Source organism: Oryx dammah, unplaced genomic scaffold (genome assembly GCF_014754425.2).
Source record: "Oryx dammah isolate SB20612 unplaced genomic scaffold, SCBI_Odam_1.1 HiC_scaffold_11209, whole genome shotgun sequence".
NCBI classification, from domain to species: Eukaryota; Metazoa; Chordata; class Mammalia; order Artiodactyla; family Bovidae; genus Oryx; species Oryx dammah.
In genome coordinates, this window is record NW_024080602.1 from 3,185,471 (window position 1) to 3,473,828 (window position 288,358).

Sequence of the window (288,358 nt, forward strand, 5' to 3'; positions counted from 1 at the left end):
GCCCCTTTCCCCCAGAAAGAACTGTTTCTGCTCAAATAACCCAAAGCAACCTTATTCCTAAAGTAGCTGCCTCAGCTGAGGTGGAGACTAGTGACAGGCTATTGTTCCCTTGGCATCTAATTTTCAAAAACACTTGCCAAATGCAGAATTGATACTTATGCAGCTGCTGACCCCAAATCACATTTTACTTCAAACAGTGCTAGCCGACCTAAGTTTCTCATAGTTACCAAGTTACTAATCAACTATCAGTGTAATGAGATAAAACCCTTCCCAGAAACAAACAAGACCAAAGCTCGCTTTTTCATTGGCTGGTTGAAGTTCACACAGCAAAAAACCTTATGGACTGTGGCCTGTGAGAAAGCAATCCAGGGTAGACGGAAAACAATGTTGTTTCAGAGTTCTTAGGCCAAAATTTTCCCCTTTATCAGTCTAAGGATGGATTTGTTGCCCATTCCTTGAATTATACAGTTACCTAAATTCAAGAAATCAATTTTACCAATGCTTAAGTGCAAAACTCACCCAGGTTTCACATGGTTTGCCCAGGCATTCATCCACCTGGGTCTCTAATTCAAATTTATATGACAATTATTAAGCAATAAATTTTGATTGAATTTGTAATTTATCAAGGAAGATTTATAATCTAAACACAATTCTACCAATAATAAACACAAAATGACAAAAGTGGCTAAAAAAACAGCAATAGCCCAGAGTTCTCAGAGAAGCTGAGATACAGAACTATCATCACCTTTCTTACCTATTTATTTCCCTTTAAAAAAAAAGAAACTTAAGTTTGGGAAGGGTTTTGCTAAACGCATTTTAAAATAATTCTATCAAAAACAAATTAAAAAAAAAAAACAGGCATGTAGGTCACTTGTTTCAAGAATGGTTTTATACAGGTGTTTCACAATACATATTTGGATTTGTTTTACAAGACAGAATTAGATCCTTAGCAATATAGTGAACAATGTACTGCTATAGTACAGTTTAAAAAAAAAAAAATCTCAGTTACCATTAGCAAAATTCATAATCTATCCCACTGTCTTCAAATTCAACTTTGTCAGCATTTCAATCAGCAGTTTTACTCTCTCCAGCATTCAGTCCTCCCTTCTCAAAAACACTGAGTACCATTATATTTCGTTGTCTGAATATGTACAGATAATCATCATTCTCATTTAATAAGTACGTAATACCTAAAATAGTTCTCATCCTGGGTAGCCAAAGGGATGAAATGTTTTATAAAACATGCAACATTATCTGATATTTTAAGTTCTGATGTTTAAAAATCATATGTATTAATAATGGAACCAAGGAAATACCAAGTATCACAGCTATTCCTCAGACTGTCAAGTAAGCAGGCCTTGAAGTCTGAAAAATACAGGGTCTGATCGGAGCTGTGAAAAAGGTGTGATTCACCCACCTGGAGGATGAGCATTTTCTCTTTCAGGCCATGAGAGTTGCCAAGAGCAAGGTACACTAGTTCCTTGATTCACACCAGGAAGATCAAGGCCAGTAATTTTCAAATTAGGGATCAAATACCTCCCTTTAGACCATCCTAAAAACCTTTCTTGTAAAAATCCCAGGTTAGGAAAATAGAAGTAGATCACTATGGCAGAATTCACCATCAAAACATTCCTAACTGAAGCAAGAAGACACGCAAAGTATAACTACAGCAACAGTAAAAGTACCCTGCATTCTTGGGGGAATAGGTTTTTAAAGTCCCCCATCCATTCCCTCCCATCCTTCAGAGTATCTCATTTCATGGGGTATCTCTATTTTATTTAAGGCCCTAGGTGCTGATTTTGGCTTGGTCACTCTCTTTTATACTGATCCAGCTGCAACCTTTTTCTTAGACTTCACAAAGCAATATCTATACATAAAATGTTAACTGAAATCTTGTTGTTTAATTTTATATTTGATGTTGCTACACCATTATAATGCTTTTCATTAAAGAAAAAAAGCTGCAGGTCTTCACTTACAGTACCATGCACTATGAGTAGCTAAGGCATTCATTTGGCACTAGAGAAAAAAATACAGATATAGCTAATTTTACTTATTATTTTTAACATTGAAAGAAATAGGTATGTACCCTTGAATTTCTGTGATGCTTAAAGATAATTACAGAATATTCTTTTATTCTGACAGTCAAAATGTTGTCATTAAAACAAAACCAAAACCATAAAGACCTCTGTAAAACCTGTTGGAATAAGTGACATTTTCTGGTTCCAAAATTTGCTGCCCTCAGACAGAAATAACTTTCAAAATGGCAATGAGAATTATTTTCATCATCAAAAACATTGAATCGATACCACTCTAGTGATTTTTCTACTTCTTATCACAGACCAAATGAAGAAAGTGAAAAAAATATCCCAGTTCCTTTTCACCTGTCATAAAAACCTTAGGGAGGCACAAATAATGCCCTCTGGAAAAGCAGTTTTCAATTTGAAAAGATACCACACAAGAAGAGAGGGAGAGGGGACAAAAACAGAATGTATAACTGTAATGTGACAACTTGTTTCATAGGAGAAAACACAGCAATCATAATTTTTACATGTCTGTGAGCTGAGTCAAATGTTGACTGCTAGAACTTAGATTAATCACATCAAAACAGAGATGTCTATGCATTTTAGAATCCAAGCCCAAAGGCAAATAGTCCATCAATATTCTCTGAAAAGTTGCTTAAGATTACTATTTTGTATGTATCACCAAGCATAATTCAACAATTTCAATGGATTTAACTTTATGAATTATGAATTATTATTGTTAGCACATTTTTCAGATTAATCTGCAGCTATACTTTTAAAAAATCCTCCTGATGTCATAATGTGTTGTATCATTTCACATAAATAATGGAAGAGTGGAAACCACCTATCGCAGTTTGGCATGTGCAGAACATCTGGATATTCCATTACTTTTAATGCTTCTTGTAGTTGTTTTCCTTCATGAAATCCTCAAAACTGCTGCAAAGGGTAACACGCTGACACAGGCCTTAACAGAAATGCTTTTCTAGGCAATTTTGGTAAAACATTTATCAACGTTAAATCAAATGTCCCTTGTTATATAAACAAAATATTTTATATTCCTTAAAAAAAAGAAAAAAAATAGCTAAGTGACCAATATCCAAACACCTTAAGATTATAGTTACACCTAAACAATGTGGCTTTGTTTAAAGTGATTTTGAAATCAATAACCACATGAGACAAGAAGACCAAATACAAAACTAAGGAAGGATAAGTAGGGAGGAAGGGTAGTGGAAAGAAAAGTAGAATTTATGAACACATAATTCTATTGTCTGTGATTAAAGTCCTTTACTTTTTAGCACCACATTAAACGATTTTACATATCCAGTCACTTAATGAAATCCAACAAACTCTTCAAGAGTTCTGGGGATCTGGTCTTGGTAGTTAATGTCATTAGCCCGAACTGCCCGGGCAGCCAGGCACTTGAGACTCATCTTCATTTGAGTTTTAAGTAGTATTTCTGATACCCCAGTTGTACTTTTGTCTAGCGGAGTTTTATTCTGTTTATTTGTCATGTCAGTGTGAGCGCCAGCTTCAACTAGACTGATGATGATAGAGTGCAAGGTCAAAAAATCACTGATGGGCCTGTTGTACTGAACGATAATGTGAAGGGCGCTGTTCCCTTCATTGTCCACAGCATTCACCTCAGCACCACAGTCCAGCAGGAGCTTTGTGACAAGCGCGTTTGGAAAGCTGCAAACGTCATTGGTGTGGAAATCATCAACCGGGGTATTTGAGTTGACAGCTAGATGCAGCAGGGTGAAACCTTCACGAGTTCTGGGGTCAAGGTGAATCAGGTTGTAGATTTGCTTGTTAATTTTGCACTGATCTTCTTCACTGCACTGTGTTTTGGTGGAGATGCACACTAAATACAGAAAGGTATAGAGGTTACATTCATAATTGTCCATAGCACTGTGGACATCAGCATCTGGAATATTTTTTACTCTGTTCATACTCTGTTCTATTTCCAACACACTGCATCTCAAAACACATTCTATGTCTGGGGCCTTCACAGTTTCATTTAAATGTATCATCTGTGAAAAAACTTGGGCAAATCGAAGAAGATCCTTATGGGTATTTCTGTTGCCTTTCTGTCTGAGGTGCAGGGCATGAAGCCACAACTTGATACACTGTTCGAATTCCATGTTATCTGCATAAACAGCTCCCCTGTAAATGATGGGATGGGAAACATCAATGTTGTCGGCACCTAAAATCCGTTCCCGAACGATAAGGCCTTCCATATGAAGAGCATCTCTGTCTTGCCGAATGGATTCCAGTTCCTGAGGATTTCTACATTCAGTTCTATTCCCGTAAGCATGGATTGGTGGGAGAACCTCTTTCTCAAGAATGTTATCACCATCTTGAAACCTCTCCAACATAGCTAAATATAAATAGTGGTATGTCTTCATGATGTCGTAGTTCTCGCGATCATTTGCAAAGGAGGCACCCAAGAGCTCCAAAGCTTCAATCCGACTTCTCCGGTCACAATCAGCATGAGAGAGCAATAGTTCGACAACATCAGCTTTACAGCTTTCAGCAGCTACTTTTAATGGCGTCATCCCATGGCCGTTCACCACTATAGCAGCACGCCATTTTATCAGCTCCTTCACAATATCTATGTGCCCAGCTTCAGCTGCAAAATGCAATGCTGTGGCTCCACAATGTGCTTTAGCATTCGGATCAGCACGTTGTTCTAAAAGATATCTGACCACGTCAGTGTGTCCCTTATAGGCCGCAATCATTAGGCAAGTGTTGTCATACTTGTTGGCAATGCTGATGTTGGCATTATTTTCGACCAAGTATTTCACAATGTCCAATCTGCCATCAAAGCATGCTGCCCGCAGGGGGGTTGAGTTAGTTACTGTGGTGTGGTTCACGTTGGCTCCATGACTGACTAGAAGCTTAACAACTTCAAAATGTCCCGCTCCTGCTGCACACCAAAGAGCAGTGGCACCATCAATGACATACCTGTTCATGAAAAGAACAAACAGTTAGAAAATGGGGGTCACCTGCACTAACATAAATTTAAAGGATGTAATCATTTACACTGACCCCAAACCTCAGTCTACAGAGCATTAGTTAAACATTAGTTTTGGTGAAAATAAAATCAGGTAATTTAAGTAAAGCACTCAGCATAGTACTTGTACCTAGTATGAGCTCAATAAATGTGAGTGATTATTAGTACTTCCACAGTATAAAAACTTAAAGAAAAAATAAAAAGAGTCACTGATTTCCTACTAGCAGAAGTACATAAATTTCAGAAAACAGAGGAAATGTATGAAGTTTTGTAATTTCTTTACCACCAAGCTGATTCCCTGGCTCTTAGAGGAAGGAGCACAGAACGTTCCTCCCTCCCAACACCCTCAGGTACCACAGTTTCTCTCAGTATATCAGTAAGAAAGCCACCACAATCTCTGTATTAATGTTGTTAGACACTGAGTCAAGAAGAAAAGTATTTGAGCAGATAATTTTACCTAGGATTATCTAAACTAGTAAGTATGTACATACTCTACTAAAGCAATGAAAATGAAATAATTACTGCTCCTTACAACATGAATGATACAACACAGGTCAAATTATATATCCTATGAAGTAAAAAAAGTACAATCCACTTGGTAAAAAAAAAAATCATAGTTCAACCCCAACTATCAATACTGTCTATCACTTCTGCTGAAAATAAAAGCCACACTTTATAAACATCCAAGCAATTACTTCTTTAGTTTCAAATAATGAAGCAAAATTTCTATAAGTAAAAGCATTCTCAGTAACAGCTACCTATATGGTTATCTATGGGGGAGAGCGTAGGATTGATTCGGAAGGGGCTTAAAGCTACTAGCCATGTCCTATATTTTGAACTGGGAGTGGCTACATGGGTGGATATTTGGGGGAAAAAAATTCATCAAATTGCATAAGAAAGATCTGTACATTTTACCGTATGGAAAACAGTCCTCAAAATAAATGTGAATACTTCTGAAGTTTCTTTTTAAATTTTCATTTTTAAAATGTCATTTAATTGTTAATTAATTTTTTAAACTAAAGAATGAATCAAGAGGGGGTTCCCTGGTTATCTAGTGGTAAAGAATCCACCTTGCAATGCAGGGGACACCGGTTAGATCCCACAAGGGATCCAGAAGATTCCACAAGCTGCAGAGCAACAAAGCCCGTGTGCCACAACTACTGAGCCTATGCTCTAGAGCCCAAGAGTCGCGACTACTGAGCCCCGGACACAGCGACCAAAGCCCGGGAAGCTTGCCTGGAGCCCACACTCCCGAACAAGAGAAGCCACCGCAATGAGGGGCCCACCCACCACAACTAGAGAAAGCCCACTACAGCCACGAAGACCCACCGGAGCCAAAAGAATAAAAATACACAAACAAATCTTAAAAAAGAATGAATCAAGAGAATAAGACATACATCAGTTGAAATGTTTTGGTGGTTGCCAACTGTAGCTTTTGCAGACAATTTAGTTTAATTAAAATTCACTTATTACATCTTTATTGTCATGATTATAATCACAAAATTCAAAAATGTTTTCTTAAAAAAGAAAAAGTTTTCTTTCAGTCAAAAAAAATACAATTTACAAAAGCACCAGAAAATACCAATGTCTAATAGTAAATGTAATGAAAAATGTACAAGACCTCTACTCTATACTGAAAACTACAAAACATTCCTGAGATAAATCAAAGACTTAAAGAAATGAAGAAATAGTCCATGTTTATTGTTTTGGAGATTCAAGAATGTTAAGATGTCAATTCTCTGCCAAAATAATCTACAGATTCAATGCAATCCAAATAAAAATCCCAGCAGGCATGTGTGTGTGTGTGTGTAGATACTGAAAAGCCAACTCTAAAATGTATAGAGAAATACAAAGGAAGGACCCAGAACAACCAAGATAATCTTGAAAGAAAAATAAAGCTGGAGGACAAAATACAGTAAGATGGTGTGTATACAGGAATACAGATTAATGACAAAAGGTCCACTGAAATTCAGGTATAAAGTATGGTCTTTTTAATAAACAGTGAAGAAGCAGCCACTAGACATCTGTTTGGAAAATAAGTAACCTTGACCCTACTCGCAAAAATTTCAAAGTGGCAAAGACCTATAATATGTGAAACAAAACAATAAAAGCTTCTTAAAAAAAAAAAAAAAAGACTATCTTTATGACCTTGGGGTTGATGATTTCTTAAACATAATGCAAACAAAAACCATAAAAGAAAAAAACTGATTAGACTTCAAAAAATTAAAAAAAATTTTAAAGAAAGTGACCAGCAATCCATTCACTGGAGAATCTACAATCAATTATCTGACAAATCACTAAAAAAGCAAACTACTCCATTTTTTTAAAAAAATGTGAAAAGACTGAACAAGTATACTTCAAAAGTATATATTCAAACAACCGATAAACATATGAAAAGATGTTCAAGATAATTATTCAGCAAGGAAATGCAAATTAAAACCAGGAGTTACCAATACACATTCACTAGAACAGATGAAATTAATAATACTGACATGACAATACCAAGTACTGGCCAGGACGTGAAGTAACTGAAACCCCTCCTGTTGATGGAAATTTTTAGTGGGAATATAATCTGGTTCAACCACTTTGGTGGTTGACTGCTTGAGAAAGTATTAAACATACACCAACCCTATGAGCCAACAGTCCCACCCCTTGGTATATACTTAAGAGAAATGAATGCAAATTCCACCAGAAGACATATACAAACATGTTCATACCAACATAATTTATAATAGTCAAATACTAAAAACAACCAAAATATCTGTCAACAGGATAAACTGCCATACATTCATATAATGTAATATTATAATACATTTTAAAAATACTTATACATGCAACTCAGTGGGTGACTCTCATAGATACTGTGTTAGACAATAAGAAGCCAGACAGAAAAAAAAAAGAGTACACTGTATGATTCCATTTATAGGAAGTTCAAGTATAGGCAGAACTAATTTATAGAGATAGAAGTCAGAATAATCATTGCTTCTGGGAGGGGAAGGGAGAGGAAATAACTGAGAAAGGGCACAAGGGAAACTTTTAAAGTAACATCAATGTTCTGCCTATTGATCTAGAAAGTGATTACATGGATGTAAGCAAATTAAAGTTTTATAACATTTATACACTTAAGATTTATGCACCTTACTTGATATTATACCTTAACTAAAAATAGATACAATTTAAAAACAAAAGAGGCACAAGTCAATTTAAAGAAAGAGTTTAAACACAGAGTTAATAATGCCAATGTGTCAGGCACTGTACTAAGCAATAGAGCACATTTAATTCTCATTATAACCTTCTCCCAAAAATCCTTTGAGGTAGATAACCATTATTAAGCCCATTTTAAAGACATATAACTAAAAGGCTTATATGAGATTAAAAATACAAAAATCTTTAGAAACTATCAGTTCAGTTCAGTTCAGTTGCTCACTCGCGTCCAACTATACAATGCATCAAATGTAAGGAAACAGTACATGTCATTGTTCAAACATGTTTCCATTTAAAAAGCTTTTTTCCCCCAATCTGATTAATGTAATCTACCCAAAAAATTGATACATAGTTAAAAGTTATATTTACATAGTTACAAAAGTTTCCTTGCACTTCTTAAATATAAAAAATTGTTACATGCTAGGAATAGGAAACAAAACTAAATAAAACTCAAGAACTGTCGTACTAAAATAAGCATTCACATGTATTATCTTTTGCAATAACCATACAAGATAAATAGGACCCCCATTTTAAAATGAAAAAAAAAAAGACAAAAAGTGATTAAAATTTTTTTTCTGGCCTCAAATTCCCCAGTACTAATGACATAAGGGAGAAGGAAATGGCAACCCACTCCAGTACTCTTGCCTGGAAAATTCCATGGATGGAGGAGCCTGGTAGGCTACCATCCATGAGGTTGCAAAGAGTCGGACACAACTGAGCGACTTCACTTTCTTTCTTTCTTTCTATAGTTCCTTTTGGAGAAGGAAATGGCAACCCACTCCAGTGTTCTTGCCTGGAGAATCCCATGAACGGAGGGGCCTGGTGGACTACAGTCTATAGGGTTGCAAAGCGTCAGATACAACTAAGCAACTCACACACACACACAATGACATAGGATTAAAAGTTAAACTACAAGTATATACTTCACTTGGGCTTCCCAGGTGGTTCAGTGGTAAAGAATCTGCCTGCAACGCAGGAGACGCAGTTTCCGTCCTTGGGTCAGGAAGATCCCCTGGAGAAGGAAATGGCAACCCATTCCACTATTCTTGCCTGGGAAATCCCATGAACAGAGGAGCCTGGTGGGCTTCAGCCCATGGAGTCGCAAAAGAGTTGAACATGACTTAGCAACTAAACAACAACGTCACTTGGTTTTTATAATCATTTAATACTTTTTCCAATGTAATCTATTAATTTCCATTTTCCTTACAGTGATATGACAGAAGCCTAGAAAAAGTTTCAATTATCTATTTTTATTGAGGCAATAAAAATTTTGAAATACTTAATGACAAAAATATTCACTGCAGAATGTCCTTCAGGAACATTACCCTTAGTAATTTTTAAATTTCTACACCTTAATCAGCATTAAAAAGATTAAAGGGACTAATAATCCTAACACTTATGACATTTTTTGTCCATAAAATACAGCTAAAGTTATAACTGCATACTGTCTCAAAACAAAATACCAAAAATATTTACTTTCTACAAATATTTCTAGAAAGTAAATAAAAACATAATCAAATGCAATATTTACTTAATGAGTATGGGAGAAGCACTATAAAACACTGATCTTTCTGGCCTAAAATTACAAATTTTAGGGGGTCCCTCATAGCTCAGTCGGTAAAGAATCTGCCTACAATGCAGGAGACCCAGGTTCGATTCCTGGGTGGGGATAATCCCCTGGAGAAGGAAATGGCAACCCACTCCAGTATTCTTGCCTGGAGAATCCCATGGACAGAGGAGCCTGGCAGGCTATGGTTTATGGGGTCTCAACCGTCAGACACGACTAAATGACTAAGCACACACACACACGTATTTCATCTGAAAAATCAAGAAACATTAATCTGGCATTAGCCTTTTAAAATAAAATGTATAAAAATAACATTTCTGATCACAAACCTAAACTCATCTATTGTCTGGTTCAAGCATTTGAACTGAAAATAAAAATTCATTCAGTGTAAATGATCAACACTTTATTTTAACCAAAGTCCTAAAATCATTTATTAGATCATATGTACTTCTTTGAAATATACACTGGAAATGACTTTCTAAATGAAGTCAAGTGACACTGTGCCCCTACGCCTTTCCTCTACCTGGACATTTAAGGATTTGTACTAGCACTGACTTTAAAAGAGCACTCGACAAAATTCCCAGAGGTCCTGTTCTCCTTCCTATCCATGTCAGCAAACTTCTAGGACAAGAGTTCCCCACAAACTCTGGCACTGCGTAGTCAGGCCCTCAGAACGCAAACCAGCACAATATTCCAAGATCACGTGATGCCTCTCCTTTGTTCTGGTCCATTTTTGTAACACTCTTAACAGCTTCCCATTCTACAACTAAAGGTTTTTCTTTCATTTCTATTCATGTAACTTTTCTTCTTATCCCCTCATCTATGTCAACTTTAATCTTAACAGAGTAAGCCATAAGTAAAATAATCTCAAATGTTACTCCTAAAAATTAGTACAAGGACTCAAATACCAGGCTTAACCTAGGTGGGTGGCTCTTTCTCCTTTGAGGCTGTATTATGAATTCACTTTAGTTTTCAAGGTTTTATAGATGTTTTTAGGCAGAATATAGACTTTTTAAAAGAAGTTATTGTAATATCTGTGTATGTCTCTCTCACATACACATAAAGGATTGTATCAAACCCATTATCATACAGGTGCTATTGCTGAAGACGAAGCTAAGAAGTGAGATTTTTTTTTTTTTTTGATATTAGGAAAACAACAGGATAAGTGATGAACAATCTGGCAAGCAATTGTGAAGACGATACATAAATTACTAAAAATTAGGAAACACTAAGCTAAAGCCCACAGAGAACCTGTCTGTCCCTATCTGGCCATGGGTCTCAAGTGAAGGGTTGGCCAAGTACCTCTCAAAAACCAGTCCCTGAGGGGTGAGTGAGCTTCATATTAACACCTCATTCAGACTAACATTTTCACAATGTCTGGAATGAGTGTAAAGTGAAATCATGACATTTGCAAATAACACTTTCTTCCTCTACTCTTGAAATGCCTAAATGACTGGAACAAACTGCAAAATAATCTCAGAATGGTGTGAGTGGGCAGAAAGGTGGCCAAGAATTTCAATTCTTCTGTTAATTAATTTGTAAGCTCAAAAGTAGAAACTTTGTATTTTTTTCTGTATCTTCCACAGTATGTGTGGGGCACAGTGCCAGGCCGATCACAGTCATTTAGTAAGTTTTAAAAAAACTAAGCTACCTTGACAGAGCAGCTAATGAATCCATAATTGTAATAATACATAAACATAAAAGACAGATTGAAGAAAGCTCAGACAAAATGTCGAATGACAGAAATGTTTGCCATTCCAGTCTCACCAGTCTCTTGATATTTTACATGACAATCACCAAAATCTGGCCTCCACCTCACTCCAGTCTCCCACAATCTCTTTCTTAATTTCCCAGGCTTGAACCCCTCCCTGCAGCAGCACTGAAACACTTGTCATTGCAAGTGCACCATGTTGCTGCTCCTCTTCTTTACTTTCTTTCTATCCTTTAAGACTGAGCTCAAACAGCACCTCAGCTGTGAAAACTTCCCTGCTTCTCCCAGGCAAACCTGAGCACGTCCTCTTCCTGCATTCCCTCACTAGTCCAAAAGATTCCTGTAACGCTAAATGGCATGGCATCTATTACTCATTTTCACCAATCTTTCCCCTCCCCACTGCACCTTAATCCCTCCCACCCAGGGCCACCTGACTGTCTTCCTGGGAACCGTATGTTACTCAATCTCTGCATACCCAATCCCTACTATAGAGCCTGGCACACAGCAGGTGTTCAAAATATGTTTGCTTACTAAACTTAATTTCACTGGTCAGTGCAAAATATGGGGCAAGATAAGCCACTATGAAGGCTCAGTGCTACATTTCTTATCATTTCAGGTTCTCTTAATTGCCACCTCAAAATACGTCTCTCTTTGACAGTTAAGAAAGATAAGCAAAGCTTTTTCAAATGCTTTAGAAAAAACTATTTTTTCTTGCCACTATTCTCTCCTCATCAAAACAGGCCTCAGCGATCTCCTTAGCAGCAGTGGATCCAGCAGCTGTTACTGCAGAGATTCATAGCTCAGTGGATGCTTGTGCTTATACAACTGGAATGGTGCTCGAAGTTCAGAGGTCATTCTACTTCGCTCCTCCTCTGTGTATAGGAAAGGCTGTGGGAATGCAGAGAGTTACAAAAAGGACACAGAAGCCAGTAAAGGAAAACAAACAAGAATCAGGTTGCCATCTGTGGTTAACATGATAAAGACCAAGGCCTTAATGTCTACAGAGGTGGTACTAGACATTAACCACCACTCATGGGCTATTTCAGTAAAATGTAATACTCTGAAATATTTCCCTCTAATCTGAAACAGAAGAAAAAGCTCTTCTTGTTTCAACTTAAAAAAAAAAAATCAATCAAAATTCAACAATACCCTAGTCAACTCAAAGAAGAATTGTTTCTTTCAATCAAGTTTTATCCAAGCAGTATTCAATTATCAAAACTAAAGATACGTATCTTTATACTTGGATCACATCTATCTCAAAAGAAGAAAATGCTAGAAGAGCTTACCTACTGGCACAAGTCAACAAAAACAAATGCAATCAATGAAGCAAAATCTTTATGAAGTTGTAATCTGTAAAACAGGTTATAACCAGCCACACAGAAAAGATAACGTCAAACCTGACAATTCTGCATTCAACAATATGACACCTCAAAATACGTACAATTCAACCTAAATGGCAAATTTTAACTATGACAATATGCATTTTTGAACTCCCCACGTGGAATAACAGTAAATTATCAAGCTTCCCCAGATGATGGGATAACAGTAATTTTAAATGGCATCATCTTCTCCCACACCAGGTCCTATGCCATTTTCGCAGCCAACATATCTCTTTCCCAGCAATGTGTAAGTCAGAATCATGTCTGGGGATGTCTGGCTGCATGACAATCCCACAAGAGGCTGAAGCTGCTGCTGGTTCTAGGGGCTTATTTTGACATTAAGGTCCCATAAGCCACTAAAGGCTTTATCAGACACTCAGAGCTAAAATTGGGCGGTCAAATAATTCATCGGAGGTTTCCAATATTAATTGCTGACCTTGTTAATTTCTGATTTCGGTTACAAGTCCAGTCCTGACAGAGGGAAAACCTGAAACGCCGCTACGTCCTCCATACTGCTTGTTCATACACTATCTAGAAAAGCATTGGTTTTTGCCTGCGTGCTCAGTCGTGTCCGACTGTTTGCGACCCCATTCACTGAAGCCCGCCAGGCTCCTCTGTCCATGGGATTTCCCAAGCAAGAATACTGGAGAATACCTATTAGATATTAAGACAGAGGGTGTGGCTATTTACCTATAGAGGGAATAAGGGGTAGCGGCGGTAAGGATGGGCAGCAAAACATGGAATGGAGTATCCGCCCTAGAAGATGAAGTGGTTATTAATGCGGCAGGTCAGGAGATACAAAAATGGGAGAAGTGATACCTCCATGAAGTGAAAGAGTGGGACAGGAAGATCCATGAGGTGATAGGTTCGCACGCGTTAGAGGCGGCAGATGCTGGGATGTACCTACCCGTCGAAGCGGACGGTGCCAGTCTGCTGAGTCTGCACCCGGTAATGTTCTAAAAGCAAGCGCACCACCTTAGCGTGCCCATTGCGAGCTGCGATGATGAGGGGCGTGGAGCGCTGCCCTCCCTGCTGGCTGACATAGCCAAGCAAATAGCGGATGTCGCTTTCAGACCGGTTGAGAAGCAAGGCGGCCAGAGTCAGAACCTTGCCCTCGCTGGCCGCCTTGTATACATAGCCAGCCAGGCCCTCCATGGCCGCCGCCAACTCCAACACCCGTTTGGTCGCCACTGCTGCTGCTGCCTTGCGCCCCCGGAGGCCGCGTTCGCCAGCGCTTGAAAACTGGGCTCGCACAGCCCATTCAACAGGGCGCCGCCGCCGCCGCCGCGCCCAGGCAGCAGCGCGGCCCGGGGAGGGCTGAGACGCAGAGGTGGCCGAATGCCGCGGGGGGCAGGTCTGCAATCCAGCCCGGGCAGGGAGGAGGGCGGTCAGGGCCGCCCCCAAGGCCCCAGGCGCCGGCCCTGGGCCGAGGGCATCTCCATGGCGGCCGCCGCCCCGGGCCTCAGGCCGGACCCCTCCTTCCTGCGGGCTGCGACAGGCGCGTGCCCGAGCTACGGATCGCCGGTGAAATCCCAGCAGGGCCGCGCGCGCCCCGGAGCGCGAAGGACGGCCGCGTTTCACCCGACCCGGCCCGGCAGGCCTACGGCCTGAAGCTGCCTCGTCCTCCGCCTCCGCCCTGCGCCCTCCCCAGGAAACCCGCAGGCCCTAGCCCACTGGAGCTCAGAAACGCCAGACGCAGTCGAAGGTTTCCGAGGTCCACGCCTGGGAAGGCCCTCGGAGCGAGGGGGAACGCTGCGGCGCCAGCAGCCCCTGGGCTCGGGACGGGGAGGGAGGCGGGCCTCTGCAGGCTGGGCCGAGAGGGGGAGGGTGCGACCAGGGGACGGTTAAGTGGGGTGTCTCTTCCAAAGCCTGCCGGCTGGAAAACAAGGCCCAATGAAGAAAGGTTCTGCTACGCGAAGGCGGCCCGTACCCAGTTCGGCCCTGATGTCCTCATTGCCCTTGCTGCTCTGAGCTTCCAACTCGTCCCCATTAGGCCCTACGAGTCCCTAGCCTGGGAGTGGTACACAGTGAGACCACTGAACCGTTACTACTGGGGGGTGAGGGGGCGCGACTCGGGGGCTCTTCCCTTTTTGCCATAGACCTTATGGGACCCTTCACCCGACTGGGGCCCGGGGAGGCGAGTACGCGGACCTGGCAGGGTCCACTTTGAGACCAGGGCTGTGTCTCTGAGTCCTAGAAATAAGGGAGGACTTCGGGTGTTGGCACGAGGCTTTGAGAAGGGACTGGAAGTCCGGCCTGTCCTCCCTGGAGAGGAGGATGAAGTGTGTGAGAAGGGAACAAAAAAGGGCTCACCCTGGGACGGAGGGCAAGGCCTGTGTTCGCACAGACCAGGACTCTAATCCTGAGCCTGATGGAGCCTTCCATCAGGAGAAAACTCAGGGAGTTTTCTCCCATATCTCACAAGATTGTTAGGATTTGAAAAGAGCATTCATCCAAGGAATTTTAGAGGTCTGCTGTGTGCCAGGCTCTGCTTGGCTCTAGGGATTCCGTGATAGACCAGATGAACACAGTGCCTCTTCAGGGACTGTGTTGTTGTGGAGAAAACAGACAATAAAGTAAACAAATAATAGGCAAGACTGGTTGAGTTTATATCACTATGATTTTGCTGTGAAGCAAGTGAAATAGAGTGATGGTGGAGTGGTGCTGATTTAGTGCGTGTGGTGGGATAAGACCTCCATGACAGGTAAGGAGAACGGGGTATTTTAGGCAGAGGGAAAGCTAGTACAAAAGCCATGAGAGGGAACAGTCTTGGTGAGTTCAGAAACAAAGGTAAGACTGGCTTCAGCAGAGTAGGCCATAGGAGAGCAACAGGAGATGGAAGCTGAGTGCGGGTCTTGTTAGGGCCCAAATTACCCATGGTAAGTTTAAATTCTTCTCAAATCTGATGGGGGCATTTGAGTAGTTTTAAACAGAACAGTGACAAGATATGGTTTATATTCTTTAAAAGATCAGTCTCTAGTAGGCAAGAGGCAAGGCAGGAAGGCCACTTAAGAGGAAAGGTTTGGGACTGGGATGGTAGGAGTGGAGGTGATGAAGCCGGTGGGGCAGTCACAAAAAGTCCAGGTTCATTATGGAGGTCACTCCCTCCACACACACACAAAGGATAGTATCTACACCACCACCCCTAAAACGCAAAGGACAATATCTAACACAGAGGAAGAGAAAATACATTTATTTCGTCCCAAGGGACCAGGCTGGGCTCAGTTCAGATAAATTATTGCATGTGAACCCCACTATTCCAATCCTGGTTGGAATGCCTCATCTTAGTTGCAGAGCTATTGCTGGGGGTTTGGGCCACTGCTCAAATTTTCTCTTCCACTCTGCAACACAACTTTACCTATTTTCAGATCTCTTTACTTTTTTTTCCCATATTAGACAAAAACAACAGAGCTGAAGATAGGGTTCTACTAGTAAAGTCTCTGAAGTAGCCGGTGGAAAAGAAGAGGAAGCTGGTTGTTCTCATTCTGGGGCTTCAAGATTGGAAAAAATTCCAGTTCTTGACAGGCTGACCCAGGCTTTTTGGCGTCTGGGCCAAATGTGGAGTGTGGGACCTGAGGGCTCCCTTCCAACTGATTTCATTCCCAGGCTCTGTATAGAAATACCAGACTCCTCCTATTCGCACCCCCTCTCTCTGTCTCCCTCCCTTCTTCCCTCTCTGTGTAGCCCTTTTCCCTGCATCATTCTTTTCAAACTCAACTTTTTGAAGGTGATTTAGATTCTTCCCTTTGGTTTCATTTTCTGAAGGAGACATGATTCATCCAACTATATATTCATTGCTGAATCAGAAACTTTCTTCTTCCTCTTCTTGCCTTTTTGAGATGAAGTAGGGTTCTTCCTTGGAAAAGGAAATGGCAACCCACTCCAGTGTTCTTGCCTGGAGAATCCCAGGGACGGGAGAGCCTGGTGGGCTGCCGTCTATGGGGTCACACAGAGTCAGACACGACTGAAGCAACTTAGCAGCGGCAGCAGGGTTCTTCCTGGTGCTAACACCTCACTTTGGTGGTATAACTGGATGAGTGCTAGGAGGGGTGACTAAACCGAGAGTCATGAGAAGGGCTCAGAACTTGCACTTTGGGGCCTCCACCCCGAGATGGGAATATCCTTCTGCTCCGGCAGCCCAAGGTCAGGAGCCTTCTTTGTTTATCACCATTGCCTAGTCTAAAATTCTGGGCTCCCTGGGTTGCCCAATAGCCATTAACTGACTGGAGGCTATTTGGTTGCCTATATTTACCTGGGCTTGGAGAATGATGTTTTTGTGGTCAGGTTGTGCAAACTGGAGAGAAGATGTATAAACACAACAAGGCTGTTTTTCCAAAGGCCAGTGCCCAGAAATAGCTCCTTGTTTTTCTGACCTATTCCCTTCCACTTTGACAGAAAACCACTGAGCAAATGATCAGTAATAAAATATAACTGAAAATAGTTGTATCCAGATGGGAGATTGATTTGCTAATGACAGCAAATTGTAGCCTTCTACCTGGACAGAAGACAGGACCAACCTCCAGCGCTTTGCTTTCTGGGGATTGGAGGTGACCTGTGAGTGGAATTAGCTGTACTTTCCATAGGAACATTCATTTTTCCAAGCCAGGTTGGCCCAGCCTACAGCTCCAAGTCAGTGGTGTTTCTCAGATTTTGTTTAAAGCGCATTCAAAATGTCATTTTTCAAGCACCAGTAAAGATACTTGTTTTAGTCCTATAAGTCTCCCATATACTCTAATGGAAGAGGATAACGTTGGGTATTGAATAGATCTGGGTTGGACTCCCTTCTCTGTACATTAGCCATGGCCTTGGGCAAGTTTCTTCACTGTACAATGGAGGTAATACTTTATTTGTAGGGCTAGTGTGATGCTGATAAGCAAGCTCCTTCACCCATCCTCATCCTGTGAAGTAGCGCCCATCAGTACACGTTTCTCTTCTCCCTAGCTCCCGCCCTGGCCATACTTCTATTGTGCCGTTACCTTGTTCAGGAAAGGACTTCTGGGACTTCCCTGGAAGTCTAGTGGTTTAGACACTGCACTCCCATGACAGCAGGGGGCACAGGGTCCATTCCTGGTCAGGGAGCTAAGATCCTGCATGCTGTGTGGCATGGCCAAAGAGAGAAAAAGGGATTTCCAGCCCATCTGGATTTTTCCTACAGGCATGTGTCTGTGTCTGGACACATGGAGAGCCCATATGCAAGGGGCTAGGGAGAAGGAAATGGCAACCCACTCCAGTGTTCTTGCCTGGAGAATCCCAGGGATGGGGGAACCTGGTGGGCTGCCATCTAAGGGGTCGCACAGAGTTGGACACGACTGAAGCAACTTAGCAGCAGCAGCAGCAGCAGGGAGAGTAATTGACAAGAGGTTGGAAAGTCCAAAAGAACCACCAAAGAAAGATATCAGAAATCAATGACAAGCAAGAAACCACTGATGACCAGTCTCTATTAGCCCATTTTCAGAGGAAAATGTTGACCCACTGGCCTTTGTCTCCTTGTCTTCTCTCTCCCAGGCTTCCCCGATACAATAATTGTCAAAGACCTAATGTGGAGGAGAGAGGGCAGCTGGTCTGTGTCATTTCCCAACCCAGTTCACCCCTGCTGGTGTAAGTTTACCAGGAATGTAGACTGAAATAGAGGCTTCCCTGGTGGCTCAGACGATAAAGAAACTGCCTGCAATGTGAGAGATCCAGGTTCAATCCCTGGGTAAGGAAGATTCCCTGGAAAAGGCAATGGCAACCCACTCTAGTATTCTGGCTAGAAAATTCCCTTGGTAGAGTGAGCTTGGCAGGCTACAGTCCGTGGGGTTGCAAAGAGTAAGACAGTACTGAGAGACTTTACACTACTGCTACAGACTGAAGTAGACACAAGTCTTCTTTCTTCTAACCTCATCCCTCCCTGGAGAGTGGTACCTCCCAGTCATGTACCCTGGGATTATAATAACGGAAATAACAATGGTGAGCTCATGCCACGTGCTTACTGTGTGCCAGGTATCGCAGTAAATGCCGTGTGCAGATTAGCATGTTAAAGTTGTGCAAGCCTCTGAGGGCCAGGCCACTGTTACCATCCTCAATCTTCAGGTGAAGCAACTGAGACTGCGATATTGTGTAACTTGCTCATGGCCTCGTAACTAGAGTGCGGTAGAATGTCAGGATTTGGATGTCAGCTGTTTGATCCCCACCCCCTGACCCTGCTACCAGCCTTCTGTTCCCTCTTTATCCCCACTCTGAGTGGCTCTCATCCCGCCTGTTCTCTGCAGCTAGGATCTCAGCTAGAGGTGCCCAAGGCTCTCTATGGTCCTGATCGCTTTGCCAGAGCCTAGGTGCCAATGAGTTAATCTGATCATCCATTCGTTGCTAATGGGGGAATGAATGCTAGCAGAAACTCTTCCCCACCTGGCCACCCCCCATACACCCTGGACATTCCTCACTCCTGCCAAGAACACAGGTCCATTTCCAAAGCAAGTGCTGTCTCATCCTAGAGACCATCTTTGTTTGCCCTGAGCTCTGTACCACTTTATACCTTTCCTGGGACCCTTATCTCTTTCGAATGATAACTCATGTCTGTCTAGCACTTAATGGTCTACAATACTTTCCAATTTGCCTAGCCCAGCCCCCACTTCCTAGGCTTCTTAACCGTTTTCTATAGCCCATGTGACAAGAGAGCACGCAGTTTAGCATCCAAGGTCCACCACTTGCTAGACAAGTTACTTATTGACTTCTTCACTCCATTTTCTTATTGTGAAATGGGAGAATAATAATGCTTGTTTCTCGTTGTTGTGAGGGTTGAATGAAGTAAACACACAGAGACACATAGAAAAACACACCGACACACATACACACACAGCAAGTAACTCATTAAGTGTTGGCTGTTGTTATCATCATTTCACTGAATCCCCAAACCCTGTGGGGAAAAAATCAAAGGCAATCTGTTCTTGTGACCAGTTTAACTCAGTTCTCTAAGCTCTCTGCTAGCTCTGTCAAGCTCTGATTCTACCGTGAATCACGGTTATTTATGGACACAACTTAGTTCTATGATGTAGCTACCCTGAAGGCCCAGCCCTTATCAGAGGGCCTTGTATATAGGAGGCTGTCCCGCCAGGTTGGGAGTTAGTATGTAACAATAGTCCCTACCTCATCCAGGCTGTGGGAGGAACTAATGAGAAATTTCTGTAATATACTCTTTAGTATAGTGCCTGGCACTAAGTAAGCTCCTAATAAACCAGAATCACTATTGTTCCATCTTACAGTGAGGCTCCCAAACATGTTCCTTAAAAACATAGACTCTGCAACCGTACTGTCTGGGTTCAACTTAGTGCTAATTCTATTAGACTCTAAGTTAATTAACCACCTGGGCCTCAGTTTCCTCATCTGTAAGATGGACATGATAACAGCATGTATCTAAATGAGGTTGTTCCATAGATTAAATGAGTTAATATAATAAACACACTTAGATGTGTGCCTGTCACATGTTGGTATATGTAAGAGCTTTTTGTCACCATTTATAGATGGGGAGACCCAGGCTCAGAGACATCAAGCAGTGGTGGAGCTGGGATCCAAATCTAACTGAGGCTGTCTGAGACCAGAGCCTCACTCTTACTGTTAGGATATGTTGCTGCCCCAGATGATCCATGTGTATTTTAACAGTAGCCTTCTCCTGTGGTGGAGATGTCAAGAGTAGAGGAGAGTAAGCTAGCACCAGAGATCTCTGGGGTAAGGGAGACCACAGGATGCCCTCAAGCCAAGCCATAGGAGTGGCTTTTTCCTCACCTGTGTCTGGCCGTATGATTTTAGCGTTCTACCAAGTCTCAGACCCAGAAGGCCTAAAAATGGCACCACCCATGCAGACCTCTGACCCAGAATCTGCAGCAAAGCTCTCATTATTGCACATTGATGTCACACTCAAAGATGGGCCCCTGATTTTTAACACAAAGAGGCCCTAGCCTTGAGGCATTTTCCATTTCTGAGGCATGATTCAGCCTAGGAGTCAAGACCAGACAGACTTGTTCCAGAGGAAGGAGGCCTGGGTGGCGAATGCAGAGGGAGAAGAAAAACAAACAGGGCTTAGAGCTGAGCAAGTCTCACAGCTGCTGGGCTGCAGGGGGCTGGAGCAGAAGCGAACAGAGGGAGCCTGCCTGCACAGAACGGGGTGCCCACTGACCAATTTATCTTTCCTGAAGCCAAATGTATTGATTTAAATAGGAATCCAGCCCATGCTTCTAAAGCCCCAGAAAAACACTAATAACATTTCACAACTGTGAAGCACAATATGATTGCCAAAGCATTCCACATAAGTAAGCTCAATTTTAGCTGCTTGTTAAAATAATTTGCATCTCTTATTACAAAGCATCAAGTGCTTATTGAGGAATACTATGAAATGTTTTTAAATGTAAATCTTAAAATGTCAAGTATGTATATATTGCACCACTAGTAATAACATTTTCAGTAAATTTCTAACTATTTTTTTTTCCCGAGCCTATGTACATACAGAGGTCATTTAAACAAAATTGAGAAGTACTACAGAGTTGTTTTTCTTTTTTTTTTCAATTTATTCAATCATGCCATGTGGCATGTGGGATCTTACCAGATCTGATCCCACAGACCAGAGATCAAACCCATGCCCCTTGCACTGGAAACACAGTCTTAACCACTGGACTGTCAGGGAAATCTCCAGAAAGCTTTAGATCTTTTCTTTTTCATGTAACATAAAATCACAGGGATTTTCTAATGGTGCCAAATGTTTAGCTGTAACAATTCATAATGACTGCATTTATCAGTATAGATATGCCACAATGCTGTAGCCACACCCTAATTGCTGGACATTCCAGATATTTACAAAAGTTGAACTCTTTAAATAATACTGCTGTGAACATCTTTTTACTTACATTTTTGTCTATATATCTGATTATGTCCTAATAGTAAATTTCTAGTAATGAAATTACTAACTCCAAGGATTTTAATATTTTTGAGTACATATAGCCAAATTACTCTTGAGAAAAATGTATTCAGTTTACCCTCTGACCAGCACCGTGTGACAATTACCTCTCACTCTCTGATTGAGCCAGTGAGTTAGGTAACAAGCATCTCATGTTACAAATGTGGAAGATTGGGATTCATACAACTGAAAGTCAAACTCTAGTGCCCTGGATTTGGTGCCAGGGATCTTCCCACTCTGCCTTCTAGACAAGATGAACTCTGAAAAAGATTTTCCTGAGTAATGGAGTTGTAGAAAATTTTATTTTTATATCCTCATCTATTGGTGAAAATATTTTTTTACATCTTCAGTTTCTTGACCTTATTTGTGCCATGGGCCCCTTTGGCAGCCTAGTTAAACCCCTGGGGCTTCCCTGGCGGTTCACTTCCAATGCAGGGGACATGGGTTTGATCCCTGGTCAAGGAACCAGGATTTCACGTGCCGCAGGGCACAGCCAAAGAGAAACAAAGGAAAAAGCCTACCAGCCCCTTCTGAGAGTAATGTATGTATATGCATTTAACCCAATTATATTAAATATAAAAGCAAAATGATGATGGAGTAATGCTCCTTTATGACAAGGAGCATTAATGACAGGATCTAGAACTACATGGAAGGAGAGGTGGCCCATCAGGCGTCCTGAGTGTTCCTGTACATTCTAGCTGAGCTTGCTCTTGGGATATCAGCAGCTTCAGTAGCAGGACACTTAGGCAACAGAGTAACTTATTCCCTGCTTTCTGGAGAACTGCTGGGCCTTGGTTCTCAGTTCTTCTTACTTAACAGAATTTACTACATGTGCTCCAGTCACCTGGCCCTCTACATTGCCCCGTGGGAATAAGCGCTGAGGGAAACTGCACAGACATGCTGACACCCTCCCTACCCCTTTTAATATGAAGAATGAAGTCTTACATCTGGGATCTACAAGTTTTGTGTCTTCAGTCCTTATCCAGGAAACTCTAGCAAGCTGACTTAGCTTGTAGGGAGGGTAAAGTCTGAATGCCTTCACAATTCTGACCCTACCGTTCATTTCAAAGCAGAGTTGAGTGTAAATGATATGTTGAGGTGTATGCAACAGCTATAATGCAGACCAAGAATACTTGTAGTTTTTACTGGTACAAAAGTCACTGTAGTTTATTGTATACATTCAGCTAAAGGTTTCTGAAAATGTCAGGTTTTTTTTTTTTTTTCCTCATTCAAGTTCACAGATTTTTAGGAGAACTCTTGGCTGCTGCCAACACCTCAAAAGAAGACCAGAAAATCCTGTTGATCAAGCAAAGCAAGTCTAAGTTAATTTGATATTTACTGCAATAAGGGAGAGTAACACCTTGAAAGAGACTTGGTGTAGTTACTAAGAGGATTTCAAGAAAGGGTGTTTACAGGATTTGGAGGCCTGGGCTCAAGTGGTTTAAGGTGGTTTTTCAAAGCAAGAAACTGATGTGGATTGGGCACAGTTGATGACATTTAAGATAGCTTGGGATTCTCAGACACAGAGAAGCAGAGGTCTAGAAGCAAGTCTCCTTAAATAAACTTGGTCATATATGTGAGCTCTTGGCCTGTGTGAGCAGTCTGTGGTCCTGACAGTCATCTGTCCTGTCCTAGATGAGGAAACTATTTGCCCAGATAAATTAACTTCTTGAAGCAAACAATTAATCTACTTATCCTCCTGCATAAGAATTTCCCTAGTGGTCCAGTGGTTAAGCCGCAGTCCTTCCACAGCAGGAGGCACAGGATCAGTCCCTGGTCAGGTAAGCTAAGATTTTGCATACGGTGTAGCACAGCAAAAAAAAAAAAAAAAACACACAAGAATTTCCTGATTTTTGAATTCAGTGATTTTGTAAATCCTTCATGCTGTCTTAGAACTGGAAGAAATATTCCATTTGGCATTAGAATTGGAAGAGGATCATCTAATGGAGAAATCTTGGGCTTTGGAATCAGAAAAGCTTGGCTTTTAATCCTTGATCGATCACTACTGACATTATCATTCTTTTCATCATTTCCTTCATTAAAGAAATATGTATTTACCTCCTATGATGGGTTCTAATAAATTATCTAAGTTCTTGGAAGCTCAGTTTCCTCTTCAGTAAAATAAAGATTAAAGTAAAAAAATAAAAAAGAACTTCCTGGAGCAGTTGGATCATATTGACATGGGTAGTCTCAGTTCTTACTTGATAAATCGTGTCCAACTCTTTACGACCCCATGGATCATACAGTCCATGGAATTCTCCAGGCCAGAATACTGGAGTGGGTAGCCTTTCCCTTCTCCAGAGGATCTTCCCAACCCAGGGATGGAACCCAGGTCTCCCGCATTGCAGGGGGATTCTTTATCAGCTGAGCCACAAGGGAAGCCCTACTGGATAAGACCAGCTTCTTAACTGAAATCCCCTTTCTCATGGAAGTGGAGGCCTATTTTTGCCTGTTTTTGCTGTCTGTCCTTTCCATACTGTGAGTTCACTGTGGGTGGGGGCTAAGTTTTAAACTCCTAGATGTAGGATTCATTTGTTTTCTCTATGTTTACCAAAAAAAAAAAAAAAACCCACTCAAATACCTTTTTTAATACATGGGGGATTTACTTAGTGAGCAGTCCTTGTGCTGTACACTTTTCCATATATGTAAGAACTGAATAATTAAGGGTTTTTGGGTTTTTTTTTTGGTAATACCCTTCTGTTGACCCTTATAGCTGTTGATTTTTTTTTTCCTTTTTACATCAAAATTCAAAAAAAGAGCTATTTGCACTCATTGTTTCTGATTCAGTTCAGTTCAGTTGATCAGTTGTGTCCGACACTTTGGGACCCCATTGACTTTTTTTTAATGAACTTTTTTATTTGGAAAATTTCAAACATAAAAGAGAGAATTGTAGAGTATGAATCATTCAGCGATCATAAGCTCATAATCAATCATGATTTGTCCATACCCCATCCCACACACATTCCCATTGTATTATCTTGAACCAAATTTCAGACATTGTTATCATTTCATCAACAATTATTTTAGTATATGGCTTTAAAATATAAGACTTCTTTAAATCTGAAAAAATTGTCCCATATTATCTAAAATATCATATTCTAAAACAACATAATAGCATAATATCTTAAAATCAACAATTAATTCCTTAACATCATTAAATATCCAATCAGGGTTCACATTCGCAACTGCCTCATAAATGATAGAACATGTTTTTTTCATTTGAAACAGGATCTGAATAGGACCCATATATTGCATTTTGTTGCTATCTACCTTAAATTTAATTTAGAGATTTCCTATCCCTCCCCTCCTTTTTTCCTTTGTCTTTTTTTAACTTATTCATTGAAGAAATTATCACTTTTGCTGTAGAGTTTCCTACAGTCTGAATTTTGCCGGTTGCATCTCCTTGATATGTTAACATATTCTTCCTATCCCTGTATTTTCTGTAACCTGTTGGCAGTTAGATCTGATGACTTGATCAGATTCAGCGTTGAATGTTTAGGCAAGAACAGTTGAGAGGTAGCATGGTGGTCTCCTGTTATAAAGCATAGATGGATGTCTAGTCATCTCTTTCTCATTTATCTCCATTTCTTTGTAACAATTGATGATTGTTGCCTTTCATTTCCTTAGTGCTTGCATGAGAATATTTTTTATAAACAGATACTTCCTCTTGTTCACTAGTTAGCTATCCTGGCATACAGTTTACATAGACAAGGCACGTCATTCTTGATTCTTTCTTTTTGTTTTCATTTGTTGATTTCAAAATAATGAATTGTTTCCCTCAGTTCAGTTCAGTTCAGTTTAGTCGCTCAGTCATGTCCGACTCTTTGTGACCCCATGAATCACAGCACACCAGGTCTCCCTGTCCATCACCATCTCCTGGAGTTCACTCAAATTCACGTCCATCGAGTCGGTGATGCCATCCAGCCATCTCATCCTCTGTCATCCCCTTTTCCTCCTGTCCCCAGTCCCTCCCAGCATCAGAGTCTTTTCCAATGAGTCAATTCTTTGCATGAGGTGGCCAAAGTACTGGAGTTTCAGCTTCAGCATCGTTTCTTCCAAAGAACATCCAGGACTGATCTCCTTTAGGATGGACTGGTTGGATCTCCTTGCAGTCCAAGGGACTCTCAAGAGTCTTCTCCAACACCACAGTTCAAAAGCATCAATTCTTTGGCACTCAGCTTTCTTCACAGTCCAACTCTCACATGACCACTGGAAAAACCATAGCCTTGACTAGACAGACCTTTGTTGGCAAAGTGATGTCTCTGCTTTTGAATATGCTATCTAGGTTGGTCATAACTTTTCTTCCAAGGAGTAAGCGTCTTTTAATTTCATGGCTGCAGTCCCCATCTGCGGTGATTTTGGAGCCCAAAAAAATAAAGTCTGACACTGTTTCCACTGTTCCCCATCTATTTCCCATGAAGTGATGGGACTGGATGCCATGATCTTCGTTTCCTGAATGTTGAGCTTTAAGCCAACCTTTTCACTCTCCTCTTTCACTTTCCTTAAGAGGTTTTTTAGTTCCTCTTCACTTTCTGCATCCTCCAAAAGTAAACATTTTGGGTTTCAGGGGAAGTTTATTGTGTTACTACAAACTCATGGGTTTAAACATTTCACATGTTTCTGTTCATTCTTATTAATGGAAATATTTTCCATCTAGCACATTGTGAAAGATCAAAAATTCTGAAAACATGCAGAGTTGGTGAGGCTGTGAAAAATGGTTCAACATCTGTGGACAGTAATTTAACAATATTTAACAAATCATAAAAGGCACATTTCCTTTGACACAATGATTTTACTTTCAGGAACTTATCCTACAAATGCACTCACAAGTATGCAAAGTGATGTATGTACCAAGTCTAAATAAACAAAAGCAGTCTTGTTTATTTTAGCAAAAACAAAGGTAAAGAGATACTTATGCAAAAAAATTAATAGCAGGATTATTTACAACAGCAAAAAGTGGAAGCAAGCCAAATGCCTATTGCTGGATGAGTGGATAAATAAAATTTGGTATACACATACAATGGAATATTATTTAGTCTTAACAAGGAAGCAAATTTCTGACACGCACTGCAATATGGATATGTTGGTTGCACAGCAATGAACATTCTTGAAGCTACTGAGCTGATTAAAATGATTAAGATGGTAAATTCTGTGTTGGGTATTTTGCCACAATTAAAATTTTTAATTTAAAAATATAAAGTAAATTAAAATTTAAAATTATTATTAACATGGGTTTTACCTTTCACCTTTCTACTGTGCAATGCTAGTTTTAAATACAAATATCATAGTATTCACACACAGAATTACACAATACAGAAATCACACGATTTCTGAGTTATGATTTGCCCCAGGGGTGTCTTGAACTGTCCAGAAGAGGCAAACGCTAGAAAGACAGAGGAAGATTAGAAAGAGGAAAGGAGTCCTCCCAATCCACCCCCAAGCTCAGAGCCGGAGTACGCGGCGCTCCAGGGACAAGCGGACACTCTCTCTCCAGGACGGCCCCGCAGGGCGCATCCCTCCCGCAGGCAGGCAGCGAAGAAGGCCGGCGCCGGGCTGCTGGGTCCAGCTCCTGCCAGCTGCTGACTGCGGCGCCGCGCCCTCGCCGGGCGAAGTCTAGCGACCTCAGGCCAGGTGTCTCTCCTTCCCCAGGGCCCGCCGCGCACATCGGGGCAGACAAGCGACTCCCAACGGTACGGAGACCTTAGCGTCGGTCAAGCTCTCGCCCCTGGACCCGGGTGAGTGGGTGACCCTGAGCAGCCATGCAGGGGAAGGGATGGCCACAGTTACAGCCCCGCCCCGTCTCACAGCCGCGCCCAGAACCCAGCCGGGGTCGGAAGGGGGCAGCAGGGCCAGGGACACGGAGGCCGCGGAAGGCAGGATGGCGCAGGAACCAGGGCTTCTAGCCCCTGGCGCATGCTCCATTGTTCTAGGAGACTTCCTTCTGAAATGTAAATTCTAAGATACAGTTAGAGGGGGGCATCGCAACCCAGTCCAGTATTCTTGTCTAGAGAATGCCAAGGACCCAGAGCTGGCAGGCTACAGGGTCACAAAGGGTCAGAAACGACTGAAGTGACAGCAGGTAAGGTACAATTAAGGTTATCAAGGCAGTGACAGCAGAGCATTAAGTGAAATGCAAGGCACTTCCCAAGATGAGACGCCCCTGTTTGACTGCGCTGGCCACACACCCATGAAGCTGGCCCTGGTAAGTAGGGATCACAAGTATGGTAACATCCAAAGCAGTGTTGTCCAATAGAAATAAAACATGAGCCGCACATGTGAGCCACATTATGTAATTTTAAATGTTCTAGTGTCCAATAAAAAAGGTAAAAAGAAACAGATGAAAGTAATTTTAATAATATATTTTATTTTCCCTAACATATCCAAAATAATACTGAGCAGGGCTCTGTGGGTCTCCTGGGCACAGGACTTTCTGTGTCCTCCATTTCTTTGATTTTAGGAAACAGCCTTCATTCAGCCTCCATGACCTCCCCTGAGTTCCAGTCAGATTCAAGCAGCTGTTATTTAGGGAAGAGAATGGATGCCAGACAGGAAGAAACAGTCAAGAGCACCCTTTGGGCAAGGTCCTAGTTTCCAATCAAGGAATACATACAAACAATTCATATAAAACTTCTCACTGTCTTCCCCAAGTGAGGACACATGGTTTGAGGGCTTTAGCCCACTCTGTCCCCCTTTGCCTGGCAAAACAATAGAGTTATCCTTTTCTGCTTTACCCGAAACTGTATGCAAGATTTGATTTGGCACCAGTGTACAGAGAAGCTGAGCTTTTGGCATCAAAAAGTATTATCATCTCAATAAGTAATCATTATTAAAATTACTGAGGTTTTGTTTTTCATGTGAAGTCCTCAAAATTCATTATATATCTTACACTTAGGGCACATCTCCGTTGTTGTTGCTGCTGCTGCTGCTAAGTCGCTTCAGTTGTGTCTGACTCTGTGCAACCCCATAGACGGCAGCCCACCAGGCTCCCCCGTCCCTGGGATTCTCCAGGCAGGAACACTGGAGTGGGTTGCCATTTCCTTCTCCAATGCATGAAAGTGAAAAGTGAAAGTGAAGCCGCTCAGTTGTGTTGACTCTTCGCAACCCCATGGACTGCAGCCTACCAGGCTCCTCCGTCCATGGGATTTTCCAGGGAAGAGTACTGGAGCAGGGTGCCATCGCCTTCTCCGGCACATCTCGTTACAAGACCTCAATCGCCACATGTGTCTAGTGGCTGATAGAGTGCACAGGGCAGGTCTAGAGCATGAAAAAGGAAGTGGCTGGCTGAAGACTATGTGTAGTTGCCTCTGGGTGGCATAACATTAGCTGCTAAAACAGAAATACCAACTTTTGTCAATCATTTCCTGTGACTGGTGGAATTTGACAGCAGAATTCCTGTGAGTGATTGTGATGACTGCCATGAATACTGAGTCGCTATTTTAACACTGTTCAGTTCAGTTCAGTCGCTCAGTCGTGTCCGACTCTGCGACCCCATGAATCGCAGCACGCCAGGCCTCCCTGTCCATCACCAACTCCCAGAGTTCACTCAGACTCACGTCCATCGAGTCAGTGATGCCATCTAGCCATCTCATCCTCGGTCGTCCCCCTTCTCCTCCTGCCCCCAATCCCTCCCAGCATCAGAGTCTTTTCCAATGAGTCAACTCTTCGCATGAGGTGGCCAAAGTACTGGAGTTTCAGCTTTAGCATCATTCCTTCCAAAGAAATCCCAGGGTTGATCTCCTTCAGAATGGACTGGTTGGATCTCCTTGCAGTCCAAGGGACTCTCAAGAGTCTTCTCCAACACCACAGTTCAAAAGCATCAATTCTTCAGCTGAATTTAAAATATTCCTGTATATAACAGTGTCACCCAGACATTCATTAAAACAGTGGTTCTAATGCTAATGCTACAAAACAACTCCTATTCGATAAATATTAGAAGGGGAAGTTAGATGTGTCAATTACCAAGTTGTCGTTTTAGTCACTAAGTTGTGTCTGACTCTTTTGCGACCCCATGGACTGTAGCCCACCAGGCTCCTCTGTCCATGGGATTGCCCAGGCAAGAATACTGGAACATTGCCATTTTCTTCTCCAGAGGCTCTTCCTAACCCAGGGACTGAACTGCATCTCATGTATTCGCAAGCAGATTCCTTACCACTCAGCCACAAGGGAAGCCCCATTGCCAAGAGGGAAGCCAAATAACCAACCTTATGCTCCATTTGTTAATTTAGGAATGAATACCTTGGGAAATACTGGAAAGTTCTGAGAAGTAAAAATTAACATTTAAGAAGGTACACTTTAAAGTTTGCAAAAATGGCTACACAGACAAAAAGGAAGGAAAAACAAAACCTGGCCACATAGTTGCAAGCTCCAGGTCAAAGTAATGTGCACCTGAGCTGCTCTGGTTGTGCCTGTAAACACTCAGAACAAAAAACCCTGTTTTACATTTTGCATGTGTTTCTATAGAGGAAATTGCGTGCTGTGAAAACTGTGTCGTTAAGTAGGGTTTTATTTTCACTAGCCTTTCGCATTCAGGTAAAGAATCTCCCTGCAATGCAGGAGACCCAGGTTTGATCCCTGGGTGGGCAAGACCCCCTGGAGAAGGGAATGGCTAACCACTCCAGTATTCTTGCCTGGAGAATTCCCCAGACAGAGGAACCTGGTGGGCTATAGTCCATGGAGTTGCAAAGAGTCAGGACACCAGTGAGTGACAAACACTTTCACTTTCCCATTCAGAAGTTACAAAAGTTTACTGGCAGACTGAGCCTGCCATATAGTGGTAAGAATAGGAAACTACAGGCCATGTTAAAAATATTTAATACAAAGTATTTGATATATCGAAATAATAAGTGCAACAGAAAATAAACACCTGGAAATGCACCATCCAACTTAAGAACTAGAACATTACCTATAACGTATCCATCCATCTGTATGCCTTTTTCCTATCTTATCCTGCCTCACCAGAGATAATACTGGCTTGAATTTTATGTTGACCATTTTCTTGGTTTCTTAAAAAGGTTGTTTTATCATTTCTGTATGCATCCCTAAATGAAATATTGTCTAACTTGCTCATTTGAGCTTTATAAAAGTGGCATCATGATTTTACGTAGTTTTCTGCAACTTGCCTTTTTCATACATTCACTTGACCATGTTACATGTATAGCTGGAGTTGAGTCCCTGTGGAAAGAGACAGCTATTTATCCATTTACCCATTCTCCTGTCAATGGACATTTTGTAGCCTCCAATGTTTTGCCATCTTAACAGTACAGCAATGAATATTTTTATGCATTTTTAAGAATTTCTTTGTAAGATGTCTCGTTCAGTTTTACAAAATACATATATATAACCAAAGTGTCTTTCAGAGTTGTACCAATTTACACTCCATTTGTTGTATATAAAATGTTCCACTGATTTTCATCTTCAGCAGTACTTGGTTACTAAATGTCTTAATTGTTGCCGATGGAGTTATTGGCTGTGCTGGATCTTTGTTGCTGTGCAGGCTTTCCTTTAGTTCCCATGAGTGGGGGCTACTCTCTAGTCATGGTTGGGCCTCTCTTGTTGTAGGGCACAGGATCTAGGACACATGGCTTCAGTAGTTGTAGTTCCCAGGTTCTCAGTCGTGGCCCACAGGCTTAGTTGCTCTGTGGCCTGTGGGATCTTCCCAGATCAGGGATCAAACCCATGTCTTCTGCGTTGGCAGGCGGACTCTTCGCCACTGAGCCATCAGGGAAGCCTGGAAAATCAGTTCTTATCATGGCGTTGACTTGTATTTTCCTGGCTGTCAGTGAGGTCAAGCATAGTTTAATTTAAATAGGCGACTTATGTTTCCTTTTTCATAAAGTGCCTATTCACATTTTGCCCATTTTTAACTGGTTTGTCTTTTTCTTATTTTAAGCTTAAGATCTTAATCTGGAAATATATGTATGTGTGTGTATATATCGGAGAAGGTGATGGCACCCTACTCCAATACTCTTGCCTGGAAAATCCCATGGATGGAGGAGCCTGGTGGGCTGCAGTCCATGGGGTCGCGAAAAGTCGGACACGACTGAGTGAATTCACTTTCACTTTTCACTTTCATGCATTGGAGAAGGAAATGGCAACCCACTCCAGTGTTCTTGCCTGGAGAATCCCAGGGATGGGGGAGCCTGGTGGGCTGCTGTCTATGGCGTCACACAGAGTCGGACATGACTGAAGCGACTTAGCAGCAGTAGCAGTAGCAGTATGTGTGTGTATATATATATATGTGTATATATATATATATGTTTCTAGATTTAGCAACTTTGGTGAATTGTATTTAACAAGTTTGGTTTGGTAAACTCTCTGATCAATTGTCATAATTTATCCACAGATTCTTTGAGGGTTTTCTATATTTACAATTATGTTAGCTGCAAATAATGACAGTGTTGTTTCCGTCTTTCTCCTATCTGCCTTGCCCCTGTCTTGTGGAGCAGAAGAGGTGATAACAGACACTTTTGTTTCATTCTGCTCTTAAAGGAATGATGCTTTGAATGATTCAGCATTATAAATGATGACTATTGTCTTCTTTTTCTTCTTCTTTTTTTTGCTTTTTGGCCATACTATGTGGTATGTGGGATCTTAGTTCCCTGCTGCTGCTAAGTCACTTCAGTCGTGTCCGACTCTGTGCGACCCCATAGACGGCAGCCCACCAGGCTCCTCTGTCCCTGGGATTCTCCAGGCAAGAACACTGGAGTGGGTTGCCATTTCCTTCTCCAATGCATCAAAGTGAAAAGTGAAAGTGAAGTCGCTCAGTCGTGCCCGACCCTCAGCGACCCCATGGACTGCAGCCCATCAGGCTCCGCAGTCCATGGGATTTTCCAGGACCAGGGGTCAAACCTGTGTCCCCTGCAGTAGTAGCTTGGAGTCCCAACCACTGGACTGTCAGGGAAGTCCCTCCTGTAGGCTTTTTTTTTTTTTTTTTTAAGATTACATTTTAATGTTAGGAAGTTTCGTTTTATTCCTGCTTTTCTAAGAGTTTTGTTTTTTTTTTAATCAAGAATGGATGTTAACTTTTACTGACTGCCTTTACTACATCTATTTAGATAATTATACAACTTCTCCTTTAACCCATTAATGTGATGAATTAAAGTTATGGCTTTTAATGTTAAATGATCCAAATATTCTTGGGATAAATCCAGCTTAGTTATGATGAATTGCCCTTAATATAAGCTGTTGGACTTGATTTGCTAGTAGTTTGTTTATAATATTTCCATCTATGTTCATGAGGGATTCTGGTCTGAATTTTCTTTTTCATACAGTTCTTGATTGATTTTATTTCAAAGTTTTACTAACCTACATGAGTTGAGGAGCAGTGCTTTATTTTATATTCTTTATGTGAAATTAGAATCATTTGTTCTGTGAAAATCTGCTAGGAATTGCCTGAAAAATGGCAAGGCTTGTTTTTTGTTTTTAAGACATTGAAACTGATTTAATTTCCTTAATACTGTTGGAAACTCAAGCTTTCTTGTAACAGCTTTGATAAGTTGTATCTTTCTAGAAATGTTTCCCTTTTTAATAAGTTTTTAAATTCATTGATGTAATGTCCTTTATAGTATGCTCATTTTATCTGTTTAATCTCTTCTATATTTGCAGCTTTCTTCAGTTCTCTGTTCCTATTATTATTTGTTTATGCATGCTGCTTACTACCCTCTTTTGTAATGAATCTTACCAAAAGTTTGTCTATTTTATCTGGCCTTGGCTTGTTGATCATCTCTATTGTATATTTGTCTCATTTCATAAATTTTTGCTCTTATCTTTATATCTACTCTTAAACTTTCTTTGTGTTTATTCTATTGGGTTTTTTTTTTTTTTCTCTTAGTGCGAAAACTAGCTCATTAATTTTCAGCCTTTTTAATGTAAATATCTAAAGCAATAAATTTCCCTGTAATTACCATTTTTGCTACACCCACCAGTTTTAATACCTACAATTTTCATCATGTACCACATAGTGGTTTCTATACAACTTTTAATTTCTATTATATCTTACTTGACTCATAAATTATATAGAAATATACTTTCTAATTTTCAAAACTTAGAGGATGCTGTCATTTATCTTTCTGTTAAAGACTTTTAATTTAATTGCATAAGCTCTATCCATGATCATAGGTCATAAAATGTGATTTATGTGAATCAAATTCTTTGAAATTTGTTGAAACCGGCTTTATGGCCTTTTATATAGTCAATTTTTGGAAATGTTCCATGTGCACTGGAAAAGAATGTCTATTCCTTGATTGTTGGATGTAGAGTGATTTATAAATATCCACTAAATCAAGCTGGTTGATTGTGTTATTCCAGTCTTTTTTGACCCATTAATAATTGAGAGCTCTGTATTGAAATCTCCCACTATGTTAGTGGATTAGTCAATTTCTATCCATAGTTCTGTACATTTCATTTTGTGTATTTGTATATTATTTTAGTAGGCACCCACAACTTTAGAACCATTATATTTTCCTGATGGATTAAACCTTGTATCATTAAACTGATAAATACATTTTTGCTTTATAGTCTATTTTATCTAATATCAATATAATCACACCAGCTTTCTTTTAATTAGCTTTTGCTTTTGTTCATCATTTTATGTTCATCCTTTCTCTGTCTTTTAATTTTAGGTGTGTCTAGATTCTTAAAAATCTAGATCTGAGCTCTCTTAACTCTTTGTCCCTTTTATACTGGTGGTTCCCCCCCCCCCCAACTTTTTTTTTTTAATTGGCTGCGCTGGGTCTTCGTTGCTGTGCGAGGGCTTTCTCTAGCTGTGGAGAGCAGGGGCTGTTCTATAGTTGCAGTGGGTGGGCTCTCCGTGGCTTCTTCTGTTGCGGAGCACAGGCAGGCTCTAGAGCATGTGGGGTTCAGTAGTTTTGGCTTAAGGGCTCCAGAGCTGGGGGGCAGTAGTTTTGATGCACAGGCTTAGTTGCTTTGGGGGCATGTGGAATCTTCTCTGCGTGGGGATGGAACATTGTTTCTCCTGTGTTAGCAGGCAGATTCCCAACCACTGGACCACCAGAGGAGTGCCATACTTGCGACTACGGAAAATATTTCTACCATCTTAATGTTTATTTTTCACTTGTTCTCCTTTTCTAAATTTCTCCATTTTTCCCCCCAAACTGACTTTGTTTTATTACTCTATTTTGTCCTCTACTGGTGTGGCGGTTATACTATCTCTGTTTTTAGTAATCATTCTTGAACTTTTACCAGGTACGTTTAACAAAGTCTAAAGTGATCAATACCCGAACCTTTCCAAGAAGAACTCCGAGCACTCTTCCTCCTCTTACCAGCCTTACCTCTCTTTCCCCACCTATAAATTATTATTGTCCAGTATTTGTGCCTGTCCTTTTCAACCCCACACATTACATGTCATCACCATCTTTCATTAGCAGTGTTTTGCAGTTATTTTAACTGCTATTTAACTGTTTATTTAAATAAATAGTTTATTTTACTGTTATCTGGGTTAGCAGTTATTTTCTCTCTGTACCTTGAAGATTCCTTTCTGTCTCTTAGATTCACTGTTACTGTTACTGTCTGATTTGTGGTTTCTTTGCAGGCAGTCTTTCTTTTCTCTCTAGCTGCTTTTAACAATGTTGCCTGTAATGCTCTGTGCTTTCTCTACAATATGTCCATGTGTATGTCTTTTTTAAACCTGCTGGATGCATGTTCTTTTTCTCCTGTCCCTGTGTTGGTGTCTTTTATCAGATCTGGAAATTCTTAGCCATTAGCTTTTCAAACATTGCTTCTTCTTTATTCTCTCCTTCTGGGATTCTGATTGGATATATTTTAGACCTTCTCATTCCATCTGTTCTTCCCTTAACCTCTCACTGGTATTTCTCATCTCCTTGACTCTCTGTGCTGCATTCTGGTCATTTTCTCAGATCTATCTTCCAGTTCATTAATTCATCGTCCAGCTATGTATAATCTGTTGTTTAGTCTGTCTATTGAGTTTTTAATCTCAACAACTAAATTGTTACGTTCTATTTGCTCCCTTTTGAGATGTGTCTCGTCCTTTTCAATAGTCTCTTTGCCTTGCTCATTTAAAAAAATAACAACTCTACCGAGATATAATTTGCAAATAGTAAGATTCACCCTTTGAAAGTGTACAATTCACATTCACAGAAGTTGTGAAATAATTACCATGAATTCTTGAAAAATTCTATCACCCTGAAAAGAAACTCTATACTCATTAGCAATAACTGCCAGTTTCCTTCTACCCTTGTCTCCCAAAAAGCACTAATCTATTTTCTTTCTCTTTGGATATGCCTATTGGAGACAATTCACATGAATGGAACCATACAACATATATATAAACCTTCTATAACTGTTTTTTTTCATCTAGCAAAATGTTTCCAATTTTCATCTACAGTTTAGCAAATATCCTTACTTTGTTCCTTCTTGTGGCTGAATAATATTCCATTATATGGGTCTACCATATTGTGTTTATTTATTTACCAGTCGATGGACATTTGGGTTGTTACTACTTTGGGAGTATTATGAATAATGCTGCCATGAACATTTTTGTGTGTTTTTTTTTTTTTTTTAACATTTTTGTGTGTTTTTGTGTGAATATATATTTTCTTTTCTCTTGGTTATATACCTATATATCTAAGTTATGTAATAGCTCTATTTAACAGTGTGAGAAATTGCCAGAAGGTTTTCCCGTGGGGATGCACAATTTTCCAATCCTACTAGCAATGGGATTGTCTATTTTTAGCTCTGCTGGGTCTTGTTGCTTATGTGGGCTCTCTCTAGTTGTGGTGAGCAGGGGCTTCTCTCCACTTGTGGTGCGCCAGCTTCTCATTGTTGTGGAGCATGGGCTCTAGAGCTCACAGGCTTCAGTAGTTGGTGGTGCGTGGCCTTAGTTGCCCTGCAGCATGTGGAATCTTCCCGAACCAGGGATCAAACCCATGTCCCCTACATTGGCAGGTGGATTCTTAACCACCGGACCAGCAAGGAAGTCCCCATCTTTTATTTCTTTAAACACTTCCCTTCTAGTTATTTATATCTTCTTCTATCTGAAAATTGCAGAATCTAAAAACCATAGAGATCTATTGATAAATGTGTTCTATTTTGTCTTCTATTCATGGTAGCATATTTCCTTCTATATTTGAGGATATATTTCTGTGAAAATATAAGGTAGGGTTTTTTCTTCTCTTCATTAGTATATCCCCATCTAGAACAATGACTGATACATAACAGGTGCTCAACAAATCTGTTAAATGAACAAATGAGTCTTAAGGACCTAAGCAGGAAGGTAAACCCCAGAGAAGAATGCATTTGCTTCTGCTTAGTGCCAAGATCAGAGAAGGCGATGGCACCCCACTCCAGTATTCTTGCCTGGAAAGTCCCATGGACGGAGGAGCCTGGTGGGCTGCAGTCTGTGGGGTCACGAAGAGTCAGATACAACTGAGCGACTTCACTTTCACTTTTCACTTTGATGCATTGGAGAAGGAAATGGCAACCCACTCCAGTGTTCTTGCCTGGAGAATCCCAGGGACAGGGGAGTCTGGTGGGCTGCTGTCTCTGGGATTGCACAGAGTCGGACACAATTGAAGCGACTTAGCAGCAGCAGCAGCAGCAGCAGCAGCAGTGCCAAGATGCCTACAGACCCAGGGCTATGGTTAGCCTCTATCAATCAGGCTCTCCTTGGGAAAACAGAAACCAAATACTCTATGTATTCTGAGTGTACCACCTTTGTCCAGTCAGAAAATGGAAACCACACAGTGATTTAAACAGAGTATGTTTAATATCAAGAATTACTAAGCTAAGATAAAAGAGTAACTATAAGATATAAAAATAACTATAATGCAGAGACTCCCCTGGTGGTCCAGTGGAGGACTCCACACTCCCAATGCACAGAGCCCAGGTTCCATCCCTGGTCACGGAACTAAATCCCATAAACCACAACTAACAGTTGGCATGTCACAACTAAAGATCCTGTTGCTGGCCAAAATCTTGGCCTTCTCTGGCCACCAAAGCTGAATAAAAAACATACGGAGAGTTTGGAGGAAATAGAAAGGTGGCTTTAGTTCTCAGCAGGTGGAGAGGGGAACAGCGTAGGCTCAGACCTCAAGAACTGACCCCTCCATGAGGAGTCTAGGGGCTTACATAAGGCAAGGGCTGGCTGTCAGGAGTCAGTGACAAGGAACAAAGATGATAGGATCTTGATTTCTTCCTCTTCCTTTATTTCAAAGACAGTCATAGGCTGGTGTCAGTAACACAGTAATTGAGTCTGGCAGTTCCCTGTCTCTGTGGCCTTCTTTCTGATGCGTAACTACAAGGGGAAGGGTGTTGTAAGGGTAAACACCAGATAGGGAATGTATTTAGCATAGAGTCAAAGCAAAAATTCTTAAAGAGTTGGGAACACCAGAATACCTTACCTGCCTCCTGAGAAACCTGTGTGCAGGTCAAGAAGTAATGGTTAGAATCGACCGTGGAACAACAGACTGGTTCAAAATTGGAAAAGGAGTATGTCAAGGCTGTATATTGTCACTCTGGTTATTTAATTTATGTGAAGAGTACGTCATGCAAACTGTTAGGCTGGATAAAGCACAAGCTGGAATCAAGATTGCTGGGGAAAATATCAGCAACCTTAGATATGCAGATGGCACCACCCTTATGGCAGAAAGCAAAGAGGAACTAAAGAGCCTCTTGATGAATGTGAAAAAGGAAAGTGAAAAAGCTGGTTAAAACTCAACATTCAAAAAACTAAGATCATGGCATCTGGTTCCATCACTTCATGGCAAATAGATGGGAAAACAGTGACAGATTTTATTTTCTTGGGCTCTAAAACCACTGTCGACGGTGACTGCAGTCATGAAATTAAAAGATGCTTACTCATTGGAAGAAAAGCTATGACAAACATAGACACTATTAAAAAGCAGAGGCTTTACTTTTCTGACAAAGGTCCATATAGTCAACGCTATGGTTTTTCCAGGTGTCACGTATGGATGTGAGAGTTGGACCGTAAAGAAGTCTGAGTGTCAAAGAACTGATGCTTTCAAACTGTAGTGTTGGAGAAGACTCTTGAGAAATCAAACCAGTCCATCCTAAAGGAAATCAACCCTGAATATTCATTGGAAGGACTGATGCCAAAGCTGAAGCTCCAATACTTTGGCCACCTGATGCGAAGAACTGACTTGAAAAGACCCTGATTCTGGGAAAGATTGAGGGCAGGAGGAAAAGGGGATGACAGAGGATGAGATGGTCGGATGACATCACTCACTCAATGGACATGAGTTTGAACAAACTGCAGGAGATGGTGAAGGACAGAGAAGCCTGACGTGCTGCAATCAATCCATGGGGTCGCAAAGTCAGACATGACTGAGCGACTGAACAGCAACAAAGGAAAAAATGTGACTTGTAGCTCCTGCAGAGTTAGAGGGCAGAAAAACAAACTTAGTTACAGACATTCAGAGTTAGGAGCAGTTAAAGTGAAAACTAGGAATGTTCAGGCCTGCTCACTGTTCTCTTTATCTTCTTTGTTCTCAGGAAAGGAAAAGAGAAAAACTCATTCCTCTGTTTTCCTTTTGGCTGCAACAATCCCACATGCCATTAACGAAAATCAAAGATCCTGCGTCCCATAACTAAGACCTGGCACAGCGAAATAAATATATAAAATATTAAAAATATATAAGCAAAATAAAACAGGACTATTATTTTTTAAAAAGGGGGGGTGGAATATAGTGCTGAGAGAAAGTACCTAAGGAAGGACAAACTATGAAGGGGAGCTCCCTTCCCAAAGCTGGGGTTCAGACCACACTGAAGATGTGGTTGCAGACCACTGTATGGCATAGAAGTTTGAAAGGTAGCCTGGGCCAGATGGGTAGCCTGTCCTCAATGTCTGAAAAGGCAAGAAGCAACCCAGTGAAGCACAGGTGAGCAGTGCCCAGGGCGCAGGTTGTCAGGCATGCAGGTGTGCAGAGGGAATTTAGCACCACTGTAGGAGGGAGGCCTGCAATCCACTGTCTGTGTCTGAGCGCCGTGGGAGGTGATCACCAGACCAAGCAGGAGCTGGGAGTCACTGAGAGATTGTGTGTTCTTGGTGTGTGTGTGGGCAGCGCACCACCCGAATCGCTCCCATCCATACCACCCTCCAACGTACAGCACCAGTACCAGAAGGAGAAACCTTTCCTCCTCCAGTGTCCTTCCAGTGCCATTACTGAAAACTTAACATCAGGCTCGTCCATGATCACAGAACAGGTATTGAAAAGTAAATTTGGAACAAGAGAGAATAAAGTGATAGTTGGCATGCCAAGCATCTCAGTTTTGGATACAGGAAATCAGAGGTTTATATAACCCTTGGAAGCCTTGGGGAAGCAAAGGTAAGGGAACCTTCAACTGCAACTTCAGTCTGTAGCACCCACGAGGGTGGTTCTCAGGCTTGCCTGAAGGCCACCCTAATCTCAAGAGCCTCTGGGAAGCGCCCCTCACCCCCACCCCTCACCCTCTCAGGGGGCAGCATGTTGCAGGTGAGTCTCAAGAAGCACATCCTGAAGCTACCATGAACTCATGCCTTTTCACGAGTCTACAACTCCCCTGGAGAACTGTGCACCTGCCTTTGGAATCTCTACCAGTGGCCGCTCACGTGCAGCCTCTATTGGAACCCCACAGGGCAGAGGATTCTGGGAAGCAGAGGGTTCTGGGAAATGTCGTTTCCGCTTCTCCTCAGTGAGGCAGAGGAAACCTCCGAGGTGGAAAGTGGAAGTGAAGTCACTCAGTCGTGTCCGACTCCTTTCGACCCCATGGGCTGGGGCCTACCATGCTCCTCCATCCATGGGATTTTCCAGGCAAGAGTACTGAGGTGGGTTGCCATTTCCTTCTCCAGAGAATCTTCCCGACCCAGGGATCGAACGCGGGTCTCCCGCATTGTAGGCAGATGCTTTACCGTCTGAGCCACCAGGGAAATCCATAGAGGTGGAGCCAGTAACAAAAGACGATCCCTTAAACTGAGCTAAGGTGGAATCCTGAGGCAGATCCCTTCTGTTGCCACTGGCCCAAGGGCAGGCTTCCCAGAAGCAGCTACAATGGGCCTTTGCCCTTAGGGCTGCCCAATCTTTGCTTTCTAATCAATGGTTTTTGTTTGTTTAATTTTAGTGGTGAGGAAACGATGACTTCCTTCACTATCTGCAGACCCAGCAATGCATTAAATTTTTTTTTTGCTTTTTCAGGATCCAGTTGTTTTATAGGGAGGGATCCCTTCTAGGAATCAAGCCCATTACACCACCAAGAGGATCCAGGCTACTTTTTATTTTTAAATATGTATTTATTTGACTGCCTCAGGTTTTCGTTGCAGCAAGCAGGGTCTTTCATTGTGACTTGTGGCATGTGGGTGTTAAGTCACTTCAGTCATGTTCGATTCTTTGCAACCCCATGGACTGTAGCCTGCCAAGCTCCTCTCTTCATGGGATTTTCCTGGCAAGAATACTGGAGTGGGTTGCCGTGCCCTTCTCCAGAGGATCTACCCGACCCAGGGGTCGAACCCACATCCCCTGTATTGGAAAGTGATTTCTTCATCACTGGACCACCAGGGAAGTCCCCAGGCTGCTTTTTAAAAGAATGATTCCAACTCAGCAAGGTTCTAAAGTCAGTGGAACAATTTTAATGCCACTGCTCACAATAGAAGAAATACTAAGAAATAAGTGATTCAAATTTGTAGCTCTATCACAGAGGCTTGTGAGGATCTGATGAAAGCTAGAGGCTCCACAATGTATTTGTATCCTCAAAACATGTTGCATACAATTTCAGGTGGTACAAAGTCCTCTGCTGCCCATCTGTGGACCCTGTCCATGGAGACTAAGAACTTGACGAAAGAGAAATAAGATCCGTACAAAATGTTAGTCCAGCTTTTATAAAGAGGGCAAAGCAGTTGGCATTTTTCTCCCAGTGCTGTTCTAAACATTAATAAAAGCATTTCTAACTATACGTTCACTGCTCACCATTTCTAGCATATTAGTTTTAAATCACATTAAAGACATAAAGTTTTTCTTGTTGCACAAGAAAATTTGCAGTGGAAGAGGGCTCCTTGTGTAATTAAGGTCTACAGGCTCTGTGTCTGTTTCATAAGGACTGAGCAGGGTTTTACTAACAAGTTATTATAAAGGTTTGTTTGTAATAACTTTACTTATTTTCATTTTACATTTTCATCATTTAATTTATGTCAGAGCCTTAATCAGGAAGCCAACTCAAACTATGTTTCATGGGGAAAAGGCACTTTTATGCCGTGGTCAATTTTTTTCAGGAATGCCCTGGGGAAAAAATTGGATTGTCTTGTTTCGTGTGTTTTAGCCTCGTCTCCCCACCCCAACCCCAAACCCAACTACCTTATGGGTTACCCAGGGAAGGGAAGGCAAAGCAGGGAGACCTGGAATTCATCCTGGCTTCTGCTGGGTAACCTCACATCACATCTTCAAGTTTCTGTTGAATCATCTGTCAAAAAGTAATGACAGTACCCAGAGTGGGTGGGCAAGAAGTGTAAGGTTGTGAGAAATATTGGTTCCTTGTGCACTATTCCGGTACAGTTCAGCAAATGCTTATTGACTGATTGGGTAACTGAGAATTGGCTCTGGTTAGACATCCAGCTAAGAAAAGGGATCCTGCTTTGTCTGCTGGGTCTGTTCAGCCTTTTGACTTGCCCATTGTTTGATGGAGGATATTGTAGCCAAACTAATGAATAGTTAATTGAAAGCCAGGCAGGTAGGGCTTTTTGCTTTGGGTGGAAACTTAATTCCCAGACAATATATACATTATGTATAGACTGCCTGTACCTACGTCTGCATGTGGTACTCAGGCCAGAGCCCCACACAGGAAGATGATGGAAAGGCAGGGAAAGATGAGACATCGGATGGGGGTGAATGACCCAGTTTAGAACTTCCCTCTCACATCGCAGACGTGAGGAAACTCCAGACCATGGGAGCGAAACGTACAACTTGATTTGTCATCAGGGTGATAATGTCGTGGTTACCTCTGCTGTTGTCCAGAAGGTAGTCTTTTTTGAGGCCTACTGCTGGGCACAGTGGCTTTCCCAGATGGCCAGTTGGTGTAGTGGTGCAAAATCTGCCTGTCAATGTGGGGGCGCAAGAGACAACGGGTTTGATCTCTGGGTCGGGAAGATCCCCTGGAGTAGCAAATGGCAACCCTTTCTAGTATTCTCACCTGGAGAATTCCATGGACAGAGCCTGCAGGGTTACAGTCCAAGGGTTCAAAAAGAGTAGAACATGACTTAGGGACTGAGGATGCATACATGCTGAGCTGAGCATCTGAAGTTTTTTAAGATTAAAGATCATGTGAAATGGTGTTTCAATTTCCAGTTTGCAGTTTTGAAGTTTTTTTTTTTTAATGTGGAACTATTTTCAAAGTCTTTATTGAATTTGCTACAGTATCGCTTCTGTTTTATGTTTTGGTTTCCTAGCTGCCAGGCATGTGGGATCCTAGCTCCCTGACCAGGGATCGAACCCACACCCCCTGCACTGGAAGGCTAGGCCAGTGCTTGACTGCCAGGGAAGACTCTGCTGTTTCTTATAAAGCTAAAGGTACAATTACCATTGGAACGAGCAATCCCATTCCTAGAGAAATAAGATATCAGTCCACACAAAGACTTGTATGTGAATGTTCTTAGCAGCTTTATCACAGTAGCCCCAAAGTGGAAACAACTCAAATGTCCCTCAAGTGGATTAACAAACCATGGTACATCCAGACAATATCATTCTACTTGGTAATAAAAAGAACTGAACTCTTGAAATGTACCAAAATACAAATGAATCTCAAAAGCATCATACTGAGTGGGAAAATCCAGAAAGAAAAAGCTAGATGGTTCCATTTATATGAAATTTAAGAAAATACAAAACTATGGTGACATAAAGATGATCAGTGGTTGTCGGGATTGGTGATGATAGAAAGGAGGGACTGAAACCAGGGCCTAGCCCATACCAACTGTACAATAGATGTTATCAGTAGTTGTTAAGAGTGAAAGAAAAGGACCTGAGTTCCTTTCTGGCATTAAACCCATGGACTCCCAAAGCAGGAAGCACCACATAAATTCTGGTTTTAGAAGCTCACAGTAGCCTTTTCCACCATAGGCTCAAGAGCATGTCCTTAGAAATTCTTTTGAAGGAAGACTTTTGAGCCCACTGACGTGTTTTATAAAATAAGTCTAAGATGAAACTTCAGTAAACTTTACTAATATTCACATAAGAGCCAGGATGTGGACAGTGGCAGGCCCTGGTACCCTCTCAGCTTTGCCCAGCTCTCAGTGGCAGATGTGGGGCGGGGGGGTTGTGTGGCAGTGGGGAGGCTGAGAATAATTCAGCTCTGGGCTCCAACGGGAAGACAGACTTCCAGAGGTTTGAGTTTACAACAAATGTAGAAAAGAATGATCTCTTTTATTAAGGCATGGAAGAGCGCAGACTCTTATTTTAGGGCTTTTGTTGAAGCCCAAGGTAATGAGCCACCCGCTTCTTCCCTGGCCTGTCTGGCCAGAGAGGGGGCAGCTGTGACTCTGGAGCATCTGGCCTCACTGATGGGCCCAGGGGAGGCACCTGCCTCAAGCTGGTCCAACCAGAACCTCCACGAGAGCTCAGCATTGGGCCCAGAAGAGTCCAGGCTGACTCTGCTTGCCTCCTGGATGGAAGCGAGGTGAACTTGGAAGTTGCTGGCTGAGGCCATTTGATGCCGATGCTCCCTAGGGCACAGGGAGAGCCAGTTTCAGAGAGAGAGAAAGGGATGGAACAGAAGCAGAGTTGGAGGGAGATGGCTTCCGGGGTTCTCTGAGTCCAGGTCCTGGTCTCATCTGTTCCCCAAGGCCCAGATGCACCCTGGTACCTAGATTCCATAAGATGCCCATGCCCCTATAATATAGAATTGCTCTTCGCCTTTGACCTGGCCCCCGGTGTTTCTAGCAGTCCCAGCCACACGAATCTTAATGAGATGGCCCTAGCGCCCGTCATGTGTTTGCAGTCTCTCCCCCATGGACGGTAGCCCGCCCAGTTCTTCAGTCAGTGGGATTCTCCAGGCAAAAATACTGGAATGGGTGGCCATTTCCACCCCAGGGGATCTTCCCAACCCAGGAATTGAACCTGCATCTCCCTTCATCTCCTACACTGGCAGGCGGATTCTTTACCACTGAACCACCTGGGAAGCCCATAGAGTTAGTCATACAGAGTGAAGTCAGTCAGAAAGAGAAAAACAGATATTGTATTACTAACACATATATGTGGAATCCAGAAAAATGGTGCAGGTGAAGCCATTTGCAGGGCAGGAACAGAGATGCAGACGTAGGGAGGACAGGTGGACACTGTGAGGGAAGGAGAGAGAGGGACGAAGTGGGAGCTTAGGATCGACATATATGCATTCCCATGTGCAAAATAGGTAACTGGTGGACTTCTGCTATATAGCACAGGAAGCCCAGCTCAGTGACCTGCGATGATCTAGAGGGGTCAGATGAGGGGGTGGGGGAGAGGTCAAGGAGGTGGGGGATATATATGTACATATAGCTGATTCACTTCACTGTACAGCAGAAACTAACCCGAAATTGTAAGGCGATTATATTAAATTTTTTTAATGAAAATAATTGGAGGTCATAACCTCCTTCTGTCTCTTCCCCCAGTGTGGTCACCCTTCAAGCTTCCTTAAGCCTGGAGGAGCGTGTCCTACAGGTGACACCAGCTGGTAGAGAAAGCCAGTCTCCATCTCCTGTGGTCCCTCTTCCCCAGGGTCTGTCCTCGTGCTGTAAGCCCTGTTTCCCACGAGCAGATGTCCCTGAATCGGGCCTTTCCTGACTGCCTTTCCGCCAGCATTACTGCACCTTTCCCGCCCCATTTCCTCTCTGTCTGCCCTCCTGTGTCCCAGCTTCTGAGTTTAAAACTCCGGGTGTCATGCCTCCCAGGTGGTGGCTACAGTCTGACAGGGGACTTCAAAGCCTTCCTGAGAGATGATGAATATTAGCTGAACCTATTGTAATCATTTCATAATATGCTTTAATCAAACCATCATGCTGTGTGCCTGAACTTGCGCAGTGATGTATGTCAGTTATTTCTCAATAAAACCGAGTAGGGGAAGCCTTCGGGGGAGGGGGCAGAGTAGTGTGGGAAGATGTTTTGGGAAAAGAAATATTTTCAGAAGTCCTTATGTAAACTTGATAGAAAGATCCATCTCACCAGATTTGGAGTGAGAAGCCTAGAGTCTAGTCCTGTCTTTGCTTCTAACTCTGTGCGACTTCAGGCTTAGTGTCTTCAGTAGCAGGATGGCAGAATTGAATGAGATCAAAGGCTTTGGGGAGCCTTGTGAGGGTGCCTCGATCATTGCCTTGGAACTGGCAGGGGGAAGAAAAACAGATGACACCTGGGGCCCTGTTTCTCTTCACTTAGAGTGGCCTCACTTCTATCTGTTTTATACACTGAACATCCTTCTCAAGTGTTATCTTATCTCCGGTTTCCAAAGAAGCAGATCTTGAGGCAGAAATGTCTGTGCCAACACTTTATGGGGGAGTGTGATGCTGCAGAAGCAGACCTGAGGGAAAAGCCGGGTGAGAAAGAGAAGTGGGAGAGGCCAGAGGGCTTGGCTGGCCCCCACACATCTCCCCTGATGCTCAATCTTGCGGGACCTTCTTCAAAGAAACTGTGTGAGGCTTAGGACAGTCCACTCAGAAAGAGGAAGAGAAAGGAATTCATCAGCCAACCCTGCCCCGTATTGGCCAAAGGTTCACCCCATGGAGTGTCTGACACTCCTGTACTCTGAGGCCAGAGTTTGGAGGTGGGGCGGGGGTTGCCATCGGCTTGTGCTAGAGTGAAACAAGTGGCAAGACTGGGAAGACAGGTGTGGCTGAGAGGGTCTTAGGTGAGGCATTAACAAGGAGCTCATGGGACTTCCCTGGTGGACTGGTGATTAAGACTTTGTGCTCCCAATGCAGGGGGCACAGGTCCTATCACTGGTTGGGGGAACTGAGATCCCATATGCCGCGCAGCACAGCCCCAGAGTAAAAATAAATAAAAATTAAAAGGAGCTCATACTGCTCTTGTTGGAAAAGAGTGAAAACATCTGCTAAAATAAAAGTTGAATCCACTGGACCATTCCAAAGGACCTCCCCAGCTGCAAAATTCCTTAATGCTCTTCACTGAAATTGCAGCTGAGACCATTTGCCCCTCTGATGGGCAGGAACCATGGCTCCAGAGAGTTGCAGGCAAGATCCCTGGAAATGTGTGCCCCTCAGTGCCCAAGAACTGGTGCCAGCTTTGCTCTATCCCCCGCCCCAGCCCCACTCCCCGTTTCCATGCAATTTGAGAGCTAACGCAGATGGTGTTTTCAGAGTCCTGATGGGACAGGAAAGGGGGAGGGGGCTGATAATCCCCACCAGACTAGGGGAGTTTTCATTATGTTCATTCAGAAAGTCCTGGCCTCTCTGCCAGCTTGGACTCCCCTCCACTCAGGGGCAGCTGTTGGCCCCAGCCAGGAGGCAGATTTGTTGGTATTTAAGGGATTGGAGGATTAAGTGATTCAGAGAGGCCCCCACTGCACAACCTCATCCTCTGATGACTGGCCGCCCACCTCTGGGTATTATTAAATGATAATTACATCACAGGGCACTGTACGTCCCTTCCTTCGGAGCCCAGCAGGCTCAAAAAGGCAGCAGAGAATGAGATTGGGGTCAGAGTGGGAAGCCTCAATCCTTCTTCTCGGGTGTAGGCAAAGAACAATCGGTAGATGGAAGATCAAACTCAAAATTAAATCTGGGATCCAGTCTGAGTGTTGTTGTTGGCTGACCTCAGATATACTGGCTTTCCCTGGTGCAAAGCAAGGACATCCACTGCTTGTTGATGGCATAGTGAGGAGCAAATGAGAGAAAGGGAGCTATAAAGCAGATGTGCCCTTTAGTGAGGCTGGGGTGGGTGTTGGGGTGTGGCCTGTGGGTTGCTGGAGCCCAGGATAGAGTTGATGGGAAGTGGCCCAGATGCACGTCCCAGCCATTGCCAAGATGGGATATTTGGGCTCTCATCAAAGGGATAAGGAATAAACCCAACAAGAGTCTCTCAAGAGAAGAGATAAAAAAGAAAATAGGACAGAAGAAACATCATGGAGGCACACCTTAGGTCCAAAGACAGACTGTTGTACATAGCAAACCCACCAGCGCCAGGCTCTATGTTAAGCGCTTCATGTGCACTGTTTCACTGAATCACCCATGCAGTGGGTGCAACAGGCTTGTTACAGATGGGTAAACTGAGGCCGAGAGAAGTTGAGCAGCTTACCCAAGGGTCATAGCTAGTTAGCAACGACACCAGGATTGAAATCCAGGCAGTCTGCCTTGTAAATTATTCCCCAACCTTTTTTTTTTTTTAATTGAAGTGTATGATGATTTACAATGCTGTGTTAGTTTCTGGTGTACAGCAAAGTGATTCAGTTATGTATATGTGTGTGTATATATAATATATATATATGCAAGCATGTTCAGTCATGTCCGACTCTTTGCGACCATGTTAAACTGTAGGCCTGCCAGACTCCTTTGTCCGTGGAACTTTCCAGGCAAGAATACTGGAGTAGGTTGCTATTTCCTTTTCCAGGGGATCTTCCCGACCCAGTGATTGAACCCATGTCTCTTGTGCCTCATGCACTGCTCTTTATTGCTGAGCCACTGGGAATTTCTCATGCATGTGTGTATACATATATATATATATATTCTTTTTCATATTCTTTTCCATGGTGATTTATTACAAGATGGTTATTCTTTTATATTTTGTGTTCTTTTCTATTTCCTACTATGGTTAATATAGTTCCCTGTGCTGTACAGTAGGTCCTTGTCTGTTCTCAGGCTTTGCCCTCTGTTCTCTTTTCTCACAGGGAAACTGTCTCCCCAGGCAGCTCCTAAGGCTCTAATTGTCATCTATATTCCTGTGACTCACAAGTCTGTCTGCCCAGCTCCCAGGTCTGACCTAAGTTTCAGATCCATGGGTCCATCAGCCTTCCTAACCCACCTCAAGTTTAACGTGTCCAAGGATCAATTCTCATTTAGCCTAAACCTGCTCTAACCCACTTCCCAAGGGGCACCTCCGCCATCCACCCCGCTGCAGAACCTGGCCACTGCCTGAGCTCTTCTCCCCTCAGCCCTGACATCCAAGTCACAGCCTTGGTCCCTGCCACACAACTCTTTCTTCGTGTGTGTCTGCACCAGGTATTAGTTGCAGGATTTCCAGTCTTCATTGTAGCATGCTGGATCTTGAGTTGCAGCGTGGGGATCTAGTTCCCTGACCAGGGGTTGAACCCCAGCCCCCTGCATTGAGGGCACAGAGTCTTAGCTGCTGGACAACCAGGGAGGTTCCCTCCCACACAACTCTTGCTATTATCAATTTTCTCCTTCCACTATGTAACCAGTCCAGGACCCTCACTAGAACAACTGTGCCCCACATGCTCCATCTCCTGGTCTCTAGTCCTGCCTCCTCGCATCCATCTGCCCTGCGTGCTGGGAGGTCTAAAACTCACATATGACGGTGCTCCCCTGCCTCATAGCTCTGAACTGCTGCCCACTGTTCCCAGGATAAAGGCTCTCCTCTTTAATTCTGTTGCCTTTCCCAGGTCAGCTCCTCTTGCTTTTCCTCCCTGCTGTCTGCTGTTTTCACTAAGCTACTTTCTGTTAGTCCAAACATTAGGGTCTCTCTGAATGCCAGGCCTCCAGGTGGGCTATTCCCTCTGCCTGGAACACTCTTCCCTTATGTGTTTGGTAGACTTCTGCTTGGACTTCATTGTTCGTTCAGAAGTTCCAAGTCACAACTAGGATGTCCACCTGAAACCAAGTCCCTCTAAACCGAGTTCATGATTAATATCTCTATCCAAAACTTTATTCCCTTTCTCATCATCTCGGACCTCTGTCCTGTGCTAACTGAACACTAGTAAGCCAAAGTCAGATGACTGAAATTGCTGTTGATAACATTGTTAATGTACTAAAGTTGCTATTAGAGATATCATCATTAACATAAAAACTCATGTTGTTTCTCCAGGGCAAGTTGAGCTAACAGATGTCCCCCGCCCCACCCCCAGCCTTAACTATGGGACCATCTGGTTGAAGAACCATAATCAAAGATACTTTGGCTCCCGAAACAACAATTAACGAATGTCGCAAGACAGTGATTAATCCCAGCCTCTTCATTCCTCCTCTTTAAAAACCCTAACTCATAGACTAAGGTGAAGTAGATCTGAGGTTTGTCTCCCACTCCCTTGCTTAGAACCTGCAATAAATGCTGTGTTTTCCTTCACCAAGTGAACAACAACAAAAATTCTTGCCCACCATCAAGCCATCAGCCACTGCAGCTGCCCTCCATGTACACCCTGAGGGGCACTCCGGATGGAGAGAAACAAGATACTGGCCCTAGATAATTAAGATGAATATCAAAGGTCAATGAGCCCAGACTCTTGCATCTTCCCACACACTAAAATCATTAACTTGAGATGTCTGTTTTTTGTGACTAGCAGTTATCTTCTGATGTTTGACTACATTTTTTGCAGCAAAAACTCCTATGTATCCTGGCTCCTAATGGCAGAAAGTGAAGAGGAACTAAAAAGCCTCTTGATGAAAGTGAAAGAGGACAGTGAAAAAGCTGGCTTTAAAACTCAACATTTAGAAAACTAAGATCATGGCATCTGGTCCTATCATTTCATGGCAAACAGATGGGGAAAGAATGGAAACGGTGGCAGATTTTATTTTCTTGGGCTCCCAAATCACTGCAGCAGTGACGCTTGCCCCTTGGGAAAAGCTATGACAAATCTAGACAGCATTCTCAAAAGAAGAGACATAACTTGGCTGACAAAAGTCTGTACAGTCAAAACTATGGTTTTTCTAGTAGTCATGTATGGATGTGAGAGTTGTGATGTAGGAGATAGATAGGCTGCAGGTTAGATATTTACAGCTGGCCTCCTGTTTGCATTTCATAGGGCACCAAGAAGTAGGCTTCAGGCTGGGTACTTAGAACTGTTAGCATTTTCTGAGACAAGAGATAGGTGGGCTCCAGTTAAGACATTTTCAATCAGACTTCTCTTTGCCCTCTGAAATGCAAGGAACAGCATAAACAGGGTAAATAGGCCAGTGTTTCTCTCTTGTAAGCACCTTCAGGTAATAGTCATGGCAAGGACAAAGAGGAGCAAAACCCTGTTTCAGTAAAGGATTAAGGGATCTCCCTCCCCCCTCTTTTGGGACAAGGGAGACTAAAAAGGCTCAGAAAGGCTCCTTGTGGGCCAAAAGGCAGAGGATAACACCAGGCCATAATGAGTCTTGCTCCTCTCAGAAAATCCATCTTGGCTGAGGGGTGCCTGTGCGCCCAAGGGAGGGTCCCAAGGTAGGTCAGCTGAGGAAAAAGAAACCACATAATTGGCCTGAATGGAAACAAAGACCCGGAAGAACTGAGCTATATAACCTCTTTACTGCATTCCTCCTCACTAGAGTGGACACCCACACCCTTTCTCTCTGGGTGTGCATCTCTGCCTGTCTTCTGTTTTAACTAAACAAACCATTTCTCTGTGTGCTCTCCCACTTGCTATTATGCTGCATTCATAGTTCTTGCCTCTGTGATAAATGCATTTTTTCACCGGGGGCAAAGATCCAGGGAAAAATAGCTTCTAGGCTCTAGCCCTTGCTGGTCTGGTGGGTAGGATTTCTGGTTCTCATCCAGGCCACTCATGTTCAGTTCCTGGGCAGGGAATTAAGATCTCACTTCACACCACACTCACTGCTGCCTCGCCTAAATCAGCTGGACCATAAAGAAGGCTGAGCGCTGAAAAACTGATGCTTTTGAATTGTGGTGCTGCAGAAGACTGTTGAGACTCCCTTGGACAGCAAGAAGATCAAACCAGTCAGTCCTAAAGGAAATCAACCCTGAATATTATTGTAAGGACTGGTGCTGAAGCATCAATATTTTGGCCACCTGATGTGAAGAGCCAACTTATTGGAAAAGACCCTGATGCTGGGAATGATTAAAGGCAAAAGGAGAAGGGGGCAGCAGAGGATAAGATGGTTAGATAGCATTACCAACTCAATGGACATGAATTTGAGCAAACATGGATTGCTGCAGTCCATGGGGTTGCAAAGAGTTGGACCCGACTTAGCAACTGAACAGAACATCCTGGCTTCACCCTTATCTCTTTGGAACAATTTGTCAGAGCTATCTGAGAGGTTGTATACTGGTCTACAGCACTCAGTAATGTCCCCAAATAAAACATAATTCTCAACTTTTAGGTTGTGCTTTTTTTCAGCAACCACAACTCCTCAGTAAATTGGCTGTGCTCCACCTCAGCAAATGGAGTTCAGTTCCCTAAGCTCTCCTCCAGAAGCCTTGTCTGATACCACCCCCTCCAAGTCTCCAACCTCACAGTATTATCTTCCCCACCTCCACCCCTCCACTTAGCAGTCCCCCTATTACTGAAAGGTATGTGGGGGGGGTCTGGTTTCTTGCCAGTCAGAAGCCAATAAACAGGCCAGGTTGGTGGAAAGGAAAGTTTCTTTATTTCAGATGCCGGCAACTGGGGCGGGGAGGGGAGAGGACATTCATCCAAAGGCCGACTCCCCCCACCCCCCACCATAAGCAGGAGGTGAGAGCTTTTATAGACAGAGTGAGGAGGGACACTGCACTTTTGCCGACAAAGGTCCATCGAGTCAAAGCTATGACTTCCGGTAGGCATGTATGGATATGAGAGTTGGACCATAAAGAAAGGTAAGCACTAAAGAAATGATGCTTTTGAACTGTGGTGTTGGAGAAGACTCTTGAGAGTCCCTTGGACTGCAAGGAGATCCAACCAGTCCATCCTAAAGGAAATCAGCCCAGAATTTTCATTGGAAGGACTGATGCCGAAGCTGAAACTCCAATACGTTTGCCATCTTACATGAAGAACTGACTCATTGGAAAAGACCCTGATGCTGGGAAAGATTGAAGATGGAAGGAGACGGGGATAACAGTGGATGAGATGGTTGGATGGCATCGCCGACTCAATGGACATAAGTTTGAGTAAACTCTGGGATTTGGTGATGGACAGGGAGTCCTGGCATGCTGCAGTCCATGGGGTCTCAAAGAGTGGGATATGACTGATTGTCTGAACTGATGACAAGAAGAAATGTTTTTAAAAACAAAAGTATTAGACAGATAGAAAACAAAGATTGAAGAGATTCTTTGCAATTTATAGACCTTCATTGGAAACAAAAGTCACACACTTTCTCTACGAAATGTTTTAGAATTTTATGAAGACTTTTCCCAGTGACTTTATTCTGGTGGCTAGTTCACATCAAGAAGCAGTGTGTTACTGTGGAAGGAGCCAGATCTAAATATTATAAAGTAATTAACCTCCAGTTAAAATAAATAAATTTATATTAAAAAAAAAACCACAAAGCTATGACTTCCGGTAGGCATGTATGGATATGAGAGTTGGACCATAAAGAAAGGTAAGCACTAAAGAAATGATGCTTTTGAACTGTGGTGTTGGAGAAGACTCTTGAGAGTCCCTTGGACTGCAAGGAGATCCAACCAGTCCATCCTAAAGGAAATCAGTCCTGAATATTCATTGGAAGGACTGATGCTGAAGCTGGAGCTCCATTACTTTAGCCACCTGATGCAAAGAGCTGACTCATTGAAAAAGACCCTGATGCTGGGAAAGACTGAAGGCAGGAGAAGGGGATGACAGAGGATGAGACGGACATGAGTTTGAGCAAGCTCCAGGAGTTGGTGATAGACAGGGAAGCTTGGCCTGCTGCAGTTCCTGGGGTCACAAAGAGTCAGACATGACTGAGCGACTGAACTGGCTGACTGAGGAGCAGGGCCTACATGCAGAAACAGCAAAGTCATCTCTGACAGTCATCTTCAAATTGGTCATCAGTGGTCTGACCAGTATCATCTTGATTGTTTTAGGTACAAGTAATCTTCAGTTCCAGGGTCCATTTGTTCCCATTTCTTCGTGGTCAGTTCTCAGAATTGTGGCAGCTCATGTCCTGGGTTCAGCCTGGTCATCACGTAGTTAACCTCTTTACCCGGTGTTTTAGTATCTATAAGACAGCTCACAGAATATGGCTCCAAACATTTTCTATAGCCCTGTAGAAGAAATTAAAGGTCCTTGACTATGCTTAATGAGTACATTATCTGGTCTCTCTTGACGGTTTTCCTTTGTTTCAGCATTTCTCACTTCTGTGATTAAACTCATTTTAGACTCCAGTTTTCCACAGGTCAGAGGCAGGCAGAAGATATGGTGTGTGTGTTGGGGGGGTGGGGGCGGGGGCTGGGGAAGGACCAGGAGAGTCCCGCTCCGTTTCATCCCCACCTAAGTCTTCCTGGGGTACTGGTCATCCAGTCTCGAAGATGAGGGACTGCTCAGGACTTAGTACATGTTTGAATGGAAGAGAATGGAAGTAACTTTTATGAAGCCACAGAGTCCAAGAGAGTGACAAAGCCAGAATGGGAATCTTGAAAAGAATTCGCTCTTTCATGCGTGCTACCCTTATCCCACTGATTTTTAATTCCCAGCGTCAAAGGCCACGGAGCTGACATTTTTAAGGAGCGCTAGCTACTCCAGTGTTCTTGCCTGGAGAATTCCCCGGGACGGGGGAGCCTTGTGGGCTGCCGTCTATGGGGTCGCACAGAGTCAGACACAACTGAAGCGATTTAGCGGCAGCAGCAGCTTCCATCTGAGGAAGGTGGCTAGCACAGCCGGAGGGACATGAGCCCCTCCCCCAAAGCCTTCAGGTCCGCAAGGACAAGGGAAATCCAGTCTCGGCTCCTTCCCAAGGGAGTATTTAGGTCGAACTGGCCTTTCCCCACGTCCCTAGCCCACCCTTGACTACTATACAGGTTTCGGGTAGCCTAGGCAGATTCCTGGCCCCGGCCACACGCGGGAGCCCAGCAGATCCCAGCCCGAGGAGGCCCCACGCCGTGCGCCCTCCCTCCGCCCCTACCCCCCGCCAGGGCCCCGGCCGTGGGCCCCTCCTTCCCCGCCCGGAGCTCGCCCCGCCTCCCTCGCTCCGCGGCGCGTCTCCTGGTCCCGGCCCCCGCCGGCTCCACCCCCGGCCCGCGCCTCAGGGCCGGCGCTCTCCCTCTCGCCCGCCCCAGCCCGCCCCCGCGCTGGATGTTCGCTTTCGCAGCCTTCGGCCAGCGGAACCTGTTTGCAGCTACCGGCAGCGGGGCGAAGGGCCTGGCCGGAAGGTTAGCCATGGAGGCGGCGGCGCGGAGGCGGCACCCGGGAGCGGCGGGCGGCCCCGGCGCGCAGCCGGGCGCCTCCTTCCTGCAGGCCAGGTGGGCGCGCGCCGGCGGGCGGAGCGGAACCGCGGCCCCGCCACGTGATCGGGCGGGCGCGGGGTCCGGGCCGCGGGCCGCGGACCGCGGGTGGGTCTTCCCAGCGCTACGCCTGCAGCTGTTCCCTCGCCCACTCGCTTGAGCCACGCCTCCGCGGCTTCCTGGGGGAGCCCCGGGGCCCAGGGAGTCTCAGCCACGGCGATCAGCGGCCCTCGTGGCCCGGCTGGCTCCGGGACGATCGCTCATCTGGGATCCAAGAAACGGGATGGGGGCGGTGGCGGCGAGCGCAGATGACACTGCTATTCACTAGGGACCCCAAAGCGCCTGCAAGTCCCGGGCACCAACCCAAGTTCTCGGAGTCCTTCTAACCACGACTAGAATTTGGATTCTGGTGTTAACGGGAGGCTCACTCCTTGCCCCGAGGAACCCAGAATGTTGGGAATGCTAATAGAAGAGACAGCGAAGTGTGGAAACTCCCCTCCAGAGAATGAACGAGGAAGGGCTTTACCGACACTGTTGCTGTTCCCTTCTCTCAGCAAGGGGAAGTTACTGATTTATGTATTGATAGTTGAGGCCAGGCGCTTGGGACGGAGGAAAAGGTACAGAAGCCACCTTTTAATCTTCTACTTCACTCTATCTTCATCCCTTTTTACAGTCACAGACATTCAGTGCATAGAGCAGGCATTCATTAAGCATCTCTGGTGTGCCCCAGCGCTGTGCCAGGGGTGGGTAAAGTGAAGCCCGGAGGGCCCCACAGTCCAGTAGGACCCGGGAGGAACAGAGGCCAGGAGTTGAGAGATCCACTTGGAGGGCTTCCTGGAGGAAGTGGCGCTTAAGCTGCATGTCAGAGTACTCGGTAGGTGACACGGGAATAAAGGCTATTTCAGCTCCTGGAAAGCTTGGGAAAGGCAAGCAGTGCAGTTTTGCTGGCACTTTCTGTGTGTACAGTGGCAAGAGGAATATAGACTGTGAAGGGCCTTTAATAGCAGCAGAACTGGGACCAGAGGGAGAGCCTAGAGTGCAAAAAAAATTTAAGGAGAAGCTCACTCTTGGGACACTGGTGCTCAAAAGTCCTCTATGGCCCACCTGTGCCTCCTTAAATATTGGGTCCTACATGTCTCACTTTCCTCACCCTAGTTCCTGTCCTAAATGGCCGGTTAAGGGTGCAGCTTTTGTTCTGTAGGGCACAGGGGAGCCATGGAAGATTTTCCAGCACTAGTGTGCTCGGAGTCAGTTTTAGGAAGTTTGTGGTATGATTTGGGATAAGGGAGGAAATCTGAGAGACTCGGCTGAGAGTAGCTCTTCCTCCTGCTGCTAAAGCACTTCTGGGTTCTGGCTCCCCTACAAGGTGGGAGTCCTTGCCTTGAACTGTGGCAGTCCAGTTAGAGCCTCTGTGAGCATCAGATGTGGTCACCACTTTACTTGCACGGTGTTTCCACATGCAGTGCCTTACTCAGGCTTTTCATATTTTGTTATGTGCAAACCGAGACCTGGAGAGGTTACATCATTTGCTGGCAAGAACCAGGGCTTAAACCTAGGGCTTGTGGTTTCTGTTCTTATTGCTCCACTCTGGCAGCTCAGGGCTGATGTCCCTCTCTACTCCTGCATGAGCTCCCCACCAACCAGGATGCTCCTGGGGATTGCATAAGGGGCTGGCTCTCTTCCAGGGTGTCTCTGCCCACCTCCCCCGCTTATTGCCCCCCTGTTCTCAGTCTCATTGCTGCATAACAGTAGGCAGAATCACCCTGTCCAACTCCTAGGATGCTTGGATTTCCTCTGCTCCATCCATGCTTTGCTTACACACCTCTAGTGACGAAGTGCTCACTCCCTTTTCCAGTTTTCATGTGTTCTGTTAACAGTTTTTTGTATTATAATCAAAGTAGTACATGCCCATGATTAAATAAAATTGCACAGACCGGCTTAGAGTAAAAAGCAGTGGTTCTTTTTCCACCTCTCCCTAGTACCAGAGACGACCATGTTAGCTTCTTTTAGCTGTTTCTATCAGAATTAAATTCATATTTCTAAATAATAGTAACAAATACTACATACATACCACGTTCTGTGGACCAGGCCCTACTCTTAAGTTTCTGCATTGAAAAAGGTTTTTGCGTAATTTGACCACAACTTTTTTTTTCCCAACCACAACTCTTGAAGTAGGATATACTATTATCCCCCATTTTACAGATGAGAACATCGAGGCCCAGGAGGTAACTTGCTCATGATTTGCTTAGTGATAGAGCTGGGATATGAACCCAGGCAGGCACCAGAGTCCACACACAAAAGCTACACTCAACTGCTATTTCTTGGTTTATCAATTTTTAGCCTCTGAAGCTAATGTTGACCTACTAATTATCCTGTTATGATTTGGTTTATTCATACCTCTTCCATCTTCACAAGATAGTTCTTTTTTTTTTTCAAGATAGTTCTTCTTATGACCATTTTTAGTTTTGCTCTTTGTTACCTCTGTAGCCTTAGGAAATATGTAATACCATTATTTCTGTTTTGGTCAACTATAAAGCAGTATCTTTTTTAATAAAGTTTATTTATTTATTGAAGTATAGTTAATTTAAAATAAGGGCAGTATCCTTGATTCCTTCTTAAAAGGATACTGTTAGTCTCCTACCCTTAGTTTTAGCTTTCTTTACTCTTTCCCTAGCTCTTGTCATCTATAGTTTTACTTTCAAGTTGTCAAGGTTGACAGTATTTACCTGCTGTATTTTAACCATAATTTTCTTCCATGTTTTGTTTGTGAATTGACTCTAAACTTTGAAAATCAATATACAATGTTTTTATTCGTTAAGCCATGTAAATATTGTTCCCTACAGAGTCCAGTAAGTTTAAAAGTTACATTTACTTTCTTATACTGTTTTTGTTTTTCCTGGAGTTTCAAATTGCCTTTCCTTTTTTCCTCTTTTTTTTTTTTTTTGCTTTTGTTTTCTCATTTTTTGTTTAAAATTCTCATCATGTCAGGTATTTCACCATTGTGCATATAGAACCAAACTCAGACCCTCTATAGCCCCCACTCATAGGTCCTTGCTTGACGGCACGGTGGCTGAGACACCTTCCTTTTCTGCCAGGCAGTCCTGCAGATACTACTGACTGCTTTGAATATTTCATTTGTATGTTATGCGCTGTATGGTATGTACTCTCCAACTGTCATGGTATCTGTTTTCCCAGATGGTAGGCTTGTAAAGCTGTGGAGGAGAGAAAAGGCCCTCCGTGTCTTGGGTTACCTGCCCTTGTGCTTCCATCGTTCTCAGCAGGAGTTTCTGTTGACTGGGGCCTAGAGCTGGCAGTCTGGGGGCTCCATGTCTGAGGAGTCAGGTACTTGGGTTAGCATGAGGATGCTCATCCCCAGGACAGGGCTGGGGGAGAGGATGCCTTCCCTCTCCGTGATCTGCCTCCTGTGCTCAGAGTCCCAGCAAAGAAAACAGACGCTCACCAGTCTTGATTCCCAAGTTGGGTGTCAGCCTTGCACCTGCCCTTTTTCTTTCTGCTCTGCTCAGCCAGGCTGGACTCATGGCAGGGATCCCTGTTGACTGAGGTGCCTCCTGAGGTGGAGGAGGAAACAGTCATCGAGCCCTGACTACATGCTTGGTATCCAAAGCTTCCAGAGACTCACACTAAGTGCGTCCCAGACTTGCAAAATGCCTTTTATTTTCTCTACTGAACATCATGCTCTGAAGGTTTCCAGAACAGAACACTGAGGACCTTTTTTTTTTTTTTTAATGTTTATCTATTTATTTATTTGGCTGCACGAAGTCTTCATTGAGGCACACTGGATCTTCATCACGGAATGTGGGCTCTTTAGTTGTGGCATATGGGATCTCGTTCTCTGACCAGGAATTGAATCTGGGCCCCCTGCATTGGGAGCTCAGAGTCTTAGCCACTGGCCACCAGGGAAGTCCCAACAGTGAAGACTATTTCCTTCTTCCTCATCTAAGCTCTTCAGGCCTGGAGGTTGTCCCTGCCTGCTTTTCGAGGCCTTGCCTTAATGGTCATGAAGGGGAAGGGCACAGTGGGACTTGTGCACCAGTCACTCATTTCGTACTCATCCAGATTGTCCTCACGGTTAGTCGTCTCTGAGTATCTGCCCAGTCTGAAGGCCCGGCAACCCCTCCCTCTCTTCCTTCCACTAGTAAGCCAGACATCTCAGCTCCCTGCAGTGCCTTTCTCACTCCCACCTCCAGGCCTTTGATGCTGGACTCTTGCTGCTTTTCTGCCAACAGGAATCCACCCATCCATGTTTCCAGGCTCCATTCCTTCCTGCAGGTTTTGCATGCTGCTCCAGGCCACACTAGTCCTTCTGTATCTTGATCTCCTGATATATTCTATAGCTGATAGTAATCAGCAGCAGAGTAGCAAACAACTTAGAGTACAGGTCTTAAATCCATATAGACCCCAGTTTGAATTCTGTGCACTTCAGAACTCCTGGGTTGTGGAGTGACAGAAAGTCAATGTGAACTGCAGCACCCTTAGCAAATGGGAATGTCTTGGCTCTTGTGGGCAAACTGTTGCCTTGGGGATGCCTGGAACTGGGGATGTGAACCCTCTTGGGCCCTTTTCTCCTCTTTTTCCCTGCTCTTCTCTGCAGGGCCGCTTCATTCTCATCTGACTGTCCCTTGAGGCTGGTACTTTGGCCACAGGCAGCCCTGGGCTCTCAGGCTCTCATCTTTAGCACCACAGCACAGAAAGGAGGGTGCTCTTTTCAACTGTAGTTAGGAAAGTCCCACTGGGCCATCCTGGGTTTTTGGCCTTCCCTCTGTCTCAGGGAACATCATCTCTCACCAGAAGGAGGAGGGAATGGGAAATAGTCTGACAGAAGGAATAGTTGATGCAGCTTCTTATTAGGGCAGGCAACATTGGTTAAGCCTCAGTTTCCTCGTTTGTAAAATGGGAGGGTAAGAGTCTCCTGGTATTGCCGTGGGCCTTCGATGAGATGGTGCTGGTGACGCTTCTAGAGCATGGCACACGGTAAGTGGGCACTGAGTAGAGGGGGTGGACAGGAAGACTTAGCTGACCTGGACAAACCCACTCCACCCATCCATTCTGCCACCAGAGGATAATGAGATCCCCGACAGCTTGCCTTCCTGGCTCTGAGTTGCTCTAGCAACCCAGTGCGGACCATTCTTGGAATTGGCTGAAAAGGATCCCAGAAAATTACTGAAGCAATAGCAGTGCTGACAGAGGGAACCCTTCACGGTGCCTCTAAGCTCATGTTTGATTAGCCGCTGAAATGGCCGGGTAGGTGCATGCTAAGTCACTTCAGTCATGTCTGACTCTTTGCCACTTCATGGACTGTACAGTCCACCAGGCTCCTCTGTCCGTGGGATTCTCCAGAATACTGGAGTGGGTTGCCATTTCCTTCTGCAGGGGATCTTCCTCACCTAGGGATCAAACTCACATCTTGTCTTGGCAGGCAGATTCTTTACCACTGAGCCACCAGGGAGACCTATGACTATAAGACTAGAGGTTAACAGCAGAAGCTCTGAAACGTCATCATTTGAGGCAACCCACTCCCGTATTCTTGCCTGGAGAATCCCCATGGACAGAGGAGCCTGGCGGGCTATAATCCATGGGGTCGCTCAGAGTCAGACACAGCTGATTACGCACAGCACAACAGCACTTAACGTCTTGGGCTCAGTTTTTTCACTTGTAAAATGAGGGTAATAGTGTAACCTCAGAGGATTTCTGTGAGGATTAAGAGAGTTAAATGAGATGGTACATGTAAACAGCTGGAGGAGTGCCTGGAATGTAGAAAGTGTTCAGTAAAGCCTAGCTAGCCTCATCCATCGCCATGTTGCATGCCTTTCAGCCACATTTGCATCCTCTGCCCCATCCGATCTCCCCGTCACCTATAGACTTATAGGTGAGAGCCCAACGTGATTGTATCTGTTGAGTATTTTCCTTCTTGAATCCTAGAGAAGCAACTGTCAGGGCAGACAGAGTCCATCTCTGGATCCCTTCCCCCAGGCCCCAGTACTTCGAGCAAAACCTTTTCTTGGAACTTAATCATGTGTTTCCTCCTGCCCACAAATTCCTGTGGCTTGTCCTGGTGGGGAATCTTCCCATGGAGGAGAGGAGGGCTGACTGCTTTCGTTTACTTCTTTCCCAGGCACAGCTCCGTCAAGGCTGACGAGGCTGCTGGCACGGCTCCCTTCCACCTTGACCTCTGGTTCTACTTCACTCTGCAGAACTGGGTTCTGGACTTTGGCCGCCCCATAGCCATGGTGAGTGTGAAGCTGTGGATGGAACCCCCAACCGGCAGTGTGAAGACAGTGTGATCTGAATGAGCAGAGTGACCTCAGATGAGTCCTTGCCACTACCAGTACACTGTGAGAATGCGGTCCCTTAGTTCTGCGGCTGTAACCAGTGTGGCAGCTGCCAGAGAGTGGGGGATCTAAACAGTCATACTGTGACCCCACCACCTGCCCCAGTATCTCACATTCAGGTTTAACCAAAGCACCAATTCAGAATTCAGACAGGGGAGTATGGGAAAGGATCCCACCAGTCTTGCCTGCAGCCTTGGGATAGAATTGTGTTTCCTGGAGGTGAAGAGTATGGGCTGAGTGTGCATGTCATATATGCCTTGAGCCTTGGGTAATTTTTAGTGTCGTCTGGTGAAACCGTCCCCTGCTCTCCAAGGCTACTCCATGCCTCAGTGTACAGTGGTGGCCTCTATGGAGATTAACACTGGAAGAGCACCAAAGCCCCTCACTTGATGAGCAGCTAGACAGCTAGATGGAAAGACAGATAGGTAACAGAAGGTGGGAAAAAATTGAGTGAGGTACCACCATGTACTGAGGTGTTAATTTTTGCATATGGCTGGTAAAAACAACAATATCCAGCACTGAAGCTGACACCTTGTACCTGCTAGTGATATTGCAAAGTAGCAAAGTCCTTTGGGAAAGCAGATGGTCAATGTGATAACTGGTACTTAGATAGTGCCTAGCAAGATATATTCCTGTACTAAAGGAATAACAATAATTACAGTAAGCTAGAAGTAGCAGTTAAGATCTTTATGTGTTTAAACTTCTTTAGTTCTCCCATCAGTGCTATTGTTAATCTCAGTTTTGTAGATGAGAAGACTTTGGACAGAGAGGGTAAATAACTGGCTCGGGGTCACTCAATCAGCAAGTGAAGGGGCCAGCATCTGCCACCCCCACCCAGGCACTCTGGCCCCAGAGGCCACCCCCCACTTTCGTCATGATTATATTCAGAACCTTAATATGTTCATCCCGCCTAGCTCAGTACACCCTTTCCTAGAATCTGCCCTGAAGATGTGATCACAGACGAGAGCCTGTGCCAAAGGTGTGCACTGCAGTGTTGCTTACAAGAGCCAAAACCTGGAAGGGACTTGAGTGTCCATCAGGAGGGACTGGGTAAATGAGCTTTGCTCTATGCAGGATAGAGGATGCTGTCTGGGCAGTGAACAGGAATTGTGGGTACTGTAGAGCATCCTGGAAGCTTTAAGGAGAAAACAGATGCCTGCGTGGCATGCATATGAGCTGCCTGCCAGTCAGTAACGGCCCAAACGATCTTATATACGTGGGATCCAAGACTTCACGGGGATGAAGGAAAGCTTCTGGCAGTGGTTTTGGGGAGGAGGTATGGTGGATGCTGAGTCTCCTTTCTGCAGGCTTTTGGTAAGGTTTACAAGCTGTTTTTTAAATGTAGGTGAAAGAAAAGGGACTGACCCAGGAGTCAGGGCACCCAGTCAGGTTTGTAGATGATTTGGGACAAGTCAGTGTCATCTGGGTTTTGGTTCTCTCATCTGTAAGAAGACTGGTTGGACCAGCTGACCTGAGCCCCCTTGCAGCACGAAGGTTCCAGGGGATAAAGGAGCTGCCCATCAAACGGGTGTTCCAGGGAGAGGGGAGATGAGGCTCTCCTCACTCACTAAGACTCAGCCTCGTCTGGCCTAATAGGGCTCCCCGGTGGGGCAAATCACCTCCCGCCATCCTGCCTAAGAGTCGCTGTGGCCACTGTTAGTAAGCCTAAGTGGGCTCAGGAGGAGCATACATCTGAAAAGGTCTAGTGTATACATGAGCTTTTCAGATGTATACGTGACAGTCTCAAATTTTTAATAACTACAAAATAAAACCTTTTACAAGTTATAAAAGTAGTATGTCATGGTTATATAACAAGTGAGTTCATACCCAGTAATATAAAGAAGTATGAGACTCTCCCTTTGCGGTCCCACTTCTGACTGTTTGGGGCGGATCCTTCCACTCCTTTCTCTGCTCATGCAACACATGTGTACGTCCTTTTTTTTCCCCCTCTAACCAAAATGAGATTTTACTTTATACCTTAGTCTACGACTTGCTTGTTTTACTTTAGACTGTTTCACGGATAGCTCTCAGCACATAGGAGGTGTCATCTCTGTTCGTGGTTGCTTAACTTTCTGTAATAAAGATGTGCTGTAGTATATTCCGGTAGTCCTGTTTGGTTGAAGAGTCGGCCTATTTCTGATTCTTTGCAATCACCGAGTGTTTTGGCCAGCTATATATCTTGCTGTAGATAAAGCTATAGCGATGCCCACACAGCAGGTAAGAAAGAGATTGAGACTCTTGTCTCCGGGGAGATGTATTTCTGCAGGTTGGTTTTATCCAGCACAACATTTTTTAATTAAAAGAGATAAACATTTGAAGTTTTGACTGAAATTTATGATCGTTACAGGTGTTCTCCATCAGTAGATTCTAGAGGTACAGTTTGGCAGGGCAGGGATTGGAAGTGTTGTGCTCTTGTATAGGTATTGTCACACGAACCCTGACAAGGCTGGACTCACTGGGGTAGACCAGTAGGAAGAACAAGGGAAGTCCAGAGGAATGGCCCTGGCCTGTCTCGGGGAAGGTAGGAAAGGAAGCACTGAAGCTGCGTTTAGAACTCACTTTTTTCTCCGTTGTTGCAGAAGGTTTAGTTCCGACCTGATTTGGAAGTGGTCCATCTGCTCAGTGGACAGAGCGTTTTTCACACCTGGGTGGTCAGGATTTCTTGTCATCATTCTAAGGAGCCAGATCACTAAGGGTCCATGTAGACCATCTGGGCCACATTTCGTGTTACAGATGGGGAAACTGAGGCAGGAAGAGGGGAGGAACTTGCCCCGGGGTCACCCAGAAAGTTTTTGGCATGCTTGAGTCCCAAAGGATCTTCCAACTCCCAGGCTGGTGGGTACCAAGGGACCTTTACTTAGTATCCACAGGAAGAGGGACACAGGATCAGACTCTGGGTTTGCACCTGCTATGTGACTGGGGACACGTCTACCTTCTCTGGGACTCAGTTTGTCTGGAAATACCTTCACCCCAGTGCTGCCAGGAGGATTCCAGGAGATCACAGAAAGAGCGCAGCATGTGCAGAGGCAGTTCTGAGGGCCGCATGGGTCAGGCCTTGTAAACTGCATTCTCCACTTGCTCCCCAGCTGGTGTTCCCTCTCGAGTGGTTCCCGCTCAACAAGCCCAGCGTGGGGGACTACTTCCACATGGCCTACAACATCATCACGCCCTTCCTCCTGCTCAAGGTACTATCCCAGGCCCCCTCCTCTCCCTCCCTGCCCTCGTTCCTTTCTCTGCACTGCTGCCCAAGCCCTGGGAGTGTCCTGAATCAAGCTGTTCCCTGCCTGACTCTGGGGGCCCAAGGCTATGACAGAGGGGACGTGTCAAGGGCCTGAGGGCCCCAGGGGAGGCAGGGCTGCCTCTGCCTGGGAGGGATGGAGCAGGCTTCCCCAGGGAGGGGCACGTGATTTGGGCCTCCACCGGATGTGCCTGGGGGTGAGCTGGGAGAGACCTTCAGGCGGGAGTATCTGAAAACAAGGCCGGGCTTGAGGAGCCGTGTTTGGGGAGGCTGAGGCAGAAGGAGTGGCTGGGTTGCTCAGGGAGAGGTCAGGGACCAGTTGGGCAGGCAGGTGGGGGCCGGAGGCAAGGAGGGCAACAATGGAGGGTGAACTCTCTCCTTCGGACCGAGAGCCCTGACTTTGAGACACCACTGGGAACAGAGAGATGTCTCCTAGAGGGCTCTCTGCTCTGCTGGCTTTGCATTTTGCCAAGTAAAAGCTCTTAAAACTACTGCCATTTACTATCCCCATCCTTTTGTTTTTAGAGAGACATTTCCAAACTTCCTTGGTGGCTCAGACGGTAAAGTGTCTGCCTACAATGCGGGAGACCCAGGTTCAGTCCCTGGGTCGGGAAGATCTCCTGGAGGAGGAAATGGCAACCCACTCCAGTATTCTTGCCTGGAAAATCCCATGGATGGAAGAGCCTGGTAGGCTACAGTCCATGGGGTTGTAAAGAGTCGGACACGGCTGAGTGACTTCATTTTCTTTCTTTCAAAGTAGGGAAGGTGTAATCTCTGAATTCGAAGGGGTCTTTAGTTAAATAACAGTTTCAGAAACACCTGCCCCACATTTTTGTTGGCGTGGCTCAGTTGCTCAGAAATGGGAGCAGCCCAGCCTCAACAGTCCAGCCCAGTCACCCTTAAGCAGAACTAGGGGTGGTGGGAGGTCAGGGCCTGGCTTGCCTCTGTGGAAGGCCTGGCTGTCATCTCCAGCAGGGTATATGGGTGTGTTTGACCTTGGGCAATGAGCTGGCCCCTCGGAGTGTGTTTCCTCTTGGGCCGAAGAGGGTGCTCTTCCCAGCACCTGCTGGGTTCACAGGGATCATGTAAGATGATGGAGGCTGGACTGACTCCCCTAAAGGGAACCCGTGTGAGAGGGGCTTTCCAGCTGGTGGCATCCATCCCACTCCGGGTGTGAGGGGAGCAAGCAAAGGGTGTCTCCGGTGGTGATGGCGTTGGGGGTCATGCTGTGGGGCCTCCTTCTGACCTCAGCTCATCGAGCGGTGCCCCCGCACCTTGCCACGCTCCCTAATATACGTTAGCATCATCACCTTCATCATGGGGGCCAGCATCCACCTGGTGGGTGACTCGGTGAACCACCGCCTGATCTTCAGTGGCTACCAGAACCATCTGTCGGTCCGTGAGAACCCCATCATCAAGAATCTCAAACCAGAGACGCTGGTGAGCCCCCACCTCCACTGTGCGGTCTGTCCTAGAGGCCAAAGACATTGCCGACCCATCACAGGTGCCCCAGAGAGAGCACGTCGCCCCCCCCAGCACCCCCCAACCCCCAGCCAGGATGCCCCCACCCAGATCCCCTCCTCCCCACAGGGAGGGACTGGGGGCAGTTGAGGGAGGCATGGGCAGGCAGGGGGAGGGTAGCCGGGGGCTGCGCGGCCCGACACCCTTCCTGAAGCCCCACCCTCTCTGCCCCCCGCCTGGCGTCTGCTGCCCCCTAGATCGACTCCTTTGAGCTGCTCTACTACTACGATGAGTACCTGGGCCACTCCATGTGGTGAGTGATGGGGCCCATGGCCCTGGCCAGCTCTGGCGCTGGCCGTGGTGGCGCTGAACAAGGAGCCCCCGGGGTCTCGAAGTGTCCAGCCCAGCCACTGGAATGGCGTGCTCTTCCCCAGCGGGGGGCGCTGTCGCTCCTCTGGCTCTCGCCTCGCCGCCTTCCGTGCCCACCGGCCCGCAGTGTCCGCGGCGGCCACTAGAGGGCAGCGAGCGCCTGTCCTCCCAGGGCCGGGGCTGCAGCGCTGGTAAACAATTCCCTCCACCCTGGGGAGGAGGATGGGGACCCAGAGGCAGGGAGGGAGCTGAGGAGGGCCGGCTGAACCAGGCTGGGGGCGAGGTGGGAGTAGGGGTGCTCCTAGTGCCGCCTCCTCCTCCGAACTCCCCTTGGAGCTCCTTCCTCCCACCCCTTCACCCCACAGTGGAGGAAACCTCACAAATGTGGGCTCAGCCACAGGAGATGCAGGCCGAGCTGCAGGCAGTCGTCTGTTCCAGAGCCCACTTTATCCCAGGATGAGCTGGGGCCGATGGGAGGGGTTTTGCCCCTGGGCTGACAGCTAGTGCCAGAGCCACCCCTGGACGTGGGTGGCCCCACTCCCGAATGAGGTGGGCTCACTCGTGTCACGCGGGCCCTACATTGTCTTTCTGGGTTCTCTTTTGGGGCCTAGAAAGTCAGGGTGTCCTTGCACAGACAGGCCTCTTGCCAGTTCTCCCTGGCCTGTGCCGGGAGACCCTTCCCATGGAAGGCTGGGGAAGGGAGGAGGAGAGATAAACAGGGGCCTGGAGAAATGAAAGGGCAGGACGCAGAGGGTGTGGGGGCCACTGAGGGGAAGGTGGGGAAGGAGATGAGTTGGGGTGGGAATAGAAAGGGGGTGTTGTGCGAGCTGGCACAGGCGTGTGGGGAACAGCATGTGTTTGTGGAGAGGAGAGAGGGTGGTATTTGGGTGAGCTGTGCGCAGAAGCGGGTGAGGCTGGGGGCCAAGTGTGAGTGAAGGAGCTTCACGGAGCTCCTGGGAGGCCCCCAGCAGTTGCTGTTCCTCCCCTCGCCCCTTTTTTCCCCCAGATTGGGACCTCGGGCCTCTCCCTCCTCAGCCCTGCTGGGTGCACCCTTTCCCAGGGCAGTGAGGGGCTGGGGGCTGCTGGTCTTGGGGTGAGTGTGTAGGGCAGAGAGAGTGAGAGACATGGGCACACATGGGGAGTGAGTGAGGTGGCAGGAGGTCGCCCCCACCCCCCTGCCCATGGCTCAGATCTGCAGGCCTCATCTTCCTTCCTAGACCCCCTGCCCGGGGGAGAGGCTGGGGGTGCCCTCACCCAAATGACTTGAGACCGCACAGGGTGGTGCAGGCAGCCAGTCCTAGGACGGTCGGGGCGGGCTGGCCAGGCGGGCGGCCGCGCAGCTGAGCACCGGCTCCCCTGTTGCAGGTACGTCCCCTTCTTCCTTATCCTCTTCATGTACTTCAGCGGCTGCTTTACTCCCACCAAAGCTGAGAGCTCAATGCCAGGGGCAGCCCTGCTCCTGGTGGTGCCCAGCGGCCTGTACTACTGGTGAGTGGATGGCGGACCTGGAGTGGCAGGGAGGGGGCCCCTTAGCGATCCAGTCAGTGAACATGTTCTTCCGACCGCAGAGCTGCTGTGTGAGCCCTGTGAGACTCCCTGTTGGGGTCCCTGCTCCCTCCTCTTCAGTGGGGACTGGGACAGTGCCTCCTGGCGGCCGCTCCGTGACCAGGAAGGCGGGCCTGAGTGTGGCCTCTACACTCAGAGAGTAACCTCAGGGCCCATAGAATCCACGTCGAAGCATAATTTCTGTGTGTGCTTAGTTGCTGAGTCGTTCCAACTCTTTGTGTGCCCGTGGACTGCAGCCCACCAGGCTCCCCTGTCCGTAGGATTCTCCCAGGCAGGAATACTGGGGTGGGTTGCCATTTCCTTCTCCATGGAATTTTCCCAACCCAGGGATCAAACCTGCATCTCTTGTGTTTTCTGCGTTGCAGGCGGATTCTTCACCCGCTGAGCCAGGGAGGGCTGTAGAGCAGAAGTCTGTAGAGCCTGGCAGGGTGGGAGGGGCGGGGGGCTGAATTTCCCCCTCTGTGAAATGAGGATGATAGCAGGCTGTCTCCCTTTTGGGACATCGTGAGAACCCAGAGGGAGAGAGAGGGGCTCGTAAACCATGAAGCATCACAGAGACGACAAGGATACTTACGGGGGAATTCCATGGTTTCAGGGCTTCCCACCTGGTTTCCTCTTCCCATTCCGGAGGACCAGGCCTCAGCCAGGCTCTTCCCTCTCCTCTGTCACTTCTGCTCTGGAGACAGGCTCCCCAGGGATTGTGGGTGTCCTAGAAAGGGTGGGTGTCCTAGCCCTTTTCTGGGGGGAAGCCTCCAGCCAAATGAAAAAGGCCTCTTCTCCTGGGGCCTTCTCCCCCACCTCCAGGGGCTGCCCCTGGCCAGCAGTAGGGGTTCATGAAGGTGAATCCATATGCCCACTGAGGACAGGATGAGAAAGAATGGGTGACAACCACAGCTGGAGGGAAAGAGGTGAGAAGTGAGAAGAAGCTCAGCCCATTCTTACCCATGGTGTGTCAATGCGGTGGCAGCTACAGGGGGCCATTTACTGAACAATGTGCCTTTACAAGTACAGAGTTCTCATCAGTAACCTCGAGAGCTGGGGCCATTTATGCCCCCTTTATAAGTAAGAAAACAAAGGCTCCAAGATGTCATGTAAATTCCCAAGGTGACCCAGCCACTCAGTTGCAGAGCTGTGCAGTTGCTTGAGTGGGATGGGTCAGCGTGGAGGCAGAGGAGTGGATGAGATAACCTCTGGGAAGCCCTCCAGCAAGTGTCACTGCATTCCTGGCCATATGCCAGGTACTGCCCTGAGAGCTGGAGGGAACCCTGGGGAATGAGACTGTCCCAGCCTTCAAGGAGACAGTCATGACAACCCCATACACTGAAACTGCGTCCCCAAACTCAGATGCCTTTCGGGACTAAACTGGTGATAGAAATGCATCAAGTAGGCATCAAGTGAGGCAGTAGGGAGTGGTGGGGACTGTGGCAAGCTGCGGGACCATGCTGTCTCTGAGCAGCTGCTTTCTCCTCGTCAGTTATTGTCATGTGGGAATACAAACCTAACGTTAGCAGGGAAATCAGAACGCCACGTGGGCAGGTAATCTGTTATTTAAATATTGGCAACAAACTCGACTTTTTGAAAAACAGTAATTCTAGAAGCCAAATCGGAATGCTGTGTACTGACCATGGCTCGGAGTGGAGCCCCTCACTTGACGCGCTCTTCTGACCGGCCGGGAGGGCAGCCTGGTGCTTGGTAGAGGGCAGAACGCTGGGCAGGAGGGGCCCCCACCCCTCACTGCCCGCCTGCCTCCTCAGGTACCTGGTCACCGAGGGCCAGATCTTTGTCCTCTTCATCTTCACCTCCTTTGCCATGCTGGCCCTCGTCCTGCACCAGAAGCGGAAGCGCCTCTTCCTCGACAGCAACGGCCTCTTCCTCTTCCACTCCTTCGCCCTCGCCCTCCTGCTTGTGGCGCTCTGGGTCGCCTGGCTGTGGAATGACCCCGTCCTCAGGAAGAAGTACCCGGGTGTCATCTATGTCCCCGAGCCCTGGGCCTTCTACACCCTCCACGTCAGCAGCCAATACTGAGTCCTGGGCACAGGCCCCTGGTGCTCTGTGGGTGGGAGATGGATGGCTGAGAGTGAGTGTCGGGAGTGTGTGCGTGTGTGCACCCACTGGGGATGGACAGCCGAAGGTGTCTGAGTGTGTGGAGTGTGTGTGTGTGCATCCACTGGGGATGGACGGCCGAAGGTGTCTGAGTGTGAGGAGTGTGTGCATGTGTGCACCCACATGTGTGTAGCCCACAGCTGAGAGTGTGGGTGAGAGTATGCCTGGTGCCTGTGGATAGGGGGTGGGGTGGGGGTGGGGTGTGTGTGTGTGTGTGTGTGGTTAAGTTTCCATTCGGTTTAGCTTTTTTTCGTGATGGGATATAGACCAAGAGCTGGGCCCGGCCTGCCCATGCATGCTGGAGTCGGGCCTTGTCACTCTCACTGCTCAGGGCCGTCTCTTCCTCCTGGGTGTCTCCTGGTAGCCGCAGGGGAGAGGCCTGGGCGGGGCAGAGGTCGGGAGGGAACTTAGCCTGTCCCCTACCACCTGGCTCACCCTCAGACCACCTGACCCTGAGGCCGCAGGGGTTCCCTGAACTTGCTGTGTACTCATTTGCGATGCACCCCTTCCCTGGGCCATGTTTGCAGCAGACAGGCCGACGGGTCCCAAGTCAGCTGTGGGCTGGTTGCCGTCTCCTGTCAGGGCAGCCTTGGGAGGGGTGAATGGTTCCTCCTTGTCCCTGCTTTCTTCAGCCCTGGGAGGGATATGTGCACCCCAGATCCTCACCCCACCGCGGGCTGCGTAGGCTGGGGAGCCAGAGCCAGCCCTCCCCCAACTGCCAGCCTGACCTTGGGGTCTGGCAGTGGCCGTTCCCAGCCACCTTCCTCTCCCGGGAACTCGGTCTCTGTCCCGCCTTCAGGATCGTGGCACCTGCTTCGTTCACCTGCCCAAGGTTTCTGAGCGGCCGCTGAAGGCAGAGTTCTCAGGTACTTGCACTCACTAGAGGCAGACATCGTGGGGCTCTCGTCAGTGTGTCTCAGCCTGAATCGACACCTGCTGCCAGCGGCCCTGCTCCCAGGAAAGGGGACCTTGTTCTGGCAAGACGCCCCGCACCCCAGCACCAGGGCCAGGCACGCAGCCTTGCTTCCTGGCATTGCTGGCCTGCATGCTTGCGAGGGGCTCAGGGGGGCTGCCTTGCCTTCCCTGCCCTCCCCCTCCTCTCCTGTGCTCCCAGGGACTCTGCCTCAAATCCTCCCTTCATGTAGGGGTCCCCCAGCCCCGGTCAGTCCCTGGCAGCTGGCAGCATCAGGGGCGAGCAGTGCGAATAAAGGCAGTGTGGAGCCAAGCCCCACTGGCTGCTGCTGCTTCCTTGGGGTGTGAATTTGGGAGGCAGGAGGAGGAGGGACCCTGGAGCAGGGGAGTGGCTGGTCTGAGGCCTGGCAGGAGCCCTGGGCTCACCCCAAGGGCCTGCTCGGCCCTGTCTGGCTGAAAGCAGGTGCTGCCACTGCCCCCTGGCCATCTGTGCCACTCAGGATCCTGAGTTTGGGGGTCCCAGCTCTCTTTGGAGGAGGCTGAGGGTTGTGGGGCTGGGGCCAGCAGAGTGTCTGCAGATGGAGCCCCCAAGCTGTGCTGCTAGCGCCTTCTAGAAACTGAAGCAGAGAGGGTGTCCTTTGGGCGGAGGTGGGGGCAGGTTTTTGGGGGGCTGACACTTAGCCTTGGGCAAGTCGCATGACCCCTGGAGGCCTCAGCCCTTGATTTTTGAGGGTCTCTGCCTCACCACCCAACCACCAGAGGCTTTATGGTCTCCCGTTCCTAGAACCCACAAGACATCTACACTGGGTAGGAGATGCACAATCGTAGGCTGTACTGTGATGAGAAAAACAGCTTTTAAGGAAAGCAGCTTTGTTCTTCAGAGTTGCTGCTGAGGCATTTTACAGTGTGGTAACCCTCCTCACTGCACAAAAAGACTATACACAAAAGATCTTCATGACCAAGATGACCATGATGGTGTGATCACTCACCTAGAGCCAGACATCCTGGAATGTGAAGTCAAGTGGGCCTTAGAAAGCATCACGATGAACAAAGCTAGTGGAGGTGATGGAATTCCAGTGGAGCTATTTCAAATCCTGAAAGATGATGCTATGAAAGTGCTGCACTCAATATGCCAGCCAATTTGGAAAACTCAGCAGTGGCCACAGGACTAGAAAAGGTCAGTTTTCATTCCAATCCCAAACAAGGGCAATGCCAAAGAATGCTCAAACTACTGCACAGTTGCACTCATCTCACATGCTAGTCAAGTAATGCTCAAAATTCTGCAAGTACGTGAACCGTGAACTTCCAGATGTTCAAGCTGGTTTTAGAAAAGGCAGAGGAACCAGAGATCAAATTGCCAACATCCACTGGATCATCAAAAAAGGAAGAGTTCCAGAAAAACATCTATTTCTGCTTTATTGACTATGCCAAAGCCTTTGACTGTGTCACAATAAACTGTGGAAAATTCTGAAAGAGATGGGAATACCAGGCCACCTGACCTGCCTCTTGAAAAACCTATATGCAGGTCAGGAAGCAACAGTTAGAACTGGACATGGAACAACAGACTGGTTCCAAATAGGGAAAGGAGTATGTCAAGACTGTATATTGTCAACCTGCTTATTTAACTTCTGTGCAGAGTACATCATGAGAAACGCTGGGTGGAAGAAGCACAAGCTGGAATCAGGATTGCCGGGAGGAATATCAATAACCTCAGATACGCAGATGACACCACCCTTATGGCAGAAAGTGAAGAGGAACTAAAAAGCCTCCTGATGAAAGTGAAAGAGGAGAGTGAAAAAGTTGGCTTAAAGCTCAACATTCAGAAAACGAAAATCATGGCATCTGGCCCCATCACTTCATGGGGAATAGATGGGGAAACAGTGGAAACAGTGTCAGACTTTATTTTTGGGGGCTCCAAAATCACTGCAGATTGTGATTGCAGCCATGAAATTAAAAGACACTCCTTGGAAGAAAAGTTATGACCAACCTAGATAGCATATTGAAAAGCAGAGACATTACATTGCCTACAAAGGTCTGTCTAGTCAAGGCTATGGTTTTTCTAGTGGTCACGTATGGATGTGAGAGTTGGACTGTGAAGAAAGCTGAGCGCCAAAGAATTGATGCTTTTGAACTGTGGTGTTGGAGAAGACTCGAGAGAGAGCCAGGGACTGCGAGGAGATCCAACCAGTCCATTCAAAGGAGATCAACCCTGGAATTTCTTTGGAAGGACTGATGCTGAAGCTGAAACTCCAGTACTTTGGCCACCTCATGCGAAGAGTTGACTCATTGGAAAAGACTCTGATGCTGGGAGGGATTGGGGGCAGGAGGAGAAGGGGACGACCCAGGATGAGATGGCTGGATGGCATCACGGACTCGATGGACGTGAGTCTGAGTGAACTCCAGGAGATGGTGATGGCCAGGGTGGCCTGGTGTGCTGCGATTCATGGGGTCGCAAAGAGTCGGACACAACTGAGCAACTGAACTGAACTGAACCCTCTTCACGTCCAGAGTGTAGACGTGAAGACTGGAGTTTAGGATACCTGCCGCAAGTCCCTGCTTTGCTTTTCCCAGGCACCTTTTACACCCATGAGAAGTCAGTGACATCTGCCCCCACCGCCTTGGGAGTAACAGATGCCTGCTGTCCTGCTCAATAGCTCCTGCTCAGGCCCTGGGAGGAGGATGGCCCTTCTCGCTCGCTGGGCCCCCTGGCTTCCGTGATCTGAAATAATGAATTTTGTGATTTCACCTTCTTGGTGGGGATGTATAGAAACTTATTTAGTTGCTAAGTTGTGTCCTACTCTGCAACCCCATGGACTGTATCCTGTCAGGCTCTTCTGTCCACGGGATTTTCTGGGCAAGAATACTGGAGTGGGTAGCCATTTCCTTCTCCAAGGGACCCTCCAGGTGATCTTCCTGACCCAGAGATTGAACCCGCATCTCTTGCGTCTCCTGCATTGGCAAGGAAGCCCAGCCCAACTGCCTTCAATCAGAAGGACTCCATGGGTTCCACTTCCCCAGAGTGGGAGCTGGATGCTGAAGGTGCTGCCTGCCGCCCCCCCTCACTCAGCAGGTCACAATCTGCACAATCTTAATTGAGTAAGCCAGCTCCAGCCTTGGCCTCTCAAAGCACAAGGGCCCCCACCTCCCCAGTAACCTCAGTTCTCCCCTACGTTGATTCCGTGTTTCCTCCAAACCCTGTCCCAGGCCCGTTCTCCATACAAGGACTTAATGGATATCACCTAAGTGGGCGCACATCTGATTGTGGGGTCTGAGGCTTACACAGTTTTGAGTATGCTTGATAAGAAAACTTCTAAAAAATTGAATAAAATTGATAGAATATTTAGAATGGAAAAGATATCAGCTAATTATTGGAGCCTTGGAGATTCCTATCCCTCTTGACTGAGATCTCTTTGGGAAGTTTCCTTAAATGTTTCCCAAGAAATACAGGAGAGGCTGGCCTTGAAAGGCTTGGCACACTGATAGGTGGGTCTGGGGTGATCGCGCTGGTGGACAGCAGTGACTGGCCTGTATCCGACAGCATCTGGATAAATCCAGTGAAACCACAAGAGGGCTTATGGGGAAAGCACTGCAATAGCGACCAAGGAAACCAGTTTATGGGCCATGAGACTCAGGAGCTGGCCTGTAAAAGATGACATAGACACTGGCATTTCCACCAGCCCTACAGCCCTCCTCTCCTGCTGCCGGGCTAAGCGGAGGATGGATGGACTACTTACTTAACTAGCAAGTGAGACAGGAAATCTGCTCTCTGACATGTGAACTAGGAGGCTAACTTGAGCCTTCCACATTATAACTGAATATGCCAGGAGCAATCGACCCAGAGACTACACCATGGTAACCCCAAAGCAACTAGTCAGCACCATCCAAGTCCAGCTGTTTTTGTCCTGACCACAGGATCTACTCCCAGTGGAACACAGTATACCTTGGCCAGAGACTGGCAGGTAAGTTTCTGGTGGTGTGGGTTTACCACTTGGGGAATGGGATTAGAAAGGGTCTTACAGACTTCACCTGTCCTCCACTCAGCTCCATCTGAGACCGCTACTGAGGTCACTGATCCAGGCCTCTACTGGAGAAAGTCACCATTCTATGACCCCTAGGGTCTGTTAGACACCGCCCCCCCGCCCCCGCTCCAGGTTTCAGCGCCAGCTGTGGGGACTGCAGGCTGGGACGCCGACCGCAGGCTGGGGTGGTGTGACCTCAGAGTGCTGTCACTGCTCGTGTGTTGCTTCATGGCCATGATCTCCCCTGTACTGTACCTGTTAAGCGTCTTGTGTTTCTTCCCTAGCCTGAGCAGAGGGAATCTGTTTGGGGACTAGGTGACAGTGCTGGCCTCACCACTTTGTTTATTGGTTTAAGGCTGCGCTGTCTTCGTTGCACGCGGGTTTTCTCTAGTTGCAGAGCGTGGGCTTCCCGCGGCAGTGGCTTCTCTTGGTGTAGAGCGCAGGCTCTAGGCACACGGCTGCAGCCGTTGCAGCACAGGGGCTGATTAGTTGTGACTCCCAGGCTCTGGAGTGTGCAGGCTTTGGTAGTTATGGTGCAGGGCTTAGTTGCTCTGAGACATGTGGGATCTTCTGGGACCAGGGACCAAACTCGCGTCCCCTGCCTTGGCAGGTGGACTTCCCACCATTGAGCCACCAGGGCAGTCCTGGCCTCACCACTGGCGAGTCTGACTGCAGGGCCTCCCTCCTCTGGACTTCCATGAAAAAATTCACCCAAAGTTGGCTCACGTCTCAGGGAATTACTATCTCGCCTTCTTTGTGTCTTACTCTTGATTGGGTGTGCACTCAGTCGTGTCTGACTCTTGGCGACCCCCCTGGACTGTGGCCCGCCAGGCTCCTCTGTCCATGGGATTTCCCAGGCAAGAATACTGGAGTGGGTAGCCACTTCCTGCTGCAGGGGGTCTTCCTGACCCAGGGATCGAACCGGTGTCTCTTGGGTCTTCTGTGTTGGCAGACAGATTCTTTACCACTGCACCACCTGGGAACTCTTGGTATTCTTCTAGCTACTGTTATCATGGGGTTGCGAAAGAATCGAAAACAAGTTAGAGACTAAACAGCAAAAACAACAATCTGTAATTATATTTGTGATCTGTGGTTGCAATGCACCTCTGCATACCTGACCCCAGGGATATCTCAGAAGAGGGGCAGGACCAGGATTATAAGAGTCGTGCAGGATGTGTGGGTGTGTATGGCCAGGCCACTCAAGATGGCTGTTCACTTGCTGTCTGTGTATCTCCTGCTCCACCAGTCCCTACTTCACACACAGGACTGTCCAGTCCTGTTCATCGCAGGCCTTTATCTGTGACTGCCCCCAGCTGGTTTCCCTGGTAACTGATAAGCCTTCTGAAGTCAATGCTCTCTATAACTGGTAGCCGCCTCCTCCTCCAGAGCAGCAGAAGGCACACCGTGTCCTGCCTGCCGTCTGCCGTCCACAGTCGGGTGTTGCTCCAGGATGTGGCTTCAGATCTGTAAGGTCCCCCATCCGATAAGTTGTTGTCTGTCTCTCGGCTCTTTGGTCTCGAGGCTGGGCTACTATACGGCTCGCAGGACCTCGGGGTACTGCCCAACGGTCACGTCTCCCCCAGGAGCCCCTTTCCAAACACAGGGGGATTCCAAGTGAGCCCGGGCCTGGCTCTTCAGGCTTCCCCTCAAGCATCCGCTCTGTGCCCCAGGCCCTGCCAAGGCCCCACCTGATGTCCCCTCTCCTCTTCTTCCTGTAAGTCTCATAGAAGCTCCCCTCCTTTCCTGCTCCCACCAGCCTTTCCTCAGCCCCAACTGGGAGGAGTCAGAAACCTCCAGCTAAAACTTTCTGGGTCTAGAAATGGGTGTGAAGTCGAGGAAAAGAGAACCTTTCACAAGGAAATGGTCAGAGGACAAAAACAGCCCCCCCTGCCCTGATCCATGTAACTTCTACAAATTACCAACAGGTCTCTCTGCACACATGCAGCCCTTTCCAGGCCCCCAGACCAAGAGCCCTAGTGCAGTGCATAACCAGTGTGGCCATACCTGCTGGTCCCGACAGACTCGGTGGGCCCTGGACTCAGGGCCCCAAAGGCAGGGCAGCCACCAGCTGTGGACACAGGATACAACAGGGATCTGGGAGAAGGAGGGGGAGAACCCAGCTGTGCCCAGCGCTGCAGTTCCATCCCCCGTTCACTTCCTCAGTGGGTGTGGGGAGGGGTGGGCTGGGGACAAACCACTGAGAAATGGGGAAAGTCAGCAGCTTCTGCTGGAAGGGGTGGGAAGTGCAGTGGGGAGTGGAGGGGAAGGAAGGAAAGAGGGAGCCTTCCTGACCAGGAAAGTCACTTAAGAGGTCTCCCTCCGAGTCCCCTGAGTTGCCTGTGGTGGGGCCAGAGACCCCAGCATGGGCACCTACCACACCCCCAGAAGAACAGGAGGGAACTGACTCAGGCTGAAAATGGACCATCTGGCCATTAACTCTCAACATAAGGCCAGGATGCTGAGGCACAGAGCTGTGGAATGGGCACCGAGGTCTTCTTCAGAGGGGCCTTTCTTCTCCTGTGTGTGGCATCCAGGGTTCTGGCGGAGGAGGTGGCTGTCACTGGGCTGTGGTGTCACACAGGGTTTCCTTCCCATATTAAAAAGCAGAGACATTACTTTGTCAACAAAGGTTCATCTGGTCAAGGCTATGGCTTTTCCAGTGGTCATGTATGGATGTGAGAGTTGGACTGTGAAGAAAGCTGAGCGCCGAAGAACTGATGCTTTTGAACTGTGGTGTTTGAGAAGACTCTTGAGAGTCCCTTGGACTGCAAGGAGATCCAATCAGTCCACCTTAAAGGAGATCAGTCCTGGGTGTTCATTGGAACGACTGATGTTGAAGCTGAAGCTCCAATACTTTGGCCACCTGATGCAGAGAGCTGACTCATTTGAAAAGACCCTGATGCTGGGAAAGATTGAGGGCAAGAGGAGAAGGGGACAACAGAGGATGAGTTGGTTGGATGGCATCACTGACTCAATGGACATGGGTTTGGGTGGACTCCGGGAGTTGGTGATGGACAGGGAGGCCTGGTGTGCTGTGGTTCATGGGGTCGCAAAGAGTCGGACACGACTGAGCGACTGAACTGAACTAATGTGGTGTGTGATGTGCCTAAAGGGCATGTGCAAAGTGCCCAGCACCTAGGAGGAGACTCTATTTAGCCCCTAATGCAATCCTCAGAGAGAAAGACCCCTGAAGGCAGGCCTGGGGGGACCCAGCGATCCCCTCTCTGGGTGACCCCTTCTTAGTGTCCACAGAGGGCTCCCAGGAAGGAACAGCGGCCCTTGTCCTCTGGCTACAGAATATCAGCTTCCTGGTGCAGGACCAACTGCTGGCGAAGCCCTCGGGCAGCTCCCATCTCTCAAAATCCAGCCTGCCACCACCCCACAGCCAGGCATCCCCAGAGCACAGGAAGCTGGAATCTGACCCCTGGCGGCGGGCCTGGTCTCCATGGCAACCGGGGATTTATTACCGGGGCCTCCACCCGGCTGGGCGGACTTTCGACTTGAAGCCGGGAAGAAGGGGAACAGGAAGGCAGTTCTGGGAGCAGCGAGCCCACGGGTGGCAGTTGGAGGTCCCGCGATGGTGAGTGAGGATCTGTGTGGCCTGGCCAGGCTGCCCTGGGCTGGGGAGGCAGGGGGCTTTCATGGAGTCCCTTCCTGACTGTTCTCTCTCTGCTGCAGGCCAAGTTTCTTTCCCAGGACCAAATTAATGGTAGGTTTGGTTTGTTCTTTCATTAGCAACTCACAGCAAAATATGGGTCTCATTAGGTAATTTGCTCTGCTCATGTTTTGTTGGTGGGAGAGCTGGGCCCACCCACGAGCCAGGGGCCGACTGCTACCAGGAAGGGCCTGGTGGAGGGGTGGGGGATAAGGCTTGGAGGTAAGAACTGTCCTTAGTACACAGTGTGATTTGCAAGAGGGCCTGACAGGAGAGGGGGCACTTCGGTTCTCCTCCAGAACTTGATAGTTGGGGGTGGAGGGGAAGAGGGGCTGGTCGGAGAGACACCAACTGGTTGTGACTGAGGGCCCCAGCTGAAAAGGGGGCTTTGTAACTGGCTGAGAAAGAGAACAGGGCCCAGGGCTGTGCTCTCGGAAAGGGTGCTTTGTTTAGGCTGTGGGCCTCAGTCTCCCCATCTGTAACGGGTGAAGGCCAGTGGAGGTGGCCTCAGAGATCCCTCTGCCCTGACGGCAAGCCTCGTGTTGGCATCTGGAGCACTTTATTCTGTGAATCCCCAAACCTGCCCCAGGCAGCTTCAGTTTCCCACAGTGCCTGGTTCTGTTTCCACGAGGCCAAGAGTTGGGTTACACAGAAGCCAGGGGGAGACCCGGCTGGGGAGGCTCAGCTGAGCTCAAGCAGGGAGATGAACTGAGGGTTGGGTTACCTGGGCAGGACTTGCAGAGTTCTGGCTACCAGCAGCGTCTATAAGGGATAGAGGGTAGGTGGGTTGCAGGCACCTCCCCATAGGCCCCTTGATATTCTTACCCCTCAACGGGGTCCAGAGCAAGGGACTTTTAAAATCCAAGGCCCAGGGTAGGGGCCTCTCCTACCCAGTCTTAAGACAAGGCTTGATGAGTCTCGGGGCTGGAATCCAGCTGTCAGTGTCCCCCCACCAAACCCGGTGCTGGGGCTCACTGACCCTCCCTCTGGGGCCTCTGAATCTCCCAGAAAGGAAGAAGGTACGTTTCCCTTTGTATCTTAGTCTGACACAAAGAAAGGGACCACAAATGTTCAGGAAAGAAAGACTGCTTGAAGGGAAGACCAGGGACCTTGGAGGCAGTGGACCTGGGCTCCAGTCACCTCTGAGCCTCAGTGGTCTCATCTGTGAAGTGGGAATAATGACACTGCCTCATCAGGCTCCTGTGAGCAAGAGAGAGCAGGTGGCAGGCACGCACCTGACTCTGTGCCTGGACGCCACCCAGATGTAAGCCGGGGCCAGCTTGTTCTTGCTAGCGTGAGCTACGTGGTACACTTTTAGGAATTTTGTGAACCATTATTAAATAAAGGAATCTGAAAGAATGTCCCAGTCCCTTCGTCTATACAGGTTTTTTAAAAGATAGCTCTGTTGCAATTAGTAGTGCTGAAGATTTGAAAGACTTCAGTTTAATGGATGTAATTTGCACAAAGGTGAGGAATAGTTTAATAGTAGATCACTCATCAGATGTAGTGACAGTGTAGTCATTGGGAAAATAGTTGCATTCATTGGCCTGCAGCTTACCTCACTTACGGATAAATCAAAATTGTAGGTTGGCAGTGGATACAAGAGCTGGCAGAAACTCATTTGTGATAATCAATTGGCTAGCTGGGATTTATAATCAAAGTATTTTTATTACTTGTTAAGTTGGATGCTATACATCCTTAAGTCTATACCATGTACAGATGTCATCAGAGTCGGTTCCATTCCCAGCACAACTGGTGTTATCCTGGGTCTGGGGAGGATTCTTTCTTGCCTTGGGGCATTTGCATTTTCAAAGGGAAAACTTAAAGGGGATTTTAATCCAGTTTATTTAACCCAATTTGTTCTTTCATTCAACAATTATGAGTCCTTTTTATTGTGCCAGCCCCGTTCTAGGGATTAAAAATACAGCAGTGCACATCGGAGCCCAAAATCCTTGTGCTCACAGGGTTCACCTGTGTGGGGAGGTGGGGACAACAAAGGAAAGGAGTAAACAGGATGTTGGATGGCAGGCAGGTCTGTCAGGAGAAGGGCCTGGCAGGGAGAGCAACGAGGTGTAGAGGTCATGGAGGCGGGGCAGGAGTGGAGAGAAGAGCCCTGCTGTTTCAGGGCTGGCCTCCAAGTCCAGAGGACCCCCCAGATCTTTAAAGCAGGAAGACACATTTTAGGTAACTGGGGAGGAGATGGGCCCCCAATTGACTCTAGCCCTGCTGATACCAGGGGCCACAGGCCCCCAAGAGCAGAGTATGGGGGAGGCAGTTTGCCCCCTGTGGAGTCTGGTCCATTCCCGGTCCCAAGAGTATGCTGTCCCCACCCGGCTACTGTCGGAAGGTGCTCAACTATCATAGGATGGGGTCTCAGGAAGGTAGTGGGCCCACCTCTTGGGCAGAGGCAAACCCAGACAGAAGGTAAGCTGGGGTGGCCAAGACAGGTCCCCTGGAGGTGGGCGGGGAGCTGAGTTCAAGCTCTGTGTGCAGGGTGGGCCCCTGTCCCTGTCCCCACTGGCGCTGGGCCCTCTTAGAGGCCACTCTGGTTCCTGCCGCTGGGTCCTGTTGGTGGTCTGCCCCTCCAAAGCCCAGGTTCTGGAAAGTTCTGAAAGGGCGGGAGGTTCCCCTTCAACCTCTCCACAGGCATAAAAGCAGATAATTGTCTCTAAACCCCACCGCCTGGCCTGCCTTTGATTAGCAATGCCCCTGAAACCCTAGGCTGCTGGGAGTGGCCCTAATGAGGCAGCATCAAGGGGCCCTCGGCCTGGGCGTCCTCTGCCACCTCTCCCGCCCTCTGGTGGAGCTCCAGGGTAGCCTGGGCAGAGCAAGCTGCCCACTGCCCCCACTGCCAGGAGCCCTTGGCTGCTCCAGCCTTCCTTGCTCTTCTGCACCATGGGAACAACTAGGGTCCCTCCCCACAGGGCCACAGTGAGGATGACACAAGGGCCTGGGGGAAAGCGCTAGTAGTGGGAGCTGCTTTTGCTGGTTTTGTTACTATCCGCTCAGAAGCTGCTGCTCCAGGCCTCTGAGGAACCAGCTGGCTCTGGGAAGTGGGAGAGAGCAGGGTGCTAGGGAACAGTGCAGGGCCCGGCATGCTCCCAGTGGGGCTCAAGCTGGAGCTCTACCCCATGGGTCCTGGGGGCTGCAAGAGAGGGGCATTTGGCCATTTCCACCTCTACCCTGTGGTCAGGGCCTCTGTGAGGACCCCTTATTTTCCAAGCTCCTGGCTGGCCTCCCTGTGCCTCCAGGGCTGGGGGTCAGGGCAGATGCAGGTGGGGGCTGGTTCCACTGGGGTGGGGAGCTGTGGATCTGCAGGCCACTTCACCTCCAGAGGGGAGAGAGGGTTCAAGGAGAGTGGTAAGGAAGATCTCCGCGGAGCTGGGAGGACGTCCGGGCAGTGCCTGTTTTAGTCTTGAGTGGGGCCTGGGCCTGTGTGAGAGCACGGCTTGAGAGTTCAGCAGCCCGGAGACCGGCGGCTGCAGCAGTGGACTCAGAAGCTCCCAGTTGTGATACCTGTCACCACGTGTGATGGCCTCTCTGCCAGGCCTTCCCAGAGTGGGTTTCTGGTCCTCCAGCAAGCCCCAAGGCATTATTATTCTGTTTCCCACCTAAGTTGTCATTTGCTGAGATCCCCTAGGAATTTGGTGCCCTGCTGTGGGCTCCTGGTCTCCCTGGGCTGGACCTGGAGCGAGAGCGCGAGCAAGTTTTCCTGTGTGTGCTAAGTTGCCTCAGTCACATCCAACTCTGCCACCCTGTGGACTGCAGCCCACCAGGCTCCTCTGTCCATGGGACTCTCCAGCAAGGGTACTGGAGTGGGTTGCCATGCTCTTCTCCAGGGGATCCTTCCGACCCAGGGATCGAATCCACGTCTCATGTCTGCTGCACTGGCAGGCGGGTTCTTTACCACTGTGGTTCTAGTCAGTTGAGGACAGGAGCAGGGAGGGAGGAGGCAGAAGGGAGGTCAGGAAGGAAAGGGGATGGGGTTGACAGGATGGAAGGCAAGAAATGCAGTTAAACATACATTTCAGATAAACGACAAATACCTTTGTAAGCATGTTGTTGTTAAGTCCTGTCCGACTCTTTGTGACCTCATGGACTGAGGTTTATCTGAAACTCAATTTACTTTGACAGCCCTGGGTTTTTTTTTTTTTTGGCTAGGTCTGGCCACTCTGGGAGGGGAGGAGGACTGGGAAGCAGGCAGAAGGAAGGGGAGGGGCAGAGAGTGGAGAGAGGACTGAGAAGTTGGGCGAGGGTGAAAAAGCCACCCTGATCCTCCTTCTGGGCTGTGGCAGAGTACAAGGAATGCTTCTCCCTGTACGACAAGCAGCAGCGCGGGAAGATTAAAGCCACGGACCTTCTGATGGTGATGCGGTGCCTGGGGGCCAGCCCAACGCCTGGGGAGGTGCAGCGGCACCTGCAGACTCACAGGATAGGTGAGTGGGCCCGGCTGGGCCAGCTGCCACGGAAGGAGTCGTCTGGGTGAGTGGGTGGGCCCTGAGCCCTATAGCTCTTATCCCAGGGACGCAGGCAGGCAGGCAGGTCGGGTGTGACCAGCTCAGAGGTTTGAGAGGTCCGTGTTAGCCAGAGCTCTCTGGCTGGGTGTGGAGGCACCTGGCCAGGTGTGTTCGTAGCAACGAGTGACGCCCCACCCCAGGGGACTGGGGGATCTAGACATTTCACCACAGTTGTCGCAAACCTGCAGTCCAGACGGTGCTAAAACGATCCCAAGGTTGTTTTGATGGAAGTGTCCCTTTACTTAGATGCGTCATGTGCTTAGCTCAGCAACACCATGAAGGAGGCACTATCCTAATCCAAGTTTTACAGATAAAGATCAAGATTCAGAGCCCAGCTGGTAAATTCCGAGCCCTTAAGCCAATGGTGGAATCAGATTGGAACCAGATTGTTCAAAATTGTTCAAATTGTTCAAAATGGGAAGAAAACATAGAGGAAAACCCACCCAAAATGTTACCAAGTTGTCCTCTGCTGATGTGATTATGGGTGATTTTTCATTCTCTTTTTTCCTGTTTTTGACGAAGAAAACATATACTACTTTTACAACCAAAAACGGGTTGCTTTTTGTTGATGGTGACAACTTTTTTTTAAGAAAAAAGATGGAGGAATGTCAGATGCCAGGATGGCTGTTTGCATCGATAGCTGGACACTCAAGAAGGAAAGAGGAAGGGCTCTTGATCACTTGATCAACAGCCCAACTGAACCTCCGTTTCCCCATCTCTCAGTCGGGTTCCCACCCTCTGCTGGGGTTATACCAAGGCCCCATCAGAGGGCGACTGCAGCGGCAATGGGAGCTTGTCCTGAGGCCGGGCTGGGGGTGGCCTCTGAAGGCCCCAAGCCTGGTGATGGGGAGCTCAGCCACCGAGAACCCCTGCTTCCGTCTTCACAGCGTGCTGGTTTCCTTTGGTTTCCGTCTCCTTCAGACAGGAAGCTGTGGGCAGGGGCACTTCCGATTTCCTGCAGCTGGAGCCCGGCCTGGGCTGAGGGCCACAGGCATGCCTGGAGGAGGGTGTGGGCTGGGGTGGAGGCTGCAGTGAAGGGAAGGGCAAGCGAGGGAGGCTTGAGCCCCACCATCCACCTGTCTTTGTAGATGTGTTGCAGCAACTGTCAAAGGGGGAGGATAGACATGTTGGTGCACTTCCTCCAGTTTAGGGCAGGAGAGAAGCATCCAGAAGGGGTACAGGAAGCAGTGCTTCATCCTGGTCTTGTCACTGCTCTGAGCTGCTGTCTCTTTAGTGGGCAAAATGAGATGTCCAGGCACTGAAGGTTGTTGGAAAGATTAAATGAGGCATATCCATGGTGGGAACTCAGCAAGACAGGCTGCAGCCTCTTCCCCGTGAACACAGCCACCACCATGGTGCTTCCTGAATTGGGTGGCTCTTGAGCTGGCCTTGAAGGCTTGGGCAGGAGGCCAGCTGACATTCCCAAGAGAAGCCTTTTGCTCCTTGCTCACTCTGCTCTTTGGGGGTTTCCTAGACAGAAATGGAGAGCTGGATTTCTCTACTTTCCTGACCATCATGCATATGCAAATAAAACAAGAGGACCCAAAAAAGGAAATTCTTTTGGCCATGTTGATGGCGGACAAGGAGAAGAAAGGCTACATCATGGCGTCTGAACTGCGGTCAAAACTCATGCAACTGGGGGAGAAGCTCACCCACAAAGAAGGTAATGGCCTGGGTCCCTATTTCCCAACAGTGGGAGGTGACTAAGGAGTTGGGGGCACACCAAAGTCCAAATCACGCCACCTCAGTTACGTAGGCATTGCACCTGATGGCATTTGGATGTTGGGACTAGATGCTGAGCTTGGCAAAGGTTGGGACTAGATGCTAAGCTTGGTGAACTCTGGACTGGAAACTGGAAAACTAGGGAACTGAGTGGCAGAAGTTAGCCAGGGTGAAGGGACAGTAGGGAAACCCAGTTAGGAGCTACTTGGGCATTACTCTATGTCTTCCAACTTTCACTGTGGGCCTTCATGACTGCGACACCTCTAGGATCACCAGTGTCCCTCTCATACCGATTAAAGAAACAAGTGCAGTGCATGGCCTGTGACGAGCAGAGCTAGGAGCTAGACACAGGGCTATCAGACCCCGGGACCCCCACCCACCGACCTCGCTCAGGCACTCCTCTCACCACAGCTGTCTTCTGAAGTTGCTGCTGCCACCAAGTTTCTAAATTGCGATGTTACTTTGCTCCCTTTTCTCGAGTCAGCCAGCCCTGAGCTCTTCCAGAAGGAATGTCCTGTCTGCCTTCCGTCTTCCTGCCTCCCCTGTCTTCCTGCCTCAGAGCCAGATGAGGGGCTTGGGCCTTCTGGGAAAGCCAGAGTTCACGGTGAGGGTGACCCCAACGCTGAGCCCTTGGCAGATGCCCTCCCAGCTGGCCTGACAGGCCCCTGGGTCCAGCCACAGCGGCCATGCCAGGCTGCCACCCGAGTCCACATCCCCAACTCCAGAGGCTGCAATTTCTAGGCAGGCCGTCGGGCTCACCTGTGATTGGGGCAGGAGGACACGGTTGGTGGAAGAAAAAGGCTCCGGTAATGATGGGCCTTTAGCCTTTGGTGAAATCACAACAGACTTGAATCCTGGCTCCCCCTCCTTCTGGGGGAGCTCAGGTGAGTTTCTTAACCTCTCTCACCCTCCTCAGTTTCCTCGTTGGGAAATGAGGTTACAACAGGCAATCCCTCAGGACCCTGCAAGAGCTAACATTCTATAAAGCAGTCTACTAAGATTTTATCTGCAGTCACAAAGGCACAGTGCAAAGGAAGTAAAAATAGCGCTAGAGAAGGCAGATGGAGCTTCCCCCGCTCTTCCAGGCTGGCAGCTATCACGATCCCATCTTTCATTGTGGCTGTTTTAACATGAACAGGGAATCACAGGCTATGCTTCCCTCCCGGGCTCCAAGGACACTACTCAGCCTTTTACGGATCAGGTGGAGTGTTAGCAGAGAGGTCAGCAGGGGCCTTCATTTTTGCGGTTAATGATCCGTCTAAAACAATACCATGGTCCCCAAACTTAAACATCTCTCTCATTTGTTTAACCAGTAAAGAAACATTTCAAAGAAAGTGGCAGTGTCTGCCAGAGACTGATGTCCTTTTCCTCTGGCTATGGGAGATAGAAAAGGTAATACTGGAAGTAAGACTCCTTTACCTTCAGTGATAGAAAGGAAAGTTGGCTTACTGCAGAAGCATCCTTGGAGCAGCTGAGACGGCTGTGAGAGAGGCCTCCTTTGCAAACCGGTTCTCTGTGGTTTTTCAGGGAACTGCTATTCTAACCAGAAGGTACCATCAGATTCCAGCTGCCCCTCTTCTGGACAGGTGGAGGCTGCAGTGACCGGTACTGGACTTGTCCACTGGGACAGTTTTAACCAAGTGGTTGATGGGTAGACGCTCCTCCATGAAATAAGATAAATTACCGTCTCAATGTTCTAAAAGTACTCAGAAGTACTATCAGCTCAAACGCAGTGCATAGCAATTACGATTTTGAGGAGGATGCTTAAGCAGGAAGTCACAGGATGCTTTTTCACTGTCCAGAGTTGTGTGGGGGCTGTCTGCAGCTGGCAAAGTTGACACAGAGCAGTGAGAGAGTTTTGTAAGACGGTGAGGAGGGTCCTGAGAAGCCACCATTGAAAAGTGTAAACTGAACTGGCTCTTCTTGTCAACTCCTGGGACAAGCTTGTATTTTATCCCAGGAATCCAGAACCAGTAAATGTACGTTTCTTTCTTTTTCTGAGCAACGTTAGAGAACAGTGGCAGTTTTTGTAGGCTTTGAGCTTAGACACAGTTGAATTTATTTTCTCTTGTATTATCCCACCTCCAAAACACTTTCAGAAAGAGGTGATAGTGGCAGATACCATTTGTCACCAAGCCCCCTCTTGGGGTGGGGGGGATGTCATTTTGGAAGGCAGGCCATAGACTGGGCTAGGGGCTCCAGGATGGAGCTGCAGGGGTGTCTGTTATGGAGGGTGTCTGAGAAGGTGGGCGGTAGAAGATAAAATCCATGCCAACACTTTCTGGAAATACTGGCACAGGAGCCAGATATTTTCTGAAGGAAAAAAAAGGTACAAGGTGGTTTCATTGACTGAATCCTTACCAGTACACCCCCTATCCTGGCCCCTGCAGAAAGCCAGATGAACTCAGAATTGATTCCATGGTCTCCAAGGGGGAGGGAGTGGGTTGTCCTTTTCTGTTCACCGGTTACTTCCTCACCTATGGAAGCAGTCAGCTGGAGGTTCAGGCAAGACCTCTGGGGAGGCTCAACCCCCAGCTGGATGCCTTATCGTATGACACTGAAGCCAAACTGAGAAATTACTGTGATTTATCGCAGTGGAGGATCTCTTCAGGGAAGCAGATATCGAACCGAATGGCAAAGTGAAGTACGACGAGTTCATCCAGAAGCTCACCATTCCTGTGCGGGACTACTGAACGAGGAGGCGAGAGAGCCGCCCCTGGGCCTGAGCACTCAGACTGTGGGTTTTGGAAAAGAAAGTGTTTCTTACACTTGCGGGAGATGGCAAACACAGCAAGATGACAAACCTAAGCCCAGCAAGAGGACAAGGAAACAAAATGATTCCAGCCATGGTATTAGCATGTCTTTAATAAAATTTTGTACTGTTTTAACCACTACCATTAGTCTAGCCCTTTACAGCCTGTGGTTTAGAGATGGGCCAGGGGTCTAGTCCCGACACTGCCATTTCCCAGCCAGGTGATTTTTGGCAAATCATTTCACCCCTCAAAGTGAGGGATCCTCACTAAAGTGGATTCTTGCTTCTTACCTCACAGAGCCTGTTGAGAATGGGCTTTGCTTTTGCAAACTGTAGGACACTATGTATTCCTGGGTTGCCATGATTGTGCTTCTCCTAAAAAGGGCAATTTACAGGAAGACCAATATTCTGTATCTGGGTGCTGGAACCATCTTCCACATTCCAAGATAAAGCTAGCTGGGAAACAGCAACAAGCAGAGAGCTCAAACAAACTACGGCAACATTTCTTGCAGCACCATGGGGTCATGTATAAATTCTCATTCCCAGTGCATACTAATGTAGTCCTGGATATTCATTCATGAGCAGAGTATACAGCAGGTTAGAACAAAGCGGCATCAGCTAAATGTTGGGAAGAAGGATCTGACTACAGCCGACCAGAGGGGACCGGGTGTGACGAACTGCAGTCACTGCAGCCTTGCAGACCTCGAGAAGACTCATGATGGTGCTTCTGTCAGCATTTTGAGTTCTTCCCTGGCCCATTATCAGAGGGGTTCATGGGACTAAGATGGGTTTGCATAAGTGAGTCAAATTGATGATGGCTTCAACCTGTTTCCTCAGGACTAGTGGCAAGTAGTAAGGGGATGGAACAGACCACAGCCGTGACACAGCAAGAGCCCTGCAAAACTGTTCCAGGGGTACAGGTCCTGCCAGGAGCTTTTCTAGCACAAGTGGCTTTTTAAATTAGTTATGAGTCAGCACAGTCCTAAAAAGGGCTGGAGTCACACATCAGCATGTTGAGAGGGGAGCCAGGCAGAACTCAAAGTACAGAGATTTTCATCCTTATATGTATCAAAATTGGGCTCTCTGGGCTGTGGCTTTTTCTAATGGTGCCTTGGTGGCTAACGCAAAAGAAAACCAAATTAAGAGGGAGGTGTGTCTTTGGGGAGGTTTATACAGGACACAACTTTGAGGGCGAGGCACAGGGAAACTTCAGGGGACAAAGCAGTCACAGTCAGTGTAACTATCTCAGTAAGGATGGGTGGCTTCAGACCAAATGGAGGTCCTGAGAGAGAGTCACTTTTGTTTCCCCAACAGTGTTAACTGCCCATTAAGTGATAAGGGATTCCTAGGAGCTGGAGAGAAGGGTTATGTGGGGGCAGGCAGTTATGTGCCCCCCACCCACCCACCCTAAACACCAAGTAGGTGAACTTGTGATTGCCTAGCTGGGGATCTTAGGCTCATACAGCACAAGGGCAGATCCAGGTTTTGTGAGATCTGAGGGTTATACGATTTGGCAGCCTTCCAGAATACGAGAGAAGCACACAATTACTAAAGGCTGCTCCCAGGACGCTGGAAGAGGCCAGAGCAAGTGAGGGGCCCTTGTGCTTAAACTTCATTACCTTCATGGTAAATTCATCTGAGGCTGGTTAGATGCTGGCACACCATGGAGAACAGCTATATTTCACTTTCAGGCAAGGCTCAAGGGTCAAGCTCCACATCAACTGTTAACCCCTCATGGACATGAGGAAGTTAGTCTTGCATAGCCAACCTGGAATACCAAGGATTAGACAGTAGATACCTGGGATTTAGATGGACAGGAAAAGGAAGTTCTGGGCTATAATAGTAAATGAGGGTCCAGTACCTCAAAGCTTGGCCTTTATACGCTACTGGGTGGTACTCATATGGCTTCCAGGCAAGTTTTATGAATCTCATTTGTCTAACAGGAATCTGAAGTATAACTTGCCAAAGACACCTAAGTGGTATGTACTGGCCATTAGAACCTGGGGCTCATGTCCACTGACTGTGTTCTAAGGGTGTTCAGTGGGTAGGATACCAAGATCCTGGGATGTGTTCTAATTTAAAAATATATCCCAGATAAGGCTCTGACAAGGATCCCATGCCTGGGTTTCATGCTCATTCCGACATTGGTTTACCTAGTGCCTAGTATGGTTTGCAAAAAGGCCACAGTGCTCTTAACAGTCAAATTGCAAATTAATTAAACAGATTTAAAACTAAACCAATGCTGTGGTTCATTACAAAGCTAGCCACATTTCAGTAAGAAAGGGGAATGACAGCTGTATATTCATGACTTACCTCAAAGCATGTTGCAAGAGAATAAACTACTTGTCATGCTTTGAAATCTCTGCATCAAAGGGGCTCTGGAAGCACAAAACATTGTCACTTTTTCTCATAGGGCTTGTCCCCTCGTATACCCAGCAGCGTACTTTACAGAAGACAAATTAACTGAAGGTTTTTCTTTTATTACATCTAAAGAGCTCTACATAAACAGGTAACATTCAATAGGTAAACAATTTTTTTTTCCAATGCATGTAATAAATATTTTCACTTGGTACTTTTATACAAACTGACATTGGTCTACTATACATTTTTAAAAGCCATTTTACTGGTTTGGCATGCGGTATGGAAATTCTAAGAGAGAAAGTTTTAAGGCAATGAATCACAGATTTAAGTTCATGGAATTTATGGTAACTTTTATATCTGTTTATATACATTTTTCCCCTTTGTTAATTAAACAGTTAACAGCAGCACACTCTGGAACCACCAGCTAGTCTCCCTCCCTCTTTCTGAAATCTAAGCTTTGTGTTTTCTTTTAACTAAAAAAAACAGAATCCAACATGTATTGAAAAAACAAAATTCTTACTAAAATCTTACTAAAATAATTTCAAATGTGCTTGAAAGTCCTAAAGATCTTGAAGTGTTTTATGTGTTTAAAATTGTTTAAAAACAATGTTCTTTCTACAATTAGTAATTTAAAATTGGGATATATTTCCATTCAGTTTCAGACATCTGACTCAAAGAAATATCTGCCAAGAAATCACATTTCTCAGAAGCTTAAGTATATCTTTTCTAAGTCAGTAATAGAAAATTGTGATAATGTCTAAATTAACAGGAGTAGAAAAATTTTAATGCTCAAAATAAATTAGTCAACCAAGCGTGGCATGGTTAAGGTCCAGATAGTTTTAAAAACGTGTTCAGTAATGCCCACAAAGTAATTAAAAGCCACTTCAACCCTGCTAGTCAAACAGCTATTATACTAAAGGTGTGTGTGCATATACACACACACCCACAGTTCTGTACAGAAACACAGACATATGCACACCTATTATGAGTGACCAAGGCAAGGGGGATGGTGGTAACTCGACTAAAGATTCTGAGAATCGTCATTTGTCCACAGACAGCATGTCAGTGTTAGCACTGTGCCAGGGTAGAGGGTCGGGGGGGTGGGGCGCGGTAGTGATAGTTGGCTAGGGAAAAAAGAAACAACTGTGCTTTTAAAAAAAACAAAACTTAGAAGAGAAAGATGCAGTGCATTTCTCCACTAATAATTACTATGGATCATAAAAGTCTGATTAACATCGGGCATGAGACCAACAGAGTAATAGCTACTACTGCAACATGTGAGAAAGTTAACAACTGAAGGGAACAAACTGCTCAGAGTGGAATGAACTAAAATAAAAAGACAACTGAACGGTTAGTTGCTCCTGTGGAGACGACCAAAGCTACTAGACAGACATTTATTTCTCCCTGTTACCTGTTCTTCCCTTAGACTGGTATAACTCAAGACACTGAGGGAAAATAACTCTCTCCAAAACTGGGCTGAAGAAAGTAGAGGGATGGGTTTTCAACTGGATCATTCAAAGAGTTCGTAATTCAGCATCATACACAAAGTTATTGATCAGAATTCTGAGACCACTAACAACAACAAAAAAAGAAAAAAACAAAACTATTCATTTTATCTTAGGCAGCTGAATTAATAGAAACATTTCCTATTACAATGTGAAATAAGAAGCAACTCCCTACAATTTAAGTAATTTCTATCCCAATCTGAATTAGACACAAATTATAATACTATTAGATATTAGCCTAAGTTAACATGGCAATGAGAGTTCTAAAGTGTTTACTCACCATAACACCAGATTCATTTAAAAACTTAACTATTTCCTGTTTTAACTGACAATGAATTTTTTTTTTTTTTATTGCAAGTTGTTTAGTGACTATAACTCAGCCATGTATGTGTGGAATACACATGCGTAGGGAAGACTATATAACTCACTTGTTACTCACACACACTTGTCTATAAATACATATATACACACACACATATACATATCAATACCAACTTGTTTTTCAAAATTCAAGTCAATAATTTGGTGGCAGAGAGATGCTGTAAAAACAGGTATTTTTAGATGCCACACAGTCATGTGAGCCATTAATTTTATCATACAATTGAAGACATACCCATCTTGAATTCTAACTGGATTAAAGTAGGTCAATTTGTTACCACTGCAAGGTTTAAAATATGACAATTTTATACACAAAGGTGGTCCTTCATCAACTCTGAGAACAACTCTGAGAATATTAACAGTTGTGATATAAAAATCCAGTTTGGAAAACTGGTAATCAGTATGCCCCTTCTTTATCTTTTCTGTTAAATCTGCTAAACCTTTCAATCAGATAAAAAATATTTTCGACACCTTCAGATATTACCTGAAGAACGTTAATACCTTCTCTGACGAGGATTTTGGAACACAAGTAGAATCACTTTTTCCTTCCCTCCAACCCTCACTCATTTCCTGAAAAACAGTTTTCAATATATTTACATGTTCCATTATTAGTAAGGATAGATCAGACTGATCCATGAATTCTTAAAAAAATCTGACTTTCCTATGTCATGCTTGTATTTAAAAAGTGAAGAAAAAAAAATAAACAAGATTACTAGGCTAAAATTAAGTACAGTTAGAACCAGAGAATGAAAATGAATAAGGATTAAGCCCATTTTGAATTTCAATTATTTATCAGATGATAGATTTCTACAGACGGACATGTATGGTGCACTCTATTTTCCGAAGAGAATTTACTTTTAAGGATAATTGACTGTCTTTCTTTTTTGAGGTGATGTAGCCTTACCTCTGTCAGCTGCACATGATACCCAACAGGGCTTTCTATGCTATTTTTACTTCCTACTTTGGTATGACGATCTTACAGGAAAATTTGTTACCCTGTGGCCAAAATAGCAGGTGTTCACAGACTTGGTTTAAATACATAATACTGGCAATCCAAATTTAGAATAAAGAACTAGACTAAGCCTACTCCTTACCCAGACAGCTTTACTCCAATCTCTGAAATATATTCTTGGGGGGCATCTAGCAATTAAGAGAGAATATGTGATGGAGAAGATGCAATTGGGACAGTTGATAAAGACGCTCATATGTGAATTCAAGACCTTCAAAGCACTTTGAAAGAAGCAGGCAACTGGTTTATCAACTGAATGCAAACTCGGGAGAAGGAACAGTAATGACAGAAAAATACACACAGACACACACACTGAACACACACACCTACAAGCTATGTCCTGAAAATACACAGAGAATGCAGAGCGACAGATGAGATTTATAACTTAAGGCTGAATAAAATATGCACACAAAGAGAATCCAAGTCTGTCGTTTTTAGAAAATGGAAATTAAAACTATCCCGCCCCGGCCCCCTCCCCACAACAAAGAAAAGCCCACAATTTAAAACTTCATACATGCAATTCCTTTTCTGTTATTGCAAATAAAATAATGCCATTGAACTAAAATAAAACCAAAACCATAGGACAAACGATGAAAAAAAAATCTTCAGAATCCAGAAAAAATGAACCGAAGGTGGTTTGTGGGTACTTGTTTTTTTTTTTTTTTTTTTTTTTTTTTTTTTTTTTTTTTTTTTTTTTTAAAAAGTTTTTTTTTTTTTTTTTTTCAGACAGGCAGTCTTAGATTTATATACAAAAGTAAAACTGAAAATATAGTTTTGTTCTCTGTACATTTCTTTTAATTTTTTCCCTAAAAAAAGGAAAAAAAACACGCTTGTGTACTTTTCTAAACAGAATAAGGTAAAACATAGCACAAAGTTCTCTTCTTTCTGCCAAGTTCCTTTAATCTGGGGTGGGGATGGGAGCAGCAGGGGCATGGGGATCAGTCCAATGAAATAATGTCTGGTATGATGCCAAAGATGGCTGCCGTGTCCGTGCTGCTCCTATTTGCGACGGGGTGGCCGTGGCTCTCCCTTAGGCTGTTGGAGGATACAAGGCTGCTGTTACTGCCACTACTGCTTCCGTTGGTGGTCGGCAGAGAAGTACTGCCTCCTGCACTTAACTGATCGAGAAACATCTGTGAGGAGGCATATGGGAAAAACCGAGACGAGTGTAAGAGGTCTTGATCATCTGAAACTGCTGCTGCTGCAGCAGCAAGGAGGGAGGTGTTATAATGCTAGGGAGGAGGAAAGAAGACAGAACATAAAGTCAATTATTGTCATAAATTAACAAACTCTCTTCTCTCAACAGAACAAAGTCCTAAATTTAACATATTCTCAGTACCTGGTGTTTCTGAAATATTCAGTAAAACATTTTGCAAAATCAAATGGTGTTATATAATGATCACATCATTGACCTTTTTTATTTTAATTTTTATTAGCACATCACTGAGGCATTTTTGTAGCTGAAACTGGGGACGGGGATCAAAATATTGTTTTTTGTTTTAATCTGTACTGCAAGAAATTCTCATAATGCTATTCCTGAAGAGGCATATGCAGGAAAGAGGACAGGCTACGTCCTCTCCTGGAGATATCTGGCTAAGAAATTTGTCAGTCAATATGACCCACTGCCCTGTTTCTTTATAAAAAGTACTGGGAAACAGACACTGTACTTAATATATTTAGGCACAGTTTTTTATTTAAAATTTTAAAACCTTAAGAATAACGAGTATAACAACTCTGAATTTTCTAAGGGAATTTATGTTCTTTCTCTTGGCTACATATTATACTTTTAAGTATTTTAATGTAGAATTAAAAGAACAATCTTTTTTTCATATAACATACCTGATTGTCTCCTGATAAGAAAGGAAAGAAATCTAACCCTGCAGAAGAAAAAATTATTTTAGTTGGGGGAAAAAAATAAGAGCCTCCCAAATGCCCCAACACTACAAAAATAAAGACAATATCTTAAAAGCGAATTCTAAATTCATTTAGCATTTTATTTAAACATGAGTTGAGCTGAATATTTTAGCCCTCCCATCTCTAGATTATAAAGCCTGGAGTCCAAGTTTCAGCAATGGTGTGCACTCCCGGTGACGCCATCTATGGGACTTGGGCCACTGCTGCCCCATTCAGGTCCAAACACCAACCCCTTAAACTGACTGAGCACTTCGCACCAAACGCTCTCACTGACTCCATGAAGTTACCTTTCAATCTAACCTACTCCACACAAGCACCTCACGAGGTATGTAATTCTATTCGGTCTCATTTTGCGGATGAGAAAGTTTGAAGTTAAAAGACGTTAAGCAAGTTGGAAGACAGATTGTCTTCCTCAAATTCCTTCACTTCCCACTGTCTGTACTGGATTCTAACTCAGAGACTAGTGACACAAGATGGGAAGAGACCCGAGGGAGTGTCTCGCTGGTGTGGAGGACCAACTCTCATCCCTGGCTGCCGGGAAGTCACTGTAAGCTGGCCCCTTCCAATTCACATTCTTGTCCACAGTGCCCAGTGTGTAATGGGATGAAGAGCAAGTAAACCAACGTGAATAAAATCCCTCAGTATGATATCTAAACTTGAAGAAAAGTACAACACACAGATGTAGATAAAAATATGACAATACAAATACTTTGGGGATACCTCCAAAGTATGGCAGGTATCCCACTCCATTATTCTTGCCTGGAAAATCCCATGGACAGAGGAGCCTGGCAGGCTATAGTCCATGGGGTCACAGGAGTCGGACCCGACTTAGTGACTAAACTACCACCACTACCACTATCTACACTAGAACAGATTATACCATACGGATCTGAAAATGTATAGAACTTTGGTTCTTGACAGTGAGTTTGGCAATGGGCAGTGAGAAACAGGGTTACACTGACTAATAGAGTAGCTACTAACCACCTAATGTGGCTATTTAATTTACTAAGATTAAATAAAATGAAAAACTCAGTTCTTTAGTCACACTAGCCACATTTAAATGCTCAGTAACCACATGTAGCTTAGCAGCTACTGTACTGGCCAGACTACATTTCCCTAGTTGCAGAAAGTTCTATTGGACAGAGCTGAAACACGGTTTTCACAACATTCACTAAGAATTCACTCAAATATCTCAGCTCCCAAGAATCCTTGCCAGTGACCCTGAATTTTACTGTAGAGAAGGGATGGAGAGAAACTTCCACTTTGTGCTTTTGTATTATATTTTCTACAATGAGAAAATATGGCTTTCTGTAATTTAAAAATGTTCTTAGATTATATAATATACAAAATTATTAAATTGCAAAGATACATGACAACAGTAATTCTTTTTGATAATGTAAATGACTATTATGAACTCAAAATACATTGTAGAAATGATTATAATGACATTTCAAGTTACTTTCAAAAAGAAGAAACCGGGTTCACCAGAACAAAAATTAAAACTTTCCAATGTTTCAATTCTGCATTGTCTAAAAGATAATACAACATAGCTACCCACAATGTGTGCTGCCTTATAACCAGATTCAGGGAACAAAAATAATTTTCATTAATATAAAAATTCGAAGCAACATAAGCAATATACTGGAAACCATTCAAAAGCCACTTGCAGACTACTCTGAAGTACAAAAAACCTAGAGATCATTCCTTTATTTTTACCACTGGTAGTGAAACACTGGCTACTGATGAAGGTACTAACAGGAAATGGAGTCTGTATTTATTTATGTCCGGAGTATATATTTCTCCCACCTTCCTAGATTCCAACCTCCTCTATCCCTGATCTTTCAATCTTTCTTAAACTTATCCAGAAGAAGACTATATAGATCAAAGGCATTTATAATGCTATATGGCAACACAGAAGAATGGGTAACTCACCTTGTAAGTCATAAGGCATGGGTGTCATGTGGAAAGGATGTCTGTAGTCTTGGATGAGGGATGTGTTAATATAGCTTGTGTCTACGGCAGGGAGGCTTGGGGTACGGGACACTGGAGACGCTTGATGTGGAAGACTCAGTATGCTAAAAGAAAAAAAGGTTTGCAAAATTTTCATGAGTCAGTTGAACTTAAGTTTAATAAAAGGGCAGAATCTCACAATGAGTCCCAGTTTTTGTGCTGAAAATAAAAACAAAAGCAAAGCAATACATAATTTAGACTACCATGATTATTAGGAAATAATTTGTATACTTAATAGCAGCTTTCAGAGGCTATAAGGAAAAGAGATGGATGCAATCGTATCCAACATTCATAAATCACATGTTGTCTTTGGAACACCATCAACACTCTTTTAGAATGCAGGCCGAAGGCATAGTTGAGCCACTTCAATGAAATATAAGTGAAAAGTACAGCAGACAAAATTCTAAAACCTTTAAAAAATAAGTACTAGGGTGTTGACAAGTAAAAGAATAGGTAAATCCTTGCAAAGAAAACACATCTAACAAGACTAGGGGAATGAAGCAATCTGAGCAGTGAAGAGTTAACAGCTGGCCTTCAGACTTGTAAGATTTATGAGAATAAAAACTAGGTACTGTTTATCTTGGAATACCTAATGCCCAGCACAGTCAGGAGGAATGCTGTTTGCATAAAAGGTCTGCTGAATGAACGAAGGCAGCAAGACAAGGAGTAGAGATCCTCCAAAATGAACAGGTGATGGAGCGTTTTTAAAGGGAGGACAGTATAAATGGAAAACAAAAAAAGAACAAAGAGGGATTCGGGGAGAATAGAGGGAAATGTTTAAGTAGCTGAGTAGTTAAATACTTTTTTCTTTACCAAAAATTAATGAAAAGCAAAAAGGGGGATGTAATAAAGGAAAATGAAAAGGGAGAATTAAAATGATTTTGAAAAGAAAAAGGATTCTCATAGTCCTGTGTGAAATCATAAGGGCCATATGCTATCCCAAACATATAAGAGGCCAACAGATATGTTATAGAAAACAGAGAGACAGACAGAGGCTGTCTTTTGCATTTAAAAGTTCATGTAAAGTGTGGGGGTATGGAGATGCAATTTCAATGGTAGAGAATATCTCTAAAAATGCCAAGCAAGGCTGGATTTCCAGGAATAGCGTTCTAGTTATGATGTGCTACCTTGTTTTTATGAATGGGATATGAAGTATAAAATATACTCTCATCCATCTCATAAAATTGTTTTGTCTAATGGAAACTTAATTAAACTTCTTACATCTACAGAAAGTACCATTTTCCATTAGCTATTTCCTCTGACAATACTCAAGGGATTATAAAGGATTACAAGAGAGACAAAAGCAGTTGAAACGCTAGTCTTTGAAAAACATCTTGGTATACCAAAGAGCAAAGGAAATTTCTGGAGGAATACTAAACACTCAGTGGCTGAAGACGGCAAAATATTTTACATTTACTAATGTTTGCCTCTTTCTACTTCCTGGCTGGCTCTTTCTCTTCCAATTTTGTGACTGTATTCTAAAATGATTTCCACCTTCACACTGCCCAATAACAAATTCAATATGCTGGGTTTAGGTTTCTATTTATAGGCTAGTCATTACTGAAAAATGGGTACTGGTATTGAATATGGTGTTATCCTACTAAAAAAAAAATCATAAGCTTTCAGGTAGCTTGTTTTTAAATCTGAAAATAGAGAAAGGTTTGGCATTTGCAAATACTCTATCTGGGTTCAATTAGTCACTGGGAAGCTCAAGAAGTAGTTAATGCATCTAATGTAATTTCCCAAACATAATAAACAAGCTATTTTTGGAGAAACAGCACAGCAAATATTCAAAGAAGAAATATTAGATTTCTAAACACTCAAAAAACATTTCCTTTAAGGAAAAATGTTTACCTATATACGACCACTATCAATATCCTAGAGAGCAGAACTTATGTATATATAATGATGCACTTAACCCATGAAATATTTATACACCCAGATTTACGAAATAAATTTTAATAGTGCTATAATGGCATTTAAAGTAATAAAATAATAACATGTTTTTGGTCATACTGGAGGGCTATGGTCCATGCAGTCGCAGAGAGTCAGATATGACTGAGCAACTAAGCACATGTTAAATATAATATAGTCACACCATTTAAAAATATGTATTTAAGTATAAATTAGCCCACCAGGCTCCTCTGTCCATGGAATTCTCCAGGCAAGAATACTGAGTAGGCTGCCATTCCCTTCTCCAGGGGATCTTCCTGATCAAGGGATTGAACCCTGGTCTCCTGCACTGTAGGCATCTGAGCCATCAGGGAATCAAAATTCGATATTTGTTCTAACTATGCTGCTTTCGGTAATCTGACTCCCCACAACACCCCCAGATTTTAAAAAGAAGCTGGCGTAATAACAAGGTCAGGCTTGTTGGATAACAGCTGTCAAGGTAGGCTGCATCAGAGGTGAATGTTTACAAAGCAGAATATAAAGTAGAATTAGTGTTTAAATACCCATTTCATTTAGAATAATGATACTGCTTTTAGTATCTTTATTCCCATCTGTATGATGAGATAAGCTACTCTAGAGTGAAACATCAACCTGTGTAACATGTTTGGTTGTATTATAAAGATTCCTGAAATAGCCAAAGTCCTTTAACAAGTGAGGAGCTACATTTATCACAATTGCATTCTTTTAATGTTGAAATTTCAACTTTCATGTAACTACAAATATACTCAAATAGAAGATCTTTTTATTTCATCAAACAATATCAAGCCTGAAAATAATCTGACTGCAAGCATCAAAGTACCTGTTCTTGGTCTGGTGTTAACTTTCCCTCTTAAACCTTGAAATCTGTATCAATGCTTTCTGCAGACTTTCCTCCTCTCACTTAAATTCTTCCTTCAGGCACTAGTGTGTTGGAATATTTTCTAAATAGCTCCTATTCAATTACATCAGGCCACATAACTCTCCTGATATATACCTAAAAGGGGTCACATCTATTTCTAGATTTACCTTTTGTGTGCTACAACTGTGCCTCAGCAACACAAGACGTCCTTTGCTGAGAATCTCCGAACTGTCTGAAGAGACCAACAGTCTGTTTAAGAGTATGGCTATAGAGTCCGCTACTTATTTTACCATCCTCTTCAAAATGTTAAACTCTTTAAGGGTGGGACTGTACTAACTCACAGTATTACCACTTATGTTTAGCACAGGGTGTTTTACATAACACAGATAACAATGTTTCATGAAGTGAACTGAGGCATAACCAAGGTACATTATTATTGACGTGAGACTAATGGGAAGTATGGGAAATGAGCCTGCAAAATAGAAAGCACTGTGTACTGCAGTGTAAGTCTTGGACCACTTTCACTGCCAGTCTTGCACATCCTGAGGCAGGTTTAAAGCATTTACCTGGTACTTCTCTGCTTTTTGCTTAACACACTCAATTTAGGGTTAATTTCACAGCATACACTTTCTAGTTTGAGTAAATATTTAAAATCCTATGACCGGCATTAGGATCGCCTGAGAACTCATTAGGGCTCAGATGGTAAAAAAAAATCTGCCTGCAATGCAGGAGACCCAAGATCAATCCCAAACATTTTCTGTTACTATTCCTGAATCAGAAATGGGGGTAGAGAAGAACAATGTGTTTTAATAAGCCCTTCAGGTGATTCTGATGCATACTCAAGTTTGAGAAACACTGTACTAGAACCATCTTTTGGTATGACGAATATCATATCCAAGTGACCCCTTTAATGCATTATTCCAGCCCCTTAAGAAAAGCAAGAGTTTCAGAAAAACATGTATTTCTGCTTTATTGCCTCTGCCAAAGCCTGTGACTGTGTGAATCACAATAAACTGTGGAAAGTTCTGAAAGAGATGGGGATACCAGACCACCTGACCTGCCTCTTGAAAAACCTATATGCAGGTCAGGAAGCAACAGTCAGAACTGGACATGGAACAACAGACTGGTTCCAAATAGGAAAAGGAGTACGTCAAGGCTATATATTGTCGCTCTACTTATTTAGCTTATATGCAGAGTACATCACGAGAAACGCTGGGCTGGAGGAAGCACAAGCTGCAATTAAGATTGCCGGGAGAAATATCAATAACCTCAGATATGCAGATGACACCACCCTTACGGCAGAAAGTGAAGAAAAACTATAAAGAGCCTCTCGATGATAGTGAAAGTGGAGAGTGAAAAAGCTGGCTTAAAGCTCAACATTCAGAAAATGAAGATCATGGCATCCGGTCCCATCACTTCATGGCAAATAGACGGGCAAACAGTGGAAATGGTGGCTATATTTCTGGGATCCAAAATCACTGCAGATGGTGATTGCAGCCATGAAATTAAAAGATGCTTACTCCTTGGAAGGAAAGTTATGACCAACCTAGACAGCGTATTAAAAAACAGAGACATTACTTTGTCAACAAAAGTCCGTCTAGTCAAGGCTATGGTTTTTCCAGTGGTCACGTATGGATGTGAGAGTTGGACTATAAAGAAAGCTGAGCGCGGAAGAATTGATGCTTTTGAACGGTGGTGTTGGAGAACTTGAGAGTCCCCTGGACTGCAAGAATATCCAACCAGTCCATCCTAAAGGAGATCAGTCCTGAGTCTTCATTGGTAGGACTGATGTTGAGGCTAAAACTCCAATACTTTGGCCACCTGATGCGAAGAGCTGACTCATTGGAAAAGACCCCGATGCTGGGAAAGATTGAGGGCAGGAGAAGGGGACGACAGAGGATGAGATGGTTAGGTGGCATCACTGACTCAATGGACATGGGTTTGGGTAGACTCCGGGAGTTGGTGACGGACAGGGAGGCCTGGTGTGCTGCAGTTCATGGGGTCGCAAAGAGTCGGACATGACTTAACGACTGAACTGAACTGAAGAAATAAATACACTGAGAACAATCCAGCTCATTCTCTGTACTGTTTACAATCGTGCATAACCATTTTATTTGGCAGATCTTTTAGTCCTGTTTTCAAAATTAACTATCACAATGACTTTTTCTATAAAAAGATCTCAGCACTTACCCTTTATTATTTAGTGGTGATGTTGGAGATAGGGAAGGACAGGTTCTCTTGGCAGATGGCTCTTCCTCTTCTTCATCTGATGAACTGTCTATAGTGAGATCAATCACCTCTACTTTCTTACTTTTATTTGAGGACTGGTGATGAGAAGCCACTTGGTGCTCTAATGTGGAGCTTAAGCATCCTAGGAGGGAATAATTGAAACACAAGGCAAAAAAAGCCCTGTGATATCTCTTTTTTTTTTTCCTCAGCCTATGGATTAGTCTATCAGTTATAGTTTAGACTTTACCTGTTATAGTTATATTGCTGGGGCCTAAGAAGAAAAAAGCAATAGTGGCTGTGTTCCTCTAAGCTCAAGACTACTAGTATAGATTGTCAAGGATTTTTTTTTTTTTTTAACAATTCTGAGTTAGAAGAATCAAAATGTTACGTCCGCCTCACAATAAAAACAGTCTGAGAGCAAATTCACATATTACACATTTACCTGTACATTACTGGATACACTGAGAAATGTTATGGTAACACTTTAACTTCCTTACAGCAAAAATATACTAGAAGTCAGAGAAAAATGCAAATGAAAAAAGAACATTCACTAACCTATATCAAGTCTGTTAAAAATTTAAAAGGATACCATTTCAAAAGCATGGCTTTACAAAAAAAAAGCTTATTAAGTTATGTTACTCTGAAACTTCATACACAAAAATTTAAAACCTTGCAAAAGGTGAATTTAAAAAGAGCTTCACTACTTCTGAACATTTAATCAATAATTTAATGAGAGTTATTGTGCTATCCATAAATTACTGAATACTAATATTGAAAACCAGGCTTTAAAAGAGCAAGGAGACTGCACCATCCTTTTGGAAAACTAACACTCACCATCAACTCCATTGTAAGAGGCAGAAACTTCCTGTACTTCCTTTTTTGATCTCATAGGTGCCCAAGAGCCGTCCTCCTTAAACTGTATTTCATCACAATCTGTACAGTACTTTAGGATTTCCATAAACAAGCTATAAAAAACAATTTGTCCTTTGAATATCACATTCTAAATTAAGACCTATTAGAATTACTGTTCAAAAAACATTCAGACCTATTTTTTGTACAAGTATAAATGAGAAAGTACAAGGTATTATTTATTCTTAAAATCTAGGGCTAAATAGGAAAATAGTTACTTATTATTATGGTAGGTTTATGCAAGAAAATATTACATAACTGAAAAATGAGGTTTCCAGAGATTTAAAAAAAATAACATGGGGGGGTGTATGTTCACAGCAAGTGGGAAGAGGACAAAGAAAGAAAACTCTGTATTTCAAAAACAAAATTCTGTGTGTGAGTGGTATATAAATAGTGGTTATCTCTGAGAGGTAACATGGAAGATATTTATTCTTTTTCTCTAAACTTTTCAATATAATCCAAATTGCCTACAATAAGCTCATCTTATTTGATAACTGTAGAAATACATGTAAAAATATGTACTGAAAGACAGAATTCCTTGATAAATACCATGCAGATACTAAAAAACGAGATTTGCCAAAATGTGTAACATGAATGATCAAATTCTTAGGTTATAATGTTAAATGAAACCAAAGGATAAAAAATGCTGATATTGTATAATCACAATTATGGGAAAATAAAAATCAAAATAATACATCTTTTTGTTTTTCCCATTTTTCTTTAGGAGTGTGTGTGTATGTGTGGATATTATAATAAGAAAGAAAAACCCCAATTGATGGGGGCATCTAAAGTTATGTAACACACAGAATTGGTAAAATATTATTCAATTTATTAGTGATCACTGATGTCTCTGAAAAATTTAACATAAAACATTTAAGTTACACATTTACTTTCCCTCATATGATTGGTTTGGCATCTTTCAAGCTCTGGGTTACACCTGTATTGCTAAATATATTCCATTCCTTATGTTATACCTTCTGGCTCCTTTGTTTCCTCAAATACTATAGATAAAAGATACATTAAGCATTTTGCTAGAGCACACAGGAAATATCAAGAATATATTTTTTTCTTTTCACAATTTATTTTTGTTCAGAGGGAAAAAGGGAAAAAAAAAAGGCTAGAGAATAGGAGAAAATTTAAAAAGACATTTGAAGATGTGTGGAAGGACAGATAAAACACTGGAATGTCAGGGAAAAAAAATAACTGTTGTGATACTGTAGATGGAGAAGAAAGACAAAGAGAAGTATTTTAGGGGAAACAGAAACAAAGAGAGCTGCTGTTCAGTGTGTTGATCACTTTTAGGAGCCCACACAGCAGGGGGTGGGCCCATATAGTAAATGAAGCACCAGAAAATCTTCAAAAACAGCCCAACTTTTGGTCAGCTTAGGTGAACCAGAGTTTCACAATTCTTTCATTCTTCCTCTAGAAAGGTCTGCATGTCTAGGGACAGATGGATTCATGTTAGGAAAAGATGTAAGCTACACCCTGCTCAGAACCACTGGTCCTTTAAAATGGTAAATGTCAGGAGGCACTGACAGTGAGGCATGTACTTTTAAAACAAGAAGACATAGTTAAAAAGGGAAAATGTTCATAATATTAATTTCTTAGAAAATATAATTTCTACAGTCATGAATATCCTAAAAATATATAACTCAGAAACCACTATCTATAGAATTTTAATCCCAAACCTGATGGGTAACAAAACTGTAATAGATGGTTATTATGAAGTACAAGGAAAAACTTTAAAGTGACATACCCATCAATAATAAGGTGTTCATATGGGGCCTTCTTATCACAGACAGGACAAACCCAAGTTGGTTTTTTCTCATTCATCTGAATATAAAGAGTTGCATCAAAACACTGCAGATGAGAACATGTAAGGGCCCGACATGGAATTGTCAGCCGCATTTTACCAAGCTTTAAAAGAGGGAGACAAAAGTTAAATATTAGACAACTGTTGTTAAAAGTTTTTCCTGAAACAAACACAATGTGCATGTATTCTGATTTAAAGCATATTGTGTCTACTTTCAACACACTTCCTGTGAAACATCTACAGGTTAAAAATTACTATTATTTCTTTGGATATTAAAATACAGAGACTATGGAAAATCTACAACAGAGGTTATTTACCCTCAATTCACAGCTTACAGATCCACTTTTAGGGGAAAGGACCATGAATCCCTTAAAATTACACACAAAATCTTACAAGTGTGTGCATTTTTCCAGAGAATGCTAAGTTGCTTCAGTCGTGTCCAACTCTGTGAGACCCCACAGATGGCAGCCCACCAGGCTCCACTGTCCCTGGGATTCTCCAGGCAAGAACACTGGAGTGGGTTGCCATTTCCTTCTCCAATGCATCAAAGTGAAAAGCGAAAGTGAAGTCGCTCAGTCGTGTCCGACTCTTAGCGACCTCATGGACTGCAGCCTACCAGGCTCCTCTGTCCATGGGATTTTCCAGGCAAGAGTACTGGAGTGGGGTGCCATTGCCTTCTCCTTTCCAGAGAATGCTTTAACCAAATTCTTAGGGTAGTCCTGAATCCAGAAAAGAACCACTTTACTAGGTACTGGGAAAGGAAAAATGAATGCCTTACTAAATGCTCAAGATACAATCAACCTGATCTCTGAATGAGAGTAATTCACAGGTCAAAACAGAATAAGCACTTCCATGTTTGGCATAACTGCCAAATGGCAGCTCTGAGCAAAGCCAGTTGTTCACACTCTCTTCCCTCACTGGGTACCATCACAGGCAATTCAGCAAACACCTCTGGACCTCTAGCATCTCTGTTATGTTATGAGACTTGCTCTTCTTGCCCTGCAAACAGTGCTTCTGCTGACACAGGTCGAGTCTGTCCTATGAACAATGAGATCTGCTTCATCTGGTCTGAACTGCTAGCTTTGGCCCAAAGCAGAAAAGCTGTCCCAAGACCTGCCCAGGGAGCTACCATATCACCACCTCCTTGCATGGAGGACACTTCATACAGTTCAGCCAGATAACCACTGCAGGGTCCCCAGAGCTCATAGTGCCCATATAGTACAGAAGTCACCTACTTTCAATAACCATATTTTTTTTCACTAAATATTAGGAAAAGATTTTCACATATACTTGTGAGCTTGAAAAATATAAAGGTTTGAAAAGTATAAAAGTTAAATAAGAAAAGAAAAAAAGATTATTGGCTTTGAATTTCAGGGAAATGTGCAATTTCCTAGTCTACCAAGGAAACTGTCATTTGGGGTCCTAAATTATTGTTCTGGCACCAGTGACTTACTGTGCCTCTAGGAAAGGCGCTTAACCCTTGCTGGCCCTCTCTTTCTATCTCTGATAGAACATGGTTTCCCCCTTACTTCAACAGGATGTAGTGATAAAGAATAAACAAGGACCCAGAATGTGCCATCATCTTGAGAAAGGAGAAATGCCAGTGTATAGTATCACAAGTATGAACAGGAAGGATACAGAGAAAACTGACAGTTTCCTCCTCTATGATCCCAACTCCACCCTGCATATGATCATGCTATTTATTTATGTTTCTCCTCCAAGAAACACATCTGGCTCATCTCTATCTTCAGCACTAGGAAGTGTACCTGCTACATATACAGCAGGAAGATGGTCCTGTGTACTGATCAGGCTTCAGCTGTGCATGCTGGATAGTTTCTAGGAGGCACCATTCACTTAGGCTGTGCATTTTGGATGTTATTTAGTCTCTCTGAGCCTTAGTTTTATAAAATGGGGATAAAAATAGCATCTATACCATAAGACTGGGGGTCTAAATTATATTCATTGTACAGGGTCTAACACATAGTATGTACTCAATATATGCCCCCCATTATTAATTAAAGTACAGAAACACATTTACTTCAAATCACTTTATGAGCTAGTAGGAGACTCACTCAAACCTCAGCCTAGTCAGTCTTCTCTTCTATGCTCACACAGTATTAAACAATTCCGTTACTTCCCTTCTACACTTCTATTTAATTTTTATGATTTGATTTACCTAAGTACCTGATGAAAAGGCATACACATAAACATAACTAGCTCTCATAACAAAAAAAATCACCTACGCCAAGACATACCACATTAGTCTAGAAATATTTTCCCAAAATGATCTAAATTAAATTTTTATGTCTGAAGTTCAGGCCTTAACTTATCTGGGAGGTGCAAATTTCTACTGAGTAGGTATATTTACCACTGCCTTAAAACTAAGTAGAGAGATCCTAGATGAATACAGTGATCACAGACGTGGTTCAGGTAATTGTATAACTAGTAGGCTACTTCTGACAGTTTATGAAGACAGTGGATAAGAAGATAAGATACAAAGACTGTTTCAGAATCCAAGCAAAGGCTGTAGAACTTATACTCTGAAAAGCAATTATTCTCCAAAGACCATCATCTCACATACCTTTAGCCCTAAATTCCCAGCTGTCAGTTCATCTTTTCATTGGGAGAGCAACTCTCAAGCCCTTATGATCAGCCACACTGACAAGTTTACCTACAGAATTTTTAAGGAACACTGCTACATGAATGGCACAGGAAGGACATGTATAAACAGGTACAAGAAAGAAGTTCAATTTGAAATGCAGTTTATTAGCTGTCATACAAATGTCTTGTTTCAAAGAATTACAGAGTAATTGTTACGTGATAACCCTTATATTCCTGACTTTTAAAAACAATCACTAAATTCTAAATACTTATCTAAGAGTGGACACTGAATTCTCTAACTTCAGAGAGGAAGCTGAGCTTTGAACATTTTCATCTTGTAATTACAAACCCCCTTTCCCCATATGGGATGGGATGGACATTTGCATCATTTGCAAATAAACACTTTGAAAACAACTCCCAAATAAGTTTTCTAAAGCCACTAATCTTATTATAACATAATAGTAATTGAGGATAGTGCAAGAGAAAAAGAAATACCCTACTTAGTTGTAAGTTCAAACCAGCTTATACCAAAAGGACTCTAAAAAACATCAACAATATATGTACTTTTCCCTTGTAAAAAGAAAACAACAGTGTGAAATTGGGACTTTTACAACTTTTTCATCATTATCATAAGTATTTCATGAATAAATCTTCAAAGAGTTTCTTTTTCCTTTTCTTCTATCAACTCCAAGTGATTTGCATTTGAGTTTACAGGTCTAGGGAGTACCTCACAAAGCAGGTTCACAAATATTCTTCCAGTTCTATTTTTAATAAATCAGAACTAAAAAATTCCCAAAGAACAAAAGCATTTTTAATTATTTTCATTGCCTTTAGCTAAACAGCACACAAACAGAAACTCATTTATTTTGAGCTGTGTATATCACAACAGGGCAATTCAAATGCACAGTCAGACATCATATTTACATATTTCAAAGAGAACAAATCTCTTTTATTATTCTATAAATTTGATATATAGATGAGTTGTCATTAAAAAGTTTTACTTTTTAGAGTAAAAACCTACCTAAAATATAAGCATTACTGTTCCAGAATAATTGTAAAGGCATTGTTTCTTAGGTCAAATAGAAATCCATAAAAGTATTATAATTATGGATTATATATAGAGAGAGTTGTTTTTCCCACAATCTGAATTTTGAAAGTGTAAGTCAATTTAAAATGAATTGCTATAGTTGCTGAAAATAAAAAAGGGGATATGGAAAGAAAAACTTAAAGTTGGCCCATTAAATTAAGAGGTACAAGGAGCAAAACATGATTAGCATTTTGTAATAATATAAAGATCACCTGAACTATGAATTCAAAACTAGTTCTATAAATCAGAACATCAAGATTTATATTGTAGTGCTTTTTTATACAAATAAATGCTTCATCTAAATGTTAAACATAAACATCAAAAATATTAGCACAACTGTAAACACTTTTAAAATGAGAATGCAAAAAAACAAGACCCTTTCCAGTGATTTACATGGAAAATGAAGCTTATGCACATTCCTAAATTTCTCATATTTTCTAAACTGGTATTTTATCATGGAACGAGGTAGCAAGAAATCATATCAAAGGGGAGGGTGGATAAATAGGCGTTTGGAAGAAAGAGGGTATGATAGGTATACAACTTAAAAAAACTGTCTTCTTACCCTTCACTAACTTGGACTGTGAACCATTTTTCTAAATGTTAAAAAATACCACATGCCTTTACACCATAGTCTATTATAACGTCTGATTAACTTAAGAATCCATCCCAGGTCCCTCCAGCCAATAACTTTTATTGTACAAAAAAATTTAACATTAAATCTACCATCTTACCCATCTTAAAGTGTACAATTCAATAACACTATGTTCACACTACTGTACGACACATCTCTAGAACTTTTTCATCTAGCACCACTGAAACCCTCCCCTCAGCCCACAGTAACTGTCTTTCTATTTTCTGTTTCCATGATTTTGACTACTTTAGATACTTCATGAGTGGAATCATATGGTATTTATGCTTTTGTGACTAGTTTATTTTGCTTATTGTAATATTATCAAGGTTTATCCACCTTGTAGCATATGACAGGATTTCCTTTTTTTCATGTTGCATACATAATATATCATATTTTATTTGTTCACCTCTTGATGGACATTTGGGTTGCCTCCACCTCTTGGCTACTGTGACTAACGCTGTGATGAATGTGGTTATGCAAATTATTTCTTTGAGATCTTACTTTGAATTCTTTTAGATATATGAATTCATGGATCACATATTCATTTTAACTTTTTGGGGTACCTCCATACTGTTTTCTATAATGGCTACAGCATTTTATATTCCCATCAAGAGTGCACAAGGGTCCCAGTATCTGTGGCACACTTACTGACACTTGTTATCTTCTGTTTTTTTCGATTGGAGCTATCCTGATGGGCATGAAGTGATTATCTCATCTGTGCTTTTGATATGCATTTCCTTAATGATTAGCAGCGTTGAACATCTCTCCCTGTGCTGTTGGCCATCTATGTATCTTCTTTGGAGAAAGGTCTATTCAAGTCCTTTGCTTATTTTTAATCAAGTTTTTTTTTTTTTTTTTGCTGTTGGGTTGCTTGTCAAATTCAACTGAAGCTTTTCCCCCATGTTTCTTTTCGGAATGGAACAATTAAGGGTATTCCAGTTTAGATCTTAAATCCATTGTGAGTTAATTTTGAGGGTTCAATTTTATTATTCTGCATGTGAATATCCAGTTTTCCCAATGCCATTTGTTTAGAGACTTTTTCCTATTGTGCAGTATTGGCATTCCTAGGTATTTGATCATATATGCTATAAGAATTTGTTTTTGGGCCACTGGTCTATATTATCTATTAATATCATTGTGTCAATACTCTACCATCTTAATTACTACTGCTTTCTAGCATGTTTTGAAATTAGGGAATGGAAGAGTTCAAACTCTGTTGCCATTAAAACTGCTTTGGTTACTCAAAGTCCCTTGAGATTCCATAGAAATTTTAGGATTTTTTTTTCTTAATTTCTATAAAACATGCCAATGTGATTTGTAGATCACTTTGGTAGTATGGACATTTTAACAATGTTAAGTTTTCTAGTCCATAATTATAGGATGTCCATTTATTTCTATTTTCTCTGAATTTTTGCAAATGTTTCATAGTTTTCAGTCTCCTTGGTTGAGTTTATTCCTAAATATTTTGCCCTTTTTGATGCTATAGGAAATGGGAGGCTCAGACGGTAAAGCGTCTGCCTACAATGCGGGAGACCCAGGTTTGGCTCCTGGGTTGGGAAGATCCCCTGGAGAAGGAAATGGCACCCCACTCCAGTACTCTTGCCTGGAAAATCCCATGAATGGAAGAGCCTGGTGGGCTACAGTCATGGGGTCACCAACAGTCGGATACGACTGAGCGACCTCACTTTCTTTCTTTGTTTCCTTTTCAGTTTGGTCACCTAGTTCCTTTTCAGAAAGACAATTAACTTTTTAAACTTTTATTGACTTATTTTTGGCTGTGCTGGATCTTTGCTGCTGCATGGGCTTCCTCTAGTCGGGGTGAGTGGGGGCTACTCTCTGCTGCAGCACGTGGGACTTCCACTGCTGTTGCTTCCCTTGTGGAGCACTGGCTCTAGGACGCACAGGCTTCGGTCGTGGGGGCTCCAGGCGCTGGAGCACAGGCTCCACAGCTGTGGCACGCAGGCTGAGCTGCTCTGCAGCACGTAGGACCTTCCTGGATCAGGAATCCAAGCCGTGTCTCCTACACGGGCAGGTGGGTTCTTTCCACTGAGCCGCCAGGGAAGCCCAAAAGGCCACTAACACTTGACTGCTACTTTGTGTTGGTTTTGACTATGACTTTGTTAGTTCTAACAAGTTTTCTGTTTGTTTGAGGAATCTTAAGGGGAGTTTTCTACATAAAAGATCATGTCATCTGAAAACAGAAGTTACTTCACTGTTCCTTTCCAGTCTACCACCAGCCCAATTGTTCTGGCTAGAACTTCCAGTACTATATTGAACAGCAGTGGTGCAAATGGGCCTCCTTGTCTTGTTCTTTACCTTGGAGGAACAGCTTTCAAGAAGTCTTTCCACATTGAGTATAATGCTCATTGTGGGCTTTTCATATGTTGAGGAAGCATCTTTCTATTTCTAGTTTGCTGAGTATTTTTATCATGAAAGGGTGTTAATTTTTTTCTATATTGATTGAGATGTGGTTTTGTTCTCTATTTTGTTAATGTGCTCTATTACAATGATTTATTTTTGTATGCTGAACCAGTCTTACAATTCCAGCTATGAATTCCACTTGGTCTGGTGTATGGTTATTCTAATGCACTGGTGAATTCAGTTTGCTAGAATTTTGTTGAAAGGTTTTGTTTCATCAGGGATACTGGTATGCAGTTTTCTAGTTTGTTTGTTTCCTTTTGTCTTGTCTTGTTGTGTCTTTGTGTGGTTTTGGGGATCGGAAGGAAATGGCAACCCACTCCAGTGTTCTTGCCTGGAGAATCCCAGGGACGGGGGAGCCTGGTGGGCTGCCGTTTAGGGGGTCGCACAGAGTCGGACACGACTGAAGTGACTTAGCAGCAGCAACACTATCCTTAAAGAATGAGTTTGGGAGTGTTCTTTAATTCTTTGTAAGAGTTTGAAAAGGCTTGGTGTTAATTCTTCTTTAAACGTTTGGTAGGATTCTCCACTGAAACAAAGGGGTCCCAGGCTTTTCTTTGTTGGGAGGTTTTTCATTGCTGCTTCAATCTCCTCACTAGTTACAAGTCTGTTCAGATTTCTTATTTCTCCATGATTCAGTCTTGGTAGGTTATATGCTTGCAGGAATTTATCTACTTCTAGGTTATCTAATTTGTTGGCGTAGCAGTCTCATAATCCTTTTAATTTCTGTGACATCTGTTATAATGTCATTCTTTCATTTCTAATTTGAGCTATCTGAATCTTTCCTCTTTTTTCTTAGTTTAGCTAAGGGCTTGTCAATTTTGTTGATCTTTCAAAAACCAACTCAGTCTTGTGATTTTTTTTGGACTGTTTTTCTCGTCTCTATTTCATTTATCTCTTTTCTAATCTTTATTTCTTTCTGTGTGCTGACTTCGGCTTTAGTTTGCTTTTCTAGTTTCTTGAAGTACAAGATCAGAGTTGATTTGAGTTCTTTCTTTTTTAATGTAAGCATTTACTGCTGTAAACTTTCCTCTTCCTACTCTTCTGCTGCATCTTGTAAATTTTGGTATACCGCATTTTTATTTTCGTCTTCAAATATTTTCTAAATTCCCTGTGACCTCTTCTTTTGATTCATCGGTTGAGAATGTATTATTAAATTTCCACGTTTGTGGATTCTCCTGTTTTTTTCCTGTTACTGATTCCTAGTTCCATCACATTGTGATCAAAGAAGATATAGTATATGATTTTAATCTTAGATTTGTTAGGACTTGTTTTGTAGCCTAACCCATGCTCTATCTTAGAGAGTGTTCTGTGTGCCCTTGAGAAGAATGTATATTCTGCTTTGTTGGGTGCAGCATATCTGTTAGGTATACAGTGTTGATTAAGCTCTTTGCTTACTTACTGATCTTCTGTCTGGTTGTTCTATCAATAACCAAAAGTAGGGTATCAAAGTCTACTACTATTAATATTATTGTGTTGCTGTCTATTTCTCCCTTCAGTTCTCTCAACTACTGAATCATATACGTGGGAAAGAATTTAAAATAATTATACAGGGACTTCCCTGGCAGTCCAGGGGTTAAGACTCTGCCTTTTCAGTGCAGGGGGGCACAGGTTTGATCCCTGGTTGGGGAACTAAGATCCCATATGCCAATGTGGCATGGCAAAAAAAAACAACAACAACAAACCAAACCCAAAACCCAAACGAACAAAAAACAAACAGAAAAATCCTGGAGTTAAAATATTTTCCCTATAAAAATGACTGGCCATAGTAAGGGAAAAAAAGATAGGTTATATACAAAATGATAGGTTTGGTGGTTTTTCTTAATTTCACTGTATTTTTTTTTTTTACAGATGCTTAATAGTGAAGAGAAGTTCTCTTAACAAAAGTTTTTTTTTTTTTAAGCTATGCAACATATTGTATTATAAACTAATTCTTGAGCTACAGACTTTTTCATTACTTTTTGTGTTGAGGTGTATTTTTCACACTTGTGTTGAGGTTTTATAAATTATAAGAGACTAAGATATAAGACAAATAAAACAATTTTTGTTTAAGAATAAATTAATCTTAGATTAGTAGGATTTCAGTATTAAAAGCCTTCAATATCAGACTTGCCTAAACAATCCCAGCAAATGAGGAAATAGCTGAGTCCTCTTATTTTTCATATTTTCTCCCCAATTTAAATATGATTACAAAAGGCAATCAAAATGTAACTTACTTTTAGTTTTTCACGTATTTTTGTATGAAATCATTCAACTACCATTCCTACTATTGGTGGACCTAACATCAAATTAGTTAAAAAAACAAACCTTATCAACACATTTTTGGAAACATTCACTACCAGTTTTCACTTAGGCATTATATTTATTTTATACAAATGAATGAAACTGATCTCATTTTCTGGTTTAAAAATATGTCTAGTTGATTTTTATATGCATACTAATTCAATTATTCAGTAATAATTCAATAATTATTCAATTATTATTAAACAATAGTTTTAAATTCTTGTTATAGTCATTGCTGACAAAGTGGTTAAGCTAAATGTATGAGTAATCATGGCCAGATTTTTATTCAGAAGCATACTATTTAATAAAATGAAATTTCAATAAATACACTGAAACGATAAACATGCCTCATTTGGAGATTTTACACTTAAGTCTGAGAGACAGTCATCTAATAACCATAATCAATATTTAAATGTAACTAAGAGTAGAAAAATTTTATAGACATAAACTTGTTTAGATTTCAAATCCTAAGACTACATAATATCTTTTACTTTTCATAAACTCTTAACAAGTGGGTATGTTTCAAGGTAACAGAATTTGTTAAATACTAGAAATACTTAATAAAAAAAAGAAAATGTATATTAAACCTCCTGGAGAGCAAATATTAGTTAGCACTTACTGGACATAGTAGAGAAACCCTCAGGCTGGTTGTAGCTATTTCACTGTCTGGGTCCGCAGTCAACTTCTCTTTAACTGACATTCATCAAAGAAAAAACAAACAAAAGTTTATTAAAGATGTATCACTGATGCAACACAAGAAAAAGAATGAGGAACTTTAAAAAATGGCACTAAAGAATAATTTGCTCAATTATTTTCCAATCAACTGAATGAACAAAACGATTTTATAGTTTATAATCTCTACAGTAAGCAAAGGAAGGAAAATGACCGTATACCTATCTATAGACTGACTACACTTCCTGTAAGCTTCCTATTTCTCACCGACAGAATGGAAGCTGCACTGCACTAACATAAAGGGAATTTATGCAAGCAGTTTACCCTAGTCAACTGATGGCAGACCCTTCTTGTGTAACTCTAAGAAACTGGATAAATGTCTTCTTCCTTTTAAACTATGACAATAGTATTTTAAAAGAAACTAATAAAAACTATAAAACATGTATAAATTTTTACAAAGCTCAGATAATAAAAATTTATTATAAACGTATTAATTCTAATTTCATATTGTAAAAAGAAAAAAGTTCAACTGCCTTTTTAAAAACCATATAATTATTTTGAGTTTTATATTTATTTACCCATAACCTGATTAGTTACACTATCTTGGGCAAGTCAATCCTCCTCTCTGAGATTAACTTCTTGGAAAATAACAACCCACACTATATAATCTCTAAGTCTTCTCAGTTCAAATTTCCTGTGGTTCTTAAGAGAGGCAGCACTGGTAATTTTACTTTTAAAGCTATTCTGTTACTCTTGGTCAGTCTAATACAACAAGGATCTTTATACTTCTCATCTGCAAACCAGCAACATTCAGGTTACTTCTGAAAACCCTAGAACTTCAATTAAACTTCAACACAGAAGTGAGCCAGGATATACCTAAATGTAATATTCAAATAATTTTAGAAACTGTTTCACAGTAACTTTAAAGTCTATTTGTGTAAGGGGGACCAAGCGGAGTAGTTGTGGACAGAGTTAGTCACAGAATTTCAGACCTGAGGCACAAGTGATTGTGACCAGACAGTTGACTGATAGATGAGTAGAAGCACAGATATGCATAAATACACAGAGAGAAGAAAAGGGAAAAGTACTTGGATAAAGAAGGATTTCAGAACGGATGTCTACTGAACTAATAGCCATTTATAAGAATTAAGAATCCTGCCTTTATTAAACTTGATGAGCGTATAGTCTGGATTTTTTTTGAAGTGGTCCAAATCTTAGATACTGTATACAACTGTCTCCATAAACTAGTGGATCTCAACTAAGATGCACATCAGAACTACCTACAGAGCTTTCTAATTTATAATTGCCCAATGAATCAAATGGAGAAGAGGGATACAAATGAGTAGTTTTTTAATAAAAAATTCCAGATGTGATTCTGATGACCTACTAAAAAGTAATTTTATGGCCTGGAAATTCTGAAAATTTAATGTCTACTTAACTTGTAGGCTATCACATCTAAAAAGGCATACAATCCATGGATTTTGTCTGGAAAATAGTTATCACATCACTTATGCTAATTAATTATATAAGTAAATTATGAAAAACATGCTTTTGCCATTATAGACCCAATCTTAATCCTTTCTTAAGATACATTTAATGAATAGTATCTGCTTAAAGGTGACAACTGCCATATGATAAATGTGATTACTAACCATTTTACAACCACCCCTCTCAATACCCACACAGCAAGACAAACAGCAATGGGAACAGTAACTGACTTTAGGTTTTGTCTATATGAAGTTCAGTGTTAGTACTCTGAAAAGAAATGAAAAAGGAGGGGCAACCTGAGGCAGTGGTTCAGAGCAAAAGAATCTAGAGCCAGCCTAGGTTATAATTCAGCCTTAGCCACTTTCCTGTGCCTCAGTTTCATCATGTTGTACATGAGAACAATACTAATAGCCCACAGCATTGTTTAAGAATTAAAGAGTTAATACAAACAAATTGTGTGGAATGGGGAGGGAGGTGGGAGGGAGGTTAAAAATATTAGCTATTGCAACAAAAATATGATTTGCATGTTCATTTTCTTTCAGAGCTGAAAGATTTTTCTGAAATTATTTTAGAATCAGTTTGTCACTTTCTTTTAAGAAAAGCTTTGCTTTTTCACCTTTGCCATTATAGATTCAATCAATCCTTTCATGTAAAGATACTTTTTGAGGATCTTGATTGAATTGAATTTAACCTATAGATCAAACTGGAGAGAACTGACATCTCTCCAGTAACAATACTGAGTGTTCTGATCCATTAACATGATCTATCTCTCTGATATTCAGGTCCTATTTTAGTTACTCTTACCAGTATTTTATAGTTTTCAGCATACAAATCTTGCATGTATTTTGCATAATATATCCCTAAGTACTTCATTTTTTTGATGTTACAATGTTTATAAACTGACCATATAAATTCACACATTAGCTTAAGTAGCTTTTTTTTGGGTAGATTCTTTGGGATTTTTTTCCCTACACAATGATGTCATCTTCAAATAAAGACAGTAATTATTATTCATTTCTAATCGGTTTCTTTTTTCTTGCATTATTGTGCTGGCTAGGATCTCAAGGGCAACGCTGAACAGACGTATTAAGAAAGATATTCTTGCCTTATTTTTAATCTTAGGGATGAAGTTTTTACCATTTAATATGATATTAGCTAAAGGCTTCTTATAAAATACCCTTTCATACATTAAACAACCCCCTTGTCTCTACTTTGCTGAATTTAATCATGAATGGATATTGAAAAAGTGACCAAAGCTTTTACTGAATCTATGGTGATGATCATATGATTTGTTTTTTGTTTAGTTTGCTGAGGTGAATTATAATGACAGATTTAAAAAAATATTTAATGACCCTAATATTCCTGTATAAACTATTTGATCACTATCCATTACCTTTTTATATACTATATTTAGTCAAAACAATTCTGAAAAAGAAAAAGGTAGAGGACTACCTGATTTCAAGAATTACTATCAAGCTTTAATTAGTAAGACTGTGCTATTGGTATAAAGATAGACAAATAGGTCAATGGAAGATAATGAGGGAGTCCAGAAATAAATTTATATACCTATCATCAATTGGTTTTTGACAAAGGTGCCAAGGTAATTAAATGGAGGAAAAATTAGTATTTTTGACAAATGTTATGGAACAACTGGGTATCTATATGGGAAGAAAATGAACCTATAAGTTTACCTTAATTTCTGATAAAGTGTAGGGACTTCCCTGGTGATCTAGTGGTTAAGAATCCACCTGCTAATGCAGGGGGCCTGGGTCTGATCCCTGGTCTGGGAAGAGCCCACATGCCCGTGGAGGAACTAAGCCTGTGTGCCATGAGTCTGTGCTCTACAACAAGAGAAGCCACTGCAATGAGAAGCTCATGCACTGCAACTTGAGAGTAGCCCCTGCTCACTGCACCTACAAAAAGCCTGCATGCAGCAACAAAGACCCAGCACAGCCAAAAATACTGTAAAACAAATTGCAGACCTAAACTAAAACAATAAAACTTCTAGAAGTAAAATGTTTGTGATCTTGGATTTGGCAAAGATTTCATAGTATACAAAAAGCATAAACTATAAAAGAAATGGGAAAAATTTGAAGAGACATTTCATCAAAGAAGCTGGAAGGATGGCAAATAGGCACATGAAAAGATGTTTAACATCATTAGTCATTAGAAAAGCGCAAATTAAAACCACAAATGACATTATCACCTACACCGTAATCAGAACAGCAAAATCAAAGCAGCCTGACCATACCTACTGCTAGTGAGAATGGGGAAAAACTAAAAATTTCAAATCTTACTGGACAGAATGCAAAAATGGAACATGCACTTCATAAGAAACTGCCAATCTCTTTTCCATACATTTTGTGACCCAGCAATCCTAGTCCTGCGTACTTACCCAACAGAAATGAAAACATATGTTCACAAAACTGAGATAGTCATATGCAAAATGTAAATGTTTCCAGCCACTTTGTTCATACGAAAAACTGGAAACGATCTAAATGTCCATCAACTGACAAATGGATAAAGAAACCACAGTACCAATTAAATGGAACATTACTCAGTAATAAAGAGCTCAAACTACACAAACGAACCTAAAAGGATTATACTACGTGAAAGAAATCAGAAATGAAAGGCAGGGGGTGGGATGAATTGGGATTAACATATATATACTATTGATATTATATATAAAATAGAGAACTAATGAGAATCAATTGCATAGCTCAGGGAATTCTACTCAATGCTCTGTGATGATTTAAATAGGAAGGAAATTTAAAACAAAAGGGGGGATGTATGTATATGTATAGTTGTTTTACTTTGTTGTACACTAGAAACTAATTCAACACTGTAAAGCAATTATACTTCAATAAAGTGTGTGTGTGTTAGGCACTCAGTCGTGTCCGACTCTTTGCGACCCCATGGAGTGTAGCCCACCAGGCTCCTCTGCCCCTGGGATTCTCCAAGAAAGAATACTGGAGTGGGTTGCCATTCCCTTTTCCAGGGGATCTTCCCAACCCAGGGACTGAACCCAGGTCTCTCACATAGCAGGCAGATTCTTTACCATCTGAGCAACCAGGGGAGCCTTCAATAAAAAATAATTTTTAAAAAAAGGCTATATGTTGTGGGATTTCAAATATCTGAAATTCTGGAAAGGGAAAAACTACAGAGACAGAAATCATATTAATGGTTATGGGAAGTAGGGGAGAAGAAATGAGAGGAACTGTGAAGGTCCACAGAGGAACTTTTGGGGGTGAAGAATGTTACATGTTTTCATTTTAACATGTGGTTCATGATTGCATATACCTGTCAAACTCAGAATGTACACTTTAAAAGGTTAATTTTTACTGCTTGTAAACTTTGATAAATACAACCAAAATACTGAAGCAGAAAGATAGGGGATGGGAATCACTATGTTAAATTTCAGAAGAAAGTATGGAGGAAAGACAAAGTAAATAAAGTATTCATCGTTTGTGGACATGGGAGTGAAAGATAAAAATAAGACATGATATTTATCCTGCTGCATCAACCAACATGTGATAAGTCTTCCAGGAGTTCAAGTTTTCTTATGTCATTGTGAGCTGCAGCAGTAACAGTATTTCCTTTAATAATAATAATAATAAAGTTACAGTTAGCTACATTAAAAATTAATCTTTGAAAATCCCTGTTGTCTTGTGCTGAGAGTTGGCCACTAGTCACATGTGGTTATATTTAAATTTAACCAAATGTACAATTCAGCTCCTCAGCTGCAGTACCACATTTCAAGTGCTCAGCCCAGACATGGTGCTCCTGGCTACCACATGGGGCAGGACAGTGCTGATGCAGAGCATTTCCATCGTCACAGATGGTTCTATGAGTGCTGTTCTAGGTTTAAAAAAAAATTCTATCCTTTTTAGACTTTTAAAGCTGGAAACAACTGAACATATTAACTAAGTCCAACACATTCATTTTATAAACAAGAAAACAAGAGGCACAGAGGTGTGACCTTTCACTCACAATCTCTTCTCATCAGTTTACTTACCAGAAGTCTTAGGGTCTACTGTGTGCCAGACCCTGAGCTGAGCATTAGGAATTCAAAGAGAGATAAGATTAAATTCCTGCCTAAAGGAATTCATAGTCTAGATGGGAGCAAAGATACTTAGTTGAGAGCATCTCTAATGCACTGTAATGGAAACTAGCTGAAATTCAATGCATCAACTCTGGGGGTTCTGAGATGCCTCCGGGAAAAAGTGAAACATGCAGGATAACTAGAATCAGGTAAAGGAGGTAACAGGGAAGTTTGAGTCATGGAGAACAATACTGACAGCACTGAGGAAAAGAAAGAATTCATTATTTCTGGAATATAAGGAATGATAGAGGAGTGAATACACATGACAACCGAAAGTAATAAACAGATGCCACACCAAGGAAAGCTATACGTTTACGTCATCCTAACAAAGTTAGTTGTTTTTAATTTTTATTTTTTAAATTTCTATTTATTCTTGGCTGTGCTGAGTCTTTGTTGCTGCACTGGCTTTTCTTTGCTTGTGGTGTATGGGCTCTTGTTGAGGAGCACAGGCTCTAGGTGTGCAGGCTTTAGTGGTTGTGGCGTCCAGGCTTAGCTGACCCACGGCATGTGGGATCCTCCCACATGGGATCAGGCTTTGAACCCATGTCTCCTGCATTGGCAGGTGGATTCTTTACCACTGAGCCAGGAGGGAAGCCCTCAAAGTTAGTTTTTATCCCATTGGTGTTCGCAAGCCATGGATTGCAAAAAAATAGGTAAGGCTGCTGCTGCTGCTGCTGCTAAGTCGCTTCAGTTGTGTCCGACTCTGGGCGACTCCATAGACAGCAGCCCACCAGGCTCCGCTGTCCCTGGGATTCTCCAGGCAAGAACACTGGAGTGGGTTGCCATTTCCTTCTTCAATGCATCAAAGTGAAGTCGCTCAGTTGTGTCCAACTCTTCGCGACCCCATGGACTGCAGCCCACCAGGCTCCTCCGTCCATGGGATTTTCCAGGCAAGAGTGCTGGAGTAGGGTGCCATTGCCTTCTCCAGGTAAGGTTAAGTCATATTAATCATTTAGATTGCTATCAGAAGAGAGATAGGAAAAGGGGGCACCAAGAAAGAAAAGGAATAAATAATTCAAGAATAGGTTTTTGAAATAAACTTAGGATATAAGAGCTTAAATGAGGTCAGGATGGTAGGGAGAGAAAATTTGACAAGAGTTGAGAAATATTTAGGGTTTATGTCTGATAGAACTTGTGAGTTTTCACTCCTTGAATTACAGGAAACAGTGGTATGTTTCAGTGAAGACAGCTACATGTATCTACACTTGAAATTCAGGGGAAGGTCTGGAATGAAAATATTTGTTTGGGAGTTGGTGCTAACTTAAACCACAAAGGTGAATGTGATAATCTCTAGCAAAAAGTATGTAGAGAAGTGGACCAAGGACAAAAACCCAGGGAAAACAAACATTTAGGATGCTTCCCTTAAGAGAATCCATTGAAAGCAAGTGACTGAGAAGAGAGACAAGAATTTCAAGCAGAAAGTTGTTAGCATGAAATGTAGCAAAAATACCTAAGTTATAAATTGAAAAAACAAACTTTAAATTCTGCAATCAGATTGTCACTTGTGATATCTCCAAGAGTAGTTTCAGTGGAATGATGGGAGTTAAAAGTTCACAATGGTTTGCAGTGAGGAGGTAGAAAGGGAAGTGTCGACTACTCTTTGAGGAAACTAGGATGAGAATAGGAGGAACACAGGTTCCTAGAGAGTACCTTGCCTTTGTATTATTTAAAGGATGAAAAAGACTTGACAGTGAAGGTTGACAGAAAGATCCGGTGGAGAGGAAGGAACTGAAAACACAGGACAGAGAGCAGTCAAGCGAGCAGAAGGGCCTCATAATACTGTTTGTGAGCATCTCCATCTGAATGCATCATAGGTATCTAAAATGCCCACAGTCCAAGGATGGACTCTGACCTTGCTCCTGCAACCTGATCTTTTCAACACTGTTTTCTATCTGAGTAAATGGCACTGCCATGTAAGCTGGTGTCTAGTAAGAAACCCAGAACTCCTTCATTTCTTGTTCTTCGCTCCCCACACATAATCACCATTCTCCCCTTCAACATCTCTCAAAACATCAACTTCTATTTTCATCATTATTGCTCCAGTTCAAAACAACATCTCTGTTCAACTGGGTTTCTAACCGGCTCACTTACATCAGCTTAGCCCCCCTTCAGTTCAGTCTAAGTGATCTATTCATTGCCCATATCCGGTCATACTGCTGTGCTTAAAAATCCTTTACGGGTTTTGTCATTACCTTTATATCACCTATAAGAACTCACTCCATGGCTATCTCTCTGGCCACTTTCCTCCTTTGCTCTCTCCACTCCAACCCCACTAGCCTTGTCTCTTGATATATTCTCCTCCTATCTTGGGGTTTAATTTCTCCTCATCCTTATAATCTTGCCTTAAACATCACAGCACCAGAAGACTATGTTATCCTGCTGTTACCTCCAGAGTTCCTTGTCTTTCTTCTTTAAGACACATGTCACAACTGTAATTCATTAGTGATTTGTGCAATCATTTAATTTTGTCTTTCCCATCAGACTGCAAACTTCTCAAGGATGCAGAAACAGCATATGTTTTGCTTAATACCATGTTCTCCTGTGCCTGGGACACAGTAGACTCTTAAACAATTTCTTGAATGAGATGAATGAATCAATAGATTAATACTGGGCAGGAAAAGGGACATTTCCTCCTGAGACTGAAGAGAATAAATAAGGATGAGTACGAATGAAGTCATGGTGACATTAAGGAAGAAATGGACAATTTAGAGAAGTCATATAGCACCAGTTTTCTTACAATGACAGTGTGTTGAAAGAGAGGGAATATTGTTTAAGTATGGCCAAGGTTTGAAATGTCTGCTCAGGAGAAAAAGAAGCGGAGACAGGAGCCTGACCAAGAATTAGTAAAGGACTCTTGTGATAGTTATGATGGGAAAACTCTACATGAAGGTGGAAACCACAATACAAAAATCTACTAAATCAAACGAACCAGAGAGTGGATTTCTCTGTGAAAAGCCTAAATACTATTGACTTTATTTCAGGAATAGTGTCTGATTTATTTCTGCCAGTAGAATTGATAAGAATGACTTAAAATGAACATATTTGGAGGTAATTAGAGCCTTCAAAATATCTGAGATATCCACCAACATTTTCTTCTGTCAAGTTGTTTCACAGAATCTTTTAATTACATAATTAATTTGCCAGGAAAGTTACTTCTTTAGAGATAGCATAAAGGCAAACAATCTGTTCTTTAGTCAATCACGACAAACGTTTTATTGGTAGGATCCAATGAATGTTTTGTTGGTTCCCCAGGCCAATTAAGGTAAGACACAAAGTGTGACAAAAATTCTGCCCAATCTCCTACTATTCCCCACTTCCAGGATGCATCAGAGATGAAATGAGCAGCTTTTGAGTTAAGTAGCTTTTCCTGCTTAACAATGGCTAACAGTGGTTTGTGCCGGTAAAGAAAGTAACTCTAGGCTCACCTTTCCACTCCCCCTCCAGATGGTGCTACAGCTACAAGTGGAGAAGAGTTTACGCTTGAACAAAGACAGCTTGCCGCCTTATTACTGTTGTGCCACTTAATAGCTTCATCAGCTTTTAGCTTTATTTCCTGGTCTGACCTTTTCCACACAGGCTCCCATAATTTTTAATAATACTTTCTGACTAAATGAGAGTCTAATACTATGTGGCAAAATACCAAGATTCTCAAGAGAATGACCAGGAATGGAGTGTGAAAAAAGAAAAATTTTTCTCTTCATGTTCCTTCAAAGCAGGTGTCGGTCCCTTCTCTACTTTTAGGGTCCCTACTATCTCCTTGGCCTTGGCAAATGGTGCTTCCACTCCCTTAGACATCAACCAGACCACTAGCTCTCCACTGTCTATCAAGGAATGCCAACAGAGGCATTAGCTACCAGTGTGCTCCTCCTGACTCAGAATATTTGCATTTTTAAAAGAGCCTCTTTAAAGTAGAAAAATCCTTCAATGAACTCTGAAGGGTATACTGATATTCAGAGGTAGTGGGATCTTTTACTCTGGTATGAAAACAGGTTAGAACAAAAATAAAAGCTATCCACAAAGGGAAGCAAGAGGAAAGGTGGTCTTACTGCTTTAGTTTTTTTCTATCAGAATGTTCCTAACTACAAATCTGATAAGGGCTCCATTAATCAACTCACATCAAGAATGTCCTTAAAGGGTAGCCATCTAACCTTCATCTGTAAAAGTTTTGTTTTCCAAGTGCCCATCTCCAGATACCCGCAAATTCATTTATGAAGAATCTACCTCTTATAATGAAGAGAATAAAGGAAGAACTTAGTTTATTTCTTTGGAAAGGCCATCAACCTCTGGGCTTAACCCTCATTGAGGTCAGAATAGTCTAGTTGCACCTTTCTACTCTCTAATTCAACAGAACAAAAGGAACGATCCTTTCCACCAAAGTGCAGATTTTGGAGGAGTGTTAGATTATCACGTGGTATAAACTTCTTGTTACAGGTGAGGAACGAGCAATTCAGAGGAATTCAGAGGAGGAAGACTGACTTTCCAAGGCCACATAGTTGACTAAAAGCAGAACTTATTTCATTATTTTATCTACCACCCCACTGACTTTTTTACTTTGTTAATGAAGGGACGCTGTCATCACATATCCTTGGACGTTTTTCCTGGATAAACCTTAAATACACAATAATTGTTGTAAAATATATGCCAAGATTTTCTTTCCATCTTCTAGAATTCCTGAACATTTATTTTTATGAAGCTTTGGTAAATATTCTGTGTTCATATACTGATGTTATAAAGTTAATTTTAAGATCAATAAAATATAAATTATACAATATAGGTCATGACAAAGATATTAAAACTTTTTTTCTTGGCCACGCCATGCAGTATGTGGGATCTTTGTTCCTCAACCAGGGATAGAACCCATGCCCTCTGTAGTGGAGGCATGCAGTCTTAACCACTGGACTGCCAAGGAATTCCCTAAAACTACTGTTAAGTCTTGAATTACTCTAGCTCACAAAACAAGGTTTTCAGTGTTTTAATCCACTGTGACAAGCTCTAGTGAAAAAAAAAACAAAAAAAACAAAAAAAAACCCCTAAAATTTCTTGAGTTGAGAAAACACTATTCTAACTTTTACCAAAACAGTTCGGCTGCATAAATAAAACAAGATTATCATACGTACTTAAAGCTCTAGAATGATCCGGGTTCCTTATTCCCTTTGCTCGTAACCTCTGAAGAAGAACTGTTGAGGACAACTGTTTTACAAGATACACTGCCATGGAATAGTTCTGGAAAAAAAAAATAAAAATAAAAAACGATGTAGAAAACAAACAACATATGTAAGTAAATAGGTACATCTACTTTAATCCCAAAATGATAGAGAAAGAAAATTAACACCTGTTAAAACACCTACTGTGTGCCAAACACTATCTCAGGTGTTTTCATGAACGGTAATTCATTTAATCTTAACCAAAAAGCTGCTGAGGAAAGTGAAGTGTAGAGAAGTAAAAGAATTTGCCCTAATTTTGCAACTTTCAAGAGATAAAGCCAGATCTGTTATGCTTCTGTATTACCTGACTACCTATGATTGAAGCTAACCATTTTAGGCACTTTTGTAAAAGAACATTGTTAAAAATAAATATAAACCAAGGCCAATAAGATGCCAAAGTCATCAAAAACCATATTTAGTTAACGGTAGCTATTCAAAAAATTAAAAATTAGACTGGTAATTTATACCATTGAATCTCTCTCTATGCTTTAACTAGTTCTTGAAAAGACCCTACTTCGGCTATTACCACAATAAGCAGAGGGAATACTAAATATTCAAAGAGAAGCTGCTGGTTTGGCAAGTGAACAGATGAATATCCATGACCAGCAGAGGGATTACCCAGAGATGGAAGCAGGAAAAAGGGAACAAAGAAAAAGTTGATCAACAAGGCAAAGGAAAGGGTACATGACTGGACAAAAGGAATAAAAGAGGGCTGAAGCTTATGAAGGGTAAGAGAGGTAAATGAGGAGGCCCACTTTCCACTTGGTACTGAAATCAAGAAGGAGATCAAGAAACTGGGAAAGAAGCAAAAGGAAAAATAATTATTGCCATCTTCTATTTATTAGCTATATAGAGCTTTGTATGCACTCTTAATGTATACTATCCACTTCATTTAAACCTCAAAGAAGGCCTGTAAGAGATATGTAGGGCAAGTACTTTTCTAAGTAAAGGATTGATGCAATGGAAGCACACAAAATATTTTTTAATTTGAATTTTAAAAATGTATGTAATCTGCTCATGATCATGCACCTGCTTGGTGACAACGGTGGCACTGGAAATCAAGAGGAAGGAGTAGGGGTATCAAGACAAAGGACTAGTGGCCAAGGCCAGAGTGGCTCTCTATAGATCTTAACTTCATACACCATTTGATTTGACCCTCCTAACCTAGTCCAATGTACATTCCAACTTTCATTTACGTCCACTCTCAGGAAAACACATTCCCTTCTTTTGGCAAGAGGAGAATATATCCTATAATACACTCTGGAAGGTCACATTTTCATTTATAGTTCAGAAACTTACTGGTACTCACATGTTATACATTTTCCAGGGCCAGGGTTGGGGGGAGTACAAAAGAAGCTAATGTGAGAAGGATAAATTAGGAGTCTTGGATTAACATATACACACTTCTGCAATGCAGGAGACCCTGGTTCAATTCCTGGGTTGAGAAGATCCCCTGGAGAAGGGATAGACTACCCACTTCAGTATTCTTGGGCTTTCCTGGTAGCTAAACTATAAAGAATCTGCCTGCAAAGCAGGAGACCTGGGTTCAATCCCTGGGTTGGGAAGATCCCCTAGAGAAGGGCATAGCAAACCACTCCAGTATTCCTGCCTGGAGAATACCCATAGACAGAGAAGCCTGGCAGGCTGCAGTCTATGGGGTCACAGAGTTGGACGTGACTGAGTGACTAAGCACAGCACTTATATAAAATATATAATCAACAAGGACCTACTAAATAGCACAGGGAACTCTGTTCAATACTCTGTAATAACATAAATGGAAAAGAATCTGAAAAAGAATGGATATATGTACATGTAAAACTGAATCACTCTGCTGTACACCTGAAACTAACACAACATTAAAAACAACTATACCTCAATATAAAATAAAAGTTAAATTTAAAAAAATTTAGAGCTAATTTACTTTCATTAGATGTTTCCCTGGTGGCTCAGACAGTAAAGAATCCGCCTGCAATGCAGGAGACCGGGTTCAATCCCTGGGACAGGAAGATCCCCTGGAGAAGGGAATGGCTACTCACTCCAGTATTCTTGGCTGGAGAATTCCAAGGACAGAGGAGTATGGCGGGCTACAGTCCATGGGGTTGCAAAGAGTCAGACATGCCTGAGCGACTAACATAATTAAACACAATTATTTTTAATAGTCTTTCTAAAATTGCACTTATTTATTTATGGCTGTGCTGGGTCTTTGTCCCTGTAAGCAGGCTTTCTCTCTGGTTGAGGCGAGTGGGGGCTACTCTCTGGTTGCAGTGCATGGGCTTCTTGTCAAGGCAGCTTCTCTTATTGCAGAGCATGGCTCCAGGGTGTGTGGGCTTCCACAGTTGTGACTGCCGGGCTCCAGAGCACAGGCTCGATAGCTGTGGCTCACCAGGGATCCCATCCATGTCTCCCGCATTGGCAGGTGGATTCTTTACCACTAAGCCACCAGGCAAGTCCCAAATCTTCTGATTTATTAATGAGGAGCAAATAAAACTTGCCAAAATTTTAGACTGACAACAAACATACCAATCTAATATAAAACTAAAAAGCTTCTTTTGGAAAAAAAAAATCCTACTCATCTTTATTATTTGATTAATGCTTCAAGTATGACAGAAACTGAAGAAATGCTAATTAACACTGTGAAATCATATACTGACAGCTTGAGTATTCAGAATCACCTAAGGTTTTATATAGATTTTTAAGGAGAGATCAAGTAGAAACCTCAGGTACAAGTGAAAATGTATGTTCACTCTAGCTGAAACACATAACAAGCAAAAAAGCAAAAAGATGGTCAGCTGTTAACACACACCACATGTATTGATAATATGTTAACAAACACCACATGCATTGATAACATGGAATTAAATTTTATATCACATGAAAGATTCAGCAGCAACTCCCTACTCAAAACAAAAACAAAAACAAAACACCACCTTCAAAGTGGTATAGTATCTCTTCTAGGTGGATGGTATCATACTATTCCAGCTACCCCTTCAAAATCCATTTCCTTCTCCAATGCATGAATGTGAACAGTGAAAGTGAAGTCGCTCAGTCATGTCCGACTGTTCGCGACCCCATGGACTGCAACCTACCAGGCTCCTCCATCCATGGGATTTTCCAGGCAAGAGTACTGGAGTGGGGTGCCACTGCCTTCTCCATTCAAAGTGCTACCTAACTCCAACTACTGAAATACACTGTACTACACTAACGCTTTTGTCAAATGCTCTTTCAAAGAGTCGTCAAATTGTCTAATGAGTTCATAGGACATTTTCTTCATTATTAAGATATGATACACACATCAAGTATCAGTATTTACACAAGTATCTAAACTTCTCTACAATGACAATTTAACAAATGCTGCTGCTACTGCTGCTAAGTCACTTCAGTCGTGTCTGACTCTGTGTGACCCCATAGACGGCAGCCCACCAGGCTCCCCCGTCCCTGGGATTCTCCAGGCAAGAACACTGGAGTGGGCTGCCATTTCCCTCTCCAATGCATGAAAGTGAAAAGTCAAAGTGAAAAGTCAAAGTGAAGTCACTCAGTCGTGTCCGACCCTCAGCGACCCCATGGACTACAGCCTACCAGGCTCCTCCGTCCACGGGATTTTCCAGGTAGGAGTACTGGAGTGGGGTGCCATTGCCTTCTCCAATAAATGCTAGATGCAGTGATTACTCTGAGGTAGGATAAGAAGTTATAGTTCACTTATTTCCTCCAAGCACTGTAGTAGCTTTTTCTTTTATAATGTTTTAATTGAATTATAACATTGCATAAGTTTTAAAGTGTACAACATGTTGACTGCAAAGAGTTAAAATATATTGGAAGATGGTTACCATCACTATGGGCTCCATCGGTTGCTCAGACAGTAAAGAATCTGCCTTTAATGCAGGAGAGCAGGGTTCAATCCCTGGGTCAGGAAGATCCCCTGGAGAAGGGAATGGCAACCCACTCCAGTATTCTTGCCTGGAGAATTTCATGGATAGAAGAGCCTGGTGGGCTATCGTCCATGGAGTCACAAAGAGTCAGACATGACTGAGTGACTAACATTTCCACTCACCACTCACCACCTCACCACATTTATTTCCTTTGAAGATATAACAGTAACATTTCTCAATAAAAACTAATAATATAGAAATTAATCCCCCAAACAGTAAGAGATCCTACATGTACTATTTAGAGTATCTTCATAAGCTGAGTAAAACTAGTGATCAAAAACCAAACTAAGAAGTTACTATAGTGCTATATTATCAGCAACCACATTTCCCTCCTCTCCCACAGTTTCAGACTTTTTTCACGGTTCATTGTAAACACCCTGGTGTTTATACACTTCCCAGGCAGGTTATACTCTCACACACACAGGCAAACCCAAAATATCTGCAATACCTTCTTTAAAAAGGAGGAAAAAACAAGCAGCCCAAGGTACACCAGAAAAAAAATAATTTTAAAGGACTGAAACATAGTAGTGACATATTGATTAGGTAAAGGAAAGAAGATGACTGTGATAGATATCAAAAAGGATTTTGATAAAATATCAAAATTTACTGGATATTTTTCTCAAAAATATCCAGTAAAAAAAGAGGATCATAGGATTATGTTATTAATGCAATTAAGTTCTATCAAGAATTAATAGTCATTATAATACTTAATGCTGTGACACGTCTTCTCATTAATATAAAGAACAAGTCAAGTATGTCTACTAGTGCTGACATTTTTTAACATTGTTCTGAAGGCTGTAGACAGTACAACAGAACAAGAAGAAGAAATTATGGCATAAGTATCAGGATTATCATTATTTATAAAATGATACTTCTCAGACTTAAGACTGCTGGTCTGGAAACACTAAGGAACCTACTAAAAAGTTATCAGAACGAATACAGGAATAGTAAATATTCAACAATAACTAGCTCTTAAATAAGCCAAAAATAAAATTTCAGAAAATACAATAGAAAAAGAACTATTTACACAAGCAGTAGTAATAATAAACAAGAATCAAAAAATATGAAAGATTTATGAGAAGAAATCTATTAAATTACACAGGAACATGAAAGATAATTCAAATAAATGGAGAAACATAGCTCCTGAAATAAGGACACTGAATATCGTAAATAAGTTAATCCTCTCTAAGTTAACACACACATTTTAAGCAAGATCATTCACTTCCAGAAAGATTTGGGGGAATAATCCAAGGGAATATGTCTTATTCTCTGTAATTACTTTTCCAACATTTCACTCTTCTCAAGGCCCTGATTTCTTCTCTCATTCTCAGCGGCTTCTCTCACTTCCTATTTCACAGACATACCCGAAGTCATCAGATCAGAGCTTAACTCACCTCTCCAGTAATCATCTCTCTCTCTCTCTCTCTCTCTCTCTCTCTCTCTCACACACACACACACACACACACACTTCTTTTTTCCACTAAATAAAGAAGCGGTCCCTCCTAGCTACAATGAGTTACTGTGAAATTTACTACTGATTATTCTTTCTTCCTCTTGTATATTTAAATTCTTCCTCTCAAGACGATACTTGCCATCATCCTTTATACATGTTTAACACTGTCCCATTAAAGCAAACAAACAACTGTCATCTCACATTACCTGTAACTATTTCCAAATCCACACTCTACAACTCACAATCTCCATGGCCTCTCTTGCACCTGGTCACAATCTGGCTTCTCCTCCCACTATCCGCCAGAGCAGCTTATGCTCTATTTTTAATCCAAAAGGTATTTTTTTAGACTTCAAAAAATACTTATTTCTCAACATCTGTTCAATACTGCTTATCGTCTCCTCCTTTTCTGAAATTCTTCCCTTGGTTTCTCATATTCACCCTCAACTCTGTCACATCTCTGTTACTATTTCCCCATGCCCTCTTCAGGTTCATTCTCTTCTACCCAGTATTAAACGTTATCTAGTTCCTCAAGAATAAGTCTTCAATGCTCTCTTCTTCTTACTTGACACATTTTCCCTGAACAAAGTCAGCCTGCTTTTATGGCTCCAATAATCACCAATATGCAGATAATGCTTTTTTTTCTCTCTAGCCAAAACTCTTTTCCGAGCCCATATGTCCACCTATCCATAATATCTTAAAGGCATCTCAAACTCTAGCCATTCTTGCTCCTTTTCAGTTTCTTAAACAAAAAACTGGCTCTGGGGTCAGGCCATTAGAGTAGCTTAGGTGTTTGCCACCCCACTGGAGGTGCTGAGTGCAGGGGGCATGCTCAGCACCCTGCTTTTGCACACAACACCCTGCTTTTGCTCCTGGTTCTTCAGAAGTGGCAGTGGGGTTTTTTTGTTTTTTTCATATCATTTGTCCAGAATTTGCCCCAACTGCACATGTCCAACCCCTGAACACACCCCTACCTTCACCCTGTGTAAGGTACAAGCTTATCTCCCCTCAGGGAGAAAGGAAACAAGGGAACCTGTTGTTTGTTCTTGCTCCTCCTTGCTGCAGCAGGGGACCCAATAAAGTCTTGCCTGAAAAAAAAAAAAAAAAAAAAGAACTAGGCTCACACCTGCCAGTGCGCTACTCTGAAGATCATTTGCTCTGAACCTTTCACCAAACTGATTCCTTCTACCCTTCTCTCAACTCTTAGCTCAGTCATTACATCCTCAGGGAAGCCCTGCCTGACCTCTCTCTAGTTCAAAGTGCCCTAATATACTCTAATATCATCATGCACCTCTTCTTTATATTTCCTGTGACACCGTTCACATTTTCGTGTGTAAACTGGATTCTGGCTCCAAGTCAGGATTTTTTTTTCTCACTATGTTACTGACAGTTTTCAGTATGGTATATGGAATATAGCATAAGTTCTATAAATTTCAAATGAATTTGTGAATACACACAAACTCATATTCTAAAATGGTGCCAGAAAAAGAATGCTAGGCTAAAAAACAATACAGCAAAGTGCAGAAACACACACAGAATAAATAAAAATCAAATATATAACAATGGTTACTTCAGAATTAGCATTTGTCTAGTTAATGGTATTAGAACTGGCTATTTAAAAAATTAAATTTTTATTTCACATGTAAATTTACAATGGATTAAATATGTAAAGACAAAACAAGAAATCTCAGAAGTCAAGAAAAAATATAAACAAATATTTATGTAAGATTGGGAAGGGCAGATAAACTAAATTCAACAGAGGATGAGCGGAAAGACTATGAAGAAACAAAACTATGCAACTAGAGATTATCATACTAAGGGAAGTAAGTCAAAAAGAGAAAGAATTGCCATATGGTATCATTTATATGTGGAATCTAAAATATGACACAAACCAACTTATCTATGAAACAAACAGAATCAAGGACACAGAAAATAAACTGGTGGTTGCCAAGGGGAATGGAGATGGGAGAGGGTAGGAGCAGGAGTTTGGGATTTACAGATGCAAACCAGTATATACAGAACAGACAGACAATAAGATCCTACTGTATAGCACAGTGAACTATATTCAATAACCTGTGATAAGCCACAATGGAAAAGAATATGAATAAGAATGTAAATATATATATCTATATATAACTGAGTCATATATCCTTGATGTATAGCTGTAATTAACACAACACTGTAATTCAAGTATACTTCAATAAAGAATAAATTAAAAGAAAAAAAACAAACTGGTTAAAATTTGGCTCCATAATAATTTAAATCTTCTACACATTAAATAATCACATAAATGAAAAGGCAATAAACTACAAACAAACATTTGCAGCATGTGAAAGAAGGTTAAATCAGAAATGTAAGAACTCATAAACAATAAAAATAAGAAAAACAGCAACGGAGAAACAGATATTGATATATTTTTTAAATGTGAATAATCACAAATGAATTTGTTCAATCTCACTAATAATAAAAAGAGTACTAATTAAAGCAATCTAATACCACTATTTACCTATAAAAATTAGTAGAGATGTCAAAGAAAATAAAACTCAGTGTTATCAGTCAACAGGCATATGAAAAAACACTGAAAGTCAGAGAATAAATTTGTACATCTTTTGGTAAGGCAATCTGCCAGTGAACACAAAATTTCTTTAAATTCTGATGGTCTTTGATTCAGCATTTCCACTTCAGGGAATTTACTCTAAAGAAAGTACTATGTATGTATGCAAAGTTAGAGCTATTAGGATAGTCTGCAAATTGTTCTTTGAAGTAAACAATCAAATTAAATGTTCAACAATAGGGAATAGGCTAAACTATAGATACTTGTATTGAAATATGATGTAGCTGTTTAAAATCATGCAGATGAACATGAAATGACATAGGAAGATGTTTATGAAAATACTTAGTGAAAGTTATCAAGTTATAAAATACTGAATATTACAAGATCCCATTTTTAAAATGGGAACATGTTGAAAATTCATTGTGAGACAAAAATAAATCCTTTGGTAACTCATTTTATGCCCATTTTATTTATATATAAGCTCAAGTAGCCACAGAGCTTAACCCTTCCTTATAAAACAAAAGTCTGGAAGAAACAAAAATTTACTCACTCTTCCAATTTCTGCAGTCCAAGAAACAACAATGGTGTTTGGTACAGTTGTAGACAATCGGACAAGTGAGGTGATATTAATTGGTCGGCTGGGTCGCTTTGGTTCCACACCATTTTTAGTAGGTGGAAGATAACCCTAAGGATGAAATATAACATTTCTATTTATTACTTCCACAACCATTTCAACTTCCATTCCTTAAAAAAAAAAATCCTACAAACTACATATTAGAAAATATGAGTATTTTCATTTAAAAGTGGAGAAGGAAACGTTTGTAAGAGTTTTCTGTACGTTTCTCTAAACTACCCTACAATCTCATTAAAGTAAACCTGAGAAAAATATTGGTGATAGAACTTAAAAATCTCTAAAAATTTAAGAATCATGTTGAATTCATAAACAACTTGGATAAACACATAAGGACTATTTTAAAGGTGAGCAACAATAGCCCCCACTCCTTCATTAAATGCATAGCAGTCTTCAAATCTCCCATCTACCATAAGGTTTCAGACACAAGAATACATCTGAGGTTTTGATGAAACAATCTCTTCATCCCAAAATTAAATAAAATACTAAAAGCTACCACACCCAACTCCAAGTCCTAGACTATGTCTCCATAGCTAATGTCACAGCTGTTAATTGGACATAGTTGGTACAAGTGTTTCACTCAGTCACATGAATATACATCCAAAATAAAGACATTTTCTTAATGAAAAACTATGATTAACAACAGCTGTGATGACTTATTTGCTAACTATGTTGGCAACGCACTGGAAAAACAGCTTTTCAGACTTACTGGAAGGCTGCAAGGTTTTGTATTCACTTTCACACAAAGATTGGGTGGGAAGTGATCTTCTTGTGGACAACTGGTTTCTGATAAACAAAACCTAAACAATAAAGAACAAATTTAATTTCCTTTATTAAAAGATGATCTCATTGATATTTTTGTTCCATAGCTAATCTAAAAAATGGTCAAACTTAACAGCAACAACTATTAAAACTAGACATTTCATATTACCAATAAATACATTTAAATAGGATCAAAATAAATAATTCTGTCAATGTAGAGTTTCAGTAGTTACAACTACCAACCTGTAGTTGTCCTCATAATATTTCCAGTCATTTGTTCAAGCATGCTGGCGGGGGTAGGGGTGCGGGGGTTGAGGGGGGGTGCTCTGGGGTTGAATACATTTAAGAAATTTTGGAGAGTAACATGGAACCTTATATTACCATATGTAAAACAGATAGCCAATGGGAATTTGCTGTATGACTCAGGGAACTCAAATCAGGGCTCTGTAACAACCTAGAGGGGTAGGGTGGGGAGAGGGTTCAGGAGGGAGGGGACAGGTATATGCCTATGGATGATTCATATTGATATTTGGCAGAAAACAATGAAATTCGGTAAAAGCACTCATTCTTCAAAGAAAAAAATTCAATTAAGTGTTCTCTGTACAGAACGTCTCAAAGCTAATAAGGACTGTAAATTTTTAAGAGGGAAATGTATGTGTGTGTGCTCAGTCGTGTCCGACTCTTTGCAACCCTATGGATGGTAGCCCGCCAGGCTCCTCTGTCCATGGGATTCTCCAGGCAAGAATACTGGAGTGGGGTGCCATTTTCTCCTCCAGGGGATCTTCCCAATCCAGAGGTGGAGGCTGAATCTCCTGCATTGGCAGGCAGATTCTTTATCTGTGCCACCTGGGAAGCCCAATATAACATATGGTATTTCCCAAACTTATTTGTCTATAATACATTTTTTTTGGTTCTCAGCAGAATATACTGAAAATGCTAGAAGTCAAGCTCCAGGATCAAGTTTTGTCCACCAAGTTCAAGTATTCCATTAGTTCCTGAAAACTGAGGATGTTGAATAACAACATTATTTGTATTATATCCACGTGTTTAGAATACTATTTAGAAACTCACAAAAACATTTATTTCTAAATTAAATGTGTAATCTTTCAGGAAAAACCAAGACAGCTACATAATTTGTACTCTCAATCTTTTCAGTCTGTATATTTTTTTTAATTTGGCTGCACCAGGTCTTAGTTGTATGTGGGATCTAGTTCCCTGACCAGGTACCGAACTGGGCCCTCTGCATTGGGAGCACAAGGTTTAGCCCCAGGACCACCAGGGAAGATCCTTACTCTATTCATTCTTACATAGATTGAGAAATAGATTAATCTGCTATTTAAGACAACAATTCTCAATTACTTCCTTGTTTGTTCCCAATATAGAGCTAAGGTTCATTCCACCCTTACAGAATGTTCACAGAACTTTTTGAGTTATATGTTAAGTACGCTATCTCTGAATTCTGTGAAATATTCATTGTTTTTACACAAGTTTTACACAAGAAGCACAAGTATCTTCTCTCAATATCTTGATCTGCCTGCCATGGAATCTGTGTGAGGGAAGGTCCACAAATGGGACAATTTTCTATATAAAATTTTATGGGTACATATATGGTCATCTTTAAGCAGGGACCATCTATAGTTTCCATTACATTCTCAAAGAGGTTACAGAGTCATAGAAAGGTTTAGAATTACTAACCTACAAAGATTTTCTCAAAATATACTTAGCACACGGATATCAACACCCACAAGATCATCTCTAACCCCAGCAGAACCTTATATGATAGGCCAGTTCTTCACACAGCAAAAGTCAGAGGAGGCTCCAGTTTCAAATCAATTATACCAACACTGTGGAAATTAGAAACATGGAACTGGCTGCCTGAAGCCACCGAAAACCAAAATCCATGTGACAAGCTGACCCCTATTCAACTAAGTGAAAAGTGAAAATCTACATCATTCTTACAAACCAAAGGTTTTTTAAAAAAGGAACAATAGCAGAAAGTTTCTATACAGATGTTCATGTGGGTGGAGAGGGGAAACAGATAAATGAAAACAGATTAGGAATCTAACAGAGAAAATACTGATCTTAATTCTGACCAAACTGTTTTTCATGTTTTAGATAAAGACTTATAATTAGGATAGTAGAAGGTATATGCTCCAAACTTAATACCCTGGGATTGCTGTGGGGGATGGGCAATGTGGGGATGAAAACAATTTAGCAAAACACAAAGAACCACATAATAATTCCCCAATATAATACAAAATGGTTCTTTTTCCATTAAGTTTGGAGATAATTTGAATTTAAAGTAGCTAAGCCACTCCAGTATTCTTGTGCTTCCCTGGTTGCTCAGACAGTAAAGATTCTGCCTGCAATGCAGGACACCTGGGTTTGATCCCTGGACTGGGAGGATCCCCTGGAGAAGGGAATGGCTACCCACTCCAGTATGCTTGCCTGGAGAATTTTATGGAAAGAGGAGCCTGGCAGGCTACAGTCCATGGGGTCTCAAAGAGTTGGACATGAATGAGCAACTTTCACTTCAGAAGCCATTTTTAACCATCACAATTCCCTTAGAATCTCTGAATTGATCTTAGAAAGAAAGAAAACCTTCCTTTGGAATGAGATCAATACCTCTTGCTGCTTTAAAGAATGCATGTACGGTACTGCTAAGGATAGCAGGTGGATCTTCTGTTCTAGAACTATGGTTTGCAAATTTAGTCTTGGGATATTCTCCTCAAATGAAAACTAACCCAGAAGTCAAACATGTAAAAACAGGTCAAAGCAGCACTACTTTGGTTCAGAGTATGTATGTGTGTGCGTCAGTTAAGAGAGTTGGGGTGGGGGAGAAGGTGGAATGATAGCCAGAGGGTAGACCCCAAATGGTGGCTTCAAGCAACAGTCTGAAAACCACTGTTTTAAAAGACAAAGTCACACACTGGTATGAACGAAATGTAAATTGAGGCAGGAAGTAAAAAATATTACAGCAATATGTAATTATTTATGAAGGCACCAAGTTTTAGCCCTTCATTCAGTCATTATCATCATCTGCCCCGACAGAGGATAAAGCACCTTTCACAGAGAAACACCTTTGTCAGTGCCTTCCAAAACCAAGACCTCGATCTCTCCTTTGCTTTCTCAGTTTTCATCACACTATTTCTAAGTCTAGATCAGAGGTTTTCACATTATTCCATGAAGAACTGAGCTGGTTCTTTAATCTCTTTTCTGATCTCTCAGTATGTTTATAATCTGTACATACAACTTAGTATTTGATTTTGAGACTGGGCTATGTGACTTATCCTTCCTACTTTATAGGGAAAACAGCTTCCGGAGGAAAACAATTGTCTTTATTTTCTCTTCTATCTCTATCGCAACAAGAACAGTGTGGGGCACTTGAGTCTACACTACAATAGTCACTGAGTAAAAGAACAGCATAAGATGGTTTATGTAAGCAATGAGAGAGACATTAACTAAAGATGTCTTAGATACTCTTAGAAGAAATGGGCTAAGAAAAGAAACTGAATATGGGACAGTACCACGTTAGAAAATTTTCATTTTGCTTTTCAAATTTATCAAGAGATGTCTCACACAGAATCTAAATTAGAGAGTATTTAAAAGTTAATGGCTTAAATATAGGACACAGAAAATACCTATTGAAAATTAGAAAGATTTAAAAAAATCTTTAAGAAATATTGACTTTTAAACTTTGAATATATACTGTAGCCAATACTTTACCTTAACTGGACCTGCACTGTGAAGTCACATTTGGTCCCAGAAATATCCCTAGAAAAGACATGGTAAGAACAAAATTATTTTAAAGACACACAGGAAAGCTGATTCAAAGACATGGCTAACTCCAGAACGTATATCAGAAATATTAACAGTTCTTATGATAACTAACACTCTAATAATTTTTTCAGTACTAATGATTGCATGACAATAATACTCACCCCTGAATATACTGTTACAAAAAGTCACTTATTATAGACAAAACTACAAGGTCAAACTACGAGTTATACTCAAAGACAACTTACATGGAACTACTGATCTGCTGCACTTGTTGTGGTGTCAAGGCAAATGCAAAACAGGTTTCTCGAAAGCGCTGACTGTTATCTGATGCTAAAGAAGAAAAGAATTATATTTTTTAATTACCTTCAAAATCATCAATATGGAATACAATAGCAAACAGAACAAAAAACTTTAACCATTCACATGCCTTTAATTAACTAGGATGGATGCTAGCTTTTAGATAACAAGTCAATTATGGCATTTGAAAAGTAAGATATGTGCTACAGGTCTGATCATAGACATCTGCATCTAAAAAGGACATGTATAAAAACATGCTGATATTAATTTTATTTAAAATAATACAAAGTCATTTAAAGATATATGTTTTTTGAGCTAAGTAACAAACATATACATACACCTTGAGATTTGCATAGGTGAGATGACAGTTGGACTTGAAGGCAAATTAAGAATTTTATCACCCCCCACCTAACTATACCACAAAATTTTTATAAAATAAATATATGATTTGTCCTATCCTTAGATGAACAGACCTCAAAATTTGCCTGTGGTTACTATCTCAAAGGAGGAAAGGAGTTAAAAGAAGACGGGAAAGAAGGGAATAGAGAGAAGAGGAAGGAAGGAGAGGTGGGGAAAGAAAAGAATGTATTTTGAAATCAGTGGTAAATATCTTTCTTGTTTGCTATATTTTTGCACAAAGAAGCACTAAATGATTGCTGAATGAAGGAAAGACTGAAAATGAAGGAATAGCAAACTAAATGATGTAAACTGTCCTTTTCCAGGATAATTTTCTAGAACAAATGGATCACTTTTAATACCAAAGAACTCCCAGCCTGTGGGCCACTTAAACTGGTGCAGAAAAAGTAGCTGAAGTTAGCCATTTCTTACCTGCAAGCAACACTTCCTCCAAAACTACCACCAAACACAAATGTCCAAAAAAGCTGTACAAATAAATGAGAAAGGAATCCAAAAGAGTACTGTTGGATCTACAATTTCAAGTCAATGACCAACCTAGACAGCATATTGAAAAGCAGAGACATTACTTTGCCAACAAAGGTCCGTCTAGTCAAGGCTATGGTTTTTCCAGTGGTCATGTACGGATGTGAGGGTTGGACTGTGAAGAAGGCTGAGCGCCGAAGAATTGATGCTTTTGAACTGTGGTGTTGGAGAAGACTCTTGAGAGTCCCTTGGGCGGCAAGGAGGTCCAACCAGTCCATTCTGAAGATCGGTCCTGGGTGTTCTTTGGAAGGAATGATGCTAAGGCTGAAACTCCAGTACTTTGGCCACCTCATGCGAAGAGTTGACTCACTGGAAAAGACTCAGATGCTGGGAGGGATTGGGGCAGGAGGAGAAGGGGACGACAGAGGATGAGGTGGCTGGATGGCATCACTGACTCGATGGACGTGAGTCTGAGTGAACTCTGGGAGTTGGGGATGGACAGGGAGGCCTGGCGTACTGCGATTCATGGGGTTGCAAAAAGTCGGACATGACTGAGCGACTGAACTGAACTGAACTGAACTGATAGGAGTATCTCTTCAAGTCTACATTTGTATTTCTGCTTTCTGTGATCTGGGAAGTTTTTTTTTTCTTAAAAAAATTAATTTAATTATTTTCATCAGAGGCTAATTACTTTAAAATATTGTGGTGGTTTTTGCCATACATTGACATGAATGAGCCATGGGTGTACATGTGTCCTCCATCCTGAACCCCTCTCCCACCTCCCTCCCCATCCCATCCCTCAGGGTCATCCCAGTGCACCGGCCCTGAGAGCCCTGTCTCATGCATTGAATCTGGACTGGTGATCTATTTCACATATGGTAATATACATGTTTCAATGCTATTCTCTCAAATCATTCCCCACTCACCTTCTCCCACAAAGTCCAAAAGTTTGTTCTTTACATTTGTGTCTCTTTTGCTGTTGTGCGTATAGGATCATCGTCACCATCTTTCTAAATTCCATATACATGTGTTAGTATACTGTACTGGTGTTCTTCTGACTTATTTCACTCTGTATAATAGGCTCCAGTTTCATCCACCTCATTAGAACTGATTCAAATGCATTCTTTTTAATAGCTGATTAATACTCCATTGTGTATATGTACCACAGCTTTCTTATCCATTCGTCTGCTGATGGACATCTAGGTTGCTTCCATGTCCTGGCGATTATAAACAGTGCTGCGATGAACACTGGGGTACACGTGTCTCTTTCACTTCTGGTTTCCTCGGTGTGTATGCCCAGCAGTGGTATTGCTGGGTTGTATGGCAGTTCTGTTTCCAGTTTTTTAAGTAATCTCCACACTGTTCTCCATAGTGGCTGTACTAGTTTGTATTCCCAACAAAAGTGTAAGAGGGTTCCCTTTTCGCCACACCCTGTCCAGCATTTATTGCTTGTAGACTTTTGGATCGCAGCCATTCTGACCGGCATGAGATGGCACCTCATTGTGGTTTTGATTTGCATTTATCTGATAATGAGTGATGTTGAGCATCTTTTCAAGTGTTTGTTAGCCATGTATGTCTTCTTTGGAGAAATGTCTCTTTAGTTCTTTGGCCCATTTTTTGATTGGGTTGTTTATTTTTTTGCATGAGCTGCTTGTATATTTTTAACTCTTTGTCCGTTGCTTCATTTGCTATTATTTTCTCCCATTCTGAAGGCTGTCTTTTCACCTTGCTTATAGTTTCCTTTGTTGTGCAAATGCTTTTAAGTTTAATTAGGTCCCATTTGTTTATTTTTTGCTTTTATTTCCATTACTCTGGGAGATGGGTCATAGAGGATCCTGCTGCGATTTATGTCAGGGAGTGTTTTGCCTATGTTGGGAAAGTTTTTTCTTAAAGACTCTATCCCCAAGAAACAGTTAAGATAACCAGAAAGCTATCTTAATTATGAAATATCAACTTGGCAAAAAGCAGATAACCAAGGACCAGAATGTAGAAAAGCAAACAGTTTCCTCTTTCAGGCAATGAAAGTAACTTCTTTGTTTCTGACTTAGGATATGTCTCTCTCAAAATTTTAGTCCAGTAGGCTTAGCCTGATTTAGATTTCTGGCTCTGTTGTAAAACAGAACTAAAATAACTTTCCAAGTATCAAAAATAATATTATTCTCTAGGCAAAATTTCAGATTCTTTTAGAATATATGAGTACAGTAAGTTTTGGACACATACACACACACAGACTTAGAAAAGACAGAACTAAAATAACGAGGTTGCTTTTTGAGCCACACATAGAAATCAGATTTATTTCTTAATAGTAACCCCTTTATATCCTCTTATATACATATTAATAGTAGACTGAACTGTTCACAGATTACTGGTTACCTGGAAAATCATCTTTCATACTATTTGATTTTCAGGTTTAATTTTGTTATGAATGCCAGTGAATTTATAGTTTTGGTCTTAGGTAACAGACCATTCAAAATTTTTTCTAAAAGTTAATTAAGCTATCATTATTCCTTCCAGAAAAATTCAGGCCAAACAGAATCATGGAATCTTATACTGAAAAGTAAGCCTTACCAATCATCCAAAACAATGACCTCCAATGTTGAGGATACACATCTAAGAGATGCATAGATTTTCCATAAAATCTAATTCACAAAAATATCTAAAATTTTATGTCAAATCTCGTATGGCACATGCTAAATTATTTTTCTGAAAGGGTACAAATGATCAAATGAGCTTGCAGACCATTGATCTAAATTCAAATTCAGGAATTCAACATTCCTTTCAATTCTTCCATTTATATACTTTGAAACATTTTAGAGATGAGGGAAGAGTGGTCATTACCTTGTCAGACAGAAGATGACTAGTGATGTACAGTGTAATTATAAGAAAGCTTGCAGCCAAACAGAGTAGCAAGTATAGTGGGAGAGAGATCACACAGACGTGGATTTGAAACAGGTTTTACCACTTATTTGCCATGTGACCTTAGGTACTGTTTTCTCCAATACTTAAACATACACAAACACAAAAACCCTCATAGGATTATTTTAAATATAAACATAAATGAGGTAAGATATTTTAAAAGCCCCAATTTCCTTTTCTGTCTCCCTTTCTCCTTATGACCTTACACTGAATCAAAACATAATGCTCTAACTCCCACCCATTGATGTCATATAGTATAGCCAGTTACAGCCACTCTTCAAATATTTTAGACAGCATTAATGTGCCCCCCTCTCTCCATTAACTATTTCCACTGTATTTCAGGCAAGATTTCAGAATTACTCACCGTTCTGATCTTTCTCCTCCAGACATACACCAGACTATCACACTTTTAAAGTGACAGCACTGAACATACTCTTTGTCATAGCATGTATTATTTTTCCCAAATATTTGCTGCCCCTCTGTACTGACCCCTTCCCCAAAGGAGGATTATGACACAGTGTCACTGTTGCCTTGGTCAATGAAATACGAGTGGAAGTGTACCACTTCAGAGCAGACCTTTAAGACCTGTCCACATCTTTCCTTCTAGTCTACCTTGATTCTAAAGTGGAGAGAACACAGAGCAGAGCCACAATCAATTCACAGATAATAAATAGTGTAAGTGAAAAATAAATCTTAGTTGTTTGCCATTGAAATTTATGATTGCTTTTAAGCTGACTGACTTTATTCCAAATGTCACATGATAAGAACAATATTTCTATCAACAACTGCAATATACTATTATTAATCAACACAACAACCATAAACAAATCTTTTCTCAGATTTAGAAATTGAGGTTCTAAGTAGTTATGTAACTGTCAAGGCCTCATACTAGGTAAGTAGAACCCAAATTAGAACTCAGATCTACACATTTCCAAAGCCCAAGCTCTTCTCATAACATAGGACTATTAGCTTCCCGATCTAAGTGTTGTACTTCTATTAAGTACAGACTAGCATTACATTTGATCACAGAAAACAGGAAAAGAGTTCCCCACTATACCCTCATCATAACTGCTTCTCATTTCTTACCACTTAAATTATACATATAATTTGAAAGCTTGCTTTAAAAAAATTACTCATCACATTTTCAATTATAATCTCTATTACCATATTTAATTATTGCACTGTATTCTATCTATGGGGTATATGAAAATTATAATTACTCCTTTGATTAGCCATTTAGGTTTCTCTAAGTTTTCATTATTTGAAAACAACTCTGTATACAGGATTTATGTGTTTGCTTTTTGGAAAGAGGGATGTAGTTATTATTTTCTTTGGATAAATTCCCAGATGTAGGTTTTCTGGGTCAAAAAGTATTGAGATCTTTTAAAATGAATTTTATCACAAGAGTGGTTTTCAAATGCTTTTAACACTATATATATATATATACACACACACACATATATAAAAGACCATTACCAATTTGTGCATCTACTTATTGCATTTTACTCTGGCCTACCTGGGAGTTGCTGTTAATTTAATGGATAGGTCTCCTTAGTTAAGTTTTATGTAGTCTTATCTGTCAATCATTTCCTTTGTTAATTTGCATTGTTTCCCTCCTTAGGTTCATCTAGTACACACTTCATTTCTTTGGCTTGTTGTTTCCATGTAATTATCGATCCATCTGGAACATATTTTAATATGTGATATTTTTTAAAATATAAAATTTTGTTTCTCCAAATTGCTTAGTTATACTAACACTATTTATTAAATAATCTTTCTTCCTTATGGATATGTGTGCTTCCTTTATCACATATTAAATCCTTATATCCAACATGTTCCATTTCCAGGCTGTTTTCTCATTGGTCTTCTTTATCCTGGTGCTGGCACCCTATTTTTTTAACTGTTACAGTTTCACTATGTTTTGATATCTTCTATTAGGTTTCTCTCCATTTATTCTTTTTTCAGAACTTGAACATCAACTCAAATGTTTTATCAAGATGAACTTCTGAATCCTTTTGTCATGATTCTCAAAGTTCAATGGTATTTTGAGTAAAATTATACCCATGACTTATTTTAAGGGTTGATATCTTTATATCTTTAATCTTTCTATGCTGGAGTACTGTACCTGTGTCCATTTATTCATATCCTTACGGTTTTACCATTTTTATCATCGGATTCCCAGGTAAAGAATCTGCCTGCCAATGCAGGAGATACAGGTTCAACCCCTGGGTCAATAAGATCCCCTGGAGGAGGGATAGCAACCCACTCCAGTATTATCACTGGGAAAATCCCACAGACAGAGAAATCTGGCGGGCTACAGTCCATGGGGCCACAAAGAGTCGGACATGACTGAGCACACATGAATGCATTTTTATCATAAAAATTAGTCACACAGTTTCCATTAAGATAATTCTTACACAAACTATCAATCAATAGGAGAACGACTAGGCATTCATATAACAGAACACTCTGTAACAAAAAAAAGAAAGAGGACAATCAACACCAGAAGCTAGTTTCTTTTGAAGATCAATAAAATTGATAAACCTCTAGCAATACTACTAAGGAAAAGAAGAAAAGACACAAATAAGAATAAGAAACATGAAGTGACATCACTACAGTCTATAGAGAATAAAAACATATAAAAGAATATCACGAACACCTTTCAGACTAGAACTGACAACTTTAAAACTCTTGCCCCTAAATTAAAAAGAGAATATTTCTCAACTCATTCCATGAAGACAGTATTACTACAGTACCAAAACAAGACAAATACACTGAAAGAAAACTACCACTGTTGCTTCTCATGAACATAAATACAAACATTCATGACACAACTTTAGCAAATCCAATCCAATCATATTAAAATTAAAAAATGACTATATGACTATAAAAAAATGACTATACTATATGACTATATTTAAAAAAGGGTAACATATCATAACCAACAGAGACTTATCCCAAGAATGCAGGGTTGGTTCAACATTCAAGTCACTAGGTTAAAAAACTAAAGAAGAAACAACATAATATCATTTCAATAGATACAGAAAAAGCATCTGACAAAAATTCAACATCCTTGATTTTTAAAAAAACTTTCAGCAAACCAGGTATAAAAGTGAACCTTCTCAACCCAATAAATGATTTCTATGAAAAATCTATAGTCAACATTATACTAAAAGATGAAAGACTAAAGAATTAGAAACAAGGCAATGATATCCATTTATCATTTCTATTCAGCAATATACTGGCAATTCTTGTCAGTGTGATAAAGCAAGAAAAAGAAATAAAAAACATCAGGATTGGAAAGAAAGTAAAATCATCTATCCACAGACAATATGATGATCTATGCAGAAAATCTCATAGAACCTACCAAAAGGTATTAGAATAACTGAGTTCAGTAAGGTAACAATAAAATATAAAAATCTGTGTTATTTCTCTAAATTAGCAGCAAACAGTAAGAAATAGAAATTTTAAAAACACATTTATAGTAGCATCCCCTCAAAATGAAATACTTAGGGATAAATCCGACAAAAGAGGCGCTAGACCTGTGCAGTGAAAAATGCTAAATAATGCTCAGAAAAATTAAGGACCAAAATAAATGAAGAGACAGTGTTTATGGATCAGAAGACTCAATTCTGTTAAGATATCAGTTGTTTCAAACTAATCTACAGATTCAATGTAATCTAATCAAAATCCTAGCTAGTTTTTGCTGTTTTCTTTTAAAGAAATTGACAAGGTGCTTCTAAACTTCACATGGAAATGCAAAATACCTAGCAGAGTTAAATCAACTCTGAAAAAGAACAAAGCTAGAGGACTAACCGGAGAAGGCAGTGGCACCCCACTTCAGTACTCTTGCCTGGAAAATCCCGCGGGCGGAGGAGCCTGGTGGGCTGCAGTCCATGGGGTTGCTAAGAGTCGGACATGATTGGGAGACTTCACTTTCTCTTTTCACTTTGATGCACTGGAGAAGGAAATGGCAACCCACTCCAGTGTTCTTGCCTGGAGAATCCCGGGGACGGGGGAGCCTGGTGGGCTGCCGTCTATGGGGTCGCACAGAGTCAGACACGACTGAAGCGACTTAGCAGCAGCAGAAGCAGAGGATTAACACCACTTGATTTCAAAACTTATCATAAAGATACAGTAACTAAGACACTGTGATGCTGGTGTCAAGATAAAAAAAAAACAGATCTATGGAGCAGAGTAGAGAATCTTGAAATATTCCCACATATATATGAACAACTGATTTTTGACAAAGGCACAAAGGCAATTTAGTTGGAAAAGAATAGTCTTGTCAAGGAATGGTGCCAGAACAACTGGAAAACCATATGCAGTGGGGGGAAAAGTGCTTTGAATCATACAGTACACCATATGTAAAAATTAACACAAAGTAGATCATAAGTAACAACAGAGAAAATGGTAGAGTAGGAAGCTCCAGGAGTTACTCCCTCCTCCAAAACAACCATTAAGCTGGAGAAATTTTTTAAAAAGATCAGAATTAATGATTTCAGAACTTTAAACCTGATCAGACACTTCACAGCAACCAGGAGGAATGCTTGATGAAGAGACTGTCGAATATGTTGAGAGGGCTATGTGAGAGATCTAGCAATCATCCTCTATTCCTCAGCCCCACTATAGCTGTAGGGACTGTGACCTGCCATCTATTACAAAACTTAAAGAGGTGTACACACTTAACACACCTTAGGAGGGGGCAGGGTGAGAGGGTTATTGGCTATTTGTAGAAATCTCTGTCAGATCACAGGCTGACTGAAGAGAAATGGCAGAGAAACTTCACAGACCACACAAAAGGAATACAGCTAGCTCCAGCTTATCCCTGAGGGTCACTAAGTTGCTGACAACCTCTTTGAACTCTGCGTCCACCTTATCAAATCCATGAAAATCATCAACAAACTGTGGGAAAAGGTTCTTCCAAACTCCATTCATGATGACAGCTGAAACCTCAGGCCGAGCAAACTCAAAGTTATATATGGCCTTGTAGATGTTATAGTCCTTCCAAAATTGCTGCAAGACTGTTCCTGATTCGTCACTCGCCTTTACTGCCTGATGAAAAGTGTGACACAGAGAGTATTTCTTGAAAGTCGCTATAAGTCCCTGGTCCATGCTGAGACATAGTATTTGGTGGCAGATGTACCTCTTTGACGTTGGCGTGAAAGTCATCCATGAACAGGGCCTGGAGCACTGTTGAGCAGCAAAAGAATTTTGAATGGGACATCCTTCTCCAGGCAATATTTCTCTACCTCCAGGATAAAGTGGTGGAAAAACCAGTCCTGTGGAAAATGGCCTGTGCACCCAGGCTTTGGGGTTACTCTTTCATACAACAGGAAGAGAGTCCTTCGCTATGTTTTTAAGGGTTCTTGGGTTCTCTGTACGATAAACTAAGAAAGGCTTCAGCTTCACATAGCTGCAACCATTGCCACCAAACAAGAGTTAGCCTATCCTTTGCTGCTATATAGCATGGCATCAACTTTTCCTACTTACTGATATAACTTTGGTCTGGATCCTCTTCCAGTATAGTCCTGTCTCATCCACATAAAAAGATCTGCTCAAGTAAATACTTGCCTTCATCAATAATAGCTTTTAGAGTTTCAGAAAATTCCCAGGCAGCTACCGTATCTGCAATGGTTGCCTCGCCACTTACTTTTACACTGTGAAGGCTGGCTCTAGCCTTTAACTGGTGAAATCAGCCATGTTGTTCACCTGGTAAGTCGAGTCCGAATCTTTGCAACCCCATGGACTGCAGCACACCAGGGTTCCCTGTCTTTCCCAGCCATGGATGGCATTAAAAGATGCACCCTCTGACTTGTCACCATGTTTTTACTTCAAGTCTTCATAAAGACTTTGAGCTTTCATTAAGTCAGCATTAAGCTGAGCTGGAACTCAGTGCTGAGGCTGATCTTGGATTCACACACTGAGAAGTTTCTCTATCTCCTCCATTGCTTTTCCATGCTTCTTCAATATTATTGTCAAGATCACCAGCACAGCAGACTTCACATGTTCCATGATCTTCTCCATGTTCTTTAGAATTGGGCCTATGCTTGAATGATTCAATGTTATAGGAACAAGTGATATCTACCATCTTTTCACTTCACTGCACTCAATTATTTTCATTTTTGTTTCCCTTGTTATCACTTAGTACTTCTGAGCAGTATCAGCTACATCACCACTGCTTTTGCACTTGCTTCTGGACATCCTGGACTTGATATAAAGATACGTACTACTGTATTCTACACAGTAAAGTACATAAAAACACAACAATTTGTAGAGGAAGCATGCACTTGACAACGTACGCCAGACACGTGAACTAACTTACGTGACTGGACATGCAAACGTACATTCTCATCTTTGAAAGTTCACAACTTGAGGTTCATATGTAGGGGACTTACTGTACACAAAACCAGAACCACTTCAAACTGACTAGGATGGCTATAATTAAAAACAAAACAGAAAATCACAAGAGCTGGTGAAGATACAGAAAAACTGGAACCCATCATACACTGATGCAGACGCTGTGGACAACAATTTGGCAGCTCCCCCAAGAGTAAACCACAGAATTATCATTAAGATTCAGTAACTCCACTTTTACGTATATACTACAGCAAAGAAATGAAAACAAGGACTCAGACACTCAAATGCCAGTGTCCATGACAGTTTTATTCACAATAGCCATAAGGTAAAACAGTGTCCATCAACAGATGAATGGATAAACAAAATGTTGTTTATCTATACCACAGAATATATTATTCAGCCACTAAAAGGATAAACTTCTGACACATGCTACGACATGGACGAACCTTGAAAATACTAAGTTGAAATAAGGCAGACACAAAAGGGTAAATATTATATGATTCCATGTATATATCTAGATTAGGCAAATTGATAGAGATCCAAAGTAGATTAGGGGTTCCTAGTGGCTGTAGGGAAGGAGGAATGGGAAACTACTGCTCAATGGCTACAAAATTACTGCTCAGGGTGATATAAATTTGGAAATGTAGTTATAATCATTGAACAACATCATAAATATAATGAAACACACTGAATTATATACTTTTTAAAAATGATAAAATGACAAATTTAATTTATATTATATATATTGTGTGTGCTCAGTTGTGTCCAAATCTTGGCGACCCCATGGACTGCAGTCCACCAGCCTCCGTCCATGGAATTCTTCAGGCAAGAATATTGGAATGGGTTGCTATTTCTTATTCCAGGGGATCATCCTGACCCAGGGATCCAACCTGCGTCTCTTGTGTCTCCTGAATCGGCAGGTGGATTTCTTTACCTCTGTACCACCTGGGAAGGCCCTATATTATTACAATAAAAAGATCAACAGGTCCTAGACCTAAACGAAAAACCTAAAACTACAAAATATATAGAAGAACACATAAAAGAAAATTTTTTGTAATCTTGGATTAGGTAAAGGCTTCTATTTTTTAAAATGTATATTATTGTAGTTGATTTACACGTTGTTTTAATTTTGGCTGTACAGCGAAATGATTTAGTTATACATATATGTACATTTTTTTCATATTCTTTTCCCTTATGGTTTATCACAGGACACTTTATTCCCTGTGTTATTCAGTAAGACCTTTTTTTGTAAGCCATTCTATGTATAATAGTTTGCAGCTGCTAATCCCAAACTCCCAGTCCAGGAGTAAGTTGAGAGTACAGATTTCTTTAGAGATACAGTCCCAAAGCACAATGTTTTTTTTAATTGATGAACTGAACTTCATAAAAATTAAGAACTTATGCTCTTGGAAAGACACTGTTAAAAAGAAATGAAAAGAGAAGCCACAGACTGGGAGAAAATATTTAAAACTCACATAACCATTAAGACTTGCAGCCAGAATATATAAAGAACTCTACATAAAGTCACCAACAAAAAAGCAAACAACGTAACAAAATTTACAATGTGAAAAGGTCTGAACAGACGCCTCGCCAAAGAAGATAAATACATGGATGACAAAAAAGCACAGTAAAAGATGTTCAACATCCTTAGTCTGTGGGAAATGCAAATTAAAACCACAATGAGACACACACCTATTAGAATGTCTAAAAATCTTTAAAATGATAACATCAAGTGTTGACAAGGATGGAGAGCAACTGCAAAGTTCATATGCTGTACGTGAGAATATAAAATGAACTAATACTTAAAAAAAAAGTTGAGCAGTTGCTTACTAAGTTAAACCTGTATCCACTAACCCATTCATTCCATTCCTAAGTAATTTATCCAAGAAAAATATAAGCATATAATCATTTGAGCCTAAATTCTGAGCCCAAATTTTTATAGCAGCTTTGTTCTCATCAGCCAAAAATTGGAAACAACTCAAATATCTATCAACGGGTGAATGAATAGTGTTATATCCACACAATGAAATACCACTCAGCAATAAAAAGCAATAAACTATTGATACAACATAGATAAACCTTAGAATATAATCTTGAATAAGAAAAAATCAGACCTCACTACCCACTTCAAAAAAAAAAAAAGATTATATATTTCATGATACCATTTATAAAATTTTAGAAAATGCAAACTGATCTATAGTGACAAAAAAACATCTAATCTAGGAGCTGAGTGGGAATGGAAGGGACAGCAGGGAGGAATTTCTAACAAGATGAGGAAACTTTGGGGAGTGATAGATATGTTCATTATTTTTATTATGGTGGTAATTTCACATAGTTAAAATGTATTATATTGTACCTTTCAAGTATGTGTAGTTTATGGCATGTCAAGGATACCTGGATAAAGTTGTTTAAAAAAATAGTAAGTAAAGCAAAATGATCCACACACACACCCACATGCAAAAAAAGGGCAGATGGTGAGGGGGTAAGAACAACAGAGCCCTGGAGAACCTGTACCAAATTTAAGGCTCAAGTCAAGGAATAAATGCCCAGAAATTCAGAAAGAAAAACAGAAGGAAATGTTGTCCTTGATATCGAAGGAAGACAGGATTTCAAAGTGATAATGTTAAATGCTCAGAAGTCAGGATAAGAATTGAGAATTAGACTTAATAACTAGCAAGTCATAGGTGATCTTGGCTGGACCTGTTTCAGTGGAATGTGACTGCAACAAATTCAGGTATGAATGGTTACTGATTTTAATACTTAAATATGAGATGTTTGTTTTCATAACTGCAATAAGAAATTAATATCTCAGATTTCTGAACTAATTATCATTCTGTTTTGAATTATTATAAGCAATCTTGAAGACCTCCAAAGTTCTATAACTTGAAATTTTGCTAAGAGTGTTTAATATGAGCATTTTCAGGATGTAGGATGAGTGTCCTGGGTAATAACTCAGCCTCTCAATGTGCCTAAATTGTTGTATACTTGTCAGTAGCTCTTGTAGACAGTAAAAAGAGTTATTCAGATTTCCACCTTTTCTATACACCGATTTAGAGAAAGGATGAAATGTTCTAGTGGAGTTACCTACAAAGGTTGTGGAGGATATCTCTTGAGGATATTAAGGGCATACTGTACTCAAAGGAGAAGATTTTCAATCATCTCCCCATAAGTATTAACTTCTGTTTCAGTTGTGAGAAAGAAAAGCATTGCTCATAATAAGCAGAATATAATTATCATTCAATATATAAAATGTGCAGAGAAAAGGTTAAGGTTTTAGAAACTTCATTTTTTAAAACATTGTTCCATAGAGCGATGAACTAAAAACAGAAAGAAGAATCATGTGGCAATTTACATAAACACATGGAAGGTAAAACCTAGATACATAAAATAAACAAAGTTATTGAGATTCTGATGATAGAAACACTGAGCTAATCTAAGTGGTTGTACTTTCAACTGCTCTAAAAATATTCGTTATTCCACCTCACCAGCAGAAAGAAAAGCTAAAAATAGTCATCTTTCTGTTATAGAATATTTCTCACTGTCTTGGGGAAAGTGAAACTTAAGTACCTATCTACAAACATCAGTGATAAAATCTTTAATGAGCATATTGGTTTACTTAAACAAACAAAAACAAAAACCTGGACAACTCGGTAATTTTTTAAAATACACCTGAAATTACATAATTTCATCATTAGGCTGCTAACTACCATTAAAACATAAGATTGCAAAAATCTGTTCCCCAATAAAAGGCATATAACAAATCAACAAACTTACTATCTATCTTTAATATGGGAAATACTTTAAGCAAACAGAATATAAAGATCTAAGAACACACTCATAAAATATTAAGGTAAAAAAGGCAAGATATAAACTCGAAATGTACAGCATAAGTAGAATTTATATATATAGATAAATATATATGCATTGAAAGATCAAAAGAGGCAGCAAAACTGATTACTTTGTAACTTAAAATTTTTTCCATATTGAGTATGTATTGCTTTTATAATAATTTGTTTTATCTTACCTAGAAACCAATATAATATCATACATATGCATTAAACATACAGCTATGATGTTTTATTGCAAGATTTTAAGAATTCTAGGGTGGCAAGCATTTCACAACAAAATTTGACTAAAGTTCTTTAGGGGGGACAACAAAAACAAAAGCTAGACATGAAGTTTTTCACTTATATAGAACAAAAAGTACTAAGAAGTGGGAAAGAACATTGGAACACGCAATTCTAATGGACTCTAGCTGTGTAAAACCCTTTGGTTTCATTTTATCACATCCTAATTGTAGGTTCCTAATAAATTAATTTTAAGTAAGCTTACTATGCTTTTCATCATCTTTCTCCTCTGGAATTTAACTCTACCTGTCCTATTTGTCTTTATAATTTCTCAGTTTACTGAATTAGTTAGCTGGTCTCCTGCAAGACTCAGATCCAATGAGCCTATAGAGACCCCTGAATAACTTTAGAACTTAAAGTATGGTAAATATTATATCTGGCCTATCTATTCTTTCACAGGTGACAGGCCATCAGGCTATTTAAGTCCAATGGGGTTTAAGAAAAAAGACTGGGTCAAACCAAGCCAGTCAGCTATGAACCAAGTTTGATGCTCAATGTTTAAATGCAAAAACAGAAAAAGGAAGAAGACTATAAATTGGAAACGTGGGTTTTTTCTTTTGCAAAAGTTTTTCATTTTCTTCTTTTTCTGATGTTGGGAATATAACCAATCTAATTTAGGAAAGTTTGGCCACCTCATGCGAAGAGTTGACTCATTGGAAAAGACCCTGATGCTGGGAGGGATTGGGGGCAGGAGGAGAAGGGGACGACAGAAGATGAGATGGCTGGATGGCATCACCAACTCGATGGACGTGAGTTTGAGTAAACTCCAGAAGTTGGTGATGGACAGGGAGGCCTGGTGTGCTGCAATTCATGGGGTCGCAAAGAGTTGGACACGACTGAGCAACTGAACTGAACTAAAGTTAGGAAAAAAAACAAAATTCTGCTACTTGATAGCTAAAATACATTTGGAATATATTCTTCCAAGCATTCTGATACTGAATCTGAAGCTCCAATACTTTGGTCACCTGATGCGAACACTTGACTCACTGGAAAAGACCCTGATGCTGGAAAAGACTGAAGGTAGAAGGGGGCAACAGAGGATGAGATGGTTGGATGACATCACTGATTCCATGGACATGAACTTGGGCAAACTCCGGGAGAAGGTGGGGGACAGGGAAGCCTGGCATGCTGCAGTCCATGGGGTCGCGAAGAGTTGCACATGACTTGGTAACTGAATAAGAACAACAAGCATTTCACTGTTGTGTATGTACATTCAAGAGTGCAATATACACAATGTTTTCCAAAAAAATTGTTCTAAATACTTTTTGCAGTTAAAAATGTATAATAAAAATCTTTCCGGGTCAACAAACCTCCTTCTGTCACCATTTTCAGTGGCTGCACGGTATGCCATTACACAGAAATGTGGTAATTTAACCAATCACTCATTGTTAGGATATTTCAGTTGTTTTCAGTTTTCCCCTTCAGGTTGTTTCCAATTTTTTCCTTTTGGAAACTACTCCTTGATGAATCCTTTCCTCTTCCATGGTGAGTGTGTATACACATTTTTGTGATCTTTATTTCCTTAGGACATACTCTCTTAGAAAAGGAAGGGGTGGGTCAAAAGATATATATATTTTTAAAGCTTTTGTACAACTGCCCAAACTGCTTCCAGAAATGCTGTTCACTTGCATAAGTAAGTGGTATATGAGAATTCCCTGCCAACACTGGGCACTAGATGAAAAACATCTTATTGTGTTTAATTTGCATTTCTTTGGCTACTCTAAGCTGACTACTTTTTATACCCTTTTTGGCTTTATGTTATGAGCCACTCTTTCGATGCCTCAAAACCGAGAAATGATTTGCTTTTACTGTCATAATGGTCACTGATGACCTAGATAACTGGTTTCTGTGGCATGGGTTAAGTGAAAATCTACTTGGAAAGGATTCATGACAGAAAAAGGAGGAAAGAAATCAAGAGACAGTGAACTGAAACACTGCTGGCAAGGAATTTTGTGGTTAAGGAAAAGAAAATGGGGGTATAGCAGGAGGGAAATTAGGAGAACAGTAGTTTGTTTTTTAAGATTGGAAAGTTAGCACAAAATTGTATATTAAAGGAATGATCTAGTACATAGGAAAAAAAACACTGATGACATAGGAGAGAGAAGGAAGAATTAATAAGCAATGTCCTTGAATAAGGAAGTGAATGGGATCTAAAGGACAAGTGTTAAGAGTGGTCTTAGTTCAGAGATCAAAGAATTATCACATACACAGCATAGGGGCAGAGATGCAGGTAGCTGTGTATAAGTTACTTGTGATGGTGGGAACTTTTAGAAGTTAATTTTTGACTGGTTCCTTTTTCCCAGTAAAGAAGAAATAAATGAAATCATCAGCAGAGAGGGTGGAAGAATAGCTGTGTGAGAGAAAATAGTGTGTTGTGTGAGAATAAGATTAAACAGTCATCCAGCGTGGATCAACTAGGTAACACTGTCTAATGGCTGGTTAAAATTAAGCACTTCTGTCCACACACAAATTATTTATAACAGTCTTTCATCTATCAAAGATGTATAATATGATCATATGTAGTAAATATTCTCCCTTGGTTTATTTTGCTATTTAATGTAATAAAAAAACAATTGAGTCCTCACAACTAATGCTTTTTTTCCTGAAGAAAAACTCCTTCCTAACTCCAATATTTAAATTTTTTATGCCATGTAATGCATATTTATTCATTTATTTAAATGCAATCTATATTCCTCTCTGACCTCACTACAGTTTCATTTTTAAGCATTTAAACCTTTAAACCATTTTGATATTATTCTGACAAGTTGGAAGGTAGGAATTTTAATTTTAGCAGTTAATTAGGTAATTCTGAACAATTTAATATCCAATTTATGCCACTAATTAGAAAGTTCACTTTTATGTTGTTTTAAAATTATATTTGTACTTCATTAACTACTTATTCAGGCATCAGTTCCACAGCTTTAATTACTATACCTTTGCCATGCCTATAGGCAGTATATTTTTAATGTCATATGCCATATGCCTCTTTTTCAGAATTCCTCTCTTCTTATTTCTTCTAAATTATACCAAACATTTCAGTCATGTTACCTACCACAACCAACTTTCTCTCCTAGCTGAACCTTCCCAGCCCAGGCCTTCTACCAGGAAAGCAGCTTTCGGCTGTCTATACTGGACAGTCATTGACAGCAACAGGGAGCTTAATTTTCCCAGGGGTAGCCTATCCACTGGCAAACCATAAAATGACTATGCCTGAAGGAATTCATCCATTAGCAACATATTAACTAAAATCAATTCAAACTAGCTTCTTTCAGGATTTGCAGTGTGGACACAGAAAGTCTCCAAAAGCTACCTGCAGTGAGAGGCAAACAAAATAGATGCTTAGAAAGAGAAAGAGGTGCCACAGAGGGAGAAAATAAACATAAGCATACAAAGTACATAATCATTAACTTTCTAATTCTGGTTTTAATCCTTACATAGCCTCACAATAAACCTTTCTGAGGTGGCCTGAAGTATTACCCTTTCCTGCAGTCAAAAAAACTACAACACCAAGGAACTCTGAAAGTCATTCTATAAAGCACTCTTTCTCTTCCCTTCACTCCCTTCTCTATTAAATTGGATTTATAAGTACAACTACACTAAATTTATTGAGAACAGACATCTTTCAAAGGACTGTGTTTTTCTATATAAAGTCTTTGTGGAGTCATAAACATTTTTCCTTCTAACAAATCCTGTAAATTTGATGAGTATTCCTTTATATTTTTTTCTTGCTGTTGTTGCATGAGATTTTGCTTCAATTTTCTAACTAGTTTTTTTTTTTCCCTAACTAGTTCTTAGCAAACATAACAGTATTTCTCCTTGTGTGGGCCATGAGAATATACCATGAGCTGTTCTTGAGGGAAAAGGGTTCCATGTTCAAAGAATTTTGGGAATTGTTGCATAAAACATCTTACTTAGAGATCCACAGAGTACATTATTATATTTAAAACCCCAAGAAATTCTGCAATAACAAAGTTTTACAAAATTTAAGTTTCCAAAATTAATGGGAGACAGTCACAGAACGCCATGGAAGTACATGCCACGGAACCAGTATCTAACAACCACATTTTGTAAAACAGTGGTATGAAAGCTAGCAGACATTTCTTGTATTCAGCAGCTTCCATTCCCCCAACAGATATTTTTATTTGTGACTTTCTTCCAGTCTCAGAATGGAGCATATGATCAAAGTCTAGGCTGAAAGTACACTGCATTCCCCTGCAGGGTTGATCGGTCAAGAGTGGGACATGGCATTTAAAGTAGTTAAATCATACTGAACCTCACGACTTTTTCCTGGGAATACTGGGACAAAGACTTTTTCTCTTTTGGGCTAGATTTGAATCTGGAAGGATTCCAGGAACTGCTGGGAACTACATAATGACTAAAAAAAAGGAAACCAACAGCAAGGAAGCAAGAGTCACAAATAACATGAAACAGATTTGTTACACAAACATTCGTTCAACAATATTTATTGAGCATCTAACATGGATAAGACATTATGCTAGGTGCTTGGGATAATTAATGAAGAAGAAACCAAAATCTCTGCCCTTATTGCACTTATATTCTAATAGGAAAAGAAAGATAATAAATGACATCATAATGAAGTATGTCAAAAAGTGGTAAACATTATGAAAACATACGACAGGGTAACAGAGATTAGAAAGAATGAGATGGAATTTTAAATAGGGTAGTCTGGGTAAGTCATTTAAAAATATTAATAACTTGGCTTAAAGGAACTGAAGGAGATAGCCATGTGAGTATCTTGGTAACAGCATTCCAGGTTAAAAAAACACCCATGCCAAGGCCCAGGATAAGAGCATACAGTACATCTGAAGAATAGCAGGAAAGTCACTGTAGTTAGAGCCAAATTAAACAGAATACTAGTAAATGATGATACCATATGGGTAAGAAGAGACATCATAAGGATCCTGGGGTTTACTTCCCTGGTAGTTCAGCTGGTAAAGAATTTACATGCAATGCAGGAGACCCTGGTTCAATTCCTGGGTTGGGACGATCCCCTGGAGAAGGGAAAGGCTACCCACTCCAGTACTCTGGCCTGGAGAATTCCATGGACTGTATAGTCCATGGGGTCACAAAGAGTCGGACACAACTGAATAACTTTCACTTACTTACTTACTTACACTATAATGAAAAACAAGAATCCAGGATGGCTCTAAAGATTTTAGCCTGAGCATCTAGGCAGATTGAAGGTTCCCTTAACCAAGATGACTGTGGATCAAATTTGTTTCAAAAGAAAGAACAAAAAATCATTGCTGGATATATTAAGGTTGAGGTAGACATCTGAATAGTAATTTTATATGGGCAGTTGGATAAGACTCTGGAACTCAGAGAAAACTTGGCTACGGATACAAACTTAGAATCATTTATGTTTAGTTACTATTTAAAGCCTTGAGACTAGATAGAATTATCAAGGAAGTGTAGATAGCAAAGAGGTCTGGGATAAGAAAAGTATAGAAGACATACAGATGGCCAAGAGGCACAAGATGTTCAATATCACTAACTACTGCTGCTGCTGCTACTGCTAAGTCACTTCAGTCGTGTCCGACTGTGTGTGACCTCATAGACAGCAGCCCACCAGGCTCCCCCATCCCTGGGATTCTCCAGGCAAGAAGGGCAAATCAAAACTACACTGAGGCGTCACCTCACACAGGTTAGAATGGCTATCATCAAAAAACAATAAATGCTGGAGAGGATATGGAGAAAAGGAAACCCTCCTACACTGTTGGTGGGAATGTAAATTGGTGCAGCCACTATGCAGAATAGTAGGAAGGTTCCTTAAAAAACTAAAAACAGAGCTACCATACGATCCCTGGTAGATCCTATAGGCTTCCCTGGTGGCTCAGATGATAAAGAGTCCACCTGTAACGCAGGAGATCTGGGTTCAATCCATGGGTTGGGAAGATTCCATGGAGGAGGGCATGGCAACCCAATCCAGTATTCTTGCCTGGAGAATCCCCATGGACAGAAGGGCCTGGTGGGCTACCATCCATGGGATCACAGAGTCGGACACGACTGAGTGACTAAGCACACCATATGGTCCAGCAATCCTACTTATAGGCATATATCCACAGAAAATCCATAATCTGAGAAGATACAGGTACCCCAATGCTCACTGCAGCACTATTTACAACAGCCAAGACATGGAAGCAACCTAAATGCCCATCAACAGAGTACGGATAAAGATGATGTGGTTCAAATACACAATGCAATGTATCTCAGCCATAAAAATGAATCAAATAATGCCACTTGCAACAACATGGATGGAGCTAGAGATTATCATACTAATACGTGAAGACAGGGAGAGACAAATAAATGATGTCGCTTATATGTGGAATCTAAAAAAAAAAAAAAAAAGGTACAAATGAACCTATTTACAAAACGTAAACTGGGTCCCAGGTATAGAAAACAAACTTATGGTTAAAAATGGAAGGGGGAGGGGGAAGAGGGGATAAATTGAGAGATTGGAACTGATATATACACTACTGTAGACAAAAGATGACTAATAACCTACTGTGTAGCACAGAGAACTCTATTTGTTACTCTGTGGTACCTACAGGGGAATGGCATCTAGAAGAGGGTAAATATATGTACATACATATGGCTGATTCACTCTGCTATATAGCAGCAACTAGCAAAACATTGTAAACCAACTATACTCCAGTTAAAAATTTTAAAGAAAAAGAAAACAAGTGTAAGAAATGACCAGCAAGACAAAAGGGAAACCAAGAAACAGAGTTGTGTCGTAGACTGCTCCATTCAGTGCTGCACGCAGGAGAGCTTGATTAACTGAGTCACATGCTGCTAACAGATAAGTAAGCTGGAGACTGAGAATGAACTATGCACGGCTTTGGCATCAAAATCTTTCGGACAAAGAAAGTTTCAATGGAGTGACTGGAACAAAATCATTACTGGAGTGCACTTACAGGAAAATGGAAAAAGAGGAGCTGGAGACAGAGACTACAGAAGACTTGTTCAAGGAATTTTGCCAAAACGAGGAGCAAGGCAATGGGGGTAGAAGCTGACAAGGGAAGTAGAGGGTTAAGAAAAGCATCATGCTGATGGCATTGAGCTGAGCATCAACCCTCTTCTTCTTTGGTTATATAAACTAATGGATTAGTTTTTACGTTTATGCCAGTTTTAGGTGGATTTTTTGTATCACTTGTAGTAAGAATACTGATTTTTTTCACAATAACTTTTTAATTCACTCTCATACTGAACGCTTAACTAGTTCTAACAGCTCCAAACAGGTGATTTTCTACTAGTTTTCCTGTGTAAGAATTCTTGCATATATATTTAAAAAAAAGAGTTCATGCATACAAGTAGCTAGAAGTTTCCAGTTACACTAGAAAGGGAAATTACTTTAATCTTTCAGTAACTATCTGGTAGTACAGACTGAAACACAATGACTGTACACTTAGCTGTTTTCTTAACTGTGTATTTTCTCCAGTAAATATAAGCCTTAAGTATTACCATGAACTGTTTTTCTTGTTTCTAAATGTTAGCCACCTTATTTGTCATCATACATTACTATTCGTTGTATACTGATATTCAGATATAGTTTAACAGTCATTTTCAAAGTCATTCTATACCATCCTTTCATAAATGAAGTAGAAGGGCAAAATGTTAAAATCTGAGTAGCAACCTATATTCATAAGCCCAGAAAAGGTTCCAAAGACTGTAATTATCTAGTGTAAATATTAGACATTTAGTAACATTTACCCGTAACTGATTTTCAGTTCAGTTCAGTTCAGTGCAGTTCAGTCGCTCAGTCGTGTCCGACTCTTTGCGACTCCATGAATCGCAGCACGCCAGGCCTCCCTGTCCATCACCAACTCCTGGAGTCCACCCAGACTCACGTCCATCGAGTCAGTGATGCCATCCAGCCATCTCACCCTCTGTCGTCCCCTTCTCCTCCTGCCCCCAATCCCTCCCAGCATCACAGTCTTTTCCAATGAGTCAACTCTTCACATCAGGTGGCCAAAGTACTGGAGTTTCAGCTTTAGCATCATTCCTTCCAAAGAAATCCCAGGGCTGATCTCCTTCAGATGGATTGGTTGGATCTCCTTGCAGTCCAAGGGACTCTCAAGAGTCTTCTCCAACACCACAGTTCAAAAGCATCAATTCTTCGGCGCTCAGCCTTCTTCACAGTCCAACTCTCACATCCATTATTTACAACAGACAAACTAGAAATACCAGGCATTTGGGTAAATACTGATTTATACTCTTGAAATATATTGCTGGAGAGAACTCAATCTTACAAAGTATTATGTTTACTTTCCTGCAGGAAGAAATGGAATTTCCTTCTGATAAGGATTAAGAGAATTTATGTGGCGAAGGTGGTGGCAAGTGAGCCCAATATCCAAGCATATTTGCCATGAATAGTGATCAGACGGAAACCAGCTATAAGTCATTGGATAATTTCTAACAAATACTTTAACTACAAAAAGCAAACAAGTACATTTCTTTCTGGAGAAGGAATTGGGAACCCACTCCAGTATTCTTGCCTGGAGAGCTCTATGGACAGAGGAGCCTAGTGGGCTACAGTCCATGAGATTGCAAAGAGTCAGACATGACTGAGTAATTAACACAATTAACACTAAACACGTACAAATAGCTGTCACTACCCTGGACTCCCATTCCTAAGCAGAGAACCTATGGGTTCAAACATGGAAATATCATGGTATCAAGATTAATGGAGTTGATTGAGAAGAATGCTCAAACCAAAGTGGGCTTCTTAGATTCAGCTCCTTGCTCAAAAACCACTGCTCTCCTAAGGTGCCAAATAATCAAAAATAATGCCAGAGATTCTGTCTGACTACAGTCCCCAGTTAAGCAGAAGAGTGTTTCCCTAGGTCAGTCTCTACCTCTCCTAACAAGAGCACCTCACTAACCTCATTATGATGCTAATGTTTTAAAGATTCAGTAAAAATTTTTCACAGAACATGACCCAAAACATAAGCCAATTTCATCTCTGTTCAACCAATGAAACAGCAATCTGATCCAATGCTGGAAGAAAGCTTACTGTGCTGTATATCTACTTAAATATGGCACACTATTGTAACAGAGAATTTCATGAACTCTCAGTAGTCAGGCATATAATCCACTGACTTGTAGAATCAATTCCCTTCACTCTGTAGATGAGACTGTTTTCTTATTTTACAGACTTTGGAAAGAAAATGAAGGAGTCTTGTGGAAGTTAATAAGAGGTACATCTGCAGGCCTGGAAAAAATGCCATAGTAAGGAGCTAAAAAGAGTAGACACCCAAGAAGAAGGCAGAAGGAGGTGGGAGAAGCATGAAGAAAGACAAATGGGAAGATGCCAAAAAAAACTTACTTTCCACTGAAATTTGGTCTATGCCAGTTTTGCACATGGGTTAAGAGAATAGTTTCTTCCTGCTCCTCAAGTTGACCTTCCTGTACCTCAAAACCCTCCATTCAGAAAGTCCAGAAGGCCTAGAAGCAAAGGTTATTTTCCTCATGGGCACAGAAACAGGTGTTTAACCATCATTTTTAAGCTTGGAGGAGAAAAGGGGATGCAAATAGTTTAATATTTCTAAAGTAAACATTTTCATTTCTCCTACTCTTTTGAACTCTGGGTGCAAATGAGTGTATTCTCTTACACATATTCTTGTATGCAAATGTCTATGTATGCTAATTAAGAGTATTAAAATAAATCAGCTGGAAAAATAAGTATCACCTTTAATTCAATCAGTATCTAAACTATAGTTTGCTTACAGCAGAAAAAGTATGCTCTGCAATGACCTTCATTTGAAGAACTGAATGAGACTGATAATTATCACTTTTAAAGCGAAAATGGTTAACAGTGTGAATGATATTTTAGGTATCAAAAAAATTAAGTCTCTACCCTGTAATTTTATATAGCAAATCTAATACATGTAGGGCAATAAGAGATATAACAAACTATTATTAAGAACTATAGTTTCATTTTATAAAAGTTAAAACACATCTCAGAAGTTACTCTAAAAGCATAAGGGGGTCAAAAGAGATGCAATGCTAGATTGAGGAGCAAGTAGAAGTAAGCTGCAGACACAGAAAGGCTGATATAGATTACTCATTAGGTAGTAAAAGCTCCAGCACTTTAATTCTAGTCACACCAAGTGTCATTCTCTATTAACAGTCTTTTGATTTAGCAAATCCAGGTCTTATGGTGGGAAGGTAAGAATTAATATGAAAAAAAATCACTTATAGAAATACAATCTTGGTTTTAAATTTACTTCAAAAGCACACCAAAATCTATACAAAGCATAAGAAAATTACACTCGAACACATAAAAGATAAATACAAACACAAGACCTGTTTTACTTTATCAAAAAGTAACCATGGGATGAATTCTAGAGAAATTTCAATCTTAAGCAGAAATACAAGTTATACCATCAAGGCTATTAGTTAAAGAATAATGTGTTATTTCTATTAAAAAGGAAGTTAATTCACATCCTAAGTGAACTTGAAAATAAGAATTTCCTAATCTGCTATGTAGATGAAATTGCAATTTGATATGCTAAATACTGTTATAGCTCACCTCTTTTGGTTGCACTTTAACTCAATTCACAATATATTTTTTAGATTTTTTAGTCCCCAGTCCACCTACTTTGGAGTTGAAAAACTCCTTGTTAGCTTTTAGATTCTATAGAGACCTCTCAAAATAATCTGAAATAAAGCGCTAAAGTGAATGTCTATTTCTCCATTTGACAGCAATTCTTTTATAACCATAATTACTGAATCTATTAAGATTTAGAAGGGGGGTGGGAGGGGGGTTCATGTTTGGGAACGCATGTACACCCGTGGTGGATTCATGTCAATGTATGGCAAAACCAATACAGAATTGTAAAGTAAAATAAAAAATAAATTTAAAAAATAAATAAATAAATAAATAAAAAGATTTAGGAAAATGCTTCTGTCAATGACTGTCATGTAAACTTCAACTGTTAATATAAACTTTGAAGAAATAGCCATCGACATACTTCTGATAAAATAAATCAACGAATAAGTTAACAAAGTGGGGGAAGAAGAAAGACACACTGATTACACTGAAAAATTAACAAAGCTGTTAAGAAAACTTAGATTTAAAAGTGTCTGGTAAACTAAAAGTGGCTTCCCTAGTGGTTCAGTGGTAAAGAATCCACTTGCCAATGCAGGTTCAATCCCTGAGTCAGGAAGATTCCCTGGAGGAGGAAATGGCAGCTCACTCTAGTATTCTTGCCTAGGAAATCCCATGGACAGAGGAGCCTGGCACACTACAGCCCACAAGGGTGCAAAAGGGTCTGACATGACTTAGCAACTAAACAACAACAAAAGCAGAACTTTAAATAGTAACTACTTAACAAAACAAAGATGGCAAAACAAAGACCAAATATAACAGTGTGTGCATGCTAAGTTGCTTCAGTTGTGTATGACTCTTTGCAACCCTAGAGACCACAACCAGCCAGGCTCCTCTTCTATGAGATTCTCTGGGCAAGAATACTGGAGTGGGTCACTATTCCCTTCTCCAGCGGATCTTCCCAACCCAGGAATTGAACGTGCATCTCCTGCACTGGTAGGCAGATTCTTTACCACTGAACCATCTGGGAACCTGCTAAAAAGCCAACTGCTCCTGCTGCTGCTGCTAAGTTGCCTCAGTTGTGTCCGACTCTATGCGACCCCATAGACTGGACTATGCAGCCCACCAGGCTCCGCCGTCCCTGGGATTCTCCAGGCAAGAACACTGGAGTGGGTTGCCATTTCCTTCTCCAATACATGAAAGTGAAAAGTGAAAGTACTTGTTATTTACAAGAGGAAAAATTGCCTCAAGGAGATACCACTAGGTTGGTTATAACCAAAAAGACAATAACAAGTGCTAGCAAGAATGTCGGAGAAGGTGATGGCACTCTACTCCAGTACTCCTGCCTGGAAAATCTCATGGGTGGAGGAGCTTGGTAGGCTGCAGTCGATGGGGTCGCGAAGAGTCGGACACGACTGAGCGACTTCATTTTCACTTTTCACTTTCATGCACTATAGAAGGAAATGGCAACCCACTCGTGTTCTTGCCTGGAAAATCCCAGGGACGGGGGAGCCTGCTGAGCTGCTGTCTATGGGGTCGTACAGAGTCAGACACGACTGAAGTGACTTAGCAGCAGCAGCAAGAATGTGGAGAAACAGGAACCCTCATTATACCACTGGTGAGACTGTAAAATGGTACAACTCCTTTGGAAAACTGTCTCACAGTTATTCAAAGGTTAGACAGAGTCACCCAGTATTTCCACTTCTAAATATATAACCAAGAAAACTGGCAACATATGTCCATATAAAAACATGTATATGAATATTCATAAGCTTTATTCATAATACTGAAAAAACAGAAACAACCCAAATGTCCATCAACTGATGAATTTTAAAAATGTGGTACAATGAAATACTATTTTGCTATAAAAAAGAATCAAGTATTGAAACATGCTATAACATGAATGAACCTTGAAAACATTATCCAAAATAGGCAAATCCATAAAGACAGAAACTGCATTAGTAGTTCCAGGGGCTGGGGAGTTGGGACTGGAGAGTGACTGATAATAAGTATAAAGTCTCTTTTCAGGGTGATGAAAATGTTCCAACACTGACAGTGGTGATGGTTGCACGACTCTGTGAACATACTGAAACCAATGAATTGTACACTTTAAAAGAGTAAATTTTATGGTAAATTCAATCCTGAAGGAAATCAGTCCTGAATATGCACTGGAAGAACTGATGCTGAAGCTGAAACTCCAATACTTTGGCCACTTGATGTGAAGAACTGACTCATTTAAAAAGACCCTGATGCTGGGAAAAATTGAAGGTAGGAGAAGGGGAAAACAGAGGATGGGATGGTTGGATGGCATTACCAACTCGATGAAAATGAGTTTGTCTAAGCTCTGAGAGCTAGTGATGGACAGGGAAGCCTGGTGTGCTGCAGTCCATGGGGTCACAAAGAGTTGGACATGACTGAGCGACTGAATTGACTGATGTATCAATAAAGCCGCTATTTAAAACACAAAGAACATTCTAAAATAAAATGCCACAAAAGGTTGAAAAAACAAACAACACGGCTTTTATCAGGCAAATAGTAATAAAAAGGAAGCTTAAAAAAAGTAACAATACAAAACAAGGTAATCTTATGAGGAAAAGTCTAAAAGCAGGGGGAGGGGGAACAGTTTAATTCCAGACTTTCCCCCTCAGATTAAAAAACAAAGGATGGTCATTCTCACCACCATTATTCAACAGTGTATTGCAATCCCAAAAAGTGCATAAGATAACAGCATATAAGGTACTAAAAGAAGAAATAAAACTGTCTCTATTACCAGATGACATTGTAGCCACATATAGAAATTTCAAAAATTGGAAAAAAAAGCCTTCTTAGAACTAAGTAATGAGCTCAACAAGGTCACAAGATAGAAAATCAAGAACAAAAAGTCAAGCGTACCTCTATATACTAACAACCACCATGAAAAATCAAAATTTAAATTATAATACAACCTGTAATCACTCAACAGAGTGAAATACTTAGATAGGGCTCTAATAAACAAGTGTAAGACTTGTATACTGAAAACTGCAAACAAAATGCTGATGAACAAAATAAAAGAAAAATTAAATGCAAAGACATTCATATATTGAAAGACTCCACAGAAAAACTGTATATTATCCCTCAGTTGATATAGAGGTATAACTCGATTTCCATCAAAATCTCAGCAGGTTTTTTTTTTGGTAGAGAGAGACAAGACCACTTTTAAAATTTATATGGAAAGGCAAAGAAACTAGAATAGCTACAAAAATTTTAAAACAAAACAATAAAGTTAGAGAAATTACTCTGCTCAATTTTATGAGACTATATATCTATGGTAACCAAGATCATGTGATATAAGAGAGAGACAGAAAACAAATCAGTGGAACAGAGCAAAGAACTCAGAAACAGACCCAAATAAGTATGGACAGTGATTTTTGACAAAGGTGAAAAAGCAATTCAATGGAGGAAGGATACGGCTTTAAAACAAATGATGCTGCAGTAATCAGAAATTTGTAGACGAACCTCACCTTATATAAAAGGTAACAACAAATGGAGCACAGATTAAATGTAAAACATAAAAATATAAACCTTTTAGAAAAAAATCACAGGAGAAAATCTTTCAGACATATCTAGAGTTAAGCAAAGAGTTTTAGACTTTACATTAAAAGCATGATCTATAAAAGAAAAAAAAATTCAACTTTGCTCTGTGTAATACTCTATCAAGAAGATAAAAAACAACTACAAAACAGGAGAAAATATTGGCAAACCACATATTCAACAAAGGACTAGTATCTAGAATATATAAAGAACTTTGAAAGCTCAATAATGAAAAAACAAACAAATACTCAATTAGAAAATGGATAAAAAATATGGAGAAAATTCACTAAAGAGAATACTCGGATACCAAACAAGCAAATAAAAAGATGTTCAATATTATTAGCCATTAAGCCAAATTAAAATCATAAGCTATCACTACACATCTACCAGAAAGGCAAAAGAAAAAACAACAACAACAACCAAATGATGTAAAAGATTCAGAGAAACTGGATCACTTATACGCAGCCAGTGGAAATGCAAAATGGTATAGTTATTGTTTGTGCTTTCCGAGAGTCTCTGTTTCCCTCAGTCCTATGGAAGTTCTGTAAACAAATCCTACTGTCCTTCAAAGTCAGATTCCTTGGGGATTCCTAGTCCTTTTGCAGGATCCCCAGGTTGGAAAGTCTGATGTGGGGCCTAGAATCTTTGCAACAGTGGGACTTCTCTGGTATTACTGTTCTTAAGTTGGTGGGTCACCCACTCGGCGGGTATGGGATTTGATTTTAACGTGATTGTTTTCTTTAGAAGAAAAGTTATGATCAACCTAGACAGTGTATTAAAAAGCAGAGACATCAATCACTTTTCTGACAAAGGTCCATATAGTCAAAACTATGGTCTTTCCAGTAATCATGTATGGATGTCAGAGTTGAACCATAGATAAGGTTGAGCACCAAAGAATTGATGCTTTCAAATTGTGGTGCTGAACAACTCTCTTGAGAGTTCCACAGACAGCAAGAGTTCAAACCAGTCAACCCTAAAAGAAATCAGTCCTGAATATTCATTGGAAGGACTGATGCTGAACCTGAAGCTCCAATACTTTGGCCACCTGATGCGAAGAACTGACTCATTGGAAAAGACCCTGATGCTGGGAAAGGTTGAGGGCGGGAGGACAAGGGGACAAGAGGATGAGATGGTTGGATGACATCACCGATTCAAAGGACATGAGTTTGAGCAAGCTCCAGGAGACAATGAAGGACAAGAAAGCCTGGCGTGCTGCAGTCCGTGGGGTTGCAAAGAGTCAAACACGACTTAGTGACTGAACAACATAGTAACTGTGGGAAATAATTTTGCAGTTCCTTTTAAAACTGGAAATGAACTTACCATATGGCTCATCAATTGAACACTCGGGCATCTATCTTAAAGAAAGGAAAACTTATTTCCACACCGAAACCCATATATAAAGGGTAACAGCAATTTTATGCATAATAGCCAAAACACTCGAAACTATCTAAAATGTCTTTCAATGCATAAAATGGCTAAATAACAGAATACCATGCAACACACTACTTCCAAGAAATAAAAAAAGAACTACTGATATACACAACACATCTATCTTTGGATAAACCTCAAAGAAATTATGCCGAGTAAAGAAAGCCAATCTTTAAAGGACATAAGGCATGATTTTTTTAATATTGGTGAAATAATTTAGAGACAGCACGAATTAGTGGTTGTCAAGGACTAGGCACGGGGGAGGAGGGTAGTGAGGCTATGAAAGGGTAGGAACAGGCAGTCATGTGGACTTGGCAGTAGTTACATGAAGCTACCATGTGATGTGATGTTCAAGCTGGTTTTAGGAAAGGCAGAGGAACCAGAGATCAAATTGCCAACATCCGATGCATTATCGAAAAAGCAAGAGAGTTCCAGAAAAACATCTATTTCTGCTTTAAAGCCTTTGACTGTGTGGATCACCACAAACTGTGGAAAATTCTGAAAGAGATGGGAATACCAGGCCACCTGACCTGCCTCTTGAGAATCCTGTATGCAGGTCAGGAAGCAACAATTAGAACTGGACATGGAACAACAAACTGGTTCCAAATAGGAAAAGGAGTACGTCAAGGCTGTATATTGTCACCGTGCTTATTTAACTTCTATGCAGAGTACATCATGAGAAACGCTGGGCTGGATGAAGCACAAGCTGGAATCAAGATTGCTGGGAGAAGTATCAATAACCTCAGATATACAGATGACACTACCCTTGTGGCAAAAAGCAAAGAAGAACTAAAGAGCCTCTTGATGAAAGTGAAAGAGGAGAGTGAAAAAGTTAGCTTAAAGCTCAACATTCAGAAAACGAAGATCACGGCATCTGGTCCCATCACTTCATGTCAAATAGATGGGGAAACAGTGACAGACTTTATTTTGGGGGGCTCCAAAATCCCTGCAGATGGTGACTGCAGCCATGAAATTAAAAGATGCTTGCTCCTTGGAAGAAAAGTTAGGACCAACATAGACAGCATATTAAAAAGCAGAGACATGTGTATACCTGTGGCAGATTCATGTTGATGTATGGCAAAACCAATACAACATTGTAAAGTAATTATCCTCCAATTAAAAAAAAAATTATACTGTCAAAAAAAAAAAAAAAAAAAAGACAGAGACATTACTTTGCCAACAAAGGTCCGTCTAGCCAAGGCTATGGTTTTTCCAGTAGTCATGTATGGATGTGAGAGTTGGACGGTAAAGAAAGCTGAGCGCTGAAGAATTGATGCTTCTGAACTGTGGTGTTGTAGAAGACTCTTGACAGTCCCTTGGACTGCAAGGAGATCCAACCAGTCCATCCTAAAGGAAATCAGTCCTGAATATTCTTTGGAAGGAATGATGCTAAAGCTGAAATTCCAATACTCTGGCCACCTCATGCGAAGAGTTGACTCACTGGAAAAGACCCTGATGCTGGGAGGGACTGGGGTCAGGAGGGGAAGGGGACGACAGAGGATGAGATGGTTGGATGGCATCACCGACTCGATGGACATGAGTTTGAGTAAACTCTGGGAGTTGGTGATGGACAGGGAGGCCTGGCGTGCTGCTATTCATGGGGTCGCAAAGAGTCGGACACCACTCAGTGACTGAATTGACTGAATCATGTGATAAAGTTGCAGAGAGGTATACACACAAAGATGAATGCATAAATAACCAACATAATTTGAATAAGCCCTGTGAGTTGTACCAATGTTAATTTTCTAGTTATTAAGATCTTGCACTGCAGCTAGAAAAGATGCTAACAATGGGGAGGCTGGGTGAAGGGTAGACAGGATGATCCTTACTGTGCACTTCTTTGTAATTTTCTATGATCAATGATTATTTCAAAATCAATTTAAAAAATAAACACAAGCTATAACTTGGAAAAAAAATATTTACAAATCATGTATCTAAGGACAAGTATCTAGAATACATATATGGCAACTCTCAAAATTCAACACTATATAAACAAACAAATTAAAAAATGTGAAACTCTTTGACATATATCACAGCAAGATCCTCTTTGACTCACCTCCCAGAGTAATGGAAATAAAAACAAAAGCAAACAAAAGGGACTTAATTAAACTTAAAAGCTTTGGCACAGCAAAGGAAACAATAAATAGGATTAAAAGACAAAGCCAGAATGGGAGAAAATAATTGCAAATGAAACAACTGACAAAGGATTAATCTCCAAAATATATAAGCAGCTCATGCAGCTCAATACCAGAAAAACAAACCAATCAAAAAATGGGTGGAAGACCTAAACAGACACTTCTCAAAGACATACAGATGGCTAACAAAGACATGAAACGGTGCTCAACATCGCTCATTATTAGAGAAATGCAAATCAAAACTACAATGAGGTATCACCTCACAGTGGTCAGAATAGCCATCATTTAAAAAATCTACAAACAATAAATACTGGAGAGGATGTGGAGAAAGGGAACCTTTTTGCACTGTTGGGAATGTAAAGTGATACAGCCACTATGAAGAAGAGTATGGAGATTCTTTAAAAAACTAGGAACACCTGTGGTGGATTCATGTCAATCTATGCCAAAACCAATACAGAACTGTAAAGTAAAAATTAAAAATAAATAAATAAATTAAAAAAAAAAAAAACAAACAAACTAGGAACAGAGCTACCATATCACTCAACAGTCCCACTACTGGGCGTAGTAAGTGAAGTCGCTCAGTCATGTCTGACTCTTTGTGACCCCGTGGACCGTAGCCTACCAGGCTTCTCCGTCCATGGGATTCTCCAGGCAAGAATACTGGAGTGGGGCATGGACCCTGAGAAAACCGTAACTGAAAGAGACCTATGTACCCCAGTGTTCACTGTAGCACTTTGTACAACAGCTAGGACATGGAAGCAACCAAGATGTTTATCAACAGATGACTGGATACAGAAACTGTGGTACATATATACAATGGCTATTACTCATCTATAAAAAGGAACACATTTGTGTCAGTCCTAATGAGCTGGATGAACCTAGAGCCTATTACACAGAGTGAAGTCAGTCAGAAAGAGTAAGACAAATATTGTATATTAACTCATGTGTATGGAATCTAGAAAGATGGTCCTGATGAACCTACTTGCAGGGCAGCAGGGGAGACAGAAAGAGAGAAGAGACTTGTGGACATAGTGGGGTAAGGAGAGGGTAGGATGAATGGAGAAGAGCAAGGACAGATATACATGACCATATGTAAAATAGACAGGCAGTGGGAATTGGCTGGGTAACACAGGGAGCTCAACCCAGTGCTCTGTGACAACCTAGAGGGGTGGGATGCGTGGGAGATGGGAGGGGGACTCAGGAAGGAGGGGACATATGCATATCTGTGGCTGATTCATTTCGATGTACGGCAGAAATTAGCACAATATTATAAAGCAATTATCCTCCAATTAGAAAAATAAGGAAAACAATGTGAAAGACATGCACAAATATTTCAGCAAATACACACATGGAAAGATGTTCAACATCATCATTAGCTTTTAGGGAAAGACAAATTAGAATACAATGAGATATCACTACATACATAATTAAACACTGAAAATAAAAAGCAACAATAACATATAAGCTGGCAAGGATGAAGAGAAACTGCATCTCTCATATATTGCCAGTGGAAGCAAAAAATGGTATGCACACTCAGGAAAACAGTTTGGTGTTTCTTCAAAAAACTAAACACATACTTAGGACTCAGAAAACTCACTACTGGGTATGTACTTAGGAAAAAAAGAGGAAACTTAAATCCATACAAAAATCTATATATGAAAAAGAAAAAAAACTGCACATCAGTGCTTATAACATTATTTGTAGTAGACAAAAATTGAGGAAAACCAAAACACCCTTCAACAGGCAAAAAGGCAGAGAAACTGACACATGCATACCACGAACTACTCAGCAATGAAAAGGAATGGAACGTAAGTTTCCAACACAAATCATCAATAAAGTCAAAAGACATCCAACAGAAAAAACACTTGTGAACTGTATCACAGAGTGCTAAATTCCTTAATTTTACGGATCAAAGAAAACCAATTTTTTTTTAAGTTCTTGAATTTAATGACTAAACTTTTAATATGTTGACTGCTTGACAATTTTTCTTTGGTTCTGTATTTTCTCATTTCTCAGATTAAGCTTATTCTTTGAAACAAAATGTTACTTTCTTTAAGATTTTTTTTTTTTAATGCGACCATTTTTTAATGGTCTTTATTGAATTTGTTACAGTATTGCCTCTGTCTTTCGTTTTGGTTGTTTGGCTGCCAGGCATTTGGGATCTGAGCTCCCCGACAAGGGATCGAACCTGCACCCCCTGCATTTAAAAGCGAAGACTTAACCACTAGACCGCCAGGGAAAAGTCCCACAGACGCCACAGAAGTCCCATAAACCAATCTTTAAATGAGCAAAGTTCACATAACAGTTCAAAGAGAAAGAAATATAACCGTCTCAAACAAACTTAATCCTCACTTTTAAGAGATGCAAGTAAAAACTTCAATGTGTTACAGATACTCACTTAATCTGAAGTGTTCAAAAAGTTTAGTAACAGAGTATTGCTGAGGCATAGGGGAAAAAAATATTCTCTACATAGCCACTAGCATTATAAATCGGCAAAAACATTTTCTGGAGGGAAATTTGACAACGTCTATCAAAATTTTAAACACACATTCTACTTCTAGGAATTTATCTTATAAAAATATTGGATATATTTGGACATGTGCACAGGGATATACACCCCAGAACAATCTGTGTAATACAGCTTTTTTGTGTAATACAGTTTTTAATAGCAGGAAAGTAAATGTCAATCAACAGAGGAATATTTAATAAAACACAGTCCAATCAACTACATACTAAGCAGATGCTAAAAAAAGAATGAGGCAAATATGAGGACAAAAACTTTCTGGAAAGACATAAAAGGAACTGAAAGCAACACCTGTGGTTGAAATAAAATTAGGAGAGAGACTTCCTTTTCACTATAAACTCTTTGGTAACTTTTGACTTTTATATTAAGTAAAAATGCATTAAAAATGTATTTTAATTTGAGTAAAAATTAAATATAATAAACAGACCAAGAGACTAACAGTTTCATTTTGATAAAACAGAAACAGACTCACAGACACAGAAAACGAACTTATGGTTGCCAGGGGAGGGGGTTTAAATTAGGAGTTTGGGAATAAAATATATACACTTCTATACATAAAATATATAAGCAACAAGGACCCACTGTATAGCATAGGGAACTATACTCAATACTTTGTAATAAACTACAATTAAAAAGAATATATATATTTATATACAAAGCTGAATCACTTTACTACATACTTGAAACTATTATAAATATTTTAATAAAAAGTTTTAAAAATAAAATTGCAATTTATATTACTTAATGGACACTAGTGTCTGGTGATACTATTGTATACAACAAATGTAACTAAAATGCATAAGAAATAAATTAGTCAAATTTGCCAAAGTTTAAAATAAATATTCTCTACATCTTTTAGAAAAGAAAAGAGAAGAAACCAGTGCTGCCAAATTAGGAAGACAAGTTTCTAGGGAAGAAATCCGCCTACAGAAAGAATCAGTGCTTTTGATTTCCTAAATTTCAAGTACAGAAGAGCACAGCTTGTGTTGAATTGTTAGAAGGCAAATTTTCTAAAAGCAGAGTAAATCATAAACCTTTGAATGCCCTTTTCAATGCTTATCAGAGCCTGCGTCCTTGAATTTGCATCACCTGATCTTCAGGCACTGGCTATTAGGCATGTCAGAGAAGGCAAATTCAATTATAAAAAATGAGAGGAGAAGGAAACTGTGAAACCTAATCCAATGCCAGAGGAGCCCTTGGCAGAAAACACTGGTAACCAATGTTATTAAGATGTAGCAGAAACCCTACCCGCACTGCACAAAACAAGATGGATCATTTTAACTATTTAGGAATGCTGACACCATCTGCTGTCTTGTTTCCTAAGGCAAAAAATCGTGTGTGTGTGTGTGTGTGTGTGTGTAATCGGATGAATAAATATATATTAATTCAAATATTTTCTATAAATTATTCACACATCTTCCCAAGTCTAAAATAACTGTAATTTCCTTTATGCAAATGTTCTACTTTAAAAAGGAAACAGGTTGACCTAGCTTTCTAAAATACTGAGACTATAAAGCCTACACACTTAGGCTGTTGAACTTTCCCAGGAGTTCAATACACTGTTCCACATCGAAGTAGAGCTACTCATAATAGAACTCAGGAAAATCAAAATACACATTGAGAAGCTATGTGGTGTTTTAGACCTGTGGTGTTTAATGAAAAAGACTGTTTGACAAACATTAAAACCTATACAGAAGCCACCTTCCAAGACTTACGAAAAGAGTGAGGGAGGGATAAATTGGGAGACTGAGATTGACATATAGACACTACTATATATAAAACAGATAATAAGAACCTACTGTATAGCACAGGGAACTCTACTCAATTCTCTGTAGTGACCTATATGAAAAAAGAATTTTAAAACAGAGTGGATATATGTATAACTGATTCACTTTGTTGTATAGCAGAAACTAACACTTTGTACATCAACTATACTTCAATAAAAAATAATTTTAAAAAAGACTTAAAAAGAAAAAAGTGACTTGCTTCATGACAAACTGAAGAATGACATCCATATGATCAGTTAAAATGTGTTTCAGATTCTTTGCAAAAAAAACATTAGAAAACACTTTATTTACTGTATTTAAATAAAGTGGAGCGCTAATAAGTGTTTACTGTGGTTACCACATAAAAGGTTCTTTTGAGAGTATACAGATGAATATATCAGAGTTGATTTTGAGGAATAAATAACAAAGTTTTATTAAGAGCTCGCAAGAAAGTGAAATTGATTTGGATGGGAAAGAACAGACAGATATGTAAGGGGGACGGACATCATGGAAAGTTTAATGGAAAAGGCTTTTCAAAGCATCTGAAATAGGCCTCATAGAACAAACAGGATTTTAATACTGACAGACAAAAACGCACAGTAACTTAAGCATTTTACTTTATAACTACCTTTACCTCATCTCCCAATTCCTCCAGGTACTATGGACAATGAAAGAGTTCTCTTTAATATGTGTTCCAAAATGAAGAAAGACCTTAAAATTACTTACTGTTAAAGAAATAAAATGATTATAAAAATGGATAAAAATTATCTAATAAAATAGGGGAATGCCAAAACTATTGTTTTTAGTTAGAAACACGGACCACGCATACAATACAAACATTCAGCTTACACTGGAACCTCGTAAACTCTGTCTAAATTTAGTGCTTACAGATAAAATGGAAGGGGAAAAATGAAAAATTAAATTTATCCATCACATTCTGGACTCAAATGATCGTGATAAATTAGCTAAGTACAGGTCAAAACTAAATTCTTAAGAGTTTGTAATGATTTTAAATGTATGTATGTTGAGAAAGAAAGAGAATGCTGCAAGGCATTTAATTTTTCAGAAAATAGTTTTCTAGATTCAAAACAAACAACCTACTAGGAAAAGCCATCCTTTAGAAAACTGAATTCTACAATGAGGTAGTCACTTCAATTAATGAAGTACAGAAAAAGTCTTTTAACAATGTCAAAAATCTTACAGATTCTTTTTTTTCAATAGTTTCTGTTAGTTAGCAGGGCTTTAAAATATGTTCATTCTAAACTCTTGCAGATTACTCAGAATCTTTTTTCAATCTTTTCAGAATCTCTGAGTATTTCCATCCCACAAATACTGGATCAATAAACTCCCACCAATCACTTTCCAGCGAGCTTCCTATGTATAACCAAATTGTTTTATTTTATTTCTCTGATAAGAGTGAGAAACTAAAAATCTATTTACATCCCACTAAGCAATTCTATACCACCTACCATTTTGTGTGTATATCAAGAATAATGGATTTATTCATGAAGACAGGCTTCCCTGGTGGCTCAGATGGTAAAGAATATGCCTGCAATGCCAGAGAGCTGGGTTCAATCCCTGGGTCAGGAAGGTCCCCTGGGAGAAGGGAATGGCAACCCATTCCAGTATTCTTGCCTGGACAATCCCATGGACAGAGGAGCCTGGTGGGCTACAGTCCATTGGGTCGCAGAGTCGGACACGACTGAGCACCTAACACACACATTCATGAAGTCTGGTGTTCTATTAACACGAAGTCACCACGAACAATGAGTTAGTGAATACTGAACCACTGCTCCTAGGAGAAACACAGGGTTAAGTTCCTATAAGCCTCTGATCGCAACATTTTCAACAACTGATCAATATCTAACTTAGTTTTCTGTGTGTTTCTATTTAAAGACACAGTATTTGATATATATTGATAATTCATTAACACTAAGTTCACTGCCAACAGCATTGTAATTCATGCCTGAACGAAACTGTACATGTCTGTTTTCTCCATAATGCACATCACAGCCTTTTTGCATTTCAGAACATTATAGACAAAACTTCAGCACTATGTTTGGGGCCATTTTAAACAATGTGATCACCAACAAAAAGCACCGAAATGCAAAAACTGTAGCATTAAGTAGAGTGCAAAGAGGACATTTGTTTATGAGAGCGGAAAACAAGAAGACAAGAACCCCCTAGTCAACAGCAGGCTGAGTGCTCCCATCAGCAAACGCAAGATTTCTGCAGCTCTGCGCACGTCTCTAAATGGCTATGCAACTGTTGCAAGAAGTGATTTTGAATTTACAAGTAAAGTTGAGATAGCACACATTCACTCACCAGAACATGCAAATAATGAGGCTCAACAACACAAAGAAAGTTCAACCAAATAAACCTGATGGGAAATATTTCAGCACTTCCGTCAATTTTGTAAATGCAAGGGTTTACTTATTGGATCTCAAGAACGGGTAAAACTTTATGACACTGTTCTTAAACTGTTACATGAAAACACTCCATTAAAGCATTCTATAACTTTTCAGATGAAGCATAAAGAGAGAAATATTATTTAAAATTCACTGACTACTCTTAAAAAAGTCATTAAGAAAAAAATATTATATAGAAAGATAGCAAAAGCTATCTGTAGCTTTAATGTAATTTCTTATGAACTATCTCCTCCTAATATCTTTTTAGGGAAAACCAGATGTTTACCCGTTATTTTTACACACTAAAAAGTTCGTAAGGATAAAGTATCCTGAAGTAATAAAACAAGATATTAAGCTACAAAGGCAGAAAAAATTAGTGTAGACAATTAGAAGTGAGCATATAACATACACACTTAAGCAAAGTACCTCAGTTAAATATCAATAATTTAAATGTTCAATTTTATTTATTTAAAATATTATTCAATATAACCATAATGTATATCCAGTTTGCATTTCTACTTGTCATAACAAAATTTAACAGACATGTATGTAAACATCATCTATTCACTCTGGTACCTGAAATTCATATTAGTGAAACTGAAAACAAAATATGCTAATTATTAACCATGTTTTTGGCAGCGAAAAACTAGAAGATAAGTCTTTTAATAAAGGACTTATTTAGAACACAGAATTAGCAGTCTTTAATAAGAAATGAGCTACCATATATACACATGCTCACACATGTACACATACACATTATATACACATGTGTATGTATATACGTGTGATATGAAAGTCGCTCAGTTGTGTTCTACTCTGCGATCCCATGGACTATACAGTCCATGGAATTCTCCAGGCCAGAATACTGGAGTGGGTAGCCTTTCCCTTCTCCAGGGGACCTTCCCAACCCAGGGACCAAACCCAGGTCTCCCACATTGCAGGCGGATTTTTTACCAGCTGAGCCACAAGGGAAGCCCATGTGTATATATGGCCTCCAACAAAAATGGGAAGATGAACGAGGAGAAATGTCTATACCATATTAGTAAGACGAAGAGAGGAACAAACAAGTCACAGAATACTATGTACAATATGATTCCTTCTTAGACACGAGAAACGTAACGTGCTTATATATGCATACACACTAAACTGCTAATGAGGAACGGAATTTGGGACTTTCACTTTTTATAATGAGCGTGTATAAGTTTTAGAAGTTTACAGCAGGTTCTCAACAAGTGTTTCCTTATTAATGGCTATTTTACAAATGTGATAAAATTCATGTTTGAAAATGACTCTTATAATCTTAATTTATTCATGTATTCTGCTAAATATAATTTAAAACAAACATTTCCTGGTTCAAGAATTTCTGTAAATGTTCTCAAAATTCAACACTCACCAATCCCCCAAACTGAAATGTTTACTGATTTGTAACAGGGATTGACAAATTTTTTCTGTAAAAGCCAGAGAGTAAATATTTTAAGGTTTTGCAGACATGCATGGTCTCTGGTGCATATTCTTCTTCGTCTTTGTTTTACTTTACAACCCTTTAGGAATATCAAAATAAAAAAGTTCTTAGCTCAGATCCACTAAAACAGGCTGCAGGCAGGATCTGCCTTTCCAGCCACAGTTTGACAATCACTGATTTTTAACAACAAACCAGCATCTTGAAGTCTGATATTTCAAATGTATTACACTGAATGTATCAGAGATCCCAACAGAGTCAGTTTTCTTCTACCTTAAATAAAGTAAGGGAGCATACAGCAATTAAAACTTCTGGTTGATTAATACATCGAATTCTATTAATATATTAGACACTGACCAAACAATGGGAAAACATAGTACATGAAATTTCAAGTGTTTATTAGTATTATATAACCATGATCATGTGTGTACCTGTAAAACACACATATTCACTTGAAAAAGTCAACTGAAATTGAAATACTACACAAAGCTCACATCTCCTTTTATAATAATTTAAACCATTTACTCTTTTAAATAACCAAAAATATCAAGTCATTTTAGATGTCATCAACCCTTAAAAATTAAAAACAATTCAGAGACTGACAGTAATTACTGGACTTTGATTTTGTAAAGGTCACTATAAAATATTAATCAACAATCTAACATATTATACTTTTAAAAACATTTATATTTTTGGAAAGTTTTTAACATTCACGGTGTCAGCACCCATCCCTGAAGACCTGAATATACTTTTTTCCTGTCTAAAAGACAGCTTATATACATTTGATTTTGTCTAAAACTGAAAGATTCTTATTACCATCTGGATGCTACTACCAAATATAAAATTCATTATGAATGATAATCTGGGTTACATTCAAACTCAAAAGTGAAAATGTATCCTCCAATAGTAACCAAATAACCATTACAGAATAATCTTACCTAGACTGGTGGGTTTTATCAGTTCATCCAGTAAATCATAAAATGGTAATTTTTGAAGTTTTATATCCGGATGGACTGGGTGAAGAGCTGATGTAAGATGTGGGAGTTCCAGTTCATGTTTAGGTCCCAGAAGAGAAACAGGGAGTAACGGTGATGATGCAGGGTGACCATCATAAGTGAGTTGTGGAATGGTAGATGGAGACAAAGTTGCTGGCATAGGACTTGAATGTACGTTGGGGATGGACAAGTCCGCAGGCGTCATGATTTTCTGGGGGAACCTCCGCCTATAGAGTTCTTTAATTTTCATTTGTACAGCAGGACTGCAGCCAGCCTTTAGCAAATGCAGGGCTTTTGTGAGAAGTTCGTGTTTGCGTCCGTGCTTGTTTCTCCCAGCGTAGCCCAACAGTACTTGGAGTTCAGAAACTCTAAGGCTCATAACCATTTGCTTTGAGACAAAACAAAATGTGAAACATTAGTATTCCAATAACATAATTTACAACATTAAATGATATTTTATTATAACATTTTATCCTTATGTTTTGTTTACAAAGGCCAGTTCCGTTACAGTCAATTCTAGTTATTTCAAACTTAAAATCTAACCATTTAAAGTAAGTAAACAAATAAAATTAAAATTAATGTTCATAAATCCACTAACTTCTACCTAGGGTTATGAAAGCTGTAAAATAAAGCAGACATCAGGTAAAACTACATCTCACCTCATTTTATTGTTATAATGAAAAAGTCAGGTCTTTACCAAGCACTTACTAAGTCTCCAAGAGAGTATTGAGTGCTATATGGATGGCAAAAGATAATGAGCCCTCAAGAAAATTTGTTTTCTTGGGGGAAATTATATACATACATGTGAAAGACATAAACAATCCACCTCAAGCACCAGATGTAGGCATGATGTAAATATTGTAACATTATAGACAATATTGTATTCTATACTAATTTGGGGATTTATAGGGCTTAAACTATACCTTTTTTGACCCATTATATACCAGATACATATGATATTTTCATATGGATTGTCATTAAATCTTTACACCACCACAAGGTGTTACCCTTCCTGCTTTACATGTGAAGAAACTAGTTAAGAAAGGTTAAATAACTTACCTAAGGCCACTTAGCTACTATAATAAATATCAACCAGGATTCAAACCCAGATACGTGTAATTTTAAATCCCATGATCTTTCACTAAACCATTAGGATGAAACTGGAAATATACTATTGACTCTATTGGCAAAGCTAGGCTAAAACGTCCAGAAATTGGGAATTCACCATCAGTCCAGAGATTAGGACTCTGCTTTCACTGCTGAGGGCCTGGGTTCAATCCCTCATGTGAAAACTAAGATCCCATAAGTACAGCTAAAAAGTCCAGGAATTTAATCCACATGTCAAAATCCATAAGCCTGTAGTAAAGAAATCTAACTTTGTTTAACTCTCTGTTCCCAAATTTCTTTCTCCTTTTCCCCCAACTTTTAATACTAACAGACCACCAACAGGAAGTATCAATGTATACCAATTCTCTCATTTTAAAGTTGAGGAAAATGAAACTCAAAGGGAAATATGACCCAAAATCGTAACAGCTATCAACAGCAGAATCCTGACTTCACCATCACTGACAGAAGGTGTCAGGGTGAAAGACACATGTAAGCTCACCATCTGCTCTCTCTTTTCCCAACTGTTTGTACACTCGTGCATGTGTGCTCCGTCGCATCTGACTCTGCAAGCCCATGGGCTGTAGCCCACCAGGCTCCTCTGTCCACGGGATTGCCCAGGTAAGAATACTGGAGTGGGGTGCCATTTCCTCCTCTAGGAGATCTTTCCAACCCAGGGACTGAACCCGTGTCTGTGTCTCCTGCATTCTCAGGCGGATTCCTTACCACTGAGCCATCAGGGAGGCCTCATCCCAAATACCAGTAACACAAAAGCTAAAATGGCTTTCCTAATTTATGACCACTCCCTGAAATGACATCCATTTCAAGCCAATCATCTAGAAGTTACCTACATATTACAAAACAATCAAGAAAAACAGAAAAACAAGCATATAAAGAGCTTTAAATGCAATACAGGTGGTTAATCAAAAAACTATGAGCCCTTCCCCTACCTTCTCTGGCCTGGTTTCCTCAAAGCTCAGCTTTTGTCATCCTTGCCTTTTAGGCCTGGCAGAACTAAATGATTCTCTTTTCACTACTCTCACAGGTTATTTTTCATATCTTTATTTTGGCACTTATTTTGCTGTACTACACTTTTATTTTTATACAAACAATTCCATGATCAGACTGAGGGCCTCTATGGTACAAGGTCATGTTATCTTCAGCTTCTAACACTAAGGCCCAACAATAATGCCTTGACAATGAATGATGAACAAAATTAGAAAGTCATACCAAAACAAAGGGTGGGGATGGATTCTACAGGGATAAGTTATACATATAACTAAAAAATAACTTCAAACGAACTCCCAAGTTCTTATGTTCATACAAAGATATAATGTAGACCTTAAAAACAAATTTTACCCCAAATCCTATAAATATACCTTTCTTTAGATTGCTATCAGAGGTTAAATAATTACTATAATGTCAATTTCTCCCTACTATTTAACCTGTCCTAAGAGTATAAAATAGTTTTAAAGATTTTTTTATTACTTATTTTAAAAGGAACAGAGATTTCAACAGAAAAGCACTGTATTAGTTAAGTAAGCTTCCACTCTTAGAGAGTAACATGAATTATGCTTCAAAGATTATAGGTTAAAAATAAATTTAAGTTGACATTGGTTAAATATATTTCATTTTGCAGAGAAAGTACAATAAAGTTTTCAAAACAGAATGTCTTTCTATTTCAATTCAATTCCATTCTCCTAAGTCAAACACAAACAAAAATCAACATTCATGGGTTACCATAAACTTCCCACAATTTTTGTCCTAACCCTACGGATGTAAGGATTTAAATGCAGCACAGATGGATTATTGCTCTATTTCTATGAAAGAGTACATTGACAACTCACATAAAATTAAATCTTCTGATTGATCATCAAAAGAAAAAAGTTAATGACATAGGTATAATTTTTGGTTTTGTTATCACAGGATGCATAATTAATCATAATTACTATCCTCATTTTACACATGGAAAAACTGAGCCCTAGAAAGGTTAAGAAATTTGTTGAATGTTACACAACTACTTCTACTCCAAACGTACTTTTATACGATGCTATTGTCTTTTAGAGAAAACAAACCACATGCCTTTTAGTTAGGAAAAAAGATCAACTTATTTAATATTCAATCTCAACTTTAAGCTTCAACATTTTAGCTTTAAAAAAATTGGTGGTTAAGATAAAAGAAAACTCCTGGATTCAAATTAACCACTGCACCTTATAATCAGATATAGTGAAAGATGAGGCTCTACCACTATTACTGGAGCAGCTTCTGCATAATCTTAAAGTCTGTAATTAGCATGCAGTATTTAAAAAATCAAGTAAAAGAGGGTGGGAAACACAAATATCTGAAGTTATCTATTACTCAAACCAAAAACTTCATAGAAGCATGGAGCAGTCAATTCACAGTGTAAAGTGTTGACAACAGAGGTAAACTAAACACATCTGAAATGTTGAAATGCAGTGTATTTGAATCTTTCATGTGTTTAAAATCTCCATTTGTTAGCACTATAACAAAATGAATACTTAGAACTAAGGATAACATCAACCACTGCTACTACTAAAAATCACTGCCTTCTCGGATAGCACTGTGCTAACTCTACATGCCCAAATGATAGTTTTCAGAATCCTAAGGAATTTAGAATGTCTGAGAAATGTATATATTCTGTATAGAAAGCATTCTGTGGGGGACATCTTTCTAAAATGAATCTTTTTAATCAGACAGAAATACATACAGTTTTAAAACTCAAAATTTGTCCCTTGCCCTGCCACCATTTTTCACATCCTTAAGACAACCATTTTCAAGTCTTTTTAGCTGTTTCTTCTAGCATTTCCCCCCCTATTTCTACTATATAGTAGTCTTTTAGAGTTATTTAAAATAACTAATATTTTAAATTTAAAAATTGTTTCCTATTAAAAGATAACAATTTAGATCTGTTACATCTCCTCTACCTCCATCTTTCTTTTTAAAAATATTTATTCATTTATTTGGCTCTTCTGGGTCTTAGTTGCGGGCGGCATGCAAGATCTTTTTTGCTTTTTTTTAACTTGCAGCATGCAAGATCTTTAGTTGCAGAATACAAACTCTTAGTTGTGGCATGTGGGATCTAGCTCCCTGACCAGGGATGGAATTCGGGCCCCCTGCATTGGGAGCGCAGTCTTAACCTCTGGACCAGCAGGGAAGTCCCTACCTCCACCTCTCCATCATCATTTTTGGTTGAATCAATTGCTGGTGTTTACATTATTACTATGGCTGTAAATAATATTCACAGATGAACCAAAAGTACATCATGATTACTGTTTATTTTCTGTATGACCTTACTTCTAGTTAACAACTGTACCATTTTTATATTTGCTTAGTTTTCTATGAAGTAATAGTTCATCTGCAAACTGCTAAAGTGCAACTTTCCTGTCAACATATTCAACTATATCAGGTAAATCTCTGTTTTAATTTCCTTCTTCAAAATATACTTCCTAAAACCATCCATTAAATTCCAATTTGAACTGCTTGATCTCTTGGTCTGGCACAAAACTGTGGTGATGGAATTTCCCTCTAACTTATCCTGGGAATTCCCTTGTCACTTGTGTTGGACCTCGTTTCCTTGATCTCACGTCTTTCTTTCTGGATTTTCTCTTTTTAGTGGGGTATTTCCCCCAGTAACTTCCTGAAAAGAGGGCATGGGGAGTACACTTTTTAAAAATCCCTTGTATTGTCTAAAAATATCTCGATTTACTCATACTTAACAAGTGAGCTTGGCTCAGTACAGAATTCCAGAGGAGAAGGTATGTTGTGTCAGAATTTTGTAAGGCTTTCCTCATCATCTTCTGTTAAGAAACCTGACATCTTTCTGATGGGCAATCTTTCAGTCATCTATATATCCCTCACAGAAGTTTCTCATGGTTTTGTTTTTAACTGTATGAACTAACCGTGGCTAAATTTTTACATTTAGCGATGTATGTCCATCCTTCAGTCCTGGGAAGATTTCTTACAGTCTTCCTTTGACTTCGTTCTCTTTTATGTCTGTTATTTAGATTATGGCCTTCCTAAACTGTCTAATTCTCTTTTGCGCTATTTTCTTTTTCCTCTTGCATTTACATCTCTTGTCTTTAGCTCTATTTTCTGGGAGATTTCCTAAACTTTATCTTCTAACTCTTCTTTTAAAATTTTAATTTCTATGAGTTCTTTTCTGTTTGCTGCACATATCTTTTCTATTCCTTCTACATCTTGTTCTTATTTTACATGAATTTAGTATCTTCTTTTCTCTTGAGGATATAAATAAATTGGGTGTTTGACACTGTTGTTTTCTTCAGCTGCCTGCGTTGTGTCTATAATTTGAGTTCTTTCTTACTATTTTCTCTGGTCTCTGCCTCTCAGGCTTGATGTTCTCCTTGAGCAGGAAGAAATCTCTAGCTGTACATTTATATCTAACAGTAAGTGCATGCTCAGTCACTTCAGTTGTATCCCACTCTGTGCGATCCTATGGACGCCCACCAGGCTCCTCTGTAAATGGGATTCTCCAAGAAAAGAATACTGGAGTGAGTTGCCATGCCCTCCTCCAGGGGATCTTCCCAACCCAGGGATCAAACTTGCAGCATCTCCTGCGTCTTCTGCATCGCAGGCGGATTCTTCACCACTGAGCCACCCAGGAAGCCTCGTATCTACTAGTAAGATGACAAAGATGATCAGATGAACTGTGTGAGTGACCAGACCAGGGTACTTCACTCCAGGATGATCAGGCAGGAAACTTGGCTATCATGAGAATTCCTTTTTTTCCTTTGATCTGATCAATTTTGGCAGAAAGGAATCCCTCAACCTCCTGGTTTGGCAGTATAAGACTGGCTTCCAGTGTTCTCAGAACACAGTAGGGGAATGGGGAGGGAGGAAGAAGAGGTCCTTACCATCCAAGAAGAACACATTTTAACTTAATCTCTTCTCAGATATTTAAGATTTTACACACACAGACACACACATTAGACTGTGTGTGCCTGTATAAGAACACTAGTTCGACCACAGAGGAAGGGACCATACACTGAGAAAGATAAATAATCAAGCAACAGTAATAAGCATTGTAGACTGAGTGCTTTTTGAGATTAAATAAAAAGTGCCAATGTTACTTTCTCATTAGCTATGACCCTATGTTATTAAAGGTCATAACTAAATCCTGAAAAAAAATTAGGTACTTCCTTTTGAACCACCTAATTACCCTTGTTCACACATTCCCAGTGCAGTATTTTAAAGGATTAGTCATGAAGCAGACCCTGTATTACGAATCTTTATCTGGTATCAATTCGTAACTAATCATAAAGCAAAATGAATTCTAAAGGTAGACAAAAGAGGCATTTAACAATGTCCTAGTATTTCATTTATACTTTTGCTTTCTGTCCACCAAAAAAACCCCAATTATCGAAAATACTGTGCATAAAGATGGTACAGTACACCAAAAATATTTTATTCATTGTTTTCAAAGTTGGATTCTTCTTTCAGTGGAACTGACTTTGGGATCATTTCTAATCCTTTCCATTTGAAACAGTTAATAAACAGTTGTTAGATTAGCAATTTGTCAGCAATGTCCAGTTCAACCAGAAAACCTAGTTAGACAGTTTCTACTAAAGGAGCAAGTTAGGTTGGTTACATACTTCTCCATAATCTTGTTCCACCCAACTTCTCATCTTTTATTGATTTCTTAATATAAGATGACCGAAAAATGACCTGCTGATTATCTTTCCTCTTCTGGTATCTTCCATCACATGGGTTGCATTTAGCTCCAATATAATGACAAAACATGAAGGTTCCATTCTCCTTCAAGCAAAGTACAAACCTAACATTCTGTTGAAATGGCATACCATGGCTTTGATTTTTGATAATTTAAACATCATTCCCATTTCTGTACTACCACAAAACCGATAGCTATGTCCTTTAAAAGCTCCTTCTAGATAATAACTTGAATACTAAAAATAACAAACTCAAACCAAAACAGTTTAAAATTTGGATAAAATATTACTTTTATAATAAAAAAAGTTTAGCTTAATTTAAAAATCAAGAATTTAAACTTCTTATGCACAGGTAGGAAAAACAAAACTTTACATAAAAAGTTGCTCTGTGTACATAGCTGTATAACAAACACTTTCTGGATTCATGAATGAGCCTTAAATGAGTTACAGAGAGAGGGAATACTGGAACAAACAATGAACACAAAGAGATAAGCTATTCTTCAGAGACAGGAGCATATAATCATATTAATTCAATTCTCAAAAGTAACAACACCTACTATGTGCTAAGTACAAATACAACATAATATGGTACTTTTATATGTAGAATTTGGATTCTAGTACTGACTTGGCCACTAATTTACTGAATCACAATTTTCCAGGGTCTATATTCTCATTTTAAAAAAAGAGATTGACTAGAACTTCTCAAAGTTTCCTCAAATCCTCAAAATTCTGTAATACTATAACTCTATTAAGGCTTCCCTCATAGCTCGGTTGGTAAAGAATCCACCTGCAATACAGGAGACCCTGGTTCTATTCCTGGGTAGGAAAGATCCTCTGGAGAAGGGATAGGCTACCCACTCCAGTATTCTTGGGCTTCCCTTGTGGCTCAGCTGGTAAAGAATCCACCTGCAATGCGGGAGACCTGGGTTCAATCCCTGGGCTGGGAAGATCCCCTGGAGAAGGGAAAGGCTACCCACTCCAGTATTCAAGCCTAGAGAATTCCACTGCACTCTATCTGAAAGTTAAGTGGAAAAGGAGGAAGAGATAAATGTTAACAAAACAGGACTTCCCTGGCAGTCCAGTGGTTAAAACCCAAGCTTCCAACTGCAAGGAGGAGTGAGTGATATAATCAAGATAAAAGTCTGACTATTCTTAGTATTATCTATCTTATTATGAACACAGCTATTTCTACCAGTGCAACCCTAATAAGGCATTTTAGGCTGGCTGGATTATTTTCTTTAGGCAAATGGAAGGATGTTTTATGTTATGCTTTTTTTTCAACAGGGGCAGGGAGTCACATCCACATCATATTGTCACTCATATTAAGATTGAGGTTAACTAAAACCTTTATTCAATTGTTTTCACATGAAATGCTACTAGGTTCAGTCAGTTCAGTCACTCAGTCCTGTCCGACTCTTTGCGACCCCATGAATCGCAGCACACCAGGCCTCCCTGTCCATCACCAGCTCCCAGAGTTCACTCAGACTCACGTCCATCGAGTCAGTGATGCCATCCAGCCATCTCATCCTCTGTCGTCCCCTTCTCCTCCTGCCCCCAATCCCTCCCAGCATCAGAGTCTTTTCCAGTGAGTCAACTTTTCGCATGAAGTGGCCAAAGTACTGGAGTTTCAGCTTTAGCATCATTCCTTCCAAAGAAATACCAGGGCAGATCTCCTTCAGAATGGGCTGGTTGGATCTCCTTGCAATCCAAGGGACTCTCAAGAGTCTTCTCCAACACCACAGTTCAAAAGCATCAATTCTTCGGTGCTCAGCCTTCTTCACAGTCCAACTCTCACATCCATACATGACTACTGGAAAACCATAGCCTTGACTAGACGGACCTTAGTCGGCAAAGTAGTCTCTGCATTTGAATATGCTATCTAGGTTGGTCATAACTTTTCTTCCAAGGAGCAAGCATCTTTTAATTTTATGGCTGCAGTCACCATCTGCAGTGATTTTGGAGCCTCCCAAAATAAAGTCTGACACTGTTTCCACTGTTTCCCCATCTATTTCCCATGAAGTGATGGGACCGGATGCCATGATCTTCGTTTTCTGAATGTTGAGCTTTAAGCCAACTTTTTCACTCTCCACTTTCACTTTCATCAAGAGGCTTTTTAGTTCCTCTTCACTTTCTGCAATAAGGGTGGTGTCATCTGCATATCTGAGATTATTGATATTTCTCCCAGCAATCTTGATTCCAGCTTGTGTTTCTTCCAGCCCAGCATTTCTCATGATGTACTCTGCATAGAAATTAAATAAGCAGGGTGACAATATACAGCCTTGATGTACTCCTTTTCCTATTTGGAAACTGTCTGTTTTTCCAAGTCCAGTTCTAACTGTTGCTTCCTGACCTGCACACAGATTTCTCAAGAGGCAGGTCAGGTGGTCTGGCATTCCCATCTCTTTCAGAATTTTCCACAGTTTATTGTGAGCCACACAGTCAAAGGCTTTGGCATAGTCAATAAAGCAGAAATAGATGTTTTTCTGGAACTCTCTTGCTTTTTTGATGATCCAGCAGATGTTGGCAATTTGATCTCTGGTTCCTCTGCCTTTTCTAAAACCAGCTTGAACATCAGGAAGTTCACGGTTCACATATTGTTGAAGCCTGGCTTGGAGAATTTTGAGCATTACTTTACTAGCATGAGAGATGAGTGCAATTGTGCGGTAGTTTGAGCATTCTTTGGCATTGCCTTTCTTTGGGATTGGAATGAAAACTGACCTTTTCCAGTCCCGTGGCCACTGCTGAGCTTTCCAAATTTGCTGGCATATTGAGTGCAGCACTTTCACAGCATCGTCTTTCAGGATTTGAAAGAGCTCAACTGGAATTCCATCACCTCCACTAGCTTTGTTCGTAGTGATGCCCACTTGACTTCACATTCCAGGATGTCTGGCTCTAGATGAGTGATCACACCATCGTGATTATCCGGGTCATGAAGGTCTTTTTTGTACAGTTCTTCTGTGTACTCTTGCCACCTCTTCTTAATATCTTCTGCTTCTGTCAGGTCCATACCATTTCTGTCCTTTTTCGAGCCCATCTTTGCATGAAATGTTCCCTTGGTATCTCTAATTTTCTTGAAGAGATCTCTAGTCTTTCCCATTCTGTTGTTTTCCTCTATTTTTTTGCATTGATCACTGAGGAAGGCTTTTTTATCTCTTCTTGCTATTCTTTGGAACTCTGCATTCAGATGCTTCTTTCCTTTTCTCCTTGGCTTTTGGCTTCTCTTCTTTACACAGCTATTTGTAAGGCTTCCCCAGACAGCCATTTTGCTTTTTTGCATTTGTTTTCCATGGGGATGATCTTGATCCCTGTCTCCTATACAATGTCACGAACCTCATTCCATAGTTCATCAGGCACTCTATCTATCAGATCTAGGCCCTTAAATCTATTTCTCACTTCCACTGTATAATCATAAGGGATTTGATTTAGGTCATACCTGAATGGTCTAGCAGTTTTCCCTACTTTCTTCAATTTAAGTCTGAATTTGGCAATAAGGAGTTCATGATCTGAGCCACAGTCAGCTCCCGGTCTTGTTTTTGCTGACTGTATAGAGCTTCTCCATCTTTTGCTGCAGAGAATATAATCAGTCTGATTTCGGTGCTGACCATCTGGTGATGTCCATGTGTAGTCTTCTCTTGTGTTGTTGGAAGAGGGTGTTTGCTATGACCAGTGCATTTTCTTCGCAAAACTCTATTAGTCTTTGACCTGCTTCATTCTGCATTCCAAGGCCAAATTTGCCTGTTACTCCAGGTGTTTCTTGACTTCCTACTTTTGCATTCCAGTCCCTTATAATGAAAAGGACAACTTTTTTGGGTGTTAGTTCTAAAAGGTCTTGTAGGTCTTCACAGAACCGTTCAACTTCAGCTTCTTCAGTATTACTGGTTGGGGCATAGACTTGGATTACTGTGATATTGAATGGTTTGCCTTGGAGATGAACAGAGATCATTCTGTCATTTTTGAGACTGCATCCAAGTACTGCATTTCGGACTCTTTTGCTGACCATGATGGCTACTCCATTTCTTCTGAGGGATTCCTGCCCGCAGTAGTAGATATAATGGTCATCTGAGTTAAATTCACCCATTCCAGTCCATTTTAGTTCGCTGATTCCTAGAATGTCACTCTTGCCATCTCCTGTTTGACCACTTTCAGTTTGCCTTGATTCATGGACCTGACATTCCAGGTTCCTATGCAATATTGCTCTTTACAGTATCGGACTTTGTTTCTATCACCAGTCACATCCACAGCGGGGTATTGTTTTTGCTTTGGCTCCATCCCTTCATTCTTTCTGGAGTTATTTCTCCACTGATCTGCAGTAGCGTGTTGGGCACCTACTGACCTGGGGAGTTCCTCTTTCAGTATCCGATTATTTTGCCTTTTCATACTGTTCATGGGGTTCTCAAGGCAAGAATACTGAAGTGGTTTGCCATTCCCTTCTCCAGTGGACCACATTCTGTCAGACCTCTCCACCATGACCCGCCTGTCTTGGGTTGCTCCGTGGGCATGGCTTGGTTTCATTGAGTTAGACAAGGCTGTGGTCCTAGTGTGATTAGACTGACTAGTTTTCTGCGAGTATGGTTTCAGTGTGGCTGCCCTCTGATGCCCTCTTGCAACACCTACCATCTTACTTGGGTTTCTCTTACTTTGGGCGTGGGGTATCTCTTCACGGCTGCTCCAGCAAAGCTACTAGGTTAAACCCCCTCATCTTCTAATTTTTTTTAATTTAAAAATAGAACTTTATATATAGTACTGTTAAACTTCCTTTTATTCATGTACATCATTCCAGCCTTTCAAAATGCTGTTTAAGAATTGCACCCTGCAGTCTCACCTGTAGTGCTTACCACACAGGGTTACTTGATTTTCTAGTCTACGTCCTCCCTAGACTTTGAAATTTTCAAGGACACTTTACTCCACATGACCTATGCTAAGTATGGTGGATGATATCCAGTAAATACATTGGAGATGATGGTGATGATGAATTAATTCCTCTTGATTCTGTCACCTAACATATTCTTCCCAGTTTTGTGTCACTGACAAAATCTGAGAGTTTTGCTTTCTTAAATAGTCATACAGATCACCCTTAAAACTTGAGGTATAACAGGGTCAAGGCTATAGTGGCCAATGGCACATGATAAGAAATTCCCCTTCAGATAACAAAGTTAAAGATTACAAATAAGATTGTTCAACTACTTAGGAGACAGATGATTATTTTCCCCATGTTTCTCCAATTTTAAGATAATTATTCAATAAACACTGTCCATGGTGCACAAGAAAAACAATTCAGGTTATTAAATACCAGTCTTGACTTATAGCACTCAGAGAAAAACAAGCTTAGAAAAAAAGATATCCATCTTTTGGGGAGAGGGATGCCACACATCTTATGGGCTCTTAATTAGTCCCCCACACAGGGACTGGACTCAGGCCCTAGCAATGAAAGCCCCGAGTTCTATCCACTGGATCACCAGAGAATTCTCATAAATGTTGCTTTTAATTTTATTTTTAAAATTTCTATTTCATTATGGTTTATTGCAGGATATCAACTATAGTCCCCTATGCTGCACAGCAGGATCTTGTTGTCTCTTTTATAAACAGTAGTTTATATCTGCTAATCCACAACTCCTAGTTTATCCCCCTCACTCCCTTTCCCCATTGGTAACCATAAGTTATATCTGTGAGCGTGATTCTGTTTTGTAAATTTATGTGTGTCGTATTTTAGATTCCACATAGAAGTAGTATCAAATAGTATTTGTCTTTCCCTGCCTGCCTTAGTGCACAGAGTATGATAATATCTAGGTCCATCCATGTTGTTGCAAATGGGCGTTATTTCATTTTTATGGTTGAGTAGTATTTCATTGTGTATATATACCACATCTTTATCCATTCATTAGATGACAGACATTTAGGCTGCTTCCATGTCTTGACTATTGTAAACAGTGCTGGTATGAACACTGAGGTACATTATACAAATGTCCTTAAAAATCCTGGGAATGACTGCTTACAAACTACTAAGAAATACTGGGGAAAAAAATAGGTTGCACGGAAAAGCCAAGTCCTATAGTGACAGCTTGTCCAAGTATTGTTTTAAATCCTATCAGAAACGTATTAATGATAATACCCCTTTCTTTTCTACATAAATAGAATACTTTCACCAGATTATTCTACAAGTTACAGCTAAAAGAAACAACAGAAACATCCTTTACTGCAGGGTAATATTGCTAATAAAGCAAAATTGCTAAAGTATTACAAAACTTACACAGATCATTATCTTCAGAACAGATCAGTATGATAAATATTTACATGCAAAGCTTCTATAATAGTGAAAGCAAGTTTAAGAAAATGCTCACATTTTCTTTGGAGAAATTCCATTAATGTATATAAAAATGCATTTCAAGGTGAGACCATGAAAACATACTACACACTCTTCCTGAAATTTAGGGAGGGGGGACGATCAGCTACTCACAAGCCTCTGATGTAAAAAACCTAATAGCATCCATATTTACATATCCAGAACATTAAACAAATTTTTAAAAGTGGGGGGAGGGGAGCAAACCAATGCCAATTTTACTGTCAAGGAAGAAGTAATTTTTTTAATGCATAAAATTAGGAAAAAAATTTAATTCATATGTCCAAAGGTCAAAAAACTAGCCAGCAATATAAAGAAATGTACTATAATTTTGCTAAAAGGATAATTTGCCTTTTGTTATTAGAAAGTAAAATATATACATATATTATGAGCTTATCATAATCAAACAAAAATAAAAACTCAATACTATTCCTTAAACACATAACTAATCAAATTCCAGAACATTTCTCCATATAGTCAAAGCAATAATATTCTTTAAAGTGCAAGTTCAATTCTTTCCTTCCTAAATCTACAAGGGCGTAATTTTCCATTCTAAGATCAAAAACAGAAATTCTTTGACAGAGAAGAAACAATACCTATAGCTGCATCTTAAGTCTAAAATGATTAAAGAAAAAGAAAAAGAAAGAAATTAGCTAGGCATATTGCCTAGCTTGGAAGAAACAACACTGAAAAGGCCTTTAAAATTCTGTTCAATAAATTAGTATTCAACCCTCAAAGTTCCCCTAAAACAGCAATGTTTTTCAGGGAAATGTAACCGAAGTATTATATATATTATATGTATATAAATCATATATACATAAAATACATATATAATAATTGTGAATATTACAATGTGTTGATTCCAGCCCTTCCTTTCCCCATTTCCCCCACAAGTCTGTTCTCTATGTCTGTGAGTTTGTTTGTTTTCTATTAGGTTGGTGCAAAAGTAATTATAGTTTCGAACCCTGAATTTTAAGTCATTACAATTAACCTCAAACATATCTTTATTAATGAAAAATAGGAACCATTACAATCAATACATTTTTGCCAGTAAGAAATAAATTTGTTTCCTGTAGCATAAAAATCTGTGCTTTGGTATTCAAGGAACACTTGTAAAGTATTTTCTGCATCCTGCTGGTTGTGAAAGCATTTTCCCTGCAAAAAAGTTGTCAGGATGCTTGAAGAAGTGGTAGGCAGTTAGTGAGAGGTTGGGTGAATACGGCAGATGAGGCAAAACTTTGTAGCCCAATTCATTCAACCTGAGTTCCCTGGTTGTGCAAAGTGCAGTCAGGCGCTGTCACAGAGAAGAGCTGGACCCTTTCTGTTGACCAGCGCTGGCTGCAGGCACTGCAGTCTTCAGTGCCTTTAATCAATCTGCGGCGCACACTTCTCATGTGCCATGGCTGCACTGGGATTCAGAAAGCTGCAGTGAATCAGACCAGCACCGAAACACCAAACAGTGACCATGAATCTTTTTGGGGGGCAAATTTGGCTTTGGGAAGTGCTTTGGAGCTTCCTCTGAATCCCACCACTGAGTTGGTTGTTGCTGGTAGTTGTATAAAACTCACTTTTTGTCACATGTCACAATCCAATCAAGAAATGGTTCACTGTTGTTGCACAGTATAAGAGAAAGTGACACTTCAAAATGACAATTTTTGATTTGTGGTCAGCTAATGAGGCAATGCTAAAGCTGAAACTCCAGTATTTTGGCCACCTCATGCAAAGAGTTGATTCACTGGAAGACTCTGATGCTGGGAGGGATTGGGGGCAGGAGGAGAAGGGGACGACCAAGGATGAGATGGCTGGATGGCGTCACTGACTCGATGGATGTGAGTCTGAGTGAACTCCGGGAGTTGGTGATACACAGGGAGGCCTGGTGTGCTGCGGTTCATGGGGTCACGAAGAGTCGGACACGACTGAGTGACTGAACTGAACTGAACTGAACTGAAAGAGGTACCCACTTACTGAGCCTTTCCAATTTGCTTCAAATGCCAAGTGACCATACAATAGTCAACGCTGAGTTCCTGGGCAACTTCTCCCATTAGTTGTAAGAGGATTAGCTTTGAGGATCCTCTCAGTTGGTTGTTGTCAACTTCTGATGGCCAGTCACCATGCTCCTCATTTTCAAGGCTCTAGTCTCCTTTGTAAAACTTCTTGAGCCACCACTGCACTGTTAAGTTCATTCGCAGTTTCTGGGCCAAATGCATTCTTGATCTTGCAGGTTTTCTCCGCTGCTTTATGACCCATTTTGAACTCAAACAAGAAAACCACTAGAATTTGCTTTTTGTCTAACATCATTTCCACAATCTAAAATACAAATAAAATAAACAGCAAGTAATTCATTAACAAAATACATAAAGCAAGAAATGCAGATTAAAATGATGTACAACATAGCCACAATTAAGAATGTATTCCAATATCAAATGGCAAAGTTCAACAATGTGAAACTGAAATTGCTTTTGCACCAACCTAACAGAAAGGCTCATTTGTGTCACCTTTTAGATTCCACATATAAGTGACAATCATACAGTATTTGTCTCTCTCTGACTGACTTAGTGTAGTAACCCCTAGATCCATTCAGTTTGCTACAAATGGCATGACTTCATTCCTTTTCATGGCTGAGTAGTATTCCACTGTTTGTATGAACCACATCTTCTTTATCCACTCATCTGTCGATGGACATTTAGGGTGCTTCCACGTCTTGGCTATTGTGAAGAGTGCAGCTATGAACATAGGGGTGCACGTATCTTTCTGAATTAGTTCTGTCCAGATACATGCACAAGTGTGGAATTGTTGGATCATATGGTAATTCTATTTTTAGTTTTCTGAGGAACCTTCATACTGCACCAACTTACATTCCCACCAACAGTGTAGAAGGGTTCCCTTTTCTCCACATCCTCTCCAGCATTTGTTATTTGTAGACCTTTTAATGATGGCTATCCTGACCAGTGTGAGGTCGTATACCTCATGGTAGTTTTGATTTGCATCTCTCTAATAACTGGCAGGGCTACCCTTGTGGCTCAGTGGTAAAGAATCTGCCTGCCAAGCAGGAGACACAGGTTTGATCCTTGGGTCAGGAAGATACCCTGGAGAAGAAAATGGCAACTCACTTCAGTATTCTTGCCTAAGAAATACCATGAACAGAGCAGCCTGGAAAGCTACAGTCCACTGGGGTCACAAAAGAGTTGGAGATGACTTAACAACTAAACAACAATCAGCAATGACAAGCATCTTTTCATGTGCCTCTTGGCCACCTGTATGTCTTCTTTGGAGAAATGTCTGTTTAGGTCTTATGCCCATTTTTCAGCTGAGTTGTTAAGAGTTGTCTTATATTTCGGAAATTAAGCCCTTGTTGGTCATATCACTTGCAAATATTTTCTCCCATTCCAACAGGCTTTTTGTTTTGTTTGTGGCTTCCTTTGCTGTGCAAGGGCTTTAAGTTTGATTAGGTCCCATTTGTATATTTTTGTTTTCGTTTCTATTGCCTTGAGACTGACCAAAGAAAATATTGGTATGATTTATGTCAAAGAATGCTTTGCCTATTATCTCTTCTGGGAGTTTTATAGTGTTTTATCTTATACTCAAGTCTTTAAGCCATTTTGAGTTTATTTTTCTGTGTGGTGTGAGGATGTGTTCTAACTTCACTAATTTAAATGCAGCTGTCCAACTTTCCCAGTAACACTTGCTGAAGAGACTGCCTTTCCCCCCCATCTTATATTCTTGCCTCCTTTGTTGAAGATTAATTGAACGTAAGTGTGTGGGTTTATTTCTGGGCTCTCTATCTTGTTCCACTGATCCATATGTCTGTTTTTGTACCAGCAGCACACTATTTTGATTACTGTAGCATTGTCTGAAGTCTGGAAGGGTTATGCCTCCTGTTTATTCTTTTTCCTCAGGATTGCTTCCACAATTCTGGTTCTTTTACAGTTCCCTATTTAGGATTACTTATTCTAGTTCTGTGAAAAATGTCATGGGTAATTTGAAGGAGATTGTGTTAAAGCTGCATGTTGCTTTGGGCAGTATAGCCATTTTAACAATATTAATTCTTCTAGTCCAAAAGCATGGGATATCGTTCCATTTCTTTGAATCATCTTCAATTTCCTTTATTAATGTTCTATAGTTCTCATCATAAAAGTCTTTCACCTCCTTGGTCAGGTTTATTCCTGGCGGGGGGTGTGTGTGTGGGGGGGGTGTGATTTTAAAAGTTTTTTTTTTTTTTAAAAAAACAACCCAATCAAAACATGGGAAGAAGATCTAAATAGACATTTCTCCAAAGACATACAGATGACCACAAGGCAAATGTAAAGACATTCAACATCACTATTACAGAAATGTAAATCAAAGCTACCATGAGGTACTTTGGTACCAGTCAGAATGGGTCACACCAGTTAGAATGGCTGAATGGACATCACCAAAAAATTTACAAATAACAAATACTTAGAGAGGCCGTGGAGAAAAGGAAATTCTCCTACACTGTTGGTGGGAATGTAAGTTGGTGCAGCCATCATGAAAAATAGTATGGAGGTTCCTCAGAAACTAAAAACAGAATTACCATATGATCCAACAATCACACTCCTGGGCATATATCCAGAGAAAAACATGATTCAAAGGGATACATGAATGCCAAAGTTCACTGCGATGCTGTTTGCAATACCCAAGACATGGAAGCAAACTAGATATCCACTGACAGATGAATGGATAAAGAAGATGTACATTTATACAATGGAATATCACCTAGTCGTTAAAAAGAATAAAATGCCATTTGCAGCAACATGGATTGACCTACAGATTATAATACTAAGTAAGTCAAACAGAGAAAGACATATCATATGATATCACTTAAATACAGAATCTTTTTTTTTTTTAAGTTACAAATGAATTTATTTACAAAACAGAAACAGACTCACAGACTTAGAGAACAAACTTACAGTTACCTGGAGAGGAACAGATTGGCAGTTCGGGATTGATAAGTACACAATGCTATATTTGAAACATAACCAACAAGGCCCTACTGTATAGCACAGGGAACTCTGCTCAATACTCTGTAGGAACTTACAGGGGAAGAATTTTAAAAAGAACACATATATGTGTATACATGTGTATGTGAAACACTTTGCTGTACATCTGAAATTAATACAACATTGTTAATGAACTATACTCTGAAATAAAATTTAAAAATTTTAATAAAATTTTAAAGTTTTTTTTTTACAGTCTCTTTCTGATATTTCATTGTTAAAGAAATGCAACTGATTCTGTATGTGCATCTTGTATCCTGTTACCTTGCTGAATTCATTTATCAGTTCTAGTGTTTCTATGTGGAATCTCTGGGTTTTCTATATATAGTATGTCATCTACATATAATGACAATTTTATAAGGTTATTTCTTTTAAACTTCAAATTTTACTCACTGTAATAAAGCTAGCTGCCCAGACATGAAAAATCAAAAATCCTAAATAAAACTTAAAACTAGAAACAATCTGATTGGGTTTCACATTAAAAAGATCCAATTTAGTCCAATTTAAACGACAGGGTACTCCAAGTTACCATTTTCCAAACCAGGTTCATAGGGTTAATAGATATTCAAAGTAATATGGTATTGTGGCAAAACCAATTAAGGAAATTCAAGATTCTATAATTCCTCACCATGCCCTACCTTCTCAAATAATATTTACACATTAAAGGTCCTAAGAAGTCCTGCAGAAAGATGTTAACTTTGTATCCAACATTTTGCCAAGTTACCTGGCCAATTCAAGAGTCTATAATTCCTCACCATGCCCTACCTTCTTAAATAATATTTACACATTAAAGGTCCTAAGAAGTCCTGCAGAAAGAAGTATGTTAACTTTGTATCCAACATTTTGCCAAGTTACCTGGCCACTAAACTCTTCATTATTATTGTTCAATCACTGTCATCTCATTTCCTAGCACTTCACAAAAAAAGAATTTTAGAAAAACCAACAAGATCTTCAAATTTTCCACTGTACACCTGTTGTTATAGCAACATTATTAAAAGCAGCCCCTTACACTCTTAAAAGTGTCCCACTTTGGATGATAAATTATATGGTCAAGAATTAATACTCTAAAACTAAACACATATTTTAAAGCATGTGAACTACCTTTGCCAAATGCCAAATTAAAAGGGCCATGTTACTACATGCAGTTAAAATGTTATATAGATGATGATTAATCTTGATCTCTTTTTCTCAAACTTCTGAAAAAATTCTCCACTAGCAATCATATATATTTTCAAAATACTCTGGACTACTGAATTCTCACTAAATGAACTCACAAACCAGATGTAGACAGTGAAAGATATCTGTAATTGCATAATTTTTAAAAAGTGTCTATTATATATAATTCTAAGGAAAGGAAAACTCTTGAGGACATTACAGCACGTCCACACAAGAAGTTTTATGTTTTAAAAGGTATTTTAAAAAATTATTTCAGTTCTCAATTGTAAGAGGTCCTCAGAATTCTTGACTCTATTTTCACTCACTCCAATCTTCCTAGATGACCTCAATCATCTCGTAACATTTTGAGGTTAACAATCCCCAAATCTTCATTTCTAGCCTAGCCTTTGTCTTCTGAATTACAGTGTTAAACGCTTCTATGTCCCAGAAGTAGTCAGCTCAACACGTCTAAACCTAACAAATCAAACTTCTCTCAAACCACTTAACCAGTTATCCAAACCAGAAAACTTCTATGCCACCTTCTCCCTCACTCACATCTATTTTCCAAGTCACATCAATCCTACCACTTTAAATGTCTATTACCACTTTAATTTGGACTACCATGATCCTTTTCTTAGATGTCTGTAAGAAATTCAACTGTTCTCCTCATCTCCAATATTATCTTTTCAAGTCATTCTTCATACTAGAGGTCTTTCTAAAATAGAAAGATGATCATGTCACTCTTGGACTTAAATCTTTCATGATTAGCCACTAGACTAAGGATAAAGGGCAAATTTCTCAGCATGGCCTAAGAGATCCTTCATGATCCAGTCTTGGACACTGCCACTAAGAGCCCTGTTAACCAGCTTTCCATCCTCCAGGACTTTCATACACATGCTGTTTTTCAATAACTCTTCTCCCCTCTCCCATCCCAATCTTCTTCTAGTTAATTTCAACTCATTCAGATCACACCTTAGAAGTCATCAACTTTGGGATACTTTCCACAGGCTATATCCTCAATATTAGTAAATTTACCTTCTTATGTGCTCTACAATTTAACCCAACACAGTTCTCATGCCAAAATGTAGAGAAGCCCTATTTACTCGTCTACTTTCTACCAAACCATAAGCTCAGTCTATACAAACTGTGTTTTGTTCACTGTCAATGAATATGAGTAACAATGTTCCAGCATCTCGATTATTATAAACCATATTGGCAGTGTAAGCCTATTAGAAATTATATGTATTCTCTCTCACAAATAAGGACATTATATAACTCTGCTCAGCGCCTACACAGCATGTTATTGCTATTTAAACAGTAACTTACTTAATTTGGACAGGTAAAGATTTTGTTCTTAATCCTACAAAAATGAGGGAGTTACAGAAACTTCTCCAGTTGCAGAAATGTAGGGTTAAGAAAGAGACTGACATATAATCAAAAAGGTCATCTGACTAAAACTGAAAAGGGAAATTAAGATACGAGGCCAATTTAGGGGTTGTTAATATCAGCATGAAACTATGAGAGTCTGAAATAATGAGGGTGATAGCAGGGAAGGAAAGGAAGGCACAACATTTAAAATATTTGACAAGACTTGAAGTGAAGGATGTAGCTCAGATGGCTCAGAAATACACATAGGGAAGGCTTCCCTGAGCACCCAAACTAGGTCAGGTTTCCCTGCTACAAGTGCTTATAGAATTTTGTTCTTTTCCTTTACAGAATTTAGTACAGTTTCAGACTCATAATTTCAACATGAAGAGTTCTGATAATAATTTGGCTCCAGCTTCCCACAATTTGCATCACTCTGTTATACAGAAATTCAGACACGGATCTACTGGGTGTTCCATAAACGTACCTCAATGTCTCTCATTACCTTTTTTCACACTGTTCCCTGTGCTTGAAACAATCTCCCTGTAATCAAAAACTTTCAAGAAGTCTCCTCTTTTGAGGACCAGTTTAAAATAAGCTTGGCCAGAAGTGACTAGTCTTCCTCTCATGAATATACTGTTAACTATTTACATAGTTATTCTTTTATAGCTTTTTATTACAGTTGTTCTAGACATTTCTCTCCTCCACAAGAAAGGCAAAACTCCCTGAGGTTAGCTATGGGGTAGGGGTGCAGAGGTGGTGTGAAAAGGCTGAACAGAAAGAAACTGCAAGCACAAACAACAGCAGAAGAGAAAGTACCAGGAATTCAACAAAAGTAAGTCTAAGAATAACACCCACGCCCTCTCCTAAAGAAGTCTTATACTGGGTACTACAGACTACAGCCTTTCCTCCTGCTCTTCATGTTAGTTATTGGTAATATTATTTCTAGAAATCCATGCCCAAAAGAAATACAATGTAAGCGACAATGGTTAGCCACACATGGAATTTAAAATTTTCCACCGATCACTCTTTAAAAAGTAAAGAGAAAAAGGTAAAATTCATAGTATATTTTGCTTAACACAGTATATATCCACAATGGTATCATTCAAACATATAATCAATACAAAACAATTGAAATATATTCCTTTATTTTCATGCTATGTCTTCAAAATCTAGTGTATCTTTTTCTTACAGCCACATCTCAAATGCTCAATAGCCACAAATATAATAAACCACAATGGAAAAAAATATGAAAAAGAATATACATACATACACATATATGTGTGTGTATAACTGAATCACTTTGCTGTATAGCAGAAATTTATAAATGAACTATACTTCAATAACATTTTTTAAAAGCAAAAAAAAAAAAAGTAACTAAACAATGCAGCTCTAAAATAATATCCCTGTCATTCACTGGCTCCAAACCAATACCCTGGGTTTGACTCTTCCTCATTACTCTCCAACCTCACACACTTACTTCCATGGCCTCACGTTAGATCTTTGCACCAAAACCTGTACCACCTTCAAAAATTACCCATTCAAATACTCCCCTCTCCAACTACCACCTATTCTTACGTGCTTAAGCACCTTCACTCCAACAACTCAACTTTATCATGACCTCCAGTTAAGTGATGTTTATCACTCTCTATCCCTTCAGCTTAGATTCCTTTATTTTTTTGGTGAGGGGCGGGGCGTGGTATAGCATTAAACATTCCTGTGCAAAATCCTCTTCCCCACTCTATGCCTGGTACACTCTACTTGTTCTAACTTTACAACTCAGGCCAACAGAAGAATGCATGCACATAGGCAAAGAGATGAGACAATACACTCATAATCATCCATCTCAATGGGTATAGGCATCCTACTCAATTTTCCAGTAACCAGCAAACTTCCCACAGAAAGATAACTTTCATATCTTTCCCTTGCTCCTCTCATATCTCCCTTCCCCCAATACCACCTTTAGGAAGCATAGCACTAATGTCAGTCACTCAGTCATGTCTGACTCTTTTTGACCCTTGGATTACAGCCCACCAAGCTCCTCTGTCCATGGAATTCTCCAGGCAAGAATACTGGAGTGCATAGCCATTCCCTTCTCCAAGAGATCTTCCCAACCCAGGGACTGAACCTCATTCTCCTGCACTGCAGGCAGATTCTTTACAGTCTGAGCTGCCAGGGAAGCCCACTTAGGAAGCCTGCATAAAACCAATGACTTTCTCTAACAACGTTATTTGGTATATTTGATATATATTTTTTAAAAAACTTGGAAAATTAAACAGCATTTTTTGCTAATTTTAAAAATTTAGATTCATATAAGTGCAGGAGAACAAAATTATCTTTCATATAATATATATAAACCATATATAACCATATAACCAGAATACCAGAATATAAGTTTCATGAGGGCAAAGAATCTATTTCATTCCCAACCTACTACTGAGCATCCAACCTAAGTATCTGGCACATAAACCAGCCTTCATTTTTATTGATGGAATAAATAAGAACCTTGCTGTAAGCAACTGTGATATGAAAGACCAAACCTGAAACAGGCAGAAGGAAAGGGGAGGAGAGAGTGTTTATTTTTTTTCAAGATTTAACACAAAGTATCTATAGCCCAGAAAAGGCATAATTATTTTTACTTTACATAAGACTTTTAAAAGTGTATCAAACAATGGACAAAAGTCAAATATAACTTTTAATGGTTTGCATGTGTGCATGCTAAATCGCTTCAGTCATGTCTGACTCTTTATGACCCTGTGAACTGTAGCTCGCCAGGCTCCTCTGTCCATGGGATTCTCCAGGCCAGAGTACTGGAGTGGGCTGCTGCGCCCTCCTCCAGGGGGCCTCCCTGACCCAGGGATCCAACCCAGGTCTCTTAGGTCTCCTGTACTGGCAGGCGGGTTCTCTACCACTAGGGCCACCCAGGAAACCCTTTAATGGTTTATCCTTGAACGGTTTACGCGTCCACTAAAAAGCTAGATTTCTCCTATAACTGATTTAATGTCTTCATAAACTATACCACAAACACATATAAATCTAAGCACTTCTGAAGACTTAACCAAGTGTGGATCACTGTGGCCATTTACCAAAGCCCCCGTCTCTTCCCCAAACATCACTGAGCGTAATTAGTAGATTCCATGGGCATGAATATTTTCAAAATGAGGTCTCCAAAACTTCACTCTCCACTTGTGGAATCCTCCTCTTCAAAAAATGCTATGTCACATTTAGAAATTTATAAAATTGTGATATAATTAATAGTTTAATTAGAAGCAATGGCTTAAAAACAACCTTACAAGTAAATAATACACAAAACTATTATTTCACTACTAGTTTTGATTTTTAAAGTAAAACATATTAATAAAGCTGCATGGAGGAAGTGGGGAGGAAACAGGATGTGGTTGCACAAAAGAAACCCTCAAAGTTTTGGAATACTCTGTTACATTTGGTGTTTGTTTTATTAGTCATCTATAAGTTACACATTGCTTTACAAAGTTATACATATTATTCTGCATACATATTTATTTTTCTAAAGCAACCTAGCTTTCTCTCAGAAAAGAACACAATTCCTATTAACACTCAATATAAATCCTAATTGAACACTAGCAAATATTTAAGAATGGTCAAATATTTTGTATCATAAGCTTTGCAGCAAGTTTACAATGTCTTTCAGTTAAATACAAAGTGACCATACACAAATATCTATCATACTCCCTCCCTAAAAGGAAGCATTGGAAGGACTGATGCTGAAGCTAAAGATCCAATACTTTGGCCACCAGATGCAAAGAGCCGATTCATTAGAAAAAATCCTGAGGCTAGCAAAGATTGAAAGCAGGAGGAGAAGGGGATGACAGAGGACAAGACGGCTGGGTGCCATCACCGACTCAATGGACATGAGTTAAACTCCAGGAGATGGTGAAGGACAGGGAGGCCTGGCGTGTTGCAGTCCATGGGGTCACAAAGGGCTGGACACGACTGAGTGACTGAACAACAAAAAGGAAGCATAAAGAATAAAGGAAGAAAAAAAAATTCATTCACAAGCTCAAGGAACAATAATTGCTCTGCGCCACCAAGTACTTCAGCACAATGAACAAAAAAATATCCACACAAAGTTTCCATATCATGAAGTTTGAGCACATATCATAAAGATCTAAAACTTCCAGACAGGTCACCTGCAAAGGTTCAAGAACTGAAACATCACTCTTTACTCCAAACAATACGGAAATCATCTTTAGCTTATGAGAGTAAAGAAGAGAAAGTGTCTATTCAGAATTATATCATACTTCAAACTGGAGTTTCAATCAATAGATAAAACAAGTGTTTAATTTTCTGAAAAGCTAAGATTTGTCAAAGATTTAACAGAAACTGAGTAAAATCATTAATTTCAATGTTCACTTATTTAAATTTCTCCTGCTCCTAAAGATTCTGACTACTTTAACTTAGTTTGGCGAAAGAAAAAAAAAAGCCAAAACAATACTTTTTAAAAACCATGGGGCAGGAAGGGTTGTGGGCAGGGGCAGACAGCTGGACAAAAGAGACACAGGAATCTAAAAGCCTGTATACATAAATTTTTCAAAATAAAAAGCTATTTTTATTAATCAAAATCATTCACATGTGAAAGTTGAGGAGAAACAATTAACTTTTTAACTATGTCAGGAACGCAGAGATTCAAAGTTAAGCAAAAGGTAGAGAACAATTATGCATGGCTCTACTGCCCGTCTTAAGCAGATAATTTACACAAGATAGTATGTGTCCATCTCCCTCATCCTGATTCCTTTCCGTCAAGAATTATGTCTTAATTATCTTTGTATACTGATGATTAACACAGCACCAGGCACACAATATACACTCAAACATTTACTGAATAAATGAGTATAAGAAAAGGCCTGACTATATAAAAAGTAAAATATTCTCTTCAGTACTACATTTTTAACGAGACATAGGAGACTATAAAAAGGAAAATATTAAAGGATTAGTTTTTAAATAAAATGAAAAAATTATTTTCATATTAATGAGGTATAATTATGTGTGTCCCGTGTGCTTACTTCTTCAATACTCTATAAAGAAACTGAAAGTGAAGTCGCTCAGTCATGTTTGACTCTTTGCGACCCTAAGGACTGTAGCCCACCAGGCTCCTCTGTCCATGGGATTTTCCAGCCAAGAATACTGGAAAGGGGTGCCATTTTCTTCTCCAGGGATTGAATCCCGGTCTCCCACATTGCAGGCAGACTCTTTACCCTCTAAGTCACCAGGGGATCCCCTTCAAATACTCTAAACTCATAGCTAATTAATAAGAGCTTGGTCTTCATATCAATATCCTTTTCCCCCTTCACTTTATTTGCAGAATCACTTTCAATAGAGGACAAATTCCCTGAATTCCAATAGTATTCACAGTATCCTCACCACCACCCTCACTATATGCACACAGACACACATCACCTTCAGACTCCATTTCTTCAAATGGGTTATGCAATCAGTATGACAGATGTCTGAACAACCAAAAACTCACCACTTTTAACAAAGCTACAAAGAAAACTGAAATCTATATGCAAAACAAAATGTCCAGTATCACCCTCCACACTTTGCAGAATCACCTGTTAAAATCAGCAGTTTCCAGAGAATAACTCAGCACAGTCTGAAGTGTTTGCCTATAAGAAAACATGTTCTAAGCAACTAATCAACCTGTAAGCAGCAAAATTCAACCTACACAATAATTATAACACATTAATAGTTTATATACAAATACGACTAATTACAAATGAGTCTTACCTATATACTTTCCATTGGGCGTGGCAGAGTTGCCACTTATAAAAACTTAAAAATACTTGCCACATATACCAAGAAGTAACTTTTTAAAAGTAGTATGAAATTAAGGATTATTAATTTCAATCGTTCACCCTTCCCAATAGTCTCAAATATAGCTGACCTGACCATCTAAAGAGTGCAAATTAACGGCAATTCCAAAATTCATGTTCTTTGCTCTAATTATGATCAATTCAAAATACTTTAGAAAAGATCTTTCACCTTTAAGATGCTACTTTATTTTTATGTCATATAATAATTTTTGTGACAAAAATCCTCCTTTTCCAATCTTAGTTTGACATCTTACACAAAGATGCTTGAGATACAGAGGCTGAAGTTTTTCAAACAACTTTAAAGAAGAGTAGAAAGTGAAAAGCATTCAGTCCTGTAATCTCTAGGTCCCACTTTAATACAAAAGAGAAAGGGAGAAAACAAAATAGGTCAAATGCAAATCAATCATCTTCTATATATGTGGTAAGAGCTAATAATGGGGCTTCCCAGGTTGTACAATGGTAAAGAATGCAAAAGTGATGAGGGTTCCATTCCTGGGTTGAGAAGATCCCCTGGAGTAGGAAACACAACCCACTCCAGTATTCTTGCCTGGGAAATCCCATGGACAGAGGAGCCTGGCGGGCTACAGTTCATGAGGTTGCAAAGAATCAGACACAACTGAGCACGTATGCATCCAAGAGCTAATAAGATCTGCTACAGAGGAAATTATCGATTAAAATTAGGCGAGAGGACATCTGTATGGATTTTTCATTTACTCAAGCTATTTCCATCTCCTACTATAGAAAAAAAAAATGGCAACAAAGGGTTGAGACATAACCTTGAAAAAATAAAAAAAAAATCACACAATTCCCACACCATTACTGACTAAAAGTATTGGAGCACGTTTATTCAGTTCAGTTCAGTTGCTCAGTCGTGTCTGACTTTTGCCACTCCATGGACTGCAGCATGCTAGCCTTCCCTGTCCATCACCAACTCCCGGATCGTAGTCAAACTCACATCCATTGAGTCGGTGATGCCAATCAATGCAATAGAAACCATCACTGCTTAGCATTTTTACTACAGAGACACAGGATACAATTAAACAGCTTTGCTTAGCAAACTTGCCTTGAAAATGGATCACTGTTATCTATAAGTAAAACTTTTTTCTTTTAAATTATAAAAAATACCATGGATAAGAAGATGAGAATGATATTCCCATTTTAAGCTACACTGTGTATCTTACATACGAGTGTTCAGGGTCTCACAAGTTTTGACTCTCTGGGTTTTTTAATAGTCTTGAAAATAGAGGATTCCCCCCTCCAAAAAATACTCTGCTGATTAAATCTATTCATGTTTACTGTATTAGAAGTTAAAACTGGAATTGTTGTCTAATGGATATAATTTTAGTTTTAGAAAACGTTCTGGATATTGGTTGCATAACAATGTAAATATATTTAATAGTATTAAACTGTATACACTTAAAAGTGGATAAGAAGTAAATTCAAGTTATACATATATTACCATAACTTAAAACTTTTAAAGAAAAACAAATTAAAACAGAAAATTTTGAAAGATTCATTGTCATTCAAAATACATTGCTTGTTAAATCAAAATATTAAACTATTCAAAAACAAAAAAAGCAAAAATAGTCTTTGACATTTTTGCAAAGCTCTTTAATGTTTGGTTTAATAAAGACAGATTCATTTTCATACCCACTTTCACATCCAGTCTACATTAGGTTGTTCTGACTGGAGTACATGAAGAAAATTCAGCCACATGCAGATATGCAATGAGAAAAGATGCAATATTTCAATAGCTCTCCCAGGTAACTGGGGCTTCCCTGGTAGCTGAAACAGTAAAGAACCTGCCTGCAATGTGGGAGACCTGGGTTCGATTCCTGGCTTCAGAAGATCCTCCGGTGCAGGAAATGGCAACCCACTCCAGTATTTGTGATTGAAAAATTCCATGGACAGAGAAAGCTGGCAGGCTACAGTCCATGGGGTTGCAATGAGTGGGGTACGACAAAGTGACTTTTTTTTTTCCCAGATATGGGTATTATTTCATCCTTCACCAAAACTCAACAAGTGGCAGTTTCTTAAAGGCTGCTCCAATATGGAATGTGAATCAGTGAACACTTTCTACTCTTATGTACTGAAATCCACTCATCTATCTTACATTTCCAATGGATCATTTTACCATTTTGTAATACCATGCATTGATTATTTAGAAAGTAATAGTTGAGAGTTATGTAGTCCTGCCAATGTTGATTTTGACCCTTTTACTATAGAACTTCGCTATATGACATTCATTAATAGCACCACTGATCTTATCCCCCCCAAAAAGTCAAGTATTGGCAAACTGTCAAGTTCAAAGTGGTAAACACAAGTCTTCCAAAATTCTATTTTCACTTGAGAGCCAGAATTTTATCATTAGCAACAAATACTGTTAGTGTGTCTTGTGGTGCAAACTCACTTGATTTAGTTTTGAGAAAATGTCTGCCAAATACCCAAGTCTTTGTACTTTGTCAGCCATTCTTTCAAATAAAACGGTATCCCATTTAAAAAGCAGCTAGTTCAGCATGCAACTCAAACAACTGTACTAGTTCTTTTTCTTGAATTAACCATCAGATTTGGTGTTTAGTATAAGCGGTTTACAGGACTTTCATCACACAAAATATACTTTAAAATGTGCTCAAGGATTGAGACATAATAAAATTAAGTTTTACTGCTTCATCATCTTAATTCCAAGTACATGATGATGTCCCAAACTAGTACAGTTTACTACTACTGCCCTAATTCACGCAATTTTACCCACCACTGATTATGCAAATATCAATGTAGCTAATGGGCTTCCCTGCTGTCTCAGATGGTAAAGAATCTGCCTGCAATGCAGGAGACCTGGGTTCAATCCTTGGGTCGAGAAGATCCCCTGGAGAAGGGAATGACTACCCACTCCAGTATTCTCACCTGGAGAATCCCCATGGACAGAGAAGCCTGGCAAGCTACAATCCATGGGGTCATGAAGAGTTGGACATGACGGAATGACTACCATTTTCAATATAGCAAATAATGCCTTACTTTTACTGAGAAAAGTTTTGACCTGGAGGATCCCCAGAAAGAGTCTGGAGAACTAACAGAGGTCTGGGAAACAGACTTTGAGAACCACTGTAATAGCTGATGCATTACTTGGGTGATTAAGAAACAAATATTTTTGGTACATATCCCTCTGTAAGAGTGTTTAAATACACGTTTACACGGTAATGGGCTTCCCAGGGGGTGCTAGTGGTAAAGAACCTGCCTGCCAATGCAGCAGACGTAAGAGACAAAAATTCAATCCCTGGGTCAGGAAGATCCTCTGGAGAAGGAGGGCGTAACAATCCACTCCAGTATTCTTGCCTGGAGAATCCTATGGACAAAGGAGCCTGGCAGGCTATGGGCCAAAGAGTCGCAATGACATGACTGAAGCGACTTAATAGTAGCAGTTACACAACAACATTCTCAAACCAACTGGTATCTAGCACTTCATTCACAGTCATAACTCAAACATATAATGAATGACAGAATATGACAAATACTTCCTAAATAAATAACAAATAATTACCAAATACCTACCATGTTAGACTTTGAGGTAGGTGCTTCTACATTCCCTTTTTGGGGTAACTCACAGAAGCCCACAGACCAGACTGATGATTTTAATATATGAGAAAAATATTTACCCTGAAATATTTCAGATCTTATTTTTTTAGATTACACTTACGTGGCTACAAGAAAAAGTCTTAAAATTCACCATAAAGCATAAGATAGCATGTTTAAATTCTATTTTAAGCAGTATGCCATGAAGCTAAAAACAGGCTTGCTCACATTCAAAAACCCAAATACAAAATGAATTGCTTTGGCTGTGTACTGCTAGCGCACCATAAAGAGCCTACATTCCATTTCTCCTCAAGCCAAACAACCCTTACCTGCTACAATTTTCATTCCTATTTTTATGGGAACCTCAAATACAACTTAACTGGAGTTACATTAAACACTGTCAACTATTAAAAAAATTTAGCAAAACCATCAAGACTAGTTAAGAATTTTTAGACATATACACTGATAAATCCACAAGCTAAACCTCAACAAATATACATATGAAATATCTGCACTGTAAAAAAGAGAGAAACATTCTCACTTTGGAACATGCAATGGAAAGAGCTTCAACATAGTATACTGTTAAGTGAAAAAAGCAAGTCAAAGGATACCATGTATAATAAGATTAAGTATAGCAATGTATGTACATTCATTTAATAAATACTGAGTTCTATGTCCCTAATTTGATTCAAACCTAGACACATACAATAAATTACAAATGCTATACAGACACAATTAAATGTCCACATACAGAAAAATGAATACACAAACGGCTACATATGATTCCATTTATATGAAGTGTTCAATATAGGCAAATTTATAGGGCAGAAAGCAGATAAGCAGTTGCCTGAGGGTAAGTGATTTGTGGGCAACAGGGGTGATAGCTAAAGAATGCAAGATTTCTTGGAAGGGGAAGGGGAAAATATCCTGAAATTGGTTGCAATAATAGTTACACAACTTTGTGAATATATTAATATTAAAGTACCATTTAATTGTGCACATAAATGGATGAAATGCATGGTATGTGAATTTTACCTCAATAAAGCTTATGTTTCCGCCTCAAATAATAGGATACCAAAGTGGTTGCAAGGGGCGAAGGGTGGGTGGGGTGAAAATGAGGACTTAAAATTTTACTCTACTTACTGCTGTATCATGACAATGAGAAATGTATTCATTTATTATCTATATAACTTAAGAAATGTGAAAGATAAACCTAAAACGGCTTTCCAAGACAGCATATTCAAAAGCAGAGACACTACTTTACCAACAAAGGTCTGTCTAGTCAAGGCTATGGTTTTTCCTGTGGTCATGTATAGATGTGAGAGTTGGACTGTGAAGAAAGCTGAGCGCTGAAGAATTGATGCTTTTGAACTGTGGTGCTGGAGAAGACTCTTGAGAGTCCCTTGGACTGCAAGGAGATCCAACCAGTCCATCCTAAAGGAGATCAGTCCTAAATATTCATTGGAACGACTGATGCTGAAACTGAAACTCCAAAACTTTGGCTACCTGATGCAAAGAATCGACTCACTAGAAAAGACTCTGATGCTGGAAAGATTGAAGGTGGGAGAAAAGGGGACGGCAGAAGATGAGATGGTTGAATGGCATCACCAACGCGATGGACAAGAGTTTGAGTAGGCTCCGGGAATTGGTGATGGACAGGGAGGCCTGGTATGCTGCAGTGCCTGGGGTCGCAAAGAGTCAGACACAGCTGAGTGACTGAACTGAAAACAATCTTCATAAATTATTCTGGATTCATCTACGAAGCAGCCATGAAAAAAAGTGTGACAATATGACCCTATCTCAGAACACTGACAACTTAAGACTGTTATATAAATATATGCATCTGCCCCCTCACTAACAGAAACAAATCTTGAATGCAATTTGACAAATATATCTTAGGCACCTACAGTGTCCGTGTCCACAGGGTAGGGATAAGGGAAAATGGAGTGGCATACAAAGCAGAACACTGGTCAACAACAAAAAAGCAAACTAGCTCTAGCTTTAAGTAAAAGACTTTTGCTACACAGTGGAGGAGGCAAAACATACACACAGAATGTACTGGGGTCAGACTAGAAAATCTTGAATACCAAACTGAGAGCTAAAACTTTATCCTGTTTTCAGTGAAAAGCCAGTGGAGTGACAGGATGAAAGGAGTGTTTGGGGAAAACTGACCTTTGGGCAACCAAAGGGGGAAAGTAAAAGAAGAGAAAAATAGCAGGAAAGGAAAGAAAGAGATGAAGTTTCTAAAAACAGGAACATGTACAACAGTCCTAAGAAAGTTATTGATATTTCAAAGTTACCAGCTAATGTTCAAAGGGTTTGTTTTGTTTCTTGATCTAGGGCGAAGCAGAAAAGGAAAAAAAGATTTCTTCATTTTGATGAATTTCAGAAGTTCATGACTAAGAATGAAGTTTTACCAGAAAATTCTGAGGGGAGGGGAGACTTAGGGAGTTTTTTTCATGTGCTACCATGAAACGAAGACTAGACAGAATCAAAACCAATAGGAGTTCCACAATTTTTAACATGGAAAAGGAAGTAGTAGTTACAAAGTCACAAACACTTTGTAGCAAGAGTAGCAAAAAATGCATAATAATTAGCACTATTTCTTAAATTGTAGCAAAGGAAAACTTAATATTTTTAAATTTCTCTATGGCCTATCTCCAAAAAATCTTAGTGATACAATTTGTTAGATAAATGCTGAAGATTTAGGTGAGGACCGAATTTAACGTCAAAATTTAGAGTTTGATCAATTTCATATCTTTAATTTCATTAGCTGCTCCTTCCACAGTGCAGTACTTTTCAGATACTGCACAAGTAATATTTTTAATTCAATTCACATGCTTTTATTAACTGATTTAACCCATCAGGTTCTTTAAGACAGAATAAATGTTTTCACTGCCAAAGAAACCTCCTCGCTCTAACAGCCTCCCCAAAACAATGTCACCTACCAACTTTATACTATGGCAACACTTTGCTTTGAGATTAAAAATACAGCTAAAGCAAATATTCTCAAACTCTATTTCTATTTTCATAATCTATTTCATACTTTATCAAATGTTCTGATTCAGAACATTTATATAATGTTGACTTAATCTATCTCTGCCATCATTTTATAACTTACCTGGCAGATTTATAGGAACAGAAATAAGAAAGGTATAGACAATGAACAAATCAAAAATTACTTTTCACTGAACACTTCACCTAATCAAAACACTATTTGCACTGTTCCTGAAGCACAAAAAAAATAGTCTGTAGAATACATACATTTAGTTAGAATAAAACACTGGCAAACTTTTGTATCAGGCTGTTTGTCAAGTCATTGTTTAAAAAAGCAAAAAGTGGAAGTAACCCAACTGTCCAATGATAGGGTGTGTGTCTGTTAGTCAATGAGTCGTGTCCGACTCTGCGACCCCATGGACTGTAGCCCATCTATGGAATTATCCAGGCAAGAATACTGGAGTGGGTTGCCATTTCCTTCTCCAGGAGATCTTCCTAACCCAGGGATCAAACCCGGTCTCCTTCACTGCAGGCAGATTCTTTACCATTTGAGCCACCAGGGAAGGCCAATGATAGGGTATCAGCTGAATAAAAGACAATGTTACCTCTCAAATGATCAGAGAGACCTCTACTGACTACCCTGGAAAGACAACCCATGAAAACAGCAGATTACAAATAAAGAGTATGAGCTCTCTTTTGTGTTGAATATACATATGCATTTGCTCTAAGAGAGAAAGTCTAAATAATATTTCTAAGTACTGTGATTACAGGTGCTGTTTATTTTTATGCTTACTTTTCAGTATTCTCTGAAGCTTTCTCAAGTAAAATGATATCTACAAGAATTAATGCCTATGATTCCAACTAACAAACTCCAAACTCTTCCCTGCAAAAAGCCCAAGGAATATCCAAAAATACCTTGGCACAGAGCAAGAGGGAAAGTATTAGCAACAACATAACTAAAATTCTTTGTGAGCGAGGCACCCTCAAGGGTTCCAGGACTGACATGGCACCTTGAAGGCAGCCTACAGCAGAGAGTTTTGAAATCATAAGTCCTAGGCTCAAATCCCTGCCACTTTCATTTGTATGACCTTGGACTAGTCATTTACCCTTCTTTGGCATACTTTATCAATAAAAGGGAGATACTACCTGCCTTTCCTATCTCAAAGAACTGATGGAAAAATAAAATGAGATAATGTGATACATTATGAACTGCAAAGTACCATATAAGATATTATTCAAATACATATATTAAAAAACAAAACAAAACCAAGGTACTTGATGCCACAGCAGAATACACTACAACCAATTCTATGACGTAATGACCAGCAGTTTTGTTTTTTAAGACTACATCTCACTATAAACACTGCAGTTTTTCAGAAGCTTACACAATTCTTCCCATCCCTATTACAACTCTAAGCCATTTTCTTTTCTTATCCCTAGTTACGAGCAAGAAAGGGTACAAATTACCCTGAACTCAAAAGCCTTTGCAAGAACCCTGGAGTAGCACGTTGATGGAGTTCACCGGGAGAAACCCAAGGTTAATCAGCTATGGACTCAACACTAAGCACTACTGCAATCAACAGGGATTACAAGAGACTCTTTGAAGAGAAAGACAATACGATCACCCAGGAGAAAACAGCAGAGGAATAGGAGATATTCAAAACTATTATATGAAATACTTAAAAACCAGAGTGTCTTACAAATTGTTTTTAAATGCTGTTCATAAAAATGGTGATTTAAAACAAAAACCATCCAAATGTGGCACTTCAGCAAGGCAAGTTATGGAGATTCAAATCAAACTCATGCATAAACTGTCAGATTTACTTGCTTCCATCTAAAATAAAAGCAGACAAATTACACCACAAAGACCAAAATTAAATGGCTAGTTCTTGAAAACAGAGAGGCAGAATACAACAACATAATTTACTGACAGGCTTGTAGAGATACTACTTTTAAAGGTATGGTTTTTAAAGTATGATTTCTCTTCCCCTTGAATTCTATTATTTACTTCACTAAATGATAATTAATTTCTTCCTTTCCACTGTTCCTCCTGAGGTAAGATGGCAATATAACCCAATTTGACTTTTAAAAAAAATTACAAATATTTTTTGCATTAAGTACTTTAAGAGAAGCTACATGAAGCTGTCACATTAACTTCAAAGATCATCTGGCCATCACACCCTCCTGCTTTTAAGCTCCTAAAGATAATAAAATGCTCACTCTCTACATTCTTACAAATGTCATTTATGGGTATTCCCCTAATGAAAAATTAAACCTTCCATAAACAAATGAGTACAGAGAATTTTTTGATATGTATGACTCACAATCTAATTTTTATTGGCAGTATCTATAACTGTTGCAGCTTCCACTTGCAGGAGATACAGATCTATCCATTCTTCCCATCTGATCCTGCAGATTTGTTATAGATTTAAAGGGACTCACTAAAATGGGTCATGAGGAAAAACATTTACAACCCACATTTCTTTTTGCTATGGATTGTATTCATAATTAAGATAACAAATCACTGTATTTACTCTAAGCCTCACAGTTGGAAATCCATTGGAATACTATGTTGTCACCTAATACTTAAAAAAAAAATCTGACTTTTTCTTAATTTTTTACTCTGACTTTTCATTCCTTATTAGGAATAAATGCTATCTACCTCCAAAAACCACACACACAAAACCACTTATAAAATATAATTTCCAAAAGTATCTTCCAAAGCTTACTGCAGAGAAAATTATATATACACACTCTCAAATAACTACTGTAGGCGTTCCTAAGATCATCTCCTCCCCTTAAAAAAAAAAAAAAAAACAGCAAATGTAACCACAATCAAATATAAACAAAATATTTAACACAGCTATCACCAACTAAGCAATTTATCACAGCTCTTCAAAGTACTTCACACAATGACAGACCAGTATGTCAAGAGCAGTTATAACAATCTGAAGGAAAAAAACACTGTACAACAGAACATAATAATAGGGAAAACTCCTTTAGAAAAACTTAAGTAGATTCTGGAGAGAGCAAAACAGGAGACCAGTTTTAGAAAAACAGTTTCCCCCCATGTGTTTAGCATTTATCTGATGCAGGCTCATTTTTGTAAAGAGAAACTTTACCTAACAAGACTCACACCAGGGATCTGATCTATCCCCAAAGGCACTTTCTTAAAATGAGAAAGAACAAAGGAGGAAATCTCCCAGCATGTGCTTTCCATACCAGTTTCTTTGGACAGCATCAAGAGTGACAACATAGCCAGCACAGGCTTTTCAGCTTTACTCTGTAGTCCACGTATAACAGAACTGATTAGCTACCATTCAGAAGGATTCCTAACAAAATAAATACTAGAATGCAAAGATCACAGCGACATAGTGACTACATTTTACAACTACAGAAAACATGTACCTTAAAGTTGCATACTTATTTTAAGAGTTAACTATCTCCAAATATTCAAATTCCTGGGGCTTTTTCATTTAAGTCAATAATTTGAAACTAGAAAAAACGAAACCACCCATTCTAGATTTGCTCTCCCTTAATTTGCAATTAGAAGTAAATTAAAAAGAATGACGCTCAAAAGCAGACTCTAAATATACAAATTTTGTAATGTTAACACTGAAAAATTATTCGGAAAACCGATCTCTCGGCGAAGCTTTCCAATGAAAAACTCTCCAGAAACAAACCTGGCGTTTGCCTGTTCTAGGAGTTATCGTTTCATTGTAACAGAGATAAATCTTTAAATAATTTTTACTGATTAGGAAAAGATGATTCTCGGCCGCCCCCCCCCCCAGGATTTATAACTATATATCCCAATCTCCACTCTGACAGCGATGTCAGTTCTCTGGGTAAGGATACAACCAGCTAGCTGCTCGGTTCACACGTAGGAAACCACAGAGAAGGGAATATCGCGTTCAGAGCCTCGAAATAATACGCGTTAGTTAAAAACTGCTTGCTACTAAACCAAAATTATTCAAGCGGAGCCCCATTTGTCACAATCCAATCACAAGGGTTCCACCCCCCTCCCCCAACTGCTTGTGCAGTGGTATATCTGCTTCGGTAAAGAAGCCATCATCAGGTAAAGAAGACTGGGGTGGGAGAAAACGCGGGGAGAAGGGGGCACCCTTTCATCCAATTTCGCGAGGCGTGAGTAATTGGTACAGTTGAGAGGAACGGAGGAACGTTCTATTTAACTGGAGGTTGAAGTAGGATGAGGGGACAATGTCGTTCAAATCAACATGGCCAGCAAGATGTCCCTACAAACAAAAGGCAACGGGGGGATATAAACACGAACCATTCACCTCCATCAGCTATAGCATCGCCATCATGGTGTGTGCAGAGACCCCCTAAGACTCCTCTCACCCTCCACACCAAGCCAAAAGGAAGAGATGGAAAAGAAGGGAGAGTATCTGCTGCCCACCACCTACCATTGCTTCCAAATACACACCCTTCGAGGGGGTTTCTCCCCGCGGTTGCCCGGAATCAGAGAGAAAGAGTACCGTCCCGCCCAGGCAGACTCCCCCGCTACCCCCCAGTCGAACCTCAACGCCAGCCTGGGGTTCACTAAACTTTACTGGAGCTTCTCCCCTACATCCCCACTCCATCGCCCCAGGATCGCGCTGCCCACAAACGGGCACCCCGGGCGCCTCCTGACAGGCGGGTAACCAGGGAGAGCCGAGTCCGGGGCGGGGGCGGCAGGGAGCCACGGAGGGGCGGGGCGGCCAGAGCCAAGTTCCCGGGGGTCTGAAGAGAGCGCCTGACAGCAGCCCGGGACTGCAAAGGAGGAAGAGGAAGCAGCGGGCAGGGAGGTTTCCCAATCCCCCCAACATGAACACCCATCCCCTGCCCCCGCTCCTCACGGGGGGCGGGGAGGCTGCCTGGAAGGTGAGGAAGCCGAGCCCCAGAGACAGCCGCGGCCCCCACCTCCGGACTCCCGATCTCTTCCCCCGCCACCCCCGCCAGAGGCGCCCACAACAATAACACGCCGGGGACGACCCGTCAGCGCCCCCGAGGCACCCGGGGCCCGCGGCCCGCCGCTGCCGGGCCCCCTCAACTGGGGCCAGGCACGCCGATCCTCTCTACAACTCCAGGCCCATGTGGAGTCAAGCCCAGGCGGCCCCCCAGGGTCGGACCCATCCCCCCCGGCACCAGCGGCGCCGTCTCCGCGGCCGAATATTAGAAGTGAATTCGAGCTGCGCTTTACCTTTAGTTCCGCACTGTCCGCCATCTTGCGTCTGTCAGCGCAAGCGCAGTGAACCTCGCCGGGGGCCGCCGCTAGGCCCGCCCCTCTAGCCAGCCTGGCCCCGCCCCGGCCCGTCCCCTCTCTCCCCTCCACCTCCCCGGCCCGCCCCGGGCCTCCGCCCCGCTCCGGGCTCTCACAGCCCCGCCCCGGGCACGTACAGCTGCGAGACGGGCACGTACTATTTAAATAATGGCGCCAAGCGAGGAGGTTTGACAGTTACTCCCTCCCTTTCTCCCCGCCCCCACGTCCTTGCCCGGCTGGCGCCTCCAGGGAAAGGCCGGGGCTGGAGGGCTACTGGCCTGAGCCCCGCCCCTCCGCGGCCTGTGGAACCCTTCTGCAAAGCTTCTATACCTGCAGCCACAGCAAACAGTAATGCCCCTCTCCCCTAATCAGCAAGTCCTTTTCAGCACCTGCTACCTGCGAGGCTTCACGTGGGCTGCAAATAACAATCCGTTACATTTAAAGGATCACTTGAAGCATTTCCAGGTTTATTAGCTCAGATCCTCATCATGAAGCAGTGAGGTAGGCAGGGAAGAGATTACAACTTTTTGTGGTGTATATGTTCAGACATAAAAGCTCAGATAGCAAAAGTGACTTACCCAAATTAGTACTTAAAAGAGGTTGAGGACGTTCATTCATTAACTTATTTATTTTCACAAATATTTATTTAGCAACTATGTACCGGCCCTGCTTATAAGGGCTATATATGTGTATATATATATATACACATATACTTTGGGAAATTAAATATAATACAACAAAGTCCCTGTCTCTCTGTAGTTGTCTAACATGGGAAACAGACAACTGAACCAATAAAGATACGATTACAAGTGGTGATGAGTACCAAAAATGAAGAAATTGTCCAGTGAGAGAAAAGGGGGTTGGAAGGAGATGTACTTAATCCTGCAAGGGCTTTCCCCATGAAATTGACATTTAAGAAGTGTTGAAAGAATTATTTCACACCTTTCCCTCTCTAAAATCCTCCTCCTAAACTCCACTTACTGGTGCTAAACTTTGTGTCACACCTGATGGAAAAGATATCATATGTCTTCTCAGCATTAAAACTACTCTTATAGGTGTGGCAACATTTGGGTTACTATAAGTTTTCCTGTGCCTATGAAAGCCAGTCCCTCCACCAGGAGGGAAACTGACTTTTTTCCCCTCCCATGTTCCTCCTACAATTACCCTGCCCTCCAGCATCATTATTTCCCACCCATTAGATTATTTCTATATCCAAATAAACATACTGAAACTCCTCCCATCTAAAATAAACCTCCTTCACTCCAAAAGTTCCTCCAGAACTGCCCAATTTCTCAGTTCTCTTTACTGCATAAATTCACAGGTTTTTGAAGAGCTCTCTACAGTGCTCTTTCCCACTTTCTCACTTCACATTTTCTTCTCTGCCTACTCTGATCGAGCTTGGACTTCCCTCATCAACATCACTTATCAAGATTACTGATGATCTCCAGGTTTCCAAAGCCAATTGCCAATTCTCTGTTCTTATCTAAATTGATATCCCAGCAGATTCAGTTGACAAGCTTCCTTTCTTTTGAAACACTTTTCCACCTGAACTCCCCTCAATATCTTATTTTCCTGATTTTCTGTTCCCTGCTTGAGCCTCCTTTTCAAAATCATTTGTTGTTTTTTCCCTCTTTTTCTCAATGTTGCGGTGCTCCAGGGTTCAGCCCTTATCATCTTCTCTTTAATTTTACTCTCCCCAAGTGATCTCGTTGACTCTTAAGTCTAAATCTGTGATGACACTCAGATTTCTCTCTAGCCCAGATACTCCACCAAAACCCAGATTCAGAAATTCAACTGGTTACTTAAAATATGATTGATCAGAGATGTATTAATATGTCTTTTATTACCCAAAGTTATTGACCAGAGATGTATTGATATGTTTTCAGAAAATGAGACAACATCACAGTGTTAGAGCTTAAAGTTGATCAAGTGTTCATTATACAACTTATGATCGCCGTTATCAAAAACATTTTGCTCCATTAGGTTTTTGTTCCAACCTGTGTATATTATAAATGCAGGTTTATTACTATAACATTTTCAAAAATGATGCATTGCAAAATTTTGAGCGAAGATAAATTTTTCAGTAAATTTTATGCAGAAACTTTTTCTGATTGTCCAAGTGACATATATACTAGTGTCTCAGAAGATGATAGCTCTTCAGAATATAGTTCTGATTCAGGCCCTGTGAATATTAGACCAGCGTAAAGACAAAAAACCTGAGTGATTGATTCTGATATGGAAAGTGAAACTCACAGAGCTGAAGAAGACTTTACAGGTGTGTCAGATGTAACTATTGAGTGTAATAACCCACAAAGTTATATAACAGAATTCATTTTGACCAGCCAAAATAAAAATCACTGGCCACAGGTGTTAGTTTCTGCAAAAATCCATCAATCAATAATGAGTTAATACTTTTACCTCATGACTCATGGTCTTCTCAGATCCATAGCAAAAGGCCTTGATCTTACCCCCAATCCTGGCCTTTTCCCAGTATTCTTAGTGGATGGCAGGATCACCTACCCAGACATTCAAGCCAAAAATGTAGAAGTCACCCTTGGTTTTGCTGCTTCATTTACCTCTCACATCCAATCCATCAGTCAGTCCAGCTGTCCCTATGTCTAAAATATATCCCAAGCCCATCCGTTTCACTGTCTCCCCTACCACCCTACTCCTGCTGCTGCTGCTGCTAAGTCACTTCAGTCGTGTCCGACTCTGTGCATCCCCGGAGACGGCAGCCCACCAGGCTTCCCCGTCCCTGGGATTCTCCAGGCAAGAACACTGGAGTGGGTTGCCATTTCCTTCTCCAATGCATGAAAGTGAAAAGTCAAAGTGAAGTCGCTCAGTCGTGTCCGGCTCTGTGCGAACCCATAGACAGCAGCCCACCAAGCTCCTCTGTCCATGGGATTTTCCAGGCAAGAGTACTGCAGTGGGGTGCCTTTGCCTTCTCCATCATCCTACTCCAGGCTGCCATAATTTCACAAAAGGACTGCTGGAAAGCTACTCAACTGATAGGACCACAGACTTTTTTGATCCTAGGGACTTTTGCCTTCTAGATACTGTGGTATAATAACAGATAAAATTTGATTTTGTCCCTAGTTCCTGGAGGGCTTCCCTGGTGGCTCAGAAGGTAAAGAATCTGCCTCCAATGCAGGAGACCAGGGTTCAATCCCTGGGTCAGAAAGATCCCCTGGAGAAGGGAGTGGCAACCCACTCCAGTATTCTTGCCTGGAGAATCCTGTGGGCAGAGGAGCCTGACGGGCTACAGTCCCTGGGATCGCAAAGAGATGGGATCGCAAAGAGTCGGGATCGCAAAGAGTCGGACACCACTGAAACACACACATTGGTTCCTAACACACAGCTCCTAAAATCCTTATTTCCTGAGTGATAGAATTGCCTTTTGTTAATCATAACAAGCCCCTTTCCATCACACCTGAATTTATGTTACAGAGGTGACTCAGGGTGGGGCTCCTGGGTAGCTTCAGGATGGGAGTTGGTCGTTAGAAAATCAAATGTGATTAGAGGGAGGACAGTGAAAACCTGGAGGCCCTGGCAGGTGAGGTGGGGTGCCTGAAGAAGGTATGAAAGCTGTGTATCCCCTCCTCTCATACCCTGCCCTATGCATCTCTTCCATCTGGCTGTTCCTGTGTTGTTTTCTTTATAATGAAATGGTGAAAAGTGAGTGTTAGTCACACAGTCATGTCCAACTCTTTGCGACCCCATGGTCTGTAGCCTGCCAGGCTCCTTTCTCCATGGGATTCTCCAGGCCAGAATACTGGAGTGGATTGCCACTCCGTTCTCCAAGGGATCTTCCTGACCCAAGAATCAAACCTGAGTCTCCTGCATTGCAGATAGATTCTTGTAATCGGGGCTTCCCTGATAGTTCTGTTGGTAAAGAATCCACCGCACAGTGCGGGAGACCTGGGTTCGATTCCTGGGTTGGGAAGATCCTCTGGAGAAGGGAAAGGCTACCCACTCTAGTATTCTGGCCTGGAGAATTCCATGGACTGTACATGACCATGGGATTTGTGTCGGATACGACTGAGCGAGTTTCGCTTTCTTTACCATCTGAGCCACCAGGAAAGCCGTAATAAACTGGTGTATGTAAGTGAAGTGTTTTCCTGAGTTCTGAGTCATTTCAGAGAATTATCAAAACTGAGGAGGGGATTGCAGGAATCCTCAAATATGGTCAGTCAGAAGTATGAGTGGCCTATGAAACTGGCAACTGGCTTCTGAAATAGGTGCAGTCTTGTGGAACGGAGCACTTAATCTGTGGGTTCTGATCTTGCGCCTGTTGTTGTTGCTCAGTTGCTCAGTCATGTCCAACTCTTTGTAACCCCATGGACTGCAGCGTGCTAGGCTTCCCTGTCCTTCACCATCTCCCAGAGTTTGCTCAAATTCATGTCCATTTGCTCAAACTCATGTCCATTGAGTTGGTGATGCCCTCCAACCATTTTATCCTCTGTTGTCCCCTTCTCCTTCTGCCTTCAGTCTTTCCCAGCATCAGGGTCTTACTCCTGTCTTTAGTGTCAAAATTGACTTGTTGGATACCCAGTTGGTGCTGGAGAATTAATGTGGAAAGACACCACCATATTTGGTGTCAGAAAGAACCTCAGAGGCCCCTTATTCCACAAAAAACTTTAAAAGTATATTTTACATCTGTATTAGTATAAAGACTACTTAATCCAACCAGAATATATTTATTTTTTTTCTGCTTTTAAAGATTTAAAACATTTTTGTGAGACCCTAAAACTATTGTGGGTCTCACTCAACACTTAACCCCAAATAAATCATAGACCTAAATATGAGTTAAAACTATAAAACTCGTCAGAAGAAAACTGAAATAAATCTCAATGGCCTTGGGTTCGGCATAGTTTCCTTAGATAAGGATCACACATTTGTTGTTAATAGGAATAGTATGCATGCATGCATGCTAAGTCACTTCAGTGTGTTGACTCTTTGCGACCCCAGGGACTATAGCCCACCAGGCTCCTCTGTCCATGGGGATTCTCTAGACAAGATTACTGGAGTGGGTTGCCATTTCCGCTTGCAAAATAGTTTAGCAGTTCCTTTGAAAACTAAAAACATACTTACAGACAACAGTTGTGTCCTTGGGCAGTTTTCACAGAGGTTGTACAGGAGGTTGTACCAGAATGTTCATAGCAGCTGTATAAGAGCACCAAACTAGAAATTATCCAAATATCCTTTAATGAGTACATGGCCAAATGAACTGATACATCCATACCATGAAATGCTGAAACTGCACACATCAGATGGGATTTGCACACAGTCAAAGTTCAGATTGGGTCTTGAACCCATGGACTGGGACTCAAACCCACTGTCTTTTAATTAAAAGCACTCACCTGGTACCAGGACTTATGGAAGCTCAGGTTCTTTATGTCTTAGAGAAATAGGAATTTAGCAAGAGGCAAGTGATAGGCAACAAAGTAGACATTAATATAGGATGCTTATAAGGGATATGGGTTTCCCTGATAGCTCAGTTGGTAAAGAATCCGCCTGCAATGCAGGAGACCCCGGTTCAATTCCTGGGTTGGGGAGATCTGCTGGAGAAGAGATAGGCTACCCACCCCAGTATTCTGGCCTGAAGAATTCCACGGACTGTATAGTCCATGGGATCACAAAGAGTCAGACACAACTGAGAGACTTGCACTTTCTTTCTCTAATCTTCTATATGGGATATAAGCCAGCAGGCAAGGGTGAAAGAAAGTGAAGTCACTCAGTCGTGTCCGACTCTTTGTGACTACATGGACTGTAGCCTACCAGGCTTTTCTGTCCATGGGATTTTCCAGGCAAGAGTATTGGAGTGGGTTGCCATTTCCTTCTCCAGGGGATCTTCCAAACCCAGGGATCAAACCCGGCTCTCCTGCATTGCAGGCAGACACTTTACCATCTGAGCCACAAGGGTGGGGAAGCAGATTTATTTAGGGAGATACACTCTCCTTAGAATGTGGGCAGTCTTAGAAAGTGAGAAGCCCTGAGAGATACATATTTAACAGTCAAAATGCAGTCAGTCTCAAAAGGTGAATGGACCCAAACATGGGAGATGTTTTATGAGCTTGGTAATTTCATAGGCTAATGAGTGGGAGGATTATTCCAGCTATTTGGGAAGAGATGGAAATTTCCAGGAATTGGGCTACAGCCTACTCCTTAACCTTACCGTATGCCTGTCATTTAGCACACTAATGTATCACAGTGAGGGTCAAGGTCTACTGGAAGTTGAATCTTCCACCATCTTGGGCCTAGTAGGTTATAACCAGTTTTTGTCTTATCCATAACATCTATGTCATTCTTTTAAAAGTTGTGTCTTCCTCTCTTCTTTCCCAGCTCAATACTATTCAGCAATTTAAAAATACACATATTGATACTCAACAGCTTAGATAAACTTCATGGAAATTATGCTGAGTGAAAAAAACAATCCCAAAAGAATTACATTAATTATTGCTTGATTCCATTTATGTAGCGTTAATGAAATATCTCATAGCTCAGTTGCGTCTGATTTTGCGACCCCATGGATGGTAGCCCACCAGATTCCTCTGTTCATGGAATTCTCCAGGCAAGAATACTGGAGTGGGTAGCCATTCCCTTCTCCAGGGGCTCTTCCGGACCCAGGGATCAAATCCAGGTCTTCTGCGTTGCAGGTGGATTCCTTACCATCGAGCTACCAGGTGATGAAATAATGTAATTACAGAGAAGGAGAAGAGATTAGTGGTTGCCAGGAATTAGGGATAGAGGGAGAAAATAGTTCCTTCAAGTGTCAGCTTCTTGGTTTTGATATTGTACTATACTTCCATAAGATGTTCTTAATAACTTTGGGGGAGAATAGGAAAAGGATGTATGTAACGTCCCTGCATGTTTCCTTGCAATATTCTGTTAATCTACTTCAAAATAAAAGTACATATATTTTTTCATACATATGTATACATATGTTTGAACAGTGTGTGTATATATATATATTTGAAAAGTGTATATATATATTTGTATTAACATATCAAAATCTGGAGCCTTCCTGGAGGTTCAGTGGTTATATATCTGCCTTCAAATGCAGGGACACAAGTTCAGTCCCTGTTTGGGAAACTAAGATTCCACATGCGGTGGGGGTGCTAAGCCTATGTGCCACAACTAGAGAGCCCATATGCTGTCACTACTGATGCCCTCATGCTTTAGAGCCCATGCTCCACAACAACAAAAGACCATGTGCTGTAACCAGAGAGAAGCCCCTGGGTACCACATGGAAGAACCAGTGCAGCCAAAAATGAAAGTAAGTAAAAGGAATGGGAACTTATTTAAATATATATATTTCGAAATTTGTGGAGAGAGGAACAGCAACAAAATACAGAGTAGATAGCTCCCAATTCCATGCCACAAATCACTGAAAAAACAAACATAAGGTATCACACCAACTTTACCAGAATTCTGGAAAACAGTCAAAGATTTACAGCAACCAACCAAATGCTTAATTTTTTTTTTAAGGCAACTTAAAAATGGTAAGGAAACTTTATGACATTTTTACTTGCCCTTTCCCTACTCCCTCCCTGACTCTGCAGCAGACAGAAGCCCACATTTCCAGGGAAGAGCCCTGATCCCTGGTATCACTGTGTTTGTCTATTCCAGGCTGTCTGGGGGCTAGCTGAAGGACTAATTCAAGGCCCTTGTCTCCATCTTGCCAGCGCTGAAACCCAAAGCAGTAGTCATTGCTTGAAAACACTTTAAAGTGAATAAATAACCTGCAACGGCCTGGGGCCAAAGATTACAGCTGGTACACAAAAGACCTTCTAAAGCCTGGAAGTAAAAGCTGGAGAGAGAAATTTTCTGGGAAGTTAGAGCACTCAAATTCAAAAATGCTTATGCACACTGGGGTTTAGAAAGCTAAACAAGATGCATGCTTAGGAAAGACCTGGGAAGATCCTAAAATCCTACCACTAGCTGATCTATATGCTCAGTGTAACCAGGAAGTAACAGGCTGAGGAAGAATTTCAAGTGGCCTGGCTAAGTGTTAAAGGAATACTCCCGCAAGAGCCAATTGCAAAAATTGGGAAAGGTTTAAGTGCTCAGTGTTCAAGGAAATCTCAGTAAAAGCACTGGCTGAATGTAAGTTGAGGCTTCAAAAATCAAGACCAGCAAATCCTGGGCAAGGGAGAGAGATTAATTTCCAGAGATAACCTGTTGTAATATTCAAATATCCAGTTTTCAACAACAACAACAAAAATCACAAAAAGTACAAAGAAACAGGAAAAAATGGCCCATTCAAAAAAAAAATAAAATTAACAAAAACTATCCCTGACGAAACTCACACATTGGTACTATTCAGATTAGATTGAAAAATCACTAAAATTCATACAGAAAAGAAAAGAAGGGAATCAAAATATAATCCTACATAAAAATCAACCAAAAAAATTGTCAGGGCAGTAATGGGGGAATGAAAAGTGTATAAACCATATAGAAGATAGTTAAATGACAGAAGAAAGACCTTTCTAATCAATAATTATTTTAAATGTAAATGATTAAGCTCTTAAATGTGAATCTCTTGGTTAAATTTATTCTTAAGAATTTTATTCATTTTAATATATTAAAAATGAAATTATTTTACTTTCCTTTTTAAATTTTTCATAGTGTACAGAAAAAAAAATGAATTTTTGTGTGTTGATTTTGTATTTATACCATAACTGAATTTAACTCCTAGGTGGCAACTTTTGTGTCATAAAAAAATTAACCAAGCAAATAAACTTGGAAGGAAATCATAGCCATGTGTGCCAATATAAGAAAAATCTGAAGGTTGAAAATCAGTTATATATGTTTCCATCCCAGGCAGCTATTAAGAGAATAACAAATCAAACTCAAGCTAGCAGTAAGCAAATAATGAGAGCAGAGATAAAGTTTAAAATAAAAATAAGTCAGCAAAGCCTAAAGTTGGCTATTTGAAAATTTTAATGAAATTGGTAATAAAATGAAATAAAAATAATACATTAAATTAAATTTCTCCTAATAAAACTTATCAAGAAGAGGAAAAAAGAAAGAAATTATCATCATCATGATATCGATTCCACACTAAAGGCAAACAAGCTGTCCTATGTGCGCCAGTAATGACAGAAGCCCTTTTAGAAATTATGATCATCATGAATGAACTAAGGGTCACCCACTACGGATCCTATAGACACTATAAAAGATAATGAATACAGTGAACAGTCTGACTCAAACACAGCTGATGATTTAAGCAAAATGATCAAATTCCATAAAACCTACAACTTGCCAAAACTGGCTCATATCCAAGAAAATGAGAACAGTTCTACATCTATTTAAAAAGTTGAATCTATTATCTAAAACTTTCTTACAAAGAAAACCCCAGATACACATGATTTCACCAGTGAATTTGCTAGACAATTAAGGAAGAAATAACAGCCAATCTTAGTCTTCTCAAGAACAGAAAAAGATATAACATCCTCAACTCTTTACAAGGCCAGGACCATGAAACCAAAACCTGACAAGGATATTACAAGACAGAAAAAGTAAGGAACACTCTCTTTCATTCCCATAGGGGTGAAAAATCTTAAGCAAAATATGAGCAAATTTAATCCAACTCTCTCTCTATATATATATATATATATATACACACACACACACACATACATGTAATGGAATATAACCAAGAGGAGCTTATTCTAGGAACACAAAAAAACTTTTTAATATTTGAAAACAAACCATTTAAATTTGTCACATTAGCAAAAAGGAAAAAATGATATGAACGCATTGATAGATACAAGAAAATCCTTTAATAAAATTTAATACTCATTCATGATACTACTTCAATAAACTAGTAATAGGAGGAAACTCCTTTATATAAGTATTTACCAAAAACCCACAAACCAACATAATTAATGGTAAAACAGTGAAAGTATTTCTTTTGATAATTGAAATGAGACAAGATGATAATATAAATAGAAGGGGAAAATCAGAGTTAGAAAAGAAGTAATAAAACTGTCATTCACAGAGAACATGATGGTGCATGGAGAAAATCTCAAAGAATTCTCACAAAAATTATTGGATAGTAGAATTTATTAGTAAGTGAATTTCACTGGATGGGATGTGAGCTAACAAAAATCAATTACATTTCTATGTCAGCAATAAATAAATAGAAGATGCAATTCAGAAAAATATGTCAATTACATTTTAAAAATAACAAAAAATATATTTGAACACATCTTACAAAAAAAAAGACCTCTACACAGAAAGCTATTAAACTTTTGATGAAATTAAAGACCTAAATTAACAGAGATTATGCTTTTCATAGATTTGAATACTCAATATTATAAAGATATCAGTTCTTCCTATATTGATATGTATTTAATTGGGATATATTCAATGTAACTGTAATCAAAATCCTAGTAGATTTGTTACAGATACTAATAAACTGATTCCAATATTTATAGAAATGTGATGATTCAGAAAAAGGAAATGCAGTCTCGAAGGAAACAACCTAAGTGGAGGCCTCACACTACCAGATATCAATATATATTATAAACATAGAGTGGTTAAATCATTATAACACTGGCACAAGGAGAGACAAATAGACCAAGGAACAGAAGAAATAGTTCAGAGACACTTGGAAAAAGCACACTCTTTTCAGAAAAAGACTACAGGTCAATTGGATATCATTTAACAAAAAATGACTCATGACCCTTACCTCAAATCATACACTGAAAGCAATTACAGACAAATTATAAATCTAAATGTGAAATGTAAAATAATATCTTCTGTAAATTAACATAGAAGAATATCTTTAAGGCCCTAAGGTAGGAAGAGATTTCTTAAATGAGATACAAAAAGTGCCAACCACAAAGGAAAACTTGAATAAATTGGAGTATATAAAATCAAAACTTCTCTTCATCATAAGACACTATGAGGAGATGGACTTCCCTGGTGGTACACTGGAGAAGAATCTGCCTGCCAATGCAGAGGACATGAATTCAATCCCTAGTATGGGAGAATTCCACATGTCACAGAGCAACTGAGCCTGTGCTCTGGAGCACACAAGCCGCAACTACTGAGCCTGCATACTGCAACTACTGAAGCTTGAGCACCTCAAGCCTGTGCTCTGCAACGAGAGACCCACGCATGACAACGAAGAGTAGGCCCTGTTGGCCGCAACTAGAGAAGGCCCACACGCAGCAACAAACACCCAGCACAGCCAAAAATAAATATGCTAATTAATTTAAAATTTTTTTAATTGAAAGATAGTTGCTTTACAGAATTTTGTGTTTTCTGTCATAGATCAACAAGAATCAGCTATAGGTACGACCATGTCCCCTCCCTCCCAGACCTCCCTCCCATCTCCCTCCCCATCCCACCCTTCAGCCGGTCAGAGCCCCTGTTTGAGTTCCCTGAGTCATACAGCAAATTCCCATTGGCTATCTATTTTACATATAGTATTGCAAATTTTTATGTTACTCTCACCATACATCTCCCCTTCTCCCTCCTCTCCTCCCACCGTGTCCATAGGTCTATTCTCCATGTCCGTTTCTCCACTGCTGCCCTGAAAAATAAATTCATCAGTGCCATCTCTTCAGAGTCCATATATATGTGTCAGTATACGATACTTATATTTATCTTTCTTACTTACTTCACTCTGTATAATGGGCTCTAGTTTCATCCACTTCATTAGAACAGATTCAAATGTGTTCCTTTTTATGGCTGAGTAGTATGCCATTATATATATAGGTATCCCCAGCTTCTTTATTCAATCACCTGTTGATGGACATCTAGGTTGCTTTCATGTTCTAGTTATTGTAAATAGTGCTGCAGTGAACATTGGGGCACATGTGTCTTTTTCACATGTTTTGATTTCCTCAGGGTATATGCCTAGAAGTGGGATTGCTGGGTCATATGGTGGTTTTGTTCTTAGCTTTTTAAGTAGTCTCCATACCGTCTTCCATAGAGGCTGTATCAATTTATATTCCCCCCAGCAATGCAAGAGTGTTCTGTTTTCTCCACACCCTCACCAGCATTTATTGTTTGTAGACTTTTTGATGAGGGCCATTCTGACTGGTGTGAGGTGATGTCTCACTGTAGTTTGATTTGCATTTCTTTAATAATGACTGATGTTGAGCATCTTTTCATGTGCTTGTTAGCCATCTGTATGTCTTCTTTGGAGAAATGTCTCTTCAGGTCCCTTTCCCACCTTATGATTGGGTTATTTGTTTTTCTGGTATTGAGTTGTATGAGCTGCTTGTATATTTTGGAAATTAATTCTTTATCAGTTGTTTCCTTTGCTATTATTTTCTCCCATTCTGAGGGTAGTCTTTCCACCTCGTTTGTAGTTTCCTTTGCTGTGCAACAGCTGTTAAGTTTAATTAGGTCCAACTTGTTTATTTTTGTTTCTATTTCCATTACTCTAGGAGGTGGGTCCTAGAAGAGAGAGAAAAAGCAAGCCACTAGTGGGAGACCATATTAAAATACATGTATCCAACAAAAGAGATCTTCTATAATATTATACAAGAAGCTTATAAAACTTATTCAAAGCAATTCAACAAAATAAAAAGCAGACAACCCAATAGAGCAAATAGACAAGAGGGTTGAATTGGCACTTCACTAAAGAGCATATTCTAAACGGCCAATAGATACAGAAAAAAATGCTCAACTTCATCAGTCATCAGGAAAACACCTATTAAACCCATAGCATAGCAAATTTAGGAAAAGGAAGAAATAGACTTATCTATGGGGTTGCACAGAGTTGGACACGACTGAAGCGACTTAGCAGCAGCAGCAGCAGCAGCTTAAATGTTACTCCCTCTGAGATGCCTTCTTATCCAAGACAGTACATGGTGGTGTTTATTTCACCTATAGTCAACATTTACCTTATTTTTGGCTGACCCACATCTAAGTCACCTCTATTATACTAGACCTCACAGAGGGAATCCCCCATGGTGGGAGTTTTTATGGGAAGCAAGTGTCCAGAGCTAGCCACCCACAATGGAAGCCAGGAGCAGAGGGAGAACAGCTTCACAGTTCAGGCAGCGGGACAGGAGTGTGAATCAAATACAGTAGAACAAAAGCTTGCTGTTGGTTCCCTGGTTCTCTGTTGAGACCTAGACACAAGGGCAGAGACCTAGCAATCCCAGCTATCTGCAGCATCACCTTCTCAGTGGTTTCTGATATTCTGTCTCTGGACCTCTCAGGGTTCTAGTTCGCTTTCCAAATCTACTTACCCAGACTCCCTTTGATCCTAAGTTTCCAATTACCTTCTAATAACTATCCCCCCTGCCACTTTTTGTTAACCTAAGTGGATTTGCTTGCTTACAATCAAGGATCCTGTCTGATGTGTCTCCCTCATTCATTTTTTTCATTATAGCTATCACAATGTATAATTATTTTTATCTATTTGTCTACTTGGTGTTGACCCATACCTAACAGTAAGCCTCAGGAAGTCAGGGTTAGTATCTACCTTGTTTTCCACTGTACCTTTTATGCTTGAATAGGAACTGACATATAACAAGAACTCAGTAAGTGCTAGCTGAATGAATGAATGCCTCCTTTGCTTACTTACCTGCTGTATTATCTGTTTCTTCACAGACAAGGGGTTTTCAGCAGCCATCCCCTCTGTAACGTTTAATTCAACATATTTTCTGTTGAAGCATTTTCATCCAATGATTAAGAAGCCTGCATTAAGGGAGCCTAGCTTCAAGATAGATCAAGGATCTAATTTCAGGATAAATAATTAGAAAGTTGCCTCATGTTGCTACTTCTCGAATATGCCCAGATATTTATGTTAACCTTTTAGTTGCTAAACAATAGTTCACTTTTCTGTCTAACTAACATTCTTTCATTCCACAAAGTAGATTATCATAACCTGATGAATAACCACCATCTTAGAGAACTAAACTAAGTCATTTAAAATTTTTGAATAAAAACAAAATAAGGATTTTGTTCTGAATCAGAACTTTTAAAATTTCTCTGAATTGACTGTCTTGTAAAACACGTTATTAACCAGGAGTTTCCGTCTTTAACAGAATTGCAGAATGAAATATCAGGTAAGGAAGAAGGATAGAATAAGGAGATATCCAAATTATAACTTATTTTGAGTGAGGGTGGTATAGTGGAAGGAAGTCAGTCTTAAGGATTGGATGTTTTTATTTAGCTTTAAAGCAAAATTACATTTTTTTGAAGGTGGGCTCAGAATATGGTGGCCCATCCTCAGAACCATAAAAATAGAGTAGTCCTTGGAGTTAAAAAATGGGACCCAGTGATGTGGATAATGAAAGGTTGTTATTGTTACCTATAGTCTATTTCACTGCAGTAAACCCTCAAAACAAAAATACCTGTGATAACCATTAAGTCTGTTCGCAAATATCCAAGTGTTAGGAGGAGGGAGATGAGTCTCTTCTAGGCAGAGCCATGGATCAGTGCCATATTCCCGCTCCCTGCTGTGATGATTGTAGAAGCAGATGCTGACGAGGATCTTCCATCAGCTAAGGCTCCTGGGTGACTTCATCAAACAGTCGACCCTGCTGACCCACACTGGATATATAGCATGGGCAAGAAATAAACTTTCACTGTTTTCGGTGATCAAGATTTGGAGTTTGTTACTACAGCTTAATCCTGACCTCATGCCTAATAAGAGATGCTGCCAGAACAAAAACCTTAAAGTGTCATTGGCAGTGACAAGGATGATGAGTCATATTATCCAATAGTGAAACATTTGGTAAAAGCTGTTGCCTGAAATTACTTGGAAGGTAAATTATGTACCTAATGAAGCTGTAGATCTAGAAGAAGCAATTAAAAAACATAATGTTAACCGTATGTTTTGGCTGTTTTTGACAAGTTATTACAGAGAGAGAGAAAGGGAGGGAGGGGCTGAGTGGTTTGCAAGCAGGAATGAAAGACAAAAGAAAGAGTCCAGGAATTCAGAGATTTGCAGAGTTGGAAGACTACTTCTACTCACAAATAAAAGATCAAACAACGAAAACCCAGTGTTATAGTAAGAATCTATTCAAGGCTGTTGCATTTAAAACCTCCCCAAGGACTAAAATATGAGAATAAAGGTCCAATCAGAATGAGACTTTGGGGTTGATTCCCTTCAGAAAAAGTGAGTGAGACTATTTGGATTTCTTGGTTTTGTGGGTTTTTTCGTTGTTGTTTTGTTTCCGGCTCCACTGGGTCTTTGCTGCTGTGCACAGGCTTTCCTTAGTTCTGGTGAGTGTAGCCTACTCTCCGGCTGCGGTGCTCGGGCTTCTCACTGCGGAGAGATGGCTTCTCTAGCTGCAGAGCAGGGGCTCTAGGCATGTGGGCTTCAGTAGTTGTGGTGCAGGGGCTCAGTTATCTCGCGGCACGTGGGATCTTCCCAGAGTAGGGGTCAAACCCGTGTCCCCTGCATTTGTAGGTAGATTCTTAACCACTGGACCACCAGGGAAGCCTATGAATGAGAATATTTGGATTGTGGGAAAGGCTTTTGGTGGCTGAAATGTGGATTATAGTAATCCTCGTGGCTGTTTATAAATATTTTGGTTTTCTTCTCCTAAGCATATGGTAGGATTGTACTTCCTCTTTCAATCTGAAATTAATCCTGACCATGTGATTGAATTTGGCTGATAACATGTGAAAGGAAATCACAGATGGCATTTGGGGGCAGAAGCTTTTTTTTTGTTTTGGCAGCATGGGGGGATCTTAGTTCCCCAACTAGGGATCAAACCCGTGCCTCTGCAGTAGAAGTTTGGAGTCCTAAGCACTAGACCACCAGGGAAACTCAGGGCAAAAACTTTAAGAGCCAGTGCTGACCCATCATTTCCTCTTCCTCTTCTTCCTCTGTGTTGGTGTTTATAGAAGCACATCTTGAAATTCAGTCTCCTTTAGCATGGGTCCTTGAGTGATCACAATCCATACAGCTTTCTGCCAACCTAACATGTACTATAAGCAGCAATACTTCTACTGATTTGCTTCACTGAGATTTTAGATCGTTTTTTTCCTTCTTATCACAGCACCCCTAATCTATCCTGACCAATGCAGTGAGCTGTGTGCTTAATCTCTGTAGGAGGAAAACATTAAGCAAGAAAGGAAATCCACAGCCAGAAACTAAAAAAAAAAAGCCATATTGGTCTATGTACTAATTTTAAATTTTATGTGGTAAAAGATGCCACAAAGAAATCATATGCTAGAAAAAACATTTGTAATACATATAAAAAGGATTAATATTCGCTATCTTCAAAGACCATTAATCAACTGATTAAAGAACTACCCAACAGAAGCAACAGGCAGAGGATATGACAAAGTTGAGGTGGACATTTTTTGTTTCCTTCTCCAGCAGTTTTTCTTTCTGTCGAAAACATAGATTTTCCTTTGGAGGAACTGCTCCTCTCACATTCTCAGGCATGTGATTGGGTAGGTCTGACCACACCCGCAGCTCCAGTGGACTCCAGACTGGATTGAGTCACATGCCAAACCCTGGACTAATCACTGGAATTGGGAATGACTGGATAAATGTTGGCATTTCCACTAGATATTACTGAGCAGCTTTTAAAAAATGAGATTGTTCTAGTATGCTTATTTGGAAAGATGAGCATAATATATATGGATAGTTTGATGAAACAACCAAGTTTTCAAGTAATGTGTATAATATGATCACATTTTTTTTCTAAATAAAAAGAGGAACGCCTATAATACATGTGAATAAATCTTTGTATGAGCACAGAGAAAAGTGTATAGCATGCAGATAATATCATTAACACTGTGTGCTTGTTGTTAGAGTCTTGTCTCAGGTCCAGAAACCTTTCATTCTGCTTTGTGATGCCAGGCCTGAAACGCCACAAACTACAGTTGCTAGCTACTGTCACCCTCTGTTAATACGGGGTGCAGGAGGGAGACTGGAAAGTTGAAGGAGGGACTTCCTATTTGCCTCCTGAGGGCTTCCTGTAAAAGTAAGCCCAGTAATTTTTCACACTGGCAGCAACATTTGGTTCCAGTTCTCACTAGTTTCCACAACCCCAGAATGAGCTTCACGATGCCCCTTGAGAGCACTGGTCCTCTAGTGTCTATTCCTCAAGAGGTCTGGGTCCCGGCTCTCCTAGTGTCTGAGTTCAAACAACTCGGGCTAATTCCCTTTGTTCTCCAGCCCTAGGGTTGGGGAGCCATTTCCTACAGCCTCTCTGTTATATCAAAGCCCCCTTTTGCCTCCTCAGTCTTCCAGTATCTGTTTAAGTCAATGGTATTGGATTGCTATTGCTGCTCCAGTATGTTACCACAAACCTAGTGGCTTAAATCAATACACATTTATTATCTTACAGTTCTGGAGGTCAGAAGTTCAAAATGGGTTTCACTGGGTTAAAATGAAGGCATCAACAAAATTCTGTAAAGCAGTTATCCTTCAATTAAAAAATAAATAAAAAATCAAGGCATCAGCAAGCCTTCATTCCTTCCAGAGGGGTTAGGAAAGAATCTATTGCCCTGCCTTTTCCATATTCTAGAAGCTGCCTGTATACTTTGGCTTATGGCTCCACCTTCACAGACAGCAGTATAGCATCTTCACCTCTCTCTCTGACTCTCCTGCCTCCCTCTATTCCTTTTAAGGACCCTTGCAATTACATTGGATGCATACTGGTAATCCATGATAATGTCCCCTTCTCAAGATCTGTAACCTTAATCCACAAAGTCCCCTTAGCCAAAACTTCATGACAGCAGGAACTTTGCTTTGTGAAGTACAAAGAAGGCATATTATGCATATTTTTTGCACAAAGGAATAGATTTAGTTCTGTAGTTAATTATTTAGTAGAAAATGTCACTAGAAAATTGAAATATGTGCTTGGTTCTCTTTGGTCACTGGGACACCTGTACACAGGTTTTGATGTTCTGTATATGACCTACATGAATCATATGATTCCCAACCTTGGAGTAATGCACTTTCCTCAAAGGGCTTTCTTTCCCTAATACTGACAGATTCTGGAGACTAGGATATGGACATCACTGGGGGCTAGTATTCTTCATGCCACCCCAATCTCCTGCATCAGGGATTTGTAAACTTTTACTGTAAAGGACCAGGCAGAAAACATTTTAGGCTCTGCAGGCCATACTGTGTCTATAACAACTACTCAACTCTGCTGTTGTAGCAGGAAAGCAGCCATAGATGACTGAAAAACAGATGAGCATGGCTATGTTCCAATAAAACTTTATTTACAAAAATAGATAGGGTGGGATTTGGCCAACAATTGTACTTGAATGAATTATGGGCCCTAGCATGTCAACTCCATCCTAGATTAAAATTATCTCTGTTAAAGTACCCATGTATTTTTCTGTTTTCTGACTAATTCAGTTTAATTATGTCAGAAGGGTGAAATTGAAAAGAGAGTGAGGAGATTATTAAAATTTCTGTCTATTATCTCTATATTCTTTGACTTATCACAATTAGAATATACTACTTTTATGACAAAAAACATCAAACAGCCAATAAGCTATATATCTCTATATAAAAATATGTTCTTCATAATAGCAAAATATTGGAAATAACCTAAATGGCCAACCAATGCCTGAATTGGTTGGATAAATTACATACTCATACAATAGGCAGTGCAATGGTTTCCCATTTCACTCACAGCAAAAATAAAAATCTTCATAACGGCCTACAAGGCCCTATACTTATCTATTTACTACATTTCTTTTTTTGAAATGTCTGTCTTCTCTTACTAAAATGTAAATTACATAAGATTGAGGATTTTTCTCACTTCTGCCCAGGACCGTACTTTTCAGATAGTTAGATATTCAATTACTATTTTTGGTGTAAAAGAATAATGGAATACTTTGCAACCATTACAAATGATTTTGTAGAATGAAATTTCCACATTTAATCATGTAGGCAAATGTTCAAAATACATGAAGTGGGAATATCCCATTGTAAAACAATATATACCCTATAATCTAATTTTCAAAAGGTGTGTTTATACATGGGAAAAAATATGGATAAGTCTACTTTAACATAATACCAGTGGTTATCTCAACATGGAGTTTTGAGTACTATTTATTTAAATTTTTATCTCCTTCTATCTTTTAAAAGTTTTATGTATAACATATATGTCATATGATATTTTTTTTTCAAGATACTATTATGTCTTTGAGAAGAACCAAAAGCAGTCCTGACCACAGTAAGAATTGTCCAAGACTTAGCCAGCTATTTTTCAAAGCCTATGGCAAATAGCAACCTTTCCATCAATCCCCTCTTCCCTCAACTCCAGGTAAATGTCACTCCACCTCCTCTGCATGCCCTACACACTTTTATTGACAGTTCAGAGGCTCTCATATAAAAACCCTCCCACCCAGAAGAGAAGCATCTGTGGGCAGGAGTCCCATTTTAGGTTGAGAATTAGTCTTGGTTTGTAATAAGAGTACTAACTCTTTTAAAAATTGTATTTATTTATCTGTCTTTTGGCAGCTCGGGGTTTTTGTTGCTTCTGCTCAGGCTTTCTCTAGTTGCAGTAAGTGGGGGCTACTCCCTGTCGAGCTGTGAGGGCCTCTCATTGCAGTGGCTTCTCTTCCTGTGCGGCACAGGCTGTAGGCACATGAGCTTCAGTGATTGCCGCACACAGGCTCAGTGGTTGAGGCTCACAAGCTCTAGAGTGCAGGCTCAGTAGTTGTGGCACACAGGATTTGGTTGCTCCACAGCATGTGGGATCTTCCCAGGCCAGGGATTGAAACCATGTCCCCTGCACTGGCAGGTGGATTCTTATCCACTATGCCACCAGGGAAGTCCGAGTAATAGCTTTGGAGTCATTAAGACCTGCTGCTGCTGCTGCTGCTGCTGCTAAGTCACTTCAGTCGTGTCCGACTCTGTGTGACCCCATAGACAGCAGCCCACCAGGCTCCCCTGTCCCTGGGATTCTCCAGGCAAGAACACTGGAGTGGGTTGCCATTTCCTTCTCCAATGCATGAAGGTGAAAATTGAAAGTGAAGTCACTCAGTTGTGTCCGACTCTGTGCGAACCCATAGACAGCAGCCCACCAGGCTCCTCCGTCCATGGGATTTGCCAGGCAAGAGTAATGGAGTGGGGTGCCATTGCCTTCTTCATCATTAAGACCTACTTGATCTCAAACAAGTTTCTTGAGTTCTTGGAGTCTCAGTACTCTCATCTGCAATTTGGGATAATAAGGCCCACATGAGAGGACTGTAGCAGTGATTGTTAGGACTTTGTAAGAACTAGGACTTTGGTGTTGAACTAGGCTTCATATCCAAGCTCTAAAACTCATATGCTTTGAATCCTTAGGCAAGTCACTTTATCTCTGAGCCTGAATCTCCTCCTCTATATAGATCATTTCAGTACATATGTCAGAGGTTGGTGGAAGATAAATGAGAATGTAATCGCTATAACCTCACTGGTCCAAGGATCAGCATCACCTTTCCTCTCGCTGATGGCAATGGCCTCCTCAGGTCTCCATACTTCTCCCTCCAGTTCCTTCTAACACTGCAGCCAGGGTGCTCCAACTGAATCTCAATTATTATACATTCTCAATAATTATACAATTATTATACACTTTTTCCTTGTCAGTGAGGGTCAGAAAACCAAGGCTTACTAGAGCTGATAGACAGAGTGCCTGATGAACTACGGACGGAGGTTCTTGACATTGTACAGAAGGCAGGGATCAAGACCATCACTGAGAAAAAGAAATGCAAAAAAGCAAATGGCTGTCTGAGGAGGCCTTACAAATAGCTGTGAAAAGAAGAGAAGCCAAAAGCAAAAGAGAAAAGGAAAAATATACCTATTTGAATGCAGAGTTCCAAAGAATAACAAGAAGAGATAAGAAAGCCTTCTTCAGTGGTCAGTGCAAAGAAATAAAAGAAAACAATAGAATGGGAAAGACTAGAGATCTCTTCAAGAAAATTAGAGATACCAAGGGAACATTTCATGCAAAGATGGGCTCAATAAAGGACAGAAATGGTATGGACCTAACAGAAGCAGAAGATATTAAGAAGAAGTGGCAAGAATACACAGAAGAACTGTACAAGAAAGATCTTCATGACCCAGATAATCACGATGGTGTGATCACTCACCTAGAGCCAGACATCCTAGAATGCAAAGTCAAGTGGGCCTTAGGAAGCATCACTATGAACAAAGCTAGTGGAGGTGATGGAATTCCAGTTGAGCTATTTCAAATCCTGAAAGATGATGCTGTGAAAGTGTTGCACCCAATATGCCAGCAAATTTGGAAAACTCAGCAGTGGCCACAGGACTGGAAAAGGTCAGTTTTCATTCCAACCCCAAAGAAAGGCAACGCCATATAATGCTAGAATTACTGCACAATTGCACTCATCTCACATGCTAGTAAAGTAATGCTCAAAATTCTCCAAGCTAGGCTTCAACAATATGCTTCACAACTGAGCAACTGAACTGAGCTGAACTGATGGGACTGGATACCGTGATCTTTGTTTTCTGAATGTTGAGCTTTAAGCCAACTTTTTCACTCTCCTCTTTCACTTTCATCAAGAAGCTCTTTAGCTCCTCTTCACTTTCTGCCATAAGGGTGGTGTCATCTGCATATCTGAGGTTATTGATATTTCTCCTGGCAATCTTGATTCCAGCTTGTGCTTCCTCCAGCTCAGTGTTTCTCATGATGTACTCTGCATATAAGTTAAATAAGCAGGGTGACAATATACAGCCTTGATGTACAATATACAGCCTTGATGTACTCCTTTTCCTATTTGGAACCAGTCTGTTGTTCCATGTCCAGTTCTAACTGTTGCTTCCTGACCTGCATATAGGTTTCTCAAGAGGCAGGTCAGGTGGTCTGGTATTCCCATCTCTTTCAGAATTTTCCACAGTTCATTATGATTCACACAGTCAAAGGCTTTGGCATAGTCAATAAAGCAGAAATAGATGTTTTTCTGGAACTCTCTTGCTTTTTTGATGATCCAGCAGATGTTGGCAATTTGATCTCTGGTTCCTCTGCCTTTTCTAAAATCAGCTTGAACATCTGGAAGTTCACGGTTCACGTATTGCTAAAGCCTGGCTTGGAGAATTTTAAGCATTACTTTACTAGCGTGTGAGATGAATGCAACTGTGTGGTACTTTCAGCATTCTTTGGCATTGCCTTTCTTTGGGATTGGAATGAAAACTGACCTTTTCCAGTCATCCAGTCCCATTACATCATGGCAAATAGATGGAGAAACAGTGGAAACAGTGGCAGACTTTATCTTTGGGAGCTCCCAAAACACTGCAGATGGTGACTAAAGCCATGAAATTAAAAGATGCTTCCTCCTTGGGAGAAAAGTTATGACCAACCTAGATAGCATGTTGGAAAAGGAAATGGCAACCCACTCCAGTATTCTTGCCTGGAGAATCCCAGGGACAGAAGAGCCTGGTGGGCTGCCGTCCACGGGGTCGCACAGAGTCGGACACAACTGAAACAACTTAGCAGCAGCAGCAGCAAACAGCATATTAAAAAGCAGAGACATTACTTTGTCAACAAAGGTCCATCCAGTCAAGGCTATGGTTTTTCCAGTAGTCATGTATGAATGTGAGAGTTGGACTATAAAGAAAGCTGAGTGCCAAAGAACTGATGCTTTCGAACTGTGGTGTTGGAGAAGACTCTTGAGAGTCCCTTGGACAGCAAAGAGATCCAACCAGTCAATTCTAAAGGAAATCAGTCCTGAATATTCATTGGAAGACTGATGTTGAAGCTGAAGCTTCAACACTTAGGCCACCTGATGCGAAGAGCTGACTCATTTCAAAAGACCCTGATGCTGGGGAAGATTGAAGGCGGGAGGAGAAGGGGACAACAGAGGATGAGATGGTTGGATGGCATCACTGACACAATGGACGTGAGTTTGAGTAGGTTCCAGGAGTTGGTGATGGACAGGGAGGTCTGGTGTGCTGCAGCCCATGGGGTCGCAAAGAGTTGGACACAACTAAGTGACTGAGCTTAACTGAACAGGCCAAATACAGTCCATAAGCTCAGAACGGTTTTCACCTCTCCAATTGTTGGGGGGAAAAAAACCAAAAGAGGAATAATATTTTGTGACACATGAAAATTTTACAAAATTCCAACAGAGTATACATAAAGAGAGTTTTCTTGAATCACAGCTACATTCATTTGTTTACACAGTGTGCCTGCATGGTACAGTGGCAGCTTTTTGAGTAGTTGTGAGAGAGATCACGTGGCCAGCAAAGGCAAAAATTAAAATTTTTACTAACCAGCCCTTTACAGAAAAAGTTGACCAATCCCTGATTTAAAACACAGATTAAAAAAACAAAACAAAGCAAACTATAAACACCCTGATGCCTTCCATCTCACTCAAATGTCACTTTCTCAGGGAGACCACTTGAACCACCTATTTAATATTAAATATCTGTACCTCCTTAGTGGGCACTCCTGATCACCCTCTCCCCATTCTATTCTTTTCCACAGTAATTGTCATCTTCAAACACTCCATTTTCAGTTTACATATTACATCTGTGAGCCTGAAATGAAATCTTCTCTAGGGCAGGGATTTTTGTACATTCATGGCTCTCAGCACTTACACCTAAAGCAAGTGTGTTGAATAAATAAGTAAAACCATAAAGCATTAAGTAGGGCTTCCCACGTTGTGCAGTGGTAAAGAATCTGCCTGCCAATTCAGGAGACTCAAGGGATGCAGATTCAATCCCTGAACTGGGAAGATCCATTGGAGGAGGAAATGGTAACCCACTCTAGTTTTCTTGCCTGGAAAATTTCATGGACAGAGGACACACACACAAAGCATTGAGTGCTGTGCCTAGACCATAGCAAGTGTGTCGAAGCACTTATTGTTTTTATTACTATTGATTGATTAGAAGTATGTATACAAGGGCTTAATGTAAAACAAACTTGTAACAGATTTTAATTTCCTTCCCTTCCCTTTATACCTCTTACAGTACATTGAAAAATGCTTACCATACTAAGCACTCACTATTCTGATGACTTTCCACTCATCCCTGTACCCCCTACCTATCAAGGCAAATACCGGGCCTCTAATGAAAAACCAGAGGAACCAGAGATCAAATTGCCAACATCTGCTAGATCATCAAAAAAGCAAGAGAGTTCCAGAAAAACATCTATTTCTGCTTTATTGACTATGCCAAAGCATTTGTGTGGATCACAATAAACTGTGGAAAATTCTGAAAGAGATGGGAATACCAGACCACCTGACCTGCCTCTTGAGAAACCTATATGGAGGTCAGGAAGCAACAATTAGAACTGGACATGGAACAACAGAGTGGTTCCAAATAGGAAAAGGAGTACGTCAAGGCTGTATATTGTCACCCTGCTTATTTAACTTCTATGCAGAGTACATCATGAGAAATGCTGGGCTGGAAGAAGCATGAGCTAGAATCAAGATTGCCGGGAGAAATATCAATAACCTCAGATATGCAGATGACACCACCCTTATGGGAGAAAGTGAAGAGGAACTCAAAAGCCTCTTGATGAAAGTGAAAGAGGAGAGTGAAAAAGTTGGCTTAAAGCTCAACATTCAGAAAACAAAGATCATGGCATCTCGTCCCATCACTTCATGGGAAATAGATGGGGAAACAGTGGAAACAGTGTCAGATTTTATTTTGGGGGGCTCCAAAATTACTGCAGATGGTGACTGCAGCCATGAAATTAAAAGATGCTTACTCTTTGGAAGAAAAGTTATGACCAACCTAGATAGCATATTCAAAAGCAGAGACATTACTTTGCCAACAAAGGTCTGTCTAGTCAAGGCTATGGTTTTTCCTGTGGTCATGTATGGAGGTGAGATTTGGGGTATGAAGAGGGCTGAGCACCAAGGAATTGATGCTTTTGAACTGTGGTGTTGGAGAAGACTCTTGAGAGTCCCTTGGACTGCAAGGAGATCCAACCAGTCCATTCTAAAGGAGATCAGCCCTGGGTGTTCTTTGGAAGGAATGATGCTAAAGCTGAAACTCCAGTACTTTGGCCACCTCATGCGAAGAGTTGACTCATTGGAGAAGATTCTGATGCTGGGAGGGATTGGGGGCAGGGGGAGAAGGGGACGACAGAGGATGAGGTGGCTGGATGGCATCACCGACTCAATGGACGTGAGTTTGAGTGAACTCCAGGAAATAGTGATGGACAGGGAGGCCTGGCGTGCTGCGATTCATGGGGTCTCAAAGAGTCGGACACGACTGAGCGACTGAACTGAACTGAGCTGAATCCTTTTCCACCTCCCAATATTCAGCCCTGTGGCTCTGTGACCAGGGGGAAAGTGTACCCTACCTTACCAGATCTGCCTGAACCACTGTGGATAGTGCTCTGCACAACTCTGGCACCAATCTGGGAAAGGCTATTCAAAAGCAAAACACTTAGGAGGTACAGATGCTTGTCCCCAAGATAAAACCATGATAAAGTCTTCAGGCTTTGCAAATAACCTGGCTGTGTCAGTACCATGTCTTGGCTTTGTTTAAATAAGAGTGTTAGAGGAACATGTTCAGGACTATTTAAATTCAGATCATGTAGCTCCTAAGGAATTCAAAATATAAGGGTAAACATGTAAATGACTTTAAAGGTAAGCAAGATAGGAAACTGTATAACCTATATAGCTCCACTCCTGGTTCTTGGGATCAAGACATTCTCTCTGGAATATTCAGGGAAAATAAATAAAGATCAGGGGGTGGGGGAGATGAAGTCTATCTGTAGGTGTACAATGAAGTCATGCCTCTTGGATTTTCTGAAGGGAAAGTTGCTCAGTCATGTCTGACTCTTTGTGACCCCATGGACTATACAGTCTGTGTAATTCTCCAGGCCAAAATACTGGAGTAGGTAGCCTTTCCCTTGTCCAGTGGATCTTCCCAACCCAGGAATCGAACTGGGTCTCTGGCTTTGCAGGCAGATTCTTTACCAACTGTGCTATCTGGGGCATGCTCAATATCAAATTTTCTGCATTGTCAGACAGTGTATCCCGGATTTTTATTTCTGAGAATGTGGCCACCATTTTAATCCATTTAGATTTATCTATTCCAACACCCTTATTTTACAAAGAAGAACATGAGGCCCAGAGAGAGACTACCAATGCTAGGCATAGTTCCTGGTACATAGATACTAACTAAATATTTACCCATTACTATCCAAGATGGTGGAGTAGAAGGACGTGTACTCATTTTGTCCTGTGAGAACTCCAAAATTACAACTCACTGCTGAACCACCATCAACAGAAGAATGTTGAATCCCACCAAAAAAAGATACCCCACATCCAAGGGCAAAGGAGAAGCCCCAACAAGACAGTAGGAGGGCTGAAATTGTGTTTAGAATCAAACCCCATAACCACCAGAGATGCTCAGAGGGCTCAAACAAACCCTTATACATACCAGGAGAACCCACAGAGACTGAGCCAGATCTGCCTTTGAGTGTTTGAATGTCTCCTACAGAGGTACGGGTCAACAGTGGTCTGCCACAGGGGCAGGGGCTCTGGGTGCAGCATAAGCCCTCTTGCAGGAGGTCACCATTAACCCCATCATAGAGCCACCAGAACTTACACAGAACTGGGGAAACAGACTCTTGGAGGGTACAAACAGAACCTCGTGCACATCAGGACCCAAGAGAAAGGAGCAGTGACCCCACAACAGACTGCCCCAGACTTGCCCATGAGTGTCCGGGAGTCTCCAGGGGAGGCATGGGTTGGTGGTGGCCTGCTGCAGGGTCGGGTGCACTGAGTGCGTTCAAGGGCCCTTTTCAAGGAGGTCACCATTATCTTCATTACCTCCACCATAGTTTGGCCTGAAGTCAAACTAAATCTGGGCCTGATCTGACTAAATCTGGGCCAATGACTTGATTAAAATTAGTAAATTGCAGAATTAGAAGGTCTCCTTAGGCCCTCTCAGCTGGAGACCATCAAGTCTGCAATGTGCGGCCTCAACTCCAACAGGTCCCAGGCCAATACTGACCACCACGGACAGAGCGTTAGCCACCACAGTCCTTCAGGCAGGGGGTTTGAGATTAAGTGAGCTTCTGCATCCTTGCTGGGGCTTCTGGGCTCCAGTTACACATTTCTCTAATGCCTATCTCACTGGTACTACATGATGCCATTCTTACGGGCCCTTCTGAGAAACCTGTCTTGTTCTGAGTCAGTCAGCTCTGCAACCGATGTCCCCATCTGGTTAGACAGAGGCTAAGGCCCATGTCAATGGTAGCCATGTTTATAGACTGGACACAAGGGAAGTTCAGAGGGTGCCAGGCATGAGAACTCTGGCAAACCGGCACATTCTCTCTAGCAGAGTGACCAGTGGACCCACCAGCAGTACTCTCTAGAGGACAAAGAGAAGATGTAAGTGGTGCTGTGACAGGTCACCACATTCCCCCTTTAGGAATGAGGCCCTCATTTTCCCCACTGCAGGCATTATTGGCTATTCACAACCCACTCCTCTCCTAGACTTGCTCTCAGCCAAATTACACCCCTTCACCAGGAGCAGCCAGTATCTAATATCCTGTGGGAGAGTATAAAGGTCTGGCCCCATGGGCTCAATGGGAAGCATCTCTGAGAGACGTTTGCAGCTCCAGAATTCCCCATGGGGTGGCTGAGGCCATTGTATTGACTACATCAGTCTCACTTCTCCCTTGTCTCTTCCTTCTTGTGGGTTTTGATCATAAGTGTTCTTTCCAATAATCTTCTTGCATACAAATATCCATCACAGTCTTTTCCTAGGGAAACCTAGGACAGAAGGGAAAGCAGACAGTGCAACAGAAGCCTAAATGTATTCAGAGGAGACAGTAAGCAAAAGGCATGACCATGTCCTTGCAGAAAACCATTCAGAAGTCAGGAGCTACAGGTAAAAGGAGAGAAGAAAAGTCTAGAAAGCTCAAATCACTTTCCCAAGACATTGTTAACATCATTTGAAGTAACCCGAGTTGTCTCCTTTCCTTCTCACTGGAAAGACCCTTAGGACCACACTCAGCTGGGTAACTGCCTGGTGTCCTTATTGTTTCTCCACTTCCTGCCTTGACTCTGGGACCGTGTGGCCAGGACTCTGCCCACATTTGTCAGCCTCTCCCTTTGAGGAACTGGCCAATATTCTCTAAACCCCCAACTTCTGGCTACCGTCTTGTTCTGAATCAACTGATGACCCAGAACAAAGGTGCTTCCGCCTGTCTGACTCTGAGTATGGCATGTCCCTTTGGAAACTGTCTTGGACTGCTGCCAGTCCCCTGGGGGCTAGTCTGATGGCAGAGTCATTCTCTGTAGCTCCATGCCTTCTGGCTCTGGCTCCCCTTCTCTCTCCATTACCCCATGATGCTGAGGGTACAGCCAAGTACACTCAGGTTCCATAATCTCCTTTTCCTTTTTGGCTTTAGTCTCACCTCTAAGAAAATACAGACATGGCTTATTACAATTTGAGATTTTTTTCCCCTATGTCTTGCTTTCTTGGTCTGCATGTTTCATCCTTTAGCAAGAGACCTTCTTAAGATTTAAAAATTCATTAGGTCAGAACTAAGGGTTATGGAGAACAACTAACTGGTAGAATAAAGTGTTCATAGTGAGCTTGAAATATTAGTTCAAATATTTCTTGTCATCATATAAAAGTTGATGGATTGTAAAAAGTTACTTTTAAAATGGATTTACTTATTTATTTATTTTTAAAACAGTAGTATGCAAAATTTCAGGGCTTTCCTGGTGGCTGAGTGGTAAAGAATTTTCCTACTACCGTAGGAGATGTGGGTTCCATCCCTGGAGCAGGAAGATCCCTTCAGAAGGAAATGGCAACCCAGTCCAGTATTATTGCCTGGGAAATTATTGCCATGGGGTCGCAAAAGAGTTGGATATGACTTAGCGACTAAATAACAACAGTGCAAAATATTAAATGTACACAAAAGAAATCTTATGATGAAACTTCATGTACCCACCATCCAGCCTCATCTATCTAAAATGCACATAATTATTTCTACTGTGTTCAGCTGAGTGAGTGCAGTCAATAGATGATGAGTCAACTTATTTACTTGTATGTAACTCAAGGTCAACCTAAAATGAAAACTACTAATCACTTTGATTGACCTGTGCATTCCATGACTTCCATATTAAATTGGTTGGAAAAATGAATGATTCTTCTTCCCATCTCTCAACTTTATCGCCTTCTCTCTCCACCCTATTTCTATAGTTTAGGGACCTCGGTCATCTCTTGACTATGTAACTAGATTTTTTATATTTTGAGATTTTAATGTTGTCAGTACCCTTCCCCACACCACCCCCTGATTTGTTCCTCTGTATTCCTCACATTCAAGCAGAGGGTCAGCTCTCAACTTGGATAGCTTGAGAAAGATCTGATGCAAAGCAGAAGGCAGAAGTAGGCAAAGCTTTCTCACTTTCACTTCCCTAAAACCCAAGCAGTTTGAGAGAAAATTAGAGGGTTTGCAAAGGAAAGAAAGGAAGAAGTCTTTTTGCAGGTATAGATAGTATCTAGGGGCAAAAATAGAGTTCCTTGGAAGGGGCGGTCCCTGATCCACAGGGAGCCTGGTTCTGATTCCTGGGAGGTAGCCAGTACCCATGGAGGAGTGGCTTCTGGCTGCATCTAGGGTGGGTGACTATAAACAGACTCACAAAAGATGCCCAGATCCCCAATGTGGCACAAAGATAGCAGAGAATTCCTGGGGCTAAAGGGCCCGTGTGGGTAGGACCAATGGTTGTCTCAGTGGTACCACATGTCTGATGGGAGCACATTGCCACCCACCCCCACCTTGGCACTGAGGGAGACTCTGGAGCTGTGTGAAACCAGCCCTGTCAGTGAAGCAGGGAAGGACTCAGTTTCAAGTCTCAGTGGGATGCCCACTGAATCAGTTAAGTAACTTGCCCACATTTATACAACTGCTAACGCATGGCAGAACTGATATTTAAGGCCAAGTCTGTTAGCTTTACTCCAACCCCCCACCTTGCCTTCCCAGTTACTCTACAGCAGGGGTCCCCAACCTTCAGGATTTAATGCCTGATGATCTGAGGTGGAATTATGTCATAATCATAGAAATAAAGTACACAATAAATGTAATGTACTTGAATCGTTCTGAAACCATCCTTCCCACCCTGGTCTATGGGGAAAGTTTGTCTTCCACAGAAATGGTCCCTGGTGCCAGAAAAGTTGGGGACCACTGCTCTCCAGGATTATAGAAATTCACTGCCTTTACACCTCCATCAGCTTCCTGAGGAGTGACTGATATCCTTTTGCCCCAGAGACATGAAGGTACCTCAGACACCCTTTCAGCTGACTTCTCTCCTAAGGGGGCTGTGAGGGTGAAGCAGCTGAGGCCAGCACAGCCTCAGACTCTCTAAGGTTCACTGAGCCACATGACGATGCCTGGCCTGAGATTCATCTGTGAGATGGAGCTATAACATCAGCATCATAGGGTTCCTGGTGAGCAGGAGATAAGATAACATGAGGAAATGTACTATAACATATGTCTGATCTTATTAGGAATAATATTAGGAAGAACAATAATAACTAGTACTTTCATACCTAATAACCATGCCCCAAAGCCTGCTGGACCTTCATTTTTAAAAAAATTTTATTTTATTTTATTTGGAGGCTAATTACTTTACAATATTGTGGTGGTTTTGCCATACATTCACATGAATCAGCCATGGGTGTACATGTGTTCCCCATCCTGACCCTCCCTCCCACCTCCCTCCCCAGTTCTGTTCCTGCATCTCAACTTATACAGAGCCTGCTGCCCTTTCTGGGACATCTTGCCCCACTCTCCTTTTGCAAACTCCTTTTTTTTTTTTTAGTGAATAATTCTATTTTATCTTTTCTATTGTTTGGCTGCACCACATGGTGTAAAGTATCTTAGATTCCCTACCAGGGATTGAACCTGTGCCCCCTGCATTGGAAGCTCAGAGTCTTAACCACTGGACCACCAGGGAAGTCTGCAAACTCCTGTTGATCTGGTCTCACTGTAAAACGTCACCTCCTCTGAAGGCTCTCCCTGAACCTCACCCCACCCAAAAGCCTAAGTGGCGCACCCCTTCTCTGGGCAGTCCCTACCTGCATGCGTTGCCCCTTTAGTGCTGCAGTTGCCCCTACTTGCCAGCCCATCCGCCCACTCCTCTTCCGCTGCAGCAAATTCCTGGAGAGTGGGGGCTGTCTCGTTTATTGAATTTCTAAGGTGGAGATAGAACAGGGCCTCACACAAACTAGACGCTCAAGGTTTCAAAATCTGTTGAAGGAACGTACAAGTATGCCCTCTGAGTCATCAGAGATTCATTTGTGGCCCCAGTGGCTTCAGTGCCAACTATGTCTTACTATAATTGAATTTCCTAAAAATTGGTAATACAAACAAAGTTTAAACATAACATAGCTAGTCAACAGCCACCCATAAGGACAACGTAAGTTGCTCCTTGAAGGGCTTGATAAATTTTTGGCTTGCCTAAGAAAGTTCAAGAGACTTTTACTGAAAACATTCTCTGACATAAACCATACCAATGTTTTCTTAGGTCAGTCTCTCAAGGCAATAGAAATAAAAGTAAAAATAAACAAATGGAACCTAATCAAACTTACAAGCTTATGCAGAGCAAAGGAAACCATACATAAAATGAAAAGACAACCTAAGGAATGGGAAAAAATATTTGCAAACCCTGCAACTAAGGGCTTAATTTCCAAAATATACAAATAGCTCATACAATTCAACAACAAAAAACCCCAAAAAACCAAATCAAAAAATGGGCAAAAGACTTAAATAGACTTTTCTCCAAAGAAGACATACAGGTGGCCGATAGATGTTCAATATTGCTAATTATTAGAGAAATGCAAAGTAAATCAAAACTACAATGAGATACCACCTCCGACTGTTCAGAATGACCATCATTAAAAGTTTACAGATAACAAATGCTGGAGAGGGTGTGGTAATTTGGTACAGCCACTATGGAAAACAGTATGGAAGTTCTTCAAAAAACTAAAACAGAATTACCATAGGATCCAGTGATCCCATTCCTGGGTATATATACAGATAAAACTGTAATTCAAAGGGATACATACACCCCTATGTTCATAGCAGCACTATTCACAGTTGCAAAGATGAGGAAATTACCTAACTGTTCACTGACAGAGGACTGTAATGTATACATATCACAACTTCTTTATATACACACACATACCTCCATACAATGGAGGTACATACCTACATACAATGGAATAATACTCAGCCATAAAAAAGAATGAAATAATGCCATTTGCAGCACTATGAACAGAACTAGAGATTCTCACACTCAGTTCAGTTCAGTCGCTCAGCTGTGTCCAACTCTTCGTAACACCATGGGCTGCAGCACGCCACGCCTCTCTGTCCATCACCAACTCCCAGAGTTTACTCAAACTCATTGAGTCAGTGATGCCATCCAACCATCTTATCCTCTGTCATCCCCTTTTCCTCCTGACTTCAATCTTTCCCAGCATCAGTGTCTTTTCAAATGAATGAGTCAGCTCTTCGCATCAGGTGGCCAAAGTATTGGAGTTTCAGCTTCAACATCAGTCCTTCCAATGAATATTCAGGACTGATTTCCTTTAGAACTGACTGGTTGGATCTCCTTGAAGTCCAAGGGACTCTCAAGAGTCTTCTCCAACACCACAGTTCAAAGGTATCAGTTCTTCGGTGCTCAGCTTTCTTCATAGTCCAACTCTCACATTCATACATGACTACTGGAAAAACCATAGCCTTGACTCAATGGACCTTTGTTGGCAAAGTAATGTCTCTGCTTTGTAATATGCTGTCTAGGTTGGTCATAACTTTCCTTCCAAGGAGTAAGCGTCTTTTAATTTCATGGCTGCAGTCACCATCTGCAGTGAATTTGGAGCCCCCAAAAATAAAGTCTGCCACTGTTCCTGCTGTTTCCCCATCTATTTGTCATGAAGTGATGGGACTGGATGCCATGATCTTAGTTTTTGGAATGCTAAGGTTTAAACCAACTTTTTCACTCTCCTCTTTCACTTTCATCAAGAGGCTCCTTAGTTCTTCTTCACTTTCTGCCATAAGGGTGGTGTCATCTGCACATCTGAGGTTATTGATATTTCTCCCAGAAATCTTGATTCCAGCTTGTGCTTCCTCCAGCCCAGCGTTTCTCATGATGTACTCTGCATATAAGTTAAATAAGCAGGGTGACAATATACAGCCTTGACGTATTCCTTTTCCTATTTGGAACCAGTCTATTGTTCCATGTCCAGTTCTAACTGTTGCTTCCTGACCTGCATACAGACTTCTCAAGAGGCAGGTCAGGTGGCCTGGTATTCCCATCTCTTTCAGAATTTTCCACAGTTTATTTGATCCACACAGTCAAAAGCTTTGGCATAGTCAATAAAGCAGAAATAGATGTTTTTCTGGAACTCTCTTGCTTTTTTGATGATCCAGCAGATGTTGGCAATTTGATCTCTGGTTCCTCTGCCTTTTCTAAACCCAGCTTGAACATCTGGATGTTCACAGTTCACGTATTGCTAAAGTCTGGCTTGAAGAATTTTGAGCATTACTTTACTAGCGTGTGAGATTAATGCAATTGTGCAGTAGTTTGCTCATTTTTTGGCATTGCCTTTCTTATCATACTAAGTAAAGTAAATAAGAAAGAGGACAAATACCATATGATATCACATCAAATTGCCAACATCTGTTGCATTATAGAAAAGGCAAGCAAATTCCAAAAAAATCTACTTCTGCTTCATTGACTATGTTAAAGCCTTTGACTATGTGGATCACAAACTGTGGAAAATTCTTAAAGAGATGGGAATACCTGCATGCAGATCAAGAAACAACAGTTAGAACCAGATATGGAACAACTGACTGGTTCCAAATTAGGAAAGGAGTATGTCAAGGCCATCTTTAGTCATCTTCCTTATTTAACTTCTATGCAGAGTACATCATGAGAAAAGCTGGACTAAATGAAGCACAAGCTGGAATCAAGACTGCCAAGAGAAATATCAACAACCTCAAATATGCAGATGATACCACCTTTATGGCAGAAAGTGAAGAGGAACTAAAGAGCCTCTTGATGAGGGTGAAAGAGGAGAATGAAAAAGCTGGATTAAAGGGCATCTGGTCCCATCACTTCATGGCAAATAGATGGGGAGACAGTGGAAACCGAGACAGATTTTATTTTCTTGGGCTCCAAAATCACTGCAGATGATGACTGCAGTCATGAAATTAAAAGATGCTTGCTCCTTGGAAGAAAAGCTATGACAAATCTAAATAGCATATTAAAAAGCAGAGATATCACTTTGCCAACAAAGGTCTATATAGTCAAAGCTATGGTTTTTCCAGTTATCATGTATGGATGTGAGAGTTGGACCATAAAGAAGGCTGAGCACCAAAAAATTGATGCTTTTGAACTGTGGTCTTGGAGAAGACTCTTGAGAGCCCTTTGGACTGCAAGGAGATCTAACTAGTCCATCCTAAAGGAAATAAATCCTGAATATTCATTGGAAGGACTGATGCTGAAGCTGAAGCTCCAATACTTTGGCCATCTGATGTGAAGAACTGACTCATCTGAAAAGACCCTGATGCTGGGAAACATTGGGGGAAGGAGGAGAAGAGGGTAACAGAGGATGAGATGGTTGGATGGCATCACTGACTCAAAGGATATGAGTTTGAGCAAGCTCTGGGAGATCGTGAAGGACCATCTGGTATGCTGCAGTCCATGGGGTCTCAAAGTGTTGGACACAACTTAGCAACTGAACAATAACAACATGTGGAGTTGCTGGGCTGCACTCCATAGGCCTACAGGGCCTGTGCTTGCTCAACCTCAAGACTGAAGAAAGAACCTGGAGCAGTAACAGAGACATGAATGGTTTAAAGGATGGGGGAGTTTACACGTCTGGAGAGAGGTCCTGGAGTGACACCCCACCATGTGTGGGGCACAGCAGGGAGGACATGGCGGTCTCTGCTCCCAAGGGGAAGGAGAGATCACCAGTTACAGGGGAACTGATACCAGGTGGGCTCATTAGTCACCAGAGAAACCAGTAGAGGAGCAGGCCCTTACTGTCCCATTGATGAGAACAATGCCTAGCTGGTGGCTGCGGCAAGTACATAGGAAGGTTAGTCTAGTGGGTGAGATATAGGTGAAGCAGGCACTGGTTGGGCAAGGGATGTACAGAGGAGCTAGTGAACTACAGTCCATGGGGTCATATAGTGTTAGATAGGACTGAGCAACTAACACACACACTCATACCCCACACACTGTGTAACATAGGGAACTATATTCAATATCCTGAGTTAAATCATGATGGAAAAGAATATTTTTTAAATGTATATATGTGTGTAAGTGAATCACTTTGCTGTATGGCAGAAATGAACACAACATTGTAAATCAACTATACTTCAATTTAAAAAAGTATTTAAGCCTAAAAAAAAGAAACATTTGCTGAGTAATTGGTCAACACCAATTATATAACCTTCCTTGACCAGTGTGAGGACAGAATTCACTGCATAAATTCGTACTGCCTAGCACAAGCTGAAGTGTGTTCTATGTTTCGTAAATTATGGGAATTGGGAACAAGCTTTTTCCTCTTAAAAAATATCAAATTCTAGTATATTAAGGCCTGATGCCAAGAACTATGAGATTGTTGGGATAATCTAAGGTCTAGATTCTAGACAGCCCTGCCTTCAATTGTTTACAGTCTAACGCTAGAAGATTTTAATAAACAGTGCACCACTCCTATCTTAACCTTGGCTTCTGCTTAAGTCCACAGATTTGTGCTCTGTCTTCTATACCTGAACTGGTCAATGAGAAGTTAATGACCTAAGAAGTCTGCCAAGCCCTAAACCAATAACTGTCCCAAATATTGACTAGACTGACTGATCAGCCTCAGACAATTCACAATGAATGATGGAGGGGATGATTCGCAGTGAAAGATGGGGATTCAATCTTACAGCAAACAGTACTAGACTAAATTGTCTCCCATAATACCAAGGCAAACAGCTAGGCCATCAAAATTACGAATTGCCACTTAGGCTAATATATTTTGTTTGCCTCTCGCCAAGAGTCATGACTGAGTGACTGAACAACAACAACAACATTTTGTTTGCCTGATGCCCTCTGGAGCTGTTTATGTCTCTGCAAAGATGACAGATGTATGTGATATCTTAGTTTGGAGTAAGAACAATGAGGTCTTTGCTCAGTTTTGGAATAGACCTCCCATGTGTTGCTAATAGTAAAGAGCCCGCCTGCCATTGCAGGTGATGTGGGTTCCATCCCTGGGTCAGGAAGATCCCCCAGAAAAGACCCCCCAGTGGCAATCCACTCCAGTATTCTTGCTGGGGAAATCCCATGAACAGAGGATCCTGGCGGGTTACAGTCCATGGGGTCACAAAGAGTCAGGCATGACTGAAGCCACTTAGCATGCACGCATGCATGCTTCTTATGTTTAAGTTTTGTATACCAGGTCTCAGGACAGCTGTCATCTTTTACAACACCCAGTAAACTCTAAAACAAATGATGCATTTACTCCTAAGGAAAAAAATGGACATAGAGATGTAGTTCTTTTCCTGTCTGGCTTCCATATCTCCCTTAGCCTTGAAGAAACTTCAAGGGATGCAAGGCTGGATATCTCGGGCAAGCAGAGAAATGAGCGTCTTCCCTGGGAATCTAGAACCAAAACTATTAACAAGAGATTCCATTTTCAGTGGGACTGGTTTATAGATAGGACTTACAAACACAGAATCTGAGAGTGATGACTTCTGCCACATGGCCTGTGGAACAAAGAAAGTCAAAATGCAGTTAGAAAAAAGCAAGATGGAGAGGATGCAAAATGAAAGAGAATGTTCTGGCACCAATCCATGTTCGTTTCTGAGATTTGGTTACTTATTGGGATTTTATGAGACTCTTCTGTATCCTCATAATAAATCTCTTTTTGCTTAACTTGGTGCAAATTTTCTTCTATCACCAATTTGTCATTACCAATTATATTTGGCTTAATATATTTGTCAGAAGATTCAAAACTAATACACTATTTTGTGGTAAACATAAACAGCAATAAGAATTTGAGCACATATAATACAATGGTGCTTCCCTGGTGGCTTAGAGGTTAAAGCGTCTGCCTCCAATGCGGGAGACCCGGGTTTGATCCCTGGGTCGGAAGATCCCCTGGAGAAGGAAATGGCAGCCCATTCCAGTGTTCTTGCCTGGAGAATCCCACGGACAGAGAAGCCTAGTAGGTTACAGTCCACGGGGTCGCAAAGAGTCAGACACAACTAAGCAACTTCACCTCACCTTACCTCAGAATATTGTCAAGAAATTCTTGTGAAATGAATTGAGACCAATGATTTCCTGGTAAATGCTTACTGATGGGATTTGTTTGTGGGTAGGTGGGAGGAGTAGACCCTAATTTGTAGCTCTTGCCAGTTTCCAAGGTGTAAATACTCTCAAGATATCAATGTGAAGTCAGCACATACAGAGTTAGAAGTAGCATACTATTATATAGTATTTCTACAATACACATACAAGAGATGTAAATTACCTCAAAAGCATTGCTAATAGTAACATGTAGTAAAATAATTAGTAAATGATGAGGATTGAATAAAGATTTATCACTTTTGTTTTAAATAGAATGTACTTAATACATTCCAATTTATGATATTTAATTTTAATAATGGCTGTTTAATAACTGAAAGTCCTATAAATTTGACCATCTGCTTCTGCAAACTGGTACAAACTGACTCTAGCACACCACTGATTAAGATGAATGTTTGTTGGTCAAATTCTCATACAGATTTATTAACCCAACTAAGGTCCGTCTAGTCAAGGCTATGGTTTTTCCTGTGGTCATGTATGGATGTGAGAGTTGGACTGTGAAGAAGGCTGAGCATCAAAGAATTGATGCTTTTGAACTGTGGTGTTGGAGAAGACTCTTGAGAGTCCCTTGGACTGCAAGGAGATCCAACCAGTCCATTCTGAAGGAGATCAGCCCTGGGATTTCTTTGAAAGGAATGATGCTAATGCTGAAACTCCAGTACTTTGGCCACCTCATGTGAAGAGTTGACTCATTGGAAAATACTCTGATGCTGAGAGGGATTGGGGGCAGGAGGAGAAGGGGACGACCAAGGATGAGATGGCTGGATGGCATCACGGACTTGATGGACGTGAATCTGAGTGAACTCCAGGAGTTGGTGATGGACAGGGTGGCCTGGCGTGCTGTGGTTCACGGGGTCACAAAGAATTGGACACAACTGAGCAACTGAACTGAACTAATATAATTGTTAGGGGAACCACTGACTGAAACCATCCCCCCTGGCCTGGCCTGATTGTAACCACTTGCAGGCCTTAATGTTGCAACAGGAGGTCCTGGTAAGGAACTTGAAACTAACAAGTTACCAACAACCAGAAGAATTTGGGAAAGGTCAAAAGGAGAGGAGACTCCAGTCCATACGTCCTGCTAATCTGCCAGAATCCTTGCTGGAATCCATCTAGGCTGCTGCTGCATGTACAAGCTGAGCGTGTCTTTGCTGAGCCACATACAAGCCATCAGGAAGGACTCTGAGTCAGAATGACAGGCCTGAGACAACCTGGAAACTAAACCCATTACCATAATACCCGAGACTGTGAGCCACATATCAGAGCAATTCTCCTCATTTCCCTTACCCTACAGCTTTCCATCAGGGTTGTTGTTGTTGCTGTCGCTTAGGCATGTCCAACTCTTTGCGACCCCATGGAGAGCAGCACGCCAGACTTCCCTGTCCTTCACCATCTCCCGGAGCTTGCTCAAACTCATGTCCATTGAATCAGTGATGCCATCCAACTATCTCATCCTCTGTCATCCCCTTCTCCTCCTGCCTTCAATCTTTCCCAGCATCAGGGTCTTTTCTAATGAATCGGCTCTTCGCATCAGGTGGCCAATGCATTGGAGCTTCAGCATCCGTCCTTCCAATGAATATTCAGGGTTGATTTCCTTTAGGATTGACTGGTTGGATCTCCTTGCAGTCCAAGGGACTCTCAAGTCTTCTCCAACACCACAGTTCAAGAGCATCAGTTCTTCGGTGCTCAGCCTTCTCTACCACCTGTGTGTCCTTTCCCAATAAAGTCTCTTGCCTTGTCAGCATGTGTGTCTCCTTAATCAATTCATTTCTGAGTGTTAGACAAGAATGCACTCTTAGGTCCTAGAAGGGGTCCACCTTCCTGCAACATAATAACTGATACAGAGTAATCTCACCCAATCCTTACATTCCTATGGCTTGACATGACACATATATTGTTTTGCTGTTTCTAAGTAAGAACTTTCTCATTTCCCCTGGAAGCTGTGCTAATTGTTTATCCATCCTTCTTTCTAAATAAATGATGCCCCACCCTTTCCAAGCCCTCATCCCCCACCCCTAAGCTTAAACTACGAGCCATCTCCTCAGGGACATCAGGCTATTAATTGCAGCCAGCACATCCAAACCTGAACTCATTATATTCTGCCTGAACTTGCTCTTTCTCCCCACTCTTCACCTATTTACAACCTAACCACAAAGAACTATTTGTTCCCTATCTCATTTAATATTATCTCAAATTCTCTCTGTTTACCAAGGTGGAACCCTGAATGCAGTGTCTCCCAACCTAGGCTACATTCAAAAATACCTGCACCTGAGTCCCATTGGCAGGGATTCAGACTTGATTGGTCTGAGGTGTGGCCTGGGCATTGTGGGAGGGGAGGCTTAAAAGATTCCCAGGTGATTCTGAAGTTCAGCCAAGCTGCAAACCACTGCTTTATTGTCATCCTTACCTACTCTCTCCTAGAATTTATTAAATTGGCTGCAAAAACCAGTCAATTCTGTCTCCAAAATGTCTCTTAATCCCACTGCAAATCTTCATTTCTACTCTTCTTACTCCTTCATTCCCTCACCTGGACTACCATAATTGCTTCTTGACCTGTCTCCCAGCATTCAGTCCCTCCTCCTCTCAAACATCCTCTTGGACTTATCAGAGTGATCTTTCCCAAACACAGGTCTGGTCCTGTCTTAACACCCACTGAAAATCCATTATAGTGGCAAGCATTTGCACAACAATATTTGGATGCAAGAAATATTGCGTTTCATTCTCTCTCTCAACCAAATTAAATTGACTTTGAGCAACCATTTTCCAGAAGAGCGACTTATTATTGAGGATCTTCTTTTCTAGAATTATACAAGAATCCCAGGAGGCCCTAACAAGCCAGAAAATACAAGGAAAGGCCATCAAGGTACATCCTGGTCACTCACTGCTGAGGTGCTATTTACCCAATTTATAAACCAAGTCCATCCCCTTTGAGTCAAGCAGGTCACAAAGATCTTTCATCCAGACTTTCAGGCCCCAGTTTGTAGGGTCTGGCCTCCTAGTGCTGTGCTAGGTCACTCGGTCATTTCCGACTCTTTGCAACCCCATGGACTATAGCCCTCCAGGCGCCTCTGTCCATGGGGATTCCCCAGGAAGAATACTGGAGTGGGTTGCCATGCCCTCCTCCAGGGGATCATCCCAACCCAGTGATTGAACCCAGGTGTCCCACATTGCAAGCAGATACTTTACTGTCTGAGCAACCAGGGAAGCCTAAGAATACTGGAGTGGGTAGCCTATCCCTTCTCCAGGGGATCTTCCTGATCCCAAAATCGAACTGGGGTCTCCTGCACTGCAGGCAGATTCTTTACCAGCTGAATTACCAGGGAAGCCCCTGGCCTCCCTGGGCCAGCCTCAGTCTGGGGCACTGGGTACCAGTGGTTGCTCTAGAGTTCATCACCCACGAACCGTCTATCCCAGAACACTCAGTCCCTTCCTTGCCTCCTCAACCCTGGAAGACTTCCTTGTCCTAGAGGAACAAGCTTCAGAGTTCAACACAAAGTCCTGTTTTCTGAAGGGCACGTGGCTTGGCAGGCCTGCCTCCACTTGGCATAGAGGAGAATCCTGGCCCTGGCCTGGTCTAAGCAGGTCATATCCCTGGGCCCAGAAATAGTGTGGGGCCAACATCACCAGCACAGATAGTTGTGACTCTCCCTTTTCTAGGCTTTTGTTGTGGACTCACCCACTGTCTTATCAACACATTCCTCTTTTACTTAACCCTATGGAGTTGCAAAATAATAAAAGGAAGGAGTGATTCATCAATGATTAACCAACCTATTGTTGGTCACATTCTTACAGAATCAAGCATCAGCCCAAAAAGAGTTCATGGGATCTGGGAGTTTGAGAAGTGTGCCTCTGTTCTGTTGGTCCCTCAGCATCTTCTTGGCCACTTCTAGTCACTCTCCCTGGGTATGCAGGGAACATAATGAATTACCTGTACTTCACCAACCAGGTAGCTCTTGCGGCTTCCGTAAGTTTGCTTATGCTGGTCCCTGTCTCTAACACCTCCCCCTTCTCTTCTATCCTGGTGAACTCCTATTCTTTAACACTCACTTCTGTTACAGGAAGGGGGACCCAAGAGTAGGCTCTTGTCTAACACTCAGAAATGGATTGTCTGAGGAGGCACACACGCTGACAAAGCAAGAGATTCTTTTGGGAAAGTGTGCTCTGGTAGAGAGCAGAAGCATAAGGAAATCCAGGAGAACTGCTCTGGCACACAGCTTGCAGTCTTGGATTTTATGGTGATGGGGTTAGTTTCCAGGTTCTCTCTGGCCAGTCACTCTGACTTGGTCCTTCCTGGTGGCACACACGTGGCTCAGCCAAGATGGATTCCAGCAAGAAGGATTCTGGGAAGTTGGCAGGATGTGTGAACTGGTATCTCCTCTCTCCTTTTGACCTTTCCCAAATTCTTCCAATTAGTGGTAGCTTTTTTATTAGTTAATAACTAATTAGTTATTGGTTCCATGTTTCTTACCAGGAACTCCACTTGTTTAGATAACTCATGCAAGTGGCTACTATCTTGCCTGGCCAGGGTGGGCAATTTCAGTCAGGGTTTCTCCTAATACTTCAATGTCATGTTCTCTGAAACTCTTGCAAAATCATCTCACAAACACTTGAGATATACCTTCATCTTAGGCCCCATCACATTACTATCATTAATACTATATATGTTGGGACTTCCCTGGTGGGCCAGTGGCTAAGATGCCATTCTCCCAATGCAGGGGGGCTTGGGTTCGATCCCTGGTCAGGGAACTAGATCCCACATGCTGCAACTAAGATCTAGCACAGCCAAAAAAAGAAGAATACTACACATGTTACTTCCTGTGATAGTGAATATGTTATGGATAGAAACTGTGTTTTCCTTTAGCACCTTTCACAAGTCAGGCATATGTTACATGGATTCTAAATTCCTAGAGGTTTAGAGCTATAAAGGAACCTTTTGGATGGCATGACGACTCAATGGACATGAGTCTGAGCCAAAGTCTGGGAGACAGTGAAGGACAAGGAAGCCTGGCGTGCTGCAGTTCATGGGGTCTCAAAGAGTTGGACATGATTTAGCAACTGAACAACAAAGGAAACTTGGAGATCATCTAATCCAGTGGTTTTCAAACTCTAGTTCTGCAATCCCTCTTCAAACAGAATCTTACATGGAAATGATATTTAGATAGGTGAGAACAGAGAAGCTCGAGTTAAAGCAGATGAGATGCTGGTACCAAGAGAGAAGCCTATGGACCCACCTCCACAGGTCAAAAATTGAAAATTCTCAGGCCTTGCTCAGTGCCTTCATTTTACTGATGAGACAATCGTGGTCAGGGAACATTACTATTTCATAAAAATCTACTTCACCCTATATCCTTAGAACGTTGTTGCTTTACTCTCTCCAATCTTCTAGAATCATCACAGCCTGACAAGAATAATCAATGACCCATTTTTAAAGCTTTTGTGGGGTAAACGATTTCCTTTGCCATATCTTATGCATACTATTAGCCAATTCTTCAAGGAAGGTGTTTACAGGCAAGTTATTACTGTGTCAGGATTGCAGAAACATGTATAGCAATTATCTGGGTGTTTTTTTTTTTTTTTTTGCTTAAAAAATTTTCCCCATAATATTGTGTGGGTGTTTGTAAAATTAACAGGCTTGAGTCCATGCCATATAGCTCTGCCAGTGTGCCTCAGTGAGCAGTTCCAACCTGCAAAAATACTCTTACAGACTGAAGATACTCAGGAAGTGTCTGTAGTCTACACGACAAGACCTAGTTTGGTTTTTGTTGTTGTTTTTACATTTTCCAGGAAGTAGACTAAAGCACTCCCTCCCTCTAAAAGCCACAGAGCTTTGAGATGCAACGTTGAGGGTAGAGGCATTTGCTTCTTCTTAAGCAGGCCTTGGGTACTTTTAAATTACAAGGGAAGTCACTGGAAATTCTCAGGGTCAGATCACAATTGCCTTAGGAGAAATGCATACCGTGAATTCCCACAGAGAGGATATCATCAATGCCATCAGATTCACAGCTCTGTAAATCAGAACTTTTGTCTCCTTTCCACAGTTACCACTCTAAGACAGGTCTCACCATCTCTTGCATGTATGATTGCTGTATATACATATATATATAATTTACTTTTTATTTATTTTTGGCTGTGCTGGGTCATTGTTGTCGCATGGATCTTTTCTCTAGCTGCACCGAGGACTACTCTTCATTGCCACATGTGGGTTTCTTGATGTGGAAGCTTGTTGTGGAGCACATCTTCTAGGGTACTCCGGCTTCAGTAGCTGAGGCATGTGGGCTCAACAGTTGCAGTTCCTGGGCTCTAGGGCACAGGCTCAATAGTTGTGGCACACAGGCTTAGTTGCTCCTCAGCATGTGGGATTTTCCTAGACCAGGGATTGAACCCATGTCTCTTCCATTGGCAGGTGGATTCTTCACCACTGAGTCACCAGGGAAGCCCCTAGGCTATTTCAAATCCTAAAAGATGATTCTGTTAAAGGGCTGCATTCACTATGCCAGCAGTGGTCACAAAACTGGAAAAGGTCACTTTTCATTTCAATCCCAAAGAAAGGCAATGTCAAAGAATGTTCAAACTACCGCACAATTGCACTCATCTCACATGCTAGCAAAGTAATGTTCAAAATTCTCCAAGCCAGGCTTCAACAGTATGTGAACTGAGAACTTCCAAATGTTCAAGCTGGATTTAGAAAAGGCAGAGGAACCAGAGATCAAATTGTCATTATCTCCTGGATCACTGAAAAGGCAAGAAAATTCCAGAAAAACATCTACTTCTGCTTCATTGACTATGGTAAAGCCTTTGACTGTGTGGATCACAACAAACTGGAAAATTCTGAAAGAGATGGAAACACCAGACCACCTTATGTGCCTCCTGAGAAACCTGTCTGCAGGTCAAGAAGCAACAGTTAGAACTGGACATGGAACAACAGACTGGTTCCACATTGGGAAAGGAGTACATCAAGGCTGTATATTGTCACTCTGCTTATTTAACTTATATGCAGAGCACATCATGAGAAATGCCGGGCTGGATGAAGCACAAGTTGGAAACAATATTGCTGGGAGAAATATCAATAACCTCAGATATGCAGATGATACCACACTAATGGCAGAAAGTGAAGAGGAACTAAAGAGCCTCTTGATGAAAGTGAAAGTGGAGAGTGAAAAAGTTGGCTTAACACTCAACATTCTGAAAACTAAGATCATGGCATCTGGTCCCATCACTTCATATCAAATAGATGGATAAACAATGGAAACAGTGAAAGACTTTATTTTCTTGGGCTCCAAAATCACTGCAGATGGTAACTGCACTCATGAAATTAAAAGACACTTGCTCCTTGGAAGAAAAGCTATGACAAACCTTGACAGCCTATTAAAAAACAGAGACATTACTTTGCTGACAAAGGTCCATATAGTCAAAGCTGTGGTTTTTCCAGTTGTCATGTATGGATGTGAGAGCTGGACCATAAAGAAGGCTGAGCGCCGAAGAATTGATGCTTTTGAACTGTGGTGTTGGAGAAGACTCTTGAGAGTCCCTTGGACTGCAAGGAGATCCAACCAGTCCATCCTAAAGGAAATCAGTCCTGAATATTCATTGGAAGGACTGATGCTGAAGCTCCAATACTTTGGCCACTTGATGCCAAGGACTGACTCATTAGAAAAGACCCTGATGTTGGGAAAGACTGAAGGTGGGAGGAGAAGGGGATGACAGAGGACAAGATGGTTGGATGGTATCACTCACTCAAAGAACATGAGTTTGAGCAAGCTCTGAGAGATGGTGAAGGACTGGGAAGCCTGGTGTGCTGCAGTCCATGGGGTCGCAAAGAGTCAGACACAACTGAGCAACTGAACAACCACCACCATTGCTGTTTCCCTCTGACAAATGTCTCTGTCTTCAGTTTCAATCCCTTGGACCCAGCTTTTGAGCTGCTGCTAGAGAGGAATTTTGCAAATACATTTGTGTCCTTGGGAAGGGGTGGTGGCCAAAAGGAGCTTCTGGGGTGCTGATGTGGTTCTGTGTCCTGATTTGAGTTCTTGGTTACATGGGTGTGTTCACTCATTCATGATTTGCATATGTTTCTGTCTTTGTGTATTACTCTTATCTTGGCAGGTTTATTTAAACTGTTAGACTGTGATCCAAGGACACTTCTTTCATTGTCTTTGTGTCCTGGTATCCAGCACACATGGGTTATTCCACACATTATTGTTGAATGTTATAGGCATAAGTAATCAAATGAAGAAATAGGACTGAAGAGTCGGATGGCAAGGGCCATAGAATCTTTCCTAGGGCTGGATGATTACCCACACTAAAATGGAATTATGAAAATTGGGGGAGTGGGTGGAGTAAAGGGCAAGTCGGAAAGTTGTTTGCAAGTGTTGTGTTTAGACAGGAGGAAGGTCAGAGTGAAGTGAGGCAGTTATAGGACGCCAGCCAACAGAACCCAGACTGGCATCCCCGTGTCTTGGTCCACTTCAGGGTACAACTCCTTCTTCCTCTTTTTAAAAAAATATTTATTTATGTGTTTGGCTGTGCCAGGTGTTATTCGCAGGTTGCAGCATGGGGGACATAGTTGCCTGAGCAGGGATTGAACCTGGGTCTCCTGCATCATGAGCAGGGAGTCTTAGCCATTGAACCACCAGGGAAGTCCCCAACACTCCTTCTTGACATCCCTCTTCTGAGACTGCCATCCTCCCCAACACAAAACTCTTCCTATGTTCTCTCTTTTTTGTCCCCTCAACCTTTAGTTTGCTGCCAAGATATATGTTTCTCAAATCAACCCTTCTTCCTTTCTGATCACTGGCCCCCTTATTAAGATCCTCCTGGCTCTAATAGTTCCTACCTGGTCTCCCAATTAGGACCTTTTGTGGCATGGAGCCGATATTGGAAATGGACTGATTTTTTAAAACTAGAAAATAAAAAGGCTTGTGGGGGAAGATTCATCAAAAGATTATAGGGATGACCTCTGGAACCTCAAAAAAGAAACACTAGAGTTCAGTTCAGTTCAGTTGCTCAGTCGTGTCCGACTCTGCAACCCCATGAATCGCAGCACGCCAGGCCTCCCTGTCCATCACCAACTCCCAGAGTTCACTCAGACTCACATCCATCGAGTCAGTGATGCCATCCAGCCATCTCATTTGCTTTGGCTCCACAGGGACAAGAAAAGCACCAAGGCTCGTTTGCTGCCTCTTTCACTGTACTTCTTGGTAATTTTAGTCTATGCCTCTCTTTCCTTTTCCTCAGAACTCATCAGGGAAATCATGATCAGTGGACCCACAACTGAGGTTTTCCATCTGCTTCCAAGAGACCACTTCAGACAGGAATGAGAATGTCTCAGACTCAATACCAAATCTCCATGCAAGGGATTCCTGGGGCAGGCCTCTGCCTTGGGACCACTTAGCTGTATTCTGGGGACCTCGTCTAACTGTGACATAGACTGTTCATGATCAAGCACCATTGCCATGAAGAAGGGGCATGGCCATTCCCAGAGAAGAGGACCTAGACAAGCAATCCAATGATGAATTTACACCTTTGTCCCTGACTCTGCCTGGCCATATTGTCACAGGGCTATCCTTCCCAAAGGAGACCTCTGAGTAAGTCGCTTTCACTTAGCAACTTGACCTCAGCTGCAAGGTTACCTCACCTGTGGTCACAGCCCAGGGTGGTCTATAGCTGCCCTACAGTGAAGCCAAATGAAGTAGGGGTCTATAGGCCTGGGTATCACAACCTGACCTGGGACAGCACTGCCAGGCACTATTCCTGGCAGAATTTCCCACCCAAGTGGCTGAGGCTTTCTCAAACTGGCATTGCAATTCTACTTCTTCCCCATCCTTCCTGTGTCCCATTCCAGCCTTCCATGGATATTGCCCTCTAGTGCACTATCAGTGTTTACTTCCAGGGGAACCAAGCTTCGACAGTTCAACAATCTTTCTGTCCATCTAGATTGCCCATTTCCTACCATCTCTTCCTGCTTCAATTTGTGCTACTCTTCAGGTTTCATCTCTTCTCAGAAGCCTTGCCTAGTTGCCCCAATCAGACATACTCCCACCATTCAGTAATCTGTCACCACCTTAGATGGTGTACCTCTTTTATTGAAATTGCCTGCTTCTCCCCAGTATTGTAGCTTTTTGTGAGCCTTTCCAGCACCATCCCCCATCCCCACAATACACACTAATCAATGAGCTCTTGGAATGAGAGGCCTATTTTTACCCTTTTTTCCTCTCTTTCTCCAATGCTCTGCTCAGGACATGGTCAGTCCTCAGTGAGGGATTATTATTATTATTAATTTATTAGACTGCATCATGTCTTAGTTGCAGGGTGCAGGATCTTTGCTGTGGCTTAGAGGAGTTGTGGCACACAGGAAGCAGAGATAAGGGGCTCAGTAGTTTTGGCCTGTGGGTTTAGTTGCCCTGTGGCAGGTGAGATCTTAGTTTCCCAACCCCCTGCACTGGCAGATGGATTCTTAACCCCTGGACCATCAGGCAAGTCCTCATCAGTGAGGGGTTATTAATGCTCTGAAACACTTGGGAGAATCAGGCAGTAAATGAATATAAACCACCAAAACTCTTTAAAAAATTCTTTTTCTTGAACAGGATAGGATAAATTTTAACATACCAAATGTTTGCAAAACTGTTTAATCTTCACTGCTAGTCTATAAGCTTCTACACAACAGAGACTATATTTTACCAATGTACTCATATCCCTTCCAAGCAAATTTTAGTAAGATAGAGGCTAAACCCACCAGGTCTGCAGCTCATTAGACCTGGGGTTACATCTTGTCCCTGCATTTACTTCCTGCACACCCTTGAGCAATTCACATCATTCATTTAATACTTAATTTTTTACCTGTAAAATGGGAAATACCTGTAAAACATAAGGTTGTCAAGGGACTAAATGAGATAACTATATGAAGTATAGGGTCTGGGTTGGGTAAGGGTGTGATAACAACTAGTTAATTTTGTTTGTTATTAAAAGGTATTCTGTAATGTTTACTAAATGAATGGGTGAGTACAAAGAAAGGAGGAGGAAGAAAATAACTTGGAGAAAATCTTTGTAAATATTTTGCTAAAAGTAAAGACCATGAGTCAAAGGATGAGATGCCAAGTCTTGTGAATTTTTAAAAAACTGATTAATTTTTGGTAATGCTAGGTCCTTGCTGCTTTGTGGGGCTTTCTCTCGCAGCGGTGGTGAGCGGGCGGTGGAGGAGGTGGGCCCTCTTTGCGGTGGTACACGGGCTTCCCACTGCAGTGGCTTCTCTGCTTGTGGAGTACGGGCTCTAGGCGCTGTAGGCTTCAGTGGTTGCAGCTCGAGGGCTCTAGAGCGTAGGCTTAGTAGCTGTGGTGCACGGGCTTAGATGCCCCACAGCATGTGGAATCTTCCTGGGCCAGGGATTGAACCTATCCCCTTCATTTCAGGTGGGTTCTTATCCATTGTGCTACTACGGAAGTCCCAAGTCCTGTGAATTTCATAACTCTTTCATCCTACTTATAAATGAGTGTTTGCCCATGCCCATAGTAGGCACTCAATAAATGGAACTCTTCCAGAGATCAAAATGGGCAGGAGATCAACGATACATGTCCGTTTTAGACTAGAGCAACTGCTCTCAAATCATTTGGTTTTAGGATTGCTTTCTGCTCTTAAAAATTATCAAGGATCCTAAGAACTTTTATGTGGGCTACATCTGTCGCTATGCACAGTTTTAAAAATGAAAACCGAGAACATTTTAGATATTGTTTTATTCTTTGACAAATAACAATAACAAGCATGTTTTTGTTACATTGTGATATAACATGTTACATGTTAACATGAATAATACCATTTGTGAAAAATAGCTGTATTTTCTACACAAAAAAATGGTGAGAAGGGTGGCATTTGCAAATACCTTTGATGTCTGGCTAACAGAAGACAGCTGGGTTCTCATATCTGCTTCAGCATTCAATATGTGATATGTTGTTTTGGTTGAAGTACATGTAGAAACTCTAGTCTCACACAGCTATGCAGATGGAGAAGGGAGGAGTACTTTAAAAGCCTTTTCAGCTAATTGTGAATATTCCTTTTTGCTACCACTTTAAAACTCATGAAATTTAACTTTATTAAATCAAATAAGTTTCTTAAAGGTTAGCTGCAATGTGGATTATGAAACCACATAACAAACATTTCCCACTCTATTATATTAAAATCCATGTACTTTGGATCATTTTACTCCTGTGTGATTTTGTAACATTATGTTTTGCTCATTTGGAAAATATTGGCTCACTGAGTTATACAGAACTTCCACATGTTGACATAGTTCAGTATATAATATCAAAAAATAACATTTGTTAATATTGTTACTAATCCCATCAGAAAAGTCTTTTAAGTATTGGTAAGCTGTCAAATTCTCAATGGCAAATACAGGTTTTCCAAACTTCTAGTTTTCAATTCAAAACCTGAATTTTATCATTGGCAACAAATGCTATCAGTTGTTTACCTTAAAGTGACTGGCTTATTTTGTTTATATTAATATTTAAGAGACTGTCTACTAAATAATTATCTTAATAAACATCTTTGTCAGTCTTCTTTCAAGTAAAAACACTATTTCAGGGAGAAAAAAAAAGGAGGGGATTCAGTTTTCATCTCGGAGCAATCACACTTCTTAAGACAACCATGGTTTTTCGGTATTTAGTAGGAATGCTTTACTTGTACTTTTCCACATGCATGCATGTTCAGTCATGCCCAACTCCTTGCGACCCCACGGACCCCAGGCGCCAAGCTCCTCTGTTCATGGGATTCTCCAGGCAAGAATACTGGAGGGCATTGCCACTTCCTATTCCAGGGGGTCTTCCTGACCCAGGGATCCAGCCCACGTCCCCTGTGTCTCCCGCATTGGCAGGCAGATTCTTTACCACTGAGCCAGGATAGTATTAAAATACAGGTACTCAGAGGTCAAGATATAGTATAAGAAATACTTTCACAGCTTCGTTAAGGTCACTGTTAAGTAAATCTGGCTTTTTTTCAAACTTGAGAGTCCAGACTGATTAAAAATGCCACACGTACCAGTACAATTTGGTGCCGCTGCCTCAATTCATGTTAAAGTGCCAGCAATTGCGCCCATCACTGCTTCTGCATCATCACATCATTGCTTTTGCACCATCAGTGCAGATGTTAACCTGTGGAAAAAGCCAATAATATCTTGTTATTTCTATGAAAGTAGTCTTGACAGAGCTTCTGGAATGGTCTTGAGGATCAACAAGGGTCCACAAACCACACTCTGTAATGGTTGGGCTAGAAATTGAGAAAGCAGTATCATAATTCAAAGGTTCATGGCCTAGAGGAGGGATTTGGGAAACTACAAGGAATTTTGAAGACAGTGTCTCTGATAAGACCCCCAGGATTGGCAGATTTTATAACTAAAGTTTTGGTATTCTTTGTTCTTATGTTCTCTAGGGAGAACCCACCCTTTTGTTGCTCGTACCTGGGGAGGGCTGCTCCCGACACTAGCTCTTGTCACACTCCCGTTGAGGGCAGGGGTGGATTTTTTTGGCCAGGCACTGCAGGATCTTACTTTCGTGAACAGGGATTGAACCTACCCCCTGCACTGGAAGCACAGAATCTTAACCACTGGACCACCAGGGAAGCCCCTACACCCCTGTTTTTAAAAAACCCTGAAGGGCTGTGACTTGCAATCCTCTGCCCTTTACTTTAGTAAAGTAAGTCAGAGAGAGAAAGACAAATACCATATGATATCACTTACATGTGGAATCTAAAATATGATACAAATGAACTTATCTATGGAACAGAAACAGACTCACAGATATGGAAAACAGATAAGTGGTTGCTAAGGAGTGGGAGGAAGGATGGATTGGGAGTTTGTGACTAGTAGACGCAAACTATTATATACAGGATTGATAAACAGCAAGGTCATACTATGTGGCCCAGGGAGATACTATTCAATATCCTGTGATAAACCATAATGGAAAACAGTGTGAAAAAGAATGTATATAGGTACACAACTGAATCACTTTGTATATAGTAGAAATTAACATTGTAAAGTAACTATACTTCAGTAAAATAAAATAAAATTAACAATTTAAGTGATACGAAAGTACTGTGTCACAGTTTGACAGCGCTTTTTGTTCATTCTTAGTGATACATAAAATGATGGGTGTATCTTATAACTGAGGTATATTAGATTTGATGAACTATGATGGTAGTATTTGCATTTAGGTATATCTGAGGTTTTGAAACATAGCCCTTGTGAATGAAGAAACTCTAATGTATTTGTTCCTTGTTTCTGTCCTTATTGTTTTCTTCCCAACACAAACACCTGCAGATGCATCACAAAAGATAAAAACAATTTAGAAATGAAAGTTACCCATAAACTTGGTCGCTAGACATATCACTATAAACAGAATAGTGTATATTCTTCCAAAAATAAACTAAAATATACTTTTAAAAGAACGTGTATATGTAAGTTATGAAGGATAAAACTAATAACCATGAACCCAACTCCCCTGTTAAGAATTATAATATTCCAATAGCATTGCATTTTCTTGTATATACCTTCCCAAGTCCATCCCCCCACCCCAGTGGAAACTGATTTTGTTGTTATTTCCCTTGTTTTCAGTATGATTATACTGTATATGTGTGAATTCCTATACAGTGCTTTCTGTTTGTTTTCTTGCCTTTGAATTTTAAGAAAAATAGTATTATTCTGTACATATTCTTCTGCAACATGTTTTCTGCATGCAACATTATATTTAGGAGATTCATCCATATTAATGCATATAATTCAGTTTCTCAACCTTGACACTGTTGATAGGTTGGACTGGATAATTGTTTATTGTTTGTTGTAGAGGGCTGTCCAGTGCATGTTAGAGCCTGACACATAGTAGCTTCTCCATAAATCTTCTTTCTCTTGGGGCAAATACAGAAACTTGCACACCAAGGTGTTCACTAATAATATTTGTTGAATGAATGAATTAAGCCTTTACTTTTCTGGGTGATCTTCCTAGGGCTTCTGCTACCCTGGCTTGTCGCTCTTGGCTTGGTTCTTTCCCTTAAGTGTTTTTTCTTTTGGCTGTGCTGGGTTTTAGTTACGGCACAGGAACTCTTACTTGTGGCCTGTGGTATCTAGTTCCCTGACCAGGGATCGAACCTGGGCCTCCTGCATCGGGAGCTCAGAGTCTTAGCTACTGGACTTCCCTGTGGGAAGTCACAAGCAACCATGAGAAAATGTGACCCATTCAAAGAAGGTGGCTTCTGGTCAGTTCCATTTGAGTGTCAAAGGCCAGAATCTTCTGGTTTTCTAAAGACTCCCCAAATTCCAGATTTTTATGGCTATCTTCTGATATTTAAACATTGGCAACAGATTCAATTTTTTTTCCTATCACAGAGGACAAATTAGAAATGCCTAAGGTTTGCTTTGGCCTGCAGGCAGCCAGTTTGCAGCCTTTGCTCAGGCCAGCCACCAAAGTCCTGCTTTCAAATGACCTCGGAGGTAATGCTCTTGGCCTTGAGAACAGAACCTTTACACAGGGTCCTGGGACCCTTTCTGCTGGATCTTGCCAGACCAAACACTAAGAGAAGAGGAAGGAAGCCAACATCTATAGATGCACCAGACACCCACTCTTTCCCTCACTTGCTACAGCAGCCCTGTGAGATAGGTAGAATCGTTATCTCCATGTTGATGGAAACAGATCAGAATTATTACATAACTTGCTAAAGTTCCACTTTGCTACTAAGTTGTAGGCTTTGAACCCAGGACTATCTGACTAGACTATAAACTCATAAAGAGAAGGGAGAAACATGTACCCTATTTCTTTGTGTAGCCTTCCTAACAGAGGTCTGGGCATGTAGTCAGTGCTCAGTAGGCATGGCTGATTGGTGATCAATTAATTGGTGGGGAAAGACACGCTTATTGCCTCATCCTCTCCACACTTACACAAGAAATTTGAGATTTGGTCCTCCACCAAGAAAGAAAAACACCACACATGTAATGAACTGAATTATCTGAACTGAGTTCTTATCTGAATTGGCATCATAGAGATACAGAAGTAACGCAGAGTAAGTATTTAAAAGAACAGAACTGTGATTATCTACCAGCTTTCCATAAGCTCTTGCCATTCTCCCTGCTTCTCATCCCCCTCCACCAAAAGAACATTTTTGTGGTTAAAAAAAAGTCTCCAATTATTCTTTCATGAGCATATTCTGAATGGGATTCCATACACTAAATGAGTGTGAGTGGCTGGTGATGATGACAAGGATACCTCAGCTTGGAACAGTGATTAATTCTCTATGTCAGTATTTCACAATATGGAGCTCAAGTTACAAACTTAATCCAGTGAAAAAACATGACAGGCATTTATAGTCAAAATACTTGTTGAAAGACTCCCCACCTATAGAAACATACAGGATAGCTCCAGGGTGTATATGATCATTTTCCTAAATTTTGGCAAGAAGCTGTTAGGAGCCCTGATAAGGCTGGCAATATGGAAGAACATTTCCTTCTCTTAATGGCACCCAGCCAGCTTCTGACAGCCCTTGCCAGCTTCCCAGAACTGCAAATGGCTTGGGGGTGATTTTATCTTGACTTTATTATCCTAACTCACAACCTATAGAAGTAATAAAAAAGGAAACACAACAGATGAAATGTGTGAAATGTGAAGAAATAGCAATGAGCCATGACCAATTTAGGATGAAGTTCAAAATACATAACCAAGCAACAGACTTAATCTAAATTCAAGCAGTAGGTAGTAAGGTGGACAACCCCCAAAGAAAGTAGTGGCATTAGAAAACTACAAGGAAAATAACTAAAATATTCCTTTGACTCCAAGTGGGGCAAGACAGGTAGAGATTCTGTTTCCTCTCTCTCAGGAGGCTTGAAATGGAAGTCAGGGATGAGAAAAGATCATTTTCTATGTAGTTCATGGTGCTCAGATATCATTTGTAGTTTTATAAGAGACTGGGTATAATTTATTCATGTATTCATTTAAAAAATGTCTCAAAAGATGCATGCATCCTAACGTTCATAGCAGCGATTTTACAATAGCTAAGATATGGAAGCCACCTAAGTGCCCATGAACAGATGAATAGATAAAGAAGATGTGGGAGTTATATATATATATGTGTGTGTGTGTGTGTGTGTGTGTGTCTGTGCTGTGCTTAGTCGCTCAGCTGTGTCTGACTCTTTCCAACCCCATGGACTGTAGCCTGCCAGGCATATATATAAATATATATATATATGTACTCAGCCAGAAAAGAAGAATGAAATTATGCCATTTGCAACAATATGAATGGACTTGGAGGGTATTCTGCTTAGGAAAATAAGTCAAAGAAAGACAAATACTGTATGATATCATGGATATGTGGAATCTGAAAACTAAAACAAAGTAGTAAATATAACAAAAAAGAAACAGACTCTCAGATACAGAGAACAAACTAGTGACTACCAGCGGGGAAAGAGAAGGAGGAGGGGCAAAAGAGAGCTAGGAGATTAAGAGGTACAAACTATAGATATAAAATAAATGAGCAACAAGGATATATTGTACAGCACAAGGAATATAGCCCAATATTTTATAATTACTGTAAATGGAGTATAACCTTTAAAATTTGTGAATCACCATGTGGTACAGCTGAAACTTGTATAATATTGTAAATCAACCATACCTCATTAAAAAAAAAAAAAAAACCTCTGAAGGGAAAAAAATATGTTTTGACATCTACCCTGTCGTATTTCTGCCTTCAAATCCCTCACAGTCCAGGGAAGGGCTCGGTCATAGTGAAATGAAACGATACAAGATGAAATGATAAGTTACAGATCAAAACAAGCGGCACACACAGAGGAAGGAGCAGTGTGACTCCTCCCTCAGGATGGAAACAGGAGCAGGAGCTGAGAGCCTGAGGCTGGGGCAGGGAATTCCCCATCATGGGTTGTTGTGCCACCAAAACCAGAGGGTTGAACCAAGTCCAGAGTCCATGCAGCAAGCCAAAGTCCCAAGTCGAAATAAAAGTCCTGGGGTGGACAAGGCAAAGGGCTCAGTCCTGGAGCACAGAGCTCAAGATCTGGAGAAGCAGAGAGGCCAGACTGACCACAACTGGCAGGTACTGGCCCCCGCCACCCCCACCCGCTGCTGCTCCAAAGTTCCCCATCCCTCCCATGGGACCTCCCCAAGGTCCAGAAACCAATGGGTTCAGATGACCCACCAGGGGCCCCCATGGTGGAGCTGCATGCTAGGTCTATTTCTATTTTGATAGCTCTTACATACTTGTCAGGGGAGTGATATGCAGGTGGATCAGCCCAGTTTGATGGTTTAAGATTCAATGAAAGGAGTAGCTTGCTTTTTGGAGGCGAAAAGGAGAAGTTTTCTCAGACATGTTGATAGTAGGCAGGTGTTGAGCTGATGGAAATGGGAAGTGAGTGGGTGTGTGGGCAAAGGCAGGAAACATGTGAGGAGCTGGGTTCTGGGCTCCAGGGGCCATGGGTACCAATGAGCATGTGCCGGTGGAAGTGAGCCATGTTGGGAAGCCTTGGGCGCAGGCTTCGGGGCTTAGACTTTATCCTCCAGCCAAAGAGAAGACCTTCTTTTCAGTGAAAAAGAGGTGACTCTGGACCCAGGAGCTCTCACTGCCTTACTAGATGGGTCTGAACACTGGCTGTCACCGCGCCATTTTCTGTGTCCCAGAAAACAAGCCACTGGGAAACAGGCGTAAGCTGTGTGCTACTCTGCCACTGCCTCTGTTGCTAAGGTTGCAGGTGTCTCAGTCACAGGGAAGGGTGCTCCAGCTAGGACCCAGAGGTGTGCAGACATCAGCTCTACCGGATGACTACACCCAGGGGGCCTCAGGAGGTGAGCAGTGCCCCTTTCCCAAGTGCTGGGACACAACCATTTCCCTGGACCTCAATCCTTGGCCTCTCAGGCTCCCAGGGGCTGGACAGTCTGTTTTTACAGATCCAAGAGGTAAGTTTGCACAGGACTTTGGAGAAGCAAATGGCTACCCACTCCAGTATTCTTGCCTGGAGAATGCCATGGATGGAGGAGCCTGGTGGGCTACAGTCCACGGGGTCTCAAAGAGTCAGACACGACTGAGCCACTTCACTTTCACTTTCACTTTTGGTGGCAAATAATACATATTCTATAATGAAAGAATGTTACTTAATAGGGACACAGCTCATCTGTCCCTGGTCTGTGCCTTTGGGCAATAGCTGAATTGTACAGAAAGTATAAATGTCATCTGAGAATCCAACAAACATTCTTTCCTTTCCACCTATGTAAAAATTTACCTGTAGCCCCACTTCAGGTTGCTCAAAGTTTCAGGGACTCAGAGGGACCGTGTCACCCAACTTCGTGGCAGCTTGCTATGGCTGGGGGTGGATACGGGGACTGATGTTCAGATAGGGTAACTTTCACAGTTTGTGAAGTTGAGATTCAAACCCAGACTTGCCAGAAGCCCCAGCCAATGCTCTTTCCACTGGCTCACACTCTCTCTCCTCCTAGGGAAGAAAGGCAAGGCCAGAGTGAGGGCTGCTATTTCCAAGGGCCTGAGATTTGTCAGTGTGATTTGAGTTTAATACTCTTATATTGCACTCATCTCACAGGCTAGTAAAGTAATGCTCAAAATTCTCCAAGCCAGGCATCAGCAATACGTGAACCGTGAACTTCCAGATGTTCAAGCTGGGTTTAGAAAAGGCAGAGGAACCAGAGATCAAATTGCCAACATCTGCTGGATCATCAAAAAAGCAAGAAAGTTCCAGAAAAACATCTATTTCTGCTTTATTGACTATGCCAAAGCCTGTGACTGTGTGGATCACAATAAACTGTGGAAAATTCTGAAAGAGATGGGAATACCAGACCACCTTACCTGCCTCTTGAGAAACCTATATGCAGGTCAGGAAGCAACAGTTAGAACTGGACATGAAACAACAGACTGGTTCCAAATAGGAAAAGGAGTACGTCAAGGCTGTATATTGTCATCCTGCTTATTTAACTTCTATGCAGAGTACATCATGAGAAACGCTGGGCTGGAAGAAGCACAAGCTGGAATTGAGACTGCCAGGAGAAATATCAATAATCTCAGATATGCAGATGACACCACCCTTATGGTAGAAAGTGAAGAGGAACTAAAGAACCTCTTGAAGAAAGTGAAAGAGGAGAGTGAAAAAGTTGGCTTAAAGCTCAACATTCAGAAAACTAAGATCATGGCATCTGGTCCCATCACTCATGGGAAATATATGGGGAACAGCATCAGACTTTATTTTTTGGAGCTCCAAAATCACTGCAGATGGTGATTGCAGTCATGAAATTAAAAGATGCTTACTCCTTGGAAGAAAAGTTATGACCAACCTAGATAGCATATTCAAAAGCAGAGACACTACTTTGCCAACAAAGGTCCATTTAGTCAAGGCTATGGTTTTTCCAGTGGTCATGTATGGATGTGAGAGTTGGACTGTGAAGAAAGCTGAGCACAGAATTGATGCTTTTGAACTGTGGTGTTGGAGAAGACTCTTGAGAGTTCCTTGGACTGCAAGGAGATCCAACCAGTCCATCCTAAAGGAGATCAGCCCTGGGTGTTCTTTGGAAGGACTGATGCTAAAGCTGAAACTCCAGTACTTTGGCCACCTCATGCAAAGGGTTGACTCATTGGAAAAGACTCTGATGCTGGGAGGGACTGGGGGCAGGAGGAGAAGGGGACAACAGAGGATGAGATGGCTAGATTGCATCACCGACTCGATGAACATGAGTTGGGGTGAACTCCGGGAGTTGGTGATGGACAGGGAGGCCTGGCGTGCTGGGATTCATGGGATCACAAAGAGTCGGACACAACTGAGCGACTGAACTAAACTGAACTGAACTGAAATGAATACTCTTATAACTCAAATTATTCTAACTGGGCCTGAAAGACAACATCTAATGAAGGTGAAAAATGTGGGAAGGGAGGGTTCAAAATAATATTTTGCATTTCGAGGACTCTATTTTCCCAAGCGTTTTACACTTTCCACTGCACTGAGTCACCTAGCCCTCCTGTGAGGGAGCTGGAGCAGTTATTATGGCTGGCTTCTTCTGAGGGTTGGGGCAGAGATCAGGCAGGCTGCTCCAAATTTCAATGGCTCCCCTTTCCTGGGGCTACAAGTCCTCCAGGGTGTATTAGAAAAGAAGGCATTGAGCGGCAGGGACCCTCTAGTGCCAGGCACTCCTCTCTGCTTGTTGAGGCCTCCTCCTGGGAGCTTTTCATGGTCCCCTTGAGAGCAAGCTGCTTGCTCCAAATGGGAGGGGCAGGCCACTCTGACCCTCCTGCCCGCTCCCTTTATTCTCCAAGGCATCATCAGGCTAAACTAGTGGGGAGGGGAGGGTAACTAGGGACAATCTCAATGTAGCAATGGAAAAAATTTTAAGCATGCATGCTAAATATGATTTTTCCCCCCATAGATTGAGAGTGAGTGCCAAGAAGTGAAACCAAGAAGTTTGGGGCCAAGAAGTCATCCCAGGTATGTCTGTGAGTACCACAAGCCCCCAGGGCTGCCACACTGCACAGCTCAGTCCTACCTGGGGCTTTGCCAGTCCCTAATCCTGTGCCCCAGCCTCACACTTCTCTGAGAAAGCTTCTTCCTTTTCACTTCTGCCTTGCAGATCTGACCTGCAAACCTCTCTACTCTGCCTCACAAATCTGCTCCCACTTTTTAGGAAACCCCAACTTTAAACCCCAGGACTTGATCTCACTATAAAGCATTCCCTACCCCAGCAGTATCATTGCTTAAGTATGAGTTATTCAGTCTGGAAAAACAGCCAGAAGGGCTGTGGGACAGACCACAGAGAGTAGTGGCACTCTGTTCCATAAAATCGTCGGAGGCTGGGGAGGGCCTCGCCAGGTTCCTCTAGAATCTGTCCCCTCAAATCCCAACTATCACCACCCTGTGAGAGTCAGGTAGGTTTCTTTACTTTTCTCATTCACCCCCCTTATGGCAGAAAGTGAAGAAGTAAAGAGCCTCTTGACGGAAGAGAAAGAGGAGAGTGAAAAAGTTGGCTTAAAGCTCAACATTCAGAAAACTAAGATCATGGCATCTGGGCCCATCACTTCATGGGAAATAGATGGGGAAACAGTGGAAACAGTGTCAGACTTTACTTTTGGGCTCCAAAATCACTGCAGATGGTGACTGCAGCCATCAAATTAAAAGACACTTACTCCTTGGAAGAAAAGTTATGACCAACCTAGGTAGCATATTCAAAAGCAGAGACATTACTTTGCCGACTAAGGTCCGTCTAGTCAACGCTATGGTTTTTCCAGTAGTCATGTATGGATGTGAGAGTTGGACTGTGAAGAAAGCCGAGCACCAAAGAATTGATGCTTTTGAACTGTGATGTTGGAGAAGACTCTTGAGAGTCCCTTGGACTGCAAGGAGATCCAACCAGTCCATTCTAAAGGAGATCAGTCCTGGGTGTTCTTTGGAAGGACTGATGCTAAAGCTGAAACTCCAGTACTTTGGCCACCTCATGCAAAGGGTTGACTCATTGGAAAAGACTCTGATACTGGGAGGGATTGGGAGCAGGAGGAGAAGGGGACGACAGAGGATGAGATGGCTGGATGGCATCACCGACTTGATGAACATGAGTTGGGGTGAACTCCAAGAGTTGGTGATGGACAGGGAGGCCTGGCGTGCTGGGATTCGTGGGGTCGCAAAGAGTCGGACACAACTGAGCAACTGAACTGAACTTTAGATCAGATACACACTCATCTCTAATGGACAGAGTTTTCAGTCTAAATCCCTAAAGCTAAATAAAGTCTGCAAATATCTAGTTGGTGAGTGCTATGTTTTCAAAAATGTTTGAAAATTTGAACTCCCCAAAGTAGGGCATGCCTCCTCAATTAGCCACAGTCCCCATTGTTCTCCAGTACCCTACACACAGGCTGATTCACTCATATGCATTATCTGTGTTGCCCCTATAGGTATCTGTATTTGCTACTATTCTTCCAAACCCACAAGGAAGAGAAACATTTTCCTAATTGTCCCTGAGTTTGCAAACTTGCTTCACCTGCATATTATTACCGCCTTATGCTTAATCTTTTCCTTAAACTTCCTTCTACCTTTCAAACAAGCTTTCTTGGGCATTGTGAGAGAGGTTCAAGAGGGAGGGGACATAAGTATACCTACAGCTGATTCATGTTGATGTTTGACAGAAACCAACACAATATTGTAGAGCAATTATCCTTCAAAAAACAAACTTTCTTGGCTCTGCTGGCATTTTAAAATTCCATTACTGGGGACTTCCCTGGTGGTCGAGTGGTTAAGGCTCTGCCTTCTGATGCAGGAGGCACAGGTTCCATCCATAGTCAGGGAACTAAGATCCCACATGGTGAGCTGCTTGTCCCTTAAAGGTTGCTCCTCTAATTATACAAACACATGTTGGAAGTTTTGAAACTATCTCTGGCGTTGGAGCAGGAAGAGTAGGCAACAGCCTAGCCCTATCACAAGCCAAGCAGGAGAGAGGTCCTGACCTGCCTCTCGGACTGGCCTTCAACTGTGGTGCTCTTTTTAGCATGAGCAAAAGGAGTTGCCCAGAATCAACTGACTAAGACTTGGGAGAGGAAAGGAGCAGCTGAGAGCATCAGATTCAGGTCAGGTTAACTGGAGGTCCCAAATGTTGCCACATGAGCTACTCTCCATCCCACACACTCATTCCCACAGTCTGGCAGACATGATTAAACAATCTCAGCACTGTTTCCCACCAGGCGGGCTACTCCCCCATGAGTCTACCCATCCCTCACTCTGGGCAGCCGGCACAGCCTGAGCAAAGCCAATTGTGATGAAACCTACTTCCTACCTTTTGATTGCGCTGGATGGCTAACCAAAAGACCAGGACTCTGGTGTCAACCCTCCCATTGACTCACTGGGATATCTGGGGCTTGGGCAAGGCTGCTTACCTCTGCAGACCTGTTTCTTCATCTGATAAATGAAGTTGTTGGGCAGTTGATTGACTGACTTGCAACCTCATGTCAAGGCTAAGTGAGTGGGATGATGATTTAGGTGAGGAGGGCTGGAAGACTGCAGAAAAGGAAAGGATCCCTGTGGGTGAGTGGCCCTAAGTGGGTCTCTAACTTAGGAGAATTCATGCAAAGCTGATGGCCACATTTACAGGGACAGGAGGGGCTTCCAAGCAGGCATAGTCAGCAATGGCGTGGAGGTAAGAATGTACTGAACAAGGAGACAGCCCATAATTAGCAATGATCTCATGAATCCCTATGCTAGATATATGCAGTCACTCACTCAGTAAACCTTTCCTCCATCCTACCATGTGTTGGGTGTTGTGCTAGGTGCTGAGGTCCTGTGAACAGAAGACATACACAGAGTGACTGGTGCTGTAGGCTGCCTCCTTACCCATAGTTGTGCGTGTTCAGTCGCTCAGTCACATCCGACTCTGTGCAACCCCACGGACTGTAGCCAGCCTGGCTCCTCTGGCCGTGGGATTTTTCAAGCAAGAATACTGGCATGGGTTGCCATTTCCTTCTCCAATCTTACCCATAGTGAAGCAACAATAGGACTGAATCCAGCTTGCCTTCTGGCCCTTCCACACAGGCAAGGAGACACATTTCAATGACTGAGTATAACCAAATCACCTAACTGCTTTCAGCATTTCTGAAGGTAAGTGAGGTGCTCCATGTAAAAGGCACTTTGTAAACTGTAAAATCCTCCATGGAAGTTGTCCATAAATCTTAACGGGAATAATAACAATTGAACGAGATGCTGATGATAGATTTTAGGCAAGGGCCCTGAAGTGGGAGAAAACCCCTGGAAACCAACTCATCAAGGCAAAGTTGACATTGACCCTTCTTCCTGACCGTCCCACCTTCAGGGTTTTGACCCAGTTTAGGCTTCCCTTTAAAAGCTCATAGAAATATTTCCTCACTATAATTACGGGCGAGGCTCAGGATCTCTGTCGTAAGAAGAGCTGGTAGAAAAGGGACAATTAACCAAGGCACATAATTGAAGGGTAGATAAATATATCCGGTGGCAGATGAGGCCCCTTCCTATTGGATACTATTCCCAGTATCCAAGGGCAAAGATAGGAATGTACTTCATTTAGACCAGAGGATGCTGAGCACTTTATTATTAAAGGCTTCTATCAAGAAGTGAGATGCATGTGGATGTGGGGGATGGAGACTTTCGGGTGCCTCCTGCGTGGACGGAGTCGACATGCTCCCTTTCCTACCCAGGAGGCTTTCCGTGCTGCTGGCAGTGGCTCCTTTTTAAAAGTCTGCTAATCATGAGACTGGAGGGCACGCTTGGGGGAGACAGTGTGACTCCTGTCACTAAGCAGAACAATGCAAAGTTCAAAAATAGTAGTATCTGCAAGTGGAAAACCAATAAACATATAATTTCCAGGTAATTACTATCATATAATTAGCTCTCTGCTTTTATATGCCCCAGCGGAAATTGGGTTGGGGAGGAACTGTAACACAGCTTAATAATCATGGTACATTCCAACAGCAAAATGAAGACTTTTTTTTTTTCTCTCAAAGAGCACCAACAGGGACTTCCCTGGTGGCCCAGTGGTTAAGAATTCACCTTCCAATACAGGGGACCTGGGTTCGATCCCTGGTCTGGCAAGATCACAAGTGCCATGGGGCAACTAAGCCCACACACTGCAACTACTGAGCCTGTGAGCTGCAACTAGAGAAAGGAGCCCCTGCCACAACGAAGAGACCACAGTGAAAGATCCTGTGTGCCACAGTGAAGATGCTGTGTGCGGCAACTAAGATCCAACACAGCAGGTGAGTAAATAAATAGATTTTTTCAAAAGAGCACCAAGACTGGCCGATCCTGGGCCCAGTTCACGTGGACTAGTGAGCCAGGTTCTTAGGTGACATAAAATGAGCTCTGGGCTCAGAGTCTGAAGAGCAGGTTTTCATTCCCGCTCTGTCTGATCACCTTATACGACTCCTCCTCCAGCACTTGGTATCCTTGTAATTGGTAAAATGATGGTGTTGGACTAACTCCTGCATTCTCATCACACTCGAAAGGGTGAACATTGGTTCTGGAGGTGAAACAGTCTTAGATATTGCTATGGCTGGTGGCCCTCCCAAGCTCAACCCTATCTGGCAAAGTCTTATTTCTTAGAGCTTACTTGTTTTCTCTCATCAGGTTTTCTTTGGTATTGACATTAGGGTCACAGAAGATACACAAAATGCATGCATGCAAAACTACAGAGTCTTTCTCTTCATCCTTCACTCCATCACAAAGTCCTGTCATAAGAGATGTTTCTTGTGTGCCTATTAGCTCCTATTCACTGCCTCCTGGATGTTGTTTATTTCTCAGTGACTTTGTGTGTGACTTGGGTTTTGATAATGAAATAAAAAGTTGTATTTTACTATATTTCATTCTACTAAGTTATTCAATCCATCAATAATTATGTCAAGTGCTGAAAAGGAGAAATGTCAACAATATCTGAAAGAATATCAACCTCGTCTTCCCAGTGTTTGTGAAATAAACGTGGTATTGGTCTGGGAAAAAAAAAAAAAGGATATCTAGCTAAGCAGGCATGCATGCACAGTGCATCAATGGATACATATCTGTGGTACTGAAATTTCATGGAAGCAGAGGATAGGGGTTAAAAAAATGTAAAAACATTCTTGGAAAGGTAATAATAGGCTGAGAACATTGCACTAGATATTTCTAAGAGTCCTTCCAGCTATGAGATTCTGTAAGTCCATGGTTAACAAGTGTCCTCTGAGTTGTTCCCCACCCAGCAAAGTTACTTATTGTCTGGTGAACTGAGAAGGTTCCTTAACCCCTCTGAACCTTGGATTTCTCATTTGGAAGGAAGACATGCATACATGCCTCCATAGGTATCAGCATCTTCCTTCTAGGGGAACAGAAATGGACCAGTTTGAGCAGCATCTTCCTTGTTGTTGTTTAGTCACTAAATCATGTCTGACTTTTGTGACCCCATGGATTGTAGCCTGCCAGGCTCCTCTGTTCATGAGATTATCCAGTCAAGAATACTGGAGTGGGTGCTATTTCCTTTTCCAGGGGATCTTCACAACCCAGGGATCAAACCCATGTCTCCGGCATCGGCATGTGGATTCTTTCTCACTGAGCTACCAGGGAAGTCCAGAGTCTTCATTTGTATTCTAAAAGCTGAGCCTGAGACAAGAACTTAACTACAGGTAGGTTTGGGGAGATGATCCGAGGATGCAAGAGTGATGGAAATTGGGGTAGTGAGACAAGAAAGGGTGAAAAATCAGTAAAGTATGTGAGTTGGTTACTGCTGTGGGCAGGTGGGCCTGAATCCTGCTGGTAAATCTCTTAAGAATAATCTAGAACACATCTCACAATTGTTCCTTTGAAAGATGAGAGGCTGGGACATTTGAGCATTGATTTTAATCCTCCATAGCAGAGAATTATCCCTGGGGATGTTGACTCCTCTGCACTTTGAGGCTGCCCTGCACTTAGGCTGAGTGAACTTCTGCAGCTTTGGAAAAAGATTTGAGGCAGGACATAAAAAGATACTCACTATTGCTAATTGTTAGAGAAATGCAAATCACAGATACAGTGAGATACCACCTTACTTAACCAGTCACAATGGCCATCATCAAAAAGTCTACAAATAACTGAAGAAGGTGTGAAAAAAGGGAACCCTCCTGAACTATTGGGGGGGAATATACATCGGTACAGCCACTAAGGGGAATAGTACTGAGGTTCCTCAAAAAACTAAAAACAGCTGCCATATGATCCAGCAATCCCACTCCTGGGTATATATCTAGACAAAACTATAATGCAAAAAGATACATGCACTCTTATGCTCATAGTATCACTATTCACAATAGGTACGACATGGTAAAAACCTAAATGTCCACTGACGGATGAATGGATAAAGGAGATGTGGTACATGCTGCTGCTGCTGCTAAGTCGCTTCAGTCGTGTCCGACTCTGTGAGACCCCAGAGACGGCAGCCCACCAGGCTCTGCCGTCCCTGGGATTCCCCAGGCAAAAACACTGGAGTGGGTTGCCATTTCCTTCTCCAATGCATGAAAGTGAAAAGTGAAAGTGAAGTTGCTCAGTCATATCCAACTCTTAGCGACCCCATGGACTGCAGCCCACCAGGCTCCTCTGCCCATGGGATTTTCCAGGCAAGAGTACTGGAGTGGAGTACTCAGCCATAAAAAGAGCAAAATAATGCCATTTGCAGCAACATGGATGGATCTAGGGATTATCATACTAAGTGAAATAAGTCAGAAGAGAAAGACAAACACCATGTGATATCACTTATGTATGGAATCTAAAATAGGACACAAATGAACTTATCTATGGAACAGAAACAGACTCACAGACACAGAGAGCAGGTTTGTAGTTGCCGAGAGGAAGGAGGGGCCAACGAGGATGGAGTGGGATTTGGGGGTTAGCGGATGCAAACGCTTATATACAGGGTGGGTAAACAAGGTCCTACTGTACAGCACAGGGAATTTCCTATATATATACTGTGATAAACCACAATGGAAAAGAATATTAAGAAGACCGTACATATACACATACAGCAGAAATTAACGCAACATTGTAAATCAACTATACTTCAATTTTCTTAAGAAAAAGAGCTGAGGCAGAAAAGGGGATAAAATACCTGAGGTGGGACACTGTCAATGTGCTTGGAAATATCTATCATGGCCTCAGTGGTGGCCCAAAGCCTCTGCCACAAACACAAAAGAGACTGTGTTAAGCAGAACTCATGGCCATACCTCCATCCATCCATCCACACAGCATTCGTGTATCATCCATTCATTTAAGCATCTAGGGATCTGTCCATAACCCATCTATCCATTCATCACAGTTCTTCCCAGTACGACAAAGATTTGAAGTGAGCCACCAACACGTGCTAAGACCCTGGAAAAGTCATTCCCTCTTTCTGGGATTTCCTTCTTCTCTGAAAAAAAAGTGGGGAGGGATTGGGATGCTTGGTCTTACACCCCCCTGCCAGCTTTGGGTTAAGTGTCATAAACACAAGGATTGCAAAGGTAGGTAGAGTCAGCGGAACACCCCACCTGGAAGAGTGAAGTACAGGTATGTTCTGGTGAGGCTGTCTGCTTGTCCAGAGACGCAAGGCCTTGCTGCAGGTCCTCTCTCCAGAATCTGGTCTTCTACACCTTGGAGCTTCGGTCACTTGGTTATCAAATCTGGATGTGACTGAATTTGGGAAATGGAAGTAAAAGGTGGTTGGGCCTTGATTCTGAATTCCCAAGTTCATCAGATACTCCAGAGGCAAATTTATTAATTTAACTTGAGATATAACTGTCAAGAGAGACAGAACACTTAGTGGGCTGATAAGGACATACAAAAGAAAACCTATCAGTTCAGTTCAGTTCAGTCGCTCAGTCGTGTCTGACTCTTTGTGACCTCATGAATCGCAGCATGCCAAGCCTACCTGTCCATCACCAACTCCCAGAGTTCACTCAGACTCGCATCCATTGAGTCAGTGATACTATCCAGCCATCTCATCCTCTGTCGTCCCCTTCTTCTCCTGCCCCCAATCCCTCCCAGTATCTAAGTCTTTTCCAATGAGTCAATTCTTCACATGAGGTGGCCAAAGTACTGGAGTTTCAGCTTTAGCATCACTCCTTCCAAAGAAATCCCAGGGTTGATCTCCTTCAAAATGGACTGGTTGGATCTCCTTGCAGTCCAAGGGACTCTCAAGAGTCTTCTCTAATACCACAGTTCAAAAGCATCAATTCTTCGGTGCTCAGCCTTCTTCACAGTCCAACTCTCACATCCATACATGACTACTGGAAAAACCATAGCGTTGACTAGACGGACCTTAATCGGCAAAGTAATGTCTCTACTTTTGAATATGCTACCTAGGTTGGTCATAACTTTTCTTCCAAGGAGTAAGCGTCTTTTAATTTCATGGCTGCAATCACCATCTGCAGTGATTTTGGAGCCCCCAAAAATAAAGTCTGACACTGTTTCCACTGTTTCCCCATCTATTTCCCATGAAGTGATGGGACCGGAAGCCATGATCTTCGTTTTCTGAATGTTGAGCTTTAAGCCAACTTTTTTCACTCTCCTCTTTCACTTTCAAGAGGCTTTTTAGTTCCTCTTCACTCTGCCATAAGGGTGGTATCATCTGCATATCTGAGATTATTGATATTTCTCCCGGCAATCTTGATTCCAGCTTGTGTTTCTTCCAGTCCAGCGTTTCTCATGATGTACTCTGCATATAAGTTAAATAAGCAGGATGACAATATACAGCCTTGATGTACTCCTTTTCCTATTTGGAACCAGTCTGTTGTTCCATGTCCAGTTCTAACTGTTGCTTCCTGACCTGCATATAGGTTTCTCAAGAGGCAGGTAAGGTGGTCTGGTATTCCCATCTCTTTCAGAATTTTCCACAGTTTATTGTGATCCACACAGTCAAAGGCTTTGGCATAGTCAATAAAGCAGAAATAGATGTTTTTCTGGAACTCTCTTGCTTTTTCCATGATCCAGCAGATGTTGGCAATTTGATCTCTGGTTCCTCTGCCTTTTCTAAACCCAGCTTGAAGATCTCGAAGTTCACGGTTCACGTATTGCTGAAGCCTGGCTTGGAGAATTTTGAGCATTACTTTACTAGCGTGTGAGATGAGTGCAATTGTGTGGTAGTTTGAACATTCTTTGGCATTGCCTTTCTTTGGGGTTGGAATGAAAACTGACCTTTTCCAGTCCTGTGGCCACTGCTGAGTCTTCCAAATTTACTGGCATATTGAGTGCAGCACTTTCACAGCATCATCTTTTAGGATTTGAAATAGCTCTACTGGAATTCCATCACCTCCACTAGCTTTGTTCATAGCGATGCTTTCTATAGCGAAGGCCCACTTGACTTGCCATTCGAGGATGTCTGGCTCTAGTTGAGTGATCACACCATTGTGATTATCCAGGTCGTGAAGATCTTTTTTGTACAGTTCTTCTGTGTACTCTTGCCACTTCTTCTTAATATCTTCTGCTTCTGTTAGGTCCATACCATTTCTGTCCTTTTTCGAGCCCATCTTTGCATGAAATGTTTCCTTGGTATCTCTAATTTTCTTGAAGAGACCTCTAGTCTTTCCCATTCTGTTCTTTTCCTCTATTTCTGTGCATTGATCGCTGAAAAAGGCTTTCTTATCTCTTCTGGCTATTCTTTGGAACTCTGCATTCAGATGCTTATATCTTTCCTTTTCTCCTTGGCTTTTCGCTTCTCTTCTTTTCACAGCTATTTGTAAGGCTTCCCCAGACAGCCCTTTTGCTTTTTTGCATTTCTTTTCCATGGGGATGGTCTTGATCCCTGTCTCCTGTACAATGTCACGAACCTCATTCCATAGTTCATCAGGTACTCTATCTATCAGATCTAGGTCCTTAAATCTATTTCTCACTTCCACTGTATAATCATAAGGGATTTGATTTAGGTTATACCTGAATGGTCTAGCTGTTTTCCCTGCTTTCTTCAATTTAAGTCTGAATTTGGCAATAAGGAGTTCATGATCTGAGCCACAGTCAGCTCCTCGTCTTGTTTTTGTTGACTGTATAGAGCTTCTCCATCTTTGGCTGCAGAGAATATAATCAGTCTGATTTCGGTGTTGACCATCTGGTGATGTCCATGTGTAGAGTCTTCTCTTGTGTTGTTGGAAGAGGGTGTTTGCTATGACCAGTGCATTTTCTTGGCAAAACTCCATTAGTCTTTGCCCTGCTTCATTCTGCATTCCAAGGCCAAATTTGCCTGTTACTCCAGGTGTTTCTTGACTTCCTACTTTTGCATTCCAGTCCTCTATAATGAGAAGGACATCTTTTTGGGGTGTTAGTTCTAAAAGGTCTTGTAGGTCTTCATAGAACCGTTCAACTTCAGCTTCTTCAGCATTACTGGTTGGGGCATAGACTTGGATTACTGTGATATTGAATGGTTTGCCTTGGAAACGAGCAGAGACCATTCTGTCGTTTTTGAGATTGCATCCAAGTACTGCATTTTGGACTCTTTTGCTGACCATGATGGTTACTCCATTTCTTCTGAGGGATTCCTGCCCGCAGTAGTAGATATAATGGTCATCTGAGTTACATTCACCCATTTCAGTCCATTTTAGTTCGCTGATTCCTAGAATGTTGACGTTCACTCTTGCCATCTCCTGTTTGACCACTTCCAATTTGCCTTGATTCATGGACCTGACATTCCAGGTTCCTATGCAATATTGCTCTTTACAGCATTGGATCTTGCTTCTATCACCAGTCACATCCACACCTGGGTATTGTTTTTGCTTTGGCTTCATCTCTTCATTCTTTCTGCAATTATTTCTCCACTGACCTCCAGTAGCATATTGGGCACCTACTGACCTGGGGAGTACCTCTTTCAGTATCCTATCATTTTGTCTTTTCATACTGTTCATGGGGTTCTCAAGGCAAGAATACAGAAGTGGTTTGCCATTCCCTTCTCCAGTGGACCACATTCTGTCCGACCTCTCCACCATGACCCACCCGTCTTGGGTTGCCCCGCAGGCATGGCTTAGTTTCATTGAGTTAGACAAGGCTGTGGTCCTAGAGTGATTAGATTGACTAGTTTTCTGTGAGTATGGTTTCAGTGTGTCTGCCCTCTGATGCCCTCTTGCAACACCTACCATCTTATTTGGGTTTCTCTTACCTTGGGCATGGGGTATCTCTTCACAGCTGCTCCAGCAAAGCGCAGCCGCTGCTCCTTATCTTGGATGAGGGGTATCTCCTCCCGTCGCCCTTCCTGACCTTCAGCATGGGATGGCTCCTCTAGGCCCTCCTTTGCCTGCACAGCCACCACTCCTTGGGCATGGGGTTGCTCCTCCTGGCCGCTGCCCCTGGCCTCGGATGCGGGGTAGCTCTCAGCCATGCTTAGTGCGCCGGCTATATGGGAAGTCAAATGCTAAACACAGGCTGTGTGGGGAATCTGGTTCAGACCCATTGGAGGGAGCAGGTGGTTTCAAGGCAGGTGTCACTAAGCTATGACAGTCTGATACATCCATCACTCTTTGGAGGCAGGCTCACAGTGGGTGCTGATAGTGAACCCACCTTCTCCCCTGAAAAGTGTTGAGACATGTGGCCAAATTTTATTCTCTGAGTCCTCACCCCAACTGTCCTTATTCCTACTGAGAGTCCATACAGCTTCCAGATTGGATACAGTGCAATCA

At 41.3% G+C, this 288,358-nt stretch overlaps 4 protein-coding genes across 6 annotated transcripts in view; 2 read left to right on the plus strand and 2 right to left on the minus strand.

The window, feature by feature from the left end:
* Positions 1–14,233, minus strand: part of LOC120860886 (protein fem-1 homolog B) — a 15,493-nt gene extending 1,260 nt beyond the window's left edge. The window contains exons 1-2 of the mRNA XM_040236597.1: positions 13,803–14,233; positions 1–4,985 (exon numbers count right to left, since the gene is read on the minus strand). The exon at positions 1–4,985 is cut by the window's left edge and continues 1,260 nt beyond it. Coding sequence (XP_040092531.1) covers positions 3,350–4,985; positions 13,803–14,050 — 1,884 coding nt within the window. The 5' untranslated portion in view covers positions 14,051–14,233 and the 3' untranslated portion in view covers positions 1–3,349. The remainder of the gene's footprint in view (positions 4,986–13,802) is intronic.
* A 40,641-nt stretch (positions 14,234–54,874) lies between these two features.
* LOC120860888 (ceroid-lipofuscinosis neuronal protein 6 homolog) lies at positions 54,875–70,360 on the plus strand. The gene is made up of 7 exons (XM_040236598.1): positions 54,875–55,060; positions 61,176–61,290; positions 64,479–64,577; positions 65,882–66,070; positions 66,349–66,404; positions 67,826–67,948; positions 69,781–70,360. The coding sequence occupies exons 1-7, from the start codon at positions 54,894–54,896 to the stop codon at positions 70,049–70,051; spliced, it is 1,020 nt and encodes a 339-aa protein (XP_040092532.1). The 5' UTR covers positions 54,875–54,893; the 3' UTR covers positions 70,052–70,360.
* Positions 70,361–73,952: 3,592 nt separating this feature from the next.
* LOC120860890 (calmodulin-like protein 4) lies at positions 73,953–93,395 on the plus strand. 3 transcript variants are annotated; one of them, XM_040236600.1, is made up of 5 exons: positions 78,499–78,640; positions 78,739–78,769; positions 83,011–83,151; positions 84,707–84,895; positions 87,550–93,395. In XM_040236600.1, exons 1-5 carry the CDS (start codon positions 78,506–78,508, stop codon positions 87,645–87,647), a joined length of 594 nt encoding a protein of 197 aa, XP_040092534.1. In that variant the 5' UTR covers positions 78,499–78,505; the 3' UTR covers positions 87,648–93,395. The 3 variants fall into 3 exon arrangements, with proteins under 3 accessions (XP_040092536.1, XP_040092534.1, XP_040092535.1); XM_040236602.1 differs by lacking the exons at positions 78,499–78,640; positions 78,739–78,769 and adding an exon at positions 73,953–75,000 and having other exon boundaries at positions 87,550–87,843; XM_040236601.1 differs by lacking the exon at positions 78,739–78,769 and having other exon boundaries at positions 78,516–78,640; positions 87,550–87,849.
* Positions 93,396–93,645: 250 nt separating this feature from the next.
* On the minus strand, positions 93,646–218,002 carry LOC120860889 (E3 SUMO-protein ligase PIAS1). Its single transcript, XM_040236599.1, has 14 exons — positions 217,952–218,002; positions 179,595–180,039; positions 138,460–138,544; positions 138,161–138,208; positions 134,382–134,472; positions 133,592–133,726; positions 125,025–125,130; positions 114,265–114,338; positions 104,569–104,729; positions 102,738–102,868; positions 101,865–102,045; positions 96,806–96,948; positions 94,799–94,836; positions 93,646–94,191 (listed from the first exon to the last, which is right to left on the minus strand). The coding sequence occupies exons 1-14, from the start codon at positions 217,973–217,975 to the stop codon at positions 93,898–93,900; spliced, it is 1,956 nt and encodes a 651-aa protein (XP_040092533.1). The 5' UTR covers positions 217,976–218,002; the 3' UTR covers positions 93,646–93,897.
* Positions 218,003–288,358: the final 70,356 nt, after the last annotated feature.

Bases quoted from the DNA above. Each gene is read 5' to 3' on its own strand.
- LOC120860888 (XM_040236598.1), top strand. From the start codon at position 54,894: ATGTTCGCTTTCGCAGCCTTCGGCCAGCGGAACCTGTTTGCAGCTACC. The intron at 66,071-66,348 runs GTGAGCCCCCAC...GCTGCCCCCTAG, and splicing joins ATCTCAAACCAGAGACGCTG to ATCGACTCCTTTGAGCTGCT. The intron at 67,949-69,780 runs GTGAGTGGATGG...CTGCCTCCTCAG, and splicing joins CCCAGCGGCCTGTACTACTG to GTACCTGGTCACCGAGGGCC.
- LOC120860889 (XM_040236599.1), bottom strand. From the start codon at position 217,975: ATGGCGGACAGTGCGGAACTAAAG. The intron at 138,209-138,459 runs GTAAGTTGTCTT...TGTCTTTTCTAG, and splicing joins CAGCAGATCAGTAGTTCCAT to GGATATTTCTGGGACCAAAT. The intron at 114,339-125,024 runs GTACGTATGATA...GATGAATGTCAG, and splicing joins GGATCATTCTAGAGCTTTAA to TTAAAGAGAAGTTGACTGCG.
- LOC120860890 (XM_040236600.1), top strand. From the start codon at position 78,506: ATGGCAACCGGGGATTTATTACCGGGGCCTCCACCCGGCTGGGCGGAC. The intron at 78,641-78,738 runs GTGAGTGAGGAT...TCTCTGCTGCAG, and splicing joins CAGTTGGAGGTCCCGCGATG to GCCAAGTTTCTTTCCCAGGA. The intron at 78,770-83,010 runs GTAGGTTTGGTT...GGGCTGTGGCAG, and splicing joins TTCCCAGGACCAAATTAATG to AGTACAAGGAATGCTTCTCC.